This window comes from Bufo bufo, chromosome 3, assembly GCF_905171765.1.
Source record: "Bufo bufo chromosome 3, aBufBuf1.1, whole genome shotgun sequence".
Taxonomy (NCBI): domain Eukaryota; kingdom Metazoa; phylum Chordata; class Amphibia; order Anura; family Bufonidae; genus Bufo; species Bufo bufo.
This window is the reverse complement of record NC_053391.1, coordinates 667,598,498-667,886,855: the sequence shown is the minus strand read 5'-3', so window position 1 is coordinate 667,886,855 and position 288,358 is coordinate 667,598,498. Positions and strand designations below refer to the sequence as shown.

Below are 288,358 nucleotides of genomic sequence, written 5' to 3'. Positions count from 1 at the left end.
TTCGCTGATGGGCATAGTGAGTTCATAGAACTTTTTATTTTTTGTCACAAGTTAGCGGAAAATGTTTTTTTTTTGTTTTTTTTTTCCTTACAAAGTCTCATATTCCACTAACTTGTGACAAAAAATAAAAACTTCCATTAACTCACTATGCCCATCACGAAATACCTTGGGGTGTCTTCTTTCCAAAATGGGGTCACTTATGGGGTAGTTATACTGCCCTGGCATTTTAGGGGCCCAAATGCGTGCGAAGTAGTTTGAAATCAAAATCTGTAAAAAATGGCCGGTGAAATCCGAAAGGTGCTCTTTGGAATGTGGGCCCCTTTGCCCACCTAGGCTGCAAAAAGTGTCACACATGTGGTATTGCCGTACTCAGGAGAAGTTGGGCAATGTGTTTTGGGGTGTCATTTTACATATACCCATGCTGGGTGAGAGAAATATCTTGGCAAAAAAAAACTTTTCCAAATTTTTTATACAAAGTTGGCATTTGACCAAGATATTTATCTCACCCAGCATGGGTATATGTAAAATGACACCCCAAAACACATTGCCCAACTTCTCCTGAGTACGGTGATACCACATGTGTGAAACTTTTTTGCAGCCTAGGTGGGCAAAGGGGCCCACATTCCAAAGAGCACCTTTAGGATTTCACCGGCCATTTTTTACAGATTCTCATTTCAAACTACTTACCACACATTAGGGCCCCTAGAATACCAGGGCAGTATAACTACCCCACAAGTGACCCCATTTTGGAAAGAAGACACCCCAAGGTATTCCGTGAGGGGCATGGCGATTTCCTAGAATTTTTTATTTTTTGTCACAAGTTAGCGGAAAATGATGATTTATTTTAATTATTTTTTTTTCTTACAAAGTCTCATATTCCACTAACTTGTGACAAAAAAATAAAAACTTCCATGAACTCACTATGCCCATCACGAAATACCTGGGGGTGTCTTCTTTCCAAAATGGGGTCACTTTTGGGGTAGTTATACTGCCCTGGCATTTTAGGGGCCCAAATGCGTGCAAAGTAGTTTGAAATCAAAATCTGTAAAAAAATGGCCGGTGAAATCCGAAAGGTGCTCTTTGGAATGTGGGCCCCTTTGCCCACCAAGGCTGCAAATAAGTGTCAGACATCTGGTATTGCCGTACTCAAGAGAAGTTGGGCAATGTTTTTTGGGGTGTCATTTTACATATACCCATGCTGGGTGAGATAAATATCTCGGTCAAATGCCAACTTTGTATAAAAAAATGGGAAAAGTTGTCATTTGCCAAGATATTTCTCTCACCCAGCATGGGTATAGGTAAAAAGACACCCCAAAACACATTGCCCAACTTCTCCTGAGTACGGTGATACCAGATGTGTGACACTTTTTTGCAGCCTAGGTGGGCAAAGGGGCCCACATTCCAAAGAGCACCTTTCGGATTTCACCGGCCATTTTTTACAGATTTTGATTTCAAACCACTTCTCACACATTCGGGCCCCTAAAATGCCAGGGCAGTATAACTACCCCACAAGTGACCCCATTTTGGAAATAAGACACCCCCAGGTATTTCGTGATGGGCATAGTGAGTTCATGGAAGTTTTTATTTTTTGTCACAAGTTAGTGGAATAAGAGACTTTGTAAGAAAAAAAAAAAAGAAAAAAAATCATCATTTTCCGCTAACTTGTGACAAAAAATAAAAAATTCTAGGAACTCGCCATGCCCCTCACGGAATACCTTGGGGTGTCTTCTTTCCAAAATGCGGTCACTTGTGGGGTAGTTATACTGCCCTGGCATTCTAGGGGCCCTAATGTGTGGTAAGTAGGTAAATGACCTGTGAAATCCTAAAGGTGCTCTTTGGAATGTGGGCCCCTTTGCCCACCTAGGCTGCAAAAAAGTGTCACACATGTGGTATCGCCGTATTCAGGAGAAGTTGGGCAATGTGTTTTGGGGTGTCTTTTTACATATACTCATGCTGGGTGAGAGAAATATCTCGGCAAAAGACAACTTTTCCCATTTTTTATACAAAGTTGGCATTTGAACAAGATATTTATCTCACCCAGCATGGGTATATGTAAAAAGACACCCCAAAACACATTTTTTGCAGCCTAGGTGGGCAAAGGGGCCCACATTCCTTTTATGAGGGCATTTTTAGACATTTGGATCCCAGACTTCTTCTCACGCTTTAGGGCCCCTAAAATGCCAGGGCAGTATAAATACCCCACATGTGACCCCATTTTGGAAAGAAGACACCCCAAGGTATTCAATGAGGGCCATGGCGAGTTCATAGAATTTATTTTTTTTTGGCACAAGTTAGCGGAAATTGATTTTTTATTTTTTTTTCTCACAAAGTCTCCCTTTCCGCTAACTTGGGACAAAAATTTCAATCTTTCATGGACTCAATATGCCCCTCACGGAATACCTTGGGGTGTCTACTTTCCGAAATGGGGTCACATGTGGGGTATTTATACTGCCCTGGCATTCTAGGGGCCCTAAAGCGTGAGAAGAAGTCTGGAATATAAATGTCTAAAAATTTTTACGCATTTGGATTCCGTGAGGGGTATGGTGAGTTCATGTGAGATTTAATATTTTGACACAAGTTAGTGGAATATGAGACTTTGTAAGAAAAAAATAATAATTTCCGCTAACTTGGGCCAAAAAAATGTCTGAATGGAGCCTTACAGGGGGGTGATCAATGACAGGGGGGTGATCAATGACAGGGTGGTGATCAGAGAGTCTATATGGGGTGATCACCCCCCTGTCATTGATCACCCCCCTATAAGGCTCCATTCAGATGTCCGTATGTGTTTTGCGGATCCGATCCATGTATCCGTGGATCCATAAAAAACATACGGACATCTGAATGGAGCCTTACAGGGGGGTGATCAATGACAGGGGGGTGATCAATGACAGGGGGGTGATCAGGGAGTCTATATGGGGTGATCACCCCCCTGTAAGGCTCCATTCAGACGTCTGTATGTGTTTTGCGGATCCGATCCATGTATCCGTGGATACGTAAAAAACATACGGACATCTGAATGCAGCCTTACAGGGGGGTGATCAATGACAGGGGGGTGATCAGGGAGTCTATATGGGGTGATCAACCTCGTCATTGATCACCCCCCTGTAAGGCTCCATTCAGACGTCCGTATGTGTTTTGCGGATCCGATCCATGTATCAGTGGATCCGTAAAAATCATATGGACGTCTGAATGGAGCCTTACAAGGGGGTGATCAATGACAGGGGGGTGATCAATTACAGGGGGGCGATCAGGGAGTCTATATGGGGTGATCAGGGGTTAATAAGGGGTTAATAAGTGACAGGGGGGGGTGTAGTGTAGTGGTGTTTGGTGCTACATATTGCTGAGCTACCTGTGTCCTCTGGTTGTCGATCCAAACAAAAGGGACCACCAGAGGACCAGGTAGCAGGTATATTAGACGCTGTTATCAAAACAGCGTCTAGTATACCTGTTAGGGGTTAAAAAAATCACATCTCCAGCCTGCCAGCGAACGATCGCCGCTGGCAGGCTGGAGATCCACTCGCTTACCTTCCGATCCTGTGAACGCACGCGCCTGTGTGCGCGCGTTCACAGGAAATCTCGCGTCTCGCTAGATGGCGCGTATATGCGTGACTGTGCGCAGGGCTGCCGCCTCCGGAGGCGGTTAACAATAAAAATACTACTGTACAATCACATTTTGAAGAAGCCAGACTGGAGTATAAAAACTACTTATTTGAAAAAGCTAAATATTTCTCTCAAGCAGGGAAACCAGGAAACCTTTTGTCACTTTTGATTCAAAATCTAAAAAACATCAATAGAATAAAAAATATTAAATTGGGAAAATGGATAGATTACTACGCGTCCGGAGGAGATTGAGCGAGAATTTGTCAAGTACTATAAAACCTTATACATAAGCAATAAAAACCGACAGGAGGGAGACGTTGAAAAGTTCCTGGAGAACACTAACCTCCCTAAATTAACGGAGCAGGAGTGTAAAATATTAAATCGACCTATAGAACTAAAGGAATTATCTGAGGCTGTCAGGACTATTCAGGGAAATTCTTCCCCAGGGACTGACGGGCTCCCGTTTGAAATCTATCGCCAATATGGGGACACAATTCTGCCAATGTTATTACAGGCTCTAAATAATACCTTTTAGACAGGTCAGCTACCGCCATCCCTATCTGAAGCAGTGATCACACTCATTCTAAAAAAGGGTAAGGATGATAGAGAGATCGGTGCGTTTTGCCCGATCTCTCTCTTAAATACAGACTATAAAATCTGTGCAAAGATATTCGCTAATAGACTAAAGGGAGTTATTGATAGGCTAATCTATCCAGATCAGACAGGATTTATACCCAAGAGATTGGTATAATCTAGTATACGTAGAGCTTTTTTGAATATGCAGGTTGATCAGGGGGGTGGTTCCCGCTCCATCCTGTCATTAGACGCTGAGAAGGCGTTTGACAGGGTGGAGTGGGAATATCTCTGGAAAGTGGGAAATGGGTCCAGATCCTATACAATCACCCCAAAGCCAAAATCAATATTAATGGAGTATGGTCGGAGCAAATAGAGCTGCATAGAGGAACAAGACAAGGATGTCCCCTTTTTTCTTTATTGTTTGCTTTATTTATAGAACCATTGGCAGCTAAAATTAGATCGGATAAGGGATCTCCGTTTTGGTATGAAGGGTGAAGGGTTAAATAGAATAAGCTATATGATCTGTATGAATGACAGGATGTTGGGTGACATCATACTAGAGGGTGAATGTATTTACATTAGCCTTGTTTCCATATAAGGAATTGTTTCTACTCAGCACCATTGTAATGGGAAGCACATCTGTTTCCTATATAGATGTATGTATAAGAAGCCGTAATTGTCCAGATAAAATCAGAGCTGTTTCAGAGACCATACTGTCTGTGTGTGTGTCATTGACAGTTCTCCAGGCGCCTGTCATTGGGGATGGAGGAGGAATCAGGGTGCATTCAGAAGCAGAACCTTTTCAAAGGGGATCTCTGATAAAATAAGTATGTATGCAGACGACATCTTGATCTTTTTGGAGAACCCAATATTGCAGCTGCCTCATCTTATGGAATTAATAAGTAAGTTTCGACAGGGTGGAGTGGCGATTCCTCTGGAAGGTGCTGCTCAGGATGGGCTTTGGGGAGAGATTCATAAATATCATTAAAACTCTGTATAGACATCCTGGTTTGTAGAGTGAATCTAAATCGCACCTCCTCATTGCTATACTTATGACTACTGTACGTAATAAGCAGCATTTCTTATGAAACATGGCTATACAGCACTAGTATCAATCATTTGCTGTGCACTATTAAGAGGCATTAGTATACAGTTTGATCAAAGAGCATAGGCCCACTTACCGCGACAAGGTTGCCTCTTGTTAAGTGGGAACCTACTCTAACCATAGCGCAGTGCCGTGTGGCGACCACCACGTCTCCACACTGCTCCAGCAGGCAATGGGATCCAGCAGCCACACAGTTACCCCGCTAGACAGCGTGGAGTGGCGATTCCTCTGGAAGGTGCTGCTCAGGATGGGCTTTGGGGAGAGATTCATAAATTTCATTAAAACTCTGTATAGACATCCCATAGCTAGATTGAACCTTAATAGGACCTTACTCCTAGCCTTGACTTAGAACGAGGTACCCGGCAGGGTTGTCCCTTATACCCTCTCTTATTCGATATATACATCGAGCCTTTGGCGTTGGCTATTAGGGAAGATCCTCAAATTAAAGGGTTCGGAACATTAAGAGAGGAAGATCGCATTTCCTTATACGCGGATGATGTCCTTTTTTTTATAGAGGATACAGAAATAAATGCCCCAAGGATTATTCAATCGGTTAAATTATTTGGTGAGGTATCAGGCTTAGATATAAACTGGTCAAAGACAACTCTGATGCCATTAGACCACTTGCCGCAAAAAGAGCCCCTGTTAAATCAGCTAGAAGTCGTTGATACCTTTCAATATTTGGGCATGATGATATCCCCTAAGGTTGAAAATCTTCTGGAACTTAACCTTATTCCACTGATAACGAAAATCAGGGCAAAGGTAGGGATCTGGTTGCGACTTCCCTTATCTAGAGCCGATCGAGTCTCGCTGGTCAAGATGATAATTCTCCCTCAATTTCTCTATGTCCTCAGAAATATACCCATTTGGATAGATGACAAATACTTTAAACTTCTGGAAAGAATAATTAATGAGCTAGTCTGGGGAAGGAAAAGAGTCAGATTAAAAATAGAATATTTATATAAGCCTCTAGAGTGTGGGGGTTTAAATCTCCCATACTTCAAAGGCTATTTCGTGGCAGCTCAATTATGGACGTGCAACGAGTGGGTAAACAGTGTATCTCTGACTGATCTAATAAGCGCCTCCACGCATAATAACATTTTTACGTTTCTAGAGTCTGGGGTAATGGTTGATGGGGACCGGGGTTATAAAGAAACCACAAAATCACTTTTCAAAATGTGGGCTACCACTAGAGGATGGTTGGGGGTAAAGGGATCACTTAATTTTACGCCTCTTTGGCATAATAAGCACTTACAGTCTTTAGATAGTATAGCAACCGATCAATTTTGGCAAAAGAAGGGGATTGTATACCTGGCACAGGCGGTTAAGAATAGGGAAATCAAGACATTTGAGGAACTATTACATAGTGTACAGAACCTGTCATGGTTCAGGTATTTTCAGCTGCGTTCGGCACTTTTTAGTTTGGAAGATAAATCACGATTGGAAATAGATACTTTGTCACCATTAAATCAATGGTTAGGGAAGACGTCACAAAAAAATGAAGATTTCAAATATACACTGCGTGCAGAATTATTAGGCAAATGAGTATTTTGACCACATCATCCTCTTTATGCATGTTGTCTTACTCCAAGCTGTATATGCTCGAAAGCCTACTACCAATTAAGCATATTAGGTGATGTGCATCTCTGTAATGAGAATGGGTGTGGTCTAATGACATCCACACCCTATATTAGGTGTGCATAATTATTAGGCAACTTCCTTTCCTTTGGCAAAATGGGTCAAAAGAAGGACTTGACAGGCTCAGAAAAGTCAAAAATAGTGAGATATCTTGCAGAGGGATGCAGCACTCTTAAAATTGCAAAGCTTCTGAAGCGTGATCATCCAACAATCAAGCGTTTCATTCAAAATAGTCAACAGGGTCGCAAGAAGCGTGTGGAAAAACCAAGGCGCAAAATAACTGCCCATGAACTGAGAAAAGTCAAGCGTGCAGCTGCCAAGATGCCACTTGCCACCAGTTTGGCCATATTTCAGAGCTGCAACATCACTGGAGTGCCCAAAAGCACAAGGTGTGCAATACTCAGAGACATGGCCAAGGTAAGAAAGGCTGAAAGACGACCACCACTGAACAAGACACACAAGCTGAAACGTCAAGACTGGGCCAAGAAATATCTCAAGACTGATTTTTCTAAGGTTTTATGGACTGATGAAATGAGAGTGAGTCTTCATGGGCCAGATGGATGGGCCCGTGGCTGGATTGGTAAAGGGCAGAGAGCTCCAGTCCGACTCAGACGCCAGCAAGGTGGAGGTGGAGTACTGGTTTGGGCTGGTATCATCAAAGATGAGCTTGTGGGGCCTTTTCGGGTTGAGTATGGAGTCAAGCTCAACTCCCAGTCCTACTGCCAGTTTCTGGAAGACACCTTCTTCAAGCAGTGGTACAGGAAGAAGTCTGCATCCTTCAAGAAAAACATGATTTTCATGCAGGACAATGCTCCATCACACGCGTCCAAGTACTCCACAGCGTGGCTGGCAAGAAAGGGTATAAAAGAAGAAAATCTAATGACATGGCCTCCTTGTTCACCTGATCTGAACCCCATTGAGAACCTGTGGTCCATCATCAAATGTGAGATTTACAAGGAGGGAAAACAGTACACCTCTCTGAACAGTGTCTGGGAGGCTGTGGTTGCTGCTGCACGCAATGTTGATGGTGAACAGATCAAAACACTGACAGAATCCATGGATGGCAGGCTTTTGAGTGTCCTTGCAAAGAAAGGTGGCTATATTGGTCACTGATTTGTTTTTGTTTTGTTTTTGAATGTCAGAAATGTATATTTGTGAATGTTGAGATGTTATATTGGTTTCAATGGTAAAAATAAATAATTGAAATGGGTATATATTTGTTTTTTGTTAAGTTGCCTAATAATTATGCACAGTAATAGTCACCTGCACACACAGATATCCCCCTAAAATAGCTAAAACTAAAAACAAACTAAGAACTACTTCCAAAAATATTCAGCTTTGATATTAATGAGTTTTTTGGGTTCATTGAGAACATGGTTGTTGTTCAATAATAAAATTAATCCTCAAAAATACAACTTGCCTAATAATTCTGCACTCCCTGTATATAAACTACTGATTAAGTCACGTTTTTCTGAGACACAATCACCAGGTCAAAGGGCCTGGGAGGTGGACTGCCCAAACATAAAGTCAGTGGGATGGGGGACTATTTTTACTAACCCTGACGTACTCTCTCATAATTTTAATCACGTGCTAACACAGTTTAACATTTATCATAGACTTTATGTTACCCCTGTTTGGTTGAACAGATGTGGATTGAGAGATACGGTACTTCTAATTGCCCTCGCTGTGATAATACAGGAGCGGATTATCTCCATATGATCTGGCTTTGTCCCGGTCTGTCAGCATACTGGAAGGGCATAAAAAAATCTTCTTACCCACAAGTTAAAAATATGTATATCTCCTGACCCACAACTGTTTCTACTTAACGATTTGTCTTCATTAACGGCCCATAAATATCAAAAGATTCTATTAGGTAGAGTACTACTACTGGCCAGACTTTTGATTAGTCGAAATTGGTTTGCACGCCATCCCCCGAAGTTAAATAACTGGATAAATCTGGTTATCAAGTTTAAAAATTACAAACGGATCTTGTATAAGCAGAGAGGTGGACTAGAGAAATGGAATAAGATATGGGAGGCTTGGAGGCTTTGATAGGCGCCCCCCCTCCTTTTTTTTTTTTTCTCTCTTCCTCTCTCTCTCTCCTTCTCTCTTTTCCTCTTTTCCCTTATTCCTCTCTCCCCCCACGTCCCTATGGGGGGGGGGGGGGGTACCACTGGATGCATCGCAAGGGGGGGGTGGGAGGGGAAAAATGGGACTGGGAGTTAGCTTAAATTATACCAAATGGTAATGATCATTTCTTGGTTTCTTTTCACTCTGTTATTTCCTTGCATAATAATAAAGTTGTTCAATAAAAAAAAAAAGTAAGTTTAGTGATATTTCAGGATATAAAGTCAACTGGGCAAAATCAGTATTGCTACCACTTGACCAGGAAAATCCACCGAACCCCCTAGGAATTAGGGTATTAAAAACTACGGAATCAATAGAATATCTGGGTAAAAGGTTAAGCGCAGGTATATTAGACTTTGTGACTCCCGATTCTGGATATTTTGGCGGCTTGTCCAGTTTGGATAGAGGATTGTTTCTTCACCCAACTGGAACGACTGTTGAATGACTTAATCTGGGGAAGAAAAAGGGTAAAACTCAGACATAAATATCTCTGGTTAGCGAAAGAGGATGGGGGACTATCGGTCCCTTTTTTCAGGGATATTACTTAGCCTCCCAAGTCCAGTGGATAAAATCAGGGGGAAATAATATAAAAGAATTCTTGGAACGGGGTTTTAATGGCCAAAAATACGGTATATTTAGCATATTGGAGACAGGATTTATTAAAAATAAAGGGAAAAAATGCCCAATATGTCGAATGGTGGATTTGTCTTGGGGAAAGATAAAAAGAATTTTGGTAATCTCGAACACTTCAAATCTCTCACCTTTGTGGTGCAACAGCAACATTGTAGAATTCCAATTAATCACTGATTATAAATACTGGGAGAATTATGGTATTATCTACGTATCACAGTTAGTAAAGAACGAGACATTAAGAGCACTAAAAGAATTATGCCCTGGAATAAATATAGATTTAATGTGTCAATATCGCTATCACCAACTAAAACACGCATTTGAAGCTACACAAAATAGGGAATACTTTATCACAACAAAACACAAATTTTTGTTATCAACACATGAAAACAAGGGTGACCATCTCTCAGGTGTATAGGATAATAAGGAAGGGATTGGGGAAAATACTAAAGTTCAATAGTGAGGAAAGGATATAGGATTAAACACAATAGAATGGGGAATATATACAAAAATATAAAAAAGACAACGATATCTAGCAATTTTAGGATTATTTATTTTAATATTATTCACAGAATATACTTGACCCCAATATTCCTAAATAAGATCTATAAAGAACGCAAATCAAAATGCTGGAAATGTAGAGAAGAGTCTGCTGACTATATTCATATGATATGGACCTGTTCAAGTATGCAATCTTACCGGCGAGAGGTCTTTGGTTTTTTAAGTGCAGAGTCCCTAATAGCCCTTCCATATAAACCGGAAGTGGCCGTTTTAGGTTGTTTCCCATCACCAATTAGGGAAAAAGAGAAAAAAAGGGTCTGGATAAGAGGCCTCATGGCGGCAAAAGTTATCATCGCAAGAGACTGGGGATCAAAAAGAGCACCCAGCATTAGGGAATGGAAAAACCTATTGGCAAGGGTTGAGAGATATGAGGAATATGTGGTAGGTGCTGAATGAGTGCCGTCGCTAAGATGCTAAGATGTCCGTGTGTCACACTCTGCAGAGTCAAGGCAGCTGAAAGAAGTTGTACAGACCAAATGGAGAAGATGATGACAGAGAAGATCTACATCGGAGGAGACGTCACCTGGAGGCCCTGGATGTGACAGATATGTGCTGCTGTATAGCAAGTCCGGCAAAATGCGGTGTGCGGGGGGAGGGTCAAGAACTGGGCATTAGTCATTGGGGCTTGGGCCCTGGATCTTTTGAGACCCTAGCAACGCCCCTGAGAAGGCTAGTTAGGTTTCCAGAAGACAACACCAAAACATGCAACCCATGGGCAGCAGATTGACTGTTTAACCACCTCAGCTCCCCTAGCTTAAAGAGGACCTTTCACTTGTAAAAAATATGTGAACCAAGTATGCTGCCATGTAGAGCGGCGCCCGGGGATCTCACTGCACTTACTATTATCCCCAGGCGCCGCTCCGTTCTCCCGTTATGCCCTCCGGTACCTTTGCTCCTTAAGTTATAGTAGGCGGGTCTTCCCTTGTCCTGTGGGCGTCTCCTTCTCCTAGGTTGCAGCGCTGGCCAATCGCAGCGCACAGCTCACAGCCTAGGAGGTTTTTTTCTCCCAGGCTGTGAGCTCTGCGCTGCGATTGGCCAGCGCTGCAGCCTAGGAGAAGGAGACGCCCACAGGACAAGGGAAGACACCGCCTACTATAACTTACAGAGCAAAGGTACCGGAGGGCATAACGGGAGAACGGAGCGGCGCCCGGGGATAATAGTAAGTGCAGTGAGATCCCCGGGCGCCGCTCTACATGGCAGCATACTTGGTTCACATAGTTTTTACAAGTGAAAGGTCCTCTTTAAACCCCCTTAATGATCAGACCACTTTTTACAATTCTGCACTACACTACTTTCACGGTTTATTGCGCGGTCATACAACTTACCACCCAAATGAATTTTACCTTCTTTTCTTCTCACTAATAGAGCTTTCATTTGGTGGTATTTCATTGTTGCTGACATTTTTACTTTTTTTGTTATTAATCGAAATTGACTGAATTTTCTGTTGTAAAATTTGTAAAAAAAATAATACATTTCTATATAAATTTTTCTCTAAATGTATTGTTCTACATGTCTTTGATAAAAAAAATATGCAATAAGTGTATATTTATTGGTTTGCGCAAAAGTTATAGCGTTTACAATCTATGGTACAAAAATGTGAATTTCCGCATTTTGAAGCAGCTCTGACTTTCTGAGCACCTGTCATGTTTCCTGAGGTTCTACAATGCCCAGACAGTAAAAACACCCCACAAATGACCCCATTTCGGAAAGTAGACACCCTAAGGTATTCGATGATGGGCATAGTGAGTTCATAGAAGTTTTTATTTTTTGTCACAAGTTAGCGAAAAATGATATATATTTTTTTTTTCTTACAAAGTCTCATATTCCACTAACTTGAGACAAAAAATAAAAACTTCCATGAACTCACTATGCCCATCACGAAATACCTTGGGGTGTCTTCTTTCCAAAATGGGGTCACTTGTGGGGTATTTATACTGCCCTGGCATTTTAGGGCCCCTAATGCGTGAGAAGAAGTCTGGAATCCAAATGCCTAAAAAATGCCCTGTGAAATCCTAAAGGTGCTCTTTAGAATTTGGACCCCTTTGGGCACCTAGGCTGCAAAAAAGTGTCACGCATGTGTTATCGCTGTACTCAGAAGAAGTAGGGAAATGTGTTTTGGGGTGTATATTTACATATACCCATGCTGGGTGAGAGAAATATCTCTCTAAAAGTAAACTTTACGCATTTTTTTATACAAAGATATTTCTCTCACCCAGCATGGGCATGTGTAAAAATACACCCCAAAACACATTGCCCAACTTCTCCTGAGTACGGCGATACCACATGTGTGACACTTTTCTGCAGCCTAGGTGCGCAAAGGGGCCCAAATTCCAATGAGGAGGGCATTTTTAGGCATTTGGATTCCAGACTTCTCACGCTTTAGGGCCCCTAAAATGCCAGGGCAGTATAAATACCCCACAAATGACCCCATTTTGGAAAGAAGACACCCCAAGGTATTCCTTGAGGGGCATGGCGAGTTCCTAGAATATATTTTTTTTGGCACAAGTTAGCGGAAAAAGATTTTTTATTTATTTTTATTTTCTCTTACAAAGTCTCATATTCCACTAACTTGTGACAAAAAATTAAATATTCTATGAACTTGCCATGCCCCTCACAAAATACCTTGGGGTGTCTTCTTTCCAAAATGGGGTCACTTGTGGGGTATTTATACTGCCCTGGCATTTTAGGGGCCCTAAAGCGTGAGAAGAAGTCTGGAATATAAATGTCTAAAAAATGCCCTGTGAAATCCTAAAGGTGCTCTTTAGAATTTGGACCCCTTTGTTCACCTAGGCTGCAAAAAAGTGTCAGGCATGTGTTATCGCTGTACTCAGAAGAAGTAGGGAAATGTGTTTTGGGGTGTATATTTACATATACCCATGCTGGGTGAGAGAAATATCTCTCTAAAAGTAAACTTTACGCATTTTTTTATACAAAGATATTTCTCTCACCCAGCATGGGCATGTGTAAAAATACACCCCAAAACACATTGCCCAACTTCTCCTGAGTACGGCGATACCACATGTGTGACACTTTTCTGCAGCCTAGGTGCGCAAAGGGGCCCAAATTCCAATGAGGAGGGCATTTTTAGGCATTTGGATTCCAGACTTCTCACGCTTTAGGGCTTCTAAAATGCCAGGGCAGTATAAATACCCCACAAATGACCCCATTTTGGAAAGAAGACACCCCAAGGTATTCCGTGAGGGGCATGGCGAGTTCCTAGAATATATTTTTTTTGGCACAAGTTAGCGGAAAAAGATTTTTTATTTATTTTTATTTTCTCTTACAAAGTCTCATATTCCACTAACTTGTGACAAAAAATTAAATATTCTATGAACTTGCCATGCCCCTCACAAAATACCTTGGGGTGTCTTCTTTCCAAAATGGGGTCACTTGTGGGGTATTTATACTGCCCTGGCATTTTAGGGGCCCTAAAGCGTGAGAAGAAGTCTGGAATATAAATGTCTAAAAAATGCCCTGTGAAATCCTAAAGGTGCTCTTTAGAATTTGGACCCCTTTGTTCACCTAGGCTGCAAAAAAGTGTCAGGCATGTGTTATCGCTGTACTCAGAAGAAGTAGGGAAATGTGTTTTGGGGTGTATATTTACATATACCCATGCTGGGTGAGAGAAATATCTCTCTAAAAGTAAACTTTACGCATTTTTTTATACAAAGATATTTCTCTCACCCAGCATGGGCATGTGTAAAAATACACCCCAAAACACATTGCCCAACTTCTCCTGAGTACGGCGATACCACATGTGTGACACTTTTCTGCAGCCTAGGTGCGCAAAGGGGCCCAAATTCCAATGAGGAGGGCATTTTTAGGCATTTGGATTCCAGACTTCTCACGCTTTAGGGCTTCTAAAATGCCAGGGCAGTATAAATACCCCACAAATGACCCCATTTTGGAAAGAAGACACCCCAAGGTATTCCGTGAGGGGCATGGCGAGTTCCTAGAATATATTTTTTTTGGCACAAGTTAGCGGAAAAAGATTTTTTATTTATTTTTATTTTCTCTTACAAAGTCTCATATTCCACTAACTTGTGACAAAAAATTAAATATTCTATGAACTTGCCATGCCCCTCACAAAATACCTTGGGGTGTCTTCTTTCCAAAATGGGGTCACTTGTGGGGTATTTATACTGCCCTGGCATTTTAGGGGCCCTAAAGCGTGAGAAGAAGTCTGGAATATAAATGTCTAAAAAATTTTACGCATTTGGATTCCGTGAGGGGTATGGTGAGTTCATGTGAGATTTAATTTTTTGTCGCAAATTAGTGGAATATGAGACTTTGTAAGAAAAAAAAAAAAACAATAAAAAAAAAAAAATTCCGCTAACTTGTGACAAAAAAAATTAAAATCTTCTATGAACTCGCCATGCCCCTCAAAAGTGATCTTTTTATAGCACCGCAGCGATTTTCTGTCACTGCGGTGGGGCGGACTGAACGCAAGTGTGCGCACAAGATCAGGCCTGATCGGGCGAACACTGCGTTTTATGTAGAGCCTATAGAACATGTCCTATTCTTGTCCGCAATTGCGGACAAGAAAAGGCATTTTCTATATAGTTCTGGCAATGTGCGGATCCGCAAAATGCGGAAAGCACATTGCCTGTGTCCGTGTTTTGCGGATCCGCGGTGTCCGTGTTTTGCGGATCCGCAAAACACATACGGGCGTCTGAATGGAGCCTTACAGGGGGGTGATCAATGACAGGGGGGTGATCAGGGAGTCTATATGAGTGATCACCCCCCTGTCATTGATCACCCCCCTGTAAGGCTCCATTCAGACGTCCGAATGTGTTTTGCGGATCTGTGGATCCGCAAAAAACACATACGGACGTCTGAATGGAGCCTTACAGGGGGGTGATCAATGACAGGGGGGTGATTAGGGAGTCTAATATGGGGTGATCAGGGGTTAATAAGGGGTTAATAAGTTACAGGGGGGGGGGGTGTAGTGTAGTGGTGTTTTGTGCTACTTTACAGAGCTGCCTGTGTCCTCTGGTGGTCGATCCAAGCAAAAGGGACCACCAGAGGACCAGGTAGCAGGTATATTAGACGCTGTTAACAAAACAGCGTCTAATATACCTTTCAGGGGTTAAAAAAATTTGATCTACAGCCTGCCAGTGAATGATCGCCGCTGGCAGGCAGAAGATCAGCTTGTTTACCTGCAGTTCCTGTGTGCGCGAGTTCACAGGAAATCTCGCGTCTCGCGAGATGATGCGCCGGCGCGTCTAGGAGGAATGAATCGACCGCCTCCGGAACGCAATCCTGCGTTAGGCGGTCCGGAGGCGGTTAAATAGACTGTGCTTCCCAGTCACATGATGCGCCTAGTGTCACATGACCAGTGACGTCAGCACGTCAGACATGCCAGAAAAACGTCTAATTGGCCGGTGCTCCTACTGGACGCCAGCAGAGCGGGCATGCCATTTTTATTTTCACAGCCTAGTGTTTCCAAATTATATTAAACGCCTGGGGTCAAATCGCTCACTAGACGCCTCAATAAATTCTTTGAGGGTTGTAATTTTCAAAATGGAGTCAACATTTTGGTGGTTTCACAGTAGGGGTACATCAGGATCTCTTCAAATGTGACATGGCGCCCAAAAACCATTCCAGCAAAATCTGCCCAGCAAAAATCATATGGCGCTCTTTCCCCTGAAAGGGTTAAAGGCATGGGTGCACAACCTGCGGCCTTTGATACCATTCTCTGCAGCCCCCAACATTCTGGTGACAGACATGTATGTCCATGTTTGGGGCTGTTCACTCGTATCTTTCATGCATTCTCCCATTAGATGGGAGTCCATGAACTGTAACCAGTCATTAACCACTTCCCGACCGCCCATTGACTATAAACGTCCTGGGCAGTCAGGTTTATCTCTGAATGGACGTTCTGGAACGTCCTTTCAGAGATGGCAGCTGCCCGCTAATCATGCCGCTGCTGAGCAGTGGGCCCGCTGTCTGTGACAGTAGGACACCCCAGAGAGCAGGCAGGGACTGTTCCTCAGTGTCCCTGCCTTATAGATCGCTGTATACACAGCGCTCAACGAGCGCTGTGTATACAGACCAGGAAGCGATCTGCCACTTCCTGTCCCGACCCGGTGGTCATGTGACCATCGGGATTGGGAGAGTGCAGGAGCTGTGGGGTCTTCCATAGACCTTGATCAGCCCTGCACTGAGGCTGTACAGCGCAGGTGTATTTCCCCTTTAACAGTGGCTACTATGTCCGCCCCAGTTACAGGAGAAATCTATTTTTCTCAGCTAATTTTACCTTTCCGATTGTAACGCTCCAATGGGTGTGGACCCGCTGTGCCACTTACCGGTTCGGCTTTGGGCCAAACTTGGGAGTGGAATATAAGTGTTCCCCTGGTTTTCACCCTTTATCCCGCTCCAAGATGCGGAAGCTGGTCTTAGCTGCAGGGGAGACACCAGGTCGCTACCGCAACAGTGGTCCCGGTTAAGTGGCAGCTGGCCGAACAGGGGGATGCAAGCACTGGGGATACAGGCAGGTGGAGCGAGCTGTTACTGGATGGAAGGAGCACAGCAGCAGAGTCAGATGAAGCAGAGCTAGAGCTGTTAGAACAGAAGAGCTGAATAGCTCAGGTGCAGCAGGTGTAACAAGCTGAACAGCAGACAGTGGCGTGGTCGACAATCCGAATCATACACTTGAGAACAGGAGGATCAGGCAGAGATGAGGTCACGATACAGGCTAAGGTCAAAAGCAGGATATCAACACAGGAACAACAGGCTGTAACCTTCGCTGTAGAAAACTACAATATTGCTCAGGCATCACAGGGAAGCACCCTTATAAAGGTGTTGCCTGGCCGGGATTGGAGAGAAGGCGGAATCAGGGGCGTGCACAAACCCTTAAAGAAACAGGACGTGTGCAGCTCCTACAAGGTGCAACTGAAGCTGTAGCCGCCCAAGACAGTGCAGGAAAGCGGGTCCGGAGCCTGCAGCGGAGAAGAGGAGCCTTGTGTGCAGTTCGACTGAGGTACATAGCAGGATGCACTGCACGCTGGCAGCTGCCAGCTGCCATTGTTACAGTATCCCCCCTCTCATGCCCCTACTTCTTGGTCCTGGTGTGCTGAAAAAATCTTTTGAGAAGATTCGGAGCATGTACATTTTCCTCCGGCTCCCAGGAACATTCCTCAGGACCATAATTCTTCCAGTCTACAAGGAAGTACCTCTTGCCACCAACTACCTTGAAATCGAGGATGTTCTGTACTTCAAATTCAGATTCTTCGCCAGTAGGAACGGAAGTAGTGGTGGAGGAGGTTCTGGAAAAGGAGTTGAGTACCAATGGTTTCAGGAGAGATATATGGAAGGAGTTTGGAATCCGGAGGGTAGGAGGCAACCGGAGTTTGTAGGAAACAGGGTTGATGCGCTCTAGGATCTTAAATGGGCCCAGAAACCAGGGAGCAAATTTGTAACAGGGTACCTTCATGCGGATGTTCCGGGAAAAAAAGCCAGACTTTGTCACCAGGAGAGAACTGAGGAGGTGGTCTACGTCTGGTATCTGCATTCTTCTTCATACGGTTAAAAGGAACCTGTCACCAGTTTTATGGTGTCCTAACTAAGGGCAACATAAATAAGTGACTGATTCTCTTAGCAAAATGCTGGGTCACTTTCATTAATTGACCCAGTCAATCTGCCAACATCTTGTATTGAAAAGCTCCAGCTCATAATGATGAGTCATGAATATTTATGAGCTCCTAACTCTCCCCGCCTACCGGCTGCAGATTGACAGTTATTTTCCATATGAATCAGCAGCAGGTGGGCATACATCTAAGTCACTTTTTAGTAGTTAATGATTGTATATAATTAGTTAGAATATAATAAAATATCCACATGACAGGTTCCCTTTAGCTGCCTGAGAGATAGAGTCCTTAGTCTGTCTCCAGATGCTGAGGAAGTCTCTGAACAAAGAATTAGCAGCTGATACCTCAGAAGATGCAGACAGGGGTAAAGAAGCACGGGGATGAAGTCCATACACTATATAGAAGGGACAAGAGCCCGTAGATTCTCCGGAATGGCTTTTGTAAGAAAATTCCGCCCAATGCAGGAGCCGAACCCAGTCATCATGCTGAGCAAAGACAAAGTGACGTAGGTAGTTCTCCAAGACATGGTTAATTCGTTCAACTTGCCCATTAGACTGAGGATGGTAACCAGAAGAGAAATCCAACTTGACCTCAAGTAGTCCACAGAGCGCTCGCCAGAATTTGGAAGTGAATTGTACCCCGCGATCAGACACAATGTGCAGAGGTAGACCATGAAGGCAAAAGATGTGTTCTATAAACAGACAGGCCAATCGATTAGCAGAAGGCAATCCAGGAAGTGGAATAAAATGTGCCATCTTGGAAAATCTGTCTACCACTACCCAAATTATACGTATAAAGGCAAGTTGCTTACTGTGTAAACAAAAGAGAGAGGGCGCACCATAGGGTAAAAACGTTTGGAAATTCAGATTAAATCCCAATTTGGGAGGCTCACCTTGCAGGGTTGCGCAATTATAGGCACAACGCTAATGTAGGCATGTGGGAGATGATTTAATCCCCAATATGAAGGTTGGTATGCAGCCACGGATGTAGATGTCCTCGGATTAGCGTGCCTAGGCCCACACGGAGGATTAAAATGACAGGAAGAAAAGGAACATCTCTCGGCGCAAGGAACCAACCAGAGGTAGATGGTGAATCTTCAAGAGTTTTATTGCAATCACACAACGCGTTTCGGGGAAAGGGTCCCCTTCAATTTTCTTCACCTGATGAAGGTGACTACCCAGATTATGGAACAGCCAGCAGAGGACAGGAGATCTGTTATAAAGTCCATAGCGATGTGCTGCCAGGGGACTTCAGGAATGGGTAATGGTAGTAACAACCCCGTGGGTTTGGTTCGTGAAGTCTTGTTGCGGGCACGAAGTACAGGCAGACACAAACTCCCGGACATCTTTGGCTAGGGTCGGCCACCAATAGTGACGGGACAGCAAATCAAGGGTCTTACACACTCCAGGGTGACCAGCATACTTGGAGCAATGTCCCCAAGAAAGAATTTTCCTCCTCTTGGCCTACGGAACGAATATCTTCCCCAGAGGAATATCTCTCACATGGACTGGCGCCACAGAAACCAGACCAGACGGTTCTATAATATGTTGAGGTTCTTCAATCTGATCCGCTGGGTCGAAAGAAGGGAAAAGTGCATCAGCCTTTACATTTTTATCAGCCGGTCGAAAATGCTGAAGAAAATTTAATCTGGCAAAGAAAAGTGCCCATCGAGCCTGACGTGGATTTAGACGCTGTGCAGACTGAAGATATGTCAGATTCTTGTGGTCAGTGTATATCACCACAGGATGCAGAGCCCCCTCCAGAAGGTATCTCCATTCTTCCAAGGCCATCTTGATAGCCAGCAGCTCTCTATCGCCGATGGAATAGTTTCTTTCCGCAGAAGAGAAGAGCTTGGAGAAGAAACCACACGTGACGTGACAAATCTCCCTTTGGAGTTCTTCTGTAGCAGGACGGCACCTGCTCCAATAGAGGAAGCATCCACTTCAAGGAAGAACTGTTTGGAGGTATCCGGATGACGGAGAACAGGAGAAGTGGCAAAGCAGTCTTTGAGATGCAAGAAAGCAGACTCAGCTTCAGGGGTCCACGTCTTTGCATCCACCCCTTTCTTCGTCAAAGCAGAAAAAGGAGCTGTGAGGGAAGAGAAGTTTGGGATGAACTGTCTATAGAAGTTGGCAAACCCCAGGAACCTTTGAATGGCACGGAAACCTTGAGGACGAGGCCAATTCAGGACAGCTGAGACCTTGTCGGGGTCCATTTGCAGACCAGAGCAGGAAACAATGTATCCCAAGAAGGGTAAGGTGGACTACTCAAAGACACATTTTTCAAGCTTAGCGTACAGACCATTCTTCCTTAATCACTGCAAAACCAGGCGCACTTGCTTCCGGTGAGTGGTCAAGTTGGGGGAATAGATGAGAATATCATCGAGATACACCACTACACAGTTATACAACAGGTCCCGGAAGATATTGTTTACAAATTCTTGAAAAACTGCATGAGCGTTTCATAGGCGGAACGGCATGAAAAGGTACTCATAGTGACCATCACGGGTATTGAACGCCGTCTTCCACTCATTGCTTCACGGATTCAGATCAGGTTACACGCACCACGCAGATCCAACTTATAAAATATCTGGGCGCCTCGGATATGGTCGAACAGTTCAGAAATAAGAGGCAGAGGGTACTTGTTCTTGACCGTGATCTTGTTCAGCCCACGATAATCTATGCACGGACGGAGTGACCCGTCTTTCTTGGCCACGAAGAAGAAACCGGCTCCTGCTGGAGAGGTAGACTTTCGGATAAACCCCCTCTGGAGGTTTTCCTTAACATACTTGGCCATAGCCTGAGTTTAGAGATAATGGATAAACCCTTCCGCGAGGTGGAGAAGTCCCAGGAAGGAGATCGATTGGGCAGTCATAAGACCGATGAGGTGGTAAGGTCTCAGCTCTCTTCTTACAGAAAACGTCCTCATATGCCACATATTGCGGAGGCAGACCAGGCAGTTCCTTAGGGACCGGACGAGGAGACGTTGGGCGAACCACCGACAGACAGGAAGAATGGCACTGAGGACCCCAGCGGAGAATATCCCCCGTACGCCAGTCTAAGACGGGAGAATGCTGCTGTACCCAGGGCAATCCCAGAATTACTAGGTCCGTGGAATACGGCAGGACATAGAAAGATATTTTTTCAGAATGTAGCACCCCGAGTTTAACAGGAGCCGTTATGAACTGAATAGGTCTGGGCAGGGGTTGTCCATTAACAATAGTTGCCACCAGAGGCTTCGCCACACGAGTGGTGGATAACTGGGTACACCAGGGCTTCATTAACAAAATTTCCGGCTGTGCCGGAATCCATTAAGGCAGGTACAAATATACTGGTTTTCCCAGAAGACAAAAGAACAGGAACAAGAAGTTTGGGAGAATTGTCTCTTTCGCCTAGGGTCACTTCTCCCATAGAGCCTAGGCGCAGAAGTTTTTCCGCCTTCTGGGGACAGGTATGAACAACATGACCCTTTCCGCCACAGTAGAGGCACAAGTCTTCTGCTCGACTCCGCTGGCGCTCCTGGTCCGAGAGCTTCAGACGTTTCACCTGCATAGGCTCTTCAGGCGGAACCGCAGCCGGAGTCTGAACAGTCCTCTGGAAGACAGGTGCGAGTCTAGATGTCCATCTCACCCTTACGGCTTGAGAGAAACATTCTCGAAATTGCACGTCAATACGTGTGGCCAATGTGACCAGAGTGTCCAGAGAGACAGGAAGATCCCTTCCCGCAAGTTTATCTTTAATACGGTCACTAAGACTCTCCCAGAATACGGCTTGTTGGGCTTCATCAATCCAGTACAGTTCTGCGGACAGAGTACGGAACTGAATTGCGTATTGTCCCACTGATTCAGGAACACTCTGCAGGCTTTCGGATCGCCACTGTAGCGTGGAGGCAAAGGCAGCTGGATAGCAGTTGTGCCATGATGTGAATACGACACAACAGGATTTGCAGGAGTTGCTGGGACTTGTGGTAGGCAGGAGCAGGTGTAGATAGCGTGTCCAGACGGGCAGATATCGTGTTCAGACACTGCAGCAGAACATCTTGGCGTTCGCTCTGGCGTTGTAGCTCTTGGTATAAATCTTGCACCACAGGCTTGGGCTTGCCAGCGGGATCCATGGCCTGAGCAAACTGTAACGCTCCAACGGGTGTAGACCCGCTGTGCCACTTACCGGTTTGGCTTTGGGCCAAACTTGGGAGCGGAATCTAAGTGTTCCCCTGGTTTTCACCCTTTATCCCGCTCCAAGATGCGGAAGCTGGTCTTAGCTGCAGGGGAGACACCAGTCTAACAGTGGTCCCGGTTAAGTGGCAGCTGGCCGAGCAGGCCAGAACGCCCCAGTGCAAGCACTGCTGATACAGACAGGTGGAGCGAGCTGTCACTGGATGAAAGTAGCGCAGCAACAGAGTCAGATGAAGCAGAGCTGAGTTAGTGATTTAGCAGAGCTGGAGCTGTTAGAACAGCAGAGCTGAATAGCTCAGGTGCAGCAGGTGTAACAAGCTGAACAGCAGACAGAGGCGTGGTCGACAATCCGAATCATACACTTGAGAGCAGCGAGGTACAGGAGGATCAGGCAGAGACGAGGTCAGGATACAGGCTAAGGTCAGAAGCAGGATATCAACACAGGAACAACAGGCTGGAACCTTCGCTGTAGAAAACTACAATATTGCTCAGGCATCACAGGGAAGCACCCTTATAAAGGTGCTTCCTGGCCGGGATTGGAGAGAAGGAGGAATCAGGGGCGTGCACGAACCCTTAAAGAAACAGGACGCGTGCGGCTCCTACAAGGTGCAGCTGTAGCTGTAGCCGCCCGCGACAGTGCAGAAAAGTGGGTCCTGAGCCTGCAGCGGAGAGGAGGAGCCTTGTGTGCAGTTCGACTGAGGTACATAGCAGGATGCGCTGCACGCTGGCGGCTGCCAACTGCTATTGTTACACTGATGTCTGTATTCAGCCCTTAGCAACCATATTTCTCTGTACCTTTTTTTCACCAACTTCCTAAGATGGCCTCTGCTGCTCTTCCTGTAATGATCTTTGCCCTTCCTTGAGGCCTCACATGAACTAGCAGGACCAATCAGAACGTAGATAATTTCCCACAGTACCCAAAGCAGTGTGTATCCTCACATACAGCTAACCAGAGACAAGCCCTGCATTTACATTAAATCAGTAAGCATTTATTTTAACCTCTTAATAGCCAGCTGTATTCTAGACTGACAGGGAGTGGGGGGATGCTTTAGCTGCTTATATCTCTTGTTTGGTACCAGCTCAATGATAGAAATCGGGATGCTGTGAATGAAGCTGAAAGTAAAAGCAAATATTACCCGCGATTATTCCCGACTCTATTTCTAACAGTGATTTATCCTCTGTTGTTTGGACTAGAGCTGTCATTCTGGTCGTTTTGCTGTTAACCCTTGCTGTGTTATAGGAAAAATTGGACTAAAATAAAAAATCTGCACAAAAACTGAATATTGTAAATCTCTAAATCTGCTTTTACTTTCAGCTTCATTCACAGCATCCCGATTTTACCTCCATTTTCCTTTAATTCTTGTGGAACACCTAAAGGGTTAACATAGTTTGTGAAACCAGTTTTGAGTAGTTTGAGGGGTGTAGTTTCTAAAATGGGGTCATTTATGGGTGGTTTCTGTTATGTAAGGACCTCAAAGTGACTTTAGAATTGAACTGGTCCTTGAAAAAGTCAGTTTTGAAAATGTTATAGAAAATTAGAAAAATTGCTTCTTAAATTCTAGGCCTTTTAATGTAATTTTTAAAATGATGCCAACATAAAGTAGACATATAGGGAATCTTAAGAAAAACTATCTAATGAGGTATCACTATCTGCCTTTAAGGCTACATGTTTTTTGTGGTCCGCAAATAGCGGATCCGTGTTCCTGTTTTTTTTACATCCACATCCGTTCCGTTTGTCCGCAAATTTTGTAGGTTGTGTTTCCGTGTGTCTTCAGTTTTTTTTTCACCAACTTCCTAAGATGGCCTCTGCTGCTCTTCCTGTAATGATCTTTGCCCTTCCTTGAGGCCTCACATGAACTAGCAGGACCAATCAGAACGTAGATAATTTCCCACAGTACCCAGAGCAGTGTGTATCCTCACATACAGCTAACCAGAGACAAGCCCTGCATTTACATTAAATCAGTAAGCATTTATTTTAACCTCTTAATAGCCAGCTGTCTTCTAGACTGACAGGGAGTGGGGGGATGCTTTAGCTGCTTATATCTCTTGTTTGGTACCAGCTCAATGATAGAAATCGGGATGCTGTGAATGAAGCTGAAAGTAAAAGCAAATATTACCCGCGATTATTCCCGACTCTATTTCTAACAGTGATTTATCCTCTGTTGTTTGGACTAGAGCTGTCATTCTGGTCGTTTTGCTGTTAACCCTTGCTGTGTTATAGGAAAAATTGGACTAAAATAAAAAATCTGCACAAAAACTGAATATTGTAAATCTCTAAATCTGCTTTTACTTTCAGCTTCATTCACAGCATCCCGATTTTACCTCCATTTTCCTTTAATTCTTGTGGAACACCTAAAGGGTTAACATAGTTTGTGAAACCAGTTTTGAGTAGTTTGAGGGGTGTAGTTTCTAAAATAGGGTCATTTATGGGTGGTTTCTGTTATGTAAGGACCTCAAAGTGACTTTAGAACTGAACTGGTCCTTGAAAAAGTCGGTTTTGAAAATGTTATAGAAAATTAGAAAAATTGCTTCTTAAATTCTAGGCCTTTTAATGTAATTTTTAAAATGATGCCAACATAAAGTAGACATATAGGGAATCTTAAGAAAAACTATCTAATGAGGTATCACTATCTGCCTTTAAGGCTACATGTTTTTTGTGGTCCGCCTAATTTTGTAGGTTGTGTTTCCGTGTGTCTTCAGTTTTTTTTTTTGCGGTCCGCAAAAAAAAACCTGAAGGCTGTAATTCTTGAAATTTAATATATACAGGTTTCCCAGCAACCATTCGCAAAAAAAAAAAAAACGGATGCGGATGACATACGGATGGCTTCCATTGGTCATCCGCATTTATACGGACGTCTGAATGGACCCTTAAAAGCAGAAGATTTAAATTTAGAAAACAGTGAATTTTTTAAAAATTTCGTTAACTTTTGAAAAAACGTTCCAAAGTTATTACCACATAAAGTGAAACGTGTCAGATTTGCACAATTAGGCCTGGTCGGGAAGGGGGTTAATGGCCCGGTCTCGAAGTGGTTAATAGTATATACTATATGTACAATATGTCATAAATACAGTATTTAAGTCTGACAATGTGGCCCCCAACCAGAAAACGTTGTGCAGCCCTGGTTAACGTGAACCTGTCACCATGAAAGCATAGTCCGATCTGCATATAATGATAAACAGTTTTATGGGAAAATATTCTGTGTAATTAGTTTTTTATTCATCTAAATCTCTGCTCATTTGTAAAATGGATAGAACATGGGATTTGCGTATTCTCCTTACATAAAGTTTATTTGGGTATGAGCTGGTAATTACAGAAGTAGCAGAGCTGGATATTAAAAATTTGTGTCTGTGCCGAAAGAACTGATTTATAAAGTTTTACATTCACCTGCACCCCTGGGAATAACCAAATGATCTTACTGTACAGTACAGTCGTGGCCAAAAGTTTTGAGAATGACACAAATATTAGTTTTCACAACGTTTGCTGCTAAACTGCTTTTAGATCTTTGTTTCAGTTGTTTCTGTGATGTAGTGAAATATAATTACACGCACTTAAAACGTTTCAAAGGCTTTTATCGACAATTACATGACATTTATGCAAAGAGTCAGTATTTGCAGTGTTGGCCCTTCTTTTTCAGAACCTCTGCAATTCGACTGGGCATGCTCTCAATCAACTTCTGGGCCAATTCCTGACTGATAGCAACCCATTCTTTCATTCTTTTCTTCTCCGGACAAGCCTTTTTCCAGATGCCCCAAACAATCGGAAAGAGGCTTCATCGGAGAATATGACTTTGCCCCAGTCCTCAGCAGTCTATTCACTAAACTTTCTGCAGAAGATCAATCTGTCCCTGATGTTTTTTTTGGAGAGAAGTGGCTTCTTTGCTGCCCTTCTTGACACCAGGCCATCTTCCAAAAGTCTTCGCCTCACTGTGCATGCAGATGCGCTCACACCTGCCTGCTGCCATTCCTGAGCAAGCTTTGCACTGGTGGCACTCCGATCCTGCAGCTGAATCCTCTTTAGGAGACGATCCTGGCGCTTGCTGGACTTTCTTGGACGCCCTGAAACCTTCTTAACAAGAATTGAACCTCTTTCCTTGAAGTTTTTGATGATCCTATAAATTGTTGATTGAGGTGCAATATTAGTAGCCACAATATCCTTGCCTGTGAAGCCATTTTTATGCAAAGCAATGATGGCTGCACGCTTTTCTTTGCAGGTCACCATGGTTAACAATGGAAGAACAATGATTTCAAGCATCACCCTCCTTTTAACATGTCAAGTCTGCCATTTTAACCCAATCAGCCTGACATAATGATCTCCAGCCTTGTGCTCGTAAACATTCTCACCTGAGTTAACAAGACGATTACTGAAATGATCTCAGCAGGTCCTTTAATGACAGCAATGAAATGCAGTGGAAAGGTTTTTTTGGGATTAAGTTAACTTTCATGGCAAAGAAAGACTATGCAATTCATCTGATCACTCTTCATAACATTCTGGAGTATATGTAAATTGCTATTATAAAAACTTAAGCAGCAACTTTTCCAATTTCCAATATTTATGTAATTCTCAAACCTTTGGCCATGACTGTACATCGTAATATCACATGAAATGCTTACTGATGACAAACTCATCTCTGCTGCACAGTTACCAAAATGTCATTAGCGAATTCTGTCAGAGCACCCTCTTGTGGTCCTTTGAGGAAATGCACAGACAATCTTCAGCAGTATAGAAGAAATCCCAGCAGTCGTGTCTTTATAATTAGTTATGATGTTTTATTGTATCAAATTTGATGCAATAAAACATCATAACTAATTGTCAAGACACGACTGCTGGGATTTCTTCTATACTTCAAGTGGAGATTGCTTCTATCCCGTGCGGCGTGCACTGAGTGAGTGCTGCCTGATTCATAATCTTCAGCAGTAGACAATTGTTGAATTCCTATTTGTCAATTGCACGAACTGTTTTTTGGGCTTTTTGCATATATTAAAAGATCATTTTTCTCAGCAATGCGGGCACATATGAACATGGGACCAACACGGATGCCTTCAGCTGCCAAGAGCACATGTAACAGGTCAGCCAGTGTCATAGGTACAAAACTGCTGACAGATGCCCTTTAATTAACCCTTTCCTGTGCCATAATTGTATGCTGCCTTGTCTTCAAAAGAGGTCTTTCGCCAATCAAAGGGCGGTAGCTGCAGAGAAAGTGGATCCTCTAAGTGTAACGGTAACGCCCCGGTTGCTCCTAGAGGCTCATTTGCATACATTAAAACAGTAGGAGTATATATGATCCGCACCTATCTGACACTGATGGTCTAGCGATACGCCATCAATTACCGAGATGGGCCAATCCCTTTAATGGTCCATTCACACGTCCATAAGTGTTCTGCGGATCCGCAAATTGTCGATCCGCAAAACACAGACACTGGCAATGTGCATTCCGCAATTTGCGGACCGCACATCGCCGGCACTATAATAGAAAATGTCTAATCTTGTCCGCAATTGCGGACAAGAATAGGACATGTTCTATTTTTTTGCGGAAACGGAAGCACGGATGCGGAAGTGCGGATCCGCAAATGTAGATGCGGACAGCACATTCCGGCCCCATTGAAAATGAATGGGTCTGCACCCGTTCCGCAAAATTGCGGAACGGATGCGGACCCATTTTGCGGACGTGTGAATGGACCCTTAATCTCCTGATATGGACTTTTTACATGCATAAGGAATAGAAAGTGGCTGACATTTCCTCAGAGTAGCGCCAAATAAATCCTGCCTCGTTTAGGGTACTTTCACACTTGTGTTGTTGGATTCCGGCAGGCAGTTCTGCCGCCGGATAGCATTTGTTTCTGGATCCGGCTGACAAATGCATCTGTCTCTCCGGTGTCATCTGGGAAAAACGGATCCGGTATTTATTTTTTTCACATTTTTAAAGGTCTGCGCATGCGTAGATCAGGAAACCGGATCCGGTTTACCGAAACATTTAGTACTGGATCCGGCATTAATACATCTCAATAGAATGGCATCTCAGCAAGTGTTCTGGAATTTTGGCCGGAGAAAATACGGCAATTTTGGCCGGACAAATACCGTAAGAGTGACTGAACTGAAGACATCCTGATGCATCCTGAACGGATTGCTTTCCATTGAGAATGCATGGGGATAAAACTGTAGTTTTTTTTTTTTCGGTATTGAGCCCCTGTGACAGAACTCAATACCGGAAAACTTTAACGCTAGTGTGAAAGTACCCTTAGCATGCTGATCAATTTGGTGCAATTTGCATAATTTTCACAGGCTCGCACATTCAGGCACCTATAGCCCATCAGAAGAATCTCCTGCTTCATTTTTATATACGAAATCAATGTTCAGATCAGACCCCCATAGAGCGGTATCTGTCACCCACTAAGTGCTAAACTATTGAGATCGATTTTTCCGTCTATTTAACAAATACAGAGTGACAGGTCTGAAACCATCAAAATGACGCATCGATGGGTATGCAAAAAGTTGGATTGCAGGTCACATGACCTGCCGGGGGCATTTTGGAATAATATCCCTTCAGTCAGTACCGTAAGCGGAGCGGGGATGTCATAATGGCTCTGTTGTCAGCGTCCTGGAGTTGTCAGGCTCAGACGCCATTTTTATTTTTAGCGTTTATGGCCAATCTGCAATTAGAAAATACTCATAATTCCGAGCAATTAATCTGGCTGATTAAGATTCATCTTCTCGGAGTCGCTCACAGTGAAAACCATAATTGCCGTCTGAGATATAATTCTCCAAATCTAGTTGCCGAATATCTTCTCCTTTAGAGGCCGAAATGAAAAAATAAAAGAAAAAAGTATTTTGTTTCTAAAGCGTACAGTAAATTGTGCGCAGTACTGTTGAGCGAATCGAGCTATCCGAAGTGGACTTTCATCCGAATTTTAGGGAAAATCGGATTCGTCGTGAAGTTGAATTTCCTCGTGCATCCTGGTAACAAATCGATTTTGGGGTTAAAGAAAAAAAAATCATACTCACCTCATCGAAGAGCCCGCCGGCGCCATCTTGATTGAAGTTTCCGCGTGAAATCTCGTGCACGGTGACGTATGGCCGACGTGATTACATCATCACGCAGGTTTCACGCTGGATCTAGATGGCGGCGGCGGACTCTGCGCGATCAAATGGATGAGGTGAGCGTGATTTTATTTATTTATATATTTATTTATTATAGACCTTAACATTAATGTCAGATGCCGTGATCAGTGATGAATGCGGCATCTGAGGGATACAATGACCGGGGGGGGGGGGGTAGCGCAATCGCCGCTTCCCGTCATTTCACCCACTACTTACAAAGAAATGCACTTTGTGACGAAGTAATTCCTCACGAAGTAAATTTCTACGTAAATTTCGGCGAAGCCGCCAAACCGAATTTTCAAGAACTGAACTCTTCTCTAGTGCACAGTAGAAGTCTGGAACAGCTCAAAATACTGAAATCAGGACCAGGCCAATTTTGGCAAGTACAATTTTTTTTTAACTTTTTTTCCCGCATCCCAGCATACATTGGTTTAGTATTTTTGGTCGATGTTGCTGCATAGGGCTTAGTTTTTTTCCAGGACGGGTCATAGTTTAGTTTACCATAATTTGGTTACCTATTATTGTTGTTTTTAACATATATTTATATACTGGAAAAATTAAGACAAAAAGCTATTCTACAGCAGTTTTTACTTATGTTTATTTTTTTCCAGTATCACCATTAATGATGTTATGTAGATTTCATATGGGAATTTTTTATTTTGACTTTTACATGCTGGTGGTAGCACAGCAGGTAATATGGTCAGACAGTCCTCAGGTCCTGCATTGCGCTTTGAGTCCTACCGGAGAAAAGCGCTTTACAAATGTTTCGTTGTTGTTGTTGTTGTTCATTGTATGGCACCACGATCTTATTGCAGAGATTCCTGAGTAGCCAGGAAAGGGGGTCCTCATTTCAGTCTCTCCCTCTGTATGTTGCAATAAGCATCGATTGTGGCATACAACAGGTTAAATAGCAGAGTTCGGCAGTCCGACTAATCTCCCTGGTAGCTGTGTATTAGGGCTCATACACACGAATGTGTGCCGGAGGTACCCATGTTGCGGCCCGCAAACAATTTGAATGGGTCCGCAATCCGGAAGATACAGAGCGGAAGGCCTACAGGGCGCTTCCGTGGCATTTCGGTCTGTGCCTCCAGACCCCAAAAATATAGAACATGCTTTATTTTTGAGCGGTGCTGGCGGATTGCAAACCCATTCAGGATAAATGTGTCTGCATCCGCCAGCGTGAACATCCCGAGCATCGACCCATGTCCTTTCTTCGGCACCGTATCCCTTCCAATGGATAAGGTACTGAAAAGAACTCTCCGAGAGTTGAGAATTTTTTCTACCTTGTACTCTAAATTGCCTTGAATTACAACTGGATCAGGAGATTTCGTTGGAGAAATCACAGGTGGAATGGACTTCCTGAGAAAAGATTTGTGGAACACATTATCTACCCTGAACATAGAAGGTAATTTAAGTCAGAAAGATACTCGGTTTAGATCTTTTATGGGCCAATAACTTTAGGAGCACGTTTACTGGAAGGAACTCTGAGATGCAAGTTTTTTGTAGAAAGCCAGGCAAGTTCTCCAAAAACAAAGTTCGGACCCAAAGAACGTTTTTTATTGGCTTGTTTATACTGGATGCTTTGGGCTTTTTCCAGTCTATTACAAGCCTGGGCCCAAACTGTGCACAGATCATTAACAATAGCATCCACCGCAGGACTCACAGAGCTTAACCCAAAAACTGACAAAAAGCGTGTATTAAAACAATAATTACAATAAAAAGGTGAGACTAGAGGAGCTTATTTGGTTGTTGATAGCAAACACCACTAGGGACAAAAACCTCTTCCACTTGTTCGGACAGTCAGACACACAGCATCTTAAAAACTGCTCCAGTACCTAGTTGACCATTTCAGTTTGTCCTTTTGTCTCAGGATGTAATGCAGATGAGGAGAGTTTGATAAAATTCTCTCCAGAATCTGGAAACCTCTATCTGAGACAATGGACTTGGGTATCCCATGTAATCTGAGAATATTGTCGACAAACCAGGTAGCAAATTTTTTAGCATCGAGAAGTTTCTTTAACGGAATTAGGTGACACATTTTAGAATACCTATCAATGACCACCCAGAGGACCATCGACTCCTGGGAGGGCGGAAGGTCAGTAATAAAATGTGGGTCCAAGGTCTCTGTGGAATGGGCAAGGGGTAAAGTAGACCCACAGGATGTCTCCTGGGTACCTTGGCCCTTGCGCAAACATCACATGCTGAGACAAACGCAACCACATCTCTTGACCTAGTAGGCCTCCAGTACAGTCTGGAGACCAGATGTTTAGTCCCAGCAATTCCCAGATGACCTGCAAGTACAGAGCAATGAGATTCAACTAAAACGTTAAGGCGAAGATTTGGAGGAACAAACAATTTACTAGAGGGAAGATTACTAGGAGCCAAATCATGACAACTTGGCATTTCAGAGGCAACATCAGGATTAGGCCTCATGCACACGGCCGTGTTCCGTGGCCGAGAGCGGTCCGTGGTAACCCGGCCGGGATTCCTTCTGACAGCAGGAGCGCACGGCGTCATTGGTTGCTATGACGCCGTGCGCTTCATGCCTCCGCTGCTGTACAGTGATACACTGGTATAGATCATACCAGTGTATCACTGTACAGCAGCGGCGGCATGAAGCGCACGGCGTCATAGCAACCAATGACGCCGTGCGCTCCTGCTGTCAGAAGGAATCCCGGCCGTAAGGACTGAAGCTGACTTTAAGCATAATCTGCCCTATCTGGCTCATCATACAGGAAGCCGAGAGCAGAAAAGAAACGGTCAACAGAAAATAGTTTAGAAGAGTTGGGCGATAGCGAGATCGTTCACTCCCGAGTGTCCCCCTGTCACGACCATGGTAATGGTCGTGACTCTGGATCCGCATGCAGTTGCCTGCGGTTTGGGTTTATTGTTCAACCACTGCTGAGTGCTGTTAATATGTTGCCTCACGTGTGGTTGCCGCTGGCAACCTGATTGTACTTGGCAGTATAGCAGCCTGAGCTGTTGCTAGGCAGCTTGCTGTCAAGTGCATACGGTTACACCTGGTTGTGTGTGTGTATGTTATGCACTTTGTATGTCTGGTGTGCACAAGGTTTATGTAGGTGTGCACTGTGACACTTCCCTTCACTGTGGCTGCCCGTGGCAACGTTTGGTATTGTTGTGCATGTGGTGGCAGTGTCTCGGCCTTCTGGCTGGCTCCCAGGGCATGGTTGCCACGCGTGTCGTTGCCGGCGGTAACAGCTGCAGTGTAATTGTTTATTGTACACTCCCTTTTATGTGTCTTTTCCCTTGCCTGGTGTTGGAAGGGTTAACTCCCTTCTTAGTCTGTGAACACTGGGTATGTCTGTGGCCACTTGGGGCTATTTTGCTCCTGCTGGATGCCAGTAGCTGGGGGGTACTCCAGCCATGGTGTTTGCTGGAGTCATCCTCCTGGTATTATTCCACCTGTCCAGTGAGGGCCACCCTTCTGGTCATAAATTATGTTACACAGTGTTATGAAGGTGTGTGTGTGGTTTCCTTGTTATTGCAGCTTATGGTCCTGGGTTCCTGTGTGATGTTTGGTGTGTGCTGTGTTCCTTTGTGTTCTGGACTGCAGCACTTGCACATGGGTTCCAGGCTTTGCTGTCTGTGGCAGGTGAGTGTTGTGTTTGCATTTACCTGCCATTGCCATAAGTTGTTTCTGTTCCCCTTGTAGCTTGGCCACTTTAGACTCCTGCTCCTCCGTGTTCAGGAGGAACGGGCTGTCTACCCAGCTCCTAGTTTAGGGATCTGCGGAGGGTCAGAAGGGATCCGAGGTTCCTGAGCATGTGCCCTCCTACCTTCAAGGGCGGCTCATGCAGCTAGGAGTCAGGGTCAGCTTAGGGAAGCTCTAGGAGGTGACCTGCTCCCTAATTCTGTGGTACTGGCCAAGTAGCGACCTTCCATCTTCTGATACCGCACGGCTGAAGGTTTTCCCCATCCTCAGCCGTGACACCCCCTGAAGCAGAGACATAATTATTCCTACTCTGTGAGCTTCTGTACCTGATGAGTGTGGCCTAAGATGAAAATAAAGTTTACTACTCTCACAAAAGGTTATAAAAATGTTATGATCACCAGAGAAGCAGTCAGGGAGCTTAACCTTAGGCTCTACTGGTGATGGAGCTGTAACAACGGGACAGTTGGACTGGTGGGACTCTTGCTGTTGGACTCTTTCCGCTAGATCCTGAACCAATTGGGCAATACCTTCCATCTGATTGGCCAAAGTTACCATGGCGTCCATATCAGAGCAGGTCACCCAGAAAAATATTTTTTGTGCCAGTGACAATGTAAGGCCTGTAGGTAGGGACAGATAAGGACAGGGAGCCCTAACCTAGAACCCAGCCTTCTTTCTCTACCTACTTGCAGTATAAGCCATACTTGGCAGAACCGCAACTGGACGACTGTCCCTACTCTACACCAACAGACAACAAACAGAAAAACACAGTCGTACGGAAATTGGTCAGAACCAGACGGGCTACGCAGTACCAAACGAGAGACAAAGAGTGGTCAGAAGAAAAGCTGGGGTCAGAAGCAGATGGGATGTACAGTACCAAACACGTAAGAAAGAGGGTGCTCAGAAGACAAGCCAGGGTCAGAAGCAGACAGGATGTACACTACCAAACACGTGAGAAAGAGAGTGGTCAAAAGACGGGGTCAGAAGCAGACGGGATGCACAATACCAAACACATGAAAAAGAGAGTTGTCAGAGGAAAAGCCCGGGTCAGAAGAAGATGAGATATACAATACCAAACACGTGAGAAAGAGAATGGTCAGAAGACAAGCAGGGGTCAGAAGCACAGAGGAATAAGAATGCAAATGCAGGAACAGGGAACAAGAAAACTCGCTAGTGAGCCAAACAAGACTATCACTGGCACTGGTGTATGGCCAAAAAGAGATTTAAATGACTCGATGCTCCATTAGTCAGAAACACAAGCACACAGTAATAGAGCAGCTGTGCAATCAGCCCACTGCTAATCTCCCCCAGCACACGCCCGTTGCAGGGAGAAACAGAGCATTGCATACTGTTACTAAGTGCCCATGCCTGGCCGCATCGCGGCCCGCATACAGCGGGTCCACAATACACGGGCACCGGCCGTGTGCACCCCGCATCACGGATGCGGACCCATTCACTTGAATGGGTCCGCAATCCGGGAGATGTGGTGTGAAACGGAAGCCCACAGAAGCACTGCAGAGTGCTTCCGTGGTGTTTCTGTCCGTGCCTCCGCACCGCAAAAAAATAAAACATGTTCTATTTTTTTACGGTGCGGACGGATCATGGACCCATTCAAGTTGAATGGGTCACGATTTGTCCTGGCCGCCGCACGGATGTTGCCCGTGCATTGGGACGGCTGTGTGCATGAGCCCTAAGAATGTGGCTGTGACGAGGCTGAGGATTGCACCGCAGGAGCCCTGACAGGTAAGTTTATTACATTAATGTAAAATGAGACACACAGGACTGTAGAGGATTTGGTTCTCTGTATCAGAAAACAGGTGCCCCGACCGCCGCAGAGATATGATATGAAAGTGAACAACACAGAATGTTGGACCTAGAACCAGATGATGATACATGATGGACATGCTCTTTATATATCAATTTTTGATCTCAGTTGGAATTCTGCTCTAAAGATGTGACAAAATTGGGCCAAATGTAAGCTACAAACCCAGAGATGTACCAGAGCTGATTCTGCAGCTTGTTTTTTTCTCTTTGTTCCACGGCCATGTCATAATAAATCCTTCATAGACCTTTTTGTGTGCATGTAATAATTACAGAATATAACAGGCTGTCATGACTGTGACGGTTACTTTAGCCCTGCAGGAACGTGAGAGGAAAGTAAAACACTTTTACAATGAATATCACAAAAGTGATTTAAAGGCGTAATACTGTCCTCACACAGCGCGCCCGTTCCTCAGCACTATCCATGGTATCTCTCCGCTGTAAGTAACTTTTATCATCGCAGTCCCTCCCGGCACTCACAGCTGACCCCATGACAGTCCATGGTGGAAGAATGAAATGTGGAATTATCCAAGTATGGAATTGAGTAAATGCAGTACGCAGCCCTGCAGGGTGAGAGGGTGTGAGGTCACAGGGGTAGTTAATGAACCGAGGGTTGCTCTTGTTACTCACAGTTAATAGATGTATACCCTGGGCAGGCGTACAGCAGTGATGGAGAGGCTGGCACAAGGATCCTCTGGGGCACTCTCTGTGTATAGGGACCAGGCCAGGTGGTAGGTGAGGTGACCTGGGTGTTGCAGGTTTAATGTGCCGGTGGCAAGATCCCTTTAAGTTCGTGACGCCAGTGCCGGTAACGGTGGCACACCGATTTTCTTGTAGTAATAATTGAGGAACACAAGTTGCAGTGAACCAAAACTTCCTTTTACTGAACAGTTTAACTATTTACAGTCTTTGGTCAGCTCCACATGTAAAAGGTGGTGACAGGCAGGCTTTACATCAAATGGCAGGCAATGTTCTTGCAAGATACTCAGAGGGTTTAACACTTACAGATCAGGCTGTACTTTTCCTCAGAATCCTGTGCCTGGGCTATCTAGCTGCATGTCAGAAGCTGCTTCTCAGCTCCTCTCTGGCTGAAGTGACTCTTGGCTTCTGACTACACTCCACCCTCTCTCTAGACTGACTCTTTCCTGTCTGGGCCTAACTATATATATATATATATATAAGGGGTTCCCTAGCTCCCTCTACAGCTTGGGAGGAGGAACTACACCTCTAACAGGCCTGGTACACAGGAGATAACATAAATAACATGACAAAATACATTTAAAATGCAATATAAAATACAATGACCATGTTCCACAGGAGGTGGAGAACAACGTGGCCCAATTGACCCTTGTGTAGTGCCCACATTTACGTAGTGGGACACTACATACCCTGTTGCTTTGAAGTTGCCCGTCCTTGGCGCAACACAAGGGGCCCACCCAGCTGGACACTGTGACCTGAAAGACAAAAATGCAAAGCAGGCACATACCTCTACATTTGCAAATAAAATATCAGGCAGCTCCGCTGACAAAGGAACAAGTGCGGTGAAAAGGGGCGTCGTTCTCTTCACTCAGGATAGTATAGGGAACAGGGGCGCTGACCTGGTACAGCGTATCCGGAATAACCAGGATAGTCCATAATAATAAAATACAATAGTCCCATAAAATAGCATCTCAGAGGCCCACATGCGTTGGGGTCATCTCTGGGCACAGTTCTTGAATTAAAATTGCATATAAATGTCACAACACAGAACTCTACATTTCAGGAACATTTTCTCCTGATAAGTCCTGGTAGATAAGAGTTGTGCTATAAAATCCCTGATAAACCTGAAAAGGGGGTTAAAAAGGGTAAAGGTGCAAAACAACAGAACAAGCAGGCACAACTTGGATTTGGCACTTTAAGGCAGGCAGGATGTCCTGGTAAACAATATGGCCGTAGAGCACTTGTTATTCTCAGAGGTTTTTCAACTACCACTGGGCCGTGGGTAACTGGCAGAAGCTCTTTGGGCCAAAACAAAGGACTCCTGTCCTGAAACAGTTAAGTTCACTGTGAGGGTCCATCAGCAAAACAAAACATGGCCTAGTAGGCCTACTTACAGGTATGTGTCTAGTTCACACTGGTCATCAGTTGTGGTACATCCTGGCTCCGCTCAGAGACTTGACCTGGAACAGGGATCTATGCTTGGCTGGGCCCACAAAATAGTATTGGCAGGCAGCTGAATAATGAATGGGCCTGTCAATTGCACAGGCTCAGCAAGCCTGGGGGTTGCTGCTGCAGGAGGCTCCATAGGTCTGGGTGGCGCCGGCTTCAAGCGACGGACCCGATTCCTTGTATAACAAAGTTTTCGGATACCGCAACGGCGGGCACAGCTATGACGGTCGCCGAGCTGGTGGGGACAGGAACTCTGACTGCAGGCTCGGCGACATCGGAGTTCATTGGGGGATCACAATCGTCCGGTGGTATCGGTGCCACTCTGGACGCGACAAGTTGGCGCAGGCTATGAAGGTGGATCTCTAACCTGGCAAATTGATCCTCCAGTCTCTCAGGCTCTGCTCCGCTGCAGGTCTCCGGCACAGTCGCAGCAGGTTCCGGCGCTGGGTCCAAACTTTTTCCTCTCCGCAAGGCATCAAGGGCCTCATGGAACTTCTGCAAATTTTCCATATCCGCCTGTGTCTTTTCCCTGCGGGGCAACTCAGGTGAGGGGTAAGGGCTCACCCACTTCTCCAGCACTGTAGGTTGCCAAAAGATATTGGGGCCGGTGAAGGAACCCCTCTCTTGGTACGTGTTGTGGGCAGGTTCCACAGGTCTCTCTTGTTCGCATCCCGGACTGGTGGGCTCTTCAGGTTCTTCCCAGTCCTCTGGTCCCGGCTTGGGACGGGCTACTTCCGTGGCGTACGACCCTCTCAGGCCCTCAGCGGGGGTGAACTCCACCTCTTCTCCTTTGCGGCGGTTGAGCAGATGCTCCAGCAGGTAGCTGCGCTTTACAGACCTCCGGTTTACAAAAAGGTCTCGGCCTGTGGAGTAGTCCTTAATAAATCCAAACCCCCGACTCTTGTCAAATGCCACCACTACCCCCATCCTTCTTTCCAGGTGGGGCTGAGTATTCGAGTGACGCTCGTACACCGTCTTCGCGAGTTCCTCGAAGTAATTTTTTTTCCTGGTCATCTTTTGTATTTCTAGGCTATCAACAAGGGCCATTGCGCAGCGGCTTTATAAATCCATCACGCGAGCCAAGGCACGTCTCGGGTTGCGACTGCGGTGGGAAGCAGGATGGCCTCTCCAGTCACGGAGTATAGGCAGGTGGTGCTTCTCTCTCTTCCATCATTGGAGGCTCTGGGGTCTTGCTTACAGGTAAGGCAATTCCGACTGGAGACTCTCCCCTCTGCAACATGCTCGATCCCTTTTCTGCACACAACTGGACGGCACGCAGTACTTCACACAAGACCTCCCACTGCTCCGGGAGGCCGCCCCCTAGGTACTACAACATGGGGGAGGTGGAGTCCATATTGGCAGACATGCAAATTAAAGGCGGTGGCGTGAAAATACAGTCCTTCCCGCTTTTTTCAGCAGAAGGCGCCAAATTCTTCCCGCCAATACAATACAGCGATGGCGCAGCAATAATTCTAGTCAGCTTATGCAGCCATCTTTAAGCACAACGCTGTCCATTCACTGACAGCAAGCGGTGACTTAAGAAGCGGCAAACAGTCCACAATATACAGTTTTCACACCGCGATTTTTCACAGTTCTTTGGACCAACAATTTTCAAATAAACGGATATGGCATTTATCACTTGATAGGCGATAATGGCACACAGTTCAAATTCTACTATGGCGTAGGAATATTCCGTATCCTGTTCGTGACGCCAAAATATGCAGTACGCAGCCCTGCAGGGTGAGCGAGTGTGAGGTCACAGGGGTAGTTAATGAACCAAGGGTTGCTCTTGTTACTCACAGTTTATAGATGTATACCCTGGGCAGGTGTACAGCAGTGATGGAGAGGCTGGCACAAGGATCCTCTGGGGCACTCTCTGTGTATAGGGACCAGGCCAGGTGGTAGGTGAGGTGACCTGGGTGTTGCAGGTTTAATGTGCCGGTGGCAAGATCCCTTTAAGTTTGTGACGCCAGTGCCGGTAACGGTGGCACACCGATTTTATTGTAGTAATAATTGAGGAAAACAAGTTGCAGTGAACCAAAACTTACTTTTACTGAACAGTTTAACTATTTACAGTCTTTGGTCAGTTCCACATGTAAAAGGTGGTGACAGGCAGGCTTTACATCAAATGGCAGGCAATGTTCTTGCAAGATACTCAGAGGGTTTAACACTTACAGATCAGGCTGCACTTTTCCTCAGAATCCTGTCTGTCTTTCTCCAAGGCCCGTATGCCCTATTGCTGGCTTTATCCTTGGGTAGGGAAAACTTCCTCTGGTATATGTCTCCTTGCTGTGAATATATCATTCTGCCCTTCAGCTCTATGTTTGGCTGGAATCAACCTGGCTCTGCACTGTACTTTTGTAGGAACTTAGTTTCTCAGGAGGCAGACTCTTCTCCTGGTGGCAAGCTAGAAGCCTGGGCTATCTAGCTGCATGTCAGAAGCTGCTTCTCAGCTCCTCTCTGGCTGAAGTGACTCTTGGCTTCTGACTACATTCCACCCTCTCTCTAGACTGACTCTTTCCTGTCTGGGCCTAACTATATATATATAAAGGGTTCCCTAGCTCCCTCTACAGCTTGGGAGGAGGAACTACACCCCTAACAGGCCTGGTACACAGGAGATAACATAAATAACATGACAAAATACATTTAAAATGCAATATAAAATACAATGACCATGTTCCACAGGAGGTGGAGAACAACATGGCCCAATTGACCCTTGTGTAGTGCCCACATTTACGTAGTGGGACACTACATGAAGTCATGGAAACCCTGTTAAACCCTAAGGAAACCTTTGGGGTCAATATTTTTTAATCACTGCATTTTACTAATTTTGGGGTAAATATAAGCTCATAATGCTTATATCTGTTTGGTAAGCATTTAGCTGTTACGGTCTGTGCAGTCCCGCTCCTCCACTCGACACACCCTGCCCTGGGCACAGCTGCCCCGGTGGTCTGGGCCCTCCAGCAGAGGGGCCGGCCAGCGAAATCCTAGGCAAGGTCTCATGTTGTCGGTCTCACCCAGCGCTTCCTGGCTCTTTAAGGGCTAGTGCTCACACTCAGCCAATGGCTGGTCATTAGAGGGTACTGAAATTAGGGCAACTTTCCTTAGGGAGAGGTGCCCGAGCAATAGGTTTACTAGTTTGCTAGATCCTGCAAAGGTGGTAAAATCTGCTTTTCTGCTCGTGTACCGAGTTCTGCTTGAATCCTGTACTCTGAGACTCTGCTGCCTGACCTGCCCTGTGAGTGTTCACCGTACTGACCCTGAGCTGCCTGCCCTAAACTTTGACTGTTTTACGGATTCGCACAAACTTTTCCTGCCTTGACTGCAGCCTGTTACAGACTACTAGCATTGCCGGCCTGGTGGCTGCCCTGCAGCAAAGTCCAGATCCCTGTATAGGGGTTAAAGGGGGAATACCAGGGGACTGCAAGGATAACGCCCTTAAGTTTAGCTCAAAGTGAAACCGTCTGGTAGACACAATGTCTCCACATCCACTGATCATTGCATTAGCTTAAACGTTTGTGAGCTGTCAGGAGTTCATACATAAGGGCTACAGATTCGGCCTTCAGGGCAGCTCCCTGACGGATTCAGTGTGAAACAGAAAGCAGTAGTCTGCAGATGCAGTGACAGTGAAAGCTGCCGAGGGAAAAACTGCTGAAATATTTTAATAAAGACCAATTGAAAATATTATTTTTATCACCAAATTAGTAAAATCGCTAAAAAAAAGGTGTCCATAGCCTTTAAATTTCACCAGTTTACAATCTCAGCACTGCTATATATGACTAGCTTAGCTGACAAAATCAGCTTTGATTGGAAATGGATTGCCTATTACTCTACAGAGAGAAATCCTGAGGGGCTGGTCAGTTGTGACACCAAAAACGATTCAGTATCTCAGCATTCTGGGCCTGCATGTCACTGAAGACCCATACCCCTGTGGCATCACTAGCACCGCTCCTCACGCCTCCAGCAGGTGAATCCTGCCACTGGACCCTGGGTCCACCATGTCCCTTTTCTCAGCCCATGACCATGCAGTGACGCCCCCTTAATGTGTGTCTGGATGCCAGGGTAAGTCTGATCACTCACATAGTTAAAGGGGTATTCTGGTTGTCATGTAAAAGTTATCCACAGGATAGGGAGTCCAATCGTTGGGACCCTCACTGATCACGAGAACGGAGACCTCACACCCCCTGGAACAGAAACTCAAGTCATCTCTATGGGAGTTCTAGAAATAACCGATCACTGTATTCAGCTGTCCCCGGATCTCACATAGAAATCGATGGAGCGGCAGGGGTACCTGTTCTCATGATCATGGAGGTCCTATTGGTAGGATCCCCACTGATCTAATAGTTATCCTTTATTCTGGGGATAACTCTGGATCAGGATCATTCTCATATAGTGGGCACCACACTGGTGGGTCAAGTGTCCTGGGTTAGGATATGGCCTTCCAGCAGTCCTAGACCATGACCAAGGGGCGAGGCTTGTTGGGTTGGGGCAGTACTAATAATAAAAGGTGAATAAATGATGTCATCTTGGGGTCTTCCCTGGCGCTGTCATCAGTTACTGTGGTTATAGCAATAGGTGCCGTGTCTGCTGGTTGCATCATTTTATATACAGCCCTATACTGATATGTGCAGAGTAATAATAACACACATACAGTACAGACCGAAAGTTTGGACACACCTTCTCATTCAAAGAGTTTTCTTTATTTTCATGACTATGAAAATTGTAGATTCACACTGAAGGCATCAAAACTATGAATTAACACATGTGGAATGATATACATAACAAACAAGTGTAAAACAACTGAAAATATGTCATATTCTAGGTTCTTCAAAGTAGCCACCTTTTGCTTTGATTACTGCTGTGCACACTCTTGGCATTCTCTTAATGAGCTTCAAGAGGTAGTCCCCTGAAATGGTTTTCACTTCACAGGTGTGCCCTGTCAGGTTTAATAAGTGGGATTTCTTGCCTTATAAATGGGGTTGGGACCATCAGTTGCGTTGAGGAGAAGTCAGGTGGATACACAGCTGATAGTCCTACTGAATAGACTGTTAGAATTTGTATTATGGCAAGAAAAAAGCAGCTAAGTAAAGAAAAATAAGTGGCCATCATTACTTTAAGAAATGAAGGTCAGTCAGTCAGCCGAAAAATTGGGAAAACTTTTAAAGTAAGGGCTATTTGACCATGAAGGAGAGTGATGGGGTGCTGCGCCAGATGACCTGGCCTCCACAGTCACCGGACCTGAACCCAATCGAGATGGTTTGGGGTCAGCTGGACTGCAGAGTGAAGGCAAAAGGGCCAACAAGTGCTAAGCATCTCTGGAAACTCCTTCAAGACTGTTGGAAGACCATTTCAGGGGACTACCTCTTGAAGCTCATCAAGAGAATGCCAAGAGTGTGCAAAGCAGTAATCAAAGCAAAAGGTGGCTACTTTGAAGAACCTAGAATATGACATATTTTCAGTTGTTTCACACTTGTTTGTTATGTATATAATTCCACATGTGTTAATTCATAGTTTTGATGCCTTCATAGTCATGAAAATAAAGAAAACTCTTTGAATGAGAAGGTGTGTCCAAACTTTTGGTCTGTACTGTATATATATATATATATATATATATATATACAGCCCTATAGTGAGATCTGGAGCAGTCGGCACATATACCGTCCTATAGTGAGACTAAGAACACCATAGGGACAGTGCTAGGAAAGACTTTAAAACTTTTATTTTGCTGTAAGAAGTTCAGGGAAAGGATAGAGAGGAATTATTCCACAGTATTGAAGCAGAACAGGGTTCAGTAGGGAAGGTTACAGCCTGTGTAATAGGAACAATCCTATTACACCTTGCTGCACTGACTGCGGATCCAAATTGCCATTATAAAGCTCTGTAATTCCAGCAAACTGTTCTTGTTATTGGGGTGCAAGTGCTGTTTGATACAGACATTAACAGGGTTTATTACAAGGAAATATTTCTACGTCTTATTTGCCCTTGTGCGGTCCAGTTATATGTAGTAAAGCGTGTATTAGTGGAAAAAAAGGGCTTATTAGCCGTTGTGTGGTGAAGTGCTAAAATTACTGGCTTTTTTGGGGTGTTTTAATTTCCTTTTTATTTACTAATTTCATCTAAAAGTATGTCAGACAGAGAAGTGCCAGGCCCTGCACAGGGAAGTGGCAGAGTCCTAACTGTTTCTGGCGCAGGCACAGGTCGCAGCAGAGTAAGGGGTCATGGCAGCAGGAGTCGCAGCGAGAGGCCTGAGCTCCCGTTGTCATCTAGTGGTCGTGTCTTGACCAGCAACCCAGCGGGTTCTTGAATGGTTGACTCGGTCATCCACTTCGTCCCAAGTGACATCAGACACCCCCAGCCAAGAGTCGGTGGGTTCGTCAGACACAAACCTTAGTTGGCATGGCCCGGGAGCAGGCCCTGTGCCCTCACCTGTCCTCAACCTGCCTCTGTCTTTTTCTGTTCCCTCAGCCAGACAAGTATTATATGCTGTGGGCTCAACCCCACTATACAGCGAGGACGAGCTACTAGAGGACAGTCAGCAGCTACTGGCCAGCCAAGATGTGGAGGAGACATCCGTCACTTCCTCCGCTAGGCGTTGCGAGCGGCCAGGCTCCTGACCCAGAGACCGGTGAGGAGGACATCAGTGACGTGAAGACAGTACTCGATGATGATGTAGCTTATCGCACTTGGGAGCCGGGTGAATTAGAGGCTTCATCATCATCGGGAGGAGAGGGTGGCAGCTTGACCGTGAGGCAGCGGCGGAGCCAGGAAGTCACTAGCATTGCTGAGAGTCAGCAGGGTGGCAGCAGTGGGAGGTCAGGAACCAAACGTGCCCGGGGTAGAACACCCGCTTTGAAGGAGCCTACCTGCCCGGAAAGTAGTGGTGCAGGGGTAGCAGTCAGTCAGTGCGGAGTGTTGGGCGTCAACATATGCAGCATCACCATATAGTGGCCTGGGAGAACCGTGGCTCCGATGTGGTGGTCCAGCCTGCCGCAGCAAATGCTGCAGCACCTAGTGTCACACACCGATTTCAGACAGTCAAGGCTCCACCACCTCAGCCGAAGGGAGCTGTCTGTCCTTCCCATCATCAGCCGGTCCTGATGCTACTGCTCCTCGTCAGTCATTCTGTCAGCAATCGATCACCGAAGCGATTGCCAGGAGACAACAGTATGCGTGCACGCATCCAACAGCGCAGAAGCTGAATGTGCTCCTGGCCAAGTTGCTGGTGCTGCAGTCCCTCCCTTTCCAAGTGGTGGACTCTGCACCTTTCAGAGAACTGATGGCTTGTGCCGAGCCGAGGTGGAGAGTCCCAAGCCATCATTTCTTTGACAAAAAGGCAGTACCAGCCATGCACACATATGTAGAACAGAAGGTGGGCCAGTCCTTGAGCCTGTCGGTGTCCGCCAAAGTGCACAGCAGCGTCGACGTGTGGAGCTATTACTGTGGTCAGGGACAATATATGTCCTTTACGGCCCACTAGGTGAATGTGGTTCCTGCGCAGCCACACCAGTAACCTTGCCAGGTGACGCCGCTTCCGCCTCCATGTTCTCACGCCGTTGGTCCTGCGACAATGTCCGCCTCTGACTCCTCATCCTCCACTGTGTCCTCAGCCTCCACTGCAGGGACAATTCACAGTGCCCCTCCAACATACCACATGTGCAGGGCACGGCGGTGTCGCAGTGTTCTGCACCTCGTTTGCCTGGGCGAACAGAGTCACACAGGGGAGGAACTGCTCCAAGTCCTTCAGCAAGAAATCGAATCCTGTCTTTCTCTGCGACAACTCAAAATCGGAACCATGGTGACCGACAACGGGAAGAACATTGTGTCGGCGCTGCGTCAAAGAGGGCTGAGCCATGCGCCCTGCATGGCACACGTGTTCAGTCTGGTTGTCAAGCGGTTCCTGAAGTCTTCCACCCATCTGCAAGACATCCTAAAAAGGGCCAGGAAATTTTGCATGCACTTCAGCCACTCGTACACTGCAAAGCACACCATCCTTGAGCTGCAGCGGCAGAACGACATCCCCCAACATAGGCTGATATGCGAAGTTTCCACCCGTTGGAATTCCCCCCTCCATATGTTGGGCCGACTATACGAACAGAGAAAGGCCATCAACGATTTATTGATGATCCAAGCGGACAGGAGTACTCCTCTGTGTAACTTCCATGTCAGCCAGAGGCAGCTAATGCGTGACACCTGCCATTTGCTCAGGCCCTTTGAGGAGGCCACGTTATTTGTCAGTCGCCAGGACTATGGGATGAACGGTTATTCCACTGCTTCATGTCCTGGATCAAATGCTGATAAATCTGGCTGGTCACGGGACTGGAGACGTGGCTCCTAAATCTCACGGCCACATGAGCCCTGTGGGGGCTGAACTGGAGGAGGAGGAGGACATTGGAGCACAAGCAATTTGTAGAGAAATGGGTGGTTTTTATACACAGGTGACAGGAGAGGAGGAGCGGGAGCAGCCAGAGGAGCAAGAGGGAGATGAGGAAGACGAGGCAGAGGACCCAGACACACCGTGGCAGTATGCAGTGGAGATGGAGGCAGGGAGTCCCTCCGAGTCACTTGCGCAAATGGCCCGCTGCATGCTCACTTGCTTGCGTAGTGACAGCCAAATTGTCACCATTCGGCAGAGGGATGACTTCTGGCTCTCCACCTTGTTGGACCCTCACTACCGGTCCGAAAAGGGGTCCTTATTTTTACACCCAGTGAGACGGAGGACAAACTGAACTACTATAAAGACATCCTTTGTAGTCAGTTGGCCGCTGCCTATCTGCGCCATCGTCCATCCTCTCGCAGGTCTGACCACGTTCACGTTCTACTTCCATGGCTGCTGTGGCAGGGTGGGGTGGCAGGAGCAGTACCAGCTCCATCAGCATCAGCCTGAATCTACAGTCGCTGATGAGTAGCTTTCTTTACCCGCATAGTGAAGAAACTACTCACCAGAAGCAGCAGGTAGACCTGGAGCAGGACCTGAACCAGCAGGTGGTGGCATACTTGGAGTGCACCCTGCCAGCCGTCATTGAGGATCCGCTGGACTACTGGGCAGCCAAACTGGATTTGTGGCCGCAACTGGCAGAGTTTGCCCTGGAAAAGCTGTCCTGCCTGGCCGTAGTGTGGCATCAGAGCGGGTATTTAGTGCGGTGGGGGCCCCAAGGAGAACTCGCCTGTCTACCCAAAATGTGGAGAGACTGACCTTTGTCCAGATGAATCAGGCGTGGATCAGCCAGGATTTTCACCCACCAATTCCTAATGCATCAGACCAGATCATCCATGGTGCCACACCAACACTTAGATAAAAGAGACCGGTTTCTTCTAACTACCTGCCTCAGCTACTATTCTGATGCTGCCACCTGCCTGATGCCACACATCTGATGCCAAGTGCTTCTTCTTTCACCCACCATCTTCAGCGGGTACTGGTATTGCCACCCACCTCCAGACTCTGTCATTGGGCCACTCTGTGGTCTCCTCATGCTGTTCCCACCCTCCCCACTTCATGACTGGGCAACTATTTTGCCTTTCGGCCTGGCTGACCTCATCATTTATTTGACCTTTATTCTGATCTGTCAGAAGGAAGGAAAAATGAGACGCACAACGGATCCTGTCTGTGTAGCATCTGTAAGGCCTGTATGACATGGTCCCTATTTTGCATCAGAATTGGCTTATGATTTGGTAGCCAAAATCAGGAGTGGGTACAAAACACAGAAGACATGCAAATATTCCATTCACGTGTCATCTCTGTTTTGGACTCCTGTTTTTTTTACATTAGCAATACTGATGGATTACTGACCAAATGCTGACCGAGTTAAGGCGGATGCTCCACAGACAGGATCCGTTTTTTGTGGGTTATTGTTCTGACAGATCAGAGAATGGGGAAAATAATCAGTGACGTCAACACAAACTTACTGCTGACCACCTCTCCACTCTCTCGGGGGGCTCTACTTGTATAAGCGTTTAATAGAAGAGGTTCTGTAGACATCTATGTGGAATCAGCTGACGAAGGTGTAAAAGGAGTGCGCTTCTTCTTGGGGCTAACATCGACCTGTAAGGCTGAGTTCATACTTGAGTTATTTGGTCAGTATTGGCCCCGTGACCAAGTGTTAAGGCTGGCCGCAGGCTAGCCTGGATTTGTGGGAGGGGCCGGTACCTGTCTTAAGCAGTCTGGCTCTCCCAGGCAGCACGTCGGCATTCGGACGTCTGCTACTTCCGGGTGTGACGTCATCAGCAAGCGTCCTGCACGAGTCGGATCTCAGAGAAGCCGGGTGTACCTTTCCCTTCAGTCTGCAAGCTGTTCAGGTCGTTTTCCAAGATAACTGGTTTGTTTGGGGAGCGTGGCAACGTGGAGGAGGGTAGGAGGGTGTGTAGAGAGGGGGAAGTGTGCCGGAGGATCGCTTCTCCTCACTGCGTTCAGGCACATGCAATTCAAGTTTTGGCACCAATGGGCAGCATTGTCACATAGTTGGAGCTCATTGCCTGTCTCAGCATAACCTGTATCTAAGTTCATACAGGGGCTGCGAGTCATCTGGGCTCAGCAGGTTAAACTCTGGCAGCTGGGTCCTGGTGCCATTACTGAGTTGATTACTTACAAGGTTGCTGCTTGTGCACATGTTTGACACTCATCACATACACTACATACATACCTTAGACACGTAGTTCGCACATCAGGCAGTTTGAAGAAAAAAAAAAAAAAAAAAAAGGGTACAAGTGGATTGTTAAATAAAGTAAAAAAAAAAAAAAAGAGTGGGTTGTTCAAATAAAGAAAAAAAAAAAAAAAAAAGGGTACAAGTGGATTGTTAAATAAAGTAAAAAAAAAAAGAGTGGGTTGTTCAAATAAAAAAAAAAAAAAAAAAAAGGGGTACAAATGGATTGTTAAATAAAGTATAAAAAAAAAAAAAAAAAGAGTGGGTTGTTCAAATAAAGAAAAAAAAAAAAAAGAATTTTTTGGGATTAAATAAACAAAAACAAAACAAAAAAAAAACCTTTATCCACCAAGCTTCATCCATACACCTCTAGCATAGGTACATCCGCCAATACACCTACACGCTCGCACGACATACACACCCCGTTTCATCTCGTAGACTAGTGTCATACGGTCTGTTTTCCACAAATCCTATACTTGCATACATCACCTACCACGTCTGTAGGTTCTCTAGCCCGCAGTATTCGTTTTTAATTAATCTGCCACGTCACAGATTCACACAAACTCGGGCTCGCTTCATACGTCAGTGGAAACGACTATCATACTCCCTGTCAGCCTCGAAGGCTTTTCGTTCAATCGTTTCACGCTGCTGGGGGGGGGGAAGGGGAGGGGCTTATATTCCGTCATCTTGTTTGTCAGCTTACGGGCAGCAGGTCGTAGGGTTAACAGGTTGTTTTTTGTTTTTTCTCTTCTCTTTTTCTTTCTTCGTTTTTTTTTTTGTTGTTGTTGTTGTTTTGTGGTGTTTGTTGTGTTGTTTGCAGTGGTCTACGCCATCTGCAACTTCAGCCAGTGCAGGCTCCTGCATGTCTGTGCCACATGTTTTAGGGCACATCCGGTCACGGTCTGCACATTGAAGCCGGCGTGACTGAGCCGGGTGAATGTGGAGGCACTAGACCAGCTGCTGCGGCTTCATCCGATTCAGCCGTTCCGTACATTCCTGGTGGAAGGGTTTTCACGGGGGTTTCACACTGGGCTCATCACCTTGCCCCAGCAGACTCCTGAATGCCCCAACTTGCAGTCGGCTTCTAAACATGCTGGTCTGGTGGATTCACTCTTGGCAGTTGAGCTGGACAAGGGTTTCATCATTGTCCTTTCCAGTCCCCTCCTTGCTGCACTTGGAGGGTCAGCCTGGTGGGGGTGGTGCAGGGAAAATATTCCAATAAATTTCGTTTGATTTATGATTTGTCTGCTCCACATTCTTCCCACGTTCCTAGTCTCAACTCGTTGATTCCATCCGAGGAATTCCTTGAAGTATACTTCCGTAGACCAGGCTATCCAGGTCATTCTTCAGACAGGCATGGGGGCTTGGCTGTCCAAAGCAGATGTCTCTGATGCGTTCAAACTGCTGCCCATTAGCCCATCTCTCTGGCAGTGGCATGGCATCAAATGGAGAGATGCGTACTATTTCGCCACCAAGTTGACGTTTGGTTCCTAGAGCAGCCCCAGTCTGTTTGACAGGTTAGCGCAGGCACTGGAATGGATTTTGTTGGAACAGGGTTGCCAGAATGTCATTCACTACCTGGATGATTTTCTGTTGATCGAAGAACCCTCACAGGCACCTGTTGACTTGCAGGTTCTCTTGCAGGTCTTCAAGGAGTTAAACATTCCAGTGGCCGAACACAAAACAGAAGGGCCTGCGCAGGTTGTCACGTTCTTGGGGATCTCTCTGGATTCACGTGCCATGTCAGCCAGTCTGCCACAAGACAAACTCGACAGAATCAAATCAGGTGTCCGTTCCTTGCTCATGTCTCAGGTTTGCACCAAGAGAGAATTGCAGTCTCTGTTGGGCATGTTATACTTTGCCATGAGGATCATTCCTCAGGGTAGATCATTCATTTCAAGATTGCTAGTCTTATTACAACAGACCAGTGATTTGAACGCATCAGTGCATCTTAATGCGAACGCCCGAGCAGATCTGTTCATGTGGGACAGATTTCTCAGTGGGTGGAACGGCATTTCCATGTTTATTCCGAGGGCCACTTCTGATTCTCCACACGTATTTTCAGACGCGGCTGCCTCGGTAGGTTTCGCGGCCATATTTGGCTCACATTGGTTCGCCGGCTCATGGCCCACACACGTGCTACAGTTGCCGGGGTTTTCTCAGATGTCGGCATTGTTCGAGATCTATCCTATCGTAGCAGCTGCTATAGTCTGGGGGCATAGGTGGTCGGGTCACACGGTGGTTTTCCACACTGACAACATGGCGACCGCAGAGATCATTAACAAGGGCAGATCTAAATCGTTACTCATCATGTCTTTCATGCGTAGATTGACCTGGATAGCTCTGAAACAGGGGTTTCATTTTCATGCCCTGTTTTTGGACGGGGTCAGCAACGTTGCAGCTGATGCTTTATCTCGTTTTGATTTTTCTCGCTTTTTCTTACAGAACCCAGAAGCAGACTCAGTGGGCACCCCGGTACCGGACTGGCGGCTGCTGGTCTTGGATTAGACTCTCTGATGGTGGTCGCCAGTTCACTCATTACCAAGTCTTTATCGGCCAGTACGTTGCGGTCGTACCGCCGAGCGGGGGTGGTTTTTTCAAACTTTAAGTTGGCATATCCTAGAGGTGACACAGGTCAGGTCAAGTATATGGTGGCTTTCGTGTCTTATTGTCATTCGGTATTGGCTTTATCCTACAACACCATTAGGCTATATTTGGCTGGGGTGCAGCATTTTTTGGCACTTCAAGAGCCAGACAGACCCTCTATATTTTCAGCTCACCCGATCAAGGCCATCCTCAGAGGCATTCAAAAAAGCCAGGTCACGGTCAAGTCGGTCCGTCGACCAATTAAGGGGGACACGTTTCGTAGCCTGTCGGAAGTTCTCACATTGTCACCATTCGGAGTCCTTCCCAGCCTGGTGATCAAGGCGGCGATGTACTTGGCGTTTTACGGGTTTTTAAGACCAGGTGAAGTGACACAGGCCAGACAAGGGGCGGTGGCTCTCCGCAAGGGAGATTTAGTCAGGATGGGCAGTAACTCATTCGCAGTTGCCTCACAACAAAACAAGGCAGGTAGGTCCCGGCCATGTAGTTAAGTTCTTCCAGACCACAAACGCATGGTGTCCAGTGACAGTCTTGGACAACCTCTTGCTGGCCCTTAGTCTTCACAGCCCCACCGACCCATTACTTCCATTCCCTGTTGGTCCACTGACGTCCAGCCAGTTCATCAAACATATTCGCATCCTGTTGACCAGTGTAGGATTGAATCCGGCTCAATTCTCGGGGCATTCTTTCCGCATCGGTGCGGCATCCGCAGGGTCCAAGCATGGAGTCCCTGTGCATATCATTAAACACTTGGGGCGCTGGCGCTCGGGGTGCTTTGTACGGTATATCCCGGAGCCACAAGCGGAGCTGATCCAAGCATTCAGTACATTGGCAGAGTAGCACCTCAGGCCAATCCTTCCCTCACTGGTGGGTTTTGCCCCCTTTTTCAGGCATACCGACCTAGTGAGGCCAAGGCACACCTCAGGCCAATTAGGTAAGGGGGTGGTGGTTGGGCATCTTCCACTCGTTTAGGTCCTGACCACAAGTGTTAAGGCTGGCCGCAGGCTAGCCTGGATTTGTGGGAGGGGCCGGTACCTGTCTTAAGCAGTCTGGCTCTCCCAGGCAGCACGTCGGCATTCGGACGTCCCCTGCCCACCCATTCCCATTCTTCATTCAGTCATTCAACCATCACATTCAGGGTATGCCCCCTTTTTCAGGCATACCGACCTAGTGAGGCCAAGGCACACCTCAGGCCAATTAGGTAGGGGGGTGGTGGTTGGGCATCTTCCACTCGTTTAGGTCCTGACCACAAATAAGTGAAGTGTGCACTGATTCTAAGAGCGACGCCTGTCATCTGCATGTCATACTGACTCCCAGTATTATTTCACTACCACAGCAGACTCCCTATGTGTGTTACTGCAAGGCACAGTGTTCTACACCACTATACAGGCACAGTGTTCTACACCACTATACAGGCACAGTGTTCTACACCACTATACAGGCACAGTGTTCTACACCACTATACAGGCACAGTGTTCTACACCCCTATACAGGCACAGTGTTCTACACCACTATACAGGCACAGTGTTCTACACCACTATACAGGCACAGTGTTCTACACCACTATACAGGCACAGTGTTCTACACCACTATACAGGCACAGTGTTCAACACCACTATACAGGCACAGTGTTCTACACCACTATAAAGGCACAGTGTTCTACACCACTATACAGGCACAGTGTTCTACACCACTATACAGGCACAGTGTTCTACACCACTATACAGGCACAGTGTTCTACACCACTATACAGGCACAGTGTTCTACACCACTATACAGGCACAGTGTTCTACACCACTATACAGGCACAGTGTTCTACACCACTATACAGGCACAGTGTTCTACACCACTATACAGGCACAGTGTTCTACACCACTATACAGGCACAGTGTTCTACACCACTATACAGGCACAGTGTTCTACACCACTATACAGGCACAGTGTTCTACACCACTATACAGGCACAGTGTTCTACACCACTATACAGGCACAGTGTTCTACACCACTATACAGGCACAGTGTTCTACACCACTATACAGGCACAGTGTTCTACACCACTATACAGGCACAGTGTTCTACACCCCTATACAGGCACAGTGTTCTACACCCCTATACAGGCACAGTGTTCTACACCACTATACAGGCACAGTGTTCTACACCACTATACAGGCACAGTGTTCTACACCACTATACAGGCACAGTGTTCTACACCACTATACAGGCACAGTATTCTACACCACTATACAGGCACAGTGTTCTACACCACTATACAGGCACAGTGTTCTACACCACTATACAGGCACAGTGTTCTACACCACTATACAGGCACAGTGTTCTACATCCCTATACAGGCACAGTGTTCTACACCACTATACAGGCACAGTGTTCTACACCACTATACAGGCACAGTGTTCTACACCCCTATACAGGCACAGTGTTCTACACCACTATACAGGCACAGTGTTCTACACCACTATACAGGCACAGTGTTCTACACCACTATACAGGCACAGTGTTCTACACCACTATACAGGCACAGTGTTCTACACCACTATACAGGCACAGTGTTCTACACCACTATACAGGCACAGTGTCCTACACCACTATACAGGCACAGTGTTCTACACCACTATACAGGCACAGTGTTCTACACCACTATACAGGCACAGTGTTCTACACCACTATACAGGCACAGTGTTCTACACCACTATACAGGCACAGTGTTCTACACCACTATACAGGCACAGTGTTCTACACCACTATACAGGCACAGTGTTCTTCACCACTATACAGGCACAGTGTTCTACACCACTATACAGGCACAGTGTTCTACACCACTATACAGGCACAGTGTTCTACACCACTATACAGGCACAGTGTTCTACACCACTATACAGGCACAGTGTTCTACACCACTATACAGGCACAGTGTTCTACACCACTATACAGGCACAGTGTTCTACACCACTATACAGGCACAGTGTTCTACACCACTATACAGGCACAGTGTCCTACACCACTATACAGGCACAGTGTCCTACACCACTATACAGGCACAGTGTCCTACACCACTATACAGGCACAGTGTCCTACACCACTATACAGGCACAGTGTTCTACACCACTATACAGGCACAGTGTTCTACACCACTATACAGGCACAGTGTTCTACACCACTATACAGGCACAGTGTTCTACACCACTATACAGGCACAGTGTTCTACACCACTATACAGGCACAGTGTTCTACACCACTATACAGGCACAGTGTTCTACACCACTATACAGGCACAGTGTTCTACACCCCTATACAGGCACAGTGTTCTACACCACTATACAGGCTCTCTGCAGCCAGGAAATAGCTGTTTTTTAACGCGATTCGCCAAAAATAAATTCTGGTCGAACCAAACACGACTCATTTATTCTTTCTTTGTATATGTTTTTTTGTCCGTGCTCTGATAGATTTATAACTTTCTGTATGATGATGATGATGATGATGATGATGATGATGATGATGATGATGATGTAGTGTCAGTTTACCAGTAATTACACATTACTATACCTTCTGTAGATAAAACTTGTATAAAATGACAAACTCAGTGCTGCTACTTCTGTAATAGCCATATCCAGTTTTGCACAGCCAGCTACATCAGCACCCGCTGGGAGCTGGGCACCATTTCTACGCCCTGTGCCAGAACACATCTATATTTTATGATAGAAGTAGTCGGCTCATCTGAGTGTGAGGGTCCCCGGGGGGATCCACGGGTGTCGCGGCGCTCCTGCTGTGCGCTGCACTGATTGATTATAATGACTTGTGACTGTGAGGCAGGTAGAAGAAACACGTCCATGTGCAGAGAGCAGCCGCGTGAGGACAGTCGTACTCAGAATGTCTAGAATATCTGTCTACAGCCTCACCCGATGTAGCAGAGGTGACTTTGTCGTTGAGTTGTTTTCTTCATACAGTCATAAATGGCTGAATTGTGGTGTGTGCAGGTTCCTCATGGAAAACGGCAGATAATAACAATGGGCCTGATTTATGACCAAAGGCAAACTCAGCTCTGCTACATACATAGAGGGACGAGTACAAGTCTGCCACATGGACTGGAAAGCCTCTTGTGAATATCCGCTTTTGCATGCAGAGATGTAGCAGAGATGAATTTGTCAACGAGCTTTGTCTTTTAGGGCATATTCACACGAGGCAGGTTTGTTTGCCGAAAATCCCTTCCATTCCTCTCAGTAAATTGATCAGCAGTCCAGTGGGAAACAAAAGATGGCAAACTCATCCCTGCTTCTCGACTAACTCAACTCTGCTATACGTGCAGCATGGTTGAATCCGTTCCATTCTATCCGCGTGCCTTCCAACGTTCTCTGCCCCTGCAAAGTGAGGATGGGCAGGGAAGGGGCCATTTGTTATCACACCCTTTTGGATGTAGCAGAGCTGAATTTGTCAGCTGCCGTTTTTTCTTTTATACAATGTGTAGGTTTATCATCAGTCTCAAGCTAGTGTGTGAGTTACTGTAAGGGGAACAGCTCTGCTACGTAAGAGGAGTGACAGACTCAGCTCTGCTACATCTGCATGGCTCGCACTTCTCCATGCAACTGCAAAAATAAAAAAAATCCCTTCTGAACAATACCCACCTTTGGGAGCAGGGATGCAGCAGAGCTGGATTTGTAAGCAGCTTCATGAGAACAATGTGGAACACCTAGTGTGTGAGTTATGCCTGATGGCAAACTCAGTTCTGCTTTTTGGAATACAGCTCTGAGGCTTCATCGGCAGGACACAATTAGTTCTGCTACATGTGTATTTCTTGCATTAAATAAATAAATAAATCACACCTGAATACCCCCTTTTGGGAACAGAGATGTAGCAGTGCTGAAGTTGTTGGCTCACAACCGTAGACTTACATATCAGCAATCTCATGAGAACAGTAGATAACACATAGGGTGCGAGCTGTGCCAGAAGGCAAATTCAGCTCTGCTGCTGGGCGACAGCTCAGCTACCTAAGAGGAGGGTAATCAGTTCTGCTACATCTGTATCCCTTACACTTTATGCACTCTTCTATACACCCACTGTGGAGACGGTGAAGGAGCAGAGCTGAATTTGTCAGCAGTTTAGTATGCTTTTTAGGAAACAGCTGAATCGGATCTGCTACATGCTTCTTACATTGCACCCACTTTGCAGACGGTAATGCAGCAGAGCTGAATTTGTAAGCAATTTCATGACAGCAATAGTGACAGAATGTGACAAACTCAGCTCTACATTTTAGGGAACAGTACAAGAGGGACAGAATCAGATCTGCTACATGCTTCTTGCATCGTTCCATGCACTTTTGGAGACAGGAATGTAGCAGAGCTGAGCTCTTTTTTGCATGCAGTGATAACCTGCGGAATCACAATAATAACTCAGAGGATTTATTCCCAGTCCCGCACCAGCTGACATACTCGGCTCTGCTACACCTGCACCTCCTCCCGGTCACGTCGGGCTCCCCTGGCTCTGACTTTTGTTGACCCCCCCTGAGCCGTCCCCTCCCCGACTTGTCAGCTGATCATTTATACATGGACCCCCGCTCCGCGCCATGGTTACCGCCAGGACCCCGCTACCTGCTCCGCACTTGCACAGGTGTGGGAGGCGCGGAAGTTGGTCGCATGCGACTGTTTAGCGCCCGGCGTCCAGTCTTCGGCATGTGAGATGAGAGGGAAGGCGCTAGAGATGCTCCACAATGCGTCATTATTCTCCAGGAACTGCTGCGCCCCAGACAGGGGAGAGGCGGCGCCCAGGGCGGCCGGGCTGGTGGCGGCGCTGTCCGGGGTGCTGATCTTCACCACCGTGGTGGATGTGCTGGGGAGCCTGCTGGTCATCGTGTCCGTGCTGAGGAACAGGAAGCTGAGGAACTCAGGTGAGGGATGTGCTCGGGGTGGGATATCCTCTCTAGTCTCTACTGGGGTGGGATATGCTTTGTACTGGTGTGGGATATCCTCTGTACTGGTGTGGGATATCCTCTGTACTAGTGTGGGATATCCTCTCTAGTCTCTACTGGTGTTGGATATCCTCTCTAGTCTCTACTGGTGTTGGATATCCTCTGGACTGGGGAGCCTGCTGGTCATCGTGTCCGTGCTGAGAAACTCAGGTGAGGAGCCCGGGGCAGGCTACTGGTGAGGGATGTGCTCTGGGGTGGGATATCCTCTGGACTGGTGTGTGATATCCTCTGTACTGGGGTGGGATATCCTCTGTACTGGTGTAGGATATCCTCTCGACTGGGGTGGGATATCCTCTGTACTGGTGTAGGATATCCTCTGGACTGGTGTGTGATATCCTCTGTACTGGGGTGGGATATCCTCTGTACTAGTGTTGGATATCCTCTCGACTGGGGTGGGATATCCTCTGTACTGGTGTAGGATATCCTCTGTACTGGTGTGGGATATCCTCTGGACTGGTGTGGGATATCCTCTGGACTGGTGTGGGATATCCTCTGGACTGAAGTGCGATATGCTCTATACTGGTGTGGGATATCATCTGTTCTGGTATGTGACATATTCTGTACTGGTGTGTGATATCCTCTGTACTGGTGTGGGGTACCCTCTGTATATAGCACTAGTCTGTAATATCCTCTGTATATAGCACTAGTCTGTAATATCTGTATATAGCGCTAGTCTGTAATATCTGTATATAGCGCTAGTCTGTAATATCTGTATATAGCTCTAGTCTGTAATATCTGTATATAGCACTAGTCTGTATTATCTCCATGCGTTCTCTGTGCATTAGGGGGTTGTATAATAATGATGGAGCTATGTGAACAGACGTGAGATATGCAGACTGTAATAAGATGCTGTATTATATGTTGAGGGCTGTGTCAGTGTTTATAAGTACAGTAGGGAATATATGTAGAGGCAGACACTAGGCAAGGACCATATAATAATGCAGGGACCATATGTTTAGACAGGACTATGAGATCAGGCAGGGGATGTCAGCCAGTGTTACCAGTAAGACATGGACTCTGTGCTGGTGAAGCGTTATCTTCTCTCCTTGAGTCACTACCAGGATACCAGGGCATGTTACTGCAGAATATATGCTGCAAATATCTAAGCCATATGCTGTGCTGATCATTAGTAGTAGCAGCACTAGTAATAGCAGCAGTAGTAGCAGCATCAGCAGTTCTACCAATAGCAACAATATTATAATTAGTAGTAGTAGTATTAATATAGTAGTAGTAGTAGATGAAGTAGTAATAGTAGATGTGGTAGCAGCATGATTATGAGAAGTATAATAGAACTACTAGTAGCAGTAGAAGCAGCAGTTATAGTAGTAGTAGCAGCTGTAGTAGTAGTAGTAGCAGCAGCATCATGAGTAGTAGTAGTAGTAGTAGTAGTAATACTACTAGGAGCAGTAGAAGCAGCAGTTACAGCAGCAGCATCATAATCATGAGAGGTAGTAGTAGCAGCACTTATAGTAGTAGCAACAGCAGTTGCTGTAGTAGTACCCTAATAGTAGAAGCAGTAAAAACAGCATTTAGTAGTAGCAGCAGCAGTAGCATCATGGGAGGTAGTAGAAGTATCAGCAGCAATAGCAGTATTAGCAGGAGTAGCATGAGTAATAGTAGTAGCTGTGTAAACAGCATTTAGTAGTAGCAGCAGCAGCCTAAAAGAAGTAGCAGTAGTGGTAGTAGTAGTGGTAGTAGTAGTAGTAGTGGTGGTAGTAGTAGTGGTAGTAGTAGTGGTAGCAGCAGTAGTGGTAGTAGTAGTGGTAGCAGTAGTGGTAGTAGTAGTAGTGGTGGTAGTAGTAGTATTAGTAGTAGTAGTAGTGGTAGTAGTAGTGGTAGTAGTAGTGGTAGTAGTAGTGGTAGTAGTAGTGGTAGCAGTAGTGGTAGCAGTAGTGGTAGTAGTAGTAGTAGTGGTAGTAGTAGTAGTAGTAGTAGTAGTGGTAGCAGTAGTAGTAGTGGTAGTAGTAGTAGTAGTGGTGGTAGTAGTAGTAGTGGTGGTAGTAGTAGTAGTAATGGTAGTAGTAGTGGTAGTAGTAGTGGTAGTAGTAGTGGTAGTAGTAGTGGTAGTAGTAGTGGTAGTAGTAGTGGTAGCAGTAGTGGTAGCAGTAGTGGTAGTAGTAGTAGTAGTAGTAGTAGTAGTAGTAGTAGTGGTAGCAGTAGTAGTAGTGGTAGTAGTAGTAGTAGTGGTGGTAGTAGTAGTAGTGGTGGTAGTAGTAGTAGTAATGGTAGTAGTAGTGGTGGTAGTAGTAGTAGTAGTAGTAGTAGTAGTGGTAGCAGTAGTAGTAGTGGTAGTAGTAGTAGTAGTGGTGGTAGTAGTAGTAGTAGTAGTAGTGGTGGTAGTAGTAGTGGTAGCAGTAGTGGTAGCAGTAGGGTAGTAGTAGTGGTGGTAGTAGTGGTAGCAGTAGTGGTAGTAGTAGTGGTAGTAGTAGTAGTGGTAGCAGTAGTGGTAGCAGTAGGGTAGTAGTAGTGGTGGTAGTAGTAGTGGTAGCAGTAGGGTAGTAGTAGTGGTGGTAGTAGTAGTGGTAGCAGTAGTGGTAGTAGTAGTGGTAGTAGTAGTGGTAGTGGTGGTAGTAGTAGTGGTAGCAGTAGTGGTAGTAGTAGTGGTAGTAGTAGTGGTAGTAGTAGTGGTAGTAGTAGTGGTGGCAGTAGTGGTAGTAGTAGTGGTAGCAGTAGTAGTAGTAGTGGTGGTAGTAGTAGTGGTAGTAGTAGTGGTAGCAGTAGTGGTAGTAGTAGCAGTAGTGGTGGTAGTAGTAGTAGTAGTAGTAGTAGTAGTAATGGTAGTAGTAGTAGTGGTAGTAGTAGTGGTAGTAGTAGTGGTAGCAGTAGTGGTAGCAGTAGTGGTAGCAGTAGTGGTAGTAGTAGTGGTAGCAGTAGTGGTAGTAGTAGTGGTAGTGGTAGTAGTAGTAGCAGTAGTGGTAGTAGTAGTGGTAGCAGTAGTGGTAGTAGTAGTGGTGGTAGTAGTAGTAGTAATGGTAGTAGTAGTAGTGGTAGTAGTGGTAGTAGTAGTGGTAGTAGTAGTAGTAGTTGTAGTGGTAGTAGTAGTGGTAGTGGTAGTAGTAGTAGTAGTAGTAGTAATGGTAGTAGTGGTAGCACCAATGATCTGACAATTATGTAATAATTTTATAAAAATTTCATAAGACCATTAAGGTTACTTTCATATCTATGGCACGGATTCGGCAGAGAATGCCAGGAGTCGGCCGGACACAAACCATGTCATGCAGCGGTCTGTGTCTGGCCGATTCTCAGCAATTTGGTATCCGGCAGAGCCAGATTCTGAGAATTCCAGCAGGATGTAGGTATAATGGTACCTATGGTGCCCCAGTAGGTAAAATGCCCCCTATAGTGCCCAGTAGGTATAATGCCCCCTATAGTGCCCCAGTAGGTATAATGCCCTCTATAGTTCTCTAGTAGGTATAATGCCCTCTATAGTGCCCCAGTAGGTATAATGCCCTCTATAGTTCTCCAGTAGGTATAATGCCCCCTATAGTGCCCCAGTAGGTATAATGCCCTCTATAGTTCTCCAGTAGGTATAATGCCCCCTATAGTGCCCCAGTAGGTATAATGCCCTCTATAGTTCTCCAGTAGGTATAATGCCCTCTATAGTGCACCAGTAGTTATAATGGCCCCTATAGTGCCCCAGTAGGTATAATGCCCCCCTATAGTGCACCTGTAGGTATAATGGCCCCTATAGTGCCCCGGTATGTATAATGACCCCTATAGTGCACCAGTAGGTATAATGCCCCCTATAGTGCCCCAGTAGGTATAATGGTCCCAATAGTGCCCCAGTAGGTAAAATGGCCTCTATGGTGCCCCAGTAGGTATAATGTCCCCTATGGTGCCCCAGTAGGTATAATGTCCCCTATAGTGCCCCAGTAGGTATAATGTCCCCTATAGTGCCCCAGTAGGTATAATGTCCCCTAGAGTTCCCCAGTAGGTATAATGTCCCCTATAGTGCCCCAGTAGGTATAATGTCCCCTAGAGTTCCCCAGTAGGTATAATGGCCCCTATAGTGCCCCAGTAGATATAATGTCCCCTATAGTGCCCCAGTAGGTATAATGTCCCCTATAGTGCCCCGGTAGGTATAATGGCCACTATAGTCCCCTAGTAGGTATAATGTCCCCTATAGTGCCCCAGTAGGTATAATGTCCCCTAGAGTTCCCCAGTAGGTATAATGTCCCCTATAGTGCCCCAGTAGGTATAATGTCCCCTAGAGTTCCCCAGTAGGTATAATGTCCCCTATAGTGCCCCAGTAGGTATAATGTCCCCTAGAGTTCCCCAGTAGGTATAATGTCCCCTATAGTGCCCCAGTAGGTATAATGTCCCCTAGAGTTCCCCAGTAGGTATAATGTCCCCTATAGTGCCCCAGTAGGTATAATGTCCCCTAGAGTTCCCCAGTAGGTATAATGGCCCCTATAGTGCCCCAGTAGATATAATGTCCCCTATAGTGCCCCAGTAGGTATAATGTCCCCTATAGTGCCCCAGTAGGTATAATGGCCCATATAGTGCCCCAGTAGGTATAATGTCCCCTATAGTGCCCCAGTAGGTATAATGGCCCCTATAGTGCTCCAGTAGGTGTAATGTCCCCTATAGTGCCCCAGTAGGTATAATGCCCCCTATAGTGCTCCAGTAGGTATAATTGCCCCTATGGTGCCCCAGTAGATATAATGTCCCCTATAGTGCCCCGGTAGGTATAATGGCCACTATAGTCCCCTAGTAGGTATAATGTCCCCTATAGTGCCCCAGTAGATATAATGTCCCCTATAGTGCCCCGGTAGGTATAATGGCCACTATAGTCCCCTAGTAGGTATATTGTCCTCTATAGTTCTCCAGTAGGTATAATGCCCCCTATAGTGCCAAGTAGGTATAATGGCCCCTATTGTGCCCCAGTAGGTATAATTTCCCCTATAACACCCCAGTAGGTATAATGCCCCCTATGGTGCCCCAGTAGGTATAATGCCCCCTATAGTGCCCCAGTAGGTATAATGGCCCCTATATTGCCCAGTAGATATAATGGCCCCTATTGTGCCCAGTAGGTATAATGCCCCTATTGTGCCCAGTAGGTATAATGCCCCTATAGTGCTCCAGTAGGTATAATGGCCCCTATAGTGCCCTAATTGTTTTAATGGCCCATTGTACTATCCCAATACTGGTGTAATGCCCTCTTACGTAGTAGATTTCCTTTTGCAAATGTGGCTTCTTTCCTGGCGCATTTTGCTCCAAGATACCGGCGTGCCTGCTTTGCATGACACTGTTTGTTTTACACTCTTTTCTAAGCATTTAATGCCTCAACCAACAAGGGGCGTGGCTTCACTGGAAAAGGGTGTGGCTTTGTGGTAAAAGGGGACGTGACCTAAATGCACCTCTGTATGCCAAAAATTTGGCACATTTTTGGAGTTAAACTACACCAACTTATAGGATGGCGGAAATTAAGACTAGATGGTTTTTGTTGCAGAGGCAAAATTCTGGCGCAGGATTTACAATACTCAAAATTTCTGATGTCCATGTCCCAGAATAGTACATTTGTCTAATATTCAGACTGAGATTCGTATTCTGTTCTGGTTTGTTGTCTTCAAGGACATTAAGAAGGAAAGAAAGGGTTAAATTACACAAATGGGTTTCTTGAATTGCTATTCTTAACCCTTTATGCTCATTGTATCACCACCGTCAGTGCACCACACTATGTACCACCACCGTCAGTGCACCACACTATGTACCACCACCGTCAGTGCACCACACTATGTACCACCACCGTCAGTGCACCACACAATGTATCACCACCGTCAGTCCACCACACTATGTATCACCACCGTCAGTGCACCACACTATGTACCACCACCGTCAGTGCACCACACTATGTATCACCACCGTCAGTGCACCACACTATGTATCACCACCGTCAGTGCACCACACTATGTATCACCTCAGTCAGTGCACCACACTATGTATCACCACCGTCAGTGCACCACACTATGTATCACCGCAGTCAGTGCACCACACTATGTATCACCACCGTCAGTGCACCACACTATGTACCACCACCGTCAGTGCACCACACTATGTATCACCACCGTCAGTGCACCACTCTATGTATCACCACCGTCAGTGCACTACACTATGTATCACCACCGTCAGTGCACCACACTATGTATCACCACCGTCAGTGCACCACACTATGTATCACCACCGTCAGTGCACCACACTATGTATCACCGCAGTCAGTCCACCACACTATGTATCACCACCGTCAGTGCACCACACAATGTATCACCTCAGTCAGTGCACCACACTATGTATCACCGCCGTCAGTGCACCACACTATGTATCACCTCAGTCAGTGCACCACACAATGTATCACCACCGTCAGTGCACCACACTATGTATCACCTCAGTCAGTGCACCACACTATGTATCACCTCAGTCAGTGCACCACACTATGTATCACCTCAGTCAGTGCACCACACTATGTATCACCACCGTCAGTGCACCACACTATGTATCACCACCGTCAGTGCACCACACTATGTATCACCTCAGTCAGTGCACCACACTATGTATCACCTCCGTCAGTGCACCACACTATGTATCACCTCAGTCAGTGCACCACACTATGTATCACCTCAGTCAGTGCACCACACTATGTATCACCTCAGTCAGTGCACCACACTATGTATCACCACCGTCAGTGCACCACACTATGTATCACCACCGTCAGTGCACCACACTATGTATCACCTCAGTCAGTGCACCACACTTTGTATCACCACCGTCAGTGCACCACACTATGTATCACCACCGTCAGTGCACCACACTATGTATCACCACCGTCAGTGCACCACACTATGTATCACCACCGTCAGTGCACCACACTATGTATCACCGCAGTCAGTGCACCACACTATGTATCACCTCAGTCAGTGCACCACACTATGTATCACCACCGTCAGTGCACCACACTATGTATCACCACCGTCAGTGCACCACACTATGTATCACCGCAGTCAGTGCACCACACTATGTATCACCACCGTCAGTGCACCACACTATGTATCACCACCGTCAGTGCACCACACTATGTATCACCGCAGTCAGTGCACCACACTATGTATCACCGCCGTCAGTGCACCACACTATGTATCACCGCAGTCAGTGCACCACACTATGTATCACCGCAGTCAGTGCACCACACTATGTATCACCGCAGTCAGTGCACCACATTATGTATCACCACCGTCAGTGCACCACACTATGTATCACCACCGTCAGTGCACCACACTATGTATCACCACCGTCAGTGCACCACACTATGTATCACCACCGTCAGTGCACCACACTATGTATCACCACCGTCAGTGCACCACACTATGTATCACCACCGTCAGTGCACCACACTGAAAGTTCCCAAGAGCACAGAAGCCTCCATGAATCTTAAATTGAAGACATTTGGAACAACCAGGACTCTTCCTAGAGCTGGCTGCCCCACCAAACTAAGTTATTGGGGGAGAAGGGCCTTGGATAAGAGAGATGACTAAGAACCCAATGGTCTCTCTGGCTCCATACGTCATGTGATCTATGGAGACAGATTTCCAAAAGGGAGATGGGAGAAACTTCTAGAAGGTCAATCATCACTGCAGCACTCCATACATCGGGGCTTTATGCTAGAGTGGCAAGAAAGAAGCCTCTCCTCAGTAAACGACACATGAAAGTTTGCAAAAAAAGCACCTAAAGGGCCCTCAGACTGTGAGAAAGAAGAGTCTCTGGTCTAATGAAACCAAGACTGAACTTTCTGGCCTCAATTCTAAGCATCATGTCTGGAGGACACCAGGCAATGCTCATCACCTGCCCGATACCATCCCTACTGTGAAGCATGGTGGTGGCCGTATCATGATGTGGGGGTGTTTTTCAGCAGCCGGCACAGGGAGACATGTCAGGGTTGAGGGAAAACTGAATAGTGCAAAGTACAGAGGTATTCTTAATGAAAACCTGATCCAAAGTTCTCTGGACCTCAGATGGACCGAAGGTTCATCTTCTAACAAGACAATGACCTTAAGCACACAGCCAAGTGACTTAGGGGCAACTCTGTGAATGTCCTTGACTGGTCCATCCAGAGCCCTGACTGGAACCCAATCCAACATCTCTGGAGAGACCTGAAAATGGCTGTCCACCGACGGTCCCATCCAACCTGACCTGCACGGAAGAAAGGCAGAAAATCCCCAAACCCAGGTGTGTGAACCTTGTGGCATCATCCCCAAGAAGACTGGAGGCTGTGATTGGTGCCAAAATGGGCTTCAACTAAGTTCTGAGTGAAGGGTCTGAGTAGCAAGATTTTTGTTTTTCCTTAGATTTCGGACATCCTGTTCTGACTTTCTCACTCCCGTTGTCCCCACTACTGTATTTACTGCCCCTCTGACTGTGTGTTTGTAGTCTGTAACCACAGAGACACATAGGTCTGCATGGGAGCTGTAGACCATCAATGTTAGAGCCCTCGTAATAAACACTATTCAGAAGGTCGCTTCATTCATTTAAAAGGCATCAAAGCAATTAAAAAAATTATGAACTGGAAAGGTGAACATAGATGTAAGGGATAGATGTAGCAGAGCTGACTGTGTATATCGAACAGAGATGAGATGGCGATATCCCAATATGACATCTAAATAGTACAAGTAACCTAATACGTTATCTGAACGGTAGAAGAAGACGGACGGCAAACTCAGCTCTGCCGCATCTGTATATAGATGATCTTTTTGACTAGTTAAGTGTCGGTTCTGTGTTGGATTGCTGGATTGGAAGCACTTGGAAGAAAACAGGTGTTCCGCTTCCCCCGGAGCTGCTGCCTCAATAAGAATATATGTTTTATTAAATAATACACCGTGTTTGATATTCTGCGGAGCGCAGGAGAGCAGAGCGCAGGAGAGCAGAGCGCAGGAGAGCAGAGCGCAGGAGAGCAGAGAACAGGAGAGCAGAGCGCAGGAGAGCAGAGCGCAGGAGAGCAGAGAACAGGAGAGCAAAGCACAGGAGAGCAGAGCGCAGGCAGGAGAGCAGAGCGCAGGCAGGAGAGCAGAGCACAGGAGAGCAGAGCGCAGGAGAGCAGAGAACAGGAGAGCAAAGCACAGGAGAGCAGAGCGCAGGCAGGAGAGCAGAGCACAGGAGAGCAGAGCACAGGAGAGCAGAGCGCAGGAGAGCAGAGAACAGGAGAGCAGAGAACAGGAGAGCAGAGCGCAGGAGAGCAGAGCGCAGGAGAGCAGAGAACAGGAGAGCAAAGCACAGGAGAGCAGAGCGCAGGCAGGAGAGCAGAGCGCAGGCAGGAGAGCAGAGCACAGGAGAGCAAAGCACAGGAGAGCAGAGCACAGGAGAGCAGAGCACAGGAGAGCAGAGCGCAGGCACGAGAGCAGAGCACAGGAGAGCAGAGCGCAGGAGAGCAGAGCGCAGGAGAGCAGAGAACAGGAGAGCAAAGCACAGGAGAGCAGAGCGCAGGCAGGAGAGCAGAGCGCAGGCAGGAGAGCAGAGCACAGGAGAGCAAAGCACAGGAGAGCAGAGCGCAGGAGAGCAGAGCACAGGAGAGCAGAGCGCAGGAGAGCAGAGCGCAGGAGAGCAGAGAGCAGGAGAGCAGAGCGCAGGAGAGCAGAGCGCAGGAGAGCAGAGCGCAGGAGAGCAGAGCGCAGGAGAGCAGAGCGCAGGAGAGCAGAGCGCAGGATGTTAATTAAAATCTGCAGATGGAAAAAATGCCCTGAAATATCAAACCGTGGATTTCTGTGTATGGGGAGATCCCCAGATAGTGCACACTAATACAAATAATGGGGGTCGTTGGGTGTAGTGCGGCACTTTAGGCTCTACCATCCATTCTCGGAGCTTCTTTTCACTCATTTTGTTGTACTTTTACACATTTTACACAGTTCCTCTTTTTCCTTGTGACTTAGGTATAGCTTTGACTTGTGGTGGATTTATTACTTGACCTTGTTTTTTATGTGACCTCATTTATTACTTTACCTAGTTTAGGGTCCATTCACACGTCTGTAAGTGTTTTGTGGCCCATGTGCGTTCCTCATTTTGCGGACCGCGCATGACCGGCACAATGATAGAAACTGCCTAGTCTTGTCAGTTATAGGACATGCTCTATCTTTTTTGCTGGGCCGCGGAACGGAACTACAGATGCGGACAACACGCGGAGTGCTGTCCGCAATCTTCTGCGGCCTCATTGAAATGAATGGGTCCACATCCGTTCCGCAAAATTGCGCAACGGATTCGGACCCAGAACTACGGATGTGTGAATGGACCCTTATAATGTGAACTTTGTTACATCATCTCCTTTATTATGTGACCTCCATTGTCACTTGACCTCTTTTATTATGTGACCTCCATTGTCACTTGACCTCTTTTATTATGTGACCTCCTTTATTATGTGACCTCCTTTATTATGTGACCTCCTTTATCATGTGACCTTCTTTATCATGTGACCTTCTTTATCACTTGACCTATTTTATTATGTGACCTCCTTTATTATGTGACCTCCTTTATTATGTGACCTTCTTTATCACTTGACCTCTTTTATTATGTGACATCCTTTATTATGTGACCTTCTTTATCACTTGACCTCTTTTATTATGTGACCTCCTTTATTGTGACCTCCTTTATCATGTGACCTTCTTTATCACTTGACCTATTTTATTATGTGACCTCCTTTATTATGTGACCTTCTTTATCACTTGACCTATTTTATTATGTGACCTCCTTTATTATGTGACCTTCTTTATCACTTGACCTCTTTTATTATGTGACCTCCTTTATTGTGACCTCCTTTATCATGTGACCATCTTTATCACTTGACCTCTTTTATTATGTGACCTCATTTATCATGTGACCTTCTTTATCATGTGACCTCCATTGTCACTTGACCTCTTTTATTATGTGACCTTCTTTATTATGTGACCTCCTTTATCATGTGACCTTCTTTATCATGTGACCTTCTTTATCACTTGACCTATTTTATTATGTGACCATCTTTATCACTTGACCTCTTTTATTATGTGACCTCATTTATCATGTGACCTTCTTTATCATGTGACCTCCATTGTCACTTGACCTCTTTTATTATGTGACCTTCTTTATCATGTGACCTTCTTTGTCCCTTGACCTCTTTTATTATGTGAATTACACTTTAAGAACGGTGGCTCTCTCTGGGCGGAACTATGGATTAGGTGCTGCTAAACCCAAGATGGAGGGACACCCACCTTCTGATTGTAATTATTTAGAAAAACCAAAGTATTGGGTGAGCACTCTGCATTTGGTCTTGGTAATAAAAGTTTAATTAAACTGCGATTGAAATACTTACAATCTAACATAAAATAAACACATGTGTGACATAAATGATAAAATACATGAGTAAAAGGCAATTAGCATAAAATCACATAAATCCACATTAATAAAAATTCACAGGTAAGGATGGTCCCTTGTATCCACAATAATTCGCTGCGCACTCCTCAAGCCAACTTACCCGGAGTCTCGCGGGAATTGGGGCGATGTTTCGGCTTTACCTGGCCCACGTGACTTCCGTCCGGCGCAGTAAGGAAGAGAATGTCTATCTCGATTTTTTGGTGTCAGTTATAATCATTTAGACATTCATATGTTTCAATTATTCAGCATGGCTATGCTTGTTGTTGCGGAGGTGCTTCTTCTCAAGTGTGCGATCCAGCCCAGACGCGTTTCGGGAACTCGCCTTCCCTTCATCAGTGACCACTATCTAAGACAGTCTGCAAACCAGAGATCAGACTATAGATTTTCATATGCGTGTATATCCATACACATATACATTTGAGCTTGAACAACTGCAGAGCACTTTATCACTTTGCAATAATACAAAATCTTCAGCGAATTATTGTGGATACAAGGGACCATCCTTACCTGTGAATTTATATTAATGTGGATTTATGTGATTTTATGCTAATTGCTTTTTACTCATATGTTTTATCATTTATGTCACACACGTGTTTATTTTATGTTATATAAGTATTTCAATCGCAGTTTAATTAAACTTTTATTACCAAGACCAAATGCAGAGTGCTCACCCAATACTTTGGCTTCTCTTTTATCATGTGACCTTCTTTATCATGTGACCTCCATTGTCACTTGACCTCTTTTTATTATGTGACCTCATTTATCTGTAAATTGTTTTTTTTATAAGAGTAAATAATGCTTTACAAACATTTGGCGTTAATTCACTCCATTCGAATCAAGTTATATCGATATCATTAAGCAAGACAAGAACAAAATAATACAACCAACAAGGAAGGAAAGGGAAGAGTTAAAATAAAAAAGGGGGGAGAGAGGAGGGAAGAGGGTAAGGAGGTACCAGTCAAATACAATGTGTATTATCACTTTAGACAAAATGTTTTGGACAATTTTCCGGACCAACATGACAGTAATTGGGAAACTTTCTCTGGAGTCAAATATTCCAACCAAACGCTCCACATGTCCTTGTATATTTGTAGATTTTGTGTAACAGTCCATCTACGTTTTTCAAAGTCCTGTATTTTCTGGACTTTACCCGTCGGTGGATCTTCTTGTAACCATTTCCTTGGTATAAGGATCTTTGCAGCGTTTAGGAAATGTAGACACAGTTCGGATTTTATATCCGCATGGCCAACATCAAACATGTAAAACAATATCAATCTTCGTTTTATATCCATCATTTACTATCTTATTTATAGCTTCCCAGAAAGGAATAGTGCGTGGGCATCTGCACCAGATGTGCGTGTAGTTACCAGTTTCTTTTTTGCATCTCCAGCAACAATCAGATATCTCCTGGTTGACCCTATGCATTAGGTTTTGTACCAGCGAGTTGTTGTTTTATATTACATTTCTTGATGAAGATAGGATTTAGAAACAGTGAGGGATTTTTTCAGAATGTGTTCTGTTTGCATATTGTTAAATTCCTTGTTCCATTCATCTTCTATATATGAGGGCAAGTTATCTGTTTTATTGACCAATTTATAGCATTTGGACACTAGGCGATCACCTGTTGCATTTTTGGTGGAGCAAAGAGGTCAGAAGGTTATCCTCTACAGCAGGCACGGCCAACCTGTGGCTCTCCAGCTGTTGTAAAACTACAACTCCCACCATGCCCTGCTGTAGGCTGCTAGCTGTAGGCAGTCTGGGCATGCTGGGAGTTGTAGTTTTGCAACAGCTGGAGAGCCTCAGGTTGGCCATCCCTGGCTTAGATAGTGTTGCGTGTTTTTTGGGAGAGATCACCCTATGTCCAAACAATCTATGGAGGTCTTCTAGAGGAATAAGAGAGTTGTTTCCAAAAACATCATTTGTTTTCTTTTAAAATTTTTACCAGCGTATGCCAAGTGTTAGGAATGAAGGAATGAAGCTAGCTATCGGAGTTTTTGTATCAAAATTAGGAAGTAAATTTAATGATCTGTTGATACTGTGCCACAGTGTTTAGTAATCAGGTTTTTGGTCGTATTAAGGTTATCTGGGTATTGAGGGGTCTTCCACAACATGGCAGAAAGGTTCACTTTGGAGCAGTCCTGTTCTATGTCTACCCAAATTTTGTTTGCTGGGGAAACACCCCATTCTAGCAATCTTGTCAGAGTGGTCGCCTTATAATAATTTTCAATATCAAGTAAACCAGTTCCTCTATTTTTCCCATGTCTGGTCAATGTATTGTATTTGATCTTGCTTTGTTTCCCTTGCCAGACAAATTTCGTTATGAGGTTCTTCGTTTTTTTGAAAAATTCTTTGGGAATTTCTATGGGAAGGGTTTGGAAAAGGAACAGAAATTTTGGTAAGATCATAGTTAATTCTGCCGAACCATGACAGCCATAATGAGTCCCATTCTTTCAGCTGTATTTCAGTGGATTTTAAAAGTGGGATGAAGTTGCTTCTATAGGTATCCAAAAGATCGAGACAAACCTTGACCCCTATATACCTAAAGGATTGCAGGGCTGGTTTTAAGGGGCTTAGTCTTTTAACCTTCTCCCATACTTTGCAATTTAGGGTAACATTAAACATTTCAGATTTATTCAAATTAATTTTGAAGTCAGAGACCCTATTAAATGAGTCAAAAATAAATTCTGCTAAAGAGTCTAATGGATTTGTTAAGGCAAACAGGGTATCATCTGCGTAGGCCGCAATTTTATGCTCTTTGTTTTTAGTGCATAGACCTTTTATTTTGAGGTTGGATCAGATTTTTGCAAGGAAGGGCTCTAGGCAGAGGACAAATAAAAGGGGAGATAATGGGCATCCCTGCCTAGTACCATTAGAGATAGAGACCTAATTTATCATGTGACCCCCCTTATTATGTGACCCCCCTTATTATGTGACCTCCTTTATTAAGTGACCTCCTTTATTAAGTGACCTCCATTATCACTTGACCTCATTTATCATGTGACTTCCTTTATTATGTGACTTCCTGTATCATGTGACTTCCTTTATTATGTGACTTCCTGGCCTCCTTTATTATGTGACCTACTATATCACCTGACTTCTGTTATTTTGTGACCTCCATTTTCTTGTACAACTATTTGTTTGGCACGAACTGACTATGATAAGAATGCAGCCAGTGCCCTCGTATTACGTACTGTTTAAAGGGGTTGTCTACTGTGGACAGTTTCTTTCTGGTAGAAGGATTCTCCGCACATAAGATGACACACAAACCAGCCCTAAGAGGTGATGCCACCTATGATGATCTAGGTCAGTGATGGCGAACCTTTTAGAGGCTGAGTGCCCAAACTGCAACCCAAAACCCACTTTTTTATCGCAAAGTGCCAACACAGCAATTTAAACTGAATACCAATATAGTATATCTTTGATATCATTTAGCTATAATATCCTTCCTACATTCAATGCTCTGCCTGTGCTGTTCATAGTGTGTCTTGGGCTGAAGAATAGCAGGAAAACTCTAAGGCATATTGGTACACCATAGACTTTTTCCAGGGTGCGGGTGCCCACAGAGAGGGCTCTGAGTGCCGCCTCTGGCACCCGTGCCATAGGTTCGCCACCACTGATCTAGGTGGTCACCAAATCAAGGAAAAAACATGCCCATCAAATATACATGGAGATGTCCTTCAAACAACGGCGTCCCACATGCAGTATAGGCTGCTGCTCCCTCCGTGTGGATCCGAGCTACGGCAACCACAATGGAAAGTTTTAAAAAGGCAAATGAAACCAGATTACGAGGTGCTGCCAATCCAGTCAGATAAAAGGCTTTATTAAAACAAAAAATATAAGATCTGTGTAACGTGTTTCGCCAGCGACCTACTGGCTTCATCTGACACAAAGTAATCAGTAAGCATGTCAGGTATTTATACAAGCGCAGAAAATCCAAATGAAAAAACACAGGAAATGGAAATCAAATGAACAGAAAATACTAAAAAATACAGTCAATAAGTGCAAAAAAAACAAGAGAAAGATTGAAATGTACCGGTACATGTATATTTATACATTTCACAATTAAAAAGAAGTTGTAGAACTGATTTTACAAACAAGTACAACATGATCAGTCGCTAGGAAAGAAAACTGAGATGACAACAAGAAGAATCATGGAAGTGGACGAGTGTAAAGTCGAAGCCAATTTTCCCCACTTAAGGGGAAAAAATTCCTTCCCGACTCCAATCAGGCAATCAGAATAACTCCCTGGATCAACGACCCCTCTCTAGTAGCTATAGCCTGTAATATTATTACGCTCCAGAAATACATCCAGGCCCCTCTTGAATTCCTTTATTGTACTCACCATCACCACCTCCTCAGGCAGAGAGTTCCATAGTCTCACTGCTCTTACCGTAAAGAATCCTCTTCTATGTTTGTGTACAAATCTTCTTTCCTCCAGACGCAGAGGATGTCCCCTCGTCACAGTCACAGTCCTGCGGATATGATTGGAGTCCACCTTTGGTAAATTCAGTGGATTGGACATGATTTGGAAAGACACAGCCCTGTCTATAGAAGATCTTACAGCTGAGAATGAATATGAGAGCAAAAACCAATGAGGAGGAAAGAACTGCCTGTGGAGCTCAGAGACAGGATTGTGTGGAGGAACAGATCTGAAGAACGGCACAATGTACAGTACAGACCAAAAGTTTGGACACACCTTCTCATTCAAAGAGTTTTCTTTATTTTCATGACTATGAAGGCATCAAAACTATGAATTAACACATGTGGAATTATATACATAACAAACAAGTGTGAAACAACTGAAAATATGTCATATTCTAGGTTCTTCAAAGTAGCCACCTTTTGCTTTGATTACTGCTTTGCACACTCTTGGCATTCTCTTGATGAGCTTCAAGAGGTAGTTCCCTGAAATGGTCTTCCAACGGTCTTGAAGGAGTTCCCAGAGATGCTTAGCACTTGTTGGCCTTTTTGCCTTCACTCTGCGGTCCAGCTCACCCCAAACCATCTCGATTGGGTTCAGGTCCGGTGACTGTGGAGGCCAGGTCATCTGGCGCAGCACCCCATCACTCTCCTTCATGGTCAAATAGCCCTTACTTTCAAAGTTTTCCCAATTTTTCGGCTGACTGACTGACCTTCATTTCTTAAAGTAATGATGGCCACTCGTTTTTCTTTACTTAGCTGCTTTTTTCTTGCCATAATACAAATTCTAACAGTCTATTCAGTAGGACTATCAGCTGTGTATCCACCTGACTTCTCCTCAACGCAACTGATGGTCCCAACCCCATTTATAAGGCAAGAAATCCCACTTATTAAACCTGACAGGGCACACCTGTGAAGTGAAAACCATTTCAGGGGACTACCTCTTGAAGCTCATCAAGAGAATGCCAAGAGTGTGCAAAGCAGTAATTAAAGCAAAAGGTGGCTACTTTGAAGAACCTAGAATATGACATATTTTCAGTTGTTTCACACTTGTTTGTTATGTATATAATTCCACATGTGTTAATTCATAGTTTTGATGCCTTCAGTGTGAATCTACAATTTTCATAGTCATGAAAATAAAAAAAACTCTTTGAATGAGAAGGTGTGTCCAAACTTTTGGTCTGTACTGTATATTCTGCTGCACTGAAGGCTCCCAAGAGCACAGAGGCCTTCATAATTCATAAATGGACAATACAACTAGAATGATCAAAAAAATAAAATATACAGTCAATAAGTGCAAAAAAAACAAGAGAAAGATTGAAATGTACCGGTACATGTATATTTATACATTTCACAATTAAAAATAAGTTGTAGAACTGATTTTACAAACAAATACAACATGATCAGTCGCTAGGAAAGAACACTGAGATGACAGAATGAAGAATCATGGAAGTAGACGAGTGTAAAGTGGAAGCTAAGCAGGTGAATCTGTGGCACTATGATGACCTGTGAGATCGGCGCAGGGCCAGATAGAAAGAAGAGTGGAGCGGAGGATAAATAGCCCCAAAAACTGTTCAAATAGTTTTCTGAAAAAAAAAAATAAAGAAATACAAGCGTGGATGTAAAAAGGATTACACAATTATCTTGGCGGAAAAATAAAAAGCATAAAATATCCTGTAGATGTGAAAGCGGAATCAAGAAACATTATCAAATAACTGTCACTGAAAAGTATATGCCATAAAAGATGTTTTGGGATTTGCAGTAAAATATAATAAAAATACATATTTATACTTGAATAAAGTAAATAATGACATAAAAAGTTATAAAATGAGATGAGCGAATTTTAAGTTATGAAATTCGTCCACGCTTTGTTTGGTGGTAAAAGCAGAATTGCGTTATGGATTCAGTTACCACGGACCATAACGCAATTCTATGACGGAATGCATAACACATTCCGTTATTTATTCCATCATAATAGAAGTCTATGAGTCCTCTCCTGCATAACGGAAACGCGACGGATCCGTTTTGCAGCCCATAGACTTCTATTATGACGGAATAAATAACGGAATGTCTCTAAAGGCATTCAGTCATAGAATTGCGCTTTTACCACCAAACGAAGAGTGAACGAATTTCAAAAATATGAAATTCGCTCATCTCTATTTGGGAGTAAAAGACAATGCATTAGAAGTTTAAAGTAGTGAATAACCGTGGAAGAAGTGCAAAGAAGCAATTTATACATTACAACAGCAGGGAAAATCATTTGATGTGTTCATCCATTTCATTCAATCCGGTCGCTTACAGGGTGTTAACCTTTAAAGGGAACCCGTCACACTGACCATGGTGTCTGAGCTGCAGGCAGCAGGTTATAGAGCAGGAGGAGCTGAGCAGACTGATATATAGATTGATAGGAAAAGATTCAGTAGAACTTGTATTTTATTCATTTATATTCCTGCTCATTCTGTGCTCTGAAGTCCAGGAGGCGGAGCTATCAGTGATTGACAGCCTTCTCCCTATGAATGTGTATACAGAGATAGCTGTCAATCACAGATAGCTCCGCCTCCTGGACTTCAAAGCCTAAAATGAGCAGGAATTTATATGTATAAAATACAAGTTTTACTGAATCTTTTCCTATAAAGCTATATATCAATCTGCTCAGCTCCTCCTGCTCTATAAGACGCAGCCTGTAGATTACACTGCATTTTCATGGCAACAGGCTCCCTTTAAAGATCCTCTGTGTTGTTTAAATGGATCAGTCGATTTCTTAGATGAGGAGCATCCTGTTCTGAGGCTAGTTTCACACTAGCGTTTACAGATCCGGGAACAGCGCGCAACATTTTTTTTCGTCCTGCCGATTCCCAGAATGCTCTAACGGCAGTGTAAAAACAGGCCTTACACTAAAACCTGAAGAGAGGACGGTTATTGTCACGTACCAGAGGAAAGTGACGAGAAAAAATGTGTCCCATTTTACCGCGTATGTAGCCCAACACGTAAGGTCTGTGTCCCGCGTCCAAGATATTGGAGCCCATTTTGGGCACTGTAACAGCTAAATTATAAAGCTGGACGTACAGGGATAATGATTCGAAATCTGAAAAACGTCCTTAGAGGAGGAGGAGCAGAAAGAAGGGGGCAGAAGAGCGTAAACAGTGGGAGCCTCCACATTTCTACACTCGGGGGATAATGGGTGTAGTAGCACTAGACGATATCGGATTAAAGTCTTTCGGAGAACTGGGGGCTAATAGATTTCTTAGAGTTTGTCCCATCCAAAGGGTTGATGCACACGGCCGTAGCAGGGTTTTTGTGCAAAACACAGATACCGGCCGCGTGTGTTACGCATTTTGCAGAATGGAACGTCCTGTCCTCTATAGAAATTGTCAGTAAAATGGCACAAAAATGGGACATGTGTTTTTTTGTAGGTGAATGGATCCATCTCCGACCTGCAAAAAAATGTGGATCGGATGCGCACCTAAAATACGTACATGTGCATGAGCCCTAGTGAAATATTAGGTGCAGGTGGAATGAGCTGTGATAGAACGGGGACATTTTGTATTCGGATACCACTATGAGCTGTAATATACGTCGTAATAATGTTAAACCTGCAGGGATTTTCAATATTAATCACATTCAGTTTATTTTTAGGAATAAGACTAAAGTGATTTAGCGGTGAAATGCTGAGAGTAGTACTGCTTGCTGTAGGATATTCTCTGAAACGTTTATATAGCAAATCTGATTCATTTCTGATGCAGTTCTTATGGATCCTCCGGTATTGGCCATAGGGGACATTCCTCAGCAGATCCGGATAATGATTACTGGAATAGTCTATACAGTATAGCTATTTGTATCTACTTGTTTGCAGTGTGTCTTTGTAGAAATGTGATAGTTCTTGTCCTTAAAGGATAACTGTCACATTTAGACCCTAATTTCAATTTTCATATATGTAGTTACTAATAACATGATATTCCAGAATCAGTTACTATTAGACTGACTTACCCTATATTTAATAAGATTCAGCCCTTAGCAACCAGTCTGCATAAAACTGCAATCTCACTATTCAGTTAAGATGGCCGCCACTGCCCTCACCCTGAGGCTAATCCCGCCTGCCCTCACTAGCTAGTAACAATAGCCCCCCAAAAGTGTCAGTAACCAGAGTCCTCCCCCTAAAGAGTTAATCTCCTGCAGCACAAAGGGGTCCTCTTACCACATGTTGCTTTCATTTATACACTGAGCAGACGGCAGATCTCCCTTCCCTGGTCTGCGCTGCTCAACTCTGCATTCTCCAGCTCTGCTGAGTGAGGGAGCGTCTGCCAAGCGCAGGGACAGGGAGAAGTGCACACAGCCCAGGCACTGTTATCAGCTGCTGGGGAGGACCTGGCTTTAATCATTTACTTACAGTCCCTGGCTGTCAGTAATCTGACCCTGCACGCTGCGTGCTCCGAACAGATAGACGGACCATGCCTAGCAACCCTATTTTAGGCACAGGTAAAAGTAGGCAGTACAGGGAACAAAAATGTGGAATTAAGGGGTAATTGAATACACAGTGAAAAGTTGAAATAGGGCCACCAAGGAGATATTAATCACCACAATCCAATACTCCAAAAAAAAATAAAAAATACGACAGTTATACTTTAAAGGGGTTGTCCACTTTATTTATATTGATGACCTATCCTCAGATCGGCGGGGATCTAACACCCGGCACCGCCACCGATCGGCTGTTTGTACGAGCGCTGCCTTTCCTTCATTGTTTACCTGCTCGCCGTTGGAACCGCAGCAGTGAGCAGGGTAATTATACCGAAGCCGTCCCATTCAAATGAATACTACAGAGCCGTCCCATAGAAGTGAGCTGTAATTAGACCCGATCACTGCTGCAGATGCGACGGCGGGAAGGTAAACAATGAGGAGAAGGCAGCGCTCCTCCGAGCGTGGCCTTCTCTTCAAACAGCTGATCGGCGGGGGGTGCCGGGAGTCGGACCCCCTCCGATCTGATATTGATGACCTTTCCTTTATAAATAAAGCGTACAACCCCTTTAAGCAGGATGAGATCAAGAATATTAATCTCTGTGCGGGAAAAATTTGCGGTAATAAATGTTTGTAGGCCAAGCCCTTTAAAAGGGGCTTTCCATCAACTTCCTGTCACATTATCTCCCAATCCTGATCCTGAAGGCAGTCACATGACCCTTGTCTGCTCTGTAACTTCCTGTGACATGATGTCCATTGGCTTCCAGTCTCTTCTATGTCCGGAAGTGTGGAGTCAGACAGACGCCTGATAGAAGGTGGGGTGCCCTTTGTGTTGCTGGTGGGGAGGTGAGGCCGGACAGGAGACGTGCAGACAGATGGGTGCAGCCAGAACCCAGTCTTTTCTAAGTTGGTTAGTGTAAATATTATCCACGTGTGAACGGAGGCTGAGTTCCTGAATTGCAGAAGTAGTACACAATCCAGACTTTTTCTAATTGATGGGTACAGGATACGCTGACACGTTTCAAGCGTAGAGTAAAGGTAAACAAACTCGGTACAGGCATAACATGGATCACAATAAAAAAAACTGTGGAACATGAATACAAAAAAGCAGGATTTTATTTTACATTTATTAATCAATATTATACATACTTTCAATAAGTGCACTGTCTTATGTTACACAGTGGCATTTTATCGTGAGCCATGTTATGCCACAGGAGTGTCGGGGTTAACCGCGCTGGTATTCTTCATTATCTGCATGTGATTGGCTCCTCCTCTGGGCTATATAAGTAACATGGAGTTTGGTGTTTGGTGCAACGACTAAAAGTGTGTTGTATACTCGAAACGCGTCGGAAGCCTCATTATCTGTACAACCTACTGTATGGATGGAGGCCATGTTTTTATCCGGTGGCTGAAACTTGTATTCCTTTTGGTGTTCCGCACCAAATCTTTATGAGGGCTCTTTTTCTAAAGAACAAATTGCAACTTTTATTTTCATCATTTTGGGGCGCATATCAGTTCTGAATTGATTGCATTGATTTTTCGCATTTCTTTACACCATAGGCACATTTCCCATGGAGGCAGACTAACACGCTTGCTATGGGGCCCATAGTTAAGTAGGGAGCGGCCCCCAAACTTCTTCCTAACACATTATTTTACTGCAGCCACCACTAGGTCGTGCACAGTGCTTAGAGATTTTTACTGCTTCCATTTAATTCAATGGTAACTGTATAAGTTCCCATAACCGGGACTCCTTGTAACATAATGGAAGAAGGGCCCCGCTCTTTACCCAAACTCCCCTGATGAAGCCGCACAAGCGGCGAAACATGTCAGGAGTGGTAATGTTTGTTGCTGTGTTTTAGGCAGGGAATAGCAGAGAGGCAAACATTTGTAATTGGCAGGGAGAGCTCATAGGGACAGTGCGATGCTCGTGTAGAGAATTGTGCGTGTGATGAAACGGCTATGTGAATTGATGCATCAACTAGTGTATCAAGACGAGTAGAGTGGAGTGTGCATGTGATAGTATACAAAGCGGTGAACACCGCAGTAGGACTAGATTACCTGCTCTCTCCTCCATAGTATATTGCTGGTGATAGTAGCAATAAATATATTACATATTGTAAGATCAAACAGTGCGCGAAAGCAAATATATTACAAAAAGGTGTCAATAACTGGAGGTGATAATATAATACAATAACAACACACAGCTCATTAAAAAAAACCAGCATTTATTAACAACACAGTGCTACAATATAAAGCACTGATCCGATTGCTGCCATTATTAGTAAAACAATAAATGTCCCCTGTTAAGTTCTGATAGTTTTATTCACACACTTTTTTATTTTTTATGTTATGTTTTAAATAGAATACAATAAAATATTTTGTTTTATATGTATACTAGCAGAAGGACCCAGCTTCGCACGGGTATATTTCATCTATTTCATTTCATGTTTCTGTGTGTCGTAAAAAGATATCAACAGTTTCCCCCATAACAGTGACCTCTACAGTACCCGCCCCTTGAGCAATGACCTCCACAGTGCCCGTCCCTTTAACAGTGATCTCCACAGTGCCCGCCCCTTTAACAGTGACCTCCACAGTGCCTGCCCCTTTAACAGTGACCTCCACAAAGCCCGCCCCTTTAACAGTGACCTCCACAGTGCCCGCCCCTTTAACAGTGACCTCCACAGTGCCCGCCCCTTTAACATTAAACAACCCCTTTAACAGTGACCTTCATAGTGGCTGCTCCTTTAACAGTGACCTTCACAGTGCCCGCCCCTTTAACAGTGAATTCCACAGTGCCCGCCCCTTTAACAGAGACCTCCACAATGCCCGCCCCTTTAACAAAGACCTCCACAGTGATCGCCCCTTTAACAGTGACCTCCACAGTGCCCACCCCTTTAACAGTGACCTCCACAGTGTTTGCCCCTTTAACAGTGACCTCCACAGTGCCCGCCCATTTAACATTGACCACCGCAGTGCCTGCCCATTTAACAGTGACCTCCACAGTGCCTGCCCCTTTAACAGTGAACTCTACAGCGCCGGTCCGTTTAATAGTGGCCCCTGCCCCCCATGCATGTAGCAGTGTAGTTGTGCTATCATACGTCATATGACTGAATATTTAAGGACCTTCAAACTTCTAAAACCTGTGATCAGTTGTTATGGCAACCTGGAGTAGCACTGCAAGCTTCTATTGGCTGATAAGTGACATGTGACTGTAAATGGCAGTTCGGATTTAAGTGAAAGGCTTGCTGGCTTGTATTGGCTAATGCGGGTCATTTTTTGGGAATATCTCAGGAACGGTAAGCCCTAGAGAGCTGAGACCCAGTCTAAAACCTTCTCGAACACCTGATGTAACAGTGTGCCAAATTTGGTGAAGATCGGTCCAGTCGTTTGGTCGCACATAAAGAACATCCAGACAGTCGTCTAGACCAGGCATCCTCAAACTGCGGCCCTCCAGCTGTTGCAAAACCACAACTCCCGGCATGCCCGAACAGCCTACAGGTATCAGCGTACAGCAGGGCATTGTGGTAGTTGTAGTTTTACAACAGCTGGAGGGTGAGGATGCCTGGTTTAGACAGACAGACAGAAACTCATTTTTATAATATAAGAGATAAGTTAGGGATTTTTCGGTCATTTGACTGCTAGTTATTTTGTGAGTAATCATCCTGAGGGTCCCAGCAAGGGCCCAACTGTGTGTTTGTTTAATGCACATAGGCACACACTATGACCTGACACTGTGCAACGTCAGGTCACAGTGCAGCTCAGGGCCCAGAAGGAGACCACGGAGCGGTGAGTCAATGGCAGTGCTGCCCACAGCAAGCAAGTTTAGTTTATTGTTTTTAATGTCTGTTCGGTGATCTGATCTGTGGCTGATGGGGTCTGATCTGATGTTGATGGAGGTCTGATCTGAGGCTGATGGGGGTCTGATCTGAGGCTGATGGGGGTCTGATCTGAAGTGGATGAAAGTCTGATTTGAGGCTAATGGGGATCTGATCTGAGGCTGGTGGTGGTCTGATCTGAGGCTGATGGGTTCTGATCTGAGGCTGATGGGTTCTGATCTGAGGCTGATGGGGGTCTGATCTAAGATTGATGGAGGTCTGATCTGAGGCTGATGGGGGTCTGATCTGAGGTTAATGGAGGTCTGATCTGAGGCTGATGGTGGTCTGATCTGAGGCTGATGGGTTCTGATCTGAGGCTGATGGGTTCTGATCTGAGGCTGATGGGGGTCTGATCTAAGATTGATGGAGGTCTGATCTGAGGCTGATGGGAGTCTGAACTGAGACTTATGGCGGTTGGGGGGCTCTGATCTGAGGCTGATGGAGGCATTGGGGTCCAATGGGGGGCTGCTCTGAGGCTGATAGAGGTTGGAGGGTGTGATATGAGGCTGATGGAGCTTGAGGGTCTGATCTGAGTTCTGATGGAGCTTGTGGTCTCATTTGGGGGTCTGATCTGAGGAATCTAATGAAGAATAAAAAAAAATTTCTTACTTTCCTCCTCCAAATCTTAGGTGCATCTTATAGACCGGTGCATCTTATAATCCAAAAAATAACAGTTAATAAAATCAAGACAATACAAACTAAAATGTTAAGGTTTTGGGCTTAGCGGTGGAGTCACATTTTACTGTGGTTTATCTGCTATTTTTTGCAGTCATATGGTGTCTAAAATCTGCTCCTGATCCACGACATGGGAGGAATGAGAATAAATCCCCAGATCCATGCCCCTTCTCCAACATCAAGTACATGTCACTTGTGATCTGATTATTTTCAAGAAATCCGGCTAACACTCTAACCATCACAGCCTACTCAGACAGCTCCGTAGTCTGACTGCTCCTACAGTAGAGAATCCCTTCCATGCTAATTATGAAACCTTCTTTCCTCTAGAGCAGGGATGCTCAACCTGCGGCCCTCCAGTTGTTAGTTGTTGCAAAACTACAACTCCCAGCATGCCATAATAGCTGTAGGTAGGCTGTCCGGGCATGCTGGCAGTTGTAGTTTTGCAACCGCTGGAGGGCCGCAGGTTGAGCATACCTGCTCTAGAGGATATACGCAGCAAGCCCAGTAGGAGCTGGAGAGGGAGATGGGAGTGGTAGTGCCTTTGGCTGTAGCAGTGAATCACAGCGGCTTTCCTCACACTGTTGCACCCTAGGGTTGTGCAGTGTATAGGAGGGCACACCTTTTCTTCTCTCGGGACACACCATGGTTCTGGGGCTCCTGCATGATGGTAGTTGGGATGCCTGTGAGGCTGGGCGTGTAGAGTGCAATAGCTGGCGTATGGTACAGGAGTCAGTAACCAGGCCAGACATAGCAGAATAAACATCTCTCTTTACTTAAAGAGGACCTTTCACTAGAATAAAACCTCTAAACTAACTATACAGACGTGTAGAGCGGCTCCCAGGGATCCCCCTGCACTTACTGTTATCCCCGGGCGCCGCTCCGTTCTCCCGGAATAGCCTCCGGTATCTTCATAGTTAGGCTCCACCCAGAGGAACCTGCCGGCGTCTCTTTCTCCTATGTGTGGAGCCTAACTATGAAGATACCGGAGGCTATACCGGGCGTACGGAGCGGCGCCCGGGGATAACAGTAAGTGCAAGGGGATCCCTGGGCGCCGCTCTACATGTCTGTATAGTTAGTTTACATGTTTTATTCTGGTGAAAGGTCCTCTTTAAGTGCAAAATAGGAGTTGTAGTACACCCAACTATAGCAAAACACAATTCAAACTGTACACAGTGCAATTTTTCCCAGATGTATGGAGGCAAGGATGGGAGTTATGGTCTTCTTCCCTCTTTCAATTGCAGAAATGTCATCCATGTGTGAACATACACTAACAGTTTTTCGATTAGGAAACAATACAGCAGCTGGAAGCAGAAGGGTTCACCCACTATGTAGTCAAGTGAATGGGAGCTGAGCCTTCTGTCCACTGTAAAGTTTACAGGGTTGACGGATTCCAAAAACATCTGATCTTCAGGGTGTGCGGGGTGTCGGACCCCCACCGGTCTGATATCAATGACCTATCCTGAGGCTAGGCCATCAGTATCTCAATCCCGGAAAACCCTTTTTAAACATCCATTGTCCAACATGGTCCTAGCACAGCTCCTATGGTGCTCTATGCTATTTACACGACGTGGCCCTCTACCACTAAACATATAAACATCGCATAACTAGTGGGGACACGTTACATTAACCATGTAATGCCCTATGGCAGTGGTGGCAAACCTATGGCCGTACTTTCACACTAGCGGCAAGGAACTCCGGCAGGTGAACAGCCTGTCGGATCCGTGCTGCCGCTAGTGCACGCGTGCCCCCGGACTGCCGCTCTAGCCCTATTGACTATAATGGGGACGGGGCAGAGTTCCGGCGGCAGCACGACACTAAAAGTACGACATGCCTGCTGGAGTTCCTTTCCGATAGTGTGAAACTAGCCTTAATTAAATATTTATGAATTTTGGCTGAGATCTTTCTATATTCTACATTAAATGGTAATATTAATTTTGATGTTTCATCTTCTCATTTGTTTAATGGTGGTATCTTCTGAAAAAACGTCGCTCTATCTAATTCCCTTACTCTATTTAAACAATATCCACTAGACCTATTCGATAACTCACTAAATAGAGTAAGGGAATTAGATAGAGCGATGTTTTTTCAGAAGATACCACCATTAAACAAAGGAGAAGAGGAAACATCCAAATTAATATTACCATTTAATGTAGAATATAGAAAGATCTCAGCCTTAATTGATAAATATTGGCATCTACTGTACTACGTGAAATCAATCTCCTGGGTACTAATCTCCCTGCAAAACCACCCATAGTATATACTAGAGCCCCCAATTTACGCCTAAAAGTAGCGCCAACCATTAGATCCCTGACAGCACCATGGGCCACATTGAAAAGATTTTTTATAGATGTGTGTTATGCCGTAACTGTAGAATGACTGAGGCGGTTGTCACACCTGTGCTTTCCCTTTCCGCTATTGAGATCCGTCATAGATTCTCAATTAGTAAACAGAAGCTGCGGCGCTCCAAGTCTTCTGAACACTTCTTGTTTATTTTCATCAGACAAGCGACGTTTCGACTCTATGAGTCTTTCTCAAGCTCAAATTAAAACACCTCAGTGAACATATGTATGGCCATAATACACATTTGATTGGACAAAGAGGTCCCTTCACAAAGGTCAACTCTTGACTTTTTTCGTGTTTTGGTGCCTCACAACCTGGAATTAACAGGGATTGTTTGAGGATTTGCATCATTTAATTTACAGAACATGCCCACAACTTTGAAGATGTTTTTTTTTTTTTTTTATTGTGAAGCAAACAACAAATAGGACAAAATAACAGAAAAAGTCAATGTGCATAACTATTCACCCCCCTAAAGTCAGTACGTTGTAGAGCCACCTTTTGCAGCAATCGCAGCTCCAAATCTCTTTGGATAAGTCTCTATGAGCAGTCGCCACATCTTACCACGGGGATTTTTGACCATTCCTCCTTGCAAAACTGCTCCAGCTCCTTCAAGTTGGATGGTTTGCGCTTGTGAACAGCAATCTTTAAGTCTGACCACAGATTTTCTTTTGGATTGAGATCTGGGCTTTGACTAAGCCATTCCAACACATTTACATGTTTCCCCTTAAACCACTGAAGTGTTGCTTTAGCAGTGTGTTTGGGGTCATTGGCCTGCTGGAAGGTGGACCTCCGTCCTAGCCTCAGATCATGCACAGAGTGGTACAGGTTTTGCTCAAGAATATCCCTGTATTTAGCACCGTTCATCTTTCCCTCAACTCTGACCAGTTTCCCAGTCCCCCCAGCATGATTCCGCCACCACTATGTTCTTCGGGTGATGTGATGCGTTGGGTTTGCACCAAACATAGCATTTTTTTTGATGGACAAAAAGTTCAATTTTAGTCTCATCAGACCAGAGCACCTTCCTCCATACATTTTGGGAGTCTCCCACATGCCTTTTCGCAAACTCACAATGTGCCTTTTTGTTTTTAGCTGAAAGTAATGGCTTTCTTCTGGCCACTGCCATGAAGCCCAACTCTATGGAGCGTACGGCTTATTGTCGTCCTATGTACAGATACTCCAGTCTCTGCTGTGGAACTCTGCAGCTCCTCCAGGGTTACCTTAGGTCTTTGTGCTGTCTCTCTGATTAATACCCTCCTTGCCCAGTCTGTGAGTTTTGGTGGGCGGCCGTCTCTTGGCAGGTTTGCTGTTATGCCATGTTCTTTCCATTTGGTCATTATAGATTTGATGCTGCTCCTGGGGATCATCAAAGTTTTGGATATTTTTTTATAACCTAACCCTGACTTGTACTTCTCAACAACATTGTCCCTTACTTGTTTGGAGAGTTCCTTGGTCTTCATAGCAGTGTTTGGTTAGTGATGCCTCTTGCTTAGGTGTTGCAGCGTCTGGGACCTTTCAGAAAAGGTGTGTATATGTAATGGCAGATCATGTGACACTTAGATTGCACACAGGTGACATCATTTCACTAATTATGTGACTTCTGAAGGTAATTGGTTGCACCAGAGCTTTTTATGGGCTTCCTAACAAAGGGGGTGAATACATACGCACATGCCAATTTTCTGTTTTCTATTTCTAAACAATAGTTTTATTTATACAGTACAGACCAAAAGTTTGGACACACCTTCTCATTCAAAGAGTTTTCTTTATTTTCATGACTATGAAGGCATCAAAACTATGAATTAACACATGTGGAATTATATACATAACAAACAAGTGTGAAACAACTGAAAATATGTTATATTCTAGGTTCTTCAAAGTAGCCACCTTTTACTTTGATTACTGCTTTGCACACTCTTGGCATTCTCTTGATGAGCTTGAAGAGGTAGTCCCCTGAAATGGTCTTCCAACAGTCTTGAAGGAGTTCCCAGAGATGCTTAGCACTTGTTGGCCCTTTTGCCTTCACTCTGCGGTCCAGCTCACCCCAAACCATCTCGATTGGGTTCAGGTCCGGTGACTGTGGAGGCCAGGTCATCTGGCGCAGCACCCCATCACTCTCCTTCATGGTCAAATAGCCCTTACTTTCAAAGTTTTCCCAATTTTTCGGCTGACTGACTGACCTTCATTTCTTAAAGTAATGATGGCCACTCGTTTTTCTTTACTTAGCTTCTTTTTTCTTGCCATAATACAATTCTAACAGTCTATTCAGTAGGACTATCAGCTGTGTATCCACCTGACTTCTCCTCAATGCAACTGATGGTCCCAACCCCATTTATAAGGCAAGAAATCCCACTTATTAAACCTGACAGGGCACACCTGTGAAGTGAAAACCATTTCAGGGGACTACCTCTTGAAGCTCATCAAGAGAATGCCAAGAGTGTGCAAAGCAGTAATCAAAGCAAAAGGTGTCTACTTTGAAGAACCTAGAATATGACATATTTTCAGTTGTTTCACACTTGTTTGTTATGTATATAATTCCCCATGTGTTAATTGTAGGATTTTACTAATTTATGACGTAAAGTCATGATTTTATGAAAGACACGGAGGCGAGTATTGCTTAACTCTTTCTTTACTTGATAATAGCAGCAAAGAAGATAATCTGAAAAAAACATTATCACAGAGGTAACATAAGCCCCTCCCCCTTAGTCCTCTATAAAGGGACCTCCTCAACATCTCGACTTCCTCTTTCTTTGGTAACGGATCTGCAAACCGAAACTGGAACCGCCGAGAACCAAGAACACCGGCGTGACTTCAAACGATGCCAAACAATGGAACAATCCCCAAACGAAATCCTGGTAAGACGTGACCACACTGGGGAACATCAATCACAGACTGCTGGGCCTTGTAATCAACCTGGAAAGAAACGTAAAAATAAATAGCAAGGAGCCGAGGAAGAGCTCCGAATAATCGTACCAATACAGTAATAGACAATGCAAAGGAAAAAATCATCAACTCTTAGTATTCAAAATAGTACAAACATATATAAATAAAGGGAGGGAGAAAGAGCGGGTGGGCAATACTCGCCTCCGTGTCTTTCATAAAATCATGACTTCACGTCATAAATTAGTAAAATCCTACAATTTTATATCAAGACACGGAGGCTTCATATTGCTAGTTTAAAGACGACTCACAATGGAAGAAAACACATGCGGACCCGGTCTGAAGTAAAATTCCCTGAAAGTAGAAACTTGAGACCGTTCGCCAGTCTCATGACGTCCTTCAATTTAGCTCCCGATAGGGTAAGGGACGTGGCCGCGGCACCCCGAACTGAATGCGCCGTGAAGATGGAGGTGTCAATGCCAGATAGGGATAGGATCCATTTAACCCAACGCGATAAAGTGACACTAGTGACCGGAAGGTGGGGCCGACGGAAAGAAATAAACAGCTGCGAACGAGAAGTAGTCCGCAGAGGCGAAGTCCGGGCTTCGTACTCTCTAAGACATGCAACTGGACATAGGATCAAGGATTCTGGAAAAGCCGGATAATCCACAGACTTAATACTGGTCTTAGTGCGACGTGAGATATTAAAAGTCACACCTTCCGGGGTGAACGAGCGAGCATCGTAGTCCAACGCCCGCACGTCCGACACCCTTTTACAGGAGACCAGACAAAATAAAGTAACTAACTTAGCCGAAAGCTGACGCAAAGAGAGGTCCGAATTGATCGGCCAAGACGACAGAAAGGATAAAACTATGGATACATCCCAAGAACTCGAAAAACGAGGACGGGGAGGACGGGTAAGGCGAGAGCCTCTAAGCAAACGACAAACAAGGGGATGACGCCCCGCTGGGCAGCCTTCGAACCCCCTATGGCCAGATGAAATAGCTGACCTAAACACATTGATGGTACGATAGGCCTTACCATCCTTGTACAAAGAAGACAGGAACAAGATAATATTATTCACCGAGGTTGTAGTGGCATCCAGATTCCTGAGCAGGCACCAACCAGACCAAGACTGCCATGCCGACTTGTAAGCTCTTCTGGTGCCGGGGGCCCATGCTCTCTCCAATAGGAATCTAGCCGTCTCCGAAACATCCGTGGGTGGATCGGGGTTCCCGAAATCCTGCAAGCCAGCAGGCGCAAGGAATCCGAGACTACAAGAGGGTGCGATTGATTCAACGGCCCCCGTAAAAGGGCCGCTGAGTGGGGCAATAGCAGGGGATAGTCCACCAACAGCTCCAGGAGCTGAGGGAACCACGATTGAGTGTTCCAAAACGGGATCACTAGGACCAATTCCGCCAATTGGTAACGCACCATGGCCAGGACCCGTGGAATCAGGGAGAAGGGTGGAAAAGCATACATCAGACTCCCTGACCACTGTTGTGAGAAGGCATCTACCGCCCCCGCGGACGGGTCCGGCCTCCAACTGAAGTACCTGGGGAGCTGGGCGTTCCAACGAGACGCGAAAAGGTCGATGGAAAAAGGACCCCAGAGGGATAACACAGAGGCGAAGATTTCCTCGTCCAATCTCCAATCGCTGGAATCGGACATGAAACGAGAGCTCCAATCGGCCCGAGTATTGTGGAGCCCCGGTAAGTACTCCGCCACGACCGAAATGTTGTTGGAAAGGCAGAAGTCCCAAAACTCCTTGGCCAGATGAGTTAACATCCTGGAACGAGTGCCTCCCATGGAGTTGATATACCGGACCGCCGAGACGTTGTCCATCCGTAGACATACACACGCCCTGGCTCTTCCGTTGGTAAAACTGCGGATCGCAAAGGATCCCGCTAGGAGCTCTAGGGCATTGATGTGCAGGGATGATTCCGAGGACGCCCAAGGGCCCCCAGTGGACATTCCCTCGCAATGGGCCCCCAGCCCAGGAGACTGGCGTCGGACTCCACTACTAGGTCCGGACGAGGACCAAAAATGGCCCTCCCGTTCCAGGCTGACAGGTTGGCAATCCACCAAAGTAACTCGTCCCGAGTGTCCGAGTCCAGAATGATGAGATCCGCATAGGTGGCACCCGCCTGCAGATGAGCAATCTTCAGGCGCTGCAAGGCCCGATAATGCAGTGGGGCTGGGAAAATCACCTGGATAGAGGACGACAACAGACCTATCACTCTGGCCAACTGACGAAGGGATACCTGAGGTAGGGCCAACGTGCGACGCAATTCCTTGCGTATGGAACTGACCTTTACTGTGGGAAGACTGAGAGTCAGAGCCTCCGAATCCACCAGGAAACCCAGGAACTCCAAAGTCCTGGACGGGATCAAACAGGATTTCTCCCGGTTGATAACGAAACCCAAGCTGGTGAGAAGGGACATTGCCAGATGCAAGTGACTCAGAATGGTGGAATAATCTCCGGCCATGATCAAAATATCGTCCAGATATACTATGAGCCTCACACCTCGGCTGCGGAGCCAGGCCATGGCCGGACGAAGTAACTTCGTGAAGCACCACGGGGCGGATGACAGGCCAAAGGGAAGGCACGTGAACCGCCACAGGGTGTTCCGCCAACGGAACTGCAACAGATCCCTTGAGGATGGAGCAATCAGTACCGTAAGGTACGCGTCCTTTAGGTCTAGTTTCACTAGCCAGTCCTGAGGCAGGAGCATATCCCGAAGGAGGTGGATGCCCTCCATCTTGAAATGACGGTATCTCACAAAGGAATTTAGTGCCTTTAGATTTATCACTGGTCGAAACTGACCCCCTTTTTTCTCCACGAGGAAGATACTGCTGATCACTCCCCGAGGGGTCCGGGAGGCTGGCTCTATGGCTCCTTTCAGGAGCTATTGATTCAATTCCTCGTCTTTGAGGGATTGGGCCGACAGGGACGCCTTAGTGTGTGGGGAAGACCTTAGAAGATATGGGTTTGACACAAGTTCTATGTGGAAACCTAGTATCGTGGACAAAATCCAAGGATCCGAAGTGATAGTGGCCCACACATGGGAAAAGGAACGGAGTCTGCCCCCTATACATGGGTCCAAAAAAGGGAGAGGAAACCGTTGACTTACCGCCGGGAAGAATGATGGAGGTTGCCTGGGGACTGAAGGACCGGAAGGACGATGAAGAGGGACCTCGTCCCGAGCCTCGGGACTGGAAGGAGGAACGGCCGGCCAGACGGCCCCTAGAACTGCCGGCCCTGGAGGAAACCCGGTTACTGAAAACCTTGAGCATAGTGGTTTGCGCCTTATCAAGGGCAGTAAATGTGCCCACAAACTTTCCCAGCTCCTTAATAAAGGGATCACCAAAAAGGAGTCCCTGGGCGTCTTTGCCCGACTCAGTCAGGGCCATGTTGGCTAACTTAGGTTCCATCTTGATTAAGATGGCCTTCCTGCGTTCTATAGCAATAGAGGTATTGGCGTTGCCCGCCAGGCATATGGCCCGTTGGACCCTGCCTCTGAGTTCCTCAGGGTCTACTAGCCTGCCCTCAGACTTAGCCGATTCCGCCAAATCAAAGATTTTGGCTAGTGGCCCCATAATGTCTAATAATTTGTCCTGGCACGCCCGAAGGGCTGAGTCCAGGCCTCTACGGGGACTAAATCCCGATTTCGACAAAAATTGTACGACCTTAGGGTCGACTGCGGGTGTTTCACATACCCTGTTCGGTATAGACGGACGGGGGCACTCAGCCCGCAGTTTGTTTCTAGCCTCCTTGCTAAGAGGCTTGCGGGCCATGGACTCAATGTAGCCAGCGACATGGGGAGCCGGCAGCCACTCGGATGACCTGGGGTGATGGAGTGAGTCCGGGTCAAATAACGGGGCACCGGATGGATCCGTGAGGGGTGCCTGCGCGTCGGTCGTCGCAGACGACTTAGCAGTAGACGGCCGGGAAACCGAATCAGGTTGCCCCTCATCCAAGTCACACTCATCTCCCTCAGAGTTAACTGGGGAATGTATCTCAACCTCTTCCTCAGACTCCTGAGAGTCAGATTCTGGTTGCGGCTGGGCTCTAGCCGTTTTCCAGTTCCGTGCACATTTTGCCTTTCGCGGATAGGCTCTTTTGCGCGACCGGAGCGCGCTGTCAGATGATGGAACTAAGCCATCTGTCAAGGAGTTTCTGGAGGTGTTAGGTAAAGACACAGTAGTATCATGTGTCATGGTAACTGTCTGGGCACAGAGGACCTGAGACAGGCAGCTGGTGAGGGCTGAAGAAACAGAGCCCATAGCATACAAAATAGCGTCTGAAATGGACTGCTGTAAGGCCCTAGCTTGGGCATCCGCCATAGAGGGCATGGCTGCCCCAGAAGGGGGGGGCACAGTCTGGGGAGCAGCATTATTAGAGTCCAGCAGGGGGCTGCTAATGACCTGAGATGGGGCTGGAACCAGGGACATGATGAGCGATATTAGCAGAGCAATGGGCAAACAACAGTACCTAAATTAAGGACCCTGAGGCAAGAATAAAGCGACCGGACAGGAGCGCGGCAAGCCTAAGTGACCGTTGGTGAGGTACTGACAAAACTTCCGAAATCTCACGCGATCTCGGAGCAGGGAGGGCAGGAAGACAGCCGGAGAGTGCTCGCGCCCGAAATCCCGCAATCGCGAGATCTCGGACGCACACAAAATGGCCGCCGAAACCTCGCGATACTGCCAGACGCCCCAGGAGCGATGAAGAAGGAGGAAATGGCGCCCGGCAAACAACCGCTGAAGATAGCAGGAGACCCCTCAGTGGCCGGTAAGTAAACCAGAAGTCGCGGTGTGGTTAGCGACCACCGGAGGGCGAGAAATAAGCCTCACAGGAGAAAGTATGAGGGGGAACAAAGCGGAACGAGAGAACAAGAAAATCAAGAAACTATATAAAATATATATATATACAAATATGGGGAGAAACGCGACCCATAAAGTGCAAACCCTAAGGAAAAAAACAGTTGCGGAACACAGGCAGTATAAATTAACAAAATCAATAATATAGATAAAATCCTTCACCCACAGCCCAGAGGACTGTGGAGGGGTACTTATCTGAATAGCAGCAGCAAAGAAAGAGGAAGTCGAGATGTTGAGGAGGTCCCTTTATGGAGGACTAAGGGGGAGGGGCTTATGTTACCTCTGTGATAATGTTTTTTTCAGATTATCTTCTTTGCTCCTATTATCAAGTAAAGAAAGAGTTAAGCAATATGAAGCCTCCGTGTCTTGATATAAAATTCATAGTTTTGATGCCTTCATAGTCATGAAAATAAATAATACTCTTTGAATGAGAAGGTGTGTCCAAACTTTTGGTCTGTACTGTATATTTTTCTCATTTTACTTCACCAACTTAGACTATTCTGTTCTGATCCATCACATAAAATTCAGATTAACAAAACATTGAACTTAAGGCTGTAATGTACCAAAACACGAAAAAAGGGGGTGAATACTTTTGCAAGGCACTGTACATTCAAAGGAATCTTTTAGTTAGCCATTAAACTGATTATCATACCTAATATTGTGCTGAGAGAAGTATTCCAGGAGGGCCAAATAGTAGAAAAGTGTGCATAGCGCCTCCAATCTCCCACTGCGCATGCGCGCCTCCCCGTCCTTCCTGGTATACTGCGCATGTCCTCAGAAGAGGCTGAGCACCAGTCTGGTGAGCTTCCCACAATTACTGTATATCTTTTTTACCAGGATTGCTGGTAAAATTCAGCTCTGCTACATCTGTTGATTCTGCATTCTAACAACCTGCTTAGTTAACATAGTTGCAGCTTTAGGCCACTTTCACACCAGCGTTTTTGTCGGATCCGTCATGGATCAGCAAAAACGCTTCGATTACTGATAATACAACCGTCTGCATCCGTTATGAACGGATCCGGATGTATTATCTCTAAAATAGCCATGACGGATCCGTCTCTAAAACTATTGTAAGTCCATGGGAGATGGATCCGTTTTCTTTTGTGTCCGAAAAAACGGATCCGGCATCATTGACTTACATTGTGTGTCATGGCGGATCCGTCTTGCTCCATATCCTATGACGCACTCAAAAATACTGCTTGCAGCGTTTTTACATTCAGCACGGGAACGCAACCAAAGGGAACGGAATGCTTTCTGGTGCTCTCCATTCTGTTCAGTTACGGCTTGTCCCCATTGACAATGAATGGGGACAAGTATTGAGATCCTATGACAAAACTCAATAGCGAAAAAGGGAAAGATCTGGTGTGAAAGTAGCCTTACCTGTAGTGCTCTGGAAAACCACGTATAATGGATCATGATATTGTCCTGCGCCGCGCAAAATGTAAAACTCAGCTCTGCTACATCAGAAACACTTAGCTGTAGTTCATCTATAGCTCTGACCCGGACTGTTTGTATATTGAAGCTCCCAGGCCAGTGGCGTAGCTATAGTGGAAGCGGCTTCTACGGGGCCCGAACTCAGAAGGGGCACGCCCAAGAGGAGGACTAAAAGCTGTTTTCGTCAGGGCCCCTTCAACAGTATTATGCACTGTCATTACATACGTGGACGAAACGGACGGAGCGGGCCTGGTCTGAGAGAGCGATCTTGACTAGTCACAGGAGTGGGGGGGTTGCACTGTGGGGTCCTGTTCAAAAAAATTAGCTGTGGGGCCAAGTGATTTCTGGTGACGCCACTGTGTAGAAGCCGTAACAGGGTCCCCACCTATGCGCCAGTTTATAAGACTGGCGGCAGAGGCTTTTGGGCCCGCTAAGGACAGGGTATGACTGCCCTCTAGGTACAATATCACAAGAAGTCGCGGCAAATGGCAAATTCAGCTTTGACGCGCTCAGGTCCGCTCCATCTGTGCACATCACGTATCCCATCCAAGTGCAATGATCTGTAGCACTAACTCTGCCTTAATGTCAGAATCTGCTTTTTTTTTTTTTTTCCTCGTCGCGTCGCCTTCCCACCAAATCCCTAAGTGACTTCTGCAATTTTTGCATTTCTTAAATTTCTGCCGGTTTTCCGCCCACGCTGAGCGAGGGCTTTATTTCATTATTGTTAGTGCAGCTCTAGAAAGAAAAGCTGGCATGCGGGTGGGTACAGTACGTATGGGGAGGCCCTCAGCACATGATCATAATTGTGGAAAGGCTGCAGACGCTGATGATGAAAGGTTTATCGGCACTGGATGTGAATATTTATGTGTATTATGGGTAACCTCGGGTGGCATTGAACAAGCGCCGTGAACTCTACTTATAGAGAGTCAAGAGCTCTCGAAGTGATCTTACGGCAGCAGCCATGATTAACTCCACAACCAGACGTCAATCCCAATTTGGAAGAAAGCTGCACTTTATCTATAAGATGATTAATCCCGTGCACTGGAGCTCAGCGAGGCGGAACGTTCCCCTATGATAATCAGAAGAAAACCTGTCATCTCATGTATGTGATACCTTGTGAGGCTGAGGATGCGGAGCCCAGTGTTAAAGGGCAATAGTAACCTAATTCATGTTCTCAATTGAAGGTAGACTTGTCTGCGGGTTGGAATCACAATCTCGGTGCCACGTTTTTCTTCAAATCAAGAGATGTTTTTTTTGGGCTGCAGAATGGAAGGAAGCGGCAGCAGTAGACTTAGGCTGGGTTCACACGAGCGTGTCCGGATGCGTCCTGGTGTGTTGCGGCAAACCCGCGCGAGTAGGAATGCAATTGCAGTCAGTTTTGACTGCGATTGCGTTCCGATGTTCAGCTTTTATCGCGCGGGTGCAATGTTTTTTGCACACGCGTGATAAAAAACCGACTGTGGTACCCAGACCCGAACCCGGACTTCTTCACAGAAGTTCGGGTTTGGGTTAGGTGTTCTGTAGATTGTATTATTTTCCCTTATAACATGGTTATAAGGGAAAATAATAGCATTCTGAATACAGAATGCTTAGTAGGTGATCAATTAAGGGTTAAAAAAATAAAATAAAAATTAACTCACCTCCTCCGCGTAGTTCCCGGTCTCTTCTTTACTTCTTTAATGATGAGCTGTCTGTCGGCTAAAGGACCTTTGGTGACGTCAGATCACATGCTCCAATCACATGGTCCATCACCACGGTGATGGACCATGTGATTGGAGCATGTGATCTGACGTCACCAAAGGTCCTTTAGCCAACAACTCATCAGAAGAGACCGGGAACTACGCGATCAAGAGGAGAAGGTGAGTTAATTTGTTTATTTTTTTAACCCCTCCAGCGCTATTTTACTAAGCATTCTGTATTCAGAATGCTATTATTTTCCCTTATAACCATGTTATAAGGGAAAATAATACAGTGAATAGACTGTCACCTAGCAACCATGCGTGAAAATCGCACCGCATCCGCACTTGCTTGCGGATGCTTGCGATTTTCACGCAACCCCATTCACTTCTATGGGGCCTGCGTTGCGTGAAAAACGCAGAATATAGAGCATGCTGCGATTTTCATGCAACGCACAAGTGATGCGTGAAAATCATCGCTCATCTGAACAGCCCCATTGAAATGAATGGGTCCGGATTCAGTGCGGGTGCAATGCGTTCACCTACCGCATTACACCCGCGCGGAAATCTCGCCCGTGTGAACGCAGCCTTAGGCCCCTTTCACACGAGCGTGACGGATTAGGTCCGGATGCGTTCAGGGTGCGTTCAGTTAAACTTGCACTATTTTGCAAGCAAGTTTAGTCAGTTTTGTCTGCGATTGCGTTCAGTTGTTCAGTTTTTTCCGCGCGGGTGCAATGCGTTTTGATGCGTTTTTCACGCGCGTGATAAAAAACTGAAGGTTTACAAACAACATCTCTTAGCAACCATCAGTGAAAAACGCATCGCACCCGCACTTGCTTGCGGATGCAATGCGTTTTTCACGCAGCCTCATTCACTTCTATGGGGCCAGGGGTGCGTGAAAATCGCTGAATATAGAACATGCTGCGATTTTCACGCAACGCACAACTGATGCGTGAAAAACAACGCTCATGTACACAGACCCGTTGAAATGAATGGGTCAGGATTCAGTGCGGGTGCTATGCGTTCACGTCACGCATTGCACCCGCGCTGAAAACTCGCTCGTGTGAAAGGGGCCTAAGGCCTCTTTCACACGGGCATGGATTTTGGCCGGATAAGATGCGGGTGCGTCGCGGGAAAATGCTCGATTTTTCAGCGCGAGTGCAAAACATTTTAATGCGTTTTGCACGCCCGTGAGAAAAATCGGCATGTTCTGTACCCAAACCCGAACTTCTTCACACTCCCCAGCGACTGAGTTTGGATTCACTTGTGATTGCATGTTCGGTGCTTCTTGTTAATCCTGGTTCTGATGGGGTTAACATTCCCTGATCTGTGCCTGGGTGTGGCTTATCAGGTGCCCTCATTTATGCAAATATATCTATCTGTGAGCTGTGGGGCTTGAGGTCAGTCAGTCTTCTGCCTTGCTGCTCACCCAGGAGTTTCAGTCTATCTTGTGCCTTACTGGGTGCTGCCCCTTGCTGCTGCCCCAGGGGGTTTTGCCATCTACCCTTGGTTGTGGTGTTGCCTGGTAACTTGTTGTTGATGTTATGTCTTTGTCTGATCATCTGTACCTGTCCTGTATGATGTTTATGTTGTTATATTTGTCCATGCCTTGCCTGTTCTTCTGTACCTGTTCTGTGTCTGGATTCACTCTGTCCATGTCTAGCCTAGCAGTGCTCTAACTGATAGCCTGGCAGTGCTAAACTGCTTCAGATCCTGCCTGTTCCATGCCCAGCCTGGCAGTGCCTACTGCTTCTGATCCATGTCTGTCCTGCAGTGCCTTACTGCTTCTGTTCCTGTGTTTGTGCTGCCTTCGTGAAAGGGTCCCTGGGTTCTCCGGAGGGAGGATCTCTAGTCTGTGTGCAGCTCTGCCTGAGATCGCCATGCTTCCATTCCGCTTGGGGTCCAGGCATCTGCTTCTGTGCTGGATCCCATTTGTCTTGCTGTCTGATCCATGTCCTGTGTTCGCATGGGTTCCAGTTCTGTTGTCTATTCCGCTGGTGGTTTCACCAGTGTGGTTCTCTGCAGGTAGGGGCCAAGTGTCCCGGGATCTTCCTGGAGGTGTGACCAGTGAACCCTCGGCCCAGTGATCCCCACCACCAGGGGCTTTGTGAAGAACGGGGCTCTCTGCCCTCTGAGTTTTGCCTCTGGTCTGCCGGTCCACTTGGTTCTATGGTAGGTCTACCACTATTGCTTACCTGCTGTACTGTCATATTTATTTTTTACATGTGTAATAAGTACTCTGTTGGTCCCTGGTCTGTTTCTTGCCTGAGTTCTGTCTGCATGACATCCCGGAGGTCTGCCTTGGGCCCCGGGCACGTGACAGTGTAAGGCACTGCAGGACAGACATGGATCAGAACTTCAGAAGCAGTAGGCACTGCCAGGCTGGACATGGAACAGGCAGGATCTGAAGCAGTTTAGCACTGCCAGGCTATCAGTTAGAGCACTGCTAGGCTAGACATGGACAGAGTGAATCCAGACACAGAACAGGTACAGAAGAGCAAGCAAGGCATGGGCAAGAATAACAACATAAACATCATATAGGACAAGTACAGAAGATCAGACAAGGATATAACATCAACAACACATTACCAGGCGACACCACAAACAAGGGTAGATGGCAAAACCCCCTGGGTCAGCAGCCAGCCTGCACGGCAACAGTGGCAAGAACTGCACAGAGATGCAGACACGGGGAGTGCACACAGGCAGCAGTTCGCACAAGACACCGCAGCCAGCACACAGCCTCACAACCAGCCTGCACTGGAGGCAGCCTGCAGCCAGTACGCAAGAGGGCCTGCAGCCAACCTACACAGCCACAACTGTCAAAGTGAACCGCACCATATTTTTTAGCAGACTCCATCTATCATTCTCAGTTGTCACAGCTGTTGTGATGTCTCTCATAGACTGCACATAGAGACAGTAGATTCTGCTCACTCATGGTCACTCAGAAGCAGCATCATATATCACAATAGGCTATGTTTGCATAATGTTGAAGCTGAAAAATACGGAGTTGACTTCAAGACAAATCAGCTACTGAAATGATGCGTTTTAGGCGTATTTCTAATTTCAGCAGGATTTTCTGTTGCGCAGAAGGCTGTAAAATACGTACCAAACAGCGAAGAAGTGTTATAGGAGGTTCAAATAAGTGTTTGCCGCATCTAGAAACATATTTCAAATCAGAGGCGTAAAAATATGTGGCCATGTGAACGCGTATTTTACATTGAAGTCTGTGGGGAGCTTATTAATGCATGGGCAATATCAGTGCGGATTCCGAAGACGGATCCAGACCCATTCAACTTGAATGGATCCGTGGTCTGTCCGCACCGCAAAAAAGTAGTGCATGCAATGTTTTGTATTTTTGCAGTGCGGAGGCACGGACAGAAACACCACGGAAGCACTGCGTAGTGCTTCCATGGAGTTCCGTGCCTCCGTTCCGCACCGCAGCTCCAGATTGCGGACCCACTCAAGTGAATGGGTCTGCATCCGTGATGCAGGGAGCACACGGCCGGTGCCCATATATTGCGGACCCGCTGTTTGTGGGCCACAATACGGCCCGGCCAGGCAACGGCCGTGTGCATGAGGCCTAATGCTGAGATTCCAGATGGACTAATGCAGTGATGGGGTTAATGTCCATTTCCTTGGTTTCTGTATCAAAGTAACATAGTAACATAATTTCTAAGGCTGGAAGGCAAAAAAAACCTGTAAAGTAGAAGCAATTTTTCCTCACTTTAGGGGAAAAGATTCCTTCACGACTCCAATCAGGCATCAGAATAACTCCCTGGATCAACGACCCCTCTCTAGTAGCTATAGCCTGTAATATTATTACACTCCAGAAATACATCCAAGCCCCTCTTGAATTCCTTTATTGTACTCCCCATCACCACCTCCTCAAGCAGAGAGTTCCATAGTCTCACTGCTCTTACCGTAAAGAATCCTCTTCTATGTTTGTGTACAAACCTTCTTTCCTCCAGACGCAGAGGATGTCCCCTCGTCACAGTCACAGTCCTGGGGATAAATAGATGATAGGAGAGATCTCTACTGACCCCCGATATATTTATACATAGTAATTTGATCTCCCCTCAGTCGTCTTTTTTCTAAAGTGAATAACCCTAATGTTGATAATCTTTCAGGGTACTGTAGTTGCCCCATTCCAGTTATTACTTTAGTTGCCCTCCTCTGAACCCTCTCCACCTCTGCTATGTCTGCCTTGTTCACAGGAGCCCAGAATTGTACACAGTACTCCATGTGTGGTCTGACCAGTGATGTGTAAAGTGGTAGGACTATGTTCTCATCACAGGCATCTATGCCCCTTTTGATGCACAACGTTATCTTATTGGCCTTGACAGAAGCTGCCTGACACTGGTTTCTGCAACTTAGTTTGCTGTTCACTAAAATTCCTTTTTCCTTTTTCCATGTCAGTGTTACCCAATTTTGTACCATTTAGTATGTACGGGTGACTTGCATTATTCCTTCCCATGTGCATAACCTTACATTTGTCAGTGTCATCTGCCACTTCTCTGACAAAGCCTCCAATCTATCCAGATCCATCTGTAACAGTATACTTTCCTCTGTAGTATACAGATAGGTCCATACAAATTTTATTTTTATTACCTGTTTACTAAAACATATTCAAGTTATAGTTATATAATGGACATAAAGTCCAGACTTTTAGCTTTCATTTGAGGGTATTCACATTAAAATTGGATGAAGGGTTTAGGAGTTTCAGCTCCTTTACATGTGGCACCCTGTTTTTTAATTCCATAATTTTTTATTAAGAATTTTCATATAAAGTACAGCAGAGTATAACATTGCAAAGTAGCGTATAGTGGACGCAGCCACTAAAGGACGAGATTATACAAGTTATACAAACGTCAAATAACGTGTAAAGTATTATGCCGTAATAAATGAGGAGTAAAGGACATTGCACTTAGTGAGGTTACATGTAAACTAACATCAGTGGCTTCCATAATATCATTGTTATTGAACACGAGTCACAATTTTCGTCATCTCCAATCTTGGATATAAGCAAGGTAGTTATGACATCATTAATAACCTAAAATGGCCACACTGTTGAGACTAGTTAGTTGTTAAATTTCCAGTAATCTAACACGGGAACTACAAATAACGAACACTAATAAAGAGATCCGTCTTATAATGAGGCTCAGCAGTAGGAGGGACCTAAGTATGAGGACACTAAAGGTGTTTCAAAACTATTCCATTAACAGGAATCTGAACATGTGAGGGTCAATCTAGTGGGAAAATCTCGGATGAGCCATCCAGGGGCTCCAGGTGTGTTCATATTTCACAGGAGAAAGCATTGAGGGTGGAATCATCTTTTCGTACCAACACGTTGTATTTAAGTCGGTTATTACTGCTGAGATGTCAGGAGGGGTTAATTTTTTCCAATGGCGAGTTATAATCAGCTGAGCGCTGAGCAGAACATGCCCTATTATGGGTCTATATGAAGGGTGTGAGTGTTGAATGCCCAAGAATAATAGAGCAAGTTCTGGGGTCGGGGGAATTGCATGCTTGGTCAGTTCTCCTAATAGCGCAAATACCTGTCTCCAGAAGTTAGTGATAATTGGGCACGACCACAGGACATGAAGTAATGAACCCACATTCCCACACCCCCTCCAGCATGAGGGAGAAGTAGAAGGGTATATTATATGGAGTCTTTGGGGTGTGAAGTACCAATATAGGAGCGTCTTAACACCCGCCTCATAGTGGGTAACACATTTAAAATTGGAGGTCAAGAAAGCAATAGCGAGGGACCAGGAATCTTCAGAGAATGCACTACCCAATTCCCGCTCCCATTTCTTGAAAGGTTTGGTTTTAACAAACTTAGCTTTATCACCCATAAAATCATAGATGCGTCCAGTTGCCCCTTTCCTTAATAAGCCCTGGGAGTAATACAATTGGAGGATCCCCAAGTGTGTGGGCGGAGGCGCTTTAATAGTGGTCATTAATAAATGTTTAATCCTGAGGTAGTTAAATATCTCGCCAGATGGGATTTGGAACATTTGTTGAATGATATTGAATAGGAGAATCCCATCAGCAGTAATGAGCTGAGACCCTTTCAATCCCCTTCTCGCGCCATCTGCGCAAATTGATATCCTGGAGTAATGATTCCAGGGTATAGGTGTCTGAGTGAAAGAATAAGGCATCTTTAGAATCTGGGGATGTATTGTGGATTTGTAACCAAAGCCTCCCCAAATGTTTTATGGTCATAAGGGTAAGGTCGGGGACCTTCCTGTTCGGATATAATACCAATTAACAAGTCTCTCAAGGAGCCTCCATTAATTGAATGAGATTCAATTTGATGCCAAGCCTTGGTACAATCTTTTTTCCACTATTCTCTGGCTAGCGACAAACCAATAGCTTTGTGGTAGTCGCTGATAAAAGGTAGGCCTATCCCTCCAGCTTTTTTCCGTAGGAAAAGTTGTTTCTGGGCAATTCTGGGTTTGGATGATTTCCATATATATTTGGATAGGGTTGACTGTGCCTTTTTAAAGAATAAAGTAGGGACTGAGATAGGGAGAGCCCTAAAGACATAAATCAGTTTAGGCAGAGTCATCATCTGAAATGCCGCCACCCTTCCCACCCACGAAATCTCTTTCATGGAAAATTGGGAAAAATCAGAGGACATGGTCGAGAGGAGAGGCTCATAATTTCGCTTGTATAGAAGGGAACAGGGGTACGTAAGCTTAATTCCCAAGTATGGGAGTTCCGAGTCTTGCCAGTCTAGGGGATATCGGGATTTTAACACTGTTATATCTTTTTGGGGAATATTGAGAGGTAGGGCTTAGGATTTAGAGTTATTAATTTTATAGTAGGAAAGTGTACCAAATTGCGTTATTATGTCAAAGGCAAAGCGTAATGATTGAAGAGGGTTTGACAGGGTAAGGATGATGTCATCCACATATAGAGATATTCTGTGGTCCCATCCGCCAATATCTACACCTTGGATGAGGGGAGTATTTCTGATGTGTTGAGCCAGAGGTTCCAGGGCTAAAATGAACAAGAGGGGTGATAATGGGCACCCTTGACGAGATCCATTGGTGATCTGGAAAGGGTCAGATAGCACCCCGTTTACCCATATTCTAGCCATGGGGGAGGTGTATAAGCTAGAGAAGGCATTCAGTATGTTGCCCTTGAACCCCATCTTCTGGAGAACCGAGAATGCGAACGACCAATGTAAGTGGTCGAACGCCAGTGTCACTGCCAGCATAGGGAGGCTATTCTGCTCAGCATAATCGAACAGATCCACCAATCTTCTAGTATTATCCGATGATATGCGGCCTTTAACAAACACTGTTTGGTCGTCATTAATTAGGGAAGGAAGTATAGGTGACAGTCTACTGGCTATTAATTTGGCAAATATTTTTATGTCCGAATTGAGTATTGAAATTGGTGAAATTGGTGAAATTTTGGGGTACGTCTGGAGATTTTCCAGGTTTAGGCAGTGTGACTATCAGGGCTGTAAGCATCTCGGGTAGGAACGGGGACCCTTCGAGGGCACAATTAAAAACGTCTAGAATATAGGGGGATAGTATGTGAAGAAAATGCCTATAGTATTCATTAGACAAACCGTCCGGACCTGGGGATTTGCCCGGGGGGGAGTGCTGTAATTAACTTTTGGAGTTCCGTGGGTGTGAGCGGGGCGTTTAATGATTGTAGCTGTGCAGAGGAGAGGGTAGGTAAATCGGATTGAGACAGGAAATCCTCCACTAAATTGGGGTAATTATTTGGTAAAGCAACCGTATCTTTAAGGTTATAGAGGGTATGGTAGTAGGTACGAAATTGTTCCGCGATATCTCTAGGGTCTAATAATTTTGCTTTAGATAATGGGTGGATGAGAAATGGGATTTTTGTTTTGGATTGCTGAATTTTAACTTGGTTAGCCAATAGTTTACCAGCTCTATTTTCCTGAGCATAGTACCTCGATTTAAGTCTTAGCAGAGATTTGGAATAATTGTGGGATAACAGACTTCTCAATTTATCCCTCTCTGTTCTCAGTGAGGTGGATATTTGAGATGTAGGAGATGTCTTGTTGAGACTTTCAAGGTCAGCAATGGTCTTAAGTACCTGAGAGATTTCTTTTTCCCTGATTTTCTTTATTTTGTGTTTCAGTCTAATCAGGGAGCCTCGAATAAATGCCTTATGGGTCTGCCACAGAATATACTTATCCGAGACAGAGCCATCATTAAAAGTGAAAAACTCTCGTAGTTCATTAGACAGCTCTTTAACTGATTCTGGGTTAGAGTATAGAAAGTGTCATTACGCCAAATGGGGGCACTTGGGGATTGGTAAAGGTTCTCTAGGGTCAGTGTTATTGGAGCATGATCAGACCATTGAATGAGTCCAATGTCTGTAGATATTGCATGTAATAAGGTGGCTTGATCTACTAAAAACATGTCAATATGGGAATATGAGAGATGAGGCGGTGATAAGAAGGTGTAGTCCCTCTCCACGCTATGTTGGGCTCTCCAGATGTCTATGAGGCCCTCTGCATATAACAGAGAAGCTACCCCACCCCCCAAGCGACGAGTTGGGCAAGTGGAATCCAATGACCGATCCATCACCGTGTTAAAGTCACCGCAGAGAATAACTTTCCCTTGTTTCAAAGAGTTTACCTGTTTCAATAATTTGCGTAGAAAGGTGATTTGGTGGTCATTAGGTGCATAAATGTTGACTAGGGTGTAAATGATGTTGTTAACAGAACATACCAGGATGATGTATCGGCCATTGGGGTCCACTTTTGATGAGATGATAGTGAAGGAAACTGAGTTCTTGATAGCAATGAACACCCCCCTAGACTTCTTGCTGAAATGAGTATGCAATATATGAGGAAAGGAACGATGGTGAATACGTTTAGCGTCCTCCTGCAATAAATGGGTCTCTTGGATACAAATAAGGTCCGCTCCAGCTTTGGTTGCCTCCCACCAAACATAGGATCTTTTCTGGGGGCAGTTGAGCCCTTTAGCATTTAGCAACAGAATTTTAAGACCCATATGATTGAGGGGAGGATCCAATCTCTTAGACGGATAAACAGTCAGTCGAAAAATTAACTAATCAACCTTATAAACAGTAAACTACTGTCTAACAATAAGCAGATTTTTCAATCGGCCACAGTAAAATAGTTAGCAATTTAGCAAGAGAAGGGGTATAGGTGGAATAAGGGAGAAACAGCAGGGAGAAGAAAGGATAATAACACAACCCCAGGCGGTTAGAATCCGTCTGTGCAGTTTCGGTGGCGTAAGTCCACTGGTGAGGCTGAGAGGAGTCTCAACCGTACGGGATATTCAAGTATACAATCTGCACCTAAACATGAAAAGGGATTAAACAATTGGCCCCATACAATTAGTGCAATAACATTTCCACATTCCCTTAACCTTGTTTCGTTGGTAGCAAGATACCAAAGAGGACACCCGTAATCTGGACCAATACTGATCCTGTTGAGGGAGTTAAGTGTCCTGAGTTCCAGACGAGGATGGAGGGTCATTCCGTCTGCGATTTCCTCGCTTTTCCACTGGAAGCTGAATGTCCCAGGATTGTAGTAGATCGTGACCCTCTGTGAAGGACTTCACCACGCGGGTCTTGCCATTCCTCCGGATCAGCAATTTTTGTGGGTAACCCCATTTATATTGGATGTCATTATCCCTGAGAGCAAGGGTGACCGGTTGCAGCTCTCTTCTTTGTCGTAATGTCGCCATAGAGAGGTCAGCAAAGAGCCTGACCGATTGAAAGGGAGCAGGTAGTTGATCGCAATTTCTGGCTGCTAGCATTAAAGCCTCCTTAGTATGGAAAAAATGAATACGAGCCAGGGTGTCTCTAGGGACATCAGCACTAAGATGAGATGTTTCGGGATTCTATAAGCCCGGTCAATAATCATGTCAGGGACAGGAATTCTTGGCAGCAGCGTTTTGATGAGACTTTTGAGGTATGACTGTAAATCTCGGGGTGCCACATCTTCTGGGATACCCCAGAATTTCACATTGTTCCTCCTGGAACGATCTTCTATATCCGCAATTTTGCTCTTAATGGTATCAAGTTCATCTGCCTTATCATTGTGGGCATCTATTATGTTGTTTTGTGAGGTCGCAAAATCCGCCATCTTGTTTTCCACATGTATAATCTTGTTTTCAGTCTCTTTAACTTTGGCCGCCAAAGGGTTAATTTATCCTGCCATGTCTGCGTGTAGAGACTGATGTAGCGCCAGGAGCATATTTTTAATTGAGTCTTCACATAGTGGCTTATTTGAGGTCTGATATGCGATTATGGGGACCGCTGTGGGGGTCTCTAATGCTTGCACCCATGTCACGTTACTGACCTCAGAAGGGTGAGATGACTCCAGCCGCGGCCTCTGCTTCTGGGGACTGGAAGAAGGTGAGGATCCAGTAAGGTCTGCGGTGGCGCCATTTTGTGGAGCCATAGTCTCCGGAGCGCTGGTATCATTTGGGGTCGGTGGAAGCGAGGGGAACTCTGCTTCATTCAGGGAGAAGATGTCAGGTTCCAGGGGAGGCGACGGAGAGCGGGATCTGTGTTTCGGCGATGAGCTGTTGTGAGGAGAAGAAATGAAAGCTCGGGAGCCAGCGCCATCTTTAGCCGGGCCCCTTTCAATGAAGCCGTCCAAGTTCCCGCTTTGCAGCCTAGGAAGCTGCCTCTTAGACTTCCCCATCTTGTCCTGGAGGGTGTCCAGCTTCAATAACGGCCGGGATGCGACGATGTGAGTGCTAATAGCCCTGGGGAGCTCTACTATAGTCGCTGTGGTGCAGGAGCTGCAGGATCAAGCGGCCATTCCTCTCAGCGGCCAAGTCACGCCCCCATGGCACCCTGTTTTTAAAGGGACTAAAAATAATTGGACAATTGACTCAAAGGCTGTTTCATTGGCAGGTTTGGGCAATTCCTTCATTATTTCATTCTCAATTAAGCACATAAAAGGCCTGGAGTTGATTTGAGGCATGGTGCTTGCATTTTGAAGATTTTGCTGAGAAGTAAATATGCGGTCAAAGGAGCTCTCCATGCAGGTGGAACAAGCCATCCTTCACCTAAGAAAACAGAAAAAACCCATCCGAGAAATTGCTACACTATTAGGAGTGGCAAAATCTACAGTTTGGTACATCCTGAGAAAGAAAGCACTGGTGACCTCAACAATGCAAAAAGACCTGGATGACCACGGAAGACAACAGTGGTGGATGATCGCAGAATAATTACCATGGTCAAAAGAAACCCCTTCACAACAGCCAACCAAGTAAACAACACTCTCCAGGATACAGGCATATCAATATCCAAATCTACCATAAAGAGAAGACTGCATGAAAGTAAATACAGAGAGTTCACTGCACGGTGCAAACCACTCATAAGCCTCAAGAATAAGAAGGCTAGATTGGACTTTGCTAAAAAAAAACATCTTAAAAAACCAGCACACTTCTGGAAGAACATTCTTTGTACAAATGGAACCAAGATCAACCTCTACCAGAATGATGGAAAGAAAGAAGTATGACGAAGGCATGGTACAGCTCATAATCCAAAGCAAACCACATCATCTGTAAAACACGGCGGAGGCAGTGTGATGGCTTGGGCATGCATGGCCGCCAGTGGCACTGGGTCCCTCGTGTTTATTGATGATGTGACACAGGACAGAAGCAGCCGGGTGAATTCTGGGGTTTTCAGAGACATACTGTGTGCTCAAATCCAGCCAAACTGTTTGGTCGACGTTTCATAATACAGATGGACAATGACCCAAAACGTAAAGCCAAAGCAACCCAGGAGTTTATTAAAGCAAAGAAGTGGAAAATTCTTGAATGGCCGAGTCAGTCACCGGATCTGAACCCAATAGAGCATTTCACTTGTTAAAGACTAAACTTCAGACAGAAAGGCCAAAAACAAACAGCAACTGAAAACCGCTGCAGTAAAGGCCTGGACGAGCATTAAACAGGAGGAAACAGCGTCTGGTGATGTCCATGAGTTCAAGACTTCAGGCAGTCATTGCCAACAAAGGGTTTTCAACCAAGTATTAGCAATTATTTATTTAATTTGTCCAATTACTTTTGAGCCCCTGAAATGAAGGGATTGAGTTTAAAAAATGCTTTAGTTCCTCACATTTTTATGAAATCATTTTGTTCAACCGACTGAATTAAAGCTGAAAGTCTGAACTTCACCTGCGTCTGAATTGTTTTGTTCAAAATCTATTGTGGTAATGTACAGAACAAAAATTAGATTTTTTTTTTGTCTCTGTCCACATATATATGGACCTAACTGTATATATACAGTATACTATCCTCTGTATTATATATATACAGTATACTGTCCTCTGTAGTATATATACAGGATACTGTCCTCTGTAGTGTATATATACACAGTGAAAGAACAAATGGAATCCAGCTCCTCATAAAAATATGCTTTAATCGAATTCCATGAAATCCAGACATCAAAAAGGCCAATTTGTTGTGACGCGTTTCGGGCTATTACATCTTGGCCCTTTATCTTGATGAAGGGCTAAGATGTAATAGCCCGAAACGCGTCACAGCAAATTGTCCTTTTTGATGTCTGGATTTTATGGAAGTCGATTAAAGCATATTTTTATGAGGAGCTGGATTCCATTTGTTCTTTCACAGTTTGTACCTGATCGAGTCCAGATCTGATTTTCCGTGCTCCACTAGGAGATGGCAGGTGAGAGCTGCAGTGATTTGCTTTCACTTCATATATATACACAGTATACTGTCCTCTGTAGTATATATACAGTATACTGTCCTCTGTAGTATATATACACAGTATACTGTCTTCTGTAGTATATATACAGTATACTGTCCTCTGTAGTACAGTCATGTGAAAAAATTAGGACACCCTTTGAAAGCATGTGGTTTTTTGTAACATTTTTAATAAATGGTTATTTCATCTCCGTTTCAACAATACAGAGAGATTAAAGTAATCCGACTAAACAAAGAAAACTGAAGAAAAGTCTTTTCAAGATCTTCTGTAAATGTCATTCTACAAAAATGCCTATTCTAACTGAGGAAAAAGATAGGACACCCTTGCCCCTAATAGCGAGTGTTACCTCCTTTGGCTGAAATACCTGCAGTGAGACGGTTCTTGTAGCCATCTACCAGTCTTCGACATCGGTCTGAGGAAATTTTACCCCACTCCTCAATGCAGAACTTTTTCAGCTGTGAGATGTTTGAGGGGTTTCTTGCACGTACAGCCCTTTTCAAGTCACCCCACAGCATCTCAATGGGATTCAAATCTGGACTTTGACTTGGCCATTCCAGGACTCTCCATTTCTTCTTTTTCAGCCAATCTTTGGTTGATTTACTAGTATGTTTTGGGTCATTGTCATGTTGCATGGTCCAGTTCCGCTTCAGCTTTAATTTTCTAACTGATGGTCTCACATGTTCTTCAAGCACCTTCTGATACACAGTAGAATTCATCGTGGATTCTATGATGGTGAGCTGACCAGGTCCTGCTGCAGCAAAGCAGCCCCAAACCATGACACTTCCACCTCCATGCTTCACAGTTGGTATGAGGTTCTTTTCTTGGAATGCTGTGTTTGGTTTACGCCAAACATGTCCTCTGCTGTTGTGTCCAAATAATTCAATTTTGGACTCATCTGTCCAAAGAACATTATTCCAGAAGTCCTGGTCTTTGTCAACTTTATCGCTGGCAAATGTCAGTCTGGCCTCGATGTTTCTCTTGGAAAGCAAAGGTTTCCTCCTTGCACACCTCCCATGCAAGTTAAACTTGTACAGTCTCTTTCTGATTGTAGAGGCATGTACTTCTACATCAACAGTAGCCAGAGCCTGCTGTAGTTCTCGAGATGACACTTTAGGGTTTTTGGATACCTCTTTTAGCATCTTGCGGTCTGCTCTTGGGGTGAACTTGCTGGGGCGACCAGTCCTGGGCATGTTGGCAGTTGTTTTGAAAGCCCTCCACTTGTAGACTATCTTCCGGACAGTGGAATGGCTGATTTCAAAATCTTTTGAGATCTTTTTAAATCCCTTCCCAGACTCATAGGCTGCTACAATCTTTTTTCTGAAGTCCTCTGACAGCTCTTTTGCTCTCACCATGGTGCTCACTCTCACTTCAACAGTCAGGAGCACACCAAACTAAATGTCTGAGGTTTAAATAGGGCAAGCCTCATTCAACATGCAGAGTAACGATCTACTAATTATGTGCACCTGGTGTGATATACCTGTGTGAGATCTGAGCCAATTTAAGAGGGAATACATGTGAGGGTGTCCTATCTTTTTCCTCAGTTAGAATAGGCATTTTTGTAGAATGACATTTACAGAAGATCTTGAAAAGACTTTTCTTCAGTTTTCTTTGTTTAGTTGGATTACTTTAATCTCTCTGTATTGTTGAAACGGAGATGAAATAACCATTTATTAAAAATGTTACAAAAAACCACATGCTTTCAAAGGGTGTCCTAATTTTTTCACATGACTGTATATATACACAGTATACTGTCCTCTGTAGTATATACAGTATACTGTCCTCTGTAGTGTATATATATACACAGTATACTGTCTTCTGTAGTATATATACAGTATACTGTCCTCTGTAGTATATATACACAGTATACTGTCCTTTGTAGTATATATACAGTATACTGTCCTCTGTAGTATATATACACAGTATACTGTCCTCTGTAGTATATACAGTATACTGTCCTCTGTAGTGTATATATATACACAGTATACTGTCTTCTGTAGTATATATACAGTATACTGTCCTCTGTAGTATATATACACAGTATACTGTCCTCTGTAGTGTATATATACAGTATACTGTCCTCTGTAGTATATATACACAGTATACTGTCTTCTGCAGTATATATACAGTATACTGTCCTCTGTAGTATATATACACAGTATACTGTCCTTTGTAGTATATATACATTATACTGTCCTCTGTAGTATATATACACAGTATACTGTCCTCTGTAGTGTATATATACAGTATACTGTCTTCTGTAGTATATATACAGTATACTGTCCTCTGTAGTATATATACACAGTATACTGTACTTTGTAGTATATATACAGTATACTGTCCTCTGTAGTATATATACACAGTATACTGTCCTCTGTAGTATATATACAGTATACTGTCCTTTGTAGTATATATACAGTATACTGTCCTTTGTAGTATATATACAGTATACTGTCCTTTGTAGTATATATACACAGTATACTGTCCTTTGTAGTATATATACAGTATACTGTCCTCTGTAGTATATATACACAGTATACTGTCCTCTGTAGTATATACAGTATACTGTCCTCTGTAGTGTATATATATACACAGTATACTGTCTTCTGTAGTATATATACAGTATACTGTCCTCTGTAGTATATATACACAGTATACTGTCCTCTGTAGTGTATATATACAGTATACTGTCCTCTGTAGTATATATACACAGTATACTGTCTTCTGTAGTATATATACAGTATACTGTCCTCTGTAGTATATATACACAGTATACTGTACTTTGTAGTATATATACATTATACTGTCCTCTGTAGTATATATACACAGTATACTGTCCTCTGTAGTATATATACAGTATACTGTCCTTTGTAGTATATATACAGTATACTGTCCTTTGTAGTATATATACAGTATACTGTCCTTTGTAGTATATATACAGTATACTGTCCTTTGTAGTATATATACAGTATACTGTCCTTTGTAGTATATATACAGTATACTGTCCTTTGTAGTATATATACACAGTATACTGTCCTCTTCTGTGTTAATTACTTTACACAGTTTACTGCCATCTGCAAAAATGTATATTTTACTGTGCAAGTAAAATCACAATCAGAAGAAAACACACCTCAGCTCTCCTACATTTGTATTTGTTTGTTTCCAATGTGTGTGATTCCATCTTATTGCTAGCATTTACTGTATAAATAATGTATTTTTGCTGCTCGGACTTTAGTTCTTAAGGGATCCCGTACGTTTCTAATGTGGAAGGAAAGGGAAGCTGTAGTGTGATATTCCTGGATAGAATATTTATCGGAAGGCAAGGTAAATACAAATACCTGCTTCCAAAAATATGCATTCCGCCCGACTGTTTATCTCATTTCACGGCCTCCATGATGAAAGATAATCCTTGCCTTCATTTATAATGACCTTCAGCTGCGGCGTGTATAACGCTACCAGAGTTTTGAGACATAAAATGTTAACTTCTAAAAGATTCTTGAGGGATCATAATTTAAGGCAAATCACAGGAGGCTTTCAAAACATAGCATGCTTTCTTCTCAGGGGGCTTCTATCTTCGAGGTGGAATCATCCTTAATTTCTTTCCGTGGATGTGTTGCTTGCATTTTGATATACGATGTCTTGTAGTTTAATATTTCATCATTAGATGGCGGAGTTATCTGAACGCTTAGGCCAAATGTTATTAATACAGGCAAACTAGCATAGGAGATCACTGTGAACAGGCCCTGGTATTCACTGTGATAATACAATATGTCCAGCGTGACTTACCCACCACCACCACTAGAGAGGATGACTTCTTCAAATATTGAGCTTAAAGGCTATGTACAACTTCGGAGGCAATTTTTTTTAATGATTGCATGTTACTCATTTTTGGCAAAAAAAAAAACATTTTTTCAATTGGCCTTTATTAAAAATATTGAACTGTTTTTGTTACAAAAGGTTAACTATTTTTCTAGCTGTGTGACTGGTACTTTGACTTTGTGCCGGTCATCTAATAAACCTTATCTCTAAACTACTGAGAGGTCATAAACACTTAAAGCCACATTCTTATCAGTAACATAAGAACTGAGCTATAATGAGTGTTTATAAGGTCAGAGAGTAGAGATAAGGAGTCCATCAGCTCCTGGTCTGACAGAAAATACAGAAAATCCAATGGGTGCTACTAGAGCATCTCAGCTCTGTACAGAAAAAGAAGACACCATATTTTTAATAAAGACCATTTAAAAAAATTACTTTCAGCTCAAAATGAGTGCAATGCAATAATAAATAAAAAAATCCCCCAAAGGTGTACATAACCAAGCTTGATCCCAGTCTTCCTTCTGTTTCTCCCTTCCTTCCATAAACTTATCGTTCCTTCCTTCCACACTTTTACGTGAGCCGACATTGCAGGGACGTTTGGAAATGAGAAATGTTCTTTCCCTATGATTGCCTCCTTGTTTGCTGCATTTCCTTGAAGCAGTCTTTCCGACTGTATGGGGAGGAATGATCGTGACTACGATCATTCACATACAGTTCCATTATTTGTCGGCTTCACAGCCCTGTTTACACAAGTTGAACTGCTGACAAACGAAGAACTTTTGCTAAATGAAAGATTGGAATGAGAATTCATAATTGTTCTAGGTGTAAAAGGACCCATATTCTTGTCCTCCCTGCTTCCTTACACCTGTCTTTCCTTCTCGTCTTCTAGATTTTCTTAAAGGGGTTGTCTTACTTTAGCAAGTGGCATTTATCATGAAGAGAAAGTTAATACAAGCCACTTACTAATGCATTGTGATTGTCCATGTTACTTCATTTGCTGACTTGATTCATTTTTCCATCACATTATACACTGCTCATATCCATAGTTACGACCACCCTGCAATCCATCAGTGGCGGTCGTGCTTGCACACTATAGGAAAAAGTGCCGGCTTCTCTGGTGGCCGGGACTGTGGGAGCTCAATAGGCCAGTGTTTTTTGTACCTATTTTGGAGTGCTGCTTCATTCTTCTATCTTACATATATGTCATATATCTATCTGTTCATCATATCTGGCATGCCCGGATACTGCCTTTCACCGCCAAAGCCCATTGAGTATAATGAAAACCAGCTTGTTTCCGGCATTAGTGCCAGGATTCGGACGGACAAACTTCTTAAATGGAGTAAAAAAAAAAAAAGTTGAAAGTTTAAGGTTTCCAGATTTGCAGTAGACTCTGAGATTGTAGGTTAAACGAATTGCTGTAAAGGTGGAAGCAGCAGATGAAATTGCCCTTTTGTTCTATAAAACTATTATACCACAGGTTGTGTGGTCAGCAGTATGGCTGCAGCTAACTGTGAGATGGGGAAACAGCTCTCCTTGTCTGAACACTGTGTGATTAAATTAAATGTTCTGGACTGACATTCTGCTGTTTGGCCACAAGATGCCGCTGTTTCCTAAACACAGCTGCAGACTGCACATATATCTCTATATTCATGAGAGAGGTGGGGTTTACACAGAGTCTGGAGAGAAGAGGAGAGCGCAGCCATCTTAGAGGGAGGTGAAACTAAGGAACTGTTTGAGCAGAGAATCTGACGGCATCCAGGTGTGAGAGCATCCCCCCTCAGTGACCATAGCTGCAGTTAAGTGAAACTGATCGTTTCCAAGATCCTGATTCTGTCCAAAGGAAGGAGGATTGCTGCCAGGAACGATGATGAGAGCAGAGGAACAAAGCTACATACACTGCGGGACCGCATGCTTATTGGTGAGACGTTTGTTCTGTTCAGAGTCACTAGCAGAGGCAGAGCAGACCCGGGTCGATAAGATCGTGCACGCACCTAATCACCGTATTGGCGCCTAGAGACTGAGACCAGGCCTGTAGTTAGTTAGTTAGGGTTTCTGTTTGTGTCAGGCCACAAGGGTTACTACTGTTCATTTCAAGGACTCCAGAACTTAAAGTGACATTTCACATTGGAGAGCTCATAAAATTCTCACAAACTCAAGCCAGGCGGACGTTTTCTTGCTCAGAGGGAATTCTCAGGCACGTGCTACAGGACCAGTCATGGGAGGGGGAATACTGTAGAACTTGGTAAGATTGTAAGCTGTTGTGCTGCACCGCAGGCTAGCCCGTAACACACACCCATACAGTGGTTCTTGTTTTTAGGGTAATAACAGGTAAGGTGTGGCAGTTTAGCTGTGCCCGCCAGTAGGTAAATTACTTCACTTTCCTCCTTCATCTATCGGAGGGCGCAGCGCTGTGCAGCACAAGGGTCTCATCCTTCAGGCTGGGTGTATGTAAATTTATTGTATGTTCCCAGCATTTGTGGTTGTGTTTATTGCCACATTTAAGTAAAATTCTGTTTTGGCAAAAGCTGGTGTTGGGGTTGCTTTCCTCATTCGTGACTTCACTGTATCCTGGGGAGCCCACCCCAGTACACGGCTTACATAAAGATTATTTTAGCAATCAAGTATTCTACTGATTATTTTTATGATGAATCGAGTACTCTAATAAGAAAAAATGAATTAATAGACTGTTTTCCTTTATAAAAACTCATCAGACCCCGGGCCATCAGTCCCCAACACCCTTCGTTCCCCACTGTGCGATCAGCCCAAGTGCATCAGTTCCCCCCAGTGCCATCAGCTCTATTCCCCCCGTGCCATCAGCTCCACTATTCGCCAGTGCCATCAGCTTCCCCCCGTGCCATCAGCTCTGTTCCCCCAGTGCCTACAGCTCTTCCCCACACCAGTGCGTTCAGCTCCACTCCCCAAGTGCCATCACCTCTCTCCCACCCCAGTGCCATCAGCTCTCTCCCACCCCAGTGCCATCAGCTCTCTCCCACCCCAGTGCCATCAGCTCTCTCCCACCCCAGTGCCATCAGCTCTCCCCCACCCCAGTGCCATCAGCTCTCCCCCACCCCAGTGCCATCAGCTCTCCCCCACCCCAGTGCCTTCAGCTTCACTCCCCCAGTGCCTTCAGCTCTCCCCACTCAGTGCCATCAGCTCTCCCCCACCCCAGAGCCATCAGCTCTCCCCCACCCCAGTGCCTTCAGCTCTCCCCCACCCCAGAGCCATCAGCTCTCCACCACCCTGTTGCCTTCCGCTCTCCCCACCCAGTGCCATCAGCTCCACTCTCCCTTGTGCCATCTTCTCTCCCCCCTTCTGCCATCATCTCTTCCCCCTTGTGCTTTCATCTCTTCCCCCATTGGTTGCTATGACGCTGTGCACTCTGGGCGCCTGGCCTTAGTCGCGCCTCCAACCCCTCGGTGTCACCAACTTACATTTTGCAGCAGGGGCGCCGCCGGGACTCCATCATTCCGCACTGCTCTGGGCCTGACATCACACAGCACGTCAGCTCACGGCATGCGTGTGTCAGGAGGTCAGTGCAGCGCGGGACCATGGACGTGCTGTGGAATGTCCGGAGGCCCCCTGCTGGAAAGGTGAGTATTCCGTTTTGCGGACAAGAATAGGCATTTCTATAATGGGCCTCCTGTTACGTTCCGCAAATTGCGAAAGCCACACGGGCGGCATCCGTGTTTTGTGTATCCACAATTTGTGGAGCGCAAAACACGGCACGGTCATGTGAACAAGCCCTTTCACTGTATGTTCAAGTGTGATTTTATAGTATATTAGGCAACAGCAGCATGATGGCTCATTGGTTCCGGAATTTGAATGCAACCAAGGAAAACATGTTTGTGCACATTCTTCTCGGTTCTCCAATTTCCTTCCACATTTCCAAGAATTTAAAGGATAGTTTATAGGCTAGTCTACACATAATAACGTCATGGTCCTGCATATTTAACCCTTTGCCTAACCTAAAATGGCACACGCCCGCAGACACCTAGGGCTAATACCTGCGACAGGTGAAAATGCCGATCGCAGACATTTAACCCCTCCGATGCTATGGTCAACTATGACCACGGCATTTGAGAGAGTAAAATCCAAAAGCATTGCTCTTCCGGGCCTGGAATGTTTCCCCCACACAGTGCTCGGGGGAGCCGTTCATTGGCTGTGAAAGTCCGGAGCCTGATGAGGCTCTGATGACTTTTACAGGTATATACCAATTTAGGCCTGCAGGTGGCAGCACTGCATTGGAATATATCGAACTTTGTATATTTTTGGGATAAAATTCATACACATGTCAAAACTGTTTCACTGAAAAATACATATCGTCCCACAAAAAATGAAACTATAAAAAAGTTATGGGGGTTAGAATATGGTAATAAAAAGAAAAAGTTATTTTTTTTCCAAAGTTTTTATTCTTTTTTCAGTATTAAAACACAGGAAAACCTATACAGATGTGGTAATCGTATTGGCCCGTAACATAGTAACACAGTTTATAAGGCTGAAAAAAAGACATCTGTCCATCCAGTTCAGCCTGTTATCCTGCAAGTCGATCCAGAGGATCAACTTGCAGGATAACAGGCTGAGAAAGAATACGATTACAGAATGCAAAACAATATGGCCATTTAGGGGTTAATAAAACTCACCTCATCCACTTGATGGTGCTGCTGCAGCTTCTTCTATCTTCACTGAACAGGACCTGCCAAAGGACCTGCAATATGCGTGATGACGTCACCACGTAGGAGAGCACGGTGACGTCATCACGCACATTGCAGGTCCTGTTCTGTCACGATGTAAGAAGCTGCTGCAGCTCCGTCAAGTGGATGATGTGAGGGTTTTTAACCCCTAAATGGCCATATTGATTTGCATTCTGTCTTAAGAATTCTATTATTTTCTGATATAACCATGTTATAACGGAAAATAATAAAAATCAACCAAACCCCGAACCCAGACTTCAGTGAAAAAGTCTGGGTTCGGGTCCAGGTACCTGAACTCACAAAGTGCGGTGTGAACCTGACCTTTGCAGTTCAGGTTCGCTCATCCCTAGATATCAGTATTTAGATCCTTTACTCAGGACTGAATCGCCTTTGGCAGTGATTATGTAGAGGAGCCTGAGCGGAGGTTGGGATGGTAGGAGCTCTGACTGTTACAGTCAATCACAGTGGCTGTCCTCACACTATTGCTCCCTAGGCCCTGAAGTAAAAGGAGGACACCCTTTCTTCACTAAGGGCACACCCTGATTCTAGGGCTCCTGCTTGATGGTACCTGCGGTGCCCTTGATGGTAGGGGTTTGGATTGGTGCAGGGCAAGATGCGTACAGTGCAGTGTTCAGCGTATGGTGGAGGAGTCAGAAAACCAGGCCAGTGGTAGAAGTATAAATGTCTCTCTTTAATGTAGTGCAAAATACGAGTAATAGTAAATTCAACTATAGCCAAACACATTTCCAATTGTACACAGAGCAATTATATGCCAGATAGCAGTGTATGGATTTGTACAGTATTTTGCTAAAGTCTCTCTCAGTAGAATCTATGGCTGGCAACAGTATCTTGGCAATAATGGTTGTAGTGTCCACTGTGAGATCAGAACATGTCCAGGTGTGAAGGCTGTCTTAATGTTTTCCCTCATTGCAGCAAAGTCTGAATGGCTGTAGTCACAGATTACCTTGCTGACTCCAATGCTCAGCCATGTAGATTCTAAGTTCCCTACTTTGTCTTTCTCCTTCTATTTCTCTCTTTCTGTTGATCTTGCAATAAATCACACAGAGATCTGTTAGTCTCTGGAACTTGAGGACTAAGAAGAAGGGTGTGGGGGCACACCCTAGATCCCCACCCAACCTCCTGCAAACAGCGGAACTAGGGTTAGTTACCCCTGGCTGTGCCATCTATACACAGCTATACTGGTTGCAATACATGTCATAACCATACATCATAGCATTTAATAACATTACATAAAATAAAAAAAAGACATTTGCAGATATTTCTGGGTTACTGCGAATACATCCTCCAGTCTTCTTATGATTACACAAGGTTTGCATACCTGAATTTATGGATTTTCTGCCATTCTCCTCTGCAGATCCTCTCACGCTCTGTCAGGTTGGATGGGGATTTTCATTTTTTCATTTACAGTTCTCTCCAGAGATGTTCGATTGGGTTCAAGTCAGGGCTGTGGCTGGGCCATTCAAGGACATTCACAGGGTTGTCGCTAAGTTCAATCTTGCTTTCATCAGACCAGAGAATCTTCTTTCTCTCACCTTTAGGGCCCTTGCCCTCCGAGACATACGGTCTATGAGCGGGCCATATGTCCCGAAGCCGTATTGATAGTGCGCATGGGAGTACACAGCATCATCGTAGATGACAATGATGCTGTGCACGTCGGGCCGCCCGCGGGGCTATTGTCCCACACTCATAAGATCATATGAGTGCGGGACAATAGCCCCGCGGGTGGCCCGACGTGCACAGCATCATTGTACTCTATGATGCTGGGTACTCCCGTGCACACGATCAATGCCGCTCCTGGACATATGGCCCGCTTACACAGATACTGTATGTGCCCCCTCACAGTAGATATGCCAAGATATGTGCCCCCTCAAAGTACATATGCCAAGATATGTGCCCCTTCACAGTAGATATCCCAAAAAACTGTATATGCCCCCTCAGTTGATATGCCAAGATGTGTGCCCCCTTCACAGTAGATATGCCAAGATATGTGCCCAGTGCCCCCTCAGTGGTTATGCCCAGATGTGCCCCCTTCACAGGAAGTAAAAAAAAAAAACAATAAATAGTTTTAAAGTCTGGCAGCTCGATTGGTGTCCCCGCTCCACCACTGGTGCCAGCGGCTGAATGGTGGAGGGAGGAGAAGTCTTCCTGCTTCACCATTCTGTGCGCTGCCAGCCTGAGGGAGGGGAGGAGCGCGGGGGGCTGCGCTCCAGCAATGAGCACTTCCATCTGTATTGCTGGAAGCGCTCATTGCTTCTGGCCTCTGGCAGCTGTGCTGTGGTCCCCCACAGGAGCTGTGGGCCCCGGCACTTGCTCGGGTATGCCGGGTGCTGACGCCGGCCTTGCATCTGCATACGGGGTGTTTGGAGCTCAGCCAAAGTAACCATTGGGTTCTGTCTTACGTAGACCTTTTCCCCCAATTATTGTACTTAGTTTGGTAGAACATACAGTCTTAAAATTGAGCTGTTCAAAAGGACACCCCCCCCCCCGATCCAGTAAAGGCCACTGTTAAGGGGGCGGGCCCCTGTGGAGGTCACTGTCAAGGGGGTGGTATGCTATGAAAGTCACTGTTAACGGGGAAGGCTGCTATAAAGGTCAAAGTTAGGGGAAGGGCTGCTGTGGAGGTCCAATTTTAAGGGACGAGGCACTGTGGGGGGGTCAGTGTTAAGGGGTGGGGGGCTGTGGAGGTCACTGTTATAGTGGATAGTGTTTATATCTTTTAACGACACACACAAACATTAAATGAAATAGATTAAATATACCCGAGCGAAGCCGGGTCCTTCAGCTAGTGAATACATACATTTGAAGTTTACTTATGAAAAAAAGGGAATGGAGATGAGGACATGTCTGTTTTAAGAAACCTTGGGGGTCATTTACGATCAGAAATACGCCTATATTAAGCGTATTTTTTGCTGCAGATTGCGATGCAAATAACCTTAATCTGCAACTTTTCCCCGCTCACGCCAGGTCTAAAAAAGTGGTTATGGCGCGGGCTGGTAAGGGGGCGAGCCAGCAGACCCGTCTCATTCGTCATTTTCTACGCCTATTTTAAGCGTAGAAAATGGTCTAAATGTAAGACAGCAAGGAAGCCGTCTTACATTTAGAACGGTCCTGGATACACCGAAGTTATGTACAGGCCGGCGCCTCTACATAACTTCGGCGAATCCACCGCCAGTGCAAGGCCTTATTAAGACCGCCATCTTAAATGTCGTTCTTAATAAATGACCCCCATTGTGTGGATAGAGCTGTTCACATTCACTTGAACAGGAGTTGATCTGCAGTACCCCAGCATGGCCACTGCACAATGTATGGCGCTGTCTGCTTCGGGCTCTATTCACAGTTGTGTTTCCGGCGTCTGCTGCAAACAGCTGACCGGGAGGGGTGCTGAGTGTCTGATCACACAAATATTATGTTAATAACCTATCCTGTTGGTAGGTCATTAGGGATGAGCGAATCGACTTCAGATGAAACATCCGAAGTCGATTCACATAATACTTTGTTTGAATACTGTACGGAGCGAGCTCTCCGTACAGTATTAGAATGTATTGGCTCCTATGAGCCGAAGTTATTACTTCGCGAAGTCTCGCGAGATTTCGCATAATAACTTCATAAATTTCTACTGTAAAAAAAACATTTCCCAAACTCGGGTTCGGTTCCAAGGTACCACATGGAACTGAACCCGAGTTCGGGAAATGTTTTTTTACAGTAGAAGTCCATTCGCTCATCCCTATAGGTCATCAATATCTAAAAGTTGGAATACCCCTGTAAAACTGGTGTCACAACTAGGTTTTTTCTAGAGTTTTAGAGGGCTTTTGTGGTTTTTGATACTTTCTTGCAGTTGTTTTTTAGGCAGAAAATTCAAGTTCCATATGTTACATTACATGAAAGTCTGTGGGAAATGCAAAGCAAACAGTTTTTTTTGTTTTTTTTTGTTTTTTTTTTAAGGTGTTTGTGTGTGTTAATGGCATTTTTGTTCATATCAGAGCATGCTCTGGGTCTGGCGTTTATTTATTCTCGCCTGCCATTTTCCTCCCATAGACCTTTTTTTTTTTTTTCAGTTCTAAAAAAATGCATGTGCAATGTATCTTGGCATTTTAATGCTGCTTGTGCATGTTTTAGGTTTTTTTTGTGCTTTTTTTTTCCATACAGCTCTACAGAGAAAGTGATATTACAAGGGGGTAGATAGTTTTCTCGAAAAAAAGAAAATCTGAGGCGTGAAAAAACACCATTAAAAAAGTCAGTTGCAAAAACACTTTATATCAAAGAATTCTGATTAGGTCAGGTGCTTTTTAAAGGCATTTTTTTTGGCCAAAAAAATAAACGTCAGGACAAAAATGATATGTCAAAGAGCCCTAAAGTGATTTTCAGGATCAGAACATTGATGACCTGCCCTCAGTAAGTGCTGTGGCCTCCTCATTGTTGACATTGGTCCATCTACTACATGCCGGTCTCGGAAAACCACTTTAGGCCTTTTTCACAAATGCGAGTCTTCTAGATGTGATGCGTGTTGTGAACGGACGGCATCTGGACCGAATCTTGCCCCATTTCTTTCAATAGGTCTGTGCACCTGAGCCTCATCTCTGCCTTCTGAAAAAATGGCAGCATGTTCTATATAGTGTGTTTTTCACACAGCTCTGGTCCCATAGAAATGAATGGAGACATACTGTAGATATATGGGATGCACAAGTAACAATCACAAACAGGCCTCTCTACCGCGTAGGAAGACACACACCTACCAACAATGTTTTTGATAAATTCAGGACATGTAAGTCCCACCCCTGAGGACACCCTAAACCCACCCAGGAATGCACACTTGCAGACAGGGCTTACACAAGCCCCACCTATTTTGGCCCGAGTTTCCCAAGTCTATCTCTGAAAATTACAAACAGTTCCTGCAGATTCAGTACTGATGGTAACTATGGAGACACCACTATTATAAATGACAGATGGGAAGTGGGATCCGATTACAGATTTTTCTTTGGGACCCAGGAGCTTTAAAAGGGTTTTCTGAGACGTTAATCCTGATGGTCTATCCTCAGGATAGTTCATCAGTATCTGATCTGTAGGGGTCCGACACCTAGTAACCCCGCCAATCTGCTGTTCGAGAAGGCAGCGGTACTTACAGTAGTGCCGCAGCCTTCTCACAGCTTTTCCTAGGTCAAGTGATGTCACGTTCATCGGTCACATGACCTAGGCACAGCTCAGCCCCATTGAAGTGAATGGGGCTGAGTGCGATACCAAGCACAGCCACTATACAATGTACGACACTGGTGAGCATGGAGAAGGCCAAGAAGCTCATGACGCTCACAGGACCATCAGTACCTTCTCCAGCAGCTGATTAACAGGGTGTCGGACCCCTACCGATCAGATACTGATGAACGATCTTAAGGATGGACCATAAGTATTAAAGTCCTGGAAAAAACTCTTTTAACCCCTTAAGGACCCACGCTGTACATGTACGGCGCTGGTGGACGTGACTTTAGGACTTTGTCACTTTCCATCACTAAGAGTGCAACACCAAGTGATCAAAATGGCGTATGCCCCCCAAAATAGTACCAATCTAAATGTCTCTTCATCCCGCAAAAAATTAGTCCCTACCTAAGACAATCGCCCAAAAAATAAAAAAAACTATGGCTCTAATGCTTTTATTGTGTTAAATGTAAAAAAAAAAAAAAAGTAGACATATTTGGTATCGCCACGTCCGTAACAACCTGCTCTATAAAAATACCACATGACCTAACCCCTCAGGTGAACACTATAAAAAAGATTAAAAAAGCCATTTTTTTGTCACCTTACATCACAAAAAGTGTAATAGCAAGCAATCAAAAAGTCATAAATAGTGGCAATCAAACCGTCATCTCATCCCGCAAAAATGATACCCTACATAAGACAATCGCCCAAAAAATAAATAAAAATATGGCTCTCAGACTATGGAGACACTAAACCATGATTTTTTTTTTTGTTTCAAAATAAAAATATTGTGTAAAACTTAAATAAATAAAAAAAAGTATATATATTAGGTATTGACACATCCGTAACAACCTGATCTATAAAATATCACATGACCTAACCCCTCAGGTGACCTAACAGTGTCAAAAAAGTCATTTTTTTATCACCTTACATCACAAAAAGTCTAATACCAAGCGATCAAAAAGTCATACACACCCCAAAATCATACCAATCAAACCGCCATCTCATCCCACAAAAAATGAGACCCTACCTAAGACAATTGCCCAAAAAATAAAAAAAACGTTGGCTCTCAGAATATGGAGACACTAAGGCTACTTTCACACTCGCATTTGGTGCGGATCCGTCATGGATCTGTACAGACGGATCCGCACCGATAATACAACCACATGCATCCATTCAGAACGGATCTATTTGTATTATCTTTAACATTGCCAAAACGGATCCGTCTTGAACACCATTGAAAGTCAATGGGAGACGGATCCGTTTTCTATTGTGCCATATTGTGTCAGTGAAAACAGATCCGTTCCCATTGACTTACATTGTGTGTCAAGACGGATCCGTTTGCCTCCGCATCGTCAGGCGGACACCAAAACGCTGCTTGCGGAACGGAGGCAAACTGATGCATTCTGAGCGGATCCTTTTCCATTCAGAATGCATTAGGGCAAAACTGATCTGTTTTGGACCGCTTGTGAGAGCCCTGAATGAATCTCACAAATGGAAAGCCAAAACGCTAGTGTGAAAGTAGCCTAAGGCCTCTTGCACACGACTGTATGCCCTCCGAGAAAATGTCACCTTACATCACGAAAAATGTAATAGCAAGCAATCAAAAAGTCATATGCACCCTACAATAGTACCAATCAAACCGTCATCTCATACAAAAACAAATTAGCCCCTACATAAGACAGTCGCCCAAAAAAAAAAAAATATGGCTTTCAGAAAATGGAGACACTAAAAAATCATTTTTTTCAAAAATGCTTTATTATGTAAAACTGAAACAAGTAGTCATATTTGGTATTTTCGCGTCTGTAACAACCTTCTCTATAAAAATACCACATGATCTAACCTGTCAGATGAACATTGTAAATAACAAAAAATAAAAACGGTGCCAAAACAGCTATTTTTGTTACCTTACCTCACAAAATATAGAGCAACCAAAAATCATATGTACCCTAAAATAGTACCAACAAAATTGCCACCTTATCCCGTAGTTTCCAAAATGGGGTCTTTTTTCGGAGTTTCTACTCTAGGGGTGCATCAGGGGGGCTTCAAATGGGACATGGTGTCAAAAAAAACAGTCCAGCAAAACATGCCTTCCAAAAACCGTATGGCATTCCTTTCCTTCTGCGCCCTGCCGTGTGCCCGTACAGCGGTTTACGACCACATATGGGGTGTTTCTGTAAACTACAGAATCAGGGCCATAAATATTGAGTTTGGTTTGGCTGTTAACTCTTGCTTTGTAACTGTAAAAAAATTATTAAAATGGAAAATCTGCCAAAAAAGTCAATTTCTGAAATTTCATCTACATTTTCCTGTAATTCTTGTGGAACACCTAAAGGCTTAACAAAGTTCGTAAAATCAGTTTCGAATACCTTGAGGGGTGTAGTTTCTAAAATGGGGCCATTTGTGGGTGGTTTCTATTATGTAAGCCTTAACAAAGTGACTTCAGACCTGAACTGGTCCTTAAAAAGTGGGTTTTGGAAATTTTCTGAAAAATTTCAAGATTTGCTTCTAAACTTCTAAGCCTTCTAACGTCCCAAAAAAATAAAATGTCATTTTACAAAATGATCCAATCATGAAGTAGACATATGGGGAATGTAAAGTAATAACTATTTTAGGAGGTATCACTATCTATTTTAAAAGCAGAGAAATTGAAATTTAGAAAATTGCTAATTTTTCAAAATTTTTGGTAAATTTGGTATTTATTTTATATATAAAAATGAAATATTTTGACTCAAATTTACCACTGTCATGAGGTACAATATGTGAAGAGAAAACAATCTCAGAATGCCCTGGATAAGTAAAAGTGTTTTAAAGTTATCACCACATAAAGTGATACATGTCAGATTTGCAAAAAATGGCCTGGTATTTAAGGTGAAAAATGGCAGGGTCCTGAAGGGGTTAAGTTACCTCAGTACATGGTGATATGAAGTAAGAAATAAAATTGAAGTAAAATCATGGCCCTTAACTGTCTCTCTGTGGGAAACTTTGCAATAGTTCTATGACTTATCCCTATGAGGAATGATAGAAGGCATGATAGTGGTTTTACAGCTTGATGACCCCCTACTACCACCATTTTCTAGGAAAATGACTTTAACTCCCATGGATTTCAATTGAGAGAGTTACGTATTGGAACGGCCACCTTTCCTGGTCTCTATCACCATGTTCCTTCATCTTATGACCTTCTGGATGCATAGGCAATCTGGCCTATTTATTTTTGCCTTCCTTTATGATGTAGTCTAAACTGAAGTTGAATGTGATAGAAATTTTTATGTTTGCGAATATAATGTCATTGGTACCGCTATATATATATATCGTACTCTGCAAAAGTTTTAGGCAGGTGTGGAAAAATGCTGCAAAGTAAAAATGCTTTCAAGAATGGAAGTGTTAATAATTTATTTTATCAATTAACAAAATGCAAAATGAATGAACCAAAGAGAAATCTAAATCAAATCTGTAGATGGGTGTATCTGGGTCCCACTGGTTTCTGCCAATTCTGTGCTGATGGCACTGCAGGACATCTTACGATTTCCAAGGGAAGTAAGCACAATCATTTATCAACCTGAAATAAGTCTATATTGGACGTATTTCTGGCGCAACGGTTAGTTGCTCTGCAATCTGTGACTTTTCCCCATTCACGCCAGGTCTAAAATAGTGGGAGTGGCGTGGACAAGGAAGAGGACAGGCCGGCAGGCCCGTCTCATTCATCATTCTCTACACCTGTTTTAGGCATATGAAATGGTCTAAATGTAAGCCAGCAAGGAAGCCGTCTTACATTTAGAACGGTGCTGGATACGCTGATGTTATATAGAGGCCTGCCCTTTTTCATAACTTCGGCAGATCCACCGCTAGATATATATATATATTTTTTTTTAAATATTTTTTTATTTTTTTATCATTACATTACAAAATTTATATCCATTTTACATAAAGTCCATAAGTCCGTCAATTCTAATCTATGGACATAATTAACAATAATTGCGTAGAAGTGTCCGTAATTGTGTGAACATTTAAAAATCAAGTGGAGGTCTCCTACTGAGGAGGATGGCAGGGTTCACCCAACAACCAAAACTTAGTAAAACAAATGGATAAAGCATCTAATTTAGCCCAAATTCTCTATAAGCGGCAGGGGTAAGAGGCCTGAAATCCAGACAGCCGCCGAGCAGCGAGCGCGCCCCGCGCACGCCCCCCCCCCCCCAGACACGGGCAGGCACGATCGGCAGGCTTGATACTTCCATGCTGTGAGAGAGGCGAGCTTACAGCGATCTTTAATCGCAGGCATTTGATAAAGCAGAAAACAGTAAACAGTAAGGGGGGTCCAGCAGTCTTTTATCACAGTGGTAGAAAACCCACTCACTTATTTTACTGCCTCATCCCCATATGGTTGAATTGAATATCAGTGCCGTGATTCACCGTACCTCGCGTATATTCACATTAATATCTCATGTGGCAGAAACTCGAATCGGGTATCACTTGGCAGTCACCGGCAGTTGAAGAGGAAATAGACGAGAAGCAGAGCCAGAGACCCGCTCTGACCCTTTAAAAGAGCACGTAGAAGCGCGCCCATCACGTGTGTCATATCACTGCCCGCAGTCGAACCTCGTGTCTGACGTATCCCAATCTTTCCATAAATTATTCCACTTTAGGTAGGATCCTTTTTGTTTGTACAGAATCTTCTCATAACTTTTCACTTTCTCAACCAAGCCCAGCCAGTTATTGCAGTCTGGGGCGGAAGAGCAAAACCAAGATCTAGAAATAAGGAGCCTAGCCAAGAACATCACCTTAGTCAACAGCTGGCATTTTATATGCTGATAATTAACCTCAGATAAATCTCCCAGGACCCATATCCTGGGGGACAAAGGGACAACAATTTTAAGTTTACGCGCCAGGTTCTTTTGGACCAAACTCCAGTACCATCCACAGCTAGATATAGGTGTTATTAAGACCGACGTCTAAAACGCTGATCTTCATAAATGACCACCTATGTGTCTTTCATCTGCTTCCTTGGCCGACCACTGCATATACAGTCCTTCCTCATCGCATCATGAAGTCTGTCTGGGATTAAATGAAGAGACAGAAGGATTTGAGCAAGCCTACATCCACAGAAGATCTGTGCTTAGTTCTCCAAGATGTTTGGAACAACCTCCCTGCTGATGCTGTCTGACCACAAAAAACTGTCACACCAAATATTGATCAGACTCACATTTCTCTCTTTCACTTTGCATGTTGTTCATTGATAAAATAAGCTATTACCACTTTTATTTTTTAAAGCATTCTTTAGGCCCCTTCATACGAGTAGATAATTGATTCATTCAAACGACAACCCTTTAGATGCGCACATCGTGTAAAAATTGGTCAGTGCGATCGTGTAATAGATCATTTGTCAAGCAAACTGTTGCATTTCCACCCACTGTGGAATCGTCTGTCCTGGAAATGGGACCTGTTTACTCTTATGGAATGAAGAACGATGATTTAGGTGTCTACATCAGCGATTGCAAGGATCGCAAATTATTTCTTATCGTTGGATCATTCACTGCTTTTACACTGCTCGATAATTGATCACTTTCGCTCCATTTAAAAAAAAAATTGAAATTATTATCTACTTGGGCCTTTACTTTGCAGGTTTTTTTTTTCCAGTACTATATATCTTGGGTCCATAAGTCTGATGGGACTCAGAGGGTCCTTCTGTCCCATATAAGGAGACCAGATCTATACAGTAAAAGACATATAGTGGTTTGGAAGCCCTGTTAATGATTTTGTACAAGGGCCCAGGAGCTTAAAGGGCATCTGTCAGCAGATTTCTACCTATGACACTGGCTGACCTGTTACATGTGCGCTTGGCAGTTGAAGGCATCTGTCTTGGTCCCATGTTCACATGTGTCCGCATTGCTGAGAAAAATGATAGTTTAATATACAGTTGCAAGAAAAAGTATGTGAACCCTTTGGAATGATATGGATTTCTGCACAAATTGGTCATAAAATGTGATCTGATCTTCATCTAAGTTACAACAATAGACAATCACAGTCTGCTTAAACTAATAACACACAAAGAATTAAATGTTACCATGTTTTTATTGAACACACCATGTAAACATTCACAGTGCAGGTGGAAAAAGTATGTGAACCCTTGGATTTAATAACTGGTTGAACCTCCTTTGGCAGCAATAACTTCAACCAAACGTTTCCTGTAGTTGCAGATCAGACGAGCACAAAGGTCAGGAGTAATTCTTGACCATTCCTCTTTACAGAACTGTTTCAGTTCAGCAATATTCTTGGGATGTCTGGTGTGAATCGCTTTCTTGAGGTCATGCCACAGCATCTCAATCAGGTTGAGGTCTGGACTCTGACTGGGCCACTCCAGAAGGCGTATTTTCTTCTGTTTAAGCCATTCTGTTGTTGATTTACTTCTATGCTTTGGGTCATTGTCCTGTTGCAACACCCATCTTCTGTTGAGCTTCAGCTGGTGGACAGATGGCCTTAAGTTCTCCTGCAAAATGTCTTGATAAACTTGGGAATTCATTTTTCCTTCGATGATAGCAATCCATCCAGGCCCTGACGCAGCAAAGCAGCCCCAAACCATGATGCGCCCACCATCATACTTCACAGTTGGGATGAGGTTTTGATGTTGGTGTGTTGTGCTTCTTTTTCTCCACACATAGTGTTGCGAGTTTCTTCCAAACAACTCAACTTTGGTTTCATCTGTCCACAGAATATTTAGCCAGTACTGCTGTGGAACATCCAGGTGCTCTTGTGCAAACTGTAAACATGCAGCAATGATTTTTTTGGACAGCAGTGGCTTGCTCTGTGGTATCCTCCCATGAAATCCATTCTTGTTGAGTGTTTTACGTATCGTAGATTCGCTAACAGGAATGTTAGCATATGCCAGAGACTTTTGTAAGTCTTTAGCTGACACTCTAGGATTCTTCTTCACCTCATTGAGCAGTCTGCACTGTGCTCTTGCAGTCATCTTTACAGGACGGCCACTCCTAGGATGAGTAGCAGCAGTGCTGAACTTTCTCCATTTATAGACAATTTGTCTTACCGTGGAGTGATGAACAGCAAGGCTTTTGGAGATAATTTTTATAACTCTTTCCAGCTTTATGCAAGTCAACAATTCTTAATCGTAGGTCTTCTGAGAGCTCTTTTGTGTGAGGCATCATTCACATCATGCAATGCTTCTTGTGAAAAGCAAACTTAGAACTGGTGTGTGTTTTTTATAGGGCAGGACAGCTGTAACCAACACCTCCAATCTCATCTCATTGATTGGACTCCAGTTGGCTGACACCTCACTCCAATTAGCTCTTGGAGATGTCATTAGTCTAGGGGTTCACATACTTTTTCCACCTGCACTGTGAATGTTTACATGGTGTGTTCAATAAAAACATGGTAACATTTAATTCTTTGTGTGTTATTAGTTTAAGCAGACTGTGATTGTCTATTGTTGTGACTTAGATGAAGATCAGATCACATTTTATGACCAATTTGTGCAGAAATCCATATCATTCCAAAGGGTTCACATACTTTTTCTTGCAAATGTATGCAACTGAGCCTCTAGGAGCAACAGGAGCATTGACATTACACCTAGAGGCTCTGCTCTCTCTGCAACTGCCGCACCCTCTGCACTCTGATTGACAGGACCAGGTGTGATGATGTTTATAACAAATTTTTAAAAAAATCTAATCGCCCCGTTATGCTAATCTCTTCATGTCACAGTGGGAGGATTTGCATGTACAGCACCGACTGGGGATGGACCTGCTGCTATGGAAGTGATACATTGATGATATTATCTTCATTTGGCAAAAAGGAGAGTCTTCATACATTCCTTGAAGAAATTAACAACAATCAGATGAATCTACACTTCTCAGCCAATATAAACAAATTTCAGGTAGAATTTTTAGAGCTACACATCAAAGTAGAAGATAAAAAGTTGACGTGCTGTACTTTTCAAAAACCATCAGCAAGAAATAGTTTTATTCTTTATTCCAGCTGCCACTTACCCAGATGGCTGGAAAACATTCCAGAAAGCCAATTTAGGCGCTTAAAACTTATAAAGAACAGATTCGAACATGAAGCAGGAACATTGAAAAAACAATTTATTGTAAAAGAATACCTTCTGACCAAAATTGAAACAGCTCTGGGAGTAAGTAAGGAATTTAGACAGAAATTCCTTCTTTAATGAAAATATTGAAAAAAGGGATACATCACAAAAAGACAAAACTCCATATATTATTTTACCATTCAATGCACAACTTAAAAAAATTGAACGGATTATCAAAGAACATTGGCATCACATTCAAAAAGATAAGCTGATTGGTTCTTCCATCTCCATGAATCCACACATCATTTACACAAGGGCCCCAAATTTGGGCTTGAAAGTTGCTCCATCTATCAAACCATACAATAAAAAACAAAAGCCCTCAACAAAAAGTGGGCAAAAACTAAGAGGATTCTTCAATTTCAGATGCAATCAATGTTGTAGCTTCAAAATAACCTCTTTTAATAAAAAAAAACTGAACGTATACACTCCACAACAACCTCGTATGAATATGTAATAAGAGAATTTCTTACCTGTAGCAGTACGGATGTCTACATCATACAATGCCCCTGCAAAAAACTGTACATTGGTAGAACAAAAAGATCTTTGAAAAAACATATATCAGAACATATAAATAACATAATGAAGGGTTATGAAAAACACTCCCTTTCTAAACCCTTTAAGTTACACCACAATCAAGATCCCTCAGGTTTATCTTTGGCGGCCTTAGAAAGAGTAGAAATAGATTAGAGGGGAGGAAACCACATCACATGGATGTCACGTACAGAATCAAAATTCATATTTAAGTTTAATGCACTCATACCAGAAGGACTAAATGCTGACTTTGAACTGTTCGGCTTCCTATAGATTCACCTGGAGTGGCCGCCTCTGGCCGACTGGGGATAGGCGTCCGGCTGTTTACCAGCACCTCTACCCCCACTCGGTAGGAGGCCTCCACTCCATAACTACATATTGAAGGTCCAGCTATCTTACATGCCGCATCATTGAAGATTAAGTTATTTCTCCATATGCATTTCCATATTTTATATGGTTTATGAAATACATTTTTTTATAAAGGTATATCTTGTTATATATAGTGCTGTAACAGTCCTACAGGCTCACCTGAGTCAGAGGACCGCTTGCTGGGGGTAGGAGTGGAGCCCAGTGGCAAGGACCGCAGGCAGGTAGTAGGTGCAGGAAGTCTGGCAGAGGCGTAGTCGGTAGGCAGGCGGTGGGTCAGGGCAGGCGGCAGTAAGCGTGGTCAGACAATCCGGATGGCAACGGTGGTAGCAGTTCAGTAGGTAGGGATAAGGCAGAGGAGTAGTCGGTAGGCAGGCGGTGGGTCAGGGCAGGCGGCAGTAAGCGTGGTCAGACAATCCGGATGGCAACGGTGGTAGCAGTTCAGTAGGTAGGGATAAGGCAGAAGAGTAGTCGGTAGGCAATTCCTGGTCAGCAGTGGACTTCCAGCAGTAGCAAGAGCAACAGATGAGGAGAAGCTTGATCAAGGCTCAGGAGCTCAATAATCAGCAAACTGGAGTGCAAGGGGCTGGACTTATATAGGGAAGTACCAGGTGTGGGGAATAAAGGGTAATGAGCACGGCTTGGCAAGACTGAGGTTAACTAATAGGCTTCAGGGAGGAATGTCCAGAAAGGACGGCAGCCTAGCAAGCAGGGCTACTGCCTGGGATGTGGCTGGCCACGGGTTCGAATCCCGACAGTACTCCCCCCCTTCCAAGGTGACCTCTGGGCACCGCAGGGGCAGGCTTACCGGGGTGCCGTTGGTGGAACTCTTTTACCAGTCTGGGGGCGTGGACATTTTCTTCTCGCTCCCAGGAGTTATCCTCGGGAGGGTAACCCTCCCACCCAATTAGGTATTGTAGTCTTCCCCGGTGGATCCTGGAGTCGAGAATCTTTGCGACAACGTATTCTTCTTCAGCCTGTACCCTCACGGGTGGTGGAGGGGGAGAGTGGCGGCCTGTGAAGGTGTTCTCCACGTATGGCTTGAGGAGAGAGCAATGGAAGACAGGGTGCACCCTAATGGAGTCCGGAAGGTCGAGCCGGAAAGTGACCTCGTTGATTTGTGCGGTGATCCGGAACGGACCCATGTATCTTTGGGCAAATTTTTTGGAGGGGACCTTCAATCTGAGGTTCCTGGTGGACAGCCACACCTTGTCTCCCACATGGAAGCCCGGGGTGGGTTTGCGACGTCTGTCTGCTCCCTGTTTAAAGCGCCTCTGGGCAAGCTGGAGGTTGTCTATAATGTTCTTTTGTGCCTCCTGTAGGGTTGTTAGGCGTTCGGCCACTGCTGGGAGGGTGGAGGCGACGGGTAGGTGGGGAATGAACACCGGGTGCGAGCCTGTGTTAGCAAAGAAGGGGCTGTGCTTGGTTGAGCTGTGCTCAGCATTGTTGTAGGCGAACTCGGCCGTGGGGAGATGATCAAGCCAGTCATCCTGCAGGTGGGAGCTGAAACAGCGTAGGTATTGCTCTAGGGTCTGATTAGTTCTCTCCGTCTGCCCATTTGACTGAGGGTGGAAAGCAGAGTACAGGTTCACTTTAACCCCGAGCGCCAGGCAGAAGTTCTTCCAGAACTTTGAGGCAAATTGTACGCCTCGGTCGGAGACCACGTCGTCCGGGATCCCATGCAGCCTGAAGACCTCTCTGAGAATAAGATCGGCCATCTGTTTGGCTGTGGGTAGGCCTTTGTAGGGGATGAAATGGGCCATCTTGGTGAGACGGTCGACCACGACCAGGATGGTGTTCATCCCTTTTGAAGGAGGAAGGTCTACCACAAAGTCCATGGAGATCGAGCCCCAGGGGCGGGAGGGAATCAGGAGGGGTTGTAACAGACCCACGGGAGAGGAACGAGGAGTCTTATTGCGGGCACAGACCGTGCACGAGGAGATGTACCTCTTGATGTCCTCCTTGTATGTTGGCCTAGAGAAGGAGCGGGAGAGAAGCTCCTGGGTCTTTCTTGTGCCAAAATGGCCGGCCACCTTGGAGTCATGGTTGAGTTTGAGCACTTCGAGCCGTGCGATTTCTGGTACATATAGTTGTAGGTCCTGATGAAACCAATGACCGTTCTTAAACGTAAGGCTGACATTGCCTGTGGGGTGGGAGAGGAAGGGGTCATTTTCATATCCTTCTTTGATTGTGCCCAGGAGTTCTTTAGAGTAGGTGGCTCCTACGACCCTTCTCTCGGGTAAGATGTTATTTTGGCCCTTGTTACTCTGTGAGGGCTCGTTAAACATTCTGGAGAGGGCGTCAGCCTTGCCGTTTTTTGATCCAGGGCGATAGGTGATGAGATAGTTGAAGCGGGAAAAGAATAGGCTCCATCTGGCCTGTCTGGCTGAGAGTCTCTTAGCGCTGCGGATGAACTCGAGGTTCTTGTGGTCAGTTAGTACGATTATGGGGTTGGTGGCTCCCTCCAGCAGGTGTCTCCACTCGGAGAAGGCATCCTTGATCGCCAGTAGTTCTTTGTTCCCGATGTCATAGTTCTTCTCGGAGGGGGACATCTGGCGGGAGAAATATGCGCACGGGTGTAATAGCATCCTCTCCCCTGTCCGTTGTGACAAAACTGCCCCCACCGCAGAGTCTGATCCATCCACTTCGACTGTAAATGGGAGCTCGGGGTTTGGGTGGATTAGGATTGGGGCAGAAGTGAAGAGGAGTTTCAACTTGGTGAAGGCCTCCTGGGCCTCGGGTGTCCAGGAGAAGGGGACTGCCTTCTTGGTGAGTTGGGTGATTGGTGCTATGACCTTGGAGACGTTCCGGATAAACTTCCGATAGAAGTTGGCGAAGCCAATGAATCTTTGTATCTCCTTCTCGTTTTTCGGAACGGGCCAGTTCATCACAGCTTGGACCTTCCCCGGGTCCATACTTAGGCCCTCTGGGGAGATGATGTATCCGAGGAACTGAGTGGTGGTTCGCTCAAACTCGCATTTCTCTAGCTTGATATAGAGAGAGTTCTGTCTGAGTCTCTGCAGTACCCTGCGGACGTGTTCGCGGTGCTGCTCGAGGTCTTCAGAGAAGATCAAGATGTCGTCCAGGTAAACGACTACAAACAGATCCAGCATGTCCCTGAGGACGTTGTTAATGAAGTGCTGGAAGGTGGCGGGAGCATTGCAGAGTCCGAAAGGCATGACCAGGTACTCGAAATGACCATAACGTGTCCGGAAGGCGGTCTTCCATTCGTCCCCAGGGCGGATTCGGACGAGGTTGTAGGCCCCTCGAAGGTCGAGTTTGGTGAAGATCTTCGCTTCCCGGAGTCTCTCAAGGAGTTCGGAAATCAGTGGGAGCGGGTACCGGTTTTTTACGGTTATGTCATTAAGCTTTCTGTAGTCTATGCAGGGATGCAGGGAGGAGTCTTTTTTCTCTACGAAGAAAAAGGGGGCTCCCGCGGGGGAGGTGGGGGGCCGGATGAACCCCTTCCTCAGGTCCTCGTCCAGGTACTCTTTCAGAGCCTTGAGTTCAGGCTCTGAGAGGGAGTAGATACTGCCAAAGGGTATTTCGGCCCCGGGCAACAGTTCTATAGGGCAGTCGTAGGGTCGGTGTGGTGGCAGCTTGTCTGCGTTTTTCTTGTCGCAGACATCCTGGAACTCGCGGTATTGAGGGGGTAGCAGATCCTTGACGGATAGTTTAGAGATGGTGGTGTCTTCGGGCGGAAGGATGGGTTTGTGGGAGCAATTTAGGGTGCAGAACTCGGATGGGAATCGTATGCAGCGGGTTTCCCAGTCCACCAAGCGGTTGTGGATGGCCAACCATGGGATGCCCAAGATCACTGGGAACTTCGGGGAAGCGATCAGAGAGAAGTGGATCTTTTCACGGTGATATGGTTCTATGAGGAGTTGTAGTTCGGTGGTCTCGTGAGTGGCCGGCCCCGAGGAGAGTGGGGATCCGTCGACGGTTTCCAGGTCAACGGGGGCTGCCTTGATTGTCAGTGGAATGTTCTTTTCGCGGGCGAAGGTTAGGTCCATGAAGTTGCCTCCCGCCCCGGAGTCTAACATCGCTGAACAGGGGAGTTGTCGCCCCTCAATGTCGATGAGGATGGGGATGATGAAGTTGTTTAGGTTGTCCAGGAGCTGACTATTAGTCTCCACGTATGGTGATGGCCATGCTAATGCTTCATCCGTCAGGAGATTGACCACGAATAGCACCTTTTTTTTCTCGGTGGTGAAGGGGGCCGGGTACATCTGAAAATAGATGCGGCATTGGTTTAGAAACCCCCGATACTGGCGTCTGTCACCGCCGAATCTTGATGGGAGTGGCATGCGGGTGTCTGCGGCCGCGCCGCGGACGTCCAGGTGTTGCCTCTGTAGTTCAATAATCTCCCTTTGCTGGCTTTGGACTACGCCTTGGAGCTGGGCAAATTTCTCCTGATATGTAGTACCAAATTCTTGAAGTTCGGAGACCTGCTTACGCAGAGTGGCCATTGCGGACTCCATGGTGGGGCTGATTATTCTGTAACAGTCCTACAGGCTCATCTGAGTCAGAGGACCGTTTGCTGGGGGTAGGAGTGGAGACCAGTGGCAAGGACCGCAGGCAGGTAGTAGGTGCAGGAAGTCTGGCAGAGGCGTGGTCGGTAGGCAGGCGGTGGGTCAGGGCAGGCTGCAGTAAGCGTGGTCAGACAATCCGGATGGCAACGGTGGTAGCAGTTCAGTAGGTAGGGATAAGGCAGAGGAGTAGTCGGTAGGCAGGCGGTGGGTCAGAGCCACCAATGATAGGACTATTCCCATTTCCCTCACAGAGCGGCGCCCAGCGATGTCTCATCACTCACCATTAGTCCTGGGCGCCGCTCCGTTCGCCCGCAGTGCCCCATTACTGTCTCCTCTCCTGCTCCACATGCTGCTGATTACTATCGGAGCGATGGGAGGAGACATCAGCTTCACTAGTGGGCGTTCCTTCTCCCTGCGCTGCGATTGGACAGCGCTACAGCCAGGAAGAAGGAACGCCCACTAGTGAAGCTGATGTCTCCTCCCATCGCTCCGATAGTAATCAGCAGCATGTGGAGCAGGAGAGGAGACAGTAATGGAGCACTGCAGGCGAACGGAGCGGCGAACTAATGGTGAGTGCTGAGACATCGCTGGGCGCCGCTCTGTGTGGCCTGATAGTAAGAGTCAGTCTTTAACACAATACAGGAGGCGGGTGCCGGCAGCAGAATCGCATTGCCGGCACCCTGCCGCTGACAGGGAGCTGCGATCAGAGGCAGTTAACCCCTTAGGTGCCGCACCTGAGGGGTTAACTGCTGATCTGCCAGTACCAGCCTCCTGTATAAAGGGTAAATTTATCATTGGTGGTGCAGTGTGCCCCCCTCAACCCCCCATCCCATTAAAATCATTGGTGGCACAGTGCGCCAGCCCCTCTCAACCCCCCCAGTATTAAAATCATTGGTGGCAGTGGCCACAGGGACCTCTCCCCTCCCCCTCATTGGTGGTGCAGTGGCAGCTTCTGATCGGAGCCCCAGCTGTGTAAGCCTGGGGCTCCGATCAGTTACCATGGCAGCCAGGACGCTACAGAAGCCCTGGTTGCCATGGTAACATCCCTGATGCTGTGTGCACAAGGCACAGAGCAGCAGGGACAGTGTGAAGTCCTATTCACCCTAATAGAGCTGAATAGGACAAGGGATGAAAGATCCCAGGTTCTCGCCCCTAAGGCTACTTTCACACTTGCGTTCAGAGCGGATCCGTCTGAGACGGATCCGCTCATATAATGCAGACGGTGGATCCGTTCAGAACGGATCCGCCTGCATTATATTGTAAAAAATTTTTTTTTTTTTTTGATGCGGCCCACATAAACTTAAATTTTATTTTTTTTGGCCCATGTTAGCCTTTGAGTTTGACATGCTTGCTCTACTGTTTTCAATAGATATATACATAGAAATGTCACTTATAAGACTTTTAAGGACAGAGGCCAATATCACAACTTTAAAGAGTGTTTCTCAAAATACTTCTCCATGGGACACCCTCAGTGCAACTTTTTAGAAGTCATATCCAAAAAAAGTCCGTAAAGAGGATTGATAAATGACAATTGAGGTCCGACCTTTGGATACGAATTAAGCTCTTTTAGGACATTCATAGACACCTCAAAATAGGACACTTTATGGATAAAGTATCCTAATCCAATACCATAACCACTGAAGGATTGAATAGAGGAAGTATTGTCAGATCTCCCTCTTTATAGTGTTTATATTGTTTAATCTCAAAACTGTACATGAATCACTTATTCTGATAATATGCACTACTGATGGGACACTTTATGACTGTCCTGCCGCTACGTCTATCAGGGAGCCAGATACAGGAGGTGGCCACCACTCAGTTTTTATATATTTAGTAATAATCCATTGGTGACATTCATTATGTGTACATTTTATTCTGTGTTTTATTTTAGGTAATTTTTTAAGAAATAAATTAATAGTTTTTATACCTATATTGATACTGCCCTCTGCCTGGACCTAGTTGTAGAGTCTCGGTTCACAATATCCTTTTATTTCTGTGATGACGTTTATACTGCTTGGTCCTGTCAATTCAAGTGCAGAAAGTGCGGTAGTTACAAAGAGAGCGGAGCCTCTAGGTGTAATGGTAACGCCCCCGTTGCTCCTAGAGGCTCAGTTGCATATATTAAACTATCATTTTTCTCAGCAATGCGGGCACATATGAACATGGGACCAACACAGGTGCCTTCAGCTGCCAAGCGCACATGCAACAGGTCTGTCAGTTTCATAGATACAAAACTGCTGACAGATGCCATTTAAAGAAACACGTTTCCTACCTGGTGATCAACAATGTTAGGGTAAGAGTTAAGATTTATTACCCTAGAGTGTTAGCCTGATACCTAAGGAAAGAAAATGACCCTCCAAGTGTCGAAACGATCACGAACAACATCCCATATGTCAGCTTCCCAACTGCCGTGAATGTGAAAAGTACACGCAAGGGCATGAAAAGTACTATGTTAGGGTTACCTGCAGTCATGTCAGATCTTATGTTTTGAATGGGAGCCATAATGTGCCCTGTGGTGTGCCGTTATATGGTTATTGTATTATAGCTTTTTTGTATTCATGAATTCAGCTGCTGTCTGGGGATTTCTAGATCTGATATTACTTCATGACTTCTCTTACACTTTCTACATGTTCCCATCATATACTGGTAGTGTGATTTAGGAATAAATTGAAGTCGTGAATCATCGAGATATAAGCTGTTCACTCTACATAATCAGTTTCAAATATGTGTACCATAAAATTACTTATTATTAATGCGAATGCGGTACCAGACGTACGCTCGTGGTTATTATCACCACAACCTATAAGGTGACCTATATGAGCCACATTAATTAAATACAAAACCTACAGCAAAAATGTGTATGCCCAAGTCATATAATGACAAATGACCGTATTGTAAGCAAAAAAACATATCTTTATTAAATGCAATCCATTAAAATCACAGAATGTAGTCCACACCTTACGACGGGATAAAAATTGTATAAAAGAGAGACAGCCGGGATGAGGCTAATATCCAATTACATATACAGGGAAGAAGCAAAAATATGTGTACATAATATTCAATTGCATATAATCATATACAGTACAGACCAAAAGTTTGGATACACCTTCTCATTCAAAGAGTTTTCTTTTTTTCATGACTATGAAAATTGTAGATTCACACTGAAGGCATCAAAACTATGAATTAACACATGTGGAATTATATACATAACAAACAAGTGTGAAACAACTGAAAATATGTCATATTCTAGGTTCTTCAAAGTAGCCACCTTTTGCTTTGATTACTGCTTTGCACACTCTTGGCATTCTCTTGATGAGCTTCAAGAGGTAGTCCCCTGAAATGGTTTTCACTTCACAGGTGTGCCCGGTCAGGTTTAATAAGTGGGATTTCTTGCCTTATAAATGGGGTTGGGACCATCAGTTGCGTTGAGGAGAAGTCAGGTGGATACACAGCTGATAGTCCTACTGAATAGACTGTTAGAATTTGTATTATGGCAAGAAAAAATCAGCTAAGTAAAGAAAAATGAGTGGCCATCATTACTTTAAGAAATGAAGGTCAGTCAGTCAGCCGAAAAATTGGGAACATTTTGAAAGTAAGGGCTATTTGACCATGAAAGAGAGTGATGGGGTGCTGCGCCAGATGACCTGACCTCCACAGTCACCAGACCTGAACCCAATCGAGATGGTTTGGGGTGAGCTGGACCGCAGAGTAAAGGCAAAAGGGCCAACAAGTGCTAAGCATCTCTGGGAACTCCTTTAAGACTGTTGGAAGACCATTTCAGGGGACTACCTCTTGAAGCTCATCAAGAGAATGCCAAGAGTGTGCAAAGCATTAATCAAAGCAAAAGGTGGCTACTTTGAAGAACCTAGAATATGACATATTTTCAGTTGTTTCACACTTGTTTGTTATGTATATAATTCCACATGTGTTAATTCATAGTTTTGATGCCTTCATAGTCATGAAAATAAAGAAAACTCTTTGAATGAGAAGGTGTGTCCAAACTTTTGGTCTGTACTGTACATTAAAGTGCCAGAGCAAAGAAAAAGAAAAAGGAAAAGTATATTGGTCCCCACTGCAGATTGCACATTAAGCTGTATCAAACACAGTGCTTTCAAATATTGCCAATCTACAGAGGAGAACCACAAACATATCCATGAAGGTTCCTCACCGCTAGTATTAGTACCAAACAGTCAAATCACCCATCCCAGTGTCCCTCACTTACCCAACGCGCTTCGCCCGATGGCTTCGTCAGGGGAAGTGTCAGGGTTAATTGGATAGTAGCCTCATCCTGGCTGTCTCACTTTTATACATTTTTTATTCCGCCGTAAGGTGTGGACTCCATTCTGTGTTTTTTATGGATTGTATTTAATAAAGATATGTTTTTTGCTTACAATATGGTCGTTTGTAGTTATATAACCTGGGCATACACAGGTTTTGTGGCTATTATCACCATGACACTTATTTTCTTATGCCAGTAAAAGACGAGACTCACTCTAATCCAAGTCTACCAACATACCAACAGGGATCAGTTGTCTGATATACACAGGCGTTCTCTAACTAAGCTCCTGCAGGGTAGTAAAGATTTGATAGATGTATCATGGGACATAACTGTGATGACTGAAGGTAGGGACAGACAAGGACAGTGAGCCCTAAGGCTAGAACCCAGCCTGCTTTCCCTACCAACTTGCAGTACAAACCCTAGATAGCCAGACCGCAACTGGTCGCCGGTGCTTACACTATTTAAGTGCAGAGAAGAACTAGCAAATAAAGACAGACAAATACAATACCAGAGTCGCACGTAAATGGGTCAGAACCAGACAAGCTACACAGTACCAAACAAGAGACAGAGAGTGGTCAAAAAGATAAGCCAAGATCAAAACCAGACGGACAACACAGAACCAAACGAGAGACAGAGAGTTGTCAGATGACAAGCCAAAATAAAAACCAGACGGACAATGCAGTACCAAACCAGAGACAGAGAGTGGTAAGAAGACAAGCCGGGGTCAGAGGAATGATAAATCCAATAAGCACAGGAAGAATGAACCAGGAACACAGCTAGTGAGTCAGAGACTATCAATGGCAACGGTGTATGGCCAGGAAAGGGTTTACACAGAGCGCCAAGTCCCTGAATTAGAACCTGATAGATCCACGACTCAGCAGATCGTTAGTCAGAAACATTAGCACACAGTAATAGCGCAGCTAAGCAATCAGCCCACTGCTAGTCTCCCCCAGCACACGCCCACTGCAGGGAGAAGCAGGGCATTACATCTTGATGCTTAGAATGCTGTCGCTTAACCAGGGGGACGTGGCTCAGCAATGCATCTCTCGGCCGTGCCAAGACTGAAGATCGTGCCGCTGGAGCCCAGACAGGTAAGTATCTTACAATAAATGTAGAAAATGTAGAAAATTACATATATGATTTTATTTGCATTTCTTGAGCCCTGGTATCAAGGTGGGGGGGGCATCAAAGTAATATTACTGTATGTGATTAGCAGAGTTTTATCTTAAACTCTCCACTTTTACATAGAAAATTTAATCTAACTGTGGACCATTCCATAGCTAAATGTGTATCTATAAGTCCATCATATGATCCCTTAAAGTCATGTTATGACCAATTCTAATCAATAACAACCACTATTCTAACCAATAACAACCAAATCGTGGTAATTTATTATAACCCTATTGCAACCAAGCCCCGGCCCATCACAACTAAATTGCAACCCAAACTTGGTCTATCTTTATACTAATCAAACCATGGCTCATGTTAACCTAATTCTAATAAAGCTATGACCCATCATAGTAACCATAATCTTATCAAGCACTGATTCACCATAACCCTATTCTGGCCAAAACTTGATCCTTGATAATAACCATACTGCAAGTAAATCTGGACCATAACTCAATTCTAATAACAACTATGGTCCATTGTAATAATTATATTCTGACCAAGCCCCTCATTCATCATAACATTATTTCCAAAAAAACCTTGGTCCTTCATAATAACTCTATTGCAACTAATTCCTGGGTCATCGTATCCTTCCAAGCATACCACACGCTATCATAACTTTTCAACCAAACTATGGGAAATCATAACCTTTCAATCACACCATGGGCCATCATAACCTCTATCCATCCCAACCCTTGTCCATCATAACACAATTTCAACCAAACCCTGGCGCATATTATTTTTTTTTTTCTAGTGAAAGCATACAATTCCAACTTCAATACCATAATACTATCCATATCCTGTCCCAACTCTGATTCATTATAACCTATTGTAACCAAACCTTGGTTGATCTTAACATTATTCCAACCAAACCTGGGCTATCATAATCCAGTTGCAATTAAACCATGGTTCATCATAACCTACTTCTGATATACTCCTGGTCCATCCTAATAATCCTATTCTGACTAAGCTCTAATTCATCATAACCCTTTTTACCAAACCCTGGTCCATCATAACATTATTCCAAACAAACTTTGGTTCTTCATTATAACTAGGGATGAGCGAACCCGAACTGTATAGTTCGGGTTCGTTCCGAATTTTGGGGTGTTCGTGACACGGACCCGAACATTTTCGTAAAAGTCCGGGTTCGGTGTTCGGCGCTTTCTTGGCGCTTTTTGAAAGGCTGCAAAGCAGCCAATCAACAAGCGTCATACTACTTGCCCCAAGAGGCTATCACAGCCATGCCTACTATTGGCATGGCTGTGATTGGCCAGTGCAGCATGTGACCCAGCCTCTATATAAGCTGGAGTCATGTAGCGCCGCACGTCACTCTGCTCTGATCAGTGTAGGGATAGGATGCAGCTGCTGCTGTTAGGGCGAGATTAGGCAGTGATTTACTTACTGACGTGATCGATGTACAGCTGTGTATCATTCAACCTCTGCTATTCAATTGCTCACTGTTTTAAGGCTGCCAAGAGCGTTTTTCAGTCACTTTTTTCTGGGGTGATCGGTGGCCATTTTGTGTCTTGTGGTGCGCCAGCACAAGCTGCCACCAAGTACATTTAACCATCAATAGTGTGTTTTTTTGTTTTTTTTTGCTATATCCTACATCAGGGGCTTGGCTGTGCTTGCTATTTTATTGAGGGGTGAAATACAATTGGCAAAATAGCAATACCCTAAATCTGGTGTTTCAGCTGTGGCTAGCCAATTGTAATACTGTCTGCTGTCTGGCAAAGGATATATTTTTTTCTGGGTTGAAATACAATTCCCAACTTAGCAATTCCCTAAATCAGTGGTTTCTGCTGTATCAGGCCAAGTTTAAATCTATCCATAAAAGGGTATATTAGATTGAAGGTGCGGATAGGGTCATTCTCAATAACTTCAAACGCTACGGTGCATCTCCAAGTCTAATTCTGTCTGTAAACGTATACCTGTCATCCACCGCCTAAATACTAGGCCTACAATTTCTATTCAGCTAAATCTGTGTTTACTGCTGTGCCTGTATTAGTGTAATACGGTACCTAAGTAGATAGCCAGATAGTATTAGGTGCCTGTAAAAAAAAAGGCCCGAATTTGAATTCAATACATTGGGCCAAATAATTTTTTTTTTATTGTGGTGAACGGTAACAATGAGGAAAACATCTAGTAAGGGACGCGGACGCGGACATGGTCGTGGTGGTGTTAGTGGACACTCTGGTGCTGGGAGAGGACGTGGCCGTTCTGCCACAGCCACACGTCCTAATGTACCAACTACCTCAGGTCCCAGTAGACGTCAGAATTTACAGCGATATTTGGTGGGGCCCAATGCCGTTCTAAGGATGGTAAGGCCTGAGCAGGTACAGGCATTAGTCAATTGGGTGGCCGACAGTGGATCCAGCAAGTTCACATTATCTCCCACCCAGTCTTCTGCAGAAAGCGCACAGATGGCGCATGAAAACCAAGCCCATCAGTCTGTCACATCACCCCCATGCATATCAGGGAAACTGTCTGAGCCTCAAGTTATGCAGCAGTCTCTTATGCTGTTTAAAGACTCTGCTGGCAGGGTTTCCCAAGGGCATCCACCTAGCCCTTCCCCAGCGGTGGAAGACATAGAATGCACTGACGCACAACCACTTATGTTTCCTGATGATGAGGACATGGGAATACCACCTCAGCACGTCTCTGATGATGAAACACAGGTGCCAACTGCTGCGTCTTTCTGCAGTGTGCAGACTAAACAGGAGGTCAGGGAGGAAGACTGGGTGGAAGAAGATGCAGGGGACGATGAGGTCCTAGACCCCACATGGAATGAAGGTCGTGCCACTGACTTTCACAGTTCGGAGAAAGAGGCAGTGGTGAGACCGAGCAAACAGTGTAGCAAAAGAGGACTTGGGGCAGTACGGATCCGTTCGGGGCCGCTTGTGAGAGCCTTCAAACGGAACTCACATGCGGAACCCCGAACGCAAGTGGGAAAGTAGCCTTAGGCGTATTTCTGTTTCATGAATGACCCTCTATGTGCCTGGCTCGAGTCAATCTCCTGCAGCGAGCAGAGACCGCGCGTGGGGGGGGCTTCTTTCTATGCGTTTAAGTGATCAGTGGTGGTATGAGTGCTGAGATCAAAACCTTTGATATGTCACTATGACATATTAAACGTTTGTTTAAAGTACAGGTACACTTTAAGAAATCCACAGCACTTAAAATCTCTTGCAATTGAGGTTCTAGTGCAGACAAATTCATCCAGACAGTGGGTTAGGCTGCATTCACATGTCTGTGGTGTGTTGCGGACCCGCAAATTGCGGGTCTGCAACACACCAGCCCGGCACCCCCATAGAAATGCCTATTCTTGTCCGCAAGCTGCGGACAAGAATAGGACATGCTCTATCTTTTTGCGGAGCTGCGGACCCAAAGATCGCATCCATTCTGTCCCCATAGAGAATGAATGGGTCCGCACCCGTTCCGCAAAATTGCGGAACGGATGCGGACCCATTTTGCGGACGTGTGAATGGAGCCTTAGCGTTGAACGTTTTAGTCCTTCAGTGCCATGCCCCAGGCACTCCAAAACTTACTAAACCCATTTCACATTGGTCCGATGGACCAAAACGTTCAAAACTTAGGTGGTTACATAGCCGCTGATTTTTCAGTATACTCTATTGCTGATGAACTGGGCATGTTCAATATGGAAGAAGTTACATAGGGGAGAGCAGCTCTCGGGAACTTTAGGAGACCACCGCTATGTCAGCGCAGTGCAGAACCCACTCGCAGTCATGATTTACGTCAAAGATCGCCAAGGACAGAAGATTCACTGAAATAAAAGTCAATTTCATTTGAATTTGCGTCCCCAGAATATATGGTCCGTTAGAGATGAACAAATCAATTCTAAAAAAAATCATATTCGTTTGAAACTTTCTGGTTTTAGAATTTGTGGCAAACATCAGTGTGGATCTGAGTACACTTATACATAATATCTCAATTTCACACATCGGTAGATTTAACAAAGTGTGAAAGGAACCTACAGAGAATTCCTGCAGGTAGTTACGTATGTGTCGAGGAATCTGTGACTAGGGTTAGGAAGAAGATGTTAATTAATCTCAAAAAGAAATATATATATAACAATAATATAAGTGTCTGCAGTGTGAAAAAAAGAATTAGCATACAGTATATGGACCCTTTAAAATATAACTTTTATTAATTATAGTTAATATAAAATTAACCCCCCTATGATACCTGGGTGACCTCAATGAATGCATAAGGACAAGGATATCGACCAGCTACCACCGTGAATGGTGAATTCGATGCCGTATAGATAGTACAAAAACTATATAGGCAGTTATGACATAGGCTATGGTATGAACCAAGGGAAGGCTAGCGGCACTTTAAATGGGTGCTAGGGAATTTCTCTCCCTGTACTAGCCCTCAATTAGCCTTTGCCCTAAGATGATCCCTGATAGTGGGATTTACCTGTCTCCGTACCTGCCCTGTCTGCCCTGTACAACCCTACATGTTGGGAAAAAAGAAAACAATGATATCACAATATTTATAAACCCAACGCGTTTCCCCCACCAGGGCTCATCAGGGGGTTGGTTAGAGATGGATATAAATAATTAATACATGTGTATAACATATTAGATCAAAAAAAGATAAATAAATAGAAAATGTACTATGTCCTGGGTGAGACAGCTGAGGCGGTCCGTGCTAGGGCTGGATGTATCACGAGGGCTCCCCTGTTATTGGAGAGAGATAACACTTGTGATCTGCCCCATTCGCGTCTGTACTGCCTCCTGCCAGGATGCCCTTGTAATACATACAGCCCTAGCACGGACCGCCTCAGCTGTCTCACCCAGGACATAGTACATTTTCTATATTTTTTTTATTTTTTATCTAATATGTTCTACACATGTATTGATTATTTATATCCATCTCTAACCAACCCCCTGATGAGCCCTGGTGGGGGAAATGCGTCAGAGTGTGTGACCTTTCTGCTGCAGTTCTCTCCCTATCACAGCTCAGGAGGTGTGTACTTTCTCAGGAGTGTGTGACCTTTCTGCTGCAGTTCTCTCCCTATCACAGCTCAGGAGGTGTGTACTTTCTCAGGAGTGTGTGACCTTTCTGCTGCAGTTCTCTCCCTATCACAGCTCAGGAGGTGTGTACTTTCTCAGGAGTGTGTGACCTTTCTGCTGCAGTTCTCTCCCTATCACAGCTCAGGAGGTGTGTACTTTCTCAGGAGTGTGTGACCTTTCTGCTGCAGTTCTCTCCCTATCACAGCTCAGGAGGTGTGTACTTTCTCAGGAGTGTATGACCTTTCTGCTGCAGTTCTCTCCCTATCACAGCTCAGGAGGTGTGTACTTTCTCAGGAGTGTGTGACCTTTCTGCTGCAGTTCTCTCCCTATCACAGCTCAGGAGGTGTGTACTTTCTCAGGAGTGTGTGACCTTTCTGCTGCAGTTCTCTCCCTATCACAGCTCAGGGGGTGTGTACTTTCTCAGGGGCATGTCCTTTCTGCTGCAGAGTAGACATGGCTAGTGGCAGTTGAATGAGGGGACTGAGCATGTTCCATCACCTAGGTAGGTGAGCGTGCTCATTACTGTACAGATTTAGCACCACAGGACTCCATTATAAAGAAGTAAAGAGAATATCTCACAATTGGAGGATTTTTGTAACAGAAAGTAAATGACAAAAGTAACTAGTTTTTTAATGTTGCATTTTATTAAAATAAAATGTAAAGGTAGCACAGCCCCTTTAAGTTTGTGTTTTATTATGTAGTGTGCTGATAGCCCACTGCTAAAAAGGGTTAAAAATGGATAATATGCATTTCTTTTTTACAGCCTGTCAAAGGGTTACTAGGTCTTAGATACTGTTTCTAGGTGGGCTGCTCCACCCGTCCTATAGAAAGCAGTCTGTATGTAACATGCAGTTTAGTGCAGTGAGACAAGGGAGCAGAAACAGCCCTGGGGGAGCCAGTCAGCCAGCTTGAGAGATAGAGCCTTACGCCAGCCTCTGAGGAAGCACTTTAGAGTCATTCTGGAGCATGTCAGCCTTTTTTGAGGTGGTGTGTGTTAGACTGTGGAGATAACCTGCTTAAAACTTTTTTTTAACTCCATAGTACATTTGTCTGGGAGAAAAGGGAGCTGAAGCATCCAGACATATTTTGGATACATACTGGCCTTCTGCTAACAAAACTACACCCTAAGTTGGCTATTCATAGTTGTGCATTTTGAGAGAAGTAAAGCAATTGAAAGATACAGAGAGAAATATGTATTGATTGTACCCCTGTGGATGAAACAGAGAGAAACGACAGTAGAGATTTGGGAAGATTGACTAAGAGAGAAAACATCTTGGCCTGCCTACTACATTTGCGGCCTGTAGAACTGTGGAAACTGAAATCTATGTAAGATCTGCCAGTCTATGGATGAAAAAGACCGTGACTAGTGTACTGGAAATTTATTTCTAGTAAAGAACTGTTGTTGGTTGAAAAACCGGCCTCTTCATTGCATGCACCAACACTTGCATTGTCGCAGTATCGCATGGCCTTTGCATCTTTTTATGAAAACCCTGTCTGGCATCCCAAAAGCCAACTAACATAAAGGGCACCCCAAACCACCACCAGGCAGAAGAACCCCAAAACCACGGTGTTCCCTAAGGGGAAGATGGGTTGCCCCCCTTCCTTCACTGTGCATTGACCCAGGGATAGCCAGAGAGGGATCGCTACAGTTGAGGACTACTACCAGAATTGGCTTCTTCTACAACTGCCATTAACTCTGCCCTATGCCTTCCTTGTGGACCACTACAATAAAAGTATAGAAGCACGCTTCTGCGATGTGAACGGCCCCTAAATGTGAATATCAGCATCTAGCTCATGGTGATTGCAAAATAAATCATTAGAACGTCGATCAGTTTACTATTGAAAAAGCTTCCATGGGGAGATGCTAAGGCTTCGTTCCCATCTCCGCTAGGACCAACCTGCCGGGTCCTGTACTTCTCCACCGGATGCCCATTGGTCCCATTGTCTGGCAGTGATCCGACCAATTTCCAGCATAAATGTCGGGTTTCGGGCGGACAAAAAATATTGCATGAAATGTTTTTTTGTCCAGCCAACAGCCACATTTCCAAAATGGAAATGCGCCCCCCCCCCCCCACTCTTCCATCATTGAACCCCTCAGATGCCACGTTCATAGCTGATTGCGGCATCTGGCATTAATATTAAAGTGTAAAATAAAAAATATATAAATAAAATCATACTTACCTCATCCATTTGATCGTGAAGAGCAGGCCGGCGCCATCTTGATTGAAGATCTAGCGTGAAATCTCACCTGACCCGTGATGACGTCACTACGTTGGGCGGGCGTGGTGACGTCATACGTCACAAGGCACGGGATTTCGCATGGGATCTTCAATCAAGATGGAGACTTTGCGCTCAAACGGATGAGGTAAGTATGATTTTGTTTTTACTTTTTACCGCCATTTCAGGGAAATCGATTCGTTACCACAAAGCATGAGGAAATTCAGCTTCGCGGCGAATCGAATTTTCCCAGATTCAATTCGCTCAACATTAGTTATTACCGAACAATCATTCTGTACCTCAGAATGGTTCTGATGAAAAATAAAATCCATCCCGCAATAACGAGACTTCCTACAGCATGGTCGGAATGCAGCGGTGCAGAAAATGAAATATTCCCAAAATACCGTAGGTCTTCCTTAAAACGTCAGCGCTTTATTAACGAGATGGGAGAGAAGTCGTATTATTCAGCAGTCATAGAATAATACAAGGGCACGACCACAAGGCACAGCTGTGACATGTTTGTGACGACGACGCTCTGCGGTCTAGTACTAGTACTGAGTGGCCTTTCAAGCTGCGGCGGGCGGCAGTCCTCACTGTTAATAGCGGCGCGGCACCCGCAACGCCTCGCTGCCAATAACAATGCAGACAGTGCGGTTCTCATTAATTAACTGGCGCTTGCTGCAGCTCAAGGGGCTGTAAGATATCGAACCCACAGTGTGGTCACACCGCCACCGCACTATGGCCGCTCTATGTGGTCGAACTGCATGAGCGGCCGCCCCTATAATCATGCTCATGGAATAAAAAATTTAAAAAAAAGTTACAATCAGAAGAAAACAACAGACTAGAAAAACGGCTATGTAACGTTAATCCAGTTCACCTAGTCGGTGTATTGTATCCCGTGTGCACGGAGTCAAGCCAGCAAGTTCCTGGACGTAGGCAAAATAAGTGAAAAAATACGATTCCGGCACTTTATGTTCTTCCGATAAAATTTTCCTCTTTATTGAATCACATCATATGTGGGACAGTATCACAAACGAGCTGTTTACGCCTTTCGGAGACCTTCTCCTCAGTCGTAACAATGTGGTCTGGGAGTTTGGAGAAATTTAAAGACCCATGTACCCTCCCCCATCTAGCGGGTGGTGGTAACATGATGTCACAAATTAGACAACGCGCAGACTCACGCCTGAGGCACCTGAGGCATCAGTGAACATTAGTTAAAAGTAGCCCCACATGATCCTGTCCCCACATCCATGCGCTTGGGCTAAATGCATCACGGCTCAGAGCTTCTGCTTGTCAAGGCAGGCACAAGCGCAGGGTGTGAGAAACCGCATCATGTGAACACGGCTGTACAAAATATCACAAGTTCAAATAAAATGTAAACCTGTAGAATATTCTACATGCGAAAATGGATGAAGATAAATAACAAAAAGCCGCAATCTTCACATCATTATAATAAAATACATCTGATACAAATGTATCAGAGAATATGGTAGTGGGTATTTTTTTGATTCTTAGGTTATAAGGGAAAATAATACAGTGAATAGATTGTCTCTTAGCAACCATGCGTGAAAATTGCACCGCATCCGCACTTGATTGCGATTTTCACTCAGCCCCGTTCACTTCTATGGGGCCTGCGTTGCGTGATAAACACACATTATAGAGCATGCTGCGATTTTCACGCAACGCACAAGTGATGCGTGAAAATCACCGCTCATGTGCACAGCCCCATAGAAATGAATGGGTCCGGATTCAGTGCGGGTGCAATGCGTTCACCTCCCGCATTGCACCCGCGCGGAAATCTCGCCCGTGTGAACTCAGCCTAAGGCTACGTACACATCAGAGGAACAGCCTGCCAGAGTTTACCGTATCTGGCTTAGATACCCTTTGACTACAATAGGATCCGACTGGGAATTCGCCACTTTCCAGCATAAATGTCGGCTCTCGCCCGGGCAAAAGTCCTGTTCAGCCAAAAGACGACAATTATGCTGTAAAGCGTCCAGATCTTTCTCAGATCCCGTTGTAGTCAATAGGGGATCCGGTGGTTCCCGGCATTATCCGGCTATGCCACATACGGTGAACTCCGGTAGGCTGTTCCTCTCCTGGATTTCTAAACGATGATGTGAACGAAGTATTCACACTAGTGTCCTGGCCTTCATCAGAGGAGCCCTAAAATCAGCTATATTTAGTAATTTTTTTTGTATGTGATTATTATTTCGCTATCTTTTTATTTGACTATTTTATTATTTTACAATTTTTTAAGGCCACTTTCACATCAGCGTTTTCCCTTTCTGTTATTGAGATCCGTCATAGGAGGACATTATCAATGGGGGACAAAACTGAGTGCACCAGAGTGCATTGCGTTCTGTTTGATTGCGTTCTCCCATGACGGTCAGTGCATCACGGGATGTGGAGCAAGACGGATCCAGCATAAAACACTATGTAAGTCAATGATGCCAGATCCGTTTTCTCGGAAGCAAAAGAAAACTGATCCAGCGCCCATTGACTTACAATGTTTTTAGAGACGGCTATTTTAGAGATTATACTACAACGGATGCAGCCAGTTGTATTATCATGACGGAAGTGTTTTTGCTGATCCATGACAGATGTGATAGTGGCCTTACTTTTACTATTACTTTATTATTTTACTATTTTTACTTTATGATCGGATACTTTCCTAATAAGTGAAAGATGGCTAGCTTTCATTTGTTCTTGACCTAAATAATTGGCACTTAAGGGATTTGAGGAAGATTCTGCTCGGATCTTAGCGAAAGTGCATTGTCAAAAATAAAAAGAGGGGAGACAGTGAGAGAGTAATGTAAAAGCGAGCCCCTGTGTGAATACAGCACGGGGGATGCCATGCTTGTCTGAGCAATGTGTCTGCGGTACACAGTTGCTATTGTGTGACAGTATGGGACTGCGACATCTGTTTATTTTGTCTTATTTATCCAAGAAATAACAGCTAATGAAGGGAACCCTAGAAGAGGGAGCGTGCCGGTGGAAGGCCGACATGGTCTAATGGAAGCAAAGCTAAAGGTTAACTCTGAGACCTTTGAGGTGATCACACTGTTTACAGAATCGTAACGAGATGCTAATGGCAGTGCTGTCGCCCCCACGCAGGTCACTAATAATGCCACAAGTAACACCTCTGTGGAATAATTAGTTAATAAGGACATGTCTGGGTATGTCTGCTTTAGTACCCACCTGTATTCCCGGTGTAAGTCTGAAGCATCTATTCATATGATTCTATGTTGAGCCATTCCTTTATTATTCCCGCAAGACGTTATGATTGAATTACTAGCAGTTTGTAGTTTAGGTCCAGCTGGGTGTTACCAGTTGGGGATGTTTCCCTGCCCATGCTGACTCTGGTAGTACTGATTGTATGGTGGCAGACTGTGCATGAATACCTCCCCTTCCTCAACTGGTAACACCCAGTAGGACCTCCTTGCAAATCATTCAGAACTTCTAGATGGAATAATAGAGGACTATACACAACATAGATCCATAAGGATAGATGCTCTAGAATTGGGGAATTATATGTGGGGAATACAAGTTACTAGTGCAAGGTAAAGGGAAATCACTTGTACAGCATAAACGACAAGACTAAGTGAGTGACTATAATAGGCTCATTCAAAGTAATAACAGGTTACCAGATGGGTGATATGGACAATAGCCAATGAGATTCTGACTATATGAGCCTTAGATATTTAGAATAGCAGCCCTAGCATTACTATAGAGCATCATCTGTCATTAAATCTCCCACTTTCTAATGACAATGAGATGACTCTGCTGATTCTGTCTCAGTCTACACAGAAAAGCTGAAAACTTAACTGCAGCAAATCTGAGGGATCTTCTAGGTCATTCTAGTAGCTACCCGTGCACAGTATTGTTTGCAACAAGATGTACTTTTTGTATAAATCCCTGTATGAAGAACTCTGCTTGCAGTCCTACAGTAAAAGCTTTCCCTGCTTCCAGGGAATAGAGATTTTTCCTGGTGATGAGCAGGCAGGTTTGTTACATGACACAACTAGTGTATCTGTAGTATAATTGTAAGGAGCGGTGCAGCCGTGTGTGTTCACCACATGACCAGAACATGTCGGTATCCAATTCATACAGAGAGTATATTGCAAAAGTTGTATATGGTTTCATTATTTAAAGGGATTGTGCCACTAATATTTTATCTTCTATCCACAGGATAGGGCATAAGTGTTTGATCGCAGGGGGCCCAACCGTTAGGACCCTCAACGATCATGAGAACAGGGGTCCATAATTGCCCTCGAACTGCCCCATGAGAACAGACCAGTGGTGCGCATGCGCATCCTCCACTCCATTCATTTCTATAGGACTGCAAAGTGCTTACAGTCACTCTATAGAAGTGAATGGAGCAGAGGACGCACATACGCACCACCGCTCCTTTCTCATGGGGCAGTTCCCCAACGCTTATGGACCCCAATTTTCATGACTGCTGGGGGTCATAGAGGTTGGACCCCCAGCGACCAAACACTTGTCTGCTATCCTCTGGATAGGAGATAAATGTTATTAGTGGCACCACCCCTATAACATCTATTCGCTGATGCTGAAATACCCCTTGAAAAGTAAGTCAAAGGGAACCATTAGAGCAAAATATAAGGGTAAGTATATTACAATACATATTATAGTTAGTTTTGTAAACCCTCTTAAAGGGGTACTCTGACAACAAGTAGACTGGTAAGAGTCTGGCTGCTGGGACCCACAGTAGTTACATGACCCACGTTTGAATGGAGCGATAGCTGAGCATGCTCCCACTGCTAACATCTCTGCACTCCGCTATTCTGGCCAGTCCCATAGAGTTTTAATAAAGTGATCATGTGCATCCTCGGCCATTGCTTTATTCAAACGGGGAGACCCCTGTTAAGTTTTCAAACCAGCCCCTGGATCTGAATACTTTTGCAATTGTATGTAATTAAAAATTTAGTATAACCACTGAGTTATTCAATAAAATGTATCTGTATAGCGCCACCTGCTGTTTGTGCTTTTTCTTTATTTCTTGTCCACCTCACTGAGATGGTCGCACATGCTCATTTTAAATCTCCAACTGCCATCAACCATATCTTCTGTTAGTAGCTGTGGCAGGTACGGGGAAAAACCTACAGCAGAAAGGATACACCCCCTGAGAAATGTCACACATCCTAGAACAATTGGAACAATGAATAGTGGAGATCTCTGGAACCATGTGAGGCACAGGGCTGGGTATAGCTTTGTTAGAAAGAGGTTGTCATTTACTATTTGATGCCTTGTTTTCATATTTTTACATCAATTATTGCATAATTCCTTTAAACATGAATCGCGTAATAATAATACAATACTGAATTTCAGCTGAACGTGTGTCACTTGATAGACCTTAATTCACACTGAACTTCTTCTTCTGCTGCTATTCGGTTTCCATGTTGTGTTTGCTGTGTAATCGGCCACCACTCTGTTCAATGTCATCACAGAGCAGAGTCTCTGCCGGTTAAACAGAAGACACTATACGCCCTGAGATGCAGTCACTTTCTTTCCCCAGTCAAGCACAACCAACAATCCAAACCTGGTCGCTGGTCCTGGAAGTATGAAGCTCTTGGAAACTCAATGAAGAACATTCCCTTTTTCGAATTTTGAAGCAGTTCTTAAGTTCTGAATGTACGTACAAAGTTGACTCAAGTGTGGAGAGAACATAGTTTGGCATATTAGTGACCGACAATGGAAACAGTCAGTTATGAGTAGTGAGTGGAGAAAGAAGGCACCAATGTTTTGGTGGACAAAATATGGTATATTAAAGGGGGATTCCTTTCTCAGAACTTCCTGGATGAGGCAGCAGAGATGGTTGAAACTACAGACACAGCTAAGCGGGCTGTGCTCCACTGTTTCCATAACTTATGAGATGAGTACCATAGTTCCATAACTCTGAGGTGGGATCTCAGAGGTGGACCAAACAAAATGGTCATCAAAGGTGAAAATTTACTTTAAGGAGTTGCACAATTTGGACCACAAAGTTATAATCTGTATGCTGTTCCATCTCATGAGGTATTAATAGGCATTCATCAGCATGAGTTAGGGCTCTTTCACACTTGCGTTGTTCTTTTCCGGCATAGAGTTCCGTCGTCGGGGCTCTATGCCGGAAAAATCCTGATCAGGATTATCCCAATGCATTCTGAATGGAGAGAAATCCGTTCAGGATGCATCAGGATGTCTTCAGTTCAGGACAGGAACGTTTTTTGGCCGGAGAAAATACCGCAGCATGCTGCGCTTTTTGCTCTGGCCAAAAATCCTGAACACTTGCCGCAAGGCCGGATCCGGAATTAGTGCCCATTGGAAGGCATTGATCCGGATCCGGCCTTAAGCTAAACGTTGTTTCGGCGCATTACCGGATCCGACGTTTAGCTTTTTCTGAATGGTTACCATGGCTGCCGGGACGCTAAAGTCCTGTTTGCCATGGTAAAGTGTAGTGGGGATTGGGGGAGCAGTATACTTACCGTCCGTGCGGCTCCCGGGGCGCTTCAGAGTGACGTCAGGGCGCCCCACACGCATGGATGACGTGATCGCATGGATCACATCATCCATGCGCATGGGGCGCTCTGACGTCATTCTGGAGCGCCCCGGGAGCCGCACGGACTGTAAGTATACTGCTCCCCCGCTCCCCACTACTACTATGGCAGCCAGGACTTTAATAGCGTCCTGGCTGCCATAGTAACACTGAACGCATTTTGAAGACAGATCAGTCTTCAAATGCTTTCAGTTCACTTGCGGTGTTACGGATCCGGCGGGCACTTCCGGCAAATGGACGGATCCGGACAACGCAAGTGTGAAAGAGCCCTTAAAGGGGTTTTCCGAGACATATACTGATGACCTATCCTCTGGATAGGTCATCAGTATCTGATCGTGGGGGTCCAACACCAGTGACCCCCGACGATCCGCTGTTTGAGAAGACAGCAGTGCTCACAGCTGTCCCTAGGCCAAGTGATGTCACGTTCATCAGTCACGTGGCCTAGGAGAGGCTCATCCCCAGAGAAGTGAATGAGGCTGTGTGCGATACCAAGCACAGCCACTATACAATGGACGGCACTGCTTGGTGAGCTGAGAGAAGGCCACACCACTCACAGGAGCATCGGTGCCTTCTAAGACAGCTGATCAGTGTGTCGAACCCCCCACGGATCAGATACTGATGACCTATCCAGACAATAGCGTTCAAAGAAAGGTAATGGCAGCATCTCCAGATATTCTTTATTGGACGTGCTTCAACGAATGTGTGCAATAATTGCAACGTTTCGGCTACATGGTAGCCTTTATCAAGCATACCATTTAGAAGAAACGTTGCAATTATTGTACACATTGGTTGAAGCACGTCCAATAAAGAATGTCTGGAGATGCTGCCCTTACTGTTTCTTTGAACGCTAATCTGTGGACTGCTGAGGATCTTCGGTCGTGGTTTGGCTGGTACATTCCGGTAAGGTCGAGAAGGCCCGTGGGTGCTGCTCTACATTATCTTTTTCACTATCCAGGCAATAGGTCATCAGTATATAAGCCTCAGAAAACCCTTTTAAACTATCCTTCTGTAGTTGAACACAAATATGCCTTTTATTGCATCAATGTTGAATCAGCGCATGCGCAGTTTGGTTCTCAGCAAGCTTTCCTGTGCATGCAACAGTGAGAATGATTGACCCTGTCACTGAAGAAGAGGGGGAGTGGCTAAGGAGAAAAGGCAGTGGTTAAACGGTGCTCCAAGGGTTAGGCCCACCCCTCATTGCTCCGAACACCTTGTTAGAATATGCGATTGAACGCAAATTTCACTGATTTCAACGACAGAGGAAATGTTTAACTCAGCATGGATCAACCCTAACAGTCAGTATGCCTGGTTTAATAGGGTTGGTCGTGTTGACAGATATAGAGAGAAAAAATATATACTCTGTATCCATTGATATTACATTAAATACATACTAACACGCAGAAAACTGTGACCCAGTACACCCTAGACCAGTGATGCTGCCTGTGCTGTTCATAGTGCGCCCTGCGCTGATGAATGGCAGGAAAAGTCTAAGGCATATTGGTGCACTAGAGACTTTTTCCAGGGTGCAGGTGCCCACAGAGGGGGCCATAGGTTTGCCACCACTGCCCTAGACCGTGAGTGCACAACCATTTCTCCCACACTGTCATATTGTACCACTCACAAGAGGCATAATAAAGGGATTGTCTGACATTTTAATATTGATGGCTTATCCTCAGGATAGGACATCAATATGTGGTCTATGTATTGTATGGGGGCTGTGTTTGGTATTGCAGCTCAGGCACATTCACTTGAATGGGACTGAGCTGTACCTAGCCCATGTGACCGATGAATGTGACATCACTGGCCCAGCAGGAGGCCGCAGTGCTCACCAAAGTGCTGCAGCCTCTTCGAAGAGCCGGTAGTTGGACCCCCACCAATCAGATGTTGATGACCTGTCCTGAGGATAGGCCTTCAATATAAAAACCTCGGACAACCTCTTTAAAGGAGTTTTCACACAAATGTAGCATTCCTCATTTTGACACTTTTAGTTGACTTTTGCATTGGCTTTCAGGGGCTTTTGTGATGTGATATCACTGGTAAGACAGCTCCATCTGTATATGCCATAAATGTCTGCCAGGGGTGACAACATCTGTAGCCATTCAACGTCTGTAGCTTTGTTAGGACGCAGACAAGCATGTACGTGCTGTGATGGCTGGAGGCAGCATACAGCCGCATCACCCACCATTACGTCACCTGTGGACTGCTGGTTGTGTACTGGGCTCCCCTGAAATATACCCTCCTCACCCAACACCCAGAGGTGATTATCATACTGTATATGTGGTAACCATATCGTAATTGTAAATTATTCAAGGAGCCCCTCAGCAACAGAATGACAGGTCTACAAGAAGTAGAATGACAGGTCTACAAGAAGTAGAATGACAGGTCTACAAGAAGTAGAATGACAGGTCTACAAGAAGTAGAATGACAGGTCTACAAGAAGTAGAATGACAGGTCTACAAGAAGTAGAATGACAGGTCTACAAGAAGTAGAATGACAGGTCTACAAGGAGTAGAATGACAGGTCTACAAGAAGTAGAATGACAGGTCTACAAGAAGTAGAATGACAGGTCTACAAGAAGTAGAATGACAGGTCTATTGTACTATAGAGCAAAGTTGAAGGCCCATACACCTTCATAGCTGTTAGCAAAATGCTTGTTTTATTAGGAGTCCCACATTAAAATAATGGGCAAGATTTATCATTAGCTCAAGTCAAAATAATGGAGTGAAAAAGTTGCAAATTTTTCCACAATCGCTAAGACTGCTTAAAAATTTGCGACTTTTATTGGCTCTGCGCTATGCTCGACAGTTTTCTGAAAGTGGGCGTGTTTTCGTATATATGTAAATTAATCTCTAGACAGATTTACTATTGCAACAATTTAAAAAAGTCGCAAAAAATTGCGCAATTTCACTCCAGTGAGGACCATGCTTATCTTATGCGACTTTTTAATAGAACATGCGACTTTTTCATAAAGACGTGCGACTTTTGTAAGGCCGCTTACTGAAGGATAAACTGCTACCGTCAAACCACATTTATCACAGTATTAAAGGACCATTATTAAATCTGACTTTGGACATATGTAAAAGTGGAGTGAGCTATCAGAGTAATGATAAATCTGGCCCTATGAGTCTCATATAATCATCTGACCACAATACCTAAAAGGTCCAGTTCTAGAGGCCAAGGGTATGACCACACGGCACGGTTATTTCACGGTTGTAACGTGGCCGAGCTGTGGTTAAGCACCACACAGCTGTCCGGGCCGCACTGTTTAGCTGCTCTGCATTATTAATGACCACACAGTTTTGAAGGTACCGCGACAAGATGGTCCCGTGTAGTCGTTCCCTTAATCATTCATTCGTTATGGATGACACTGTCTATATGATGCTATGGGGTAAAATCTGCAAGCTGGGGGTTAAGAGGGTCCAGTGCCATGCCAAAGAGCCTTGTTATAGTAACAAATGTCAAGACTTTAATATTGATGGTCTATCATTGCTATAGGATATCAATATTTGATCAGTGAGGGTTCAACTTCTGAGATGCAGTTGTATGACTGGGTCACGGTGCTTCAGTGTGACCGGTGTTGCATCCCCTCTATTGCTTTCTCAAGCACAGCAGCCGCAGATGGTCCTGGCTGGTGGTGTTGTCTAATCCCAAACAGCCACAGTAACCTGCAGTACCAGATATAGCCACAATCGTATGTATGGCGCTCTACCTAGGCTAAAAACATAAAGGACAAAGATTGGAGGGCACTCAATTATCTGGTGTTGTACAGAATAGTTAGATACATATCTATATAAACATAAATATACCTTTATTACCAAATCATGTATACAAAAAATCCCAATAGAATGAATTAAAAACCTTCAAAAAGAAAGAAAAAATAAAACCCCATATAATGAACTGTACATTAGCCTAAAACAATGGTGATTCACAGCCTCACAGTTATTATTACTCTGAGGGTGTAAATCTACATACATTCATTGGTAGGTGTCCGATAAGGAAAAAGTAGGACTTATATCATGTAGATGTCATTAATGGACAAAGCTTTAATATGATGATAATCATGCGATGACAAAAATATATAAATACCAATTGTCCACGATTTTCAGATACCAAACAAAGCAATATCAGCCTTTACAGACATTGTAGTCCTTCTTTTGTTGTTTCTAGGACTATTGCGCACGTAACCATTGTCCGGTCTAGTATTTATAGTTCAATCTCTTTTTATTGTAGCATTTTAAGAATAAAGCTTTACAAACATTTGTGAGTCTTGGAATGATTTAGTACCAGAAACTTCCAAGGTATTGTATGAATACACAATAACACAATCTGAGAAGTCAGAATAAAGTATAGTACAATACAATGCAGGTATATGAAAGGGAAATACTTCCAATTACAATGTAAATCTGTCCACTAGCACATTTTGTGGTACAGAGACTATTATAGAAAGGTATATAAGTGCAACAAAATACTCTATCAGACATAACATATAACTCCAGTTCAAATCCAACCTTTAGACGTACCGGAGCAAGTGAAAGTAGACTATTGATAATATGCATATATTTTTGCAATGTGAACTATCAATATACGTCTCTACCAATGGAAATGCACAGAGAATCCGGGAGAAATCCCGGTTAACAACTAAACAAAACAGCATACACATGATAAGGGGAGGACAACACAGAAGGGTCAACAGGGTGGGGGGGAGGAAGTGGAGGGGAGTATCCGTGTGTCAGAAGTCTAATCAAGCAACTCAAGAGGTATCTGAGGGCAAAGTACCAGAGGCTACCCAAGCCGAGAACGCAGCTGAAGAGCTAAACTGATTCCAGGGATCCCAGATCCTGGAAAAGGCCAGAGAAGCGTTGCGGTCTGCAGCGCCCAGCTCCTCGATATGCACAAGGGACTCAAGAGCAGCGACCCAATGGGACCTTCCCAGGCTCTCGGTCGATCTCTACTTACGTGGGATGATTTGTTTTATAGCTAATACAAACAAGCGCAGGGACCCCCTTTTTAACTTGAGCCACTCGTCCCGGGAAAATTGACAATAGGGCTATGGTTGACGAAGCAACCACCTATATATATAAATGATTGTGAAGGGAGAATACTTCATCCCATAGGTGCGCAAACCCCGGACAATCCCACCAGATATGCAACATGGTGCCAACACCCGAAGAGCACCTCCAACATGTAGTAGGTACTGCGGGATAAAATTGGTGAAGTCTAACTGGGGTCCTGTACCACCGAGTCAGAACTTTGTAATTAAGTTCTTGCAGATTACAGGATATCGACATAGCGTGGGAGAAAAGTAGAGACCTTTTCCACTGGTCGATAGTGTGCGAGGAACTCAGTTCAGCCTCCCAATCTGTCATATATTTAAGCTTAGTGCGGATAGAATCTGAGGTAGAACCTCCAGACTCCTCGGTGTTCATCATAGTGTAAAGCAGTGAAATGGCATGTCTGGGCGCACTGCCTGCTACACAAAGTTTCTCGAAGTCGGAAAACCCAATGCGCGTTTGCATATCAGGTAACAGGGAGGAGACAAAGCTACGAAGCTGAAAATAAAGAAACCATTGCCCAGGAGCTGAAGGGATGATATGTGCGATACTGTTTAAGGGTAAGATCCCCTGTTGGTTGCTGATATCTCCTTTCCTAACAGGAAAAGCGTTGTGGGGGCCTAAGGACGGGGCGTTCTTGAGACCGTGTGGTAGATCCGGATGATCAGACAAAGTAGTAAGAGGGCCTGGTATGTGAGCAAGACGAAGCTTAACTGCAAATCTAAGCCATGTTCTGGCAAGAGAGTACATAAGCTGATTGGATTTGGACTGGGGCAGCTTGTAGAATGCCGATTTTGGTAACCAGAAAATTCCAGTCGCCAGATTAGGGGCCTCTTCGAGCTCTAGTTCTACCCACAGCTTTGACGAACGATTATTATATAAGTCTAGAATACAGTTCATGATCGCAGCTTTGTAGTAGGTGAGAAGATTGGGAAGTCCCACACCCCCCGCCGATTTAGCTCTAGTGAGTGTCGTATAACTTAGTCTAGCCTTAGAATTATGCCAAATGAAGCGGGAAATCAGGCTTTTAAGTCTATTAAAATAGGTGAGGGGGACTTCACAGGGTATTGTTTGAAATTTATATAGGAGCCGAGGTAGAAAATCCATCTTGATGGTGTTGATTTTACCGAACCAGGATATGTAGAGGGGAGACCACTTATGCAGGTCAGCCTCCACTGTTCTAAGAATGGGTTGGTAATTCAGTTTAAATAGATGAGCGAGGTTTGCTGGAATATAAACTCCCAAATGTTTGATAGACTTGGGGGCCCAGTGGAAAGTAAAGGAGTCTTTAAGAGAAGTCTCCCCCCGTAAAGGTAACGAAACATTTAGTATCTCAGACTTTTGGACATTAACTTTGAAATTACTAAGGCGACCGAACAACTCAAATTCCTTAAGTACAGACGGTAAACCGATTCTGGGTGCAGTTAGATAAATGAGCAGATCATCAGCAAATAAGGATAATTTGTGTTCGGTGTTACCGACTTTAAAACCGCTAATGGAGTGGTTCGCTCGGAGGGAGTTTGCAAGGGATTCCATCACTAAGATGTATAGAAATGGCGACAGGGGGCATCCCTGTCGTGTCCCGTTCCGTATCAGAAAGGGAGATGATAGCATTCCATTAACCCGCACGCAGGCTGAAGGAGCGGAATATAACGCCAAAATCCTTTGGAGCATTTTATTACCCAGACCCATGTGAATTAATGTTTCTTCCAAGAATCGCCAGTTGACCCTGTCGAATGCCTTCTCGGCATCGACGGCGAGGAGGTGTAGCGGAGAGACCGTATAATCCACAGTAACTCCGCTTGTAGACAGGAACAGCATACAATAATCCAGGTAGCCTTACAATAATCCCTTATTCCCAAGAACTAGACGACACATAGCTTGGGAGTCAACTAACTTTATTTAGGCATAGCGCACCTACTTTAAACCCCCCAACAGCCTCATCTACATACAATAGGGTTCTGTCACGGCCATGGCTATGACCGTGACTCCTGAACCGCATGCGGTTGTCAGCGGTTTTCTTTGGTGTTCAATCACAGGTGAGGGCTGTGGTATTTTCCTCACCTGTGGTTGCCGCTGGCAACAGTGTGTATGTGGCAGCGTAGCAGGCTGAGCTGTGCCATTGCAGCTCGCTACGTTGTGCATGCGGTTTTGAGTTATGTGTGTATGTGTGCACTTCCTTTTTATGTTATTGTGTGCACGTCTCCTTTTAGTGGTGTTTTCCCTTCCCTGGTGTTGGAAGGGTTAATCTCCTTCCTAGTGTGTGTGTGCACTGGGTGTGTCCGTCTGTGGGGTGTGGCTTCTTGGCCTATAAAGCCTCACTGCTTTTGCAGGCCTGCAGGTTGCTTCAGCCATGCTTAGCTGAGAGCAGCCTCATGTCTTTATTACCTGCCAGTAAGAGCCACCCCTGTGGTCATAACCATAATGTCGCTTTAAGTTATTTCTAGTTATGTGTGATGTCCGTGTGATGTTTTATATGTGATTTTGTGCAGCTATGGATCTGGGTCCCTGTGTGGGGATGCGTTTGTGATCTGCACCCTGCTAACACAGGGATCCAGTCAGCAAGGCTGTGGCAGGTAGGTGGAACTCTTTGTTCACCTGCCATATCCATAGAGCTGTTTATGTCTCCCCTTTTCCTGCAGCTTGGCCGTTGAGACTCCTGCTCCTCCGTGTCTAGGAGGAGTGGGCTTGTCTTACTCAGCTCCTAGGTGAGGGTCATCTTGAGGGCTAGCAGGGACTTTTAGGTTCCGGAGCATGGGCCCTCCTACCATCAAGGTTGGCTCATGTAGCTAGGAAGAGACAAAACAAAAGAAAAAAGGAACCTGTATGCGGCGCCAAATCCCTCAGAGGTAGTCAGCTGCTTAATTTAGAATGGTAGAACAGTGGGTAATGGAGTGTCAAAACCAGCCGTCGTCTCATTCACTATTGAAAAATTCCAGATGCTTGTGCAACCCAGCAGGGTTACTTTTAGGATTAAATAGTGATGGTGAAATGAAGGTGGTATATTAGAAATACTATATTAAAAGTAGTATATTAAAAATAGTATATTAAAAATGCCTCAGTGGGAATTTTTCAATCAAGGTATTCCCTCTAGAAAAGAGTTTTCTAAAATGCAATATTTAGAAATGGAAATTTTCAAGTAAAAAACTTTAGAGTAAGAAAACTCACTTCACCCAGGAGGGGCAGGGTGGGATAAAGCACATAACACCCACTCTGCTTCCTCCTGCGCCTAGGTCGCCTAAACGATCGTCTGGAAATGAACGGCAGTCACAGCTGGAACGTCTGGTAAATTTCCTCTTTATTAGCACAGGGTAGGGTAAAGGTAAAGGTAGGCTCAACGCGTTTCGGGGTCACCAAGGATCCCCTTCATCAGGAGCATAAGTAAATTACAATCGTTCACATGTATTTATACTTAAAAAGAGCGGCAAAAACCTGTTTGCAGGGCATCGGCAGCGGGGAGAGGAAGTGATGTCACTTCCGGTATGCGTTCCAGAGTGGAGCGCATATTGGCCGGCTGAGTTTGAAATAGTTCCGGTTTGCGTTCCAGCGTGGAACGCACCGGAACCTAGGAGGTAAGAAGGCAAGCGCTTAGAAGGAAGTGACGTGGTTCGGAGTTGTGCTCCAGCTTAGAGCGCTTGGAGCGGCTGAGTAGTGAGTTCCGGTTTGCGTTCCACAGTGGAACGCAACGCAACTAATACAAGATAAATGCAGAATAGTACAATTTCAGGAGTGATATGGGTGGCTTGTCTGGAATGGTGATAGGGGGCATATACGGTGGTGATAATGCAAGGTTTTTTACTCTAATCCTGTATATATGGGCAAGGAGGGGGGAGAAGGGTTGGGAGAAGGGGAGGGGGTGAAATTGCACCAATTAGTTGCTCCAGAGTAAAGAGCAATTTGAAAATTACAAATAGTACAAACAGAAGTTACATATATATAAATTGTATACAACTGTCATTGGACCAGGAGTGTTCCGCATGAGCTTATACAGAAATTGCGCAAGAATTGTGAACAGTAAGGATTAAAAGAACACTATTAAAAAACTGTATGGTGGAAAATTAGATAAAGAATGAATAAAAGTGGTAATACCATATATAAATAGAAAAAATAAAAATTAAAAAATAAATAAAACAGAGTGAAATGAATGTTAGTCAGACTGTGCTTTGGCCTCTCCAAAACATAACCAAGTTTTCCGATCCAAAGGAGACACATATACACATATATATACGCACACAAACACACACCTACATACACACATATATATACATATATACGCATAAAATACATACAAAGATGGATAAAAAATATAATGAAATGATAAAAAATAAATAATAAATATAAAATAAAATAAAATATGCATTTAGTCATGTGTAGCATTGGTAAAAGATGTAATCTTTGCCAGATCCCTAATGTGCGGTTAGATGTTTTTTCGTATGTAGGGTGCTTAGAGAGATATAGACGGAAATATGTGGAAAATAGGGAAGGTCTTGTGGTGGAGGCTGTGTCTGTGCGTGTGTGCGCAGACCGTTCATGTTGGCGATGTGGGGATATAAGTAGCTTTTTCTGTGTTTTGTTTTCAACTGCATACACATACAAAAACATATGTATACATACATGAATACATATACATACATATACATAAATTTACAAATATCTCGCACCCACACTTTCTGATTATATTCTGTTCTTGGCATAGTGGTATTTAGAGGTTCTGGTTAGTAGTTTGAGTATTCGATCGATTCGTTTAATCCAAAAGGTGTTAATGTATTGAGGCGATAAATCCAGTGCATTTCTTTCTGGCAAAGTTGTTGATAAGAGGTGGTTATGTGTTCTATAGGTGAAACTCTGAGTGTGGATGGGTCCTTGTTATGTTTCTCTGAGTAATGACGGGATACGCTATGGCGTATCCCGTCATTACTCAGAGAAACATAACAAGGACCCATCCACACTCAGAGTTTCACCTATAGAACACATAACCACCTCTTATCAACAACTTTGCCAGAAAGAAATGCACTGGATTTATCGCCTCAATACATTAACACCTTTTGGATTAAACGAATCGATCGAATACTCAAACTACTAACCAGAACCTCTAAATACCACTATGCCAAGAACAGAATATAATCAGAAAGTGTGGGTGCGAGATATTTGTAAATTTATGTATATGTATGTATATGTATTCATGTATGTATACATATGTTTTTGTATGTGTATGCAGTTGAAAACAAAACACAGAAAAAGCTACTTATATCCCCACATCGCCAACATGAACGGTCTGCGCACACACGCACAGACACAGCCTCCACCACAAGACCTTCCCTATTTTCCACATATTTCCGTCTATATCTCTCTAAGCACCCTACATACGAAAAAACATCTAACCGCACATTAGGGATCTGGCAAAGATTACATCTTTTACCAATGCTACACATGACTAAATGCATATTTTATTTTATTTTATATTTATTATTTATTTTTTATCATTTCATTATATTTTTTATCCATCTTTGTATGTATTTTATGCGTATATATGTATATATATGTGTGTATGTAGGTGTGTGTTTGTGTGCGTATATATATGTGTATATGTGTCTCCTTTGGATCGGAAAACTTGGTTATGTTTTGGAGAGGCCAAAGCACAGTCTGACTAACATTCATTTCACTCTGTTTTATTTATTTTTTAATTTTTATTTTTTCTATTTATATATGGTATTACCACTTTTATTCATTCTTTATCTAATTTTCCACCATACAGTTTTTTAATAGTGTTCTTTTAATCCTTACTGTTCACAATTCTTGCGCAATTTCTGTATAAGCTCATGCGGAACACTCCTGGTCCAATGACAGTTGTATACAATTTATATATATGTAACTTCTGTTTGTACTATTTGTAATTTTCAAATTGCTCTTTACTCTGGAGCAACTAATTGGTGCAATTTCACCCCCTCCCCTTCTCCCAACCCTTCTCCCCCCTCCTTGCCCATATATACAGGATTAGAGTAAAAAACCTTGCATTATCACCACCGTATATGCCCCCTATCACCATTCCAGACAAGCCACCCATATCACTCCTGAAATTGTACTATTCTGCATTTATCTTGTATTAGTTGCGTTGCGTTCCACTGTGGAACGCAAACCGGAACTCACTACTCAGCCGCTCCAAGCGCTCTAAGCTGGAGCACAACTCCGAACCACGTCACTTCCTTCTAAGCGCTTGCCTTCTTACCTCCTAGGTTCCGGTGCGTTCCACGCTGGAACGCAAACCGGAACTATTTCAAACTCAGCCGGCCAATATGCGCTCCACTCTGGAACGCATACCGGAAGTGACATCACTTCCTCTCCCCGCTGCCGATGCCCTGCAAACAGGTTTTTGCCGCTCTTTTTAAGTATAAATACATGTGAACGATTGTAATTTACTTATGCTCCTGATGAAGGGGATCCTTGGTGACCCCGAAACGCGTTGAGCCTACCTTTACCTTTACCCTACCCTGTGCTAATAAAGAGGAAATTTACCAGACGTTCCAGCTGTGACTGCCGTTCATTTCCAGACGATCGTTTAGGCGACCCAGGCGCAGGAGGAAGCAGAGTGGGTGTTATGTGCTTTATCCCACCCTGCCCCTCCTGGGTGAAGTGAGTTTTCTTACTCTAAAGTTTTTTACTTGAAAATTTCCATTTCTAAATATTGCATTTTAGAAAACTCTTTTCTAGAGGGAATACCTTGATTGAAAAATTCCCACTGAGGCATTTTTAATATACTATTTTTAATATACTACTTTTAATATAGTATTTCTAATATACCACCTTCATTTCACCATCACTATTTAATCCTAAAAGTAACCCTGCTGGGTTGCACAAGCATCTGGAATTTTTCAATAGTGAATGAGACGACGGCTGGTTTTGACACTCCATTACCCACTGTTCTACCATTCTAAATTAAGCAGCTGACTACCTCTGAGGGATTTGGCGCCGCATACAGGTTCCTTTTTTCTTTTGTTTTGTCTCTTCCTTCATGCACCATGTCCACTTTAGATTAATTCTATCTGGACATTACACCTGTGGCAGCCTCTAACATCCTACACACAAAAAAATATATTAATAAATATATACAAAAAAGAACAACAACAATAATAAAAATCAATAAGTATTCATCCGAAATATATTTTGGACCCTAGATACATCATATCACCACCTAACGGTCCGTTCCTCTTGGCGCCCTGCCTGGATATCCCAGACTCTCTAGACACTAGAGAGTTTGTGACTAATCCCCTCTTCTTTTTTCCCTATATCTCTGTCATGTAGCTAGGAGCCAGGGTCAGGTTAGGGATGCGTTTAGGAGGTGACCTGCTCCCTAATCCTGTCTTCATGGCCAAGCAGCCGTAACATCACCGGGCTCCACACGGCTGAGGATTTCCCCCATCCTCAGCCGTGACAGGTTCATAGATGACTATGGTACAAGGATGGGTGGGGCCAGACAATAGCAAGGGTTGATGGGAGATTGAGGAGGGACAGAGCATCTAGTTTAAACTGGTCTCCCAGTGTCCCTCAGACAACACCCTGCTGGGAAAACAATGGGACAGGGAAAAGGGGGAGGAGAAGAGGTACAGAAAAGCAATGCATTTAACATAGTGAACAGTAAACACACTGAGCCGTACAGACAGCCTAACAATAGGGAAATAACAATGTAGCCAGAGTACCCATTCTGCTATACAGACTATACAGACAATAACATTACAGTAAGAGCAAGATATATACAAAGACATTCTGTAACTGGCTAGGTTTGCCACAGGAGGCATAGGGGAACGTTGAGTGATTTCGCCCTGGCTATTAGGCTTAGAGATTTAAGGGTATTGTCACGGGCTTCGCGGCCAGGGACGAATACACTCCGGGATAAAAGGGTGCAGTCTCAGGGCCAGGAATTTGGCATCAAGTTTAAGATCAACATTCAAAATGGATATGGGCCTGTAATTTGAACAAGCAGTAAGGTCCCGCCCCAGCTTGGGTATAACTGTTATATGCGCTTGCAGGGCCTGGAACGGAAAGGGGCAATCCCTAGATATAGAGTTGAAAGTGATCGCGAGGGTAGGGGTGATGTCTTCTGCCAGAACCTTGTAAAAAGGGGGTGACAACCCGTCAGGGCCCGGACATTTACAGACTTTCAAATCATTAATAACGCATTTGATCTCCGATTGAGTGAAGTCACCCTCCAGAGAAGTTGCAGCGTCGCTGGAAATACGTTTAGGGCCAAAGCGGGAGAGATAGTGTCGCATATTTTCTTCCGAGTGAGAGTTGTGTGACCCCTCTGCAGGGTGTAAATTATATAAAGTCGAGTAGTATGATCTAAATTCCGCTGATATCTCGGACGGCGCATGAATTAGACCTCCCGAGGAAGAATTTAGAGCCTCTACATGGGTCAAAGGAGCTTGAGGTTGAAGCACCCTAGCAAGCCACTTCCCACTCTTATTATTGTATTCAAAACACCCTTGTTTAAATTTGTCTCTAGCACAAAGGGATTTCTGTTCTAGGATCTGAAGGATTTGCTGTCGTAAAAGGGAGATATCCGAATTAAGGACAATATTAGGACATGCCTTATTCTGGGTTTCCTTGCGATCTAATTCAGACAGGAGAACTGACAACTTATGGGTACGTTCCTTCTTCAGCCTGGAGCCATGCGAGATGAAGATGCCCTGCAGCACACATTTAAGGGTTTCCCATTTTACCAGTGTGGGGGTAGGGTCATCTTGGTGGTCTAAGCTAAAATCATTTATGGCCTTCCTGACATCTGCTAGACAGACAATGTCATTTAATAAAGTGTCATTCAAACGCCACGAAAATTATCGTGGGCGGGTATCTTGACATGCAAGAAGGCCATAAACTGGTGCGTGATCAGACCAGATGAAATTGTCGATGGAACTTTTAGGGCTGGAATCTAAGAGCTTTAGTGATACAAATGGCAGGTCTAGCCTCCCATAACTATTATAGACCTGGGAGTGAAAGCTATAGTCCCTAACACCCGGATGCAGAACACGCCAGAGATCAACCAACCGAAGAGCTGATAGCTCGGTTTTGAAATTTCGGAGAGACACCGAGGAGACTGAGGACCTACCGGAAGATGCGTCAACGTCAGGGTCCATCACCAAGTTGAAGTCCCCACCAAGAATGATTGAAGACCCGTCTGCAAATCTGGAGAGCCGTCTCAGGAGTCTGGACCTGAAGGAGGTTTGGCCCTGGTTGGGAAAATATACATTAGCCACAGAGAACACATTTTGATCGACCAAGAGCTTCAGAAAGAGGAATCTACCGTTAGGGTCAATATCAGAAGATATAACTGAGTGTCGTAGGTTTTTATGGAGCGCTATGGACACCCCTCTGGCCTTACTGGTGGGATTGGGGCTGTGGAACCAAGAATGGTAGTACCTATTGCTACACTTCGGAATGGAAGAAGCCTTAAAATGGGTTTCTTGGAACATGGCTATCATAACCCTCTTTTTGTGAAAGCGATAGAGTATCTGACTCCGTTTCTCAGGCTTATTAAAACCACAGACATTATAGGTACAGAACGAGATAGGAGCCATCTGTATCTTATGATAGAGCACTCGGATCTCGGAAGTGAGTAGCTTGGATTAACTACGGAAAAAGGGGACAGGAAGGCACGCTAGGTGAGTTAGACAGACGTATAGACACAGGACTCAGGGACACAAGAATGGGGTGAAACAAAACGGTAAAACAAAAGAGCCGGAGATAGGGGCTCAATGAAATACTAAGTAGTGACACTTGTCACAAGCGACAGCAGGGGTCGCTATCCCTAGGTGAGGGAGGAGAGGGAAAGGCACAGAGCCGCCCTACTAGGCTCGGCGGCAAGTAGTGATAACCTTAAAATAATAGGACAGGACATGCAGAACATTATGATGAAAGAGCACAGTATAGAATAGGGCCCATAAAGGGACCCCAATAAGGTGCGAACAGCACAAATAGAGAATAGGCAGAAGGCCTATCATAAACAAAGACTAAACAAGGCATTAGTAAAAACCCTATCAGCCATCTGTGGCTTGGGACCTCCGGGAGGGCCTCTGCTGCTTAGGTGAAGCTTTCTGCCATCGTTCCCTGTCCCTTGGACACGGCCAATCTGGAAGCTCCACTCGAGGCAGTTCAAAGGTCGACAAGAGACGTGGCAAGTCCCGCAGGGATTTGAAGACCGCAGATTTTCCACTTCTGGAGGCGAATAGCTGGAAAGGATAACCCCATCTGTATGTTATGTCATTGGATTTGAGCACCTCCAAGAGCGGCTTCAAAGCTTTACGGAGCATCAGCGTACGCCACGCTAAATCTGGTTAAATCATGATCTCCTTGTTTGCAGAGGAAGCAAGATCAGCGTTCCTGGAAGCTTTCAAGATCGCCTCTTTGTCTTTATAGAAATGAATCCGACAAATAACGTCCCGCCGACGTGAGGGATCAGCGGATTTAGGGCCTAGAGCTCTATGAATTCGGTCAATTTCTATAGGTTGGTCCGCAGGCCTAGACAGCAATTTGCCAAAGAAAGAGGCCGCCCAGGGTTCCAGATCTTGCGCTTGAACTCATTCCGGGAGGCCCCTTATACAAAGATTATTCCTCCTGTTACGGTTTTCCAAGTCGTCCAAGTGAGCGAATATATCTTGTATTTGATCAGTATGCTCAGAGAGGACGTGTTGATAAGATTCAAAAACTGTGAATATTTGTTCCTGGGAGGACTCAATGTCATCCACCCTCTGACCCACTCGTATGAGGTCTTGATGTAGGGCCTCTAAGTCCTGCTTGTGGGACGCCTCAAGCTTATGGAACTGAGAGTCCATCTCCTTTTTAGTGGGAAGGGCTCGTAAATGTGCCTTCCAGTCCCATTCTCCACAGTCCCCTGAGGCTTCCCCAGGGCTCACTGACCTGAGCGGCTGGTCAGCAGAGCCGCGATGTAGGGGTGAAGCGGGCGATGTGGCTGAGGCCGCAGACATGGCCAGCGATGATGAAGAAGCGCCCGATCGCTGACCGATATACACAGCGTGGGAGTCGGGGGTGCGACAGCACACAGGGAACCCGGGCAGCTGAGGGGTAAGTGGCTCCTGAACCGCTGGCCGCTAGCGGGATGAAGGAGCTGGTGCTGAGCACGCGGGCGTTCTGCTGCCTACCGCCGGCATCTTAGCTGAGTCGTCTCCCTCACCGAGGTCCACAGGCTGGCTGAGCTGGCCGAAGAAGCGGGAGATGGCACCAGAGGATCTCTGAGAAGGCGCCGGGGTTGACGAGGTTCACCTCCTGCGTCCCTTCATGGGGGTGAGATGTCCCGTAACGTCCTGTAAAGCGGTATAATGCCGGAGCTGTTCGGGAGCTCAGAGAAAGCACTCCTCACGGCGCCATTAGCAAGCTCCGCGGCCCCCCCCCCGGTCTAGTATTTATAGTATCATGTCCTGAATTTACGATCCCACTGGTAAAGGTTGATACTCAAGGAAAGTTCATATATCTTCTGCAGTAGTTATATAGTATCAATTGTATACAGTTTATATATAATTGTGGCTGCTGTTGTTTGTGTCATATAAATAGCTTTCTATTTTAGCAAACAAACTATCTATATTGCCTCCCTTTGTGTCACCCAGCAGTCTCTGTGTCCGACATATAGTTATGTTCAAAGCGCCGCTAGAATATACGAGCTTATATTAGTGTCATATGAGTAACTTTATATGGTTACAAATAGGTTGGTTACGTTACCACACTTCGTCTCAGCTGGCAAACTTTGTGTCCGGAATACAGCTGAATTCAAAGTAGTGCTGAGATGTGCTGACTTGAGTAGCATCCCACGTGGCGTCCCACGTGGCGTCCAACGTGTTTGAGGAGCTGTTACTGGGTTTGGCCACATAGCGGTAGTCTGTGTATGGCTCAGCTGGAGTCCTCTGTGCACAGAGTGTTGGCGAAATCACGATCAGTCTCTTCTGTTGCGATATAGCAGGGCTGGCCAACCTGTGGCTCTCCAGCTGTTGAAAAACTACAACTCCCACCATGCCCTGCTGTAAGCTGATAGCTGTAGGCAGATTGGGAATGCTGGGAGTTGTAGTTTTGCAACAGCTGGAGAGCCGCAGGTTGGCCATCCCTGCGCTCTAGCAATCCTTCAACTTGGAGTAAATACTCGACTACAGGGTTAGTAGGAGCCACAATTAATGTATAACATTCTTAGATCCACTGCTTGAAGGTATCAAACGCGTTTCGGAGTTCCTCAGTGGTGGACCATGATTTGTTAATAAAGGTATATTTATGTTTCTATAGATATTTATCTAACTATTCTGTGCAACACCAGATAATTGAGTGCCGTCCAATTTTTGTTCTTGATTTTGGCCTCCTGCACACAAGCGTGTGCGCCGGTGGCCGCGCTGCGGCCGGCAAAAATGCGGGCGGCAATGCATGAACACCGATCGCGGGGCAGCCGCAGCGGATCGCGGACCCATTCACTTTAATGGGTCCGCGATCCGGCTGTTCCGCAAAAAGATAGGACATGTTCTATCTTTTTGCAGAACGGAAGTATGGGACGAAACCCCACGGAAGCACTCTGCAATGCTTCCGTAGGGTTCCGTTCCGTGCTTCCGTTCCGCACCATTCCGCATCTCCGGATTTGCTGACCCATTGAAGTGAATGCACACGGAACGGTGCCCATGTATTGCGGATCCGCAAATGCGGATCCGCAATATGGCAACAGGACCCCTACGGTCGTGTGCAGGAGGCCTTTCTGCCATATTGACAGTGGGTGTGTCACGGAGAGTGCACCTATACCATATTCCCAGATTGGAAGAGCCACTGTAACGCAGTTAGATTTAAAAACATAAAGGGCTTCTTATTTGGCTGAATGGTGGGGGTAGTTTTGATAGCTTCTCCTACGATGCATTTCTCTCCAAGACAGCTGGGACAGTTCATCATTTCACAATTTTCTAGCACCACAACTCCTAGCACCTCCGCTTCTTATTATTTCCTTCTGTTCCCAATTATCGCCTGGATGTCTGTATAATACAAACGTCTTGCTGCTCACTCAAGTGGCAAATTTCGTACAGAGCCACTCCACCAGTCCACCTGGAATTATGCTGCTCTGAAGCATTCTCGAAGCTACACCTTTTTGTTTTTACAGTGTGAAAGGGGTTTTTCCTAGATCAGGAACTCCTTTTGATCTTTTGATATTGCCAGGCAGGGTGCAGGGATTAAAAAAAGAGAGAAACAAGACTCATCTGGTACCGGTGCTCCGGTTACAACAATGAGGTCCTTTCTTCTCTTCTTCTAGTCCCTTCTGGACCAGAAACATTGCACTCCATCTACTGTACACACGCGATACCGCTGTCAGCCCAACTATGGCCTCAGTGGTCATGTACCATGCCTGTACATGTCACCATGGAGGCTATTGACTGACCATCAATGGTGAGGTGCATGTAGAAGGAATGTCACACTCCTAGTCCAGCAGGGATCGGAAGCGGAGGAGACGTGAGTTCAGGGCTGGGACCGGAGCTCCAATGACAGATGAGTCTTTTTTTTAAATTCCTGTACCCTGCTTACCAGTGTCAAAAAGGGGTTGAAAGTTCTTGGTGCCCATTTCAGAAGACAATAAACTGCATGTTCCCTCAATAGACTGATTTTGACACCATTCCACAAGATTCTAGGGGTTAGTGATAGCATCCCTGTAATATTCCTGGTGGTCTAGTGTACTTTACAGGTTAATATCTAATATATTTGACTGTCTTGCTTGGCGTAGGGATTACCGGACGCGTTAATGTTTCATATGGACTTGGAGGACTATGGGTTATATCTAATATTCCACTATACTCACTTAAAAAACTTTCCAAATGTACATCACATGTTTCTGCATATGGGGTTAATGTCAGTATTCCTGTAATATTCCTTGTGGTCTAGAGTGTTTTAATGTGTTAGATATCTGATGGTCTAGCACAGTAACTGTATTAAAGGGGTTTTCCTAGACTCTCCACAGTATAAGTCATCAGTATCAAATTGGTGGGGGTCAACTAGTGTTGAGCGAAACGCGTTTTGGATCATAGATCCGAAGTCTCTTCGCTCTAAACTTTGTTTTAATGCTGGGTCTCCGTATATCATTCAAATGTATGGGCTTTGCGCAGGTGAAAATCGTTGTCCGAAGTCTCACGAGACTTTGTTAAATAACTTTGATTGTTCAACTTGAAAACCGTTTTAAAACAGGGATTCAAAGTCGGGCTCCTTACCGGCTGGTGACTCGGTACCGAAGCCGACTTCGGATCACAGTTTTAAAATGGTTTCCAAGTTGAGTAATGGAAGTCCGAAGTTAATTCAACGAAGACTCGCAAAACTATAGACTTAACAAATTTTAACTCTGCGAAGCCCATACATTCGAATGCTGTATAGAAACAGGCCTCAGTACACCATTCAAATTAAGTCTTGAACGAAGCGACTGCGGCTCTATGATCCAAAGCGTGCTTCGCTCAACACTACCCTGCACCTCTACTGATCAGCTTTTTGAGGCAGCTGCCAGCACCGGACACTACGTATAAAATTGGACGGAGCCAGAGGCGGAAGATTCTGTTCACTGGTGGCCATGTAAGGGAACTCCAGCTCATCACCCATTCAAGTGAATGAAAGCTGAGCTGCTCCACGCGGCTGCTCGAAACTACACAGTTGGTAGAGACTTCTGTCCACTATATAGTTTGGAGCGACTGCCGAAAACAGCTGTCACACCCCCAATGTTCAGATATGGATGACAACTTATCCTGGGGAAAATCTCGTTTTGGTGGACAAAGATGGTTAGGCGTTCTATGTAATATCCCTTGGAGTGTAGCTCGCTACATACTGTGCATACCTACCTATAAAGCTCCCTTTAAATTCCACACTACAGTATCTACAGTATGTACGGAGTTACCTCTAATGGTGACTACTCTATGGCTACGCTATATGGCTACTTCTCTTGAGCATCACCAGAAGGAGCGTTTCTTGGGGTAGGTTGCTAAAAATTTATAGATATATATATGATTTTAGAGTTTCCTGTATTTTATTTTAAATGGCAATTTTGGAGATTTTCCTCATTAGTTTTAACCCTTTCACGCATTTGGATGTAACTGTACACTGCGTGCAGAATTATTAGGCAAATTAGTATTTTGACCACATCATCCTCTTTATGCATGTTGTCTTACTCCAAGCTGTATAGGCTCGAAAGCCTACTACCAATTAAGCATATTAGGTGATGTGCATCTCTGTAATGAGAAGGGGTGTGGTCTAATGACATCAACACCCTATATTAGGTGTGCATAATTATTAGGCAACTTCCTTTCCTTTGGCAAAATGGGTCAAAAGAAGGACTTGACAGGCTCAGAAAAGTCAAAAATAGTGAGATATCTTGCAGAGGGATGCAGCACTCTTAAAATTGCAAAGCTTCTGAAGCGTGATCATCGAACAATCAAGCGTTTCATTCAAAATAGTCAACAGGGTCGCAAGAAGCGTGTGGAAAAACCAAGGCGCAAAATAACTGCCCATGAACTGAGAAAAGTCAAGCGTGCAGCTGCCAAGATGCCACTTGCCACCAGTTTGGCCATATTTCAGAGCTGCAACATCACTGGAGTGCCCAAAAGCACAAGGTGTGCAATACTCAGAGACATGGCCAAGGTAAGAAAGGCTGAAAGACGACCACCACTGAACAAGACACACAAGCTGAAACGTCAAGACTGGGCCAAGAAATATCTCAAGACTGATTTTTCTAAGGTTTTATGGACTGATGAAATGAGAGTGAGTCTTGATGGGCCAGATGGATGGGCCCGTGGCTGGATTGGTAAAGGGCAGAGAGCTCCAGTCCGACTCAGACGCCAGCAAGGTGGAGGTGGAGTACTGGTTTGGGCTGGTATCATCAAAGATGAGCTTGTGGGGCCTTTTCGGGTTGAGGATGGAGTCAAGCTCAACTCCCAGTCCTACTGCCAGTTTTTGGAAGACACCTTCTTCAAGCAGTGGTACAGGAAGAAGTCTGAATCCTTCAAGAAAAACATGATTTTCATGCAGGACAATGCTCCATCACACATGTCCAAGTACTCCACAGCGTGGCTGGCAAGAAAGGGTATAAAAGAAGAAAATCTAATGACATGGCCTCCTTGTTCACCTGATCTGAACCCCATTGAGAACCTGTGGTCCATCATCAAATGTGAGATTTACAAGGAGGGAAAACAGTACACCTCTCTGAACAGTGTCTGGGAGGCTGTGGTTGCTGCTGCACGCAATGTTGATGGTGAACAGATCAAAACACTGACAGAATCCATGGATGGCAGGCTTTTGAGTGTCCTTGCAAAGAAAGGTGGCTATATTGGTCACTGATTTGTTTTTGTTTTGTTTTTGAATGTCAGAAATGTATATTTGTGAATGTTGAGATGTTATATTGGTTTCACTGGTAAAAATAAATAATTGAAATGGGTATATATTTGTTTTTTGTTAAGTTGCCTAATAATTATGCACAGTAATAGTCACCTGCACACACAGATATCCCCCTAAAATAGCTAAAACTAAAAACAAACTAAAAACTACTTCCAAAAATATTCAGCTTTGATATTAATGAGTTTTTTGGGTTCATTGAGAACATGGTTGTTGTTCAATAATAAAATTAATCCTCAAAAATACAACTTGCCTAATAATTCTGCACTCCCTGTATGTCCAAATTGCAAGTGACTTTCTGCATTTGGGCGTAAAGTCACGTCCAATTTGCTTGCCGGGGCTTGACACTATAAAGTGTCACAGCCCCGGAGTCTCTGCTCTCCCGAAGAGCAGAGACACAGTGGAATCTGGCAAGGGACTAATCAGAGTGGTCCCTTGCCGGCAAGCGCTACAATTGGTTAGTCTCTCACTTTTTATACCATTTTTTATGACGGTGAGTCATAAAAAATTGTATAAAAAGTGATCAAAAAGACTTATGTACCCCAAAATGATACCAATAAAAACTACAGACCGTCCCGCAAAAAAAAGTGTTATGGGCCCTAAACTAATTTCAGCAAATTACATGTTCCCAATGCCGTTTTTACCCTTCTGAATGCTGCCGTGCCCCCAAACAGCGGTTTATGACGACGTATAAGGTGTTGCCATATTCAGGAAAAAATGCATAACACATTTTGGGTGGCATTTTCTCCTGTTACCCCTTGTGAAAATGAAAAATTTGGAGCTAAAGCAACTTTATATTGGAAATAAAAGTAAATTTTTCATTTTAACAGGCATGTGTTTCTAAATTCTATGAAACGCTTGTTGGGTCAAAGTATTCACTTCATCACTAGATTTATTCCTTGAGGGGGGAAGTTTCTAAAATGGGGTCATTTTGGGGGGTTTTCTTTCTAGGGGTACCTCAGGGGCTGTTCAAATGTGACATGGCACCTGAAAACCATTGCAGCAAAATCTGCCCTCCTTTAACAATATGGCGCTCCTTTCCCTCTGCACCCTGCCGTATGCCCATAAAGCAGTTTACGACCACATATAGGGGGTTTCTGTAAATTGCAGAATCAGGGTAATAATATTGAGGTTTATTTGGCTGTTAACCCTTACTGCGTTACAGGAAAATTGTATTTAAATGGATAATCTGCCCCAAAAAATGAAATTTTAAAATTTCCCCTCCATTTTGCTTTAATTCTTGTGAAACACCTAAAGGGTTAATAAAGTTTGTAAAATCAGTTTTGAATAACTTGTGGGGTGTAATTTCTATATATCTCAAGGCTAACGTGACAATAATAAAAAAAAAAATTACCTTTATTATATTTCCATAGATGGGTATAAATACGAATGTGTCCATGGTCAGGATTTATGTGGACATCATCATGGCTTCTAGCCCGGGATTCTCAGGAACATTGCTTGGACATGTCATTGCATAGTAATACATTTCAATAGTGTCAGTGTCGGCCCTCGGAGCTAACGTAAGACTATTCTGAAATTCTTAGTGCAGGTTTCATGCTGTGTCTGACTTTTTTTCTTTCTTTTTTTTTTATTATTTAAATTAAATTTTATTAATATTTTTCAATCTGCAGAACATCCTTGGTTACATCAGAATTGATTGTAAAAGCTTTGCTAAACCATGGAGTTCTCTGCCATGTACCATGGAACCTAAGGGCAATCGGAAGCTGTCATGGCGAACGTGATGTCTGAGCTGCAGGCAGCATGTAATAGAGCAGGAGGAGCTGAGCAGATTTTATGGGAAAAGATTCAGTACTTGTGTGTTATTATTCATTTCATTATTATTATGCCTGCCCCTTCTATGCTTAAAGGGGTTATCCAATATCTAAAATACCCCTCCCCCAATGCCGGGGCCCCTTGTATTGATTATACCTACCTGCTCCTTGGCTCCCACGTCGCTCCGGATCCCTGCACGGCCTCCAGTGCATCTCCTCGTCACTTGGATCAAAACAGCCGCGACAGTGACCAGCCTCAAGAGGGTTCATGCCCATCATGGCCTGCTATTGGCTACTCCCCGTCACTGGATGTTTTGATCCGAGCGACGGGGAGATGCAGGGATCCAGAGCGACTCAGGTGCCGGGGAGCAGGTAAGTATCATGTATACAAGAGTCCCAGGCATTGGGGGTGGTCTTTCAGATATCGGATAACCCCCTTAAGAGTCCAGTGGGCATTGCTATTAAGTGACCTCCCACTGGACTCCTAAGCATAAAAAAGCAGATATCTGAATGAATATAATTCCACTTATACTGAATCTTTTCCCATACAACCATATTTCAATCTGCTCAGCTCCTCCAGTTTCATATGCTGACATGACAGGTTCTATTTAACCCTTTCCCGCTCAGCACTGTAATAGTAAGTGGCTGCAAGCAGATAGTTAGCAATCAGCTAAATACTATTCCAGCGGTCAGTGCTGACAGTGGCATCTAAGTGGTTAGACAGAGGGATGGGTTACTGATTTTGACTCCCCCCATGCAGAAAGGTTGCTATTGTAGTCAGGTCCAAATAGGTATTAAAAGAGTGGAGAGCTCTCAGGGGATCACATTGAAAAAGTCAAGGACTCCGGCACTTATCCTGTAGATCAGGGATGCTCAACCTGCGGCCCTCCAGCTGTTGTAAAACTACAACTCCCACCATGCCCTGCTGTAGGCTGATAGCTCTAAGCTGTTCGGGCATGCTGGGAGTTGTAGTTTTGCAACAGCTGGAGGGCCGCAGGTTGAGCATGCCTGCTGTAGATGATAAAGCTTGCTTTTTTAGTTTCAAAACATAGCGCGTTTTGGGGTCACAGCCTCCCATGACGTAGTTTTATTTGCATCTGAAGAAGGTGCTGTGATCTCGAAATGTTTTATTTATTTGGAACCAATAAAGCAAGCTTCTACTGGATAAGTGCTGGAGAACTGACATTTTCACTGTGGTACGATGAGGTCCCCTGGGAGAAGGGTTGCACCACCAATGAGGCCAGGTGAGGCCTCAGGCAGCTTTAGGTAGGGGCAAGAGGAGGATATCAGAAGGGCCATGGGCAATGAGCGCTTTCATTGTGGCAAGAAATTGGCATTGGAGGGGGGGAGCTGTTTCAGTTTTCGCCTCAGGCCGCAGAAAGGCTAGGTGCACCCCTGCCCTGGAGCTATCTACTGTCAGCTTTAAACATCTGGTGTACACGGTGACATTCCCTTGGACCCCTACAGATGATGATCCAGAACCCCTATTGTAACCTATGCCTATTAAGCAGTTGGAGTAGTTGTGGCTTCTAACTACTCAGAAAGGTGAAAGCAGTGGCGACTCTAGGAACAATATATAGGGGGGGCACATAAGATACCTCAGTCAAAAATGGGGGGCACTAAAAATTTTCACCACTTAATCATACTACTGAAAAAAACGAAATAAGTATATATAAATAAGATTACAAAATACGAGTATTGCGGTATGCAGGGATACCTTTTTATTGTACTAACCTAACACTAAAAGACAAGCTTTCAAGAGTTTTCCTTTCTTCCTCGGTATTGCTTCAGCCCTGAGAAAGAGAGAAACTCTCTCGAAAACTTTTCTTTATAGTTTAAAGCAGTTTCAGCAAACACCAGGGCTGTGTAAATAATCCCATGTGTTAAACATGTCACTAAAGAAGACCAACGAACAGACGCTCACAGGCTTATTCACTAAAGGGTGAACAGTATAACTACCCCACAAGTGATCCCATTTTGGAAAGAAGACACCCCAAGGTATTCCGTGAGGAGCATGGCGAGTTCCTAGAATTTTTTATTTTTTGTCACAAGTTAGTGGAATATGAGACTTTGTAAGAAAAAAAAATAATAATCATCATTTTCCGCTAACTTGTGACAAAAAATAAAAAATTCTAGGAACTCGCCATGCTCCTCACGGAATACCTTGGGGTGTCTCCTTTCCAAAATGGGGTCACTTGTGGGGTAGTTATACTGCCCTGGCATTTTAGGGGCACTAATGCGTGAGAAGTAGTTTGAAATCAAAATGTGTAAAAAATGCCCTGTGAAATCCTAAAGGTGCTCTTTGGAATGTGGGCCCCTTTGCCCACCTAGGCTGCAAAAAAGTGTCACGCATGTGGTATCGCCGTACTCAGGAGAAGTTGGGCAATGTGTTTTGGGGTGTCTTTCCATATATACCCATGCTGGGTGAGAGAAATATCTCTCTAAAAGACAACTTTCCCCATTTTTTTATACAAAGTTGGCATTTGACCGATATATTTATCTCACCCAGCATGGGTATATGTAAAATGACACCCCAAAACACATTGCCCAACTTCTTCTGAGTACGGCGATACCACATGTGTGACACTTTTTTGCAGCCTAGGTGCGCAAAGGGGCCCAAATTACTTTTAGGAGGGCATTTTTTGACATTTGGATTCCAGACTTCTTCTCACGCTTTAGGGCCCCTAAAATGCCAGGGCAGTATAAATACCCCACATGTGACCCCATTTTGGAAAGAAGACACCCCAAGGTATTCCGTGAGGGGCATGGCGAGTTCATAGAAGAAAAAATCTTCTATGAATTCGCCATGCCCCTCAAAAGTGATCTTTTTATAGCACCGCAGCGATTTTACGTGTTTTTGCAGTGATCAGAAAAATAAATTCTGTCACTGCGGTGGGGCGGACTGAAAGCAAGTGTACGCACAAGATCAGGCCTGATCGGGCGAACACTGCGTTTTTTGTAGAGCCTATAGAACATGTCCTATTCTTGTCCGCAATTGCAGACAAGAAAAGGCATTTTCTATATAGTTCTGGCAATGTGCGGATCCGCAAAATGCGGAAAGCACATTGCTGGTGTCCGTGTTTTGCGGATCCGCGGTGTCCGTGTTTTGCGGATCTGTGGATCCGCGGATCCGCAAAACACATACGGACGTCTGAATGGAGCCTTACAGGGGGGTGATCAGTGACAGGGGGGTGATCAGTGACAGGGGGGTGATCAGGGAGCCTATATGGGGTGATCAGGGGTTAATAAGGGGTTAATAAGTGACAAAGGGGGAGGGTGTAGTGTAGTGGTGTTTGGTGCTACTTTACAGAGCTGCCTGTGTCCTCTGGTGGTCGATCCAAGCAAAAGGGACCACCAGAGGAGCAGGTAGCAGGTATATTAGACGCTGTTATCAAAACAGCGTCTAATATACCTTTAAGGGTTTAAAAAAATCGGATCTACAGCCTGCCAGCGAATGATCGCCGCTGGCAGACTGCAGATCCACTCGATTACCTGCAGTTCCTGTGAACGTGCGCGCCTGTGTGCGCGCGTTCACAGGAAATCTTGCGTCTCACGAGATGGCGCGCCGGCGCGTCCACTCGGAATAACAGGGCCGCCGCAAAGACGCAATCCTGCATACGGCGGTCCTGTAGTGGTTAGTGTCTCCATGTTCTGAGAGCTATAGTTCTTTTTATTTTTTGGGCGATTGTCTTAGGTAGGGGCTCATTTTTTGCAGGATGAGGTGACGGTTTTATTGATAACATTTTGTGGGACATACGCCTTTTTGATCGCTTGGTGTTGCACTTTTTGTGATGTAAGATGTTTTTATTTTATTTTTTTATGGTGTTTATCGGACAGGGTGGATCATGTGATATATTTATAGAGCCGGTCATTACGGACGCGGCAATACTTAATATGTGTGGGTTTGTTTTATCAGTTTTTTTTATTATAAAATAAGGGGAAAGGGGCGTTCTTTTTCTCTTTTACTTTATTAATTTTATTACTTTATTAATTTTATTAAAAACCCTTTTTTTTTACTTTTTTTTCTTTACTTTATTTATGATGTTCACTTTTGGGGGTCTGATCCCCTCTGCAATGCATTACAATACATCTGTATTGTATTGCATTGCCTGTTAGTGTATGACACTGAGGCTGAATCGCCTCGGCACCCGTAGAAGGCAGGTCCCCATGCCGTGCAAGGCATTGGGCAGCCTCTGCATGGCATCGGGCTGCCTTGTGAAGTATCGGGTCCCCGCAACAGCAGCGCGGGACTCGATCCGATCACTCACCCGACACAAACCCCTTCTTTGTCGCGGTCAGCGCGGACCGCGGCATAGAAGTGGTTAATCCGCCGGCATTGGCTTTTACAGCGATGCCGGCTGATACAGCAGGGGCCCGGCTACCACGGACTGCCGGGCCCCTGCAGTGATCGCGCGTGCACCGCTCCGGTGCCTGCGCAATCACTATGACGTACTATTACATCAAATTGCGGGAACGCAGTGGTTCCCATGATGTAGTAGTACGTCATAGGTCGGGAAGGGGTTAAGGACAGCATACCGATCTATTTATTTTAATATGTTTGTCTACATTTCCGTGATTTTCTGCGGTCTGTGTGTCCACAAAAAATCCACGGATGAATGCACTACTTTCATCCGTACTGCACACATCCATTAAAGTCTATGGTTCAGTGAAAATCACAGAGACAAAGCGGATGGCATCCGTGGTGCGTCCGTTTTCATCTGTGCAACGTCTGTGGATTACGGATGACACACGGCGAGTAAAAGCTGACAGATGGACCAACCACGGATCCCTTCACGAACATCTTCACGGATTTCATAAGGACGTTTTAATTCACGTACTGTATGTCATACTGACACAGAAGTGTGGAGGGGGCATTACTGCGCTTTTTTGGTGGCGCTGACTAAGGGACCTTTTACATGGGCAAAAGCAATCAAAAATTTAACAGTTATCACACTGCCCCGTTGGGGGACAAACAAGACTGATCGGTCCCCATCCAGTTTGCATATTGTTGGGAGCCTGTTCCCTGTTTACATGGGACGATATGTGGTTGACAATAATGTTTTTTATGGCCATATTAAATATGCGATCAGCCGATCAACAAGATTAAGGCTATTTTTCGACAGGGCAATGATCTGAAACAAGTGTACATATGAATGTTCATTTGACCGATAATTTAACTGGCAAAGTTAAGACGTCTTAGCTTTGTCATTTGCATTGTTTGACAGTCTTGTCATGGTCGTTAAGGTACCAAGTACAAACTCTTATGATTACTTTAACGCTATGTTCACATCTACATTTGAAGCTCGCCATTTGGGGCCTTCATTGCAAATTCCGTCATCCCAGGAGACAAAAAGGTCCTGTATGTAGGACCTTTTTCCTCTAAAAGAGTGGAATCCAGAACGGAAACTGAACAGACCCCATTATAGTCAATGGGGTCTTTTTAGCCCAGTTCACTCAGTTATGTGACGGCACTTTCCTGTAAGTTGGAAGAACTAGCCATGATGTGAACAAGCCCTTACCTAAAACTGTTCAAATCATGATAATCTAGTGTAGAAAGGAAATAGTTTGTTGGCATCTGAAGTGCTCACAACCAGCAGAAGGCACTTAGCCTATGTTCTTGTGAGCCAGATGTGACCCAAATTTCAGCGTTAATTCTGTGTCAAAATCTGTGTCAAATACGATGACAATTTGCCTCCAATACAAGTTAGGCTACTTTTACGCTAGCATTTTTTGCAGATCCGTCATGGATCTGCAAAAACGCTTCCGTTACAATAATACAACCGCATGCACCAGTCATGATCGGATCCGGTTGTATTATGTCTTATATAGCCATGATGAATCCGTCATGAACACCATTGAAAGTCAATGGGGGACGGATCAGTTTTCTATTGTGTCAGAGAAAACGGATCCGTCGCCATTGACTTACATTGTGTGTCAGGACGGATCAGTTTTGCTCCGTACCACATCGCGGACAGAAAAATGCATTATTCTGTCCACGATGGGAGCACAACCAAACAGAACGGAATGCATTCTGGTGCACTCCATTTCGTTCAGTTCAGTTTTGTCCCCATTAACAATGGGGACAAAACTGAAGCGTTTTCTTCCGCTATTGAGATCCTATGACGGATTTCATTAGCGGAATTGAAAACGCAGATGTTAAAGTAGCCTTACTGGGGTTTGCACAACCCTGCTCACATGCATCACAATTCTTCCTCATGGAAAACCCAAAGATTGTCCCCATTGATGACATTGGACACATTATTTTGCAGATCCACAGCAAACTGTACGTCCAAAGCAGAAATCTGCCTCAGATTTCTGCCAGAAGAATACACGTTGGATTATGAAACAGATTATTATTCAGCATTTGAACATAGCCTAAGAGTACCGTATGTTACAAGAAGGCAAGTAAGGTTTCTGCAAAGCGGCAATCTAAAATACTGCATAACTTATCAAGAAGTGGATGTTCTGTCAACCTTCCATCCTCTGCCAAAAAAAGGTCAATACTCTCTCCAAAAATATCAAAAAGACTTAAGGAGAGAAGCTTCAGAGACATCATCAGTCGCTTTGAAGGCACTTAGAATCAAACACTGGCCTACATAACACTGGCCTGTCTAAGAAGGTGGCTCAAAGGAAGCCATTAGTCAATAAGAACCATGTTAAAGAAGATCTGAAAAAGAAAAAAAAAAGGGCCACAGGCATAATACTGTATCTTCTTCTTGTGTTTGCATGGGTTTCTTCTGGTTTCCTTCCACATCCCAAAAATTACATACTGATGCGTCAATTGTACGCTCGTGGTAATAAGCAACCTGTTTAATAATACACTGCACTGTCAGAATTGTTATACTTTTTAAAATTAAAAATGGTTCAAGTATTATCCTTTTTGGAGGCAGATGTCGGACAGTGTTTATACACACACACAGTGGTATCAGAAGAAACAATGACTTGTTTTGAACAAGCAATCCAAAAATGAGCCCTTTTTGGGTAGTAGCAACAGGTTTTCTGTTATGTTACATTATATATATATATATATATATATATAACGTACAGACCAAAAGTTTAGACACACCTTCTCATTCAAAGAGTTTTCTTTATTTTCATGACTATGAAGGCATCAAAACTATGAATTAACACATGTGGAATTATATACATAACAAACAAGTGTGAAACAACTGAAAATATGTCATATTCTAGGTTCTTCAAAGTAGCCACCTTTTGCTTTGATTACTGCTTTGCACACTCTTGGCATTCTCTTGATGAGCTTCAAGAGGTAGTACCCTGAAATGGTCTTCCAACAGTCTTGAAGGAGTTCCCAGAGATGCTTAGCACTTGTTGGCCCTTTTGCCTTCACTCCGCAGTCCATCTCACCCCAAACCATCTCGATTGGGTTCAGGTCCGGTGACTGTGGAGGCCAGGTCATCTGGCGCAGCACCCCATCACTCTCCTTCATGGTCAAATAGCCCTTACTTTCAAAGTTTTCCCAATTTTTCGGCTGACTGACTAACCTTAATTTCTTAAAGTAATGATGACCACTCGTTTTTATTTACTTAGCTGCTTTTTTCTTGTCATAATACAAATTCTAACAGTCTATTCAGTAGGACTATCACCTGTGTATCCACCTGACTTCTCCTCAACGCAACTGATGGTCCCAACCCCATTTATAAGGCAAGAAATCCCACTTATTAAACCTGACAGGGCACACCTGTGAAGTGAAAACCATTTCAGGGGACTACATCTTGAAGCTCATCAAGAGAATGCCAAGAGTGTGCAAAGCAGTATTCAAAGCAAAAGGTGGCTACTTTGAAGAACCTAGAATATGACATATTTTCAGTTGTTTCACACTTGTTTGTTATGTATATAATTCCACATGTGTTAATTCATAGTTTTGATGCCTTCAGTGTGAATCTACAATTTTCATAGTCATGAAAATAAAGAAAACGCTTTGAATGAGAAGGTGTGTCCAAACTTTTGGTCTGTACTGTATATATATACTGTATATATATATATATATATATATATATATATATACACAGTGTCTTGCAAAAGTATTCTCCCCCTTGACTTTTTTCGTATTTTGGTGCCTCACAACCTGGAATTAACATGGATTTTTTTAGGATTTGCATGATTTAATTTACAGAACATGCCCACAACTTTGAAGATGTTTGTTTGTTTTTTTATTGTGAAGCAAACAACAAATAGGACAAAATAACAGAAAAAGTCAATGTGCATAACTATTCACCCCCCTAAAGTCAATACTTTGTAGAGCCACCTTTTGCAGCAATCACAGCTCCAAATCACTTTGGATAAGTCTCTATGAGCAGTCGCCACATCTTACCACGGGGATTTTTGCCAATTCCTCCTGGCAAAACTGCTCCAGCTCCTTCAAGTTGGATGGTTTGCGCTTGTGAACAGCAATCTTTAAGTCTGACCACAGATTTTCTATTGGATTAAAATATGGGCTTTGACTAGGCCATTCCAACACATTTACATGTTTCCCCTTAAACCACTGAAGTGTTGCTGTAGCAGTGTGTTTGGAGTCATTGTCCTGCTGGAAGGTGAACCTCCGTCCTAGCCTCAGATCACGCACAGAGTGGGACAGGTTTTGCTCAAGACTATCCCTGTATTTTGCACCATCCATCTTTCCCTCAACTATGACCAGTTTCCCAGTCCCGGCTGCTGAAAAACATCCCCACAGCATGATGCTGCCACCACCATGTTTCACTGTGGGGATGGTGTTCTTTCGGTCATGTGATGTGTTGGGATTGCACCAGACATAGCATTTTCTTTGATGGCCAAAAAGTTAAATTTTAGTCTCATCAAACCAGAGCACCTTCCTCCATAGATTTTGGGAGTCTCCCACATGCTTTTTCGCAAACTCACAACGTGCCTTTTTGTTTTTGCCTGACAGTAATGGCTTTCTTCTTGTCACTCTGCCATAAAGCAGCGTACTGCTTATTGTCGTCCTATGTACAGTTACTCTAGTCTCTGCTGTGGAACTCTGCAGCTCCTCCAGGGTTACCTTAGGTCTCTGTGCTGCCTCTCTGATTAATGCCCTTCTTGCCCGGTCCGTGAATTTTGGTGGGCGGACATCTCTTGGCAGGTTTGCTGTTGTGCCATGTTCTTTCCATTTGGTTATGATAGATTCGATGGTGCTCCTGGGGATCATCAAAGATTTGGATATTTTTTTATAACCTAACCCTGACTTTTACTTCTCAACAACATTGTCCCTTACTTGTTTGGAGAGCTCCTTGGTCTTCATGGCAGTGTTTGGTTAGTGATACCTCTTGCTTAGGTGTTGCAGCCTCTGGGGCCTTTCAAAAAAGGTGTGTATATGTAATGACAGATCATGTGACACTTAGATTGCACACAGGTGGACATCATTTCACTAATTATGTGACTTCTCAAGGTAATTGGTTGCACCAGAGCTTTTTTTGGGCTTCATAACAAAGGGGGTGAATACATACGCACATGCCAATTATCTGTTTTCTATTTATAAACAATAGTTTTATTTATATATTTTTCTCATTTCACTTCACCAACTTAGACTATTGTGTTCTGATCCATCACATAACATTCAGATTAACAAAACATTGAACTTAAGGCTGTAATGTAACAAAATACGAAAAAAAGGGGTGAATACTTTTGCAAGACACTGTGTTTTTATATATATATATATATATATATATATATACACTCACCTAAAGAATTATTAGGAACACCATACACCCCCTTTTGCCTTCAGAACTGCCTTAATTCTATGTGGCATTGATTCAACAAGGTGCTGATAGCATTCTTTAGAAATGTTGGCCCATATTGATAGGATAGCATCTTGCAGTTGATGGAGATTTGAGGGATGCACATCCAGGGCACGAAGCTTCCGTTCCACCACATCCCAAAGATGCTCTATTGGGTTGAGATCTGGTGACTGTAGGGGCCATTTTAGTACAGTGAACTCATTGTCATGTTCAAGAAACCAAATTGAAATGATTCGAGCTTTGTGAAATGGTGCATTATCCTGCTGGAAGTAGCCATCAGAGGATAGATACATGTTCTCATTCTGTTTACACCAAATTCGGACTCTACCATTTGAGTGTCTCAACAGAAATCGAGACTCATCAGACCAGGCAACATTTTTCCAGTCTTCAACAGTCCAATTTTGGTGAGCTCGTGCAAATTGTAGCCTCTTTTTCCTATTTGTAGTGGAGATGAGTGGTACCCGGTGGGGTCTTCTGCTGTTGTAGCCCATCCGCCTCAAGGTTGCGCGTGTTGTGGCTTCACAAATGCTTTGCTGTATACCTCGGTTGTAACGAGTGGTTATTTCAGTCAACGTTGCTCTTCTATCAGCTTGAATCAGTCGGCCCATTCTCCTCTGACCTCTAGCATCCACAAGGCATTTTCGCCCACAGGACTGCCGCATACTGGATGTTTTTCCCTTTTCACACCATTCTTTGTAAACCCTAGAAATGGTTGTGCGTGAAAATCCCAGTAACTGAGCAGATTGTGAAATACTCAGACTGGCCCGTCTGGCACCAACAACCATGCCACGCTCAAAATTGCTTAAATCACCTTTCTTTCCCATTCTGACATTCAGTTTGGAGTTCAAGAGATTGTCTTGACCAGGACCACACTCCTAAATGCATTGAAGCAACTGCCATGTGATTGGTTAACTAGATAATTGCATTAATGAGAAATAGAACAGGTGTTCCTAATAATTCTTTGGGTGAGTGTATATACTGTATATATATATATATATATATATATATATAGACACCAATTCCACCACCACAAATACATGTGCTGGTGACGGTGTAACTGAGGAAAGTGAAGAAGCAGTAACTTTTGTTTTTACAAAAGCTGTGAAAAAATTCTTCCATCTTTGTGTGCAGCAGCAGGACTATAGTATGGAGCCTGATGGACAAGGCAGGAGATATGCAGCTCTGTGGGGGTTTGTAGTGGCATCCAGGGCAGCAGTAACTGAGTGGGAAGAAGTACAGCATGAAAAATGATAGACAGGCATTCAGCGGCAGTGGTGTCATTGGGCCTGTGATGAATAGCCTGTCCCCACTGTCAGCAATGGCAGATCTATCCATTAGCTTCACCCAGAGGTGTGAGGATCCATGCCTGACACAATTTCACAAATGCAATGTTTTCTACACTTGTGGAGAACAGTCTTGTCCACTACAGTGTGATGATGCCACCTGCTGCACTGACTACCCTCTCTGACAGTACACTGGAGACTGGACAAAGATGGAACACTGATGGCAAAATGGGCCGATTCCAGCCACTTGTCCATTCTATTAGCTATTATCTTGTCTAAAACAGTCCCTGTTTGAAGGGTTTATCCAACACCTATAATGCCCCCAAAAATATCTGGGTGCCTCATACCCTGCTCTCTGGCACCCGCCTCCTCCTACTTAATTTCCCCGTCGCAAGGATCAAAACATCTAGAGACGCGGGGAGCAGCCAATAGCAGGCCGCGACAAGGACGAGCCTCCCTATCATCGCGGGTGGCAGCCGTGCGGGGAGCAGGAGCGACGCGAGTTAAGTATAACCTATATGAGGTGACCGGGCATTTTGGGGGGCATTATAGGTGTTGGATAACCCCTTTAAACTAGCTTTATTGTGTGTCTAAAGATAAGCTTTCTTTGCTATCTCTCTCTGCTAGATGTCCTAATCAAATAGAAAAGAAAGTTGTAGCAGCACTAACGGGTATGCTCCTTCAGCCAATGTAGTGGTGGTGCTGGCGGTGTTGGGTACCATTCTGTAGTACCCCCCCAAATCTTCACAAAACGAAGAAAAGACCGCAGCACTCCCAGGTCTTCAAGTAATTCTGATTTATTCACCAAAATGTGAAACGTTTCGACCTCATTCGGTCTTGCTTGATAAATACCGAATGAGGTTGAAACATCGCACATTTTGATGAATAAATCAGAATTGCTTGAAGACCTGGGAGTGCTGCGGTCTTTTCTATGTTTCTGCTAGATGTCCTGTCACCTCAATGTACAAACTCAGGATACACATGGCTTTCCTGCTTCGATCTGTTAAATGGCAGACATCATTTTGAATGATTTGTCCAATCTCAAAAGTTTCAGGTCCACTGGAATCCCCTTTTTGGGGGAGAAATTCGAGACAAATTAAATTCCTTTAGAATTGATTAGCTCATCTCTAGTCAATTGGTTATGAAATCAGCCATAAATGTCAACGTTATGTAAGATAAGTCTAGTTGAGGACAGGAGCTTTGTAAGCTAAAAAAAACTAATCTTTTCTACACAACCTACATTCAGCAAATTGGTGTTTTGCTCCTCTTTTGCCTACTAAGAACCTTTGCAATCCAAATATGTCGAATTTTAAAAAGGGAGCCAGAAGAGGATTTTCCAATGCATCACGGCCGTCTCGCTGGGCATAAATGTCCTTCGATGTGCAACATCTATAACCAGAAGGAAGATTGAGACTAGGCTAGCATAACAAAGACATTAGCAAGAACTTGGAAAAATATAATAATGCAGACTGTGAAGTGCTGTAGGGGAAAGAAGTAATAATGTAAGCTATTCTCTGTCAGCCTTGAGAAAAGATTAAAGGGAAGTAATTGACGAGGCATAGCGGCAAACACATGCCAATCAAGTCAGCATAAGGTCAGACTGCAACAGCTAAAATGGATCCTCGGCACCGCTGACCTGGTACAGTATATGCCATCATGCATTTAGCTCGTTAAGCTGACAAAACAAAAACTTTTTCCTCTGGGTCTTCCCATTCTATGGTGAAATGCAAAAATTGAAAAAAGGGGCTTTGCCAATTGAAGTATTGACTTTATCAAGTTTTGCGCTTGAGCTGTCCTCGTTATTGGGATTTTAAAGTGTAACTGTCATATTTTTTTTATTTGCTAGTTTATTAGAGCTAGGCATGTATACCTGAGTTAGTCTGTCAATGATTGTCAAAAGATCTGTAATTACCTTATAACAGCTTTCATTAATGTCCTCTGTCCCTTTCGACTGCTCCCGTAAAAGACCGTTGCTATGGCTCATCTGTCTCCGGCTAGGAAGACAGAGGGGCGGTCCTTCACACTGCATGCCTGCATTAGGCTTCAGAGTGAGGAGGCGTGTCTCTCAGTAACCCAACCTGATTGGCTGGCAGGAAGCTTCTGGCTACAGTAAGTTTGTATGTGACCTGAGGGAATGCCGTTTTGGCCTCGGAGAACTGGCAGAGGAGCCATCTTGAGAAGATCCTTAAAATGTAGGATTCAAAACAGCCTTAATAAAGGGGGAAACTCAAGGAAAACAGTGGTAAGTGAAGAAACTAAAGATTGTGTTATGCATATTGCTGCTGCAGCAGTAACATATGCTAAAATAGATTTTTTTAAATGAAAATATGACAGTTATCCTTTTAATTAAATTTCTTAGCCTAAGCTATTAATATAGACATTAGTTCTCCTGCAGTTTTGTACTTTTAAATGTTTACCTTCACTTTATTGATGCCCAAAAGGAACATACTGTACAACAAAGCTGATATTTAAGAGAGTTACCTTTTGGGGCAAGAAGTCTTCAACAAAACAGTCTTCATGGTTAATGTTCTCAGTCTCATTATACATATAGACTTTGTATGTAGCCCGTTGTCTCAGGGAAGTAACTCCTGTCCATATGTCCTATTGGAGTATATGGATGTAATGGGAGGCTCCCCTGCTCGGGCACCCTTCTGGTATGTTGAATTACATGCATGGACGGCAATTCATTTGAGTGTGAGGATCCAGCTTACCTCGAGACCAGCAGTTGCACCAGCTTCATTTTACTGTATGTAGTGTACTGTAGTCTTGATTCTTGTATTCATTTTTGTAATTGTATCAGTATGTAGGCTGTATTAAGGTGGGTCCCCATAGCAAAACCACCAGACCCTTCTGTCAGCTGCTAAGGTTCTGCTTTTGGCGTTAGGCTGGCCATACACAGAAGATACTTGTCACCCAATAATTATCTCTCACGACTGCCCGATACATATGCATTCTTGGCTCGAACAGGGAAAGGGATGCAAGCTACTTCCAGTTTCCTCTGGTGAAGGCTTATCTCCCCATCCATGATCTTTTTATCCTTTTTGAAACATTTGCTGATGGGGAACAGTTAGGATGCCCCTATAAAAATGAGATGGTTGGCCGGCCCCACCGAAGTCAGTTGGTTCAGTCAACATTTATCTAATGTGTATGTATACCTTTTCACAGAACTTTTTCGCACACTGCGTGGCGTCTGCTGTGTATAGGGTTCCCACCCCAGTTAATAGTAATAACAGGTCACAGCAGTCAATCTTTATCCAAGGTTGCTTATTTATTGCTGAGTACTCAGCAATAAAAAAGCAACCTTGGATCAAGATCGACTGCTGTGATCTGTTATTACTATGTATAGCTTTTGTCAGGTATTGAGTTGAAGTTTCGACCACTTTTGATGGCAAGAATAGTGCAATGTGCAACACTCTGCATACAGTTACAATGTCCCCAACAAAACGATAATGTCCATGTTTTAAGTCAATTGGGTCAGACAGTCACCAGATCATTGATCCAACAAATAGAGCACAGTCTCATGGCTTTCATGAATGTTACAGTGGGTGTTTCTACCAACAGATTTGGTTTTGGGTTACTCCTAGTGGCGTCATCTAGTCTTTGCTGCAGGGAACCACCAGACCACTACCTCCTGGAGTAGTCTATAGAAGATTTACTGCTGACCTACAAGGGTCAAGAGACACTGGTTCAGGGCACTAAGGGGTCAGTTAAAATCGCAGCAAAGGACAAGCCAGGGTTATGGCAGGCACAGTACAGGCAGTACAGTAAACATTCCAAGGTCAGGTCAGGCAGCAGAGGTCAGGTCCATACACAGGTTCTACGTTATAAAGGTCAGAAATGTTGCTGTGAATTGTAACGTGATGCATTCGTTTTCGGTTGGAATAATAAACCTACACATTATCTTGCAATTGTGGTGTGCCGTGTTACATTGGATCACACTTAAAGGCTATGTACACCTTTGAAGGCAATTTTTTACTCATTTTTTGTTAAAAAATGATATTTTTAATTGGCCTTTATTAAAAAATATTGAGCCATTCTGTCACAAAGGGTTAACTGTTTTTCTAACTGTGTGACTGGTACTTTCACTTTCACTTTGTGCTGGTCATCTAACAACCCTCATCTCTAAACTACTAAGAGGTCATAACCACTTATTTAAGCTACATTATTATCATTAAGGAGGATTGTGCTTTGATGAGTGTTTATAATGTCATAGAGCAGAGATAAGGAGTCTGTCTGCTCCTCAGATGATGGAAAAGACAAAAAATCCATAGGCTGCTAGTAGAGCATCTCAGGTCTGTATAGAAAAAAGGATTCCATATTGTTAATAAAGACCAATTAAAAAATGATTTTTAGCTCAAAATAAGTACAATGCAGTAATATAAAAAATTGCCCCCAAAGGTGTACATATCCTTTCAGTACCCCCAGTTAGCAGCCATAGGCTTGGGCAGATTAGGGTGCACACATGCTAGCCCTTTAAAAGCTGAAGGGAACATGAGCATGCCCATTGCCCTATGGGCAGAGAGGGAGAGGCCTTTCTGCCAAGCAGCCTGTGTGGAGGGATAGAGAAACCATGGTGGCTGGATTTCCTGGGAAGGGTATAGCAGGAGGCAGGTCCGCACTGCCAAGATACAGAGACCCTGGACAGGTGAGTTGAGCAGAAACAAAGTTGAATGAAAGACACCGCCAAGATTTCTTCCAGTTTTGCCAGTATCCAGAAATAAGTATAGATCAGCGATAAGCATTGTCACCTCTTCATGAGATTAGATGAAAAGACTTATTTTTGTTCCAGAAATAGTACTAGTCTTGTCTATGAGGTGAACTAATAATTAGCTTATGTTTATGGCCAACAGTCAAGGCCATAGGACTCAGATGTGTCAGAACAGAATGATGTCATGTCCAAGTTTCACAGTTGGGAAGAAGAATTGGAATTGGTTGTTTCAGAAGAGAATTATCTTATGTTTATGGCAATGAGTCGCAAGGACTACGGGATGAACAATGTCATTCCACTGATTCATATCCTAGAAAAGATGCTAGTAAATCATGTCCTGACTCCTTACAGTAGCGTCTCCTTGTGGCCCTCATACAGTATAACATCTCCTTGTGGCTGCCCCCATACAGTATAACATCTCCTTGCGGCTGCCCCCATACAGTATAACGTCTCCTTGTGGATGCCCCCATACAGTATAACGTCTCCTTGTGGCTGCCCCCATACAGTATAACGTCTCCTTGTGGCTGCCCCCATACAGTATAACGTCTCCTTGTGGCTGCCCCCATACAGTGTAACATCTCCTTGTGGCTGCCCCCATACAGTATAACGTCTCCTTGTGGCCCCCATACAGTATAATGTCCCCTTGGAATGTTATAGTTCTGTTTTTGGGCCTTTTGGTTGGTCAGTGGTCAGAAAATACATGTGTGTGTATTTTATTGTTAAAATTAGTATCGGTAATTGGTATCGGTGAGTACTTAAATAAAAGTATCGGTACTCGTACTCAGTATCGGGACATCCCTAGTCGCAGGACCAACGTTGTGACAACATGGAGGCGGAAGCGGCATCACCTGGCCAAGTTGCTGGTTTGGCTGGGCAGGAACCACATTTACCCAGTGGGCCATAAAAGATATATATTGTCCTTGACTGTAGTTACAGCGTCACACGTCAGCGCTGCCATGCACTTTGGCAGACAACGGCAGGCTCAAGGACTGGCCTACTTTCTGCCTTTTTCGCAAAGAAATGACGGCTTGGGACTCTCCACTTTGGCTCGGCACAAGCCATCAGTTCACTGAAAGGTGCAGAGTCCATCACTTCGAAAGGGAGGGACTGCAGTACCAGCAACTTGGCCAGGAGCACGTTCAGCTAGTTACGCGACCCCCTGCGCTGCATCCAGTGTGCAGGGAAGTGACTTTGCTTTATGTGGCAATAAAGGAATATTTAATATCTTCATGATGGTGAGTGCCGCACGCTTTCTTTCTACTAAGAAGAATAACGTTCAGCTTCTGCGCCAATGGATGAGTGCATGCATACTGTTGTCTCTTGGCAATCGCTTCGGTGATCGATTGCTGACAGAATGACTGACTAGAAGGAGCAGGAGCATCAGGACCAGCAGATGATGGAAAGGACAGACAGCTTCCTTCAGTTGAGGTGGTGGAGCTTTGACTGCCTGAAATCGGGTGCCTGCCACTGGGTGATGCAGCGGTTGCTGCAGCAGACTGGACCACCACATGGTTCTCCCAGGCCACTTTATGGTGACACTGCATATGTTGATGCAGGGCTGTGGTGCCAACATTGGCACCCTGACCACACTTCACCTTCTGCCCACAGATTCGACAAATGGCCATGTTCACCTCCCCCGGCGGCTTAACAAAAAACTGCCACACCACTGCGTAGGTGATTTTTCCCCCAACACTCTGCAGTGACTGACTGCTACCGCCACTGCCTCCATGAACCCCTGCACCACTACTTTTCAGGCCGGCAGGCGAAGTGGGTAGTCTACCCCGGGTATGTTTGGCTCCCAACCTCCCACTGCTGCCACCCTGCTGACTCCAGGCCACGCTACCGACTTACTGGCTCCGCCGCTGCCTCACACGCAAGCTGCCACCCTCTTCTACCGATGATGATGAAGCCCCTTTGTCACCTGGCTCCCAATTGCGATTGGCTATATCATCATCGAGTAACATAGTACATAACATAGTACATAAGGCCGAAAAAAAACACATTTGTCCATCCAATTCGGCCTGTTATCCTACAAGTTGATCCAGAGGAAGGCAAAAAAAAAGGAAAAGAGGTAGAAGCCAATTTTCCCCACTTTAGGGGAATAAAAAATTCCTTCCCGACTCCAATCAGGCAATCAGAATATCTCCCTGGATCAACGACCCCTCTCTAGTAGCTATAGCCTGTAATATTATTACGCTCCAGAAATACATCCAGGCCCCTCTTGAATTCCTTTATTGTACTCACCATCACCACCTCCTCAGGCAGAGAGTTCCATAGTCTCACTGCTCTTACCGTAAAGAATCCTTTTCTATGTTTGTGTACAAACCTTCTTTCCTCCAGACGCAGAGGATGTCCCCTCGTCACAGTCACAGTCCTGGGGGTAAATAGATGATGGGATAGATCTATGTACTGACCCCTGATATATTTATACATATTAATTAGATCTCTCCTCAGTCGTCTTTTTTCTAAAGTGAATAACCCTAATTTTGATAATCTTTCAGGGTACTGTAGTTGCCCCATTCCAGTTATTACACACAGTACTCCATGTGTGGTCTGACTAGCGATTTGTAAAGTGGTAGGACTATGTTCTTATCACGGGCATCTATGCCCCTTCTGATGCAACCCATTATCTTATTGGCCTTGGCAGCAGCTGCCTGACACTGTTTATTAGAGCTTAGTTTGCTGTTTATTAAAATTCCTAGATCCTTTTCCATGTCAGTGTTACCGAGTGTTTTACCATTTAGTATGTACGGGTGACTTGCATTATTCCTTCCCATGTGCATAACTTTACATTTGTCAGTGTTAAACCTCATCTGCCACTTATCTGCCCAAGCCTCCAATCTATCCAGATCCCTCTGTAGTAGTATACTGTCCTCTTCCGTGTTAATTACTTTACACAGTTCAGTGTCATCTGCGAAAATTGATACTTTACTATGCAAGCCTTCTACAAGATCATTAATAAATATATTGAAGAGAATAGGGCCCAATACTGACCCTTGAGGTACCCCACTAGTGACAGTGACCCAATCTGAGTATGTACCGTTAATAACCACCCTCTGTTTTCTATCATTGAGCCAGTTACTTACCCACATACAGACGTTTTCTCCCAGTCCGAGCATTCTCATTTTATATACTAACCTTTTATGTGGTACGGTGTCAAATGCTTTGGAGAAGTCCAGATATACGACATCCATTGATTCGCCGCTGTCAAGTCTAAAACTTACCTCCTCATAGAAACTGATTAAATTAGTTTGGCATGACCGATCCCTCATGAAGCCATGCTGATATGGCGTTATTTGCTTATTTCCGTTGAGATGCTCTAAGATAGCATCTCTCAGAAAACCTTCAAACAGTTTACCCACAACAGATGTTAAACTTACCGGCCTATAGTTTCCAGGCTCTGTTTTTGGACCCTTTTTGAATATTGGCACCACATTTGCCATGCGCCAATCCTGTGGGACATTCCCTGTCAGTATAGAGTCCGGAAATATCAGAAATAAGGGTCTGGCTATGACATTACTTAATTCCCTTAGGATACGGGGGTGTATGCCATCCGGTCCTGGCGATTTGTCTATTTTAATCTTTTTAAGTAACTGATGTACTTCTTCCTGGGTCAGACAGGACACTTTTAATGGGGAATTTATTTATACATTCTGCATTTCATCTGACAGTTTATTTTCCTCAGTGAATACATTGGAAAAAAAAATATTTAACAGCTTTGCTTTCTCCTCGTCGCTCTCTGCGACTCCCCCCTCATTACTCTTTAAAGGGCCGACACCTTTATATTTATACTTTTTAACATTTATATAATTGAAGAACATTTTAGGGTTAGTTTTACTCTCTTTGGCAATTAATCTCTCGGTCTCTAGTTTGGCCGCTTTTATTAGTTTTTTTACATGTTCTATTTTTTTCCTTATAGTTTTTCAGTGCTTCCGTGCTACCCTCCTGTTTTAGTGATTTATATGCTTTCTTTTTGTCATTTATTGCTTTCTTTACAGTTCTATTTATCCACATTGGTTTCTTTTTGTTCCTTAACCTTTTATTCCCATACGGTATGTACCTCTCACAATGAGATTTTAGGATGCTTTTAAAGATATCCCATTTTGTGGCTGTATTTTTTTTTTTTGAGGACTTTGTCCCAGTTAGTTAGGCCTATGGCCTCTCTTAGTTGGCTAAATTTAGCTTTTTTGAAGTTTGGTATTTTTGTTCCTCGATGTAGAAACGCTCTTTTGAATGATAATTGGAAGGTTATTACTTTATGGTCACTATTTCCCAGGTGTCCCCCAACCTGCACGTCTGTTGTTCTGTCAGGCCTATTGTTTAATACTGAGTCCAGTATGGCCGTCCCTCTAGTCGGTTCTTGAACCAGTTGGAAGAGGTAATTGTCTTTGGTTATTGCCAAAAATCTGTTTCCTTTATGAGATATACAAGTTTCAGTTTCCCAGTCTATATCTGGGTAGTTGAAGTCCCCCATAATAACCACCTCATTATGATTTGCCGCCTCGTCTATCTCGTTTAGTAGTAGATTTTCTGTGGACTCTGGTATACTAGGTGGTTTATAGTAAACTCCAATTAGTATTTTATTAGTACTGTCTGCTAGTCACTGATGTCCTTCTCAACGGTGTCTGAGCCAGGAGCTTGACTGTTCGCAACACCAGCTCCCACGATACTTTCCTCATCACTACTTGTCCGCCTACCGGAGAAAGAGGCGGATGTCTCCTCCGGATCTTGGCTGGGCAGTAGCTGCTGACTGTCCTCTAGTAGCTCGCTCTCGCTTTAATTTTCTCACTTCACCACACAACAGCTAATAAGCCCCTTTTTTTCCCACTAATACCCGCCAAAAAAGGCTTTAATTTCCTCACTTTACCAAACAACGGCTAATAAGCCCTTTTTCTTTTTCCCCACTAATACACTCCAAAAAAAGACTTTAGAACATATAACATAGAACACTTTACCACACAACGGATAATAAGCCCCTCCCCCCCACTAATACACAACAAAAAAGGCTTTAGAACATATATATATATAACTGCACCACACAAGGGATAATAAGACCCCAATAACAAGAACGGTTTGCTGGAATTACATAGCTTTATAATGGCAATTTGGATCCCCAGTCAGTGCAGCAAGGTGTAATAGGATTGTTCCTATTACACAGGCTGTAACCTCCCCTATTGAACCCTGTTCTGATTCAATACTGTGGAATAATTCCTCTCTATCCTTTCCCTACACTTCTAATGCTCTTTTCCTGAACTTCTGTTAAGCAAAATTTAAGTTTTAAAGTCTTTCCTAGCACTGTCCCTAGCGCCTGCTGACGTCTCCCCCTGCACTAAGTGCACTGGAAAATGGCTGAATCCAAGATGGCTAAAGGTATTTATAGGGCTGTGACATCACAGGGCTGGCTGGCTGCTGATTGGCTGCATGCATGTCATTGTGGGTGATCCCTCATTCCCAGAGTTCCTTGCTCCATGCCCTAACATATGCAGCAGCCATTTTAGGAAAATATGTGATTCGTTACCACATAGCGTGAGGAAATTCGTAATCGGTGCGAATCGAATAATTTCTGAAATTTGGATCGAATTCCACTTCGTCAGCTTTGATTCGCTCATCTCTAGATTTATTTCTATAGCTAAAATTTGGAGAGAGCAACTGAAACTGGTTATTTCAGATGCCTATAATGTTCAAGGTCTGACAACTGGAGATCAGTTCCTAAAAAAGACGTTATTTTTATGTCTATGGCCAAGAATCGGAAAGGACAATTGAAGTAGATTGTTTTTCATAACAGGTTTATCTTATGTCTTTGGAAGAACAATTAGAATTGGTTGTTTCAGAAGAGAATTACCGGTATTTCATGTCTATTGCCAAGTATTGATTTACACTGTGGTTTAGCCACTGATTTTTAATAAGAAACAATAAAGTTATAGTTATAGTTTACTCTATTCAGGCGGTTAAGCTCTACTGCCAAGGATCAGAAAGGACAATTAGATTTCATTTTCTCAGAAAAAAAGATTCATCTTATGTATATGGGTAATATTTTCCAAGAACAATTAGAATCTGTATTTACAGAAGATTTATCTATCTATCTTATCTATTGTCAATGGCTTATATTCTGCAAAACAGTTGGAAATGTTTTTTGCAGAACAGAACAGTTTTTGCTCTTCAAAATAGTTTTGTCTTATGTCTGTAGTCAACAGTTAGGCCCCTTTCACACGAGCGAGTTTTCAGCGTGACGTGAACGCACTGAATCCGGACCCATTCATTTCAATGGGTCTGTGTACATGACCGTTGTTTTTCACGCATCACTTGTGCGTTGCGTGAAAATCGCAGCATGTTCTATATTCTGCGTTTTTCATACAGCCCTGGCACCATAGAAGTGAAAGGGGCTTCAAGTGAATCCGGATGCAATGCGTTTTTCACTGATGGTTGCTAAGAGATGTTGTTTGTAAACCTTCAGTTTTTTAGCACGTGTGTGAAAAACGCATCAAAACGCATTGCACCCGCGTGGAAAAGACTGAACAGCTGAACACAATCGCAGACAAAACTGACTGAACTTGCTTGCAAAATGGTGCGAGTTTCACTAAACGCACCCTGAACGCACCCGGAGCCAATCCGTCACGCTCGTGTGAAAGAGTTGTAATCACTAGTTACAGAAAGCCTTAGGCTGGTTTCACATGGGCATTGCGGATTGGGGCCGGATGCGTTCAGAGTGCGTTCAGTGAAACTCGCACTATTTTGCAAGCAAGTTCAGTCAGTTTTGTCTGCGGTTGCGTTTAGTTGTTCAGTTTTTTCCGCGCGGGTGCAATGCGTTTTGATGCGTTTTTCACACGCGTGATAAAAAACTGAATGTTTACAAACAACATCTCTTAGCAACCATCAGTGAAAAACGCATCGCACCCGCACTTGATTGCGGATGCAATGCGCTTTTCACGCAGCCCCATTCACTTCTATGGGGCCAGGGCTGCGTGAAAAACACAGAATATAGAACATGCTGCGATTTTCACGCAATGCAGAACTGATGCGTGAAAAACAACGCTCATGTACACAGACTCATTGAAATGAATGGGTCAGGATTCAGTGCGGGTGCTATGCATTCACGTCACGCATTGCACCCGCGCGGAAAACTCGCTCGTGTGAAAGGGACCTTAGAATTGGTTGTTTTGGAAGATTTATCTATTCTAACATCTCTGGCTAACGTTCGGAAACAGCTGAACTTGGTTGTTGTAAAACTGAACAGTTTCTTTCTTCAGAAGACTTTTATCTTAGGCTACTTTCACGCTCGCGTTCGGTGCGGATCCGTCTTGTATCTGCACAGACGGATCCGCACCAATAATGCAAACGCTTGTATCCGTTAATAACGGATCCGTTTGCATTATTCATTAAAAAAAAAGTCTAAGTCAAAACGGATCCGTCTTGACTGACATTGAAAGTCAATGGGGGACGGATCAGTTTTCAATTGCACCATATTGTGTCAGTGAAAAACTGATCCGTCCCCATTGACTTACATTGTAAGTCAAGACGGATCCGTTTGGCTCCGCATAGTCAGACGGTCACCAAAACGCTGCAAGCTGTGTTTTAGTGACCATCTAAAAAACGCAACGGAGACCAAACTCAGCCAAATTGATGCATTCTGAACGGATCCTTATCAATTCAGAATGCATTGAACTGATCCGTTTTGGACCGCTTGTGAGAGCCCTGAAACGGATCTCACAAGCGGACCCAGAAACGCCAGTGTGAAAGTAGCCTTATGTCTATATAGCCAGCAATTGAGAAGAACAGTTGGAATTGGATGCTTCAGAAAGTATCCCATGTCAAAAGCCAAGTATTAGAAGGAACACTAGGAATGTTTATTCTAGTGATGAGCGAATCATTTGAGATTTGGTACATTTCAGGTTTGCAGAATTTTTCAAAAAGGTTGTTTCGGACCTGAATTGATTCTACCCGAACCAAAGTTGCTTCAATTGCCCTGAAAATTGGTAAATAACGCCCTCTAGGAGAATTTTAAAGAGGGCCTTTCATGGTTTTGTATTAATTGCTGGATACCCCCTGCTGATGCTGCCACCCTGCCTAATTTTTTAAAATAGCGCTCGTACACCCCGCTGTGCCCCCCTGCACTTTTCCTGCTCAGTATGCTAATACTGAGTATCGGTACAGGGAGGAGGAGACGCCAGGGTTTCTCAATGGGCGTCTCCTTCTCCCTGGCTGTGCCGCGATCCAGTCACAGCGGAGAGCCTCACAGCCAGGGAGAAGGTGAGCTGTTTTTTTTCTCCCTGGCTGTGAGGCTCTTCACTGTGATTGGATCATGGCACAGCTTCCAAAAATTGTGCCTTATCAGGTGGTGTTTAAATGCACATGGTGTTAAGGGAAAAAAAACTGTGGCTTGGGGGACCAAGCATCTAAATATTATGCCCTAATGGGGGCAAAATGCTTACCTTTATTTATACACGCACAAGTGATAATTGTCAGAAGAAAGAGTGGCTGGTTCTGAACAAGCCTAGAAAAATTCTCCCTTTTAATTGGGAGAAGCAGGATTACAGTGTGGGTGTGGGAAGGGTAAGGTAATCATGGGATGTGGCTGCAACAGTAGTGGCAACAGTAGCAGCATGGCATGGAACAGACAAGGCAGTAGATCAGCTGTTTAGAGGTAGTAGTAGCAGTAGTGGCAGCAGCTGTGTGGCATTAATAATGGTGGCAGCAGGGGATTAGCAGTGAGAAGTAGCAGCCACAGCCATAATGATAGGGAAAATGTTGACAAGAAAGCAGACAGCAGCAGTGGCATGATAGTGGCAGCTGTAGCCATACAATATGGAACATGATGGTAGAAAGGCAGACATCGGCAGTGGAATGATGGCAGCTGCAGCAGCCATATGGTATGGAACATGATGGTAGACTGGCAGACAGACAGCAGCAGTGGCCAGATCTATTCATCAGCCTCAGCCAGAAGTATGAATATCATACAGCAGAATTAACTTTTGGTGAATGTGTGGAAGTGTGCCACATTTCTCCATTGATGAGTTTTTTGGCAGGTGGAGCCACCCTTTTACTTGGTTCATCTGAAGTGAACCTGAAAAGCTTTGGGTTCGTTTGGCGGATTCATTTTTGTGGAAAAGTAGGACAGAATGACCTCATGTCTGTGTTTGACAGTCAGAAAATAACTTTGAAGTTGGTTGTTTCAGAAGAGAGTAATCTCATGTTTATGGCAGTCTATCAGAAAGAACTGTTGAAATTTTATATTCTGAAGAGATGGCAAAAAAATGGAAAGAAATTTGATTTTTTTTTTCCATTAGAAGAGATTTATGTGTATGGTCGACATTTGGGAAGAATATTTGACTTTGGTTATTTCAGAAGATTTAGCTAATGTCCAAGTTCAGACAATTGGGATCAAGAGTTGGAATCAGTTATTACAGAAGACCTTATTTTCATGTCTGTGAGATGTATCTCATGCCTAGATGACATTTTAAGAGAACAATTAACTTGTTCTTGTTTCAGAATATTTTCTAAATCGGATATCTATGGCTGACATTCTGAAAAACTGTTAGAATTACTTGTTACAGAACAGTTTGTTTTCTTCTGAAGAGATTTTATCTTATGTCTGTAGCCAACAATTGAGAAGATCAGTTGGAATTGGAGGCTTCAAAAGGGAATTATCCCATGCCAGAAGCCAAGAATCTAGAGAAACATTTGGAACTGGATGTTTTTGAAAATTATCTCTTGTCTATGAGATGTGCTAATAATTAGCTTACTTTTATGGCTGACAGTAGTGGCAGTAGATCAGTTGGAATCAGATGTGGTAGAACAGAATGATTTCATTTTCATGTTTTACAAGAGCCGGTTATAGCTCATCGATAAAAGTTGTCCTATATTACTGATTTCTGACTTGCTCCTGACAACAGGTATCAAGGGAAAAAAGAATTGGATAATTTGAATTTTAACATGTCTGATCTTTTATCTGGCAGTGAAAAATATAATGCATGGATGGCCGAGGGAACATGTTTATTGCAGTCGGGAAGAAGAGCTGTCGGCCAAAAGAGTGGCCAAGATGCGGCTACTTTGTGTGCATTGGCAGTCTTCAGACCTACAATACTGCATCTTTAGACTCATTTAAGAACTTCACTAGTTTTAACACAAAATTAAACTACGTAAATGAAATAAATTAAAGCCTATATAATTCTTTACGTAATAAAGCCAAGAGCTATAATATGACTCCAGCATACTCAAGTCATATAACCAATGTTCTGTGAGTGACTGCACCGAAGTTCGAGCTGAAATATTAATAGATCTTATTTGATGTCATAGGAAAGATCCTTGTATCCCGGGTTTTATTGTTTCTAGTCAGACTCTCTGGAGTGCAGGAAATGAGAATGAACAAAGTTAAGATTATTGTTCAGCAGTGAGAGAATAAAACAACATGTCAGCCAGAGGAAGAACACAAACAGATCAACTGACTTCAATGGAATTCTTTGAACTTCTCATGTCAAACGTGATGGAGGTAAGGGACCTGTGACTCTAAAAGATGCTGCCGCAAAAAGAGAAAAGTTTATGAAGTAAAGGACCTAATATGGGGTCAAAAAAATTAATTTGTGGCTTATGGCACTTTGTCTTGAGGTATCTTACTACTGGTTTACTAGTACTACAAGTACTGATGTGTCCCTTACCTAATTTCTCATTAGTAAAATCTCGAGACATGCTAGTACAGCCCTTCTCCGGATGCAGATGACAACACAACCATTGGGTGGCCACACATAGACATGATACGATATCACAGTATCTCATGACACAGAATTGCAAAATCATGATTTTTTTTTAACCCCTTAAGGACTGGGCTCATTTTCACCTTAAGGACCAGGCCATTTTTTGCAAATCTGACCAGTGTCACTTTATGTGTGAATAACTTTAAAACGCTTTTACTTATCCAGGCCATTCTGAGATTGTTTTTTCGTCGCATATTGTACTTTATGACACTGGTAAAATGGAGTTAAAAATGCATTTTTATTTATAAAAAAAAAATTTTACAAAACATTTGGAAAAATGGGCAAATTTCCAAGTTTCAATTTCTCTACTTCTATAATACATAGTAATACCTCCAAAAATAGTTATTAATTTACATTCCCCATATGTCTACTTCATGTTTGGATCATTTTGGGAATGATATTTTATTTTTTGGGGACGTATCAAGGCTTAGAAGTTTAGAAGCAAATCTTGAAATTTTTCTGAAATTTTCCAAAACCCACTTTTTAAGGACCAGTTCAGGTCTGAAGTCACTTTGTGAGGCTTACATAATAGAAACCACCCAAAAATAACCCCGTTTTAGAAACTACACCCCTCAAGGTATTCAAAATGATTTTAAAAACTTTGTTAACCCTTTAGGGGGAATAACAAGAGTTATTGGCAAATGGAAATTAAATTTCTGAATTTAAATTTTTTTGAAAATTTTCCATTTTAATCCATTTTTTTAGAGTAACAAAGCAAGGGTTAACAGCCAGACAAAACTTAATATTTATTGCCCTGATTCTGTAGTTTATGGAAACACCCCATATGTGGTCATAAACTACTGTACGGGCACATGTCAGGGCGTAGAAGGGAACACCATATGGTTTCTGGAAGGCAGATTTTGCTGGACTGGTTTATGGTTCTGAAGCCCCCCTAATGCACCCCTAGAGTATAAACTCCAAAAAAGTGACCCCATTTTGGAAACTATGGGATAAGGTGGCAATTTTGTTGGGACTATTTTTAGGGTACATATGATTTTTGGTTGCTCTATATTACATTTTTTTGAGGCAAGGATTAGACTATGACCAGTCGCACTGTGGACATATATATATATTCTTTAAAAAAAATTAACAAAAAAGGTTTTTAACAAATCATATGCCCCCACTACCATTATTTTATTTTATATATATATATGCCCTTTTGATCGGGTATTCTATAATATGTACAGTGTTTTCTGGTGGATATGTACCCCTCTATATATATATTTTGTTCCATATTTTAACTTGTTTTTATTTTACTTCACTCTATATATTTTATACTATTCATACTTATGTAAAATTAGTGCATTGTTCGTCCAAGCTTAATATTATTGTACCCACATTGATTTATTGATTTATTCATTCGTATATATAAATGTTTTTTTCTTAGTGCATTATTGGTTTTAGATTAACGATATTGTGTCCCCATATATGTATTTATTCATTTGTATTCATATTTTGGCTTTCATTCCTGTACCGGAGCCGATTAGCTGCTGAATGAGCTCCGTGGCATTACGATATTCCCTGGTGAAGCGCATCTTGTGCTCCACCTGCAACATCGCTCCGAGTTACTTCTGGCTCCTCCTACACGTCTGGCCACTGTGGAACGCATTGTGCGCTCCACGGCCGGGCGAATCTGACGTCGGACACTTCCGGTGTATTATCACACCACCGATCACCATCCTATTTCGTGTTAACGGGTCACCGGAAACCCGAATGACCCGGAAACGCAGCAAACCGCAGGTCTGTTTTTCTGGTTGTAGAATACTGATCATGCAACAGGCTAGTTCCATGATTGTGGTCATGGGGAGGTTAAGGTCCATAAAAGTTAGTGGAGTAGTAGCTACGAAAATCCATAGAGGAGAAGGGTGGTTTGCTTCAAAATGATGTTCAAATGAAGTTGAGCAGGCTGTGGCAGAGGGCATGCCCTCAGAGACGTACAATGGCATAATAGGGCATTCTTCGTAGCCAACAGCCACTTTGGCAAACCCGACCTGCAGAGCTTGAGATATGTAACCCTTGTTAAGAACCACAGTGCAGAGTTGTGCCGCTTATTTTCAAATAATGTTAATCTACATCTGTGTTGTCCTGGGGAACCACTCTTACAAGATACTTTGGGGCCCAGATGCTGAGGGGCCCGCACAGATGGAAGAACATAATTCCTTTTTGTGCCAAAAAACCCCCCAGGAAAGTGACTTTTTGGAACTTTGATTTGTCTTCTTTTTTGTGCAGAGGATCTGCTATATGATGCTACTCTCCAGCCCTTGATGGCTGTTTGCTTTTTTATGTTGCAGCAGTTTAGTTGAATGTTATAGGGCACCATCTTTGACTTTGCTGTAAGCCTTTTAAATTCCATTTATGCTTCTAGTTTAGGACAATATGCGTATGGAACATTCATGTTCTCTATGTGTCCACATTGGTTTCTCTGAGCTCCCTGATTTCCACCGACAACGTGCTACGGTTAACCACTTCAGGACCAAGCCCTTTTTGTCCTTTAAGACTGTACTACATTTTTCAATTTTTAATCCTAGCAAAACTATTATTATTACATCCAGTTGTTTTTTTTTTCAAATCATGGAGTTTTGACTTTTGCAGGAGAATTCGCAGTTTCTACACAAAGCATTTTGTGGTATTTATGTCACATAGTTTTCACTAGTAAAATACCAGAGGAGGCCAACAGTACATTGTACAGACAGTATAACCATACCTTTACCATACCTGCGTGACAGATTCTCTTTAATATTAATATTCATTTTAAGGAAATGTGTCCCCAAAAATGGTATCTGCCAGTCTAAACCAGATAGTAACACATATTTTTTATCTAATCTGTTCTCATCAGATTTTTAAAATTCTATTTCTTGAACATGATTATGGGGGCGGCCATCTTCCCTTAGTTGTTCTTAACAGCATTTAGAAAGCATTAAAGAAAATTGCTTTACGGCAGCCCCACGGTCCATAGACACAATGGAGAGGAGGACTTCTATGGGAGAGAATAGATAAGATGTGACCTATTGTGAATGGTAGATCTATACACGGAGGTGATATACTGTATTTTACGCTTTGTAAGACACACTTCCCCCCCCCACCAAAAGTTGCGGGAAAATAGCTGTGCGTCTTATTAAGCGAATACTAGTGAGCGCTTCCATTATGGAAGCGCTCACTAGTATGCATTAGGTGACGGGAGCAGAGAAGTAGCGCTGCAAGCGCTTCCAGTACTCACCCTCCCTGGTCTTCTTTGCTGGGGCCGGCGCTGCACTGTCCTGACCCCGTACAGCGTCAGGATGTAATGCGCGCACTATGACCTGACTCTGCACGCTGTCATGTGACAGTGCAGCGTGGGCCTGGGAAGACAGGGGAGTGTGACTTCTGCCGGAGATGAAGAGGAGCCGCGGAGCAGGAGAGGTAAGAGGAGTTTTTTTTATTTTATTCTGATGTGAGGTCTGATGGGGGTCAGAAATAAAGAGCTGATTTGAGGTCTGATGGGGGTCTGACATGGAGGCCTGATATGGGGGTCTGATATAATGTCTTGATGTGGGGGTCTGATATAATGTCTTGATATGGGGGTCTGATGTGATGTCCTGATATTTATGGGGGTCTGATATGAGGTCTGATGAAAAATATTTTTTTATTATTTTCCTCCTCTAAAATCTGCGTCTTATAAAGCGAAAAATACGGTAATATTAGGCAGGATTAGAATGACTGATAAGCAGATTACTGCAGTAAAGTGATCTGTACAGGACAAGAAGTGGCGCCTATTATTAGGCTTAGTGGCCAGTGGGAGAAATGCAGGACTTTATGGTCTTTATTTAAATATAGATAATGACATGGAAAATTAAATTTAAAAAAATCATCAAAAATTCTTAAAAAATATGTTAAGCATAACAATATGATTTAAACATAGGTCATTTTCTGATACATTTCCTTCAAATTTTTGGGAGGACTTCCATGTTTTTCTCTTTTTTACGTTGTTTATCATTGACTTAAAATAAGTATACATTTAGTATGTATTTATTTATTTATGCTATTACTTTTACTAAGTATTTTACATATAGATTTTATTTTTAGATGTTTAATATTCTTTTTTGTAAAATGTGTTTCCATTTTTTATTGTCTTTGGAGGAACTTCGGCTCTTGAAGTAAAAAGTTGATGCAAATGTTATAACAAAAAAACAAAAAAACACTACTGACCTTGTCAATCCGTCGCCGACCACTGCGGCCACTAATTAACTGCAGAAGTAGCCTGTAGTTAATGGTATGGCACATACTGTAATTGCTGGTACTTTGTGAAATAAGTATATATATTTAGTATGTATGTATTTTGTATTTATTTATGCTATTTACATACAGATTTTTTTTTTGATGTTTTACATTCTTTTTTGTAAACTTTGTTTTAATTTTTTATCATCTTTGAAGGGACTTAAAAAAAAGTTGATGCAACTGTTATAAGAAAACACCCACATACTGACCTTGTCAGTCCGTTGCCGATCCAGCACAGATGCTCTGGTGGTCCACACCAAGTAGGGCTCCAGCAGTGTGTCATGTGACCACTGAAGCCACTGATTAACTGCAGAGGTAGTCTGTAGTTAGGCCTCTTTCACACGGGCGTCATGGATTTGGGCCGGATAAGATGCGAGTGCGTGGGTTAGGTGCTGTGTAGATTGTATTTTTTTCCCTTATAACATGGTTATAAGGGAAAATAATAGCATTTTTAATACAGAATGCTTAGTAAAATAGGGCTGGAGGGGTTAAAAAATTTTTTAACTCACCTTAACCACCTCAGCCCCCAGTGCTTAAACACCCTGAAAGACCAGGCCACTTTTTACACTTCTGACCTACACTACTTTCACCGTTTATTGCTCGGTCATGCAACTTACCACCCAAATGAATTTTACCTCCTTTTCTTCTCACTAATAGAGCTTTCATTTGGTGGTATTTCATTGCTGCTGACATTTTTACTTTTTTTGTTATTAATCGAAATTTAACGATTTTTTTGCAAAAAAATGACATTTTTCACTTTCAGTTGTAAAATTTTGCAAAAAAAAACGACATCCATATAGAAATTTTGCTCTAAATTTATAGTTCTACATGTCTTTGATAAAAAAAAAATGTTTGGGTAAAAAAAAAATGGTTTGGGTAAAAGTTATAGCGTTTACAAACTATGGTACAAAAATGTGAATTTCCGCTTTTTGAAGCAGCTCTGACTTTCTGAGCACCTGTCATGTTTCCTGAGGTTCTACAATGCCCAGACAGTACAAACACCCCACAAATGACCCCATTTCTGAAAGTACACACCCTAAGGTATTCGCTGATGGGCATAGTGAGTTCATAGAACTTTTTATTTTTTGTCACAAGTTAGCGGAAAATGATGATTTTTTTTTTTTTTTTTTTTTTCCTTACAAAGTCTCATATTCCACTAACTTGTGACAAAAAATAAAAACTTCTATGAACTCACTATGCCCATCAGCGAATACCTTGGGGTCTCTTCTTTCCAAAATGGGGTCACTTGTGGGGTAGTTATACTGCCCTGGCATTCTAGGGGCCCAAATGTGTGGTAAGGAGTTTGAAATCAAATTCTGTAAAAAATGACCTGTGAAATCCGAAAGGTGCTCTTTGGAATATGGGCCCCTTTGCCCACCTAGGCTGCAAAAAAGTGTCACACATCTGGTATCTCCGTACTCAGGAGAAGGTGGGGAATGTGTTTTGGGGTGTCATTTTATATATACCCATGCTGGGTGAGAGAAATATCTTGGCAAAAGACAACTTTTCCCATTTTTTTATACAAAGTTGTCATTTGACCAAGATATTTATCTCACCCAGCATGGGTATATGTAAAAAGACACCCCAAAACACATTCCTCAACTTCTCCTGAGTACGGGGATACCAGATGTGTGACACTTTTTTGCAGCCTAGGTGGGCAAAGGGGCCCATATTCCAAAGAGCACCTTTCGGATTTCACTCCTCATTTTTTCCTGAATTTGATTTCAAACTCCTTACCACACATTTGGGCCCCTAGAATACCAGGGCAGTATAACTACCCCACAAGTGACCCCATTTTGGAAAGAAGACACCCCAAGGTATTCCGTGAGGGGCATGGCGAGTTCCTAGAATTTTTTATTTTTTGTCACAAGTTAGTGGAAAATGATGATTTTTTTTTTTTTTTTTTTTTTCATACAAAGTCTCATATTCCACAAACTTGTGACAAAAAATAAAAACTTCCATGAACTCACTATGCCCATCAGCGAATACCTTGGGGTCTCTTCTTTCCAAAATGGGGTCACTTGTGTGGTAGTTATACTGCCCTGGCATTCTAGGGGCCCAAATGTGTGGTAAGTAGGTAAATGACCTGTGAAATCCGAAAGGTGCTCTTTGGAATGTGGGCCCCTTTGCCCACCTAGGCTGCAAAAAAGTGTCACACATCTGGTATCCCCGTATTCAGGAGAAGTTGAGGAATGTGTTTTGGGGTGTCTTTTTACATATACCCATGCTGGGTGAGATAAATATCTTGGTCAAATGCCAACTTTGTATAAAAAAATGGGAAAAGTTGTCTTTTGCCAAGATATTTCTCTCACCCAGCATGGGTATATGTAAAATGACACCCCAAAACACATTCCCCAACTTCTCCCGATTACGGAGATACCAGATGTGTGACACTTTTTTGCAGCCGAGGTGGGCAAAGGGGCCCATATTCAAAAGAGCACCTTTCGGATTTCACAGGTCATTTTTTACAGAATTTGATTTCAAACTTCTTACCACACATTTGGGCCCCTAGAATGCCAGGGCAGTATAACTACCCCACAAGTGACCCCATTTTGGAAAGAAGAGACCCCAAGGTATTCGCTGATGGGCAAAGTGAGTTCATGGAAGTTTTTATTTTTTGTCACAAGTTAGTGGAATATGAGACTTTGTATGAAAAAAAAAAAAAAAAAAAAAATAAGCATTTTCCACTAACTTGTGACAAAAAATAAAAAATTCTAGGAACTCGCCATGCCCCTCACAGAATACCTTGGGGTGTCTTCTTTCCAAAATGGGGTCACTTGTGGGGTAGTTATACTGCCCTGGCATTTTCCAGGGGCCCTAATGTGTGGTAAGTAGGTAAATGACCTGTGAAATCCTAAAGGTGCTCTTTGGAATATGGGCCCCTTTGCCCACCTAGGCTGCAAAAAAGTGTCACACATCTGGTATCGCCGTATTCAGGAGAAGTTGGGGAATGTGTTTTGGGGTGTCATTTTACATATACCCATGCTGGGTGAGAGAAATATCTTGGCAAAAGACAACTTTTCCCATTTTTTTATACAAAGTTGGCATTTGACCAAGATATTTCTCTCACCCAGCATGGGTATATGTAAAATGACACCCCAAAACACATTCCCCAACTTCTCCTGAGTACGGCGATACCAGATGTGTGACACTTTTTTGCAGCCTAGATGCGCAAAGGTGCCCAAATTCCTTTTAGGAGGGCATTTTTAGACATTTGGATACCAGACTTCTTCTCACGCTTTGGGGCCCCTAGAATGCCAGGGCAGTATAAATACCCCACATGTGACCCCATTTTGGAAAGAAGACACCCCAAGGTATTCAATGAGGGGCATGGCGAGTTCATAGAAATTTTTTTTTTTTGGCACAAGTTAGCGGAAATTGATATTTTTAATTTTTTTCTAACAAAGTCTCCCGTTCCGCTAACTTGGGACAAAAATTTCAATCTTTCATGGACTCAATATGCCCCTCACGGAATACCTGGGGGTGTCTTCTTTCCGAAATGGGGTCACATGTGGGGTATTTATACTGCCCTGGCATTCTAGGGGCCCTAAAGCGTGAGAAGAAGTCTGGAATATAAATGTCTAAAAAATTTTACGCATTTGGATTCCGTGAGGGGTATGGTGAGTTCATGTGAGATTTTATTTTTTGACACAAGTTAGTGGAATATGAGACTTTGTAAGAAAAAAAAAATAAAATTCTGCTAACTTGGGCCAAAAAAATATCTGAATGGAGCCTTACAGAGGGGTGCTAAATGACAGGGGGGTGATAAATGACAGGGGGGTGATCAATGACAGGGGGGTGATCAATGACAGGGGGGTGATCAATGACAGGGGGGTTGATCAATGACAGGGGGGTTGATCAATGACAGGGGGGTTGATCAATGACAGGGGGGTGATCAATGACAGGGGGGTGATCAGGGAGTCTATATGGGGTGATAACCACAGTCATTGATCACGCCCGTGTAAGGCTTCATTCAGACGTCCGGATGCGTTTTGCGGATCCGATCCATCTATCAGTGCATCCGTAAAAATCATGCGGACATCTGAATGGAGCTTTACAGGGGGGTAATCAATGACAGGGGGGTGATCAGGGAGTCTATATGGGGTGATCACCACAGTCATTGATCATGCCCCTGTAAGGCTTCATTCAGACGTCCGGATGCGTTTTGCGGATCGGATCCATCTATCAGTGCATCCGTAAAAATCATGCGGACATCTGAATGGAGCTTTACAGGGGGGTAATCAATGACAGGGGGGTGATCAATGACAGGGGGGTGATCAGGGAGTCTATATGGGGTGATCACCACAGTCATTGATCATGCCCCTGTAAGGCTTCATTCAGACGTCCGGATGCGTTTTGCGGATCGGATCCATCTATCAGTGCATCCGTAAAAATCATGCGGACATCTGAATGGAGCTTTACAGGGGGGTAATCAATGACAGGGGGGTGATCACCACAGTCATTGATCATGCCCCTGTAAGGCTTCATTCAGACGTCCGGATGCGTTTTGCGGATCCGATCCATCTATCAGTGCATCCGTAAAAATCATGCGGACATCTGAATGGAGCTTTACAGGGGGGTAATCAATGACAGGGGGGTAATCAATGACAGGGGGGTGATCAGGGAGTCTATATGGGGTGATCACCACAGTCATTGATCATGCCCCTGTAAGGCTTCATTCAGACGTCCGGATGCGTTTTGCGGATCCGATCCATCTATCAGTGCATCCGTAAAAATCATGCGGACATCTGAATGGAGCTTTACAGGGGGGTAATCAATGACAGGGGGGTGATCACCACAGTCATTGATCATGCCCCTGTAAGGCTTCATTCAGACGACCGGATGCGTTTTGCGGATCCGATCCATGTATCAGTGCATCCGTAAAAATCATGCGGACATCTGAATGGAGCTTTACAGGGGGGTAATCAATGACAGGGGGGTAATCAATGACAGGGGGGTGATCAGGGAGTCTATATGGGGTGATAACCACAGTCATTGATCACGCCCCTGTAAGGCTTCATTCAGACGTCCGGATGCGTTTTGCGGATCCGATCCATCTATCAGTGGATCCGTAAAAATCATGCGGACGTCTGAATGGAGCTTTACAGGGGGTTGATCAATGACAGGGGGGTAATCAATGACGGGGGGGTGATCAGGGAGTCTATATGGGGTGATCAGGGGTGATTAGGGGTGATCAGGGGCTAATAAGGGGTTAATAAGTGATGGGGGGGGGGTGTAGTGTAGTGTAGTGGTGCTTGGTGCTACTTTACTGAGCTACCTGTGTCCTCTGGTGGTCGATCCAAACAAAGGGGACCACCAGAGGACCAGGTAGCAGGTATATTAGACGCTGTTATCAAAACAGCGTCTAATATACCTGTTAGGGGTTAAAAAAAACACATCTCCAGCCTGCCAGCGAACGATCGCCGCTGGCAGGCTGGAGATCAACTCTCTTACCTTCCGTTCCTGTGAGCGCGCGCGCCTGTGTGCGCGCGTTCACAGGAAATCTCGCGTCTCGCGAGATGACGCGTATATGCGTGACTGTGCGCAGCGCTGCCACCTCCGGAACGCGATCCTGCGTTAGGCGGTCCGGAGGTGGTTAAGAAGCCCGGCTTCTCTTCTGTCTTCTTTCTTCAGGACCTGGCTAAAGGACCTTTGATGACATCACTGCACTCATCACATGGTCCATCACATGATCCATCACCATGGTGATGGATTATGTGACTGACCATGTGATGAGCGCAGTGATGTCACCACAGGTCCTTTTCCTCCTGCACAGCAAAGAAGAAGAAAGAAGAGATGCCGGCTGCGCGAACAAGTGGATTAAGGTGAGTTAAATTATTATTATTATTTTTTTAACCCCTCCAGCCCTATTTTACTTAGCATTTTGTATTAAGAACCATGTTATAAGAGAAAATAATAAGGATCGGGTCCCCATCCCGATCATCTCCTAGCAACCGTGCGTGAAAATCGCACCAAATCCGTACTTGCTTGCGGATGCTTGTGATTTTCACACAGCCCCATTCACTTCTATGGGGCCTGCGTTGCGTGAAAAACGCACAAAATAGAGCATGCTGTGATTTTCACGCAACGCACAAAGGATGCTTGAAAATCACCGCTCATGTGCACAGCCCCATAGAAATGAATGGGTCCGGATTCAGTGCGGGTGCAATGCGCTCACCTCACGCATTGCACCCGCGCGGAAATCTTGCCCGTTTGAAAGAGGCCTTAATGGTATGGCACATCATTGCTGGAACTTTGTAAACAAAGACCAGCGGGGATCAGCAGGTGAGTGCAGATATAAAGGTTAATGTAATAATCACCCAGAGATCTGTAGCACTGGACTAAATAACTAATAACTGTTGAATACATCCCAGATGGCTGGTAATAACAACACCACTGACCTCACACCTGGCCCTTTACATTGGGTGTGAGGTTTTAAGACAGTTCATCTAAAAGAAAATGTCTACGTTATATAATCAACTAGCAATTATAGAGATTATAGTTAATTATCGCTTGATCATGAAGGACAACTTGTGGGAAGATACGAACACAATAATGCATACACCGCAGCACTACAGTGACAGGTTCATGGCTGATTAGTCTTTACAGGTAGTTTGCTGGTAAGAAATTTTTCTAAATTGCTGAAATGAAAGAAAGCTTCATTATTTCCATGTTCCATTCATGCAGTATAAAAATCACATTGCCTCATGAAACCTTAATTAAAAATTAATTCTGAGCCCCAATATATTAAAGGGAACCTGTCATCAACTTTATGCTGACCTCACTGAGGTCAGCATAAAATAGTGACAGAAATGCTGATGTCAGCGGTGTGTCACTCATGAGCTAAAAGTCAGTGGTTGTTGAGAACCAGCATCATAATCATTGCAGCCCAGGCCTTGAAAAGAGTCAAATCTACCTGAGAAGAGTCCTGGTTATTTATAATCTCCTGCTCTCTCGCCCATCTGCTGACGATTGGCAGTTCTCTACTAGAGAGAAAGGGAGAAAACTAGGTAGAAGACTGTCAGCCATCAGCAGGTGGGCAGGAGAGCAGGACTTCATGAATAACCAGGACTCTTCTCAGGTGGCCGGGACTCTTTTCCAGGCCCAGTCTGCAATAATTGTGATGTTGGTTCTCGGCAACCACTTACTTTTAACTTATAAATGACAGACCACTGAAATCAACTCACCTGTCTCTACTTTATTCTGCCGTTAGTATGGGCAGCATAAAGTTGATGACAGGTTCCCTTTAAGCTTTCAAAATCAGCATACAATCCCACACTATTAGTTTTTGAAGATAATTTTATTTTTGTTAGTCTAGTTGCTTATCCTCACCATAGCGCACCAAGGCTACAACCATATCAAGATGGGGCATTCTACTTGTATCTACTGTACCTGTCCTAGCCAGGAGAAGATGGTCTGTTGCTTGTTTGGCCCCCACAACCCATACCAACTGCTGACTGATATAAGGGTATGGAGACCCTCTAGCTTCTTCTCCTTCTCCCATTGGCAAATGCCAATGAGTTCCGCACAACATCCTGCTCCCAATGAAGGTGATACCTCCTTTTTTCCATGGGCTCTATATGACAGCTTTATAGAGCTTTAGGAACAGTAGCTGCTTTGCCCTTCCATTTTTTGAGTTTGATAATTCAGTGCCTTCCATGAAGGATATAGCACTTCCGACACTCACTCTGGTGGTATGATCATTTGTTGGTAACTGGTGGCAAGTGCTTGCCTTGTGGACCATCGACCAGTGGCCTGCTTTATCTGCATACTATACAATAAACAACACTGTGCTTGGTAATGTCCACCATAAATGTTTGATCAGTATACGTCTGTCTGTTGAAAGAATGACAATCATGTTGACCACTTTTCCTAGGAACCATAGACATTGAAAGTAAGGTGCAGCGCCCAGACTGCATGTGAGGCCCCCACCTACATGCCAACATGTCCAAGCACTGTAGTGCAATGAGTATTTCCTTTTAATCAAGGGATCAGGATTTGGTTCTTATGAGGTAGTTTTCACCCTTTTGGAGGAGAGCTAATTTACATGTGCGGTATCTCCAAAATATTCCATATGGAAAAGTCAGGGTTAACAATCCTGACTCTGTCCTTGTAAGATGCTAAGAGATGGACCTAGGTCCGCCCCTAGTTTAGTTTGTGTTAGCTGAGGAAGAGAGAGGAGCTCACTCCTCAGACAACTAGGCCTAAGTCTCAGAGAATCACTGTCTCTGAGGTATCTGCATCAAGAAAGTTATCCCTATTTTACAGTACTTCAGAGAGCCCAAGGAAAAACTAAAAGGTCCAGAATCAGCATGGCCGAGCATTGGAATCAGTCAGTAAGGTATTCACTGTTTAAGGCTGATAAATAACTTTACTGCACTTCCCCTCACACTTGGACACGGTCCTGGCCTGCATTTTAATCCTGTATTCCTCAGCTGGGAATTACTGACAAGTTTTGCAAGAACTTTATTGTCAGCCTTAGATTCTGCAGAAAGAGAGAGAGAAAGATAGAGAAAAGGAGTACTACAATCCCCATCATTGCCCACATTCATACACTGCTATGGGGGAAGATTTGCACAGTGAATTGTTTAGAAGTGAGTTTAATACTGTTGAATGTACTACAACTCCCATTCTGCACTTTAGTAAAGAGAGACTTGTCTACTTAATACAACTAGCCTTGTTACTGACTCCAACACAATTCACCAGCCACACCACTTACATCTTTTGCCTAGCACCCGTACCAGACTCATACCATCAAGGGCACCCAACTACCATCAGGCAGGAGCCCCAACATGAGGGTGTGCCCCAAGGAAAGAAAGGGTGTGTCACTGCCTAGCACCAGGGAGCATCGGTGTGAGGACTGCTGCAGCCAGAGCTGCCTACTCCTCTCACCTCTGCTCCACTCCTCCTGGGTTTGCATGCCTGTAAGTTTCCATCCACCATTGGATGTCTTCATTGAGAACCAGTACACCCCAAAGCATCTCATCCAAGCAGCCAGTACCCTGATCTGCACTGACTAGGGGTAACCATGAAATAGCTATCTACAGATGGGTATCTCTTCATTTTAAAGGAGTTCACATACCTTTTACTAGAGATGAGCGAAGTTTTGAAAAATTGGATTAGTATGCTTTTCTAAACTTCAACAAGAAATTTGATTTGTTACAAATTAATTTGTCATGAATTGTGATAAATCAGGTATACCCAGGCCACTCTGCCTAATCGTATTCATCCCACTCGGTGGCCCAATCTCAGTGTGAAGGCTTGGAAGTTAAACTGCAGGGAGAGGGTATCGCCGTGTGCATCACGTTCTAGTGCACCCACATTCATAGCTATATATCGGTTCTGTAGGTACTGTGCCATCAGTATTACAGGTGTAATTTATCACCATCTACATCATTGTGTTAAACGAAAAGAAAAGCATACAGCACCCTTCAGTAAAGTCAAAAACCTGTGCGCACACCTGCAGCGCAAAGGCTCCTTAGTGGAACAAAAGAAACCAATAAAGTAGTGGACAAAAAAAAAGTTATTTTAATGTATGTTGTGGCAGTCACACATGCTTTTCCCTTCTGTTAGCTGTAGATTTACTGTGAGTCAGTATTAAGGTCACTGTTACCGTCAGGTCTAATTTATTGCTGTGGACGTATTCATGCAGGGCCCCAAAATTCAAGTAGTGGCCCCATGACAGTGAGGAGGGGGAGCAACAGCGGTGGCAGTAAGGCTGTGTTCACATCACTGTTTATTTTTACATTCTTCTGATCCGTCAGAAGAACAGAAAACTGAAAAAAATGAAGCCTGTATTTTGAGCATCCATAAAGCCTCTTTCAGATGGTCAGTATGTGATCAGTAATTGTAAGCCAAAACCAGGAGTGGGTCCAAAACCCAGATAAAATGTAATATAAATATTTGTATCTCTTTTGTGTTTTAGATCCACTGCTTTTGGCTTACAAATACTGATCGAATACTGATGCAAAATACTGACCATGTGATAGAGGCCTTATGCTTAGTTTGCATCCGTTTTGGCCATTGCATGAGTTTTTTTTAACAAGGAAAAAAAATCCTGCATGCAGGACATTAATGGCCTCTTTCACATGGTCAGTATTTGTAAGCTAAAAACAGGATTGGTCCAAAACTAAAATGTAGTAGAAATATTTGCATCTCTTCTGTGTTTTGGACCCACTCCTGTTTTTGGCTTACAGATACTGATCAAATACTGACCATGTGAAAGAGGCCTTATGGATGCTCAAAATACAAGATCCTTTTCTTTTATTTTCTGTTCTTCTGACAGATCAGAAGAACAGAAAATTAAATTGTGATGCCAACATGGACAAACAGGGACAATAGTGGCCCCATAACAGAGTGGGGATGGGGGGCCAACAACAGTGACAGTAACAGGGACAAAAGTCACCCCATGACAGAGTGGGGAGGGGGCAGCAGCAGTGGCAGTAACAGGGTCAATAGTCGCCCGATGACAGAGTGGGGAAGGGAGGCAGCAGCAGTGGCATACAGCACGAGATGGTGGCAGATCACATTAGTAGCAGAACCCAAAAACAGCAGTGTAATAGCAAGACCCAGTGGCATGCATATCCTTTTAAAATTTTAACATTTACATATCAGTAGGGTAAGAAATCCCATTGTAGGAATGGCATTAAAGGAAGCAGGCGGGTGGCAGCATCAGAATAGTGGAAGCAGCATGTGGCCAGAAGTAACGGCCCATTTTACACAATATTCTGATGTGGCAGCACACTACAGTGTGATCATTAGTGATAGAATTATTCTGTTGCATCAGGCACCGGCGTCTGGAAATCTGGGTCTATCCATGCCTGATTCATTATTATGAAGGTTAGTATCTCAACATTTTGGGAGGAAAGGCGAGTTCTCTTTGGGGTAGCTATTCCCCCTGCCGTACTGAACCCCCGCTCTGATGCTACACCACTGGTTGGGCAGGAAAGCATGCCTATGGCAAACTCGAGCAGTTGCTTCCATACTTCAATTTTATATGCCCAGTAGTCCAGGGGATCTTGGATCATGGGTGACAGGAAGCTATCCAACTATGCTACCACCTGCTGGTTGAGGTTCTGCTGCATGTCCTTCTGCTGTTGCTGGGTAGTTTCTTCAGTAGGCAGCTGAAGAAAACTGCTCATCATAGACCCCAGACTAATCTTGCTGCATATGGAGCTGCTGCCAGACACGGCAGTGGAGTGCGTCATACCTTCCTGAGGATGGACAATGGCCCTCGTGGGAAGCACGTCTCTATAGTAGTCTATTTTTGCATTCCTCTCAGAAGATCTAAAAAATGCCCCCATTTTTGACTGGTAGCAAGGGTCTAACAATGTGGATAACCAGTAGTCACCCCTCTGCCGAATCATGACAATGCAATTGTCACTACACAAACATGACAGCATGCATCTGTCCATTTGCACAAGGGCCTCTCCACTGGATACTGTCATGGTCTGTTGAGGTCACCTGCGTCATCCTTGTCATCGCCCTCCAACTCCTCCTGCTCCTCTCTTGTCACTTGGGCAGAGAAACCACCTAGTTGAGAGTTTATGTCCTCCTCCTCCTCCACTGCCAGTTCATCCTCCTCGGGGCTCAGGTGGACATGAAATCGAGGGGCCACATCTTCTGTCCCCTCGTCAATCAGAATTGTCAGCATCCCCCCAGGATGTGAAGGAGTGGAAAGACATCATTCGTCCCATAGTTCTGCCAACTAACAAATAAAGTGGCCTCCTCAAAGAGCCTGGCACGTGTCACGCATGGGCTGCCACTGGTTAACATGAAAGTTACACCAGGGAGTAACATAGTACATAAGGCCGAAAAAAGACATTTGTCCATCCAGTTCGGCCTGTTATCTTGCAAGTTGATCCAGAGGAAGGCAAAAAAAACCTGTGAGGTAGAAGCCAATTTTCCTCACTTTAGGGGAATAAAAAAATCCTTCCCGACTCCAATCAGGCAATCAGAATATCTTCCTGGATCAACGACCCCTCTCTAGTAGCTATAGCCTGTAATATTATTACACTCCAGAAATACATCCAGGCCCCTCTTGAATTCCTTTATTGTACTCACCATCACCACCTCCTCAGGCAGAGAGTTCCATAGTCTCACTGCTCTTACCGTAAAGAATCCTTTTTTATGTTTGTCTGTCTGCAGCACTAAAACAATTGTTGCCCGCCTTCTTCTGCTCATACAGGCAGTCTAACATATGGACTGTGGTGTCCAATGGGTAGAAACATGGCATATCAGCGATGTTGGGGAAGAGCATTTTGCCTTTTCAGCTCAAGGAGGACGTGTTTTGAACATTAAGAGTGGCTGAAATGGGGGGGGGCGGAGCTAGCACCAGAAGAGAATGGCTGTGTGCGCTTGGGCTCTGTTACACAGAATCCTCTTTACTGCTGCTTACTTTAGCGTTACCGGCATAAAATGGTGAAGATAGGTCACCCCAGACCTGAGGATACCTCCCAGTAACAGAAGACCCCAGCTGCCAGCGGAGAGATGGATAAATTAAAAAAAAAAGCGGCGGCCATGCACGCTGCTAAAGATTCCAAGATGGCGCCGGCGGCGCAGAAAGAACTCTGTGAGAGCGGTCCTGACGCTAGGGAGGAAGAAAGTGATACGGAGGACATAGGGAGCCGCCAAAACCTCCCGATAGCCAGGAAATACCTGAAAATGGCCCTTTCTAAAGCCATTGAACCGCTGGTGAGTGAACTATCGTCCCTCCGCCAATACATCAGACATGTGGGAGGCAGGATAGAAGACCTAGAGTCAGCGCACACCACCATGCTGGAGTTCCAGACCGTGGCTTCTAATAATCTGCATACCCTTCAGACTCCAGACCTACCTTAAACACTGTGTACATAGCTTTAGAAGACCAGGACAACCGCAGTAGGAGGAACAAAAGATTCCATGGCTTACCTGAATCTATAATCGCCTCTGAAATTCCTGAAGCAATCCTTGAACTGTGTGAGGATCTATTGGGTCCAGATTACCCCTCACCTGGACTAGAGAGGGCCCACAGAGCCCTATGTCTGCGACTCAAACCTACAGAACCTCCCAGAGATATAATATGCCGCTTCTTAAACTTCCAGGACAAAGAAGCTAAACTGGTGAGCTCTAGAAAGCAATCCGAAGTCTTGTTAAGAGATAAGAGAATCTACATATACCAAGATCTAGCCCCCATCACTCTTAAAAAACGTAAAGCTCTTAAACCGCTTATGGAGTGGCTCAGAATTCACAAAGTCCTCTACCGATGGTCCTTCCTCTTTGGTCTCTCTTTCTTTCTTAATGGTCATCGGATTACCATCCGCTCCCACGCCGACCTAGACCAAGCTTTTAACCTGTTGGAGATACCACGAATGGAAATTGAGAACTGGGACTTGATACAGGACTTGGCTTCTCATTCCAGAGGTCCCCAAGCCTAACCCATTTGAGCCTAGACGTACCCCTAAAACTCAACGTCAGAAGAAAAAAAATCCACCCCTAACACCAAGATGTCTATCTACAGACACCTTTTGAAGACATACCTATCCATGCAGCTGCCCGGCTGCCATCTCTAATTATATGGAGAGAATGATGGGAGGGGACTCTATATCAGATTCTTGAGTATAGTTTCTATGTCTCTTTGATCTTTTCTCCCCCCTTATTATGTGGGCTGAAAACTCCCCCTCCCCTTTCCCCCTCCCTTTTTTCCTCCCTGCCTATCCTCTATTTTTCCTATATTTCCTCTCCTCTTTTCCTCTACCCCCTAGAAACCTACCTCAAATAATTAAATCCCAATGTCATTCTCTCTTATATACACCAGGTGGAGAGAGGGCTTGACATATTTTGTCTACTCTTTTAGTCCTTCAGACCTGACTCACTGGAACTCTACCACTTAGTTTATATTTACTTCTTTATGTTGCCGGGGGCCTAGACTTGAGGGGAGGACCGTTTTGGCCTTGTCTAGGTCCAGCAATCATTTGCTTCCAGCAGTAAAGTTCTAGTCTTACAAGGGTAAATTGCCCAACTCCTTCCCCCCCCCCCCCCCATTTATGCCTTCGCAGTCATACTGCTTACTGTGTTTCTTCATCAATGTTGTGTTACCTCTTTTAAATTCAGGTCACCAGTACATCATCTGAAGCGGGTTATGGTTTGCAGGAAAATCCAAGGGTCACATCTACACATGCCTCTGAAGGTTGAGTGCTTTTATCACATTATGCACGTCTTGTTTTTCTGCACACTTCTGGTAGCAGTTACTGTCTTTCATGATGACCCAAATGGCTGATATAAGAATAGCCTCCTACAATGTACGGGGTCTTAACTCTCCTTACAAACGGAGACAGGTATTTGGGACGTTAAGGAGAGACAGAGCTACAGTGGTATTTCTACAGGAAAATAAACCACTATCCCGATCTCACATACTCATATTTCTCTCAATGGTATCATTGCGGTTCTCCTTCTTCCAACTCCAGAAGAGTCAGTATGGGCTTCCAGAAGAAGGTTAATTTTCAAATGATAGACCAAGTTACAGACTCCGATGGGAGATACATAATGTTGAAAGGGAAGATACATCAACACCTCTATACATTCATAAATGTATACGCCCCAAAAAACAAGCAAATCTCGTGGCTAAAAAATGTCTTAGAGAGGGAATTACAATATTGGGGGGGGGGGGGGGGGTGACTTCTACCTGGTAATAAACCCTCTTCTTGATTCCTCCTCTGGAAGATCCGCACATTTCCAAACTGCCCTTCGTTCCCTAATTTCCAAGTTATGAAAGGCCCATCTCATAGACGTGTGGAGCACTATGCAAGCGGACGTCAAAGATTATACATTCTTTTCATCTATCCACGGCTCATATCAGCGCCTGGATTATCTCTTTGTCTCCAAGGAGCATCTCCAGTGGTGTGCGGAGGCAGACATAGGTTCCATACTCCTCTCCGATCATTCTCCAGTCTACATATCTTTATCCGCCCCAAGAAAACAACGTTCCTTCCTGACGGCATTTAAACTAACAATTACTGGGGAACCCTGACACCATATCCAGATTACAACAGTTGTTAAAGGATTATTATTCTCTGAACAAGACCCCAGAAGTTTCCCCACAAACACTTTGGGACGCTCACAAGGCTTTCTTCCGAGGTCACTGCATTAGCATAGGTGCACACATTAAGAAAGAAACAAACCGATAGATGCCTTACACTACAAAATCAGATGCCTGGAGGGGGTCCATAAACATTCCTTATTACAAGCACAGCTGTCTGATTTGAACAATTTCAGACATACTCTTAAGAACCTTCTGAATACCCAATCAGCGAAATTCTATCTTCATTCTCAGCAGAAGATTTTTGCTCATGGAAATAAGGCTTCTAAATATGTGGTTCAGAGGGTTAAGAAGAGGAAGCTAAACAACTTTGTGCACAAACTCAGAAACCCCTCCGGCTCATTAACATTTGATTCTAATCAAATTGCCGCCCAATTTAGAGACTTCTATGAAACACTATATAATCTAGAAACCAAACAACATAAACAAACAGCAAAAGTGATTTCCCCTCCCCCACCTGTCTTTTGGAAGGCCTCAACCTCCCTACACTCTCTGAATTGGACAAACAGCATCTGTCATCCCCCTTTACCTCGGATGAACTCATAGAAGCCATCCAAGATTCTCCAAAAGGCAAGAGCCCAGGGCTCGACGGCCTACCAATTTCCTATTACTCCACATTCCAAAATATTCTCATTTCACATTTACTTCCTGTTTATAAACTAGCACTATTGGATAAACTCCTATCTAGAGAAATGACCAGAGCGCATATAATCCTTATTTCGAAAGAGAGCAAAGACCATCCCCTATATCAAAACTATAGACCCATTTCTCTTCTCAACATTGACTTAAAATTACTAGCCAGGATGATGGCGAACTGTCTTGCAAGTATCCTTCCATCCCTGATCCACAGAGACCAGACTGGTTTTGTTAGGGGAAGAGAGGGGAAAGATAATACCGTTAGGGTGCTATCTATTACGCAAAAAAATAAGTCTATGCCTCTAGTCTTTCTCAGCACAGATGCTGAGAGGCCTTCGATAGAGTTAAGTGGTCGTTCATGAAACAGGTCCTATCTTTACAAAAATTCCCTGACTCTTTCCTTTATGCGATTGATGCCATGTATACTAACGCCTCTGCTTCGATCTCGGTTAACGACACCCTCTCCAGCCCCTTTCAGATCCAAAATGGCACTCGCTAGGGATGCCCCTTATCCCCCCTTCTATTCGTCCTGACAATGGAACCCCTTCTAAAATTAATTAGACTAGACAAAGAGATAAGGGGGGTGAAGCTAGGTGACCAGGAACATAAAACAGCCGGATTTGCAGATGATTTGCTAATCATGATCAGCAACCCTGATATAGCTCTCCCAAAAATCTACCATCACCTAGAGATCTTCGGTAACCACTCCAACTTTGAGGTGAACCATAACAAATCATGTACATTGGCCTATCCATATCCCACAAAATCCAGTTAGAGCAAAATTCCCCCTTCAACTGGTCCTCCCCTCACTTAACATATCTAGGGTTGGAAATTAGCAACGACCCTTCTCAATTATTAGAATAGTGGTAATGTGGCGCACTGGAGCAACGAGAGGAAGGGGTCACTTATTGCCCCGAAACGCGTCTGGTTTAATCCCCCAAAGGACCACTTTTAAATTGTGATGGAGCCAAAAAGTTTGTATTGAAGTGCCTATCCAAGTACCGTCTGCCGCGCGATAGGTGGCATGAATAAAGCTGCAATAAAGACCGCAAGCAAAATCTAAGGTCCACGTTCACACAAGCTGCTGGCGTGGGAGTTCAGACGGGAACAGCTCGCAAGACACCAGTCCGTTCCATTACAAGACCATCGTCTAGAGCGACATTTGGGCACAGACTACACTACTGTATATGGTAAGACTGTTTAAAAATATATGCCGGCAAGAGAAAATACATTTTGACAGTACGCAGTGAACTGCGCTTCAGCGGGACGCCGCTGATACTTCACCATAGCGGGACGCCGCTACTATTGCTATCTACGATGGAGAAACGATAAGCACAAGTATTCCAACGTACAGTATTTCTGTTGTAGCGAATGTATCTATCGATTAGCCCTATTTGAATGAGCGTTTATTTAAATGTCTGCACTTTGAAGGACTATGTATTGGAACAAGAGTCATTAATTTATTTATTGGAGAAAGAGACATTGTTTCTATTGGTGATTAGACCAGGACAATATAGGCGGTTATGCACTAGGTGCACTTTATCTCTATTCGCTGGACTCCAATTGCGCCTCTCATTGCGCTGCTACCTATGATATTGCTGGTGTACAGTAGAAGCTATTTATGAGCCTATAATTATTGTGGTTTTATTATCTTACCCCGTACACGGGGCACGAATAGGTTTTATTTATTTATTGGTTTTATAAAAAATTCAGTGTTGGTTTCAATATCTGAGAGTGCCCAGTTTCTTCTGTTTTTATTGCCTTCTCAATTATTCTCTTTAAATTACACACCCCTTCTGAAACATATCTCAGACACTCTTAAAAACCAGGATTTGCCCATACTATCTTGGTTCGGCAGGGAAAATACCCTTATGTCATTGGTCTTGCCTAAACTGACTTACCTTTTACAAGTACTCCCCATCCTGGTCCCGTCTTCTTACTTTGTATCCCTAAGCACTATTTAGTTCATTTATTTGGAACCAAAAGAAAGCCTGTCTCTCTTATAAATCCCTATGCCACCCTAAGAAATCAGGCGGGATTGCTCTCCCAGACCCCCAACTTGATGGTAAAGCAGTTCTCCTCTCTAGAGTGGTGGACTGGTTGAGAGCTCCACCCCAGAAATCCTGGGTCTCCATGGAACAGTCGATAGTCAAGTCCACGTTCAGGGCCCTTTTGCTCAGACACAAATCCCTCATTCCCCTCCCCCCTGATACTACTCCTTTAATTAAAGCTACCATAGCAGCTTGGAAATGCCTACAAACCTCACATTACTCTATTCCTTATCCATCCCCAATTCTTCAAGTCAGGAATATTTTACATATTGCCCCTGAGGCTCTCCTCGAAAGTCTGCCCATGCATTCTAGAGATTCCCCTATTTCGCTGCGGGATCTCTTTCAGGACAATCAGATTTTACCCTTAAGTGAGCTGAGCAGTAAACTATCAATACCTACAACATACAATAATTCTCTGCACCACCACATTATGGGTGTCAGGTCCGAGCATTTCTAGATGAACGGTTTCCTGGAAAGTGGATTGGTCGTCGTGGGCCAGTTGAATGGCCCCCAAGGTCTCCCGATCTAACCCCCTTAGACTTTTATCTTTGGGGTCATCTGAAGGCAATTGTCTATGCTGTGAAGATACGAGATGTGCAGCACCTGAAACTACGGATACTGGAAGCCTGTGCTAGCATTTCTCCTGCGGTGTTGCTATCAGTGTGTGAAGAGTGGGAGAAGAGGGTTGCATTGACAATCCAACACAATGGGCAGCACATTGAACACATTTAATAAGTGGTCAGAAACTTGTAAATAACTCATGAAAGAATAAAGTTGCGTTAAAACCAAGCACACCATTGTTTTTCTTGTGAAATTCCCAATAAGTTTGATGTGTCACATGGACCCTCTTCCTATTGAAAAAACTAAAGTTGGATTAAAAATGGCCGACTTCAAAATGGCCGCCATGGTCACCACCCATCTTGAAAAGTTTCACACCTCACATATACTAATGTGCCACAAACAGGAAGTTAATATCACCAACCATTCCCATTTTATTAAGGTGTATCCATATAAATGGCCCACCCTGTATATAACAGACTGAGATCCCCAGCGACCAATGTCACTCCGGCTTACGTTAGACTATGGGAGAGGGATTTGAACCGTTAATTCTCCTTCAGGGAGATTGACACTATATTCATTTCCCCACACAAGTCCTCCAGATGTGTGAGACTCCAAGAGAACAAAATCATTACGAGATGGTATAAGACCCCTAATATTGTGTCTTTATACTCTGAGTCTGCGTCCGACACATGCTGGAGATGTTCAGGGGGAAGAGGCTCCTATCTACATATATGGTGGGAGTGTCCAATACTACTTAATTGGTGGAACCAAATCTTCCAGATATGCAATCAAATTTGTGGAGCAGATTTCCGTCCTTCTCCAGAGCTAGCGCTTTTAAACCTTTTCCCCTCTAATCAACGGGCTACTGATCTGGGATTATTCAAACACTTAATATGCGCAGCCAGGTTTCTTGTCCCCAAATACTGGCTCTCGACCGAAGTCCCTTCAGTAGAACAATGGTTGCTTAAAGTAGACCAGATCTTTAGATTCAAAGAAATTTCTTATTGGGAAATGAGGACATATCAGAGCTTTACCAAACTTTGGAGTTCATTCAGAGGTTTCGGAAACTGAGTCCATTACGTGGTTAATAATAATGATATGATCTCTTGCTTTAGAAAGGATGTGTATTAATGTATCCAGATGTAGTAATTTCTCTTTATTTTTACTCCTCCTTTGAGTCCCATGCTGCCAACCCGCTTCAGATCAGATCAGACCTTAAAGTTTGAACCACCCTATGTTTCGATGATGTACAAGTTCTTTCATAAGGTTTAATCCTTTTTGTGACCTTGTTACATGTTACATGTTTAATATTCTCTTTAGGAGGTTGTCTCCTCCTCATTTGTATGTAATCTATTTTTGCATAATAAAGAAAAAAAAAAAAAGAGTGTCTGAAATGCATGCACAGTTTTCTGGACCTTTTTAACAGCTCTTTCAGTTCAGTGGAAGACTTGAGAAGCTGGGTGACAATGAGAATGAAGACTCATGCCATGCAGGGCGCATGGGTCAGCCCTCCCCGATGCAGCGCAAACAAAATGTTCTTTCCGTTATCAGTAACCACGGTTCCTATCTCCAGTTGGCAAGGAAACAGCCAGTGTTCGATTTCTTTGTTAGAAACGCGTGACAATGCCTAGCTTTGCAAACGTGACACGCTGGAGGACCAATGTGAACTGTGCCTTGAAGGGAGGGTGAGGACAAGGTGGAAGATGAGGAGGCAGAAGAGGACATTGGCACAGAAATCCCAGCATTACAATGCGGGGGCGACATTGCCATCACCTGGCCAAGTTGCTGGTGTGTCTGGTCCGGAACAACATTTACCCAGTGGGCTGTGAATGGCATATATTGTCCTTGAGCCTAGTTATAACTCCATACGTCAGCACTGCCGTAAACTCTACCAGACACCAGGAGGCCCAAGGACTGGACCACCTTCTGCCCAAAGTACATGTGCAGACCTGGTACAGCTTTTTTGGAAAAGTAATTTCATCTTGGCACTCTCCACCTTAGGTAGGAACAAGCCATCAATTCTCTGAAATGGGCAGAGTCAACTACATGGAAAGGGAAGGTCTGTAGTACCACCAACTTGGCCAGGTGCACATTTAGTTTCTGCACAGTTGGATGACTGCACACATACTGTTGTCTTCTTGCAATCACCTCAGTGAAATAGACAACATTGAAGTCGATGGGAAGCTTCCTTCTGCTGATGTTGTCGAGCCCTGACTGCTGGAGAGGGGTTCGGGCTGGTGGGAGATGTATCAGTTGCTTCATCAGGCTGTAACCCTAAATGAGTGTTTTCCGACACCACTTTATGGTGATGCTCCATGTGTTGACGTGGGGCCGTAATGCCAACATTAACACCCTGGTCGCACCTCGCGTTCTGAACACTATACTGCATACTGCCATGCTAACGTCCCCCAGCAACTTGGTGAAAAATTCCCACACTGGTGAGCATGGCATTTTCCGGTCACTGGTGTGTGATGCCTGCCGCTGCTTTTATGAACCCGTGCACTGCTAGTGTGTCCCTCAAAGGTATTCGCCAGAGTAGCAGAAGGTGTACCCCTCCCACGTTTGGCTGCAGATCTCCCACTGATTCCACCCTGCTGTCTCACAGGCACGCTTCCATTTTGCTGGCTCACGGGCACGCTGCTACCCTTGCCCCCTGATGATGACAATTTCCTCTCTTCATCTGGCTCCCACTTGCGATCAGCTACATCATCATCTACAAATGTTTGGTCGTCACTTGTGTCACCTTCACCTGTCTTTTGCATATGTCCCTGACCTCTTGCAACATGTGCTCCCACCCGACTGTCCTCATCGGTAGTTGCACGCCTAGACAAGTCCACAGAAGATCTCACTTCCATGTCTGTGCTGGCCTGTAACTGCTGACTTTCCTCACAAAGCTCATTGAAAAGTGGACCAGAGCAGGTGGCATACCTTACTAGGCTAGCAGAAGAAGCAGCAAAAGCAAGAGGCAGGTACAGGACAGGTGAGGGCATAGAGGCAGTTCCTGGGCCATGCCAACTAAGGCTACTTTCACACTAGCGTTCGGGGCTCCGCTTGTGAGCTCCGTTTGAAGGCTCTCACAAGCGGCCCCGAACGGATCCGTACTGCCCCAATGCATTCTGAGTGGATGCGGATCCGCTCAGAATGCATCAGTTTGGCACCGTTTGTCCTCCGCTCCGCTCAGCAGACGGACACCCGAACGCTGCTTGCAGCGTTTTCGTGTCCGCCTGGCCGTGCGGAGCCAAACGGATCCGTCCAGACTTACAATGCAAGTCAATGGGGACGGATCCGTTTGACATTGACACAATATGGTGCAATTTCAAACGGATCCGTCCCCCATTGACTTTCAATGTAAAGTCAGGATTATACCATCAGATCGGAGTTTTCTCCAATCCGATGGTATTTTTTAACTTGAAGCGTCCCCATCACCATGGGAACGCCTCTATGTTAGAATATACCATCGGATTTGAGTTACATCGTTAAACTCAAATCCGACAGTATATTCTAACACAGAGGCGTTCCCATGGTGATGGGGACGCTTCAAGTTAGAATATACTGAGAACTGTGCACATGACTGCCCCCTGCTGCCTGGCAGGTGCTGCCAGGCAGCAGGGGGCAGACCCCCCCCCCCCCTCCTGTATTTAACTTATTGGTGGCCAGTGCGGCCCCCCCTCCCTCCCAGTATTAATTGTAACCAGTGCGGCCCCCCTCCCTCTATATTCATCGGTGGCCAGTGCGGATATTAAATATGAGCAGTGCGGTCTCCCCCTCCCTCCCTCCCCAGTATTAAATATGAGCAGTGCGGTCTCCCCCTCCCTCCCTCCCCAGTATTATATATGAGCAGTGCGGTCTCCCCCTCCCTCCCTCCCCAGTATTAAATATGAGCAGTGCGGCCTCCCCCTCCCTCTATTCATTGGTGGCCAGTGCGGATTCAAAGTATTGTGATCAGTGCGGCCTCCCATCTCCCCCCCCCCCCCCATCATTGGTGGCAGCGGAGAGTACCGATCGGAGTCCCAGTTTAAATCGCTGGGGCTCCGATCGGTTACCATGGCAGCCAAGACGCTATTGCAGTCTTGGCTGCCATGGTTACTTAGCAACAAATAGCAGCATTATACTTACCTGAAGAGCTGCGATCTATGTGACCGGCCGGGAGCTCCTCCTACTGGTAAGTGACAGGTCTATAGGCAATGCGCCGCACAGACCTGTCACTTTACCAGTAGGAGGAGCTCCCGGCCGGTCACATAGATCGCAGCTCTTCAGGTAAGTATAATGATTCTATTTGTTGCTAAGTAACCATGGCAGCCAAGACTGCAATAGCGTCTTGGCTGCCATGGTAACCGATCGGAGCCCCAGCGATTTAAACTGGGACTCCGATCGGTACTCTCCGCTGCCACCAATGATGGGGGGGGGGGGAGAGAGGAGAGGCCGCACTGATCACAATACTTTGAATCCGCACTGGCCACCAATGAATAGAGGGAGGGGGAGGCCGCACTGCTCATATTTAATACTGGGGAGGGAGGGAGGGGGAGACCGCACTGCTCATATATAATACTGGGGAGGGAGGGGGAGACCGCACTGCTCATATTTAATACTGGGGAGGGAGGGGGAGACCGCACTGCTCATATTTAATACTGGGGAGGGAGGGAGGGGGAGACCGCACTGCTCATATAATATGAGTCATATTTAATATCCGCACTGGCCACCGATGAGTATAGAGGGAGGGGGGCCGCACTGGTTACAATTAATACTGGGGAGGGAGGGGGGCCGCACTGGCCACCAATAAGTTAAATACAGGAGGGGGGGGGGGGGTCTGCCCCCTGCTGCCTGGCAGCACCTGCCAGGCAGCAGGGGGCAGTCATGTGCACAGTTCTCAGTATATTCTAACTTGAAGCGTCCCCATCACCATGGGAACGCTTCTGTGTTTAGAATATACTGTCGGATCTAAGTTTTCCGAAGTGAAAAATCAGATCTGAAATAAACTGTTATGCAAACGGATCCGTTCTGAACGGATGCAAGCGTTTGCATTATAGGAGCGGATCCGTCTGATGAAACATCAGACGGACCCGCTCGAACGCTAGTGTGAAAGTAGCCTAAGCATGGTGTCAGAGGAACCCACTAATTCTTGACTGTGTGTATCTGTTGTCACTTTAAATGATGTTGAAGAGTGAGTTAACCATTCCAGTACAGCTGGATTGTTGGTCAAAACACAACCACTGGATGACAGTGGCATCTCTGGCTTGTTGCTGTGGCTGCAGCTACCACCTCCCCCCCCCCCCCCCCCCTTCTACTGCAGCTACTTGTGCCGGCTACAGCAACATTTTTGCTACTGCCCGTTCCTTTGGAGGGTTCAGGCAACTGTCTGTTGGCCATAGTGTACAGTAACTGAATCAGTAATGTAACGGATTAACTATGAATGTTGCAGCAGTTGAACAAGATGCAGACAGCGATATATTAGACCGCCCTTTAATACTGAGGCACAGTTATTCCATATATAAACTAGCAGATTAACTGTGAATGTGTCAGCAGTTCAACAAGATGCAGATGGCGATATGTTAGACCGCCCTTTAATACTGAGGCACAGTAATTATATATATAAACTAACAGATTAAATGAGATTGTGGTAGCAGTTCAACAAGATGCACATAGCAATTACATGGCCTGCACTGTCCCTGCAGTCTCACTATGCTCTCCCTATGTTCTCCCTTCAGTGTCTAAAAACTCTCCCTACGATCTCCCTACACTGTCCCTATCCAATATTCTACAATTAAAAGCTTTCTGAAACACTGTCCCTAGCTCTTGTCATGTCTGTCCCTAAGCTCAGCTTCCCCAAAGAAACCTCTTGAGAAGAGATCTTTACTATGATATAAATCAGCCCTCAGTGAGCGCATACATGAATTAACTCTATTTTTGCTGGAACACAGCTGGTGAGGGGCTATTCAATATTTTTCCCTTATTATTAACTGCACAATGGAAATGGCATCACTCATGTAGTAAAAAAGGGAAAAGTAAGGTCTTTATTCCATCAGCTGCAGCAATCCAGTAGATGCAGAAGAAGGATAACGCCTGGGCCACGTGACCGATGAACATGTCGTCACTCATCTCTATCCAGAGGATAGGTCAATAGTATTAAAGTTATGGAAAACCCCTTTAATTTCCAGTATTTGTCTGGAGTTGCACTTTAAATAGGAACACTTTATATGAAAAAGAGATATTTCTGAAGACATTTTTAACTTGTGGCTTCTCGGTAGCAGTCATGATAACTGTGATCCAGTGCGCAGCAATGTTGCTTCCTGCCAGGCGTTCTTCCAGGCTGTGCTGTGCTTCTGCTGTGTGTGCAAACAAATAGCCCTTTAGAATAGTCATAAGCAGGTGTCAGTACTGCTGGCCCAGGTCCCATTTAGCTAGCTGTCTCTCTGCATAAAAACATGGTAAATGTGGAGCAGTGATGAGAAATTAGTGCATCCAGAAAACAAACAGACATATGGCTATACTACTTTGCATCTAAGGCTACTTTCACACTAGCGTTCGGGGCTCCGCTTGTGAGCTCCGTTTGAAGGCTCTCAGAAGCGGCCCCGAACGCATCCGTCCAGCTACCAATGCATTCAGAGTGGATGCGGATCCGGCAGTGCGGAGGCAAACGGATCCGTCCAGACTTACAATGTAAGTCAATGGGGACGGATCCGTTTGAATTTGACACTATATGGCTCAATTTTCAACTTGGAATTTTTTCTACAATATAATGCAGACGGATCCGCTCTGAACGGTAGTGTGAAAGTTGCCTTACTCTATACGTAATTTTGTCTGCAGTGTATTTTTCAGCTTTTACCTCTAACAGCCAAAACCATTTAAGTTTAAGTTTTGATTAGCATTGTTACATGTCGCCTTTTTTTTTTTGCACTTCCATATGTATTTTTTATCAGAATTACCTTATATATGATTATTTTTTTGTAGAATGCAAATTTCCTACCGTTTCGTGTTAACAAATCCGTTTTTTCTAAAATGGTGGCTGCACGTGTTACGAAGTGAAAGTAAGAAGCTGGTTAACACGAGATCCCCCATGATGCCCTGAAACCAGCCAGTCCGCAGATAGCCATCCCCTGTGGTGTCACAGCCCTATAAAACCCTCATCCCGCCCGGTCTCCACCATTGTCCTGTGAGTTGAGCATAGGGAGAGAGGTCGCAAGCGCTAATGTGCTAGGGACAGTGTTGCTGAAAATAATTAATAGAGAATATTGGAGAGGGAGAGTGCAGGGAGACTACAGGGACAGTGCAGGGAGACTTATTCTGCATCAGTTTCATTTATTTATTCCTACATTTAATTATTCCTACATCAGCCATAAACTAAGATATGTAATTCAATAGCAATAAGATGGAAGCCTTTATTATTCCACCTTTAGGGGGGCCAGGTCTTAATGATGACCATCCACATCTTTTGCTGGCTGTACTTGGTTAGCACTGGTGTCTTGCAGCGCTGGGGTCCTTGGTTCTAATCCGACTAAGGACAACATCAGCATGGAATGTATGTTCTTCCCGTGTTTGCGTGGGTTTCCTACGGGTTCTCTGGTTTCCTCCCACACTCCAAAGACATATTGATAAGGAATCTAGATTTGGAGCTTCTCTGGGGACAGCGTGATACTAATGTCTGTAAATGCTACGGAATATGTTGCCACAAAATAAAGAAATAAACTATATTTTGTCACAAAGGTTCTCTCAGCTGCCTGGACCATGTTAGACCTAGTAAGTAGAGTTGAGCGAACACCTAGATGTTCGGGTTCGGGGAGTTCGGCCGAACTTTAAAAAAAACTTTATCCGAACTTGGACCCGAACCCCATTGAAGTCAATGGGGACCCGAACTTCACTTTATTATTTTCCGTTATAACATGGTTATAATGGAAAATAATAGTATTAGCTTTTTCAGATCTGAGTTTTCACGATCGTGAAAACTCAGATCCGACAGTATATTCTAACACAGAGGCGTTCCCATGGTGATGGGGATGCTTCAAGTTAGAATATACTAAGAACTGTGTACATATTTGCCCCCTGCTGCCTGGCAGCACCCAATTTCTTACAGGGGGCTGTGATCCGCACAATTAAACCCTCAGGTGCCGCACCTGAGGGGTTAATTGTGCTGATCTCAGCCCCCTGTAAGAGTTAGGCCAGACCCCCCTCCCTCCCCAGTATTAAAATCATTGCTGGCCAGTGCAGCCCCCCCTCCCTCCCTCCCCAGTATTAAAATCATTGGTGGCCAGTGCGGCCCCCCCCCCCCCACCTATTAAAATCATTGGTGGTTAGTGCGGCCCCCCTATTAAAATCATTGGTGTCCAGTGCGGCCTCCCCTCCCCCCCACCCCTAATTAAAATCATTGGTGGCAGTGGCCACAGGTTAACAACTCCCCTCCCCCCCCCCATCATTGGTGGCAGCGGAGCGGCAGTTCCGATCGGAGTCCCAGTTTAATCGCTGGGGCTATGATCGGTTACCATGGCAGCCAGGACGCTACTGCAGTCCTGGCTGCCATGGTTACTTAGAACTTTTAGCAGCATTATACTTACGTGCGCTGTCTGTGGCCAGCCGGCGCTCCTCCTACTGGTAAGTGAAAGGTCTGTGCTATAAGCAATGCGCCGCACAGACCATTCACTTACCATTAGGAGGAGCGCCGGACAGCCAAAGACAGCACATGTAAGTATAATGCTGCTAAAAGTGCTAAGTAACCATGGCAGCCAGGACTGCAGTAGCGTCCTAGCTGCCATGGTAACCGATTGGAGCCCCAGCGATTAAACTGGGACTCCGATCGGAACTGCCGCTCCACTGCCACCAATGATGGGGGGGAGGGGGTTTGTTAACCAATGATTTTAATTAGGGGGGGAGAGGGGAGGCCGCACTGGACACCAATGATTTTAATAGGGGGTGGGTGTGGGTGGGGGGGCGCACTAGCCACCAATGATTTTAATAGGGGGTGGGGGGGCCGCAGTAGCCACCAATGATTTTAATAGGGAGGGGGGGCCGCACTGGCCACCAATGATTTTAATACTGGGGAGGGAGGGGGGTCTGGCCCCCTGCTGCCTGGCAGCACCTGATCCCTTACAGGCAGCTGAGGGGTTAATTGTGCAGATCACAGCCCCTTGTAAGAGATCAGGTGCTGCCAGGCGGCAGGTGGCCGTTATGTCCACAGTTCTCAGTATATTCTAACTTGAAGCGTCCCCATCACTATGGGAACGCCTCTGTGTTAGAATATACTTTCGGATCTGAGTTTTCACGATCTAACTCAAATCCGATGGTGATGGGGACGCTTCAAGTTAAAATATACCATCAGATTGGAGAAAACTCTGATCCGATGGTATATTAATATTACCCGAATACCGAACCCAAACCCGAACTTTTACTGAAATGTTCGGGTTCGGGTGCCGAACACCGTAAAGTTTGGTACGAACCTGAACTTTACAGTTCGGGTTCGCTCAACCCTACTAGTAAGAGAGTATATGAAAGAGACTCGCAGAACTGAATTCAAGGTTGTCTTGCTATATCTGGAACAGTTCTGTACCTATGACACTGGCTGACCTGTTACATGTGCGCTTGGCAGCTGAAGGCATCTGTGTTGGTCCCATGTTCATATGTGCCCACATTACTGAGAAAAATTATGTTTTAATTTATGCAAATGAGCCTCTAGGAGCAACGGGGGCGTTGCTGTTACACCTAGAGGCTCTGCTCTCTCTGCATCTGCCCTACCCTTTGTACTTTTGATTGACAGGACCAGGAGTGATGATGTTTTCACTGTATGGGCTTGTCAATCAAAGTGCAGAGGGCACAGCAGTTGCAGAGAGAACAGAGCCTCTAGGTGTAACGGCAATGCCCCAGATGTTGACAGATACCCCTTAAAGCTGTTGTCTCACTTCATCAAGTGTCATTTATCACATAGAGAAAATTAATACAAGGAACTTACTAATGTGTTGTAAATTGTCCATATTGCTTCCTTTGCTGGCTGGATAAATTTTTCCACCACATTATATACTGCTTGTTTCCATGATTACGATCATCATGCAATCCAGCAGTGGTGGTCGTGCTTGCACACTCAGGACAAAGTGCCAGCCTCTCTGGTGGCCGGGTCTATGGGAGTGCACGTGCGGCGACCGGACCACAGGGGCAAATGTAGTGTATGGTGAGCCGATGGGGGTAGTAGTATCACTCACTGTTCTGTAGCTCCCTGGGCCAGCGTGCAGTAAAGGGAAGGACGGCACAAAATCCCTCGGGGCACTCATTATTTGTCCAGGGATCCTCAGCCAGATGAAAGTTGAGGTGCCCTTGATGGTGGAAATGCTTTGGGTGCCTGGCTGGCAGGGTCCCTGGTGTTCGTGACGCCAGCACCGTAAAGTGCGTTGAGAGATAGTGTAGAAAGGATGAGGAGTCACTTGTTGTAACAACAGAAATTTACTTGATAAGGTTTGCCTTGAGATAGGTGATTTTCCATACAGATAATGCATTGGTACAGAAAAGGTATGCAAGCTGCGACTTCATACAACAGGCACGGTGTGACAGTGGTGGATAGCAGGGTACAGCTCAAACTACAAGAGGATGACACTTTCCTTCAACTTACCTCACTTGCTTCAGGAATTCAGACTTTCGGGTACTTGGATCATACTCTAATCTTGAACTTAGTGCAGCAGACCGGACCACAAGGGCAGTATGTGAGTGCACAGTGGGCTGATGGGGGTAGTAGTCGTACTCACGGTTTTGCAGCTGCCTGGGTCGGCGTGCACTGATGAGGAAGACTGCACTAAATCCTCCCTTGCACTCTCTATTGCAGGAAACACCAGCCAGATGGAAGTTGAGGTGTCCTTGATGGTAATGGGTATGCTTAGGGTGCTTTGGTGGCTGGGCCCCTGTGTTTGTGACGCCAGCACCGTAAGGTGCAATTAGGAGATGATGTGGAATAAGGAGACCAAGTTTCTTAACAAACTCCCAGTACTTTACTGAAGCTGATCCAAAGGTTCAATCAATGTATGCAAAAGTAATGATGAGGGCAATATTCAAATTTTGCGATATTTCACTAATATTTTGCTGAATATTCGTCATATATTCGAGAATTCGCTATTATTTTCTTGATTGCGAAAATCGGCAATGTAAAATTTGTGTAAAGCGCGCCAATACAGGCGTGGGTCACTATAGCTACATTTTCCAAGCTGCTAGAAGTTTCCTGAGACTGGAGAAGATGGTTGGCACAGCAGAACATTACAAATGGTTTTATATGCAGATAGAGTGCTCCAATATATTCGCGATTGCGCTAATCGGCAATTAATTATGTGCATATTTTGGCGCAATACGTGCAACTTCACATTTTAGCAGGTCTGACTACATATTACTGATTGGTGCACTAAGTATTGTTGTGAACTTGTGACATCACAGCATTATGTCTGTAGCATGTATGTGTGGACAGCAGAACCTATCAGCTACACTATATCACTATCTAACCTACACTGACTATCTCCCACTAACTATCTGTATTATATATATGAGCTAACTAACTATCTAATGTAATGAGTGGAAAGCAAGAGCACAGCAATAACACTGCTGTCTCTCTCAGAAATAAAAAAAAACTGTAGAAAATGGCTGCTGGGGAGTTTATTATATAGTAAGGGGTAGGCAACTTTCCTATTGGTTGCTAGGGATGTTGCTAAGCTCAAAGACATTGCAGCCTTTTCATTGGCCCACAAGCAAGGGATCGTGGGTTCAGATGAAAAAAATAGAATATTCGAAAATACGAATATATATCACTATATTCTAAATATTAGCGAATTCTCGAAGTGCCGATATTCGCAATTAATATTTGCTATTCGAATATTCGCACCCAACACTATGCAAAAGTCATTTACAGCAAGGCAGCTTTTACAGTGATTCAGATTAGTTCCCAGAAGTTGCATAAGGGGCCGTTTTCTATGACAATCAATCTTTCTCCCTTGTTTCTCCAGGCTGGAGAGATGGACGATCTCTGCTTTACTGTATAATCATATACTTCTGTATCCTCTCTAGGAATGCTATATTCTGACAGGCGGCCTTTCTGTCCTTGGCTATGGTGGACAGCTGGTAGCTTAGAATCTCTCCACCTAATGCAAAGGAGACTAGAGTCTGATAAACAACAGTTTCCTTCCTTTGCCAATATTCTCCCTCCCTCTCTGAGTTGCCTGGATCTTCTGTAATCTTTCCCTTCTATGGGCTGGTACATGGAACTAACTTTGGAGTTTTTGTAACTCTCCAAGGTGGCTGCTGAGGTGCAGCTTTATCCTCAGACATCACACACTCTGACCTCCTTCTCCTCTGTACTATGTGCGGGGCGAAGTCAGCCCTGGGTGGCTTGTTAGAACCTCCCCCTCCCTATGCAACTTTATTGGAACTCATATACAAGCACAATTTACATGAAACACAACCATAGTATTAAGCAGTGTGTTTCCGGACACTGCATTAGCACTTGGCAACCAACAGAGCGGTCTCCCTAGCGGCAGGTATCAGTCTTCTGCTCCATTATTTGCACAGGTTGCTTCCATACACTTAATCTACTTAGTCTCTGACTCCGGGACAGTAGTACTACACAAAGGTGATCCAGTAATCCTTGAGCTTAGTTCCCATTTTTTCCTTTACCCCTCTGGGGAGTACCCAGGGGCACACAGCTTACGTTACATACTCTCCTCTTTGCTCCCAACTAACTCTCAACTCCCTTCCTATCACTGAGCTGTCGTATATAAATGACGGGACAGCACCACCTAGTGGCGAATGTTCGTAAATGCAGACACCAGCCTGTTGTAAAGAATCAGCAGCTTAATACATGGCAATAGAGAATGAAAATTGATGACATAAACACAAGTTTGAAGTGTCGGCTTTTCACATGTAGTGGGACACTGCACACGTAAGCTGGTTCTTTTTTCTATAGTGTGCAAGCACGACCACCGCTGCTGGATTACAGGGTGGACGTAACCATGGAAACAAGTAGTGTATAATGTGATGGAAAAATGAATCAAGCCAGCAGAGGAGCAATACGGACAATCACAATACATTAGGAAGTGCCTTGTATTAACTTTCTCTACATAATAAATGCTATTTGCTGAAGTGAGACAACCCTTTTAACATTATTCCAAGTGCTTTCAAGTACAACAGCTACCCCACCCTCCACCCCCAACAATATGTTTTTGAATTCAAGTACAACAGCTACCCCACCCTCCACCCCCAACAATATGTTTTTGAACGGAGTTCATACATTCACACAGGTGACCCATTCTGTGGTCCTGGGTGTCGTAGCTGTAGGACCCTCTGCCGCAGTCTCATATTTATCACCTATCCTATAGTCAAGCGATGTTGTGTTATGTTGTTCATGGGCCAACCTCTTTAAACTTGTTTGTTCCATGAAAGTATTCACGTCACTGCCAGGATGATTGATGGTCATTGTCATCCATCTGTCATCTTGTTATTGCAGTATATGGCGACATGTGGGGTGATGTCTCCAGTTTCATTGTTTGATTTGTCTAAATGCTGTACATGTGCATTACCTCTCTACGTACCAGAGCGTTATTGAGTTACTTTTTGTTTATTGGATTCTACAAATCTTCGTCTTGGAGATAAGATCACTTTTGTCTGTGTTATTAAATGCTGGAAAGAGTGGTGATTTCCTCCTTGGAGATGTATGAGGACGCCCGCTGAGAGCGGTGGGAAATCTTTGTTCTGGATAAAACCTTTCCTGTAATAGCGCTGCATCTCATCAGTCCCCACGGAAAAGTATCACTTGACTTGTGTGCAGAAAGCTGTGTTGTGTAGATAGTCTTTGCTAGACACCCACACGGCACTCAACTACAGATATAGCAGAGCTGAATTTATTATTTGTTAATGAATAGTGATAGTTACTAATAAAACACCCCTTTCTCCTAAAAAACCCTCCCACTCTATGCATATTACCACCCACCAAATTTTGGGGTCTGCTCTGGGGTCTGTTATGTGTTGTGTTGGACCTGTAAAGGAAAGATTACTTACCTGCTTTCCGTCACCAGCTCCCGGCTCTTTCTCCTTCAGGCCTGCAATGCTCTTCTGGGCTCCGTCAACATCCAGTTTGACGTTGCCGCAGCCAATCACTTGCCTTATGTGAACATTTGTCATGACGTAAGTGATGGCGGTCATCGCCATGGCCAGTATTTGGCTGCAGCGTTGTCAAACCCGAAGTTGACATTGAGGGAGTCGAGAGGAGCATCACAGGCCAGCAGAAGAAGGAGCAGGGAGCTGGTGACGGGAAACAGGTTGGGGCTCTTTCACACTTGCGTTGTCTGGATCCGGCGTGTACTCCATTTGCCGGAGGTGCCCGCCGGATCCGGAAAAACGCATGTGAACTGAAAGCATTTGAAGACGCATCCGTCTTCAAAAGGCATTCAGTGTTACTATGGCAGCCAGGACGCTATTAAAGTCCTGGTTGCCGTAGTAGTAGTGGGGAGCGGGGGAGCAGTATACTTACAGTCCGTGCGGCTCCCCGGGCGCTCCAGAATGACGTCAGAGCGCCCCATGCGCATGGATGACGTGTCCATGTGATCACGTCATCCATGCGCGTGGGGCGCCCTGACGTCACTCTGGAGCGCCCCGGGAGCCGCACGGACGGTAAGTATACTGCTCCCCCGCTCCCCACTACACTTTACCATGGCTGCCAGGACTTTAGCGTCCCGGCAGCCATGGTAACCATTCAGAAAAAGCTAAATGTCGGATCCGGCAATGCGCCGAAACGACGTTTAGCTTAAGGCCGGATCCGGATTAATGCCTTTCAATGGGCATTAATTCCGGATCCGGCCTTGCGGCAAGTGTTCAGGATTTTTGGCCGGAGCAAAAAGCGCAGCATGCTGCAGTATTTTCTCCGGCCAAAAAACGTTCCGTTCCGGAACTGAAGACATCCTGATGCATCCTGAACGGATTTCTCTCCATTCAGAATGCATGGGGATAATCCTGATCAGGATTCTTCCGGCATAGAGCCCTGACGACGGAACTCTATGCCGGAAGAAAAGAACGCAAGTGTGAAAGGGCCCTAAGTCATCTTTCATTTACAGGTGCAGGCTCCACCACCACCATTCTTGCATAACCCCTTTAAGGGGTGTGGTCTGGAGACAATGTATTTAAAAATCTGGTTGGGGGTCTGAAATTATTTTATTTAGGGCTCTGTGTCCTGAATTAATTTAGTCGTGTGATCTGGAGTCTCAGTTAATTTAGGGATCTGGTCTGGGGTCTGAAATAATTTAGAGTTCTGGTCTGGGGGGTCTTCAATAATTTATGGCTGTTGTCTAGGGTTTGCAATAATTTAGGGGTCTTCTCTGGAGTCTGAATTCATTTAGAGGGTCTGTTCTGCAGTCTGAATTTACAGTATTTAGGTCTCTGAGGTCTGAATTACCGTAATATAGTGGTTTGATCTAGGGTCTTAATTAATTTGGATCTGGGACCTATATTCTAATTAGGGGTTGTAAATTACAATATTTTAGGGGTCTAGTCTGAGGTTGGACTTAATTTAGAGATCTGCTCTGAGGCCTGAATTCATCTGTGTTAATATATAGAGGCTAGAAATGCAGAAGTTGTGGCCAAGCTTTTGGTCAAGCTGGCAGAAGTCACTGTAGGCGTCTGGGCCAGATTGAGAAGAGAAAGAAAGGAAAAGACTCTAATCAAAGAAGGCTTTACCTGTGGACTGTAGCTGTCACTCAATAATAGCATTTAGAAAATATTTGGGTATACCTGTGTAGTTGTACACATTCAGCTTTTATGGTACACCTTTTGTTGACATAGGAGGCTATGAGAAATTTAGAAAAGGGGACACATTTTCATAAACAATAATATTTTTCAATTTTAAGAATTCATCTAAGCCTTTTTTTTTTAAACGGTCCACTGTTCCTGCAGTGACCACGTCCTGGGGTGACTATTCGACATATTTACAGTTCTCGCAGTGAAGAAGCCTTTTTAACTCTGGGGACTGACCTTTTTCTTCTCTAAATGGAGGCAGCGCCCTCTTGTCTTTTGAGGGGATTTCACTTGTCCTTTTCTCCGTATTATTTGTACGGGCCATTTATATATTAGTATAAGTTATTTATATCTCCCTTAGATGTTTCTTCTCAAGACTAAATACATTCTTTTAATTTCCTCATCAATAAGACCCTCCTCCTTATCAGTTTGGTTGCTCTCCTTTGTACTTTTACCAGCTCCAGGGCATCCTTTCTATGGACTGGTGCCCAGAACTGAACTGCATATTCCAGGTGAGGCTGCACCAAAGCTTTGTAAAGTGGTAATATTACATCCCACTCCTGTGAGTCCATACCTTATTTAATACATGACAATATCCTAATAGCCTTATAAGCAGTTGATTCACATTGTATGCTGTTATTTAATATACCATCTACAAGGACACCCAAATCTTTCTCTATAAGTGACTCTCCCAGTGATACATCCCCTAGGATATATGATGCCCAGAGATTATTACTTCCCAAATGCATAACTTCTCATACATTTATCCACATTGAACCTCATTTGTCAAGTTGATTCCCAATCACTCAGAGCATTCAAGTCAGCTAGTTTATGGACATCTTCCATAGACTGCACAGTACTACACAGCTTAGTGTCATCTGCAAAAATAGAAATGGTGCTATTAATCCTGTCCTCGATATCATTAATAATAAAAAAAAAAAAGTAATAGAGGACCCAGCACTGAACCTTGGGGTACACCACTTATAACCTATTGAACATCTATGAGGGACAGTATTAAAAGCCTTTGCAAAATCCAAGAACACTGTAACGGTCACGTCCACACACACACAGGGGGAAGGATAGTGACCACTGCGCTCCACCCTCACCCCTGGTCCTGCCTACTTGCCTCACGAGTCCTGATGACAGGGGACAACTGGACGACAATCCCTAACTTAGGATACGTGCAGGGAAGACAAAATACGGAACATGAACGGACCGGGTCAGAACCAAGAGAGCTACGCAGTAAAAAGGGTTAAGCAAAGAATGGTCAGGAGAAGCCAGGGTCAAATACCAGGAGAGTAGAGAAGTACAAGAGGAGTCCTAAGAGAGTAGTCAGGTGGGAGCCAAGGTCACAATACCAAGACAGATGCGCAGTACCGGAGGAGCAGGCAAATGATCGTCCAGGAACGGAATCAGGTAAGTATTCAGTAGTCCAACAAATAGCCAGGAACCTAGAAATTAACAGGCAACCTGTGGCTAGCAGGCTGCCTGTATTTATAGTGGGGAGTAAGGGTCATGTGACGTGGCCAGCGTCACATGACCGACAGACCAACCAGTTGATCACCGAGTGATCAGCTCGGCGCTCAAGGCAGACTTAGGAGCAGGGAGCCACCCAGCAGTAAAGCCGCCCTGGGAATGAGGTCAAACACAGATCCTCATTCCCAAAGCTAAGCAACAGTTCTTCGGGCAATGGGGGACCGAGTGCACCTTCGGAACCCCGTTACAAACACCACATCCACAGCCGCCCCTCTGTCCAGGCTTCTACTTACCTCACTACATCCACAGCCGCACCTCTGTCCAGGCTTCTACTTACCTCCTCATAAAAACACATCAGGTTAGTCAACTTCTGTCTTTTTCCACAACAGACATTAAACTTACTGGTCTATAATTACTTGTGGAATACCTAGAGTCCTCTTTTAATATGGGCACCACATTTGTCTTGCGCCAGTCACTTGGCACTGTACCAGTCCCTAGGGTGAGTGTGAAAAATATGAACAGGGACAAAGCAATAACTGAACTCAGTTCTTTAAGAACTCTTGGGTGTAATCCTTCTGGAAGCCTTGTTCAAATTTACCTGTTCTGACATAATTTTTTAGCATTGATATAAAGAATCTTTGTTTTTTTTTTGCACTCTTGTTCATTTTGTATTTTTGCAGATTTCATCTCTCTTTTTTTTTTTTTTTTTACAGATTTTTATTAACCCCTTAAGGACTCAGCCCTATTTCACCTTAAGGACTTGGCCATTTTTTGCAAATCTGCCCAGTGTCACTTTAAGTGCTGATAACTTTAAAACGCTTTTACTTATCCAGGCAATTCTGAGATTGTTTTTTCGTCACATATTGTACTTCATGACACTGGTAAAATGAAGTAAAAAAAATTCATTTTTATTTATAAAAAAAATACCAAATTTACCCAAAATTTGTAAAAATAATTGCAAATTTCCAAGTTTCAATTTCTCTACTTCTATAATACATAGTAATACCTCCAAAAATAGTTATTACTTTACATTCCCCATATGTCTACTTCATGTTTGGATAATTTTGGGAATGATATTTAATTTTTTGGGGATGTTACAAGGCTTAGAAGTTTAGAAGCAAATCTTGAAATTTTTCAGACATTTTCAAAAACCCAATTTTTAGGGACCAGTTCAGGTCTGAAGTCACTTTGCGAGGCTTACATAATAGAAACCACCCAAATATAGGTATTCAAAACTGATTTTACAAACTTTGTTAACCCTTTAGGTGTTCCACAAGAATTAATGGAATATAGAGATACAATTTTAAAATTTCACTTTTTTCGCAGATTTTCCATTTTAATAATTTTTTTCCAGTTACAAAGCAAGGGTTAACAGCCAAACCAAACTCAATATTTATGACCCTGATTCTGTAGTTTACAGAAACACCCCAAATGTGGTTGTAAACCGCTGTACGGGCACACGGCAGGAAAGGAATGCCATACGGTTTTTGGAAGGCAGATTTCGCTGGACTGTTTTTTTTGACACCATGTCCCATTTGAAGCCCCCCTGATGCACCCCTAGAGTAGAAACTTCAAAAAAGTGGCCCCATTTTAGAAACTACGGGATAGGGTGGCAGTATTGTTGGTACTAGTTTAGGGCACATATGATTTTTGGTTGCTCTATATTACACTTTTTGTGAGGCAAGATAACAAGAAATAGCTGTTTTGGCACCGTTTTTATTTTTTGTTATTTACAACATTCATCTGACAGGTTAGATCATGTGATATTTATATAGACCAGGTTGTCACGGATGCGGCGATACCCAATATGTATACTTTTTTTATTTATGTAAGTTTTACACAATGATTTATTTTTTGAAGGAAAAAAAAATCATGATTTAGTGTCTCCATATTCTGAGAGCCATAATTTTTTCAGTTTTTGGGCGATTACCTTGGGTAGGGTATTATTTTTGCGGGATGAGATGACGGTTTTTTTTGGCACTATTTTGGGGTGCATGTGACTTTTTGATCGCTTGCTATTACACTTTTTGTGATGTAAGGTGACCAAAAATGGTTTATTTAGCACAGTTTTTATTTTAGATTTTTTACGGTGTTCATCTGAGGGGTTAGGTCATGTGATATTTATATAGAGCCGGTCGATACGGACGCAGCGATATCTAATATGTATACTTTTTTATTTATTTATGTAAGTTTTACACAATAACTGCTTTTTCAAAAAAAAATGATGTTTTAGTGTCTCCATATTCTGAGCCATAGTTTTTTTTAAATTTTTTGGGGATTGTCTCAGGTAGGGGCTCATTTTTTGCGGGATGAGGTGACGGTTAGATTGGTACTATTTTGGTGGGCAAATGCCTTTTTGATCGCTTGCTGTTGTACTTTTTGTGATGTAAAGTGACAAAAAAATTGTTTATTTAGCAGAGTTTTTTTTTTTTTTTTCGGTGTTCGTCTGAGGGGTTAGGTCATGTGATATGTTTATAGAGCCGGTCTATACGGACGCGGCGATACCTAATATATATACTTTTTTTTTTACCCTATTTTTTACCAATTTTTTTTTTTACTTTATTTGGGGAAAATGACGTTTTTGTTTATTTTTACTTGAAGCTTTTAATTTTTGGGGGGAAAACTTTATTTTTTAAACTTTTTTTTTCACTTTATTTTTTGTCCTACTTTGGGACTTGAACTTTTGGGGGTCTAATCCTTTACAATGCATTCCAATACTTCTGTATTGGAATGCATTGGCTGTATGAGTAATACTGTGTGTATTACTCATACAGCTTCCGGCCTGTGAGATCCAGGGGGCTGGATCTCACAGGCTCGTCAACGGAAGGCAGCGCAGATGCCTTCCTTAGGCATCGCGCTGCCTTCTATGCCATCGGGTCCCCCCTACAGCCGCATGGGGACCCGATGGCACCGCCACACGCCGCCGCAAACCGCAGGTAATCTCCCCCGCGCATTTAGCCAAGATGCCTGCTCATTGATTTGAGCAGGCACCGGGTTCCGATCACCGCCCGCCGGGGGTGGCGGTGATCGGAAATACACATGATGTACCGGTACGTCATGGGTCCCTAAGAACTCGGGAACCATGCCGTACCGGTACGTCATGGGTCCTTAAGGTGTTAAGCACCTTTGTAAAATTCAAAGGCTACAGTTGACCCCTCAGATTTGTATTTTTTAAATACCCTTCTTGTCACTTATTGCCTTTTTTACAGTAGTTGTAAGTCATGTAGGGTTTAATTTTAGCTGCTTATACTTGTTACCTACAGAAATAAATTTTGCAGTTTAATTACCAAATGTGGATTTGAAGCTCTCCCATTTATCCCCTGTATTATTACGTAACAACAGCTGCTCCCAGTCTATGCCCTGAAATGCTGCCCTGAACACTGGGAAATCAACATTTTTAAAATTGTGTTTTTTACCATCCCATACAGAGTTAGTTTTTTTGCAGTTCAGGGGGAATATTGTGGTCACCCTTAACAAGTGTTTCAAGTGTTATACAGCTGAACTTCATTCTCCTCAGTAATGTTAGGGGGTCCATGGATTACACAGAGTATTATTTTTTCAGATTTTTTTGCCCTTTATAATTCCACCCATAAGGTCTCAGCATTCTTACCATTCTCACCCATAATTTCCTTTTTCACACTCGCCTTCATATCACTCCTCCCATGCAGACATACACCATCGCCTTTTCTATTAGCCCTGTCTTTCCTAAAGAGTGGAAATCCCTGAATATTAACAGCCCAGTCATGTGAAGAGTCCAACCATACCATGGTAAAAGAGAGTTTAGGTATCCAGAGAGAAGAAATATGACATGTCATCTCTTGCCAGGGGATTATCTGGTTGTTAACATTCCCCTTGTCAATAGGATGTGTCCCTACGCAGTCTGAGGCTGTCAACAATGATTAGAGAAAGGAGAATAGTAACAGCCAGTTGTTAGTGTAGTCATATATATGTTATGGTTATTGTCTCAGCTGTACAGAGAGTTTTTGTTGAGAGTTTTTGGAAAAATTGTGGCAAAAATTTTTTTGACAACAATCACGACGTGAAGATACTGTCGACCTACCCTTATCTACAACAGCATTATTCTGGTTCATTCACATTCGAAGCAGCACATAGCAGATGAGCTAAAATCTCTCAGCAAACCACTTATTTTCAGAATGGAGTTTGCTCTACTGATTTGCATTTTTTTGTTGCTTTTACACCGATCACTGCACAGTAATATTAGGGAAAATAACTTTTTTTGTGTGCAGAGTAGCAGAATGGATAAGATAAAGAAGGGACAATGCCTTGTAGGACTAGCTCAGCTGAATGTAATGATACCTTTTACATAGCAATCTGTTGCTATATTCTGGAGAAAAACTACCTTTATTGCATATGTCAACTAGTAATTAAGTGCACTGAGGGTGGGCCCAAGTCACTGTATGCACCGCCTCCTTCTTCCTCAGCCAGCCCCTCCCTCTCCTTGATTGACAGTGCCAGCCGAGAAGACCTTGCAGGGCAGAGCTCCTGGGTCTTTGGATTGATCAGTTCTGCTTGTCTAAACTGCCCCCACAGGGATCTATTTTACCCTGTAACTGGGGCCCTTTGGACGGTTTTATTGTACCCCAGGGGTTTTTGAATGGCGTATAAAGTGGCAAAAATATATTCAAAAATACATAAAAAATATAATAAAATATTTAAATGTCCTGGCCAGCCGAAACCATAGCTGTAGTCACATGCGAAACTAGACATACTGAATATCAAAACTACCAACACAAAATAGGAAACCCATTTTAATAATTTATTTCTGTGTCACTTTTGCATTCTTAAAGAATAAGGGCACTTTCACACTTGCGGCAGAGAATTCCGGCAGGCAGTTCCGTCGCCGGAACTGCCTGCCGGATCCGTCAAAACGTATGCAAACTGATGACACTTGTCAGGCGGATAAGGATCCAGCATTTTTTTTTTTTACATTTTTTGCGGTCTGAGCATGCGGATCCGTTTTGCCAGAACACTCGGGGCCGGATCCAACATTAATGCATTTCAATGGAAAAAAATGCCAGATCCAGCATTACGGCAAGTGTTCCGGAATTTTGGACGGAGCCCCTAGGACGGAGCCCCTAGGACGGAACTCAATGCCGGAAAAGGATAACACTAGTGTGAAAGTACCCTAAGGGGCTATAGTCTAAAAAATATATACTTTTTTTTTTTTTTTTATTACATTTTTACCCCAAATAAAACTAAAAAAGGAATGAAAATCTATATAAAAAAGGCCATAAAAAAACATCACAAATTATTTTGGTAATCCAACAAGGAAAAACGTTAGGACCGTTAAACCACTATGTGCTGTAAATCGCAAAAAGGTGTCTGGTCATTGAGAAGGCCTCTTCAGGTCTGGTCATTAAAGGGGTTGTTCACACCAGGGGGCCTTTCTGCCTGACCTCCTCCCTCCCCTCTTGTGGCCGGACCTGCAGTGGGAAGCATGCTTCCCTTCTGCCACCATAGCTCTCTGGTCTCACTGTGTCAACATCCGGTTTGGCTCGGGTCACGTGGCTGCTGCAGCCATTGACTCGCCACAGAGGTAATGTGTCCCTCGTGGATCAGTTGACCCAGTGACATGTTGAATGGGGGGCACGTCACCACTGCAGTGGCCACACATGACCTGTGTAAAACCAGATTTTGACTCTGGGAGTCCAGAGTGCAGCAAAGCAGCTGAAACACAAAACCGGGGAGAAAGTATGATTCCGCAGGTACTGCCATATGGGGGGGATCTGCCCAAAATGCCCCTAGGTGTGAACTGACACTTTAAAGGGTTAAGGGTACGGCCACAAGCAGAATTGTGTGTGGACAATTCACAACATATATAGAAATTTTATGCAACTGAATTTACGCATCACTTGACATGCGGTGCGGATTTATGCTGCAAATTTCCATCATGCATTTCATACTTTACAATGCAGAGAGTGAAATCTGCAGCAAAGAACATAGAAACATAGAATGTGTTGGCAGATAAGAACCATTTGGCCCATCTAGTCTGCCCAATATACTGAATACTATGAATAGTCCCTGGCCCTATCTTATATGAAGGATAGCCTTATGCCTATCCCATGCATGCTTAAACTCCTCCACTGTATTTGCAGCTACCACTTCTGCAGGAAGGCTATTCCATGCATCCACTACTCTCTCAGTAAAGTAATACTTCCTGATATTACTTTTAAACCTTTGCCCCTCTAATTTAAAACTATGTCCTCTTGTAGCAGTTTTTCTTATTTTAAATATTCTCTCCTCTTTTACCTTGTTGATTCCCTTTATGTATTTAAAAGTTTCTATCATATCCCCTCTGTCTCGTCTTTCTTCCAAGCTATACATGTTAAGGTCCTTTAATCTTTCCTGGTAAGTTTTATCCTGCAATCCATGTACCAGTTTAGTAGCTCTTCTCTGAACTCTCTCCAAAGTATCAATATCCTTCTGGAGATATGGTCTCCAGTACTGAGCACAATACTCCAAATGAGGTCTCACTAGTGCTCTGTAGAGCGGCATGAGCACCTCCCTCTTTCTACTGGTAATGCCTCTCCCTATACACCCAAGCATTCTGCTAGCATTTCCTGCTGCTCTATGACATTGTTTGCCTACCTTTAAGTCTTCTGGTAACAAGACCTTGGTCTGAATATACTCCATTGACTACAACCCTCTGTTGTCTGTCCCTCAGCCACTGCCTAATCAATTCAACAATATGGGAGTCCAAGCTCAAAGACTGCAATTTATTGATAAGCCTTCTATGTGGGACAGTAGAAAAAGCCTTACTAAAGTCTAGATAGGCGATGTCTACTGCACCTCCGGCATATATTATTTTAGTCACCCAATCAAAAAAATCAATAAGATTAGTTTGACATGATCTCCCTGAAGTAAACCCATGCTGTTTTTCATCTTTCAATCCATGGGATTTTAGATGTTCCACAATCCTCTCCTTGAGTATGGCTTCCATTAATTTCCCCACTATTGATGTCAGGCTTACTGGCCTATAGTTGCCCGATTCCTCCCTACTACCTTTCTTGTGAATGGGCACAACATTTGCTAATTTCCAATCTTCTGGGACGACTCCTGTTGCCAGTGATTGGTTAAATAAATCTGTTAATGGTTTTGCTAGTTCACCGCTGAGCTCTTTTAATAGCTTTGGATGTATCCCATCAGGCCCCTGTGACTTATTTGTATTAATTTTAGACAGCTGACTTAGAACCTCTTCCTCTATAAAGACACATGCATCAAAAGATTCATTAGTCTTCCTTCCTAACTGAGGTCCTTCTCCTTCATTTTCCTTTGTAAAAACTGAACAGAAGTATTCATTGAGGCAGTCAGCTAGTTCTTTATCTTCTTCCATATACCTTCCTTCCTTTGTTTTTAATTTGGTAATTCCTTGTTTTAGTTTCCTTTTTTTATTTATGTATCTGAAGAATGTCTTAGGCCTCTTTCACACTTGCGTTGTTGGGATCCGGCATGCACTTCCGTTGCCGGAGGTGCCTGCCGCATCCGTAACAACGCAAGTGTACTGAAAGCATTTGAAGACGGAACCGTCTTCCAAATGCTTTCAGTGTTACTATGGCACCCAGGACGCTATTAAAGTCCTGGTTGCCATAGTAGGAGCGGGGAGCGGGGGAGCGGTATACTTACAGTCCGTGCGGCTCCCCGGGCGCTCCAGAATGACGTCAGAGCGCCCCATGCGCATGGATGACGTGATCCATGTGATCACGTGATCCATGCGCTTGGGGCGCCCTGACGTCACTCTGGAGCGCCCGGGGAGCCGCACGGACGGTAAGTATGCTGCTCCCCTGCTCCCCGCTACACTTACCATGGCTGCCAGGACTTTAGCGTCCCGGTAGCCATGGTAACTATTCAGAAAAAGCTAAACTTCGGGTCCGGCAATGCGCCGAAACGACGTTTAGCTTAAGGCCGGATCCGGATCAATGCCTTTCAATGGGCATTGATCCCGGATCCGGCCTTGCGGCAAGTCTTCAGGATTTTTGGCCGGAGCAAAAAGCGCAGCATGCTGCGGTATTTTCTCCGGCCAAAAAACGTTCCGTACCGGAACTGAAGACATCCTGATGCATCCTGAACGGATTACTCTCCATTCAGAATGCATTAGGATAATCCTGATCAGTATTCTTCCGGCATAGAGTCCCGACGACGGAACTCTATGCCGGAACACAACAACGCAAGTGTGAAAGAGCCCTTATCGCCTTTTTTCACTGAGCATCCCTTTTACTGGAGGTCCCACCCCATCTCTGCAGTACACAAACAGTCTCATTGATTGGAAAGAACAGGATGTAATGCATAGCCTCCCCTGTGGTGGCGCTGCAGAGAACTTACTACTAGGTTCACCCAGACATTGCAACCGATCGCTGGAGATTCCAGCATCCTGACACCTTGTGATGAGCTTATATTGGGGGAACCTTTGAATGCCCAGGGATTGTACATTTCTGAGAAGTTGCTGTACCTCTGCCCGTGATAAGAGCCTTCTATTGCTGGTGTAATGATTGGTGTGCTCCTGTAATTTGCTATAACTACTTTAAGCTGCATTGTGCTGTTATTATTGACGTGCGTTCCCAATTTTCTCCAAACCCCAGACAGCTTGGGGACACAGAACATAAAAGCCGGCACAGCTAGAGTAATGCAGCAACAGGGGAAAATGGAAAAAATATTTCAATATTCTTTAATGCTGAAACATTTATGTGGCAGGAGGGCATAACAGGTCATGTCTACAATATTTATGAAGAAATATGTTGCTTTTGGTAACTGAGCGCTCTGCCATAGAGCATTTTAGCAATTATTTCTAGACAGAGGTAGCAGAGCTGGGTTTTCTAGTAGAGTTGATGAGTTTGTCATGGGCCACAGCTCATTGTGACTATAGAATATACAGAGACGGATTTGGCATTTCTGGAGCCCTAATCAAATCTATCCCTGTTGCACTGCTAAACTTTAACCCTTCCCTAATATGGGTACAATGCCCCCTTATATACCCCCAACATAGTATAATGCCCCCATACAGTATGTGCACTCAATAATGTAATGCCCCCTCATGTACCCCCAAACAGTGTAATGCCCCCTTATATACCCCAACACAATATAATGCCCCCTTATGTGCAATCAATAGTGTAATGCCCCCTTATATACCCCCAACACAGTATAATGCCCCCTTATGTGCAATCAATAGTGTAATGCCCTCTTATGTACCCCCAACACAGTGTAATGCCCCCTTATATGTTCCTCATGCAATATGATGCCCCGTATGTGCACCCAATACAGTTCGGTCTATCTGGTGGCTAGGCATAGCAGACCAATGATGTCACTTCATCACACCTGCCCGTCCCAAACAGATGGTTGCAGGGTGCATATTGGAGCAGGTAGCTGACTGCTACTTCTGCAGTACCCCAGAATAGGGTACTTACAAATTGTTTCACGTTGTATAATGTTCTGATGCATTGTAACCAGTGGCGTACTAAGGGTGGGCAAGGGGGTTCCGCCCCGGGTGCTGGCTCTCAGGGGGGTGCCAGAAGCAATGAGCAGTGCTCATTGCTGGAGCGCAGAGAGCTGATGTCCTGTCACTGACCGCTCAGCTCCCCGCGCTCCTCCCCTCCTTCAGGCCAGCCGCGCTCTGAATAGTGAAGCAGGAAGACTTCTCCCTGCTCCACCATTGAGCTTGCAGGCACAGATTGCACTGCCGGCATCTGTGGGTGGAGCCTGCATACCGGAAATCTGCATAAGCTCCGCCCACAGTGTTGCAGAGCGATCTGTGCCTGCAGGGAAGAGAGGACTGTGAGCGTCAGGAACGGGACAAGGTGAGTAGTTACTGTTGTTTTTTTTTTGTTTGTTTTTTAATACAGAGGACTTTATTACTTTGGAGGGGGCACAGGGGACTTTATTACTATGGAGGGGGCACAGAGGACTCTATTACTATGGAGGGTGCACAGAAGGCATTACTACTATGGAGGGGGCACAGAAGGCATTACTAATGTGAAGGGGGCACAATGGGCATTTCTACTATGGAGGGGGCACAGAGCCAGAGGGCATTACTACAATGAAGGGGGTGCAGAGGGTATGATTACTGTGAAGGGGGCACAGTGGGCATTATTACTGTGAAGGGGGGCACAATGGGGATTTCTAAGATGGTGGGGGCACAGAGGGCATTAGTAGCACAGAGGGCATTACTACAATGAAGGGGGCACAATGGGCATTATTACTATAAATGGGGCACAATGGGGATTATTACTATGAAAGGGACACAATGGGGATTATTACTATGAATGGGGTACAATGGGGATTATTACTAGGAATGGGGTACAATGGGGAATATTACTGTGAAGGGGGCACAATGGGGATTATTACTGTGAAGGGGCACAGATAGGGCATTAAAACTGTGAAAGGAGCACAATGTGGGCTTAACTACTGTAAGGGGGCACAATTTTTTTAAAGTATTGGGTGGGTGCCAAAGATAGGACCCGCCTCCGGTGCCAAACACCCTAGGCACGCCACTGATTGTAACCCATATAGCTCTGTATGGATCAGTCAGGGTTAACACCCCTGACTGCCCTTGTAGGAAGCTAGGTGATGGACTTAGGTCTGTCCCTAGGTATGTCAGAGAGCAGTATGGTAACTGAGACAGTGAGAGGATCTATATGTGCTCACTCCTTGGAGCTTTTGCATCAAGAAAGTCCTCTCTACTTTACAGTACTCCAGAGAGAGAAAGAACCAAGAAGGTCCAGAATCTGTAAGGCTGAAAACATTGAAATCAGTCAGTAAAGTATTTGCTGTTTAAGGCTGATAAAGACATATTTTAATCCTGTGCCCCTTAGCTGGGAATTACAGACATGTTTGCAAAAACCCTATTGCCAGCCTTAGATTCTGCAGAAGTAGACTTTAGAAAGATAGCGAGAAGGAGTACTACAACTGCCACCCTTGGTAATATCCATACATTGCTAGCAGGAAAGATCTGCACTGGGAATTGTTTAGAACTGTGTTTGATATGTGTGTTTGATGTGTGGATGTACTACAACTCCCATTCTGCACTTCAGTACTTATCTATTTTCTCCAACTAACCTGGTTACTGACTCCAGCACCATTCGCCAGCCATAGCATCTACATCTCCTGCCTTTCACCCATACCAAACCTACGACACCAAGGGCACCGCAAACTTCCATTAGCCTGGAGCCCCAACATCAGGGTGTGCCCCAAGGGAAGAAAGTGTCCACTCTCCTATCACTGCCCTGGCCCTAGGGAGCATCAGTGTGAGAATTTCCACTGTGATTTGTATAAATAACTGTCACTGCCAGCGCCACTACCACTTCCATCCTCCACTCCTCCGGGGCTTGAGGGACTTTCACTTTCTTCACCGTTGTATTTAATTGTCTTTGCTTGCTGAGGACGAGGATGCTATTGAAAGTGGTTCTCCTATTGGAGGTCCAGCTACCTGGGGGCAGGAGGTGGCCCTCTGATCTCTTGAGCCCTAAGCATTTGCGTGGCGGCCAAATACACCCCTGACAATATCTTAGCTGTGGCTTTTCATTGGATACTTCCTGAATTTATCTAATGCAGAATTCAGAAGAAATATCACAGGTCCAAACAACCTCTGAGGACCCATAGACTTCTTTTGGGCCCCACTTGGCAAAAGTCACCAATTTTGTGGCCTGTCTTTGAATGCTGACAACTCTGATAAAGGGGATTTCCTGAATCCATGATCTAGAATATTAAACTCCACTGTTGGAGGCTGTGGCGGTCTGAATATGAGTTATCGCCAAGAAACCACAGAGTAAAATATTGCTGGTGTCGCATAATAATCCACACAGGAGCCAAAGCTTCATGCTGGAACAAGACACGTTTAATGGAAAGCAAGGGCATTCAATTTAAACAGCATCAAACTCCTCCTCTGAGGCAGCGAGACAATGGAGTTTTGAAAACATACCAAACTCAATTTACAAAACAGGGGCTTGGTCACGCAGCCTACAAGCAATCACTGGGTGTTTTCCAAGACAATGGCCAAGAGTCTATCCTAATTAAGTAGATCAGTCTTGTGGCCAGAAGCAGACTGAATGTCTTTGAAGTGTGCATACACACATGTCCCCGATACACATAGATGTCTACGTCCATTGTTAGGAGTAGGTATCCAAGGGGATTAAGTAGCAGGGAGGTAAAATAACCGAATGGTTACTGGGAAGTTCTTCACAGAGGCGTTGTGTGATTCTAATAGAAGTGCAGTATTGCTTGTTTAGCAGATGTCAGCGAAAAAATAGGATTGGCATGTTGAAATTCCTTTATTCACAAGGGACACATACAGGAGAAACTCAAAAAATTAGAACATCGTGCAAAAGTCCATTTATTTCAGTAATGCAAATGAAAAGGAATTGCATTAATGCAACTTTAAATTAGAATTTTGTGAAAAGGTTCAATATTCTAGGCTCAAAGTGTCACACTCTAGTCAGCTAATTAATCCATATCCCCTGAGCAAAGGGGACCTCAAAATTGTGACTTTGGGGTTTCATAAGCAAATAAAGGCTTGAAATAATGAGTCTCATATGTTAGTTTCACCTTTTAAGTTGCATTACGGAAATAAATGAACTTTGCACGATATTCAAATTTTTCGAGTTTCACCTGTATAGGGTCCCTCAAAAGACGGACTTTAAATCCCCAGCCCCGCTAAGCAACACCCCCGACCTGGTTATGACTTGCCCCCTCCTACTCCGCAGCCGACAGGGATTTAAAAAATTAAGGTAAAATCAACCACAGGTCAGTTGCAGGGGTGGGAGGGAGGGTAAAGTTTCTCCCTGCAACTCACGTTCAGACAGCACAGTGCTGCTGTCTGAGAGTGAGCTGTTCAAATGGACATTCCTGTGTCCCAGGCCCTGCGCCGGATGGAGGCCAGGGAGTCTGAAATCCGCACCTTTGGCCACCCTAGACACATAAACGCTCACATGAATCAAAAGTGCATGTATATGGTCAAGTCTGACTTCAGTGAGGTACTTTCATCTAAACCCATAATTACATACCATAGAGGGAAAAACTTAAAAGACCATCTAGTACATAGTTTTCATCCACCCAGAACAACATGGCTGAAGTCAAGTATAGTTGGCAGCTACCCCTGTGGTAGATGTAGTTTTGCCCATACATCCTAAAACAGAAAACATTCATTAACCCTTTGGATGACAAGAGATATGAAATTAGACATTGTAACAATTGTCAGACGACGGGCATTATTTATGTAGCACAATGCCCATGCTCTAAATTGTATGTGGGCAAAACATCTCAGGAATTTCGACGGCGGATTTGCCAAACCTATTAGTAATATCAACACAAAATCAGATACTACAATATCCAAACATGTCAGAGCGCTCCATAGTGGTGATCCGAGATGTCTTACTGTAAATTTTGGGGTCTGTGTAAAAAAACTTTGGGAGCACGTAGAGGAGATCTGGATAGAATTCTCCTTCAAGATGAGACGAGGTGGATTTACCGCTTGGGCAGCTTCAGCCCTAATGGCCTTAATGAAGGCTTTACATTTTCATCATTTTTGTAATATGGAAGAACAGCACGCCATACGTTTTAACTGATAAAATAGTGCCTAGTGAGCATACAGGAACGCTGGAGTTATTTACAAACTGTAATTAGGCTAATGAAGGCACCAACTGGTGTTTATAACAGTAGAATATGATCTAGATCCCCCATTAATGGTAACTAAACATTTAGATATAATGTAGTACCAGTATTATGAGGCCTATCATATATATATATGATAAGAGTGTATAGGACCACAAACCAAGATATCAGAAGAAATAGCGAATAGCTAATAATGATAAATGACACTGTGGAACTTGAATCCTACATTACTATCTAATAAATACTGTTTATTATTCAACATCAGTAGTCATCTTGAATAAACTAACTATCTAGGCTGAAATGGTGCAATATAGTAAGGGGGACAAGGTTAACATAAAAACAATAATCGAGACCCACAAGTTGCCATATATGGGTATATTGCTTTAATTCTAAGTACAAGCGCAGGTGTAGTAATAAGAACACTCTGGTGTACACAAGAAAAGAAGAAGTCCGAGCGCATGCGCACCCAGGGGTATACTGTTTCAAACTTAAGTGTTAGCGCAGGCGCAGTAACAAGAACACTCTGATATAGACAAGAAAAGAAGAAGTCCGGGTGCATGCGCATCTCGCTGTAACGGCGGGGAGACGGATGGATAAGTGTTTTGGCGCAGCCGCACTACCATTAGGTGCCGGTCTGTGAACGCTAAGTCACAGCGCATGCGCATTGAAGGCCGTCGCATGGATACTAAGTCCGGACGCAGGCGCAGTGACAGGGTTTGCCGGTTGCTGAATATTAAGTTCCGGCGCATGCGCAGCGAAACCTTGTGATATACACAGAGACTATGTCTGGCGGGGAGACGGACGGCTAAGTGTTGGCGCAGCCGCAGTACCAGTAGGTGCCGTTCTGTGAACACTAAGTCCCAGCGCATGCGCATTGAAGGCCGTTGCATGGATACTAAGTTCGGGCACAGATGTAGTGATAGGAGTTGCTGGTTGCCGAATACTAAGCCGCAGTACCATTAGGTGCCGGTCTGTGAAAACTAAGTCTCAGCGCATGCGCGCTGAAGGCCGTGGCATGGATACTAAGTCCGGGCGCAAACGCAGTGACAGGAGTTGCCGGTTGCTGAATATTAAGTTCCGTCACATGCGCAGCGAAACCTTTTGATATACACAGAGACTATGTTCGGGAGCAGCAATCCACTGCGCAGCGGATCATAAGGTAACTCCCATCGGCAGGTGACGATGGAGTTTGTCATAAGCATAACCTTTACCCCTATTGGGCACTTTTGGCATGCACCAGTTAACTAGGCCTGGATTGGACAATCCCTTTACAACTATGAGGGGGAGGCCTATAAAGGTCCTATACAAGCGTTTATTATTCAAGTCTGCCCAATACCCTTGATGAAGCCAGATTAGCTGGTGAAACATGTTGGGGGCGAAGTTTAGATTTTATATTGCTGTACCTCACCGGCGCCAAACTAATCCTATGTTCTCAGTGCTAACTGTCAATGCGAACAGGCCCTAGCCTGTCAATATACGCCTCAATCTGTGGGGGTTAGGGTAATTAGGCACAGAGTATTATTTCAGCCATCATAGCAGATAGCTGAGGAAAGCAGAGCGGGTTAGTGCACCCCCGCCTGTAATCCTATGGTATTTTGGTATGGCATCCAGTGAGGTTAAGCTATTTTTAACCCTTTAGGTAGCTCACATAAGTTTACTTTACTTTTCTCAATTGTCTTAATAAAATAAGTAAAAGTTAAGTTTTATTGCCTGGGACAAGAGAGGTTAGCAGCCAGTTAGGCAATAGTGTTTTGTAATATATGGTAAAGTCAGGATGAAAATATGTTGGGTAAATGAGCACTTGGCCAAGAGCCATATGGCCCCTTAAGATTGACCATGTGTCTAAGATTTTTACTAATCCCCCCCCCCATCCTCCCTCTCTTCTTTTCCATCGTCAAGCTCATCTATTTGAACCAGCTCTATAATATTCATTCTTTGCGTGCTATCAGTCAAGAGAAGCTCCATAGATTCCATAGACTCCAGCGGTAAATCCTGTATACAGTTCTCCTCTAGCTGACGTTTCTACCACAGTGTTTTTGATCCCATGTGGAGCTTAGCACTAATCTACCACGAGGAGCAGATAAAAGCTAAGTGAATTTTGGTTTCAAATCCGAGTTCATTTAAAAAAAAAAATAGCACTTAAAGAAATCCTAAAGATAAATGTAGACTTTCTTTCAAAAAGTAAGACAGAGAAGAATGCTCAGCATACTTTAGAGCTTTGAAGCATGCTTATCAAGTAATACACACAGCCTCACTAACTTAAAAATGAAAGTACAGGTGAAACTCGAAAAATTAGAATATTGTGCAAAGTTCATTTACAGTCAGGTCCATAAATATTGGGACATCGATACAATTCTAACATTTTGGGCTCTATACACCACCACAATGGATTTGAAATGAAACAAACAAGATGTGCTTTACCTGCAGACTGTCAGCTTTAATTTGGGAGTATTTACATCCAAATCAGGTAAACGGTGTAGGAATTACAACAGTTTGCATATGTGCCTCCCACTTGTTAAAGAACCAAAAGTAATGGGACAATTGGCTTCTCTGCTGTTCCATGGCCAGGTGTGTTATTCCCTCATTATCCCAATTACAATGAGCAGATAAAAGGTCAAGAGTTCATTTCCAGTCTGCTATTTGCATTTGTAATCTGTTGCTGTCAACTATCAAGATGAGATCCAAAGAGCTGTCACTATCAGTGAAGCAAGCCATCATTAGGCTGAAAAAAAAAAAACATCAGAGAGATAGCAAAAACATTAGGCGTGGCCAAAACAACTGTTTGGAGCATTCTTAAAAAGAAGGAACGGAAAACAACTGTGGTGGATGACTGAAGAATTCTTTCACTGGTGAAGAAAACACCCTTCACAACAGTTGGCCAGATCAAGAACACTCTCCAGGATGTAGGTGTATGTGGGTCAAAGTCAACAATCAAGAGAAGATTTCGCCAGAGTGAATACAGAGGGTTCACCACAAGATGTAAACCATTGGTGAGCCTCAAAAACAGGAAGGCCAGATTAGAGTTTGCCAAACGACATCTAAAAAAGCCTTCACAGTTCTGGAACAACATCCTATGGACAGATGAGACCAAGATCAACTTGTACCAGAGTGATGGGAAGAGAAGAGTATGGAGGAGGAAAGGAACTGCTCATGATCCTAAGCATACCACCTCATCAGTGAAACATGGTGGTGGTAGTGTTATGGCGTGGGCATGTATGGCTGCCAATGGAACTGGTTCTCTTGTATTTATTGATGATGTGACTGTGAAAAAAGCAGCAGGATGAATTCTGAAGTGTTTCCGGCAATATTATCTGCTCATATTCAGCCAAATGCTTCAGAACTCATTGGACGGCACTTCACAGTGCAGATGGACAATGACCCAAAGCATATTGCAAAAGCAACCAAAGAGTTTTTTAAGGGAAAAAAGTTGAATGTTATGCAATGGCCAAGTCAATCACCTGACCTAAATCCGATTGAGCATGCATTTCACTTGCTGAAGACAAAACTGAAGGGAAAATGCCCCAAGAACAAGCAGGAACTGAAGACAGTTGCAGTAGAGGCCTGGCAGAGCATCACCAGGGATGAAACCCAGCGTCTGGTGATGTCTATGCGTTCCAGACTTCAGGCTGTAATTGACTGCAAAGGATTTGCAACCAAGTATTAAAAAGTGAAAGTTTGATTTATGATTATTCTGTCCCATTACTTTTGGCCCCTTAACAAGTGGGAGGCACATATGCAAAGTGTTGTAATTCCTGCACCGTTCACCTGATTTGGATGTAAATACCCTCAAATTAAAGCTGACAATCTGCAGTTAAAGCACATCTCGTTCGTTTCATTTCAAATCCATTGTGGTGGTGTACAGAGCCAAAAATTTTAGAATTGTGTCGATGTCCCAATATTTATGGACCTGACTTTATTTCAGTAATGCAACTTAAAAGGTGAAACTAACACATGAGATAGACTCATTACAGGCAAAGCGAGATATTTCAAGCCTTTATTTGTTATAATTTGGATGATTATGGCTTACAGCTTATGAAACCCCAAAGTCACAATTCTGAGGTTCCCTTTGCTCAGGGGGTATGGACTAATTAGCTTACTAGAGTGTGACACTTTGAGCCTAGAATATGTAACCTTTTCACACAATTCGAATTTTAAGCTGCATTACTGCAATTCCTTTTCATTTGCATTACTGAAATAAATGGACTTTTGCACGATATTCAAATTTTTCGAGTTTCACCTGTACTTACTATCCTATCACAATGAGTTGTGTGTAGATATGGAGAAAATTGATTCAAAACAAATCGAATTTGCTACAAATTTCCTCCAAATATTAGTTTTTCAGGCAGATCACTCAAAATGCCGGCCACCACAGGTCAGAAGACAGAGAAGAAGGTATCTGCCACCAAAAAGGAATAATTTTTGGACCTTTTTTTAACTAAGCATTAAAATGATAACAGCACAGTGTATTATTAAACAGGCACAGGCTGTTTATCACCAGCTATCATCCACCCATAGCCATATATGTGTCACTGTGACATTACTAATGGACTCTTGGCAGTAAAGAGCTTTAAAGGGGTTGGACACAGTCGTAAATGAATCTGTGCAGGTCCCCAAACCAGAGAATGGATCTGCAAAGCTCCAGAAAGAAGAAGAGGGTGAGCCATTATGTAAGTGTCTGGGCCCTGATCTGGGGTCTATATTAGTTTTAGGGACATCATTATTTCTGAGGGTCTGAATTGGAGCATCTGTGTTTTGGGGTGTGTATTTAAGTGGTCAGGTCTGGATCTGTTTTTGTGTAGAGGCGTTTTTCTGTATTTATTCTGGGTAGATATTCATTCAAGGGACTGTATTCAGGGTTCTGCAATTCTGGAATTTTTTGTGATAGTTTTTTTTTGTTTCATTCCAGCATTTACTTTATGGTAAAAGTTAAGTGTTAACTTCATTCTGCCATCAGTACAATTATGGCAATACCAAATTGATATATTTTTTTATGTTTTGCTACTTTAACAAAATAAAAAAAACTTTAAAAAACACTTTGTGTGGCCATATTCTGACCCCATAACTTTTTAATTTCCAATCCATGGAGCTGAGTGGGAGGTTGTTTTCTTTGTGGGACAAGCTTTAGTTTTTGTTGGTAGCAACATTTCGATACTAATACTTTGCACTTTTATGTATGTGGCGATACCAACTATGTTTAATTTTTATTGTTTACATTGTTACTTGATAAATGGAAAATGGTTTGAACTTTTAATATTTTTTTTATGTTTATAAAACCGTATTAAACTTTTTATCAAAGGGGTTGTCTGGGATTTTAATATTTCCTTTGGGATAGCTCATCAATATCTGATCGGTGGTGGTCCAACTGTCTGTACCCCTACCGATCAGCTGTTTGAGGAGACTGTGGTGCTCACCTCTTCCTAGGCCAGTGATGTCACCATCAATCGGGCACGTGGCCTAGACGCAGCACAGTCCCAGTCAAGTGAATGGCCTGAGCTGCAATAACAAGCACGGCCGCTATGTAATGTACGGCTCTGTGCTTGGTAACCTGTGAGGTGACCGTGGTACTCACCGCGGTCTAATCAAACTGCTGATCAGCAGGCATACCTGTCGGACCCCCTCAGATCAGATATTGATGACCTATCCTCTGGATAGGCCATTAATATAAAAATCTCAACCAACCCATTTAAACTTTTGACACCTTCCATGTATGGCTCTTGCTCAGCTTCTGAGCCAACTCCAAAAACTGCTTTGTTGTGACATGTAATGTACATGCCCATCACACGTCAAGAAAAAGTTATCTCGTCTAGGGTCTGTATTTATATAGGAGATTTAGGGTTTGTACTTAATTTGGGGCCTGGACTATGCTATACCTTGTTTTGTGCTATACTTGCTTACATGGGCACAGAGGTGGTGGGGGTGGTTGTCATGAATTCAGTTAAAACTGCCCTGGCTGTAGTTTTGTATTTTATTGCCTTTCTTCTGTAATTTAGTTGACTGTGACAAGCACTCTAACTTACATATGGCTCTCAGGGTAGAAAATGTTGGTGACCTCTACTCCTGTAGATCAGGCAAATCATATACCGTATTTTTCGCCCTATAAGACGCACTGGCCCATAAGACGCACCTAGGTTTTTGAGGAGGAAAATAAGAAAAAAAATATTTTGAACCAAAAGTTGTGCTTTTGGTGGGTTTTGAACTAATTGTGGTCTGTGGATGGCGCACTGTTATGGGGGATCTGTGGATAGTGCACTGTTATGGGGGATCTGTGGGTGACGCACTGTTATGGGGAATCTGTGGGTGACGCACTGTTATGGGGGATCTGTGGGTGACACTTATGGGGGATCTGTGGGTGACACTTATGGGGGATCTGTGGGTGACACTTATGGGGGATCTGTGGGTGGCTCTTATTGGGGTCTCTGGATGGCACTGTAATGGGGATCTGTGTATGACAGTTATGGGGGGGATTTGTGGATGACACATAGCATCTTATGCTATGTGTCATCCACAGATCCCATCCATAACAGTGTCCCTGTAGTGAATGACCCTTAATACAGGGGGTGGGGGTCGCATCTGCTTTTATAATGACAGCGGGGCCCATGCAGTGACTGTATTCTACTACACGGGCCCCGCTCACTGTATATTATCGTATCTGTTATAGTTAATTGTTATGTATATAATCGGGTAATCAGCGCCTGTATACTTACAACTACAAGCGCTTGGTAGCAGAGAGGAGGGAGGAGGCAGGCCGGGAGGACGGGCGCTGGCAGCGTGAGTCACTACGTCATGCGCCCACGCCGCCTGCTTCATTCATAAAGTGGGCGGCGCAGGCGCATGACGTAGTAACTCACGCTGCCAGAGCCCGTCCTCCCGGCCTGCCTCCTCCCTCCTCTCTGCTACCGAGCGCTTGTAGTTGTAAGTATACAGGCGCTGATTAGCCGATTATATACATAACAATTAACTATTACAGATACGATTATACAGTGAGCGGGGCCCGTGTAGTAGAATACAGTCACTGCACGGGCCCTGCTGTCATTATAAAAGCAGATGCCGGCCCCCAGCCCCTCCTCCCTCACAGCTGATACACCCGCCACGCGGCATCGCGGCGGGTGTATCATTGAAAATTCGCCAAAATCAGCAGTATTCGCCCCATAAGACGCACTGCTATTTTCCTCCCACTTTTGAAGCCCAACTAGCAATTATTTAAGCTTTGTCCCGGCTCTATATGGAATGTCCCTAAACTGGCTGATCACAACCCTTTTAGGAAAATTAACATAACTCCCCCCCCCCACACACACACCAATTTTGTGGTTTGGTTTGCGGAACTAACCTACAAAATTGAAAAATATAAAATGGATGAAACTCACTTAGGGGTTTTCCGAGATTTTGATACTGATCCTGAGAAAAAAATCATCAGTATTAGATCGGCCAAGGTCCAATACCCTTAGACCCCCATCGATCAGCTGTTTGAGGAGGCTGTCCGGCTCCTGCCATGTGACCAATGAACATGAGGTCCCTGGCCTAGGAAGAGGCCTCAGAGTTCCCCCATCTCTTCACACGGCTGATCGAATGGGTTGCCAGGAGTTGGACCCCCACTGATAAGGATAGCTCATCAAAATCTCAGACAAGCCCTTTAATTTTAAAGGGGTTGTCCCATTACAACAAGTTGGGATAAGTATCGTATTGGCAGGGGTCTGACTGTCTGGGCCCCTGCTGATCAGGAGAACAGCGGCCCATGTACTAAGATTTGGAGCAGTGGACACTCATGCACACTGCCTTTCGATTCAGCAATATGGGGCTTGTACTCATCTCTCTCCAGCAGTCCCATAGAGATTAATAGACATGTATGTGTACCTGCCGCTCCATTTAAATAGGAAAACGGGCCCCAGCAGTCAGACGCTCTGCCGATCAGACACTTGTTCCCATCCCAAATTATTTTTATTTTATTACATTGTATTGTTAACTGACAATCTAAATAATAAAAAAGTCTTAATATGTAAATGAATTTGGTAATTTCTCTTTTTATACTTCACCGGTATTTTTATTCCCTTAATTAACATCTTGAAATAAGTCTTTCCTTAAGTTTCCACATTCAGCGCCGTCTTGTTGCCTAGATTAGAATAGGTGGTAAGTATTCACAAAAGGTTTATCTGCAGGATAGCACCTGAAGCTGTGCCTACCATGGCCGCCTTTCAAGCCTGATTGCTATTCTTTTCAATGACTTCAGTATCTTACTTCGGGCTTATTATATAGGCTTCTTAATGGCGGAGGAGAGAATTAGTCGCTATTGTGATTGTTTTATACATGAATGGATTGGAGATTGCTGTATTGCATTTCAGAGAGGAAAAGTGAGTGGCAATTTTTTATCTTTTTTTTTAATGCGTGATGGCTGTATTTTACTACTATTTCCGTATCTTGTTTCCTGTGCTATACGAAGCTATCACAGGCGGCAGATTCACTTATCTCTGTCTCTTCAAGGACTAAGACGTTCAGAAATACAAAGAGACGTTTCCTGCTGAAAGTGTGTGATCCTGTAAAACCAACTCCACTCGTAATTACAAGTCGGGCTGCGTAGTTTACTACGGTATTTGCAATGAAATTATTCAAAAACGTAAAATATAGATATTATCAGCATATTCCGGCTTAAAGGGGTTGTGCCGCCATTATATGTTATTTTAATATAATACAGCATGAAAACTAGTTACTTTTGTATTTTAAGTTTTTTACATTTGGTGTACAGGATGAAGGCATCAGTGTAGCGGTTAGACAGATACAGTAAATGAGATGGACTGCTGAGTTCGGGATAGATTGGAGAAGGGAGAGTTTAGTGAGGGGAAGATGATTAGTAATAAGTTACAGTATTCAAGACAAGAATGGATCAGAACAACAATGAGTTTTTGCTGTTTGCTTAATGGAGATGTTTGTAAGGTGCAGGTGACATGAGCATACAAAGGACAAAAGCCAGTGGCAGGGTTTGGGATGGCCCCAACACTATGCTGAGTCCCCTGGACACTGCTGAGGTGTCACCACATGTTGCTGCTCTCCAGAGCGAATAGTAAGGCGTGGTGCACCCCAATGGGAAATAAGTCCAGAGAGTCAGGGTTTACAGTAGACGCAGTGCTTGGCTTCTCCAGTCATCCATCTGGTAGAAGAAGGTTCAGTGCAAAGGAATTGCCTGAACCTTCTGTCCCCCTCTCCCTTAGAAAGCTGGTACTCTGGCCAGAGGGTTCATGGCCCAGGGTCAGGCACAGTCATCTGGCTGGCTTCCTGATCAAAGGGCTGGTGAGCCAGGGTCTGTGGTAAAGTATTCTCAGCATCTTTCTGGTCACTCATGTAGTCTGGCAGTCTCTCCTACTAAACAATGGTCCCTATCTGCAGACAACTAGGGTCTCTGACTTATCCACTTTTATACAGTTTCTAGCTAAAAAAGAACCTTCTAGTGGTAGGGGTGGAATGGAGAAGCACAGCCTAACAGAAACATTATTGCAATTACAGTCTGCCATAGACTTGCATTGAGCCTCAATACAAGTCAATGGGGGTGACTAATCTGATGACAGACATAAACAACAGTCTAGACCAGTGATGGTGAACCTTTGAGAGACCGAGTGCCCAAACTGCAACCCAAAACCCGCCTATTTATCTCAAAGTGCCAACACTGCAATTTAACCTGAATACCAGTATAGTATATCTTCCATGTACTTTATCATTTAGCTATAATAGCCTGTCTACATTCAGTGCTCTGCCTGTGCGCCCTGTGCTGATGACAGGAAACAGCAAAGGCATATTGGTACACCATAGACTTTCTAGGCTGCGGGTTCCCACAGAGAGGGCTCTGAGTGCCGTCTCTGACACCCATGCCATACGTTCACCACCACTGGTCTATATAGAGCTTAACAAGACAGTAGAATTTGGGTAGGTTCCCATCAAAAAGAGGTCACCTTGCTATGCTGGATGTGTACAAATAATTTTGATCAAAATATCTTTGCTCACGTTTATTTGTAAAGTGAGTATTAGATATGAGCGAATCGTATCCCACGAAGTGGAATTTGATCCGAATTTCAGGATAAATTTGATTCGCCTCAAAGCCGAATTTCCTCGCGCTTTGTGTCAATGAATAGATTTAACCTGATATAGTGTAAAAAAAAAAAAAAAAATCATACTTACCTCCTCAATTTGCTCGCGACCGGCTGCCAGCCTACATCTTGATTGAAGATCTCGGCCGAAATCCCGTGCCTGGTGACGTATGATGTCACCACGCCGGCCTGCATGATGACGTAATCTCACGCCGCACAAGATTTCGCTTCAGATCTTCAAGCAAGATGGCGGCGGCTGGCCCGTCGCGAGCAAATGGAGGCAGTAAGTTTTATAAAAAAAAAAAATGTTATGTTAATTTCACACTGTTTTTACACACAGATGCCGTGATCATGAGGAGTACAATGACGGGGGGCTGCGCTATCTCTGCTCCCTGTCATTGCACCTTCTACTTACCAAAAAATGCGTTTCATGACGAAGTTATTCTTTACGAAGCAAATTTTTTTGTAAAATTTGTCGAATCAGCTGAATCAAACTTTTCATAAATTCGCTCATCTCTACTAAATATAGCATTAGTTCATATATTCTCTGTTTGTAGAGTTCTGCTGCCTTGTGTTTGATATTGCCGTTGTTGTTGCTGCCCATACACAGCAAAGGCAGAATGGAAGCACTCACCACGAGGCCTTCATACTCAAACTGAACCATCAGTGGATCCCAAACAGGACCTAGATTTGTCACTAAAGACAATACGGTCCCAGTTTGTAGCAGTCCAGGTTTCTCATTCATGACATCACTGCAAATGAAGGCTACGATGGCTAGCTGTCAATAGCAGGACACATAATGGATGCCATAACACCAAATTTCCTAAGCTCCTGGAAATGGTCCAGGCAGAGACAGGGGGTACAATGTGCCTGTGTCTGGATAGTGGACAACAAAACTGTGGGAGCCGCTCGTACTTGTTGGCGGATTAAATGTTCATCTCTACTAGTGTTCTGTCTCCGTCGTCCAGAGCCTGTTCGCTATGTGTGCCCTAACGTAACCACTGCTCCCAACACCTCCTAACAGCTAGGTCAGGACAGCCTAGATGATGGGCAATTATTCAAAAAAGGCCATCCTGCTTCTGTCAGTTCAATGATGCGCCCCCTCTCAAAGTCTGTCAATGGGGCCAAATATCTTCAAGTGTGTCATAGAGGCATGTCTAGCAGTAGGCATTTTCTTACCAAGATGCACACTACCCAAAAGTAGCCTCTGAGAGTCTTTATATAGGACTGTGGGAGAAGCATTTTATGTCCTCTTGTGTCAAGACCCAGTGTCTAATCAGACCACACTTGGAATCATTTACATCTGCCTGAGACATAACTGCATGTCGGGTTTTGCAGCAATCCGACATTTCTGGTGCACTTTTTTTATAGATAGATAGATAGATAGATAGATAGATAGATAGATAGATACAAGAAAAATACAGCAGCACCAAAAATAAATGTGATAAATAACTGCAGGTGCTAGTACTGGACATCTGACCTCTTGAGAAAAGCTCAAATGCTGAGCTGAAACGTCGCAACCATGTTGGGTGAATAAAAACACTTTGAGGGTCATTTATGAACAGATATACGCTGCTTTTTGGCGTATATATGTCACTAATTGTGGAGAAAAGGGTTTTTGTGTCGCAATTTGCAACTTTTTCCCTTTTCCACCTCTCACTCCAGTCGGCCTAAATTGCGTCATTATTTTTGAAAGGTGCTGTTCATTCTTGTACTTTCTAATTCATAGACTTGCGGTCAGGTGTCCAGGACTAGCACCTCCAGTCATTTATGATAAGAAACCTTTGTTTACAACTACACAGGCCAGGTGTTTCCTGTAGTTCTTGACGACGTTTGCACACACTGCAGCAGGGATTTTGGCCCACTCCTCCATACAGACCTTCTTTAGATCTTTCAGGTTTCGGGGCTGTCGCTGGGCTACATTGAGTTTCAGCTCCCTCCAAACATTTTCGATTGAGTTCAGGTCTGGAGACTGACTAGGCCATTCCAGGACCTGAAAATGCTTCTTACAGAGCCACTCCTTAGTTGACCAGGTGACAGGCCCTGCGATAAAACTGCTCCTACCCCACCTCGGACACGTCCACTTCCACAATGAAAGGTTGTGATACATCCGGCTGCACCAGTATAGGGGCAGAAGAGAAGCATTCCTTAATCGTAGAAAAGGCTTGCAACGCCGAATCAGCCCACACTGAGACATCTGTCCCTTTCTTAGTTATGTCAGCTAGGGGTTTTACTAATGTCGAATAGTTCTGAATACATTTTCGGTAATAGTTGGTGAACCCCAAAAAAGAGCTTCAGATTTTTGGGTTGATCCCAGTCCAATACAGCATGGACTTTCTCTGGATCCATTAGAAAACCCGAAGATGACAGCAGGTAGCCCAAAAACTGAACCTTGTGTACAGCAAAAACACACTTCTCTAATTTTGCGTACAATTTATTGTCCTTTAGAATCTGTAACACCTCTCTAACATGATCCTGATGTGTTTCCACGTCTGGAGAATAAATTAGAATGTTATCCAAATACACGACTACAAACCTCCCCACAAGGTGATAAAAAATGTCATTCACAAAATGCTGGAAAACCGCAGGAGCATTGGTCAATCCAAAAGGCATGACCAGGTTCTCAAAGTGTCCCTCAGGAGTATTAAAAGCCGTCTTCCATTCATCCCATTCCTTGACCCTAACCAGATTATATGCCCCCCTTAAATCCAACTTGGAGAACACCTTGGCACTAATAATCTGGTTAAACAAATTGGGAATCAAAGGAAGAGGGTAAGGATCACGGACAGTAATCCGATTGAGTTCACGGAAATCCAGACATGGACGAAGACCGCCGTCCTTTTTTTTAACAAAAAAGAACCCTGCTGCCACTGGAGACTTGGAAGGTCTTATGTGCCCTTTCTTCAAACTCTCGGCAATATACATACTCTCTCGTGGCCTGTCTTTCAGGTTCAGAAAGGTCCTACAATCTAGATTTCGGCAATTTAGCTCTCGATGCGGAGGTAAATCCTGGCATCCACTCTCAGAAAACACGTCAGCAAAATCAGATATAAAAGTGGGTAATGTCTTAGTAGTTAAAACAGAAAAAGATGTACAGTATTCAGACAATTGTCAATGCAATAATCACCCCAATCCAGAATCTGATGGCTGGATTGTGCCTGCTTAACCACGGTAAACTCAGAACCATCGGTGCAGGGAGACCCTCCAACACAAAGCACAAGATACATTTTTGATGAAAATCACCCACTCTTAATCTGATATCATGCACCACTTGAGATAAACACTTCTGAGCTAGAGGTGCAGAATCAATAGCAAAAACTGAATTTTTTTTTTTCTAATGCACTCGATGACAACCCGCGCATACGGACGAACTGAGCATCAATCAGGTTCACCCCGGCCCCGCTGTCGATAAACACCTCAATCTCCGCAGATTTTTACTCTAGTGCTACCTAAGCAGCCAGGAGAAATCGAGTACTACCAGTAAAAGACAAATGCAAATTTTCTGACTCTCCTCTCACCCCTCCAAGAGTCAGATGGGAATTAAATGTCCCTTTTTTTTCTTTTTGCCGTTGAATGCATGGATATACTCTGATAAAATGTCCCTCCAGCAGCCTCCAGAGACACTGGGGTTTCATGAAAGGCCAAAGCGTCCTTCAGCCTCCCTGATAACCCTTGACAAAACTGGCTACGGAGGGCAGGATCGTTCCACTCCGTATCCGTAGCCCACCTCCTAAACTCAGAGTAATAAATCTCAGTGGAACGATCACCCTGACGAAGGCCGTGCATCTTGGTTTCGGCTAGAGAGGTCCGATCCGGATCATAATAGATAAGACCCAAAGCTTCAAAAAATTATTTACCGACCAGAGAGACTGCGATCCGGTCGGCAGAGAAAAAGCCCATGACTGCTTATGACCCCCTTAAGCAAGGAAATAACCACACCGACTCCCCAGATGAGTGTGGACGTAGCCTAAAATACAGTTTGTATTCCTCCCTAAACAAAATGAAATTATCACGTCCCCCAGAGAATCTGTCCGCGAGGGCAACTTTAGGTTCAAGACAGGCCTGGTAACCACCACTAGGACCAGCAGCCTGTGGTCTCTGCATCTGCGAGACGGTCGTGCGGAGGTCGGCTACCTCCAAAGACAGCCCTTGCAGCTGACCTGCCAGTGCAGCAATAGGATCCATGGCTGCACACAAACAAAAAAATTATGGTTTTGGCGGTTTATAATGTCACGCTTCGGTGTGAGAGGGAAACACCACACCGAGCATAAGAGGGAAGGGGGGAACAGGGAATCAGGCCTGAGAACTAGGGAAGGAAAATGGACACCTCCTAGTAGAACCCTAACCAAAATCCTGACTACCAGTATGAACAGACCCCAGAGGTAGGTGAGTTCATACGCAGGAATACCTAGAGTCCTATCTAGCCCTATAGAACCCTGGTACTAATGGCAGGGACAAGACTACCTGTTCCTTCAAAAGGAAGGACGAACAGGAGTCTCTTTCGGGTCCAATACAAACAATAGGGAAATGCAACACACAGAACCCAAACAAAATACAAAAAGGGAAAGGAAAGACTTAAAGGGACACTGTCACCTGGATTTTACTTACTGAGCTAATAACATCACCACATTAGTCTCCACGATGGACGTCCCCTTGGGCTCCTTATTGAGGTACTTTACATATTAATAAAACCAATTTTATAGACCAAATAAAAGACACAGGGCAGTAATACTAGTATATTTTAGTGTAAATCGTGGAGACTAATGTGGTGATGTTATTAGCTCAGTAAGTAAAATCCAGGTGACAATGTCCCTTCAAAGGGGCTATGAAAGCATCAGGAACTCGGCCGAGATCCACACACCAGCAATCCACAACTGAAGCTATAAACCGCACAGGATTGTGGGAGAAGCAACTATAAATAAGGAAGGTTAAATGACCACATTAGCAACACCTGAGGAAGAGGTGTGGCCATTACCAGAAACAATACAGACACCTATTGATCCACAAGGAAAACCTGTCTGATTAAACCACATGTTGCCAGACTTACTGATCTCCTGCCACGGGAACGCCCGTGACACCTAGTTGTGTGTTTTGGGTCATTGTCAGCCATGACCCATCTTCAATGCTCTTACTGAGGGAAGGAGGTTGTTGGCCAAAATCTCACAATACATGGCCCCCATCCATTCTCCCTTCAGTTCGGTGCACTCAAAGGAAGAAAAAGAAGTAGCAGCACTAACGAATCTGTGTATTAAGTCTCTATGGTGGTGTTGCCCGCGGTGTTGGGTACCAGTCTGTAGTACCCCCAAATCTTCTGAATGAATCAAATAAAACCACGGCACTCCCTGGTCCTCAATGCATGCTGGTTTATTCACCAAAAAATTGCAACTTTCAATTGCAATTTTCAGGTTCAATACGGTGCAGTCGTCCTGTCTTGTTTGCAGAAAAGCACCTCCAAAGTATGATGTTTCCACCCCCATGATTCACGGTTGGGACAGTGTTCTTGAGGTTGTACTCATCCATCTTGTTCCTCCAAACACGGCGAGTGGAGTTGATACCAAAACGTTCTATTTTGGTCTCGTCTGACCACATGACCTTCTCCCATGCCTCCTCTGTATCATCCAGATGGTCATTGGCGAACTTCAAATGGGCCTGGACATGTGCTGGCGTGAGCAGAGGGACCTTGCGTGCCCTGAAGGATTTTAAACCATGACGGTGTAGTGTGTTACTAATGGTAATCTTTGAGACTGTGGTTCCAGCTCTCTTCAGGTCATTGACCAGGCTCTCCCATGTAGTTCTGGGCTGATTCCTGACCTTTGTCAGAATCATCCTTACCCCACAAGGCGAGATCTTGCATGGAGCCCCAGACCGAGGAAGATTGACAGTCATCTTGTGTTTCTTCCATTTTCTAATAATTGCGCCAACAGTTGTTGCCTTCTCACCAAGCTGCTTGCCTATTGTCCTGTAGGCCATCCCAGCCGTGTGCAGGTCTACAATTGTATTCCTAGCCATGGTGGAGAGGTTGGTGTGTGACTGATTGAGTGTGTGGACAGGTGTCTTTTATACAGGTAACGAGTTCAAACAGGTGCAATTAATACAGGTAATGAGTGCAGAGTAGGAGAGCTTCTTAAAGAAAAACTAACAGGTCTGTGAGAGGCAGAATTCTTGCTGGTTGATAGGTGATCAAATACTTACAGGTGAAACTCTAAATATTAGAATATCGTGCAAAAGTCCATTTATTTCAGTAGTACAAATTCAAAGTAATTGCATTAATGCAGCTTAAAATTAGAGTATTGTGAAAAGGTACAATATTCTAGGCTCAAAGTGTCACACTGTAGTCAGCTAATTAGTCCATACCCCCTGAGCAAAGGGTACCTCAAAATTGTGACTTTGGGGTTTCATAAGCTGTAAGCCATAATCATCCAAATTATAACAAATAAAGGCTTGAAATATCTCGCTTTGCAAGTAATGAGTCTCATATATTAGTTTCACCTTTTAAGTTGCATTACTAAAATAAATGAACTTTGCACGATATTAATAATTTTTGAGTTTCACCTGTATTTCATGCAATAAAATGCAAATTCAGTATTTAGAAATCCATACAATGTGATTTTCTGGATTTTTTTTTATTCTGTCTCTCACAGTTGAAGTGTACCTACGATAAAACTTACAGACCTCTCCGTTCTTTGTAGGTGGGAAAACTTGTAAAATTGCCAGTATATCAAATACTTATTTTCCCAACTGTAGATAGATAGATAGATAGATAGATAGATAGATAGATAGATAGGAGATAGATAGATAGATAGATAGATAGATAATAGATAGATATGAGATAGATAGATAGATAGATAATAGATAGATATGAGATAGATAGATAGATAGATATGAGATAGATAGATAGATAGATAGATAGATAGATAGATAGATAGATAGATAGATAGATAGATACATAGATAGATAGATAGATAGATAGATATATATGAGATAGATAGATAGATAGATAGATAGATGGATAGACATTATTTTAACACCATTGCACATATAAACTAGTAGCAGCTGTTGGAGTTATAGGTCTTTAGATAATTCTTCCTGTCAGAATCATCAATTTTCTGCTGACTGGATTATGTTTTTCACACTTTTGATGTGTTTATTGTCAGTTTCTGCAAGTGTAGGAAAGTAATCTCACGCCGCATACAAGTTTTAGGTGCGTCATAAACTAACACTGCACAAACTTCAAAGTATTTTACATAGAGTTCAAATTGTTTGGATGTGAAAAATAGTGCAGCACGCAGCAATAAAATTCCTGTCAAATGTGACAGAATATCAACACTGTGAGTAATAGCGGCACTAGTTATGCGCAGGAAATGGCGGTACTATGTATGGTGGTGTCAAGGGCCAAGTTTAAGGACCATCTGTCTACATCATCAACCCTATTAAACCAGGCATATTGCCTGGTAAGCTTGATAATGCTGGGTAAAATTACATATTGTATTTCTCTATAGGGTTAACTCGTCGCCTGAGCAGTGGATCTGATGATTGCTGCTTTCCGAGCTCATCAGATTCACTGCACAGGAGCCCAGTCACTGTGCCAATTCGGTGGTGATGCAATGTCAGATTGACCACCACTGCTTTAAAGCCTTGCTCTGAGTAGTTTTTTATGACCTTTAGAGTATGACCACACATTCAAGGTTTTGATGCAGTTTTGGATGCCAAAACAACGCTGTATTGTTTAAAATTGCTTTGTATCTCCATATTCCAACTTTTTATGTGTGAGGGCTCGTTTGTAGGGTGAGCTGTAGTTTTTATTGGTACATGCAACTTTTTTTTCATGTTTTATTTCACAATTGTTGAGGAGGCTTTTCACCATGCAGGATAAATATGATATTTTAGTAGCTTGGTCATTTCCGGAGACAGTCCTACCAATTATTTTTGATAAAGATAATTTGAGAAAGGAGGTTTGGAATTTTTAAGATTTGTGCATTTGTGTTTAAAAAAATGTTCTACATTTTTTGCTTGTTTTTTAGTCCCCTTAAAAAACTTGACCATGTGATCATTCGATTGCTTATACTGTGCACTGCAATACTTCTGTATTATGGTGTATGGTGTTTTTCCAGAATTTTATTCCACCGATTCAAGCAGGGCGTAATAAGAATCTTAACATGGCATAGCACAAGGCCTCTGGCTACCTTGACAAGCACTTGGGACCTTGCAATTATGTCGTGGGGAGAGGGGATGGCCAGAGAACAGAGAAAGCCCCCTTCCTCTGTCTAACTGCTCAGATGCAGCAGTCAATACTAACCGTGGCATCTCAGGGGCTAATTGGATGGGATCAGAGTTACCTTCAATCTTTCAATCCTGGCTGCTGACGGCAGATGTCAGCTGTATGAAGCTGGAATCCGCCATTATTTATTTATTCTATGTACTTATGTAGCGCAACTATATTCCCGCAGTGCTTTACAGACATTAGCATCAAGCTGTCCCCAAAGGAGAGTGTGGGTGGAAACCGGAGGAAACCCACACAAACTCAGGGAGAACATACAAACTCAATGTAGCAAATCACTTGGTCAGATTCAAACCTAGGACCTTGACAATGCAAGTCACCAGCACTAACCACTGAGCCACCGTGTTGCCCATTGTTTTGCACAAAGGGGTGAAACATAAATAATATGGCCATACATACATATAAATAGTGCTGCTATATGCTGTACATACCATACACATAAAAAATGCCACCATAACATACATATAATCTCACCATATACACTACACATAAATTATGTTGAAGGAAGGAAGGCAGCCGCACTGTATAAATTTGCCCTTATGGGCCACACATCAGGCTCTATGTGGCTCATGGCCCACCAGTTGGGCAACATCTCAAAAAGTGTCCTAGCCCCACTGTAGCGTCCGTTTACAGACAGGTAAAACACAGCTCTCTGGCCGTAGCCATCCCATAACTATGTGGTGATGTCACTAAGTTCACAGTTTGGATGGTTTGAGTAATTTATTCATTTTGTATAAAATCTGCAATAATCCTTGATTACCTGTTTTGAAGAGCTCCGCAGCTGAGGACTCTTGTTTATGGTAAAGAGATTCTTCATTAATTTTTTCCTAATTTTTGAAGTTGTTATTTTGAATTTTTTTAAAATTATTTTTAAGAAACTTAAAGTTTAATTACAAAGAACAGCTGATGTTAGTGAGAGGGGAGCACGGAACTCACAATTTGGTGCATCCGCCTTTTAATAAATTAGGTGCATCTCACTTCGGAGCACAGGCATCAAGACTATAGGAGCACCAGTCTTGATAAATGTGCCACAGTGTGTTATTCTGGAACTGTATCATATAGATTCCGAATCTGGTGCCCATAGTTTTCTATGGACCCGTTATATGGAAATTCAGAATAAAGGGAGCGTGCTACATTATGTGCTGTAATACAGAGGTACCCTGTTCTAGAAGTGTTGTATCTGGTGAGTCAGGGGGGCACCATAGGACAGCATAGGAAGGACCCATGTGCGCAACAAACAACCCACAAATGATAAATGTGGCCTTCAGCATTAGGCCTTACACAACATTGTACTTAAACTCATCCTTGGTAGCTGTGCACTTCAGGTGCCAATAATGGACGTTTATGTGTCTATCTCAAACAGTTGTGTTGATTTGGTATATATGCAGGTGGGCACAGTTTGCTGGGGGGAGCTCGAGTTATATGTGTGGATGCCATGGCCGAATTGGCCATAGACCTTACAGGGAATTTCCCGGTGGGCCGATGCCCAGGGGGCCTCCTGTGCTCTCCTCATGGCCGGCCAGTGGAAGTGTTTGGGATGTATTTTGTGCTGTTGACAGCAGTATTTTGTGATGGACTGTGGTATTTGGCTCTGTTGGGGTAGTATATTGTGCCACAATATGGTATTGCTGGCCCTGCCTTCCATAAGTTTGGACCCAACTACAAAACGGAGCCACTTTTAGTATTTTTTTCAGGGCCACTTTAAATTCCCAGTCCGCCCCTGGTGGATGCAGTAGCATGGTGAGCATGGATTCCATTATAGTAAAACGAATCTAGAATACAATGCATTCTGAAAGTCTTCAGACCCTTTCATTTTTCTACATTTTGTTATGTTGCGACCTTGTGCTAAATTTTTTTAAAAATGCACGTTTTCCCCCATCAATCTTCAGTCAATACTCAATACTCCATACAGTACAACAATTTAAAAAATTTTATGTAGCAAAATAAATGACAATAAACAGTAGGTCCTGGTTGAAGACCTGGTAGCAGATATAAAAAAATAATAGAACTAGAAAAAAAAGTAAAAAAAATAAATTGTAATGAAAGTTTTAAATACACAAAAGCATGCACATCACTATTAGAATAAACATACTCCTTAGAGAAGACCAGGGAAGTCTAAGAGCACAGTTCAGTAGCAGCATCTGAAAGGTGGAGTGGTCCAACCATGACTCTTAAGAGAAGTTCAGGGACTCTTTAGTGTGCTGGCAGGGCAACCCCCCCCCCCTATCCCCACACCAACTGTGTGGTCTGCCACAGAGAAATCTACAGGTCACTTGTAATGATGTCTTCTCCTATATGACTAACGCAGTCCCACAGAAGGCCAGGTGTACAGACATTGTCATGTTACTATGCAAGAGATACCCGAAAGGCCAAAAGGGGAGTGAATATAACATTTGGAGTTTGTTGCAGATTTTAGCTTTCCCATTGATCTCAATGTAGTAAATCACTCGGCCAAAACCCATGCCCATTGTACATCAGAAATCGATACTTTCGAAAATTTAGCACCATAAATCCAGACTGAAAATTTGCAGCAATTCCGTTGTATGTGTAGTACCCCAGACTTGGAAGTACTACAAACTGTATATTGTTGTACATTATGTATTCTATTGTTTGCTTCTGGCCGTATTTCCCATCAAGGAATGATTGGCAAAGAATAGGGCTAACCACACTGTTCCTCCCCTCTTGGCAGGAGTGGGTTAGACCTGCACCCTGCTAAGAGTTCCTGTCCAGAGACAGAGAGGAGAGGAAGCACACTGCAGAGCTCCTGCTCCTGTTACAAATTCTCCAGAGAGAACAATTCTAATTGTTCTGAAGTAAAGCCTTGAGGTTCCAGACAGCAGAGGGAACTGCTACCATCAGCATTGAAGACACTGCTGCTAGGTGTGGGATTACAGCCAAACCACCCATCACCAAACAACCACTAGGCCAGTACCACCTAAGTGCTGAATTGCCACCAACCAATCTGCCTCCATATCCTTACTAGTGATGAGCGGCAGGGGCAATATTCGAATTCGCAATATTTCGCGAATATTTTGTAGAATATTCGTCATATATTCGCGAATTCGAGATTATAGATTCTTGATTGCGAAAATCGGCAATGTAATATTTGCGTAATGCGCGCGAAATACAGGCGTGGGTCACTTATGCTACATTTTTCAAGCTGGTATAAGTACCCTAGCCTCACTGTGCGATGTGAATTGAGATGTCACTGCCGTGTCTACAACTGTCTGGGGGTCGTTGATTTCTGATAGACTTCAAACACAGTCCACAGACAGCAGATTCTCTCCAATGTACACAGGAATGATAAAGATTACCCTGCCATAGATGTAGAAAACTGGATGATGACAGCTCTATTATTAGACACTCAAAGTAAGACAGGAGAAGAGTGTGATGTAAGTGACAAGGACTTATCATATGTTGGATACAAGCCCTAAGGCTTTCTTCAAACATAGTTTTTGTGGAAGCTTTTTGGACTCGTAAAAAAAAAAAAATGGAATTCCTGCGTTTTTCTTTTTACCAGTGTTGTTTTTTGTCACAAATTTTTATATGCATTTTTTGGAATTTTTTTTCTTCTAGTGAAGTTTTTGTGAAAGTCCAATTTCACACAAGTGTATTCAGAGCGAGAAATACAATCCATGTGTCAGAGGTATTTCCCTCCCATCCTGAATACTGCACCTGTGACATGGACCCAGGCATTCTAATGATTTATAATGCTGTGTGTTCCTGCCTGACCTCAAATCTAATGAATTGTACTCACATAATGCCGTCAGTACGACTCAATGGGAGTTGAGGTCAGACAGGAACACAGAGTATTATAAATCATTATAATGTCACAGGTCCATTTCATAGGAGCAGCATTCAAGGCTATGGACACCTTCGGGGCAATTGTTTTTTTACTCATTTTGGGCAAATAATAATGTTTTGAATTGGTCTTTATTAAAAAATATTCAGCTGTTTCTGAGATACATGGGTTAAAAATCAGTCTGTTTCCAAACTGTCACAGTTTTATTTTAATCCTGTCATCTGATGGCTCATGTGAAGCTCTTATCTCTGATCTCCTAACCTCATAAACACTCATTATAGCTCAATTCTTATCAAACTGGTAAGAATATGGCTTAAGTAACCAAGCCAGGTTTAACAGGAGTCAGTAACCAGGCCAAGATTAACAAAGCAAATGTCCTTCTTTACCTTCCTGCAAAATAGGAGTTGTAGTACATCCAATAATGATCTGTACACAGTACAGGTTCTTCCCAGATGTCTGTGCATGAGTTAGGCAATGTAGGAAGCAATTGTCCTTTGGTTACACTATTGCTAAAGTCTCTCTTAATAGAATCTCTGGCTAGCGACTGTATTCTATCAACAATGCCTCCAATTCGCCAGGCCCTGTGCAGGTTCCATGATATGACTGGCCAAGTCGTTACTGAGGTTGTGTAGGGTGTCTTTACATGTTACCCCTCCATAGCAGCACCATCTGTTATTTTGTTGACTCACTCCTCTCCTGGCCGTGCAGATTCTCCAATCTTGTCTCTTCTTCGTCTTGCTGTAGCAGAAGCAGAGGATCCTTCAGAGATCTGTTAGTCTTTAGATTCTTGAAGCTAGAGGCCTGAGGAGAGGAACACATAGAGTCTGCTCCCTACCTCCTTCAATCTATCCCTACATCTGCCTAGAATTCTCTAGAGCAGAGATCTCAAACTGCGGCCCTCCAGCTGTTGCAAAACTACAACTCCCACAATGCCCGGACAGCCTACAGGTATCAGCCTACAGCAGGGCATTGTGGGAGTTGTAGTTTTGCAACAGCTGGAGGGCCGCAGTTTGAGATGCCTGCTCTAGAGCTAGGGTTGGAGCCAGCCCACAACCTAAGCTCCCTAAGAGGGCTGAGCTAAGATAATTAACCCTAGCTGTGCTTACCCCATGCTCAGAATATACACCACACTGCATAGCATTACCTTACTTGTGAGTATAGATTTAAAACATAACAGTCTGGAAGCCTGCAGCCACCACTACAAGAACCGTATATATAATAATGTGCCATTGTTGAGTTCATTGTATAAACAGTATGCAGCAAGCTCCCCCTAGTGGTGGCTTCAGGCACACAGAATATTTTATTTTAAAACTATATATAGTAACTGTGGAGTAGCAGTGTTCAGATATTAACTGTGGAGTAATTGAGTTCAGCTTGTAACTGTGGAGTAGCAGAGATAGTAACTGTGAAGTAGGTGATCTAGAACACTGCCACAGGACTTCACTGTAGACACAGGGCTCGTAACTGAACACACTTTATCTAATCAGTAGATACAAACGTGACAATGCCAAATATGCATAGTTTTTTTTAACGTTTTAATATTTTTGCATATGTCATATGAAAAAAAAAAATCACAAAAGTTTCTCACATTCTGAGACCCATAATGTTTGCATCTTTCTGTTGACGTAGCCGTACAAGTCCTTTTTTGCTTTGGAGTATGTCATATCAGTGACTGGCTGTCTATTAGGATACTTATGGAAGACCTGGGGCATTTTCTTAGACCACTGCTGCAGTAATAACCCCTCAACACCTCATGGTCATGTCACCCCGTCCTCACCTGTCAAGCTCTTAGATGCCACGGTCATTATTGACCACTGTCAATCACTGCCTAGCTACCGATTTTGACGGCATGAGAATAGTTTCTATGACCATGCAGTTCTCCAGTCACAACTGGACTGTACATTATGGAGACTTTAGGTAAGGTCATTCATGATGTATCATACATGCAGGGGTTAACCCCTTAGTGACCAGCCTGTTTTGGGGGCTTACTGACCAAGCGTTTTTCCTCCATTTTTCATCGTCGCGTTCCAAGAGCTATAACTTTTTTATTTTTCCATCTATATAGCTTTATGAGGGCTTGTTTTTTGCAGGACAAGTTGTAGTTTTTAATTGTGCCATTTTGGGGTACACATAACTTTCTGATGGACTTTTATTAACTCTTTCTGGGAGGGAGATGGGAAAAACAGCAATACTGCCACAGTGTTTTTACGTTATAAATTTTACGGCGTTCATTTTTCGGTATAAATAACATCATTTATTTTTTCTCTGGGTCAGTACAGTGATACCAAATAAATATATTTTTTTTTACGTTTTACTACTTTTTTGCAATAAAACCCTTTTTTTTAAAGAAATTTTTCATTGGTATCATTTTGAAATAAATAGCACTTTTTGATCGCTTGTTATTAAGTTTTTTCGGTGACAACTAAGAATAAATTAGCAATTCTGTCTTTTTTTTTTTGTTTGTTTTTTTACGACGTTCACCGTAGGGGATAATTTATGTGATATTTATGTAGTCCTGGTCGTTACAGACGCGGCAATACCAAACATATGGGGGAGATTTTTTTTTTGCAATTTTATTTAATTGAAAACCGTATTTTCAATGGAAAAAAAAGATTAATTTTTTAAATTTAATAAATGTGTTTCTTTTTTGTTTTTTTACCACTTAATAGTCTCACAAGGGGACTATAACAAAGCAGTATTTGTATTGCTTTTAAAATGCAATGCACTATCCCTATAGTACAGGGTTGTGAAACTACATCTCCCAGCATGCTCCTTCCAATTGTGTGGGAGTTTAGATTACAGCCAAGCAAGTGTGCATGATGGGAGATGTAGTTTCACAACACCTGGAGTGCCGGAGGTTGCTGACCCCTGCTATAGTGCATTGCATTTTAATGGCAATGTTATTCTAACATTGACCAGCAGGCTGCACCAGAGAGGCGCAGCCTGCTGGAAATTACTGAAGGCTGGTCTGGGGCCTACATCAGACCCATGCCAGCCTTCACACACATCGGCATCCCGCAATCGCATTTCGAGGTGCTGATGGAAGACAGAGGGAGTCCGCTCCCTCTGTCATGACTGTGCATGCGGCGGGCCCTATAGCCTGTGGCATGTAAAGTGTTAAACAGCCCGGATCGGCACTCCTGCCGGCCCGGGCTGTTAGAACAGGGCCGCGACTCTCATGTGAGAGCTGGGTCCCCGCTCCCTGCTGCACGGGGGACCCATGCAGCGCTTACGGCGGCCCAGCTGAAGGCCCCTTAGTCACCGCCGTAAAAAGCTGTATGGCAGGTCACTAAGGGGTTAATGTCAGAAAAAAGCCCATAAAATAGAAATACAAGACAAATAATCAATATTCTCATGTATCCCAAGTTATACTAGAACAATATAATGCCGGCCTCTCTCTCTGTCAATCTATTTCTCATATCTATCTGTATATCTATGTAATATCTATCTATCTACAGAATCTATCTTTCTATCTATCATGCATATCTATCACCTATCTATTTCCTATGTATTTTATATCTATCTATCTATCTACTGTATCTTGTATCTATCTATCCATCTAATATCAATGTATCTATTATATATTTTTTTTCTTCCTCTTAATGTCTTCTTTAAATGTTCAGAAATCTCCTCGGCACCTCCAAACAAAAATATAGAGTACAGGTAAAAATGAAATGCATAACAGGGGTGGAGAGGGGTGGAAAGGGAAGAGGAGGGAGATGCAGCTGCAGTAGTTCAATCAGGGATTTGGGTCAGGATAGGTCATCAGTATCTGATCGGTGGGGGTCCGACACCCGGTGCGGCCTTCTTGCAGCTTACCAAGCTCAGCTCTGTACATTGTATAGCGGCTGTGCTTGATATCAAGTACAGCTTCTATACCATGTACGGTGCTGTGCTTGATGCCAAAATCATATAAAACCCCTTTAATATATGTGCAGGGCCGGTGCAACCATATAGGCGAACTAGGCGTTCGCCTAGGGCGCCGGCCTGCTGGGGGCACCCTGGTGGGCTCCCCCTGACTGGGGCTGCAGCCCTGGGCGAACGGCTCTTGAGCCGCCCCCAGCACCGTTACAGGGGGGCCAGGAGGTGGAGATCCTTCTTAAATATGGCAGAGCAGGCATCTGCTTACCCTGATGGCAGGTGCCTGCTCTGCCAGTAAATTACCGGAGGAGAGGAGGCGGGCGGCAAGAGAGGCTGTTCTAGCAGCTCCCCACTCCTCCCTCGCGCGCCCTCTGTGATGCCGGAATAGGACGTCATTCCGGCCCCGGCATACTAAACGGCGCGCTGGAGGACTGAGGAGCTGCACCACACTGTGAGTGAGTGTCTGCCTGTGTATTTATGTGAGTGAGTGTATGTATTTCTGTCTTTCTGTCAGTAAATGTATGTGTGTCTGTCATTGAGTGTCTGTGTGTGTATGTCAGTGAGTGTGGATGTCTGTCGGTCAGTAAGTGTCTGTATGTTTGTCAGTGAGTATACACTCACCTAAAGAATTATTAGGAACACCATACTAATACGGTGTTGGACCCCCTTTTGCCTTCAGAACTGCCTTAATTCTTCGTGGCATTGATTCAACAAGGTGCTGATAGCATTCTTTAGAAATGTTGGCCCATATTGATAGGATAGCATCTTGCAGTTGATGGAGATTTGAGGGATGCACATCCAGGGCACGAAGCTCCCATTCCACCACATCCCAAAGATGCTCTATTGGGTTGAGATCTGGTGACTGTGGGGGCCATTTTAGTACAGTGAACTCATTGTCATGTTCAAGAAACCAATTTGAAATGATTCGAGCTTTGTGACATGGTGCATTATCCTGCTGGAAGTAGCCATCAGAGGATGGATACATGTTCTCATTCTGTTTACGCCAAATTCGGACTCTACCATTTGAATGTCTCAACAGAAATCGAGACTCATCAGACCAGGCAACATTTGTCCAGTCTTCAACAGTCCAATTTTGGTGAGCTCGTGCAAATTGTAGCCTCTTTTTCCTATTTGTAGTGGAGATGAGTGGTACCCGGTGGGGTCTTCTGCTGTTGTAGCCCATCCGCCTCAAGGTTGTGCATGTTGTGGCTTCACAAATGCTTTGCTGCATACCTCGGTTGTAACGAGTGGTTATTTCAGTCAACGTTGCTCTTCTATCAGCTTGAATCAGTCGGCCCATTCTCCTCTGACCTCTAGCATCCACAAGGCATTTTCGCCCACAGGACTGCCGCATACTGGATGTTTTTCCCTTTTCACACCATTCTTTGTAAACCCTAGAAATGGTTGTGCGTGAAAATCCCAGTAACTGAGCAGATTGTGAAATACTCAGACTGGCCTGTCTGGCACCAACAACCATGCCACGCTCAAAATTGCTTAAATCACCTTTCTTTCCCATTCTGACATTCAGTTTGGAGTTCAGGAGATTGTCTTGACCAGGACCACCCCCCTAAATGCATTGAAGCAACTGCCATGTGATTGGTTGACTAGATAATTGCATTAATGCGAAATAGAACAGGTGTTCCTAATAATTCTTTGGTGAGTGTATGTGTGTGTTTGTCTGGCAGTGAGTTTCTGTGTGTGTGTGTTTCAGTGGGTAGGTGTATGTCTGTCAGTGAGTTTCTGTTTACGTCATTCAGTGAGTGTCTGAGTGCGTGTCTGTCTGTCAGTGAGTGAGTGACATGAGGGGGCGGCAAAAATCCTTGCACCGGCCCTGTATATGTGCTGCTCCAGTTACGCATATTGAGTATGAACTTTATTCTAGTGACATATACATGGCACATACTGTATTTCTACTGCAATTTTTGATAAATTGAGTTTGTATGAATTATCTGCTTTGCCTTCTTTTGTAACTTTGGCACAAATTGTTTTGTACATTTCTCTGATGCATATTGGATATCTGATGTGACATTTGGTGATCCTCACCATTTCATAAATTAGTCACAGGCACACAAAGCAAAATCAGACACAAAAGCAACCTCAAATGACTAATTCCCCAAAGACTTTAATTTGCACTATTAATCTATTTTATTTATTTAATGTATTTTTTTTATTTTATTTCTCTTTGTATTTTGACATTTCTGCCTAAAATGCTGAAGGTCAATGTTGACCGTGACATTCGGTAATATTAATGTTAGGGCTCTTTCACACAAGCGGCTCCCGTGCGTGGAATCCGCTGCGTGAAAGAGAGCCAAGCCCCATCCTGGACAGCAGAGACACGGAGCATTAACATGATTGATAATGCTCTTTGCCTCTCTGTGACCTTTTTACTACAAAATCACAGTGAGATAAAGTTGTCACCGTGATTTTGTAGTAAAAAGATCACAGAGAGGCAAAGAGCATTATCAATCCTGTTAATACTCCATGTCTCTGCTGTCTAGAACGGGGCTTGGCTGTCTTTCACGCATTGGATTCCATGCACGACATTCGCTCGTGTGAAAGAGCCCTTACTGGATATGGAATAATTACGTCTGCACCTGATAAAGGCTATTTGCATTAATAAAATTATTCGCTGAAGCATCCTATTAAGATTGTCGTGGTACTAGAGAAAGCACCAGAGAGATGGAAAATACTCAAATTACTGTATTTAGACACAATAATCTCCACAATCTCTATTACATATGAACAGCTGCCTTATGGATCCAACAATTAACTTATTTTTGCTATGCTGATACATCTAAAAAAATGTCTCTTAAGATTTTTGTCCTGTTTTATCAGTTCTTTCAAAGCAAAAAAATTTACTTATGGCCCAGTAAGTACAGTATGTAAGTAAGGCTACTTTCTGATTAGCGTTTTTTGTGAATCCGTCATGACCACCATTGAAAGTCAATGAGGGATGGATACGTTTTCTATTGTTTCAGAGAAAACTGATCCATCCCCATTCACTTACATTGTGTGCCAGGACGGATCCATCTTGTTCCACACCACATGGCGGACAGAAAAACATTCCAGAACAGAATGGTGACTGATCGGAGGCAAACTGATGCATTCTGAGCGGATCCTTTTCCTTTCAGAATTCATTAGGGCAAAACTGATCCATTTTGGACCGCTTGTGAGAGCCCTGAACGGATCTCACAAACGGAAAGCCAAAACGCCAGAGTGAAAGTAGCCTAAGTCAGCTATGTTCAGAAACATGGCACCTTCTAAGTTATTCAGAGAACCTTTGAAATATAAATGTGCTCCTCAAAGCTAACCTGGTGTCTTCTCTTGCAGGTAATGCCTTTGTAGTAAGCCTGGCCTTTGCAGACCTGGTGGTGGCCTTGTATCCCTACCCGTTAGTCCTGGTGGCTATATTTAAAAACGGTTGGGTTCTTGGAGAGATTCATTGCAAAGTGAGTGGATTTGTCATGGGCCTCAGCGTCATTGGATCCATCTTCAACATCACAGGGATTGCCATCAACCGGTATTGCTACATCTGCCACAGCTTTGTCTATGACAAGCTCTTCAGACCTTGGAATACAATACTTTATGTATGTCTTATCTGGGTCCTCACCATTTTGGCCACAGTACCGAACTTTTTTCTTGGGTCTCTGGAATATGACCCTCGGATCTATTCCTGTACTTTTACTCAGACTGTAAGCTCCTCATACACCATCACAGTGGTGGTCATCCATTTCATTGTTCCAATCACTGTGGTGACGTTTTGCTATCTCCGAATATGGATTTTGGTCATTCAAGTAAGAAGGAAGGTCAAATCCGAGATGAAGCCTAGGATGAAGCAAAGTGACTTCAGGAACTTTCTTACAATGTTTGTAGTCTTTGTCATTTTTGCTTTTTGTTGGGCTCCTCTGAACCTCATCGGTTTAGCCGTGGCCATCAACCCTACGAAAGTAGCACCCAAAATTCCTGAGTGGTTGTTTGTCTTAAGTTACTTCATGGCTTACTTTAATAGTTGCCTTAATGCTGTGATTTATGGACTTCTAAACCAAAACTTTCGGAAAGAATACAAAAGGATTTTAATGTCACTGTGGATGCCAAGGTTATTCTTTCAGGAACTCTCCAGAGCAGCGACAGAGTGCCCTAAAAGCAAACCTTCTCCTGCCCTGAATAACAATAATCAGATGAGAACTGATACTGTCTGATTCTACTGTGAAGGACAAATGACCAAGAGCCATTGAACATACTGAACACATGCCGGGGTTCACCTTTTAAGTTGAATTTGTTTTGCTTCAATTTTTAAAAAATCTCTAAAAGAAAAAATAAACATGAAAATTCTATTTTTCCATCAGAAAATATGTATAGATTTTTTTAAATGAACTGATGAGATTATTGGATTGTGTACATATTGTATGGAAAGTGTAAGGCATAGTCCCAAATCCTTTTAAATGGACTATTTACACAATTTCCCCTATGTACTTTTTCAGAAAGACTTATCTTTTAATACCTGGAGCTCAAGTAGCCAAAACTGGTCATAAAATTAAAGTGTACCTCCAGTTATAAACAAGTTTTCATAAATCAATAGTATTGATAAATATAAAAAAATAACTTTGTAATATATTTGATTTAAGAACTATGCTTTCTCTTGGGCTTCTCGAGCTACTTTCCTCCTCTTTCCCTTCACTCAGCCTGTTATCTCTAGTATGAACAAAGGATCCCAGCAGTCGCGTCTTAGTGAATCAAATGTCTTTTATTCCATAGACCAGAACCAGGTTTCGGCAATGTGCCTTCATCAACAGGTAATCCAAATACAAACTTAACAGACTATATATGCTCTACAGTCACCGCCCACAGGAGCAAAAGTCCATCCCATAAAGGGAATGGCCAGAAAGTAACAGGTGTAATCAATTTAATAATAGACAAACCAAAGCAGAGAAAAAAGCATCTAGATAGATATTTCATCTTACATTTGTAGATGATACTCTTGTATAACTTTCAAATTTTCAATACCTGAGAAATAAACAGCAAAATATTATAAATATATAACAAAATTATTATATTACAGATACATAACCTCATATTCCCTATTGAGGCCTCTAGGGTGCAATGTGTCCAATGTATGGATCCAAAAGGCTTCCCTCCGTAGCAACATCTTATTAATGTCACCCCCCCTCCGTGGTCTAATCACCTGCTCTATAACCTGGAATTTCAGTTGGGCAATAGAATGTCTGCACTTTTCAAAGTGGCTTGGAATGGGTAATAATAAATTTTTAGTTTAGTTTTAGGGATATGCTAGTGAAAGCGGATTTAGGGGGCACTAAACATCGGTTACGTCAAAGTGTATTATCAACACCGCGTAAAGGGACGTTCCCCTGCCTGCATTGTCTCCAGTGTTCACACATCATAAAGGGCCCTACATTTTATCATCCACACACCGGGAATCCGTTTGAAGTAAAAGGTTTTTTTACATGCGAGTCTTCAAATGTTGTTTATCTGATTAAATGCCCTTGTGGTCTGTTGTACATTGGTCAGACAATGCAGGCAGTGAGGGACAGAATTAACAAACACAAATCGACCATTAGAACTAAAAATTTATTATTACCCATTCCAAGCCACTTTGAAAAGTGCAGACATTCTATTGCCCAACTGAAATTCCAGGTTATAGAGCAGGTGATTAGACCACGGAAGGGGGGGTGACATTAATAAGATGTTGCTACGGAGGGAAGCCTTTTGGATCCATACATTGGACACATTGCACCCTAGAGGCCTCAATAGGGAATATGAGGTTATGTATCTGTAATATAATAATTTTGTTATATATTTATAATATTTTGCTGTTTATTTCTCAGGTATTGAAAATTTGAAAGTTTTACAAGAGTATCATCTACAAATGTAAGATGAAATATCTATCTAGATGCTTTTTTCTCTGCTTTGGTTTGTCTATTATTAAATTGATTACACCTGTTACTTTCTGGCCATTCCCTTTATGGGATGGACTTTTGCTCCTGTGGGCGGTGACTGTAGAGCATATATAGTCTGTTAAGTTTGTATTTGGATTACCTGTTGATGAAGGCACAT

At 44.1% G+C, this 288,358-nt stretch overlaps 1 protein-coding gene across 1 annotated transcript; it reads left to right on the top strand.

Moving 5' to 3' along the window:
• The first annotated feature begins 55,685 nt into the window (after nt 1-55,685).
• On the top strand, nt 55,686-286,485 carry LOC120994190 (melatonin receptor type 1B). The gene is made up of 2 exons (XM_040422638.1): nt 55,686-55,872; nt 285,617-286,485. The coding sequence occupies exons 1-2, from the start codon at nt 55,686-55,688 to the stop codon at nt 286,483-286,485; spliced, it is 1,056 nt and encodes a 351-aa protein (XP_040278572.1).
• Nucleotides 286,486-288,358: the final 1,873 nt, after the last annotated feature.

Coding starts and splice junctions, on each gene's coding strand:
- LOC120994190 (XM_040422638.1), top strand. CDS start 55,686: ATGCTCCACAATGCGTCATTATTCTCCAGGAACTGCTGCGCCCCAGAC. Junction 55,873..285,616: donor CAGGAAGCTGAGGAACTCAG/GTGAGGGATGTG, acceptor CTTCTCTTGCAG/GTAATGCCTTTGTAGTAAGC.